Raw genomic sequence first — 288,358 nt, forward strand, 5'->3', positions numbered from 1 at the left:
GACAAAGGCTAAAATTCATGAATTAAAGTTCGAGTTGTTGGAGCAGCCACCGACTTCCATCTGTTTCAAGACCTAAAAAAATTCATGCGTGGAAAACATTTTTCATCAAATGATGAGGTCCTAACAGCTGTGGAAGCGTATTTTGCAGCTCTTCCAGATTCTCACTTCAGGGGTAGAATTCATAAATTGGAAGCTCGTTGGAACAAATGTATTGATATAATGATGATAAAAAATATGAATGAATAATGAAGTGTATTTCAAATCATAAAATTGTGTTTTTCTTATCGCACCGCAAAACTTATTGAACAACCTAGTGTCTTATTATTTACATTGAGCACTATCTTTCCAATGCTTGTACGTACAATGTAACAACCGGCATGCAAATAAATGTAAACAAAACAAGAAGTCAAACCGATCGCCCTAACGTCCCGATTTGCTTTATTTTTAATTGCATTATTTATTATAAGCGCGCTCTGCTACCCAACCAACCTGATATTTTTTCCATTCACTGCAGCAGCTTTTTTGTGGCTGTAGGTATCTCTTATCTATGGGCGTTAGTCGCACTCGCTTGTAAATTTTTTTCTTTAAAAATGCCCTAACCAGCTATGCTGAACACCAGTGCAAGTCTCACTCTCGCTCAGCGTGTACCGAGTAAGTTACAGTAATATCGCCCGGTGAACGATCGACAATCAGCGACAAGTGACAGAACAGTGACTACGAATAAAACGACGCTTCGCAACGACTATATATACATATGCACAGTACCACAAGTATTCCATCTTTCTGTAAAGTTTTATCGTAATAGTTTTGTGTCGTAGTCGTTAAAAATAAACTTTTAAGTCGTTTTAAATTTTACCAAAATTATGAATACGCTCGTTAATGCTACCTCGGCGGTAAAAGCTTCTTGCCCTATGATTATGGTGGTAAGTTAATAAATTAATACTTTATGCACACAAACACATGTCATACTGTAGGTGTCATTTATGCTAGAGAAGTCAAAGCTGAGCTTTTAGTTAGTAGCGAGTACGCGTGTTTTTGTTTATTGGAATTTTCTAATTGTTTGCGCTTGTTGACTTGCTCAAATCATTGTTTGTATGCTGATCTATACGCCAAAGCGCTTAATATTCGTGCTTAAAAATATTTATATGTGCATGGTTGACCGACAGTCAGATTGCCATGCTCACACTCGTACTTATTAAAAGAGAAAAGTTTGGAAGTGCTGAGCTTTGTAGCAGGTTTGATTAAATTGTTTAATTTAATTGCTAGTCAATTGCTTTATTTTAGCATTAATACATCAGGTTTCGACTTGACTTTAGCCAAATTTCAAAAAAAAAAATGAATAATTGTAAAAGTTATCGCTGTGGATCCCGTTACTCCAGAAGTCCCTTGCGGTGATCATCACAAGCCCTTGGATATTCATTTAAAATCAATCGGACAAGAGAAATTAGTTTTATTAATAGACAATCTTGTGCCTGATCGAAGCTTTTTTTCCAAATTAACAATATGGAAATATTTTTCGAGAAAAAAACCTACAACTAATTGTTTAAAAAAATCGTTGAAAAAAAAATCCTTCGGTCAGGCACGAGTTTTTTATGTTTTTCAAAAGCAGTATACATTTTATTGTAATCAACCAAGCGGTTTTTAAGTTACAGTCATCACCAATTCAAAAAACATAGTTTTGAGAAGAACGCATTTAAAGTTTTGCTATCGGCTTCGGAGTGCCCGAGCGCTCTTTATTAATTGTTGAATAACTCGAAAAGTATTTGTCGGATTCACTTAAAACTTTCACACAATATTTTTAAGATATTATACTTTAAGAAAAGGATGTGGTTCGGAAATTGCAGACCTCGTTTAAATTCATTCACGCCTACTAGCGCACGCAAGGGTATTTTAATTTTGCTTACGTAAAGATTGTATTTCATTTATTTCTAGTCTAAAGCATAATTATTGTTTTTACAGACCTTTAAAGCTAATATGAGCTTAAATTACAACAGATAGTTTAAACAATAAATTGAAAAAAAGAGTTTAGAATTTCATAGAAATCATTCTTTGACACAGAAAAGCCAAGCGGAATAGAACTGGAGATCTCATTGTGAATTCTCACTCAGTGAATTCTCTCTCTAATTCGTGTTAAGCAATAGAAGATGAAATGGGGAAGTGCTGCGTATGTAACAACATGGAAGAAGATATCGACATACATATATAATATATACCAAAAGTCTCCTAATTTAGAGAGGAGTCGATTGGTCGACAGGTATGGCTACTGTCCGTGCGTACGATAGCAGCAATGCATTTGTTATGCGTTTATTTAAATGAAACCAAGGTAGGCTTGTATTGAAAATCGCCGAAATCGGTCATTAACCACGCGCAAGGTAATTTTTAAAAACATTTGGAGCAAATGAGGAATCTAAAAAAGAAATATGACGCAAATCAATTTCTGATAAAATGGGCGGTGCCACCCCTGCATATACTCGTACATATATATCTCGACAGTCATGAAACTTGACCAAGATTGGCACATTTATTGCATCCCACCTAATTAGATCCGACATAAATATGTAATATTATTGAGATTGGATAACAACAATGCACACTTTTTATGTGCTAACCAATGTCTGTCTATCTGGTACAAGTTATAACTAAAAAATAAAAAGTTTAGAAACTTTTGTCAAACTCAGCAAGGACAAGAAAAGTTTAAGTTCAAAATATGTGAAATATGCCGCAATAGCGCTCATTTACCATTTAACGTTAATTTTAAAAAAATAAAAAGTGATTGAAGTATTATAAATAAAATAAAATTATTAAAACTTGGCAAAAGTCCAAGAAGAAATATGTTGAAAAAAGCATTTTGGAAAATGTGCGACTTAATAAAACTCGCCCATTTTCGGTATACGCATTGCTCCCCGCCTAATTTTGATCCGATATATGTAAATATTGTGCTGACTTTCTATATTTAAGGGTAAATTTCCGCCAGTTCGTCTGATTTTGAAAGCTACAACTCTCATTGTCTATGAGTTTTTTTGATTTCAAAAATTAACAGCCGGCTAGAATAAAATTTAAAAAAATGTGCGCGAGCATATAAAGTTGGACCGAATTTAGCACTTCCTTTCTGATTTTACATATAAAATGTATATCTACTGAATGTACTAAATTTGCTGTAAATATTCAATTAATAGCCAATAAGAATCTTGAATCTATTGGCACTCTAATTTAATAGTAACACTATGCAAAATGTTTTTTATTTTATTTTTTGATCATGGCAGAGAGTTGTTCAGCCGCATTTGATGGATGGTGTTGCGCTGAGTCTGAAATCGGCCTAAAATAACGTTCCTTTTCCCCTTTTCCTTTTTCTAAGGAAATTTGGTTTAAGGTGTCGAAAGATCGCCTTTAATGTCAAAAATTAATGAAGAATTGAAGACAGATGACAGATGAGACGGACAACTAATTTCAGTTTATACCAGATTTGTTCATGAAGCAAATAATTTAAAATTATCAAGATTTGGTGTTACTGTATCCAAAGAACTTGCAAAGTAGGGGAAAGTGAGATACCAAACGGCATTTCATTTTGAGGGGAAGCTGCAAATTTTTACTGGACAAATTTCTACTTGTAAGAATTTGCAAGTGAGAAAAACAGCTGAGCGCAAAGTAAAAATAAATGTGTATGAAGATTTGCGAATTCGGTGAAAGTTCTAACATTTAAATAAAAATGGTGGTTAAAATGAAGAATGGGAGTAAATATATTTTATATAAAATTTATAGTTTATTTGAAGGCATACATTACAATTTAGAGGTATGCACTTCTGAACCACAGCCCGCCCGCAGTCACAGTTGCAGCGGTTTACGAAATACAAATCGAAAGCATTGAAGGTATCTTTTCTTTTTTATGCTTGTACTTTTTGGTTAGTAACTAATTTGGAAATAGGAAGCAAGGAAATATGAAGAAAGCTGTGATTGTCACAACACAATGGCTAATGGAATTTTCTTCATCTGACAGCGATGATGAAATGGAACAAATTATTGTGGACAAAATAAAATCCTGTAATGCTTAGCTCGTTATTTAGCATTTTATTTGCTTTTTTTTATTTAATACGAGAGAGCTCAACCGAAAAATTTTTTGTTACTGGTGTTACTTGCGCTCATGTACTTTTTTGATATTTTTCTCTTTGTAGTGCGAATTCTCGGAAGTTACTGGCAGGTTGCTGGATAATTTTTACATGAACAAACCTACTTATAGATATATTCACAAGCATTACTCGAAGCGTTAAAGCTTTATTCGCTCGCTCGTTTACTGGTTTAGTTGTAACCCGCTGTTAAATGTATAAATATGTGCAACACTAAAAAATGAGTACAGCACTTTAAAATATAAATAGAAAAAAAAATGAATTTTTTGACTATACGAGTTTGCTTATAGTCTCTTTGCTCTCAAAAAACTTGCTTAGATCGATGTGTCGAAAGTATATACGGAATTATATGGAAGATGAAGAAACAGTTGAGCACTTCCTTTGCAATTGTCCAGTCTTAGCTAAAATCAGAGCTGGTATTTTCGGTAAATATTTTTTCAATTCTCTTACGGAACTGTCTGGCGTGGGTATGGGGGCAATCCTGCGCTTCATAGAGATTTAAAATGGTTCCACGAAGAAAAATAAATGAGGCTTCCGTGTCGCTCAGTGGTAGAACAACGGACCTTGTAGGGTTTAAGTGAGTTGGTCGTGCAGACCGACTACCCCCATAACCTAAACTAATCTATGTATAGGGGTTTTCAGTAAGAGCGCTTCAACTTTTGAACTTTTTTGAATAAAACACAAACGGTTTGACTTTTTTAACTAATTTTTTTTTTATTATCGAGGTTGAACATATACATTTAAGTATGAAATTCGATTTCTTTTGCATGACCACCGCGTGCACGTTTTACGAAGTCCAATCGTTGAACCCAATTTTCGACCACTCTCTTGCATAAATCGCCCGAAATTCCAGCAATTTCGTGTTCAATATTGGCTCTGAGCTCACAAATCGTCGCCGGCTTGTTACTGTAGACCAATGTCTTCACATAACCCCAAAACGGGACGGCTTGTTAAATGGACCGTAAAATGGCCATAATGCTCTTAAAGTAGCAGCAATAGAACGATTATTTTCATAAAAAATTTGCACGATTTGCAATCGTTGCTCAAGTGTGTAGCGTTCCATGATGAAATGTATACTAAAGAAGTTTACAAATGACAAGCGAAAAATAAAAAATATTGCGTCGTTCGCCCTCCCTATCGGAAAAAAGTTGAAGCGCACCTATTGAACAACCCTATATATACGGATTTTTGCATTTTGTTATATAATTAGTTAATTGTTGTTTAAAGACGAAATGCAAAATGTGAAGCCATTCGAATGTAGAGCAATAAATGTATTTTAGTTTATTAGAATATATTATTACATACAGCAGCATACAACAAATTCCATACATTTCTCAGCTGCGCTAATCTGTGCCGCCTAATAGTAACAAAAATCAAAACAAAAAAACTTGTAGCACTTCCTTGAATAATTCGGCCCATTAATTTAGTCCAACATAATAATCTGATATTTACCATATTATATTACAATAATAAACATATGTACATTCTTATTTGAAAAGGTAAAAATCTATCACCCAAACATAAATTTTTACGTCTTATTTCTATTGATTGCCTTAAAACATTACCTACCGTCTGCTCATATTTGAGATTTTTGTTCAACTTCACGATAACTGTTAATTTAAGTTTTGAATAAAATAAAATTAGATTGTTTTGGTTCAGCTAAAATTTTACAGGTTTGCATTTTTCAGTTCTTCTTTTGCCACATCTAATCGTTCTTTGTCTAGCGTCTCTTATGGCAATGCTCGACGGTTATCATATATTTCAATATTAGTTTTCGCTTTGAGTATATAAGGTCATAAATAAATAAAATTAGTTTTGTTAAGCTTTCCGGAAGTCGGGAGTTGGCGAAGCATTTTCGGAAATCCTAGACTGTTAGCTATCATTAGAGAAAAATATAACCTTCGTAGAATCTACACCAAGAAAGATATAGAGTGTAAGGAAAAAAGTACCTAAAACTACAAAATCCCCCCTACCTCCGAAACCAAGCATTTCACATATGATTTTTTGTTCCTATCGCCATCCCCTATCTTTCCACGTACACGCCCCAACGAAAAGCGGTACATCCTGTTTTTGATTCTTTTGAATTTCATACTTCACCAGAGAAACTTTTTCTATGCAAACATTAGCGGTAGGTAATGTGTTAATGTCCGATTTTACCAATAAATTTTAAAATTTGTACAATTTCCATACGAAACTTTGCTATTTTAAATGTTCAAATTGATTGAGAAGGCGGGCATAAGTCCATTAATTCTTAACCGGTACAAAGCATATAAGTACATATGTATGTATAAGTATATCAACAAGTGTTTTAAGTTTTCTCGTGAAGTTTTAGAAATCAACTTTGGGCCTCTTCTTCAGGTCCTCAATCCTTTGCGGGACATAGAGCATCAACCACGCCTCCGCGCCATCTTGTGCGACTCTTGGCAATGCACTTTAATTCACTCCAGCTCTTCTTGTTCTACCAGTATTCGCAACACCTTTCAAGCAGTGCATTTCCGTCTTTGCTAGAGTATGACCAATCCATCTCCATTTTCGGCGTTTTATGAGCACTTAGACTGACTCCTGCAGTGATTGCACTCCTCTCCAGTGAGTCAACCATCCTGTTCGATTCCGGTATTTTGTGCGCCCGAAAGCAAACGTCATCAGCATAATCGAGATGTTGATGTGAGTCATCTTAAGCCGTTGTTTTGATGCGGATGTAGGGCCGCCTTTGAGATATCCCCATTAACAAGCAAAAACAGCACAGGTGATAGGATAGATCCTTGGCCTATGCTGCTCTCTATTTCAAAGGCGTCAGACAGTTTCCTTTATGTAGCATGCGACAACAAAAATTTTCGTATGTTAGCCGTATTAAAGATATCATTTTACTAGGCACATTTGTTCGGCGAAAAGCCGCCCAGATGAAATCGCGCTTTACACTGTCGAAAGTTTTCTTAAGATCAATAAATACCACACGTAAGTTAGTGTTATTCTCCGCACTGTGCATGATGATACGATAATTCGTAGCGCATTAATATGGGCTGTGCACACAGATTGAGTCGTATAAAGTATTTTTTAACTCGATTTAAGGAATCAACATTGTTCTCCATATCGATCGACTTTTTTCTGGAGCCTTCCTTTTCTTTTGAATCTTTCTGGTTATAAGTAAACGGTAAACGTAGTTTTCCGCTGAAAATGCTGTTAGTAGCAATACTTCGGGTGACTTTTGCTCCCAAAGCTGAACGCTAGGACTCCTGCGGGAAACGCGTTATCGCATTATGGGGTTAGAGGTAGTCAGAATTTTCAAAAAATTGGATTTTTTTTTGCATTTTATTAAAGTATAATATCTTAAAAAAATTGTGTGAAAATTTGAAGCGAATGAGACAAATGCTTTTCGAGTTATTCAACAATTAACAAAGGGCGCTCCGGAGCGTTATATATATTTTTTGAACTGGTGATCACCGTAACTTAAAAACCGCTTGGTAGATTTCAATAATTAATTTTTTACAATTATTAATTTTTTTTTTGAAATTTTGCTAAAGTCAAGTCGAAACATGATGTATTAGCCCTATGTTTTCATTTTTGTAAAATAAAGCAATTTACTAGCAAAAAAAATATTATTGAAAATCACCATTTTTTCGGGCCTCTGACTACCCCAACCCCTTATATGTCCATATTCTGCGGAAATTTAGTCAATGTCAAAGAAGTCATTCAGTGGCTCATAATATACATATGTACAAGTATGATACAAATATTTTCATTTCATTAAAAACTTTACATTAAGTTGTAAATGCTTTAAAATGTCGTGAAATCGATATTTTTTAATTCATATATTTTCTAGCAAATTGATTGAAACGATTGAAAAATTGTAATGCCAGATATCTGCGTAGTTTTCAGGTTTTAATTGTTTACACTCATTGGTGAAACACAGAAACCTCCACTGGGTTAGCGCAACTCCACAGCGGAGCAGTTGCATTGCAATAACTGCGCAGTGACTGTTTTACAACTAGCGGCAGGTTGTTTCCATTGTTCAGTTCAACGTTCCGCTAATCAGGAGCCTTTACAAAAGTGCATGCATAAAAAATGTAATATCGGCACGACAAACATCATGCCATCACTCGCTGCTAAGCTGCAGCTAATGATCGCACCGTCTTGCTCTTCGTTTTCGGTTTTGCCACCCACCATTCTTCGTCATCGCCTACCCACTGCTAAATCAATCTCAAGGCATTTGTTCTTCGCTTGATAGCTCAACGCACCGGTGCAGTTAAAATTAATATAATACAATTTCCAGATTTGTTATATCGGAAATGTAATTGAAATAAAACCCAATTAACTAAAGAGCTGTTATTCCGAGCAACAAAAACGTTTCAAGTTCCAACACCCATCTTACAATAAATTAAAAAAAAAACATATTAAATTATACAAAAAAAACTCATGAAGAATTGAGTTTGCAGCCATTTCGATTTACATACAAAAAGTTTGTGACCCAATGCGAGGAGGTGCGAATCTTCCGAATCATCCCGAAACCTTCTTCTTGATTGGTGCGATAACCGTTTACGCGATTTTGGCCGAGTTTAACAAAGCGCGCCAGTCGTTTCTTTCTCGTGTTAACCGGTGCCAATTGGACACGCCAAGTGAAGCCAAGTCCTTTTCCACCTCTTTCCAACGCAGAGGAGGCCTTCCTCTTCCTCTACTACCACCAGCTGGTACGACATCGAATACTTTCAGAGCCGGAGCTAGGATAATGAAGTCACACGATACCGAGTCACCCTGTCTTAAATCTCGTTTGGTATCAAACGGCTCGGGATGTTTGTGTAAATTCAGTGAATGCCTTGGTAATATTGTGACTTGTGAGATTTAAACTAAACAAATTAATGAAAACGAAGCGCCGTGTGTTAAATCTTGAAAGCTTAACATAATGTCTCCAAATGCAGTTTTTTTGCGTTTTTATACGGAATAGAATGTACGTGTATTTGTGTATAATTTCTTGTGTTTGGTAGTTTCTAATGATTTCACCTACTCTTCCTCTTCACAAACAAGTAATTCCCGTTCCTTTTGTTTGTTTACTCATGGGCTCTGACGACACAGCGAATTTAGTCTTTCACAGAATACGGCCGATGGAACAGGGTTTTCCAATAACAGATGTTATTGGTGAATGGATCGAGGGATGATTAGCGATTTTTTATAGCCGGAATTGGATGGTATTGATCTGGACAACGTTTATTTTCAACAAGACGGCGCTCCGTGCTATGCAAGCAACGAAACCATTGATCTTTTACGGAAAAAGTTCCCGGAAAGTGTTATCTCTCGAAGAGGTAATCACAATTGGCCACCGAGATCTTGTGATTTAACACCTTGTGACTTTTTTCTTTGGGGCCACGTGAAAGAAAAGGTCTACGCCAACAGCCCAGGGTCGATTCAAGACCTCAAAGGTAGAATTCGTGAGGCTATCGAGGACTCAGAGCAGCCATTTTGCAATTCGGTTATGGAAAATTTCATTAAAAGGATATTGTCCTGTAAGCGTGGTCGTGGTGGTCATTTACCTGGTGTTATTTTCCACTATTAACGGTATATCTTTCTCTTTATAATGAAATAAACATCCGATCATTTATATGGAAAAATAGCATTTTTCTTTGATTGCCGAATGGGTTGGACTAGAAGCACCAAAAATTATGAAAAAACGTTTTTTCTAATAGGGGTTCCCCCTCGGCAGATAATGACAAAACTCCGAGTATATTTCTGTTATGAAAAAATGTTCCCTTAAAAAAGCATTTGACATTCGGAGGTAACATAAAACTGTAAGTCTTTCCACGGTAGATCCCCTTGAGAACGGACCGTCCGATTTACCATAAATGGTATTTTTTATTGTGTTTGTGCCGACCTAGGCAAACTATTAAAACAGTAAATAGTAAATTCAACTCAACTCAACAGTGGTCGTTCAAAATGAATGCTAAAACTCAGCAGAGAGACTACAAGAATTTTGATAGGTGTATTAACCGGTCATTGTCTAATAGGTAACCGTGCTAGAAGGCTGGGAGTTCTATACTACGATTATGGTAGAAGCTGATATTATACAGAAGAGGAGGAAACTATTAGACCCCTCCTTTGTGAGTGCGCATCTTAAACTAACAAAGTTAAGCTCGTTTATAAAAGCCACATGATGTTTTAAAAGGTTTAGTGTAAGGAGACGTTCCAGTGGCTTTACAATGGATCTACGAGAGGTCTAAGTGTGTCATATTGGTAGCCACCAGACCTACCTATCTACCTGCCTTATCTCGGCACAAGCAAAATGCTACGGCGAGAAAATTTAATAATTGCCTGAAAATCCGATTTTCCATAAATTTGATATTATACATTTTATTTTGTAACTAAATTTGAGGAAATTATTATGGTTATACCCGATTTTAGTTTGGGCCGCAAGATGGCTTCGTATTTGTAAAAATATGTACATATGTGAGACAACAAAATGAAGATTGTATGTAGTATATCACTTGATTAATATTGATTAAATTTGCCACGTGATTGTTTCAACGGCTTTACAACTCTGTGCATTCAAAATGTATTTCAATCATTTTATATCAGTTTTGGGCGGAAGGAAGTTCTCTGGGTACGAAATAAAGAGATGCTTTATCTAACTGCGCTCGTTTCTCAGAGAGAATTGAAATCTCCGAGATCGTCTGCCAAGCAAACACTCATAGGCTTTAAGCAATAGGATTCTGTGAGGTGCTAGAAATGAAGAATTCAATACAAATCTGTTACCGTCGCTCACTATTGCCCGTTTACGTTTAGGCATATATGTATGGTAATGGTAATGGTTGCACAGGTTAGGCTAAGGCCTTTAAGCACTGCGACCAGATTGATCTATTGTGGGCCCTTAATTAATTAATTATAGTTATTTAGTATACCGGGGAATCGAACCAGCTCCTTAGGAGGGATCAATTGTAGGTCTTCCTCCTTTAGTAGGTACGAACCGATGATTCTGGGTCTCCTGTGGCCTAATGCCTCCCAGTTGGTGATTAAGTGTTCTATAGACTCCTCTTCATTCCAGCAGAACCTGCATAATCCTAGTAGAAGATTACCCTATAGCATATATGTATATACTATACCTAAGATTTTCTTTTAAACTTTTAATCAAGTTTTATTCAAAACACTAATTTCCAAAACATTTTTCTTATCTAAACTTCATAGTTCCATGGTGGACATTGTGAGCGCATTCTTTGGAGGAGTTGGGTTGCCAGTACCTACGTAGAATTCACCTTCTCTTGCTTAGCATTTGTTGTGATGGGGTTTCTCTATGAAGCGTTGAAATTTTCACGTCAACAACTGAACAAGCGCGCTTCCCGAAAATATACTGAACGCACAACTTTGAGTTTGCAGTTGAACCTGAGTAATGGTGGTACATCAGGGTCGATCGGTGGTGCAACAGGGTCCAGGCTAGCGTTAGCCGATAGTGGCTTGACATCAAAAACATATTGCCAATATATTATAACATCGACACACATCGCAACGACTTTATTATTTTTTGTGCAAGTTGCTCTCTCTTATTTACTTATGCAAGTGTTTATGAATTACAATTACTGGCTATGTTTGTCAGTTGTTGTGGGGCTAAGTTTTGGATATTTCGTTTTTGGCTGGTCCCAGCATGATGCTTATGATAATGATTGTTGTCACTAGACTTGCATACATACATACATACATGCGCATGTATTTTTAATAAGTTTTATCAAAATATTGTATATTGTATAATTGAATATTAGTATGTGTAATTAATTATATTTTATGTATTACATATTTAAGAAGCAGATAATTGAGAAATTTTTAAATAAATGTGCACAAATATGCGCAAGATAACAAAACAGTGTCAACACACTCATATCGTTTATCTTGAAGTGATAATAATTTGGAAATCCAGTTAAATAATTGGTTTTTTTTTTCAATGCGATTCAGAAGGCCTCATAAGGAGCATAATTGTTGTGCTAATACGAACAGAGAAGTACAGTAGTCGCTCGATTATGTGAAGACTCGCTTAAATGAATACTTGAAAAAGTAAACAGCTTAATTCAAAGACTCGAGCAAGGCAAATCTATAGAAGACAAGGGTGATAGAATACCAGGTTGCGCCTTCCGAATTCGCAGTGTCGTCAAATCCCATGGATAAATGAACAAACGGAAGAGGAATTACTTGTTTGTGAAGAGGAAGAGTTGGTGAAAACAATAGAGGCTACCAAGGTGGATTTATTACAGGTGATGGCATCCGTCCAGCTGATGTTTTTCGCAGTAGATATGAATAACGTCAAAGTTATTTGTTTTGTTTACATCTGTGTGTTTACTTTGCCATTTATGTACATTCAGAATTTATGGTTGGCGATTTAAATATTATCTAAAGTGAAATATTACAAAAACAAAAAAAAAACCCGAAAAAGTGTTTATTGGGCTTCAAAACAAGTTAAGCGGGGTGAAGGACCCTTTTGGCGTTCCCGGATGGGAACCGAAACGGCAAGTTTGAAGGAGAGCATGCTGATTTTGACGTGATGGAATTCAAAACGCAAAAACAAAATACACGTGTGTTTTTACCTACATGCGGATGCCATCATCTGTAATAAATACGCTTTAAGCAACTTCCAAAGCGGCTAATCAGCTACCCTGTCAAAAATCAAATAGCTTAACGTAACCAACGTAAGACAAAATGTCTTGTTGAGGCCCTATGCTCCCGAGAGAAGTGAACAAGGAAAAAAACGACCACAAGAAATTATACACAAACTCACACACAGTCTCGACGCGGCATCATCCCTAAAAAACCCCAAAAAAATGTATTTGGACGTTTTACATTCATTTGTGCTTTCACAATTCAACATGCGGCACTTCGTTTTCATTAGTTTGTTTTTTATTCAAAATGGAAATTAGAGTGTTCCAGCCATTTAAATTGAATCCAAACAAATAAACAAGCAAATAATTGCAAATATGGTACTATTACGGGTAGAGATTTAATATACATAAGTAAAAAAAGTGGTCGGCGTATTCGAATGGGTTTGTGCGTGACTACCATTCGAATCTTCGTGAATGAAACAGTAAAATGGTAGAAAAAGTTTTCCTAATAGTGCTCGCCTCTCTGCAGGCAATGGAAAACCTCCGAGTGAAATTCTGCCATATAAAAACTCCTCATAAGAAAACCATCTGCCGTTCGGAGTCGGATTAAAACTGAAAGACCTTCCATTTGTGGAACAACATCAAGACGCACACCACAAATAGGGGGAGGAGCTCAGCCAAACACTTAACAGGGTGTACGCACCAATTATTATTTTTTTATTAAAAAAATGGTTAAATGATATTGATGCTTTCCATTTCAATTCAACCGGGCTATTCGGGACATGTTCTTCGATTTCGATGTAACTTAAATATGTTGCTCTCTGGTCAAAATAATGAGACACGTATTTTTTTGTTCGCCCGAAAAAAAAATTTTTCAAGAGTTATCGGCAATTTTGTTTTTCGCCTCAAACTCGATTTTTTTTAATTATATAAGACATTTTTTCTTTTTAATTCCCATAACATAGTCAAAAATGAACCGATTTTAATAATTCTGGGTTCAAAATGATCGTAATTACTTACACAAGCGACTTCATGTAGAAACAATTGCAAAAAAGTAGTTGAAAATTTTTTATTTAGCAAAAAAGAAAAAAAATTGAAATTTTTTCAAAATTCAATATTTCAAAAAGTGTATTTTTTTTTTTTTATAACTTTTTCTAAATCAAAAGGACATCTCAAACTTTAATTGAGCTGCATGTCTAGTAGCTAAAATGAGTTGTTTTTGAGTAATGAATTTTTGAGTAAACACCCTGTTTCGCACTTTTTGTTTTTTGCAAAATAAAAAAAATTTAACTACTTTTTCGCAACTATTTCTACATAAAATCGCTCGTGTAAGTAATGGCGATCATTTTGAACCCAAAATTATTAAAATCGGTTCATTTTTGACTAAGTTATGAGCATTTAAAAAAAAAAATCTTATATTATTAAAAAAAAATCGAGTTTGAGGCGAAAAACAAAATTGCCGATAACTCTTGAAAAAAAATTTTTTCGGGCGAACAAAAAAATACGTGTCTCATTATTTTGACCATAGAGCAACATATTTAAGTTACATCGAAATCGAAGAACATGACCCGAATAGCCCGGTTGAATTGAAATGGAAAGCATCTATTTGTGTGCGAAAAGAAAGCTAAATGGATACTTTTTTCGATTTCGAGAGTTTGTTCCACGGAATTTGCGGAAAAAGAGCCGATATGTGTGAATCATTTCAGGCCATCAGATTCTTGTTGGGGAAGGTATCATTTGTTGTCGAACGTTGTTCCATACCCTCCACCGTTCCAAATTACAAGTTGCAACTGTATTTCTTGCTCATCGCCCGCGAGTAAATAATAAAAGTTTCGCTAATATAATACTAATTTACTTCGAACAATTTAAACGAGACATTCGAAAGACTTTGTTAAAAAAATAACTAACTTTGTTAAAATAACACTTCTGTTAGGTGTTTGACCGCGGTTCTTCTTTATTTGTGGCGAGCGCCTTGATGTTGTTCCCCAAATGGAGGGACCTACGGCTTTAAACCGACTCCGTGCGGCAAATGGTTTTTATGAGGAGCATTTTTTGGCAGAAATACACTCGGAGGTTTGCCACTGGTTTCTTTGTTATTGGTTTTCTTTTTTCAACCAATTAGCCTTCATCATTTTGACAATGGAGCCCAAAAAGCAAAAACAAAATATATGTAACTTTTTATTTTTGTACTACTGTTATCACCTTGAATATATTTATCTTGGACTTGAACTTCAAAAGAGGCTACACACAACCTATCACGTTTATGTGAACAGGTGGGTTTTCAATGAATTTTTTTGAGTCTTGCATTGAAATGTGTTCTAGTACTACATTCGAAGTATGCTCCACCAAAATGCAGTTCGCATTGAAATTCACAGGGTCGCAACATAAAAAATTGTTAAAGTTAAACAATCACGCCAAGATCTAAATGAATGTCTAGGCAAAGCTGTTCGAATAATAAACAAAAAACTTTCCCGTAAAAGGGAAACTGAGGGATAAGTCAGATTCTTTTGGAAACTATTTCCTTCTTAAAATTTGGTTAGAAAAAAGGGGTCAAAGTAAGGCGAAAAATCTGTACACTACTTTTCCGCTGAACCATGAATGCTCTTGAACTGATATAAAAAGCATGAAGAAAATCACAGTCAAATTTTAAAGTTAATACATTATACGTTTTAGAAGTAAGAAAGGATTGGGAGACGAGAGTCGAATCAGATGATGGTGGTCACCAAATTTATATACTGACGCCTCAAAGATGGACAACTGCACTAGATCGGAGGTGTACTCGGAACAAGTACCCCTAAATTGCTTCTTTAGACTTCCAAACTGTTGTAGCGTCTTCCAAGCCGAGGTTTACGCTACAAAGTAGCAAAAACGATAATACTAATGGACTTACTTCCGGCAAACCTTACCATTTTTGTTGATAGTCAAGCATCGATAAAGGCACTGGTCTCAGTTCTGGCCAAAACAGAATCTTAATAGATCGAAATGTCTGTTTGCATTCAATAGATCAATCACCAGCGTTCTCACAGCTATTACAACGGGTCACTGCACTATTGGCACTTTAGCCAGTGCAATGGGTGTACCTCCCAATAACTTCTGCAGGAGTTGCGAAGGTGAAGAAGAAAGTGAGGCGGTACAAAAGCTCCTCCGTGAATGTCCTGCCAAATATCTTGACGATTATTTCTTTGAAAACCTGGGGAATTGCAAAATGTCTCACTGGAGCGACTTAGTTAGGGGATGGAAGTCACGCAAGAATACTAGACAAATACCCCTTCTTATATCAAACGACAGACCTTTGTAACTCAGTAGAGCTGCATGTGAACACATCCTTTACCACAACTATCCCAACGAGAGAAGATTGGGACAATGGGGTAATGGACAATAGAAGCGGAACCAGTTTCTATACTGATGGTTCCAAGCTAAATGAACAAGTAGGCGGAGGCCTTCACTCTGAGGAAATGAATGCCAACATTTCATTCTGGATACCGGATCACTGTAGTGTGTATAAATATATATTTAGATATCCAATCGGCCCTGAAAGCTTTACAATCGCCTAATATTAACTCGAAGCAGTAATAGAATGTATCGACGTTTTGACAGAACTATCGAAGTACTTTGTAATAAACCTGCTCTGGGAGCCGAGTCACAGAGACATAGAAGGCAACTGCAAAGCAGATGAACTAGCAAGATTGGGTACCACATTACCGATCCAACCAGACAAAGCGAACATACCTATACCTTTAGCAACTTGTAAGATTCTTATAGACAAACACACTATTAGAGCTGCCAACAGGCTATGGGCCCAGTCCCTGACCTGTGCAACAAGTAGAATGACGTGACCGGATTGGAACATGAGCCGCATAAACCGCCTGTTGAAAGTGAACAGGAAGAACATGAGAAATCTTCTCGGGGTCCTAACAGGGCTTTGTCTGATTGGCAGGCATGCCAGTAGACTGGGAGCACCCCATAACGACTAGAACACTTTCTATGCGGGGCATGGCTCTGGATAGAAGAAGGTTCAATATTTTGGGATAAAGTTCCCTGAATAACTTGGCAGAGGTAGCCACTATAAAAATAACAAGCGTTGTTAGATATATTAAAGCCACAGGTTGGTTCAATGAGGACAATGTGTGGGCCTACAGCAGGCCTAGGTGTGCCAACTGACAACCACTATACCTACCTACCCACCTAGGGGATGGAAATCGAGCACAAGTAGCACAATGGGCTTTGGGGCCACCAAGTGTCTTGTCTTAGACAAGCAACCTGGCTAACCTAACCAGACCTACAGTTTCAATATGAATCTTTTAGCTACAAATTTGTCATTATTGAATATTAAACTTTGTTGAAAACTAAAATGAAATATGCCTTTGCCCGACCGGAAAAAAGAATTTATTCATGTGCCTGTTGTTGCTTCCATTTTTCACGTCCAAATAAAATTAGCTCTTTGATGATGCCAGTTTAACAGAAGATAAGTGGCACCTCTAATTTGTATGCAAAACAAAAAACAAGCCATAATACTAAATGGTAAAATGTATTAAAGTTAATAGACGGCAAACTTAACGCATCAGAAAATATGAAGCTGTGAGCATCGTAAATGCCATAGCCAAAAAGTGAAGTTACGCAATCAAATCATGATGGCTAGGCTATTATGACAACCTACCGTGAAAATAATGTTCCTATGTAACTTTCGGTCATTGCAAATTTGTTATATCGACAACTGATCGTTACCATACCAATGTGGACCAGTTCTGCATTAGTCTACAACCAATCCGACTTACTAGAAGTTGTGACTGCGCAAATGTGAATATATCTTATTAAAATGGTAAGTGGCGAATGATGTTTAAAATATTTAAGCTTATCAGTTATTTAAAGTTAAAAGATACATACATTGTGTACGTTTCAAAAACAAAGTCCTGAAAATTTGCTATTCTTATCTCATACCGGGTGTTTTTTTTAGCTGCATGAGAACTATCGATAAGAATAACTATGGTTTGACAGCTGAGAATGGCAAACTGTGTGAATATTTCTGTGCGGTAAGGTTGGAAATACATTAATGAATCGTTTAACGTTTGGACAATGCTTCCAGATTGTGGAAATTTACTTTGAAAATAATAAATCTGTACCCGAAGTTCATAGAGCAGTGGTGGTATTTTTTTCCTTTTTCACTCCTCTAGGGAGCATAGGTCCTCGACAAGACTCAGTCTTGAGTTGGTTTCGTTAATCTATTTTTGATATTTGAGCCTGTCGCTACCAGTCCTAAACTTATACCCGATTTACACGAGGAGACATCTGGAAGGGAAACATTTTGTTCGGGGGCGAAGGACGGTCGGGGAAGAGAGAAGGGAATTTGTCTCCTGTACTAGCGACACGCTTTGCTCTTCTTATTCGTATTTCCAATCTTAAAGCAATTTTTGACAGTTGCTTCATTTGTTTTCTTCTTTTGTGGGAGAAGGTTCTGAGTTATGTGTTGGTTTTCAAGCAAACGGAAGATAATAAAGATGACAAACATCCGAACACTGCTTGGGAAATGCACGATTATTTTTGCTAGTAAAGTAGGTATAATTTAATATATATTATGGGGCATTTTTATGTTGAATTCTAATTTTCCCCGCATTTCTAGATACTCAAGTTAATTTTAAGTTAATTATTTATGTATGAAGTATTTTTAATTTAATTTTTTTTATTCAAGTACAAAAATTTGTAAATATATTTAAATAAAAAAACAACAAATTATTTATTATTTAACCAGTTTGCATTTTTCATTCATATATTTAAGAAATTGTTGACGAACGTTTTCCGCTTTACATGTAAGCGCGTGCGAGAATACATCCGAACCAGACGATGCTAAAGCATTAAATGTCAAAATGTTGCCGAAAACAATTTTGCCCGTTTGACCGCGAATGAGACATGAAAAGAGAATTTCCAGTGTCTCCCTTCCAGATGTCTCCTCGTGTAAATCGGGTCTTAGAAACAACGCCTTCTTACTGCTTGGAGTGCCATCTGTGTTTTACATTTTTCTGTCAGAAGGATCGCACAGATGGTTGGGGACTTCGCTAACGTTATTGTGTCTGCGCTATTACCGACCGCGGTTGCCCGCTTCCTCTGATGCAATGTGTAACTGTGTGTTTTTCTTTGTTTTTGCTTATTTTACCAGCCACAATGCAAATAATGCACTGACTATTGTGCGGGAGTGAGGATGAAAAGGAAAATTTTGTGTTTGAGGAGTGAGTTTGAAAATGTTTTTGGGATGGAAAATTATTAGAAAGAGGGAAAGTAGGTAATTTTGGAAAAGTGCATGGATCGTGTTCACATTGGACTCGAACCCACAACCTCCGGGATGGCAGGCTAATGCACTTGTGCTAGACTACCACGATTGCTTGTGGTATCATCGGCCCTTATTTCTTTCGAGATGAGGAAGGAGCTGCCGTTGCATTGAGTGGCGAGTGATATCGAGCCATGCTGACTGAATTTTTGTTTCCAAAAATTAATCATCTAAATATCATCTTGGCTCCAACAACATGGCACAATTTACCATTCAACGCGCTTAACAATCGATTTATTGCAGTATTAAAACCAGCAATTGACGCCATATGACCAGATTTGGATTGGAAAAAGTAGTCAAAAATTGGATTGATCGAATGAACCATGTAACTCGTAGCCGCGGCGGACATATGCCGGGTATCATATTCAAAAAATATATGTCATGAAGTTATCTATCAGATTAAAATAAAAATAATTCTGTTGAATAATATTTCTCCTTTGTATTCTCATTTAAACTCTCAAGCTCTTAAAAAACACCCTATACTTGTAATTGAAAAAGCTCCTCGGTATATCTTATACATTTTTTTCACTTAACAGTTTCCAATTAGCAGTTTCACCAGTTTTTGTTATTACTATTTATCTATATTTGTACGTACATACCAAAAATACTAACACACTTGTTGGTTTTGTTGTTTCAAGTTGTTATCTTACATATAAATAATACAGTACATTTCTGAGTAATTCTTTCAAATTAGTTTTAGTCTCAATTCTGACTAATGGGCTACGTACATCTTTTCCAAAGTTTTCATTTTAAATGCTTCAGAACAATGAATTCCAATGTAAAAACGAGCCACACTTCAGTGTAATTACTTTTATCATTTATCTATTTTCTTGAATCTGGTTCCTCATTAACCACTTAAGCGTCATATCACATACAAAATATTTCGGTGTTTCACCGTCCAGCTGGTAAGAAAGATAAGCACTTGTATTGGAAAATATATGATTAATCGTGCATACATACATATGTACACATGCGTTCATTTGCACACAAAAATTTGTTTATTTTCTGTACTGGCGACACTTAAATCAAAATTAAAAGTTATGGAACTTGAAATCTGGTTAACCCCATTCAATGTTCTAATCAAAAGTGCATACGAAACCTTAACAGTTCTAACCCACTATAGGAAGAATAAAAGAACGTAGGTTCGAATCTCGGTGAACCACCAAAATTAAGAAAAACATTTTTCTGTAGGTCCCTCCATTTGTGGAACAATATAAAGACGCACACCACAAATAGGAGGAGGAGCTCGGCCAAACACCCAAAAAAGGGTGTACGCGCCAATTATATGTAAATATACGTATGTATGTATGTGAAAATGAATGCGCTCTAAGAGTGAAGGCGGGCCAACTGTCTCATTTATACTTTCGAAGATAGAGCAGAATGAAAGTATACTTCTTCTACTTTGTGAAGTCTAAAGATCTGAGGGCAAAACAAAGAAATTTCTTTTCTTGTAAAGTCTATTGATGTGGCACTGATGATATGACCTCTAAATAAAAACGGCACACTCCAGCTTAGACCATATGAGCGAAGTAAATAGTGACTGTAAATGTGGATCCGTAAAATCGCAAGCAAAACGCCGAATGGAGGCAAGTGTAGAATAGGACTTGGCGATGACAAAATTAAAATGACTGAGAAACTGAAAAGTGAAATCAGAGATTACTCTCAAATCAGCAATTTTATTAAGAGTATTTAGACGCGAGTATTCTGAAGTAGAGATTAATTGCTTAGATCTAGAAACAACATACATATCTGAATCTTATATTTCGTTGAAGTAGATTTCTTTTACACTATGCCATGACGTTGTTGAGGTCTGATTGAGGATTGCATGAATCAGACAGGCTTAATACAGTTTTAAAAATTTTCAAGTCGTCTGCATATAAAATAAGCTCAGAGAAGTGGAAGCATTCAGATTTATTATTCATAAAAATTACAAAGAACAAAGGGTAGAGTGATATTCAAAACTTTATAGTTTGGTGATTCAGATTTTTGATGGGATAATAAATCTGTTAGCCGGCCTCTGCCTTACGATTTCAATTAACTGTTGGTTCTTATTTTATCTGCCTCGCAGTGTGACCAAGTTAATTTATTCAAGGCTGGGTTCTCTGGGCTGGGTTTAGCATTTACATATATTAGTCTCCAGCTATGTTAGACGATTCGACTAACATAGTTTATATTTCGTAGCACAGTTATTCTCTAATTTTATCTTCTCCCACTTTCTCTCACTTTCGCTTTCAAATATCGTGTAATCTCAGTTGCCGATGTTATCTTGTTGTATGTTATGCAGCTAACATATACCACTGCAGAAAGCGTTTTGTTTCAGTCTTCCTCTCAGCAACATTTTGTTCTGGAGTGAGAGGTAAAAGGGCTTGTGTTTTTTGTGCTTTTGCTATTTCAAGATGGAAAAATGAGTTTCAAAAAGGCTAGAGAGACGATTTTATAAAAACAAAGTGCGAAATGACTAAAACTACATATGCCAAGTGCAATAAAAGCATATGTACGCCCTATGCTTCACTATGAAGCGGATGGAATAAATATAAAAGAAAAATATGTGGAGAGCACAAAGTTGAAGTCTACAACAAACGTAAAATGTATTATCTTTTAAGAGTTATGTATGTATATGTTTTATAAATTTATTTTGTTTTGTTATTAATGAATTTTATTTATTTTGCAACTTCAATTATTTTTTTATAAAAATATAGTTCATACTACAACAATTACCAGATAAGGCAAAGTTTCGAGTTTGGTATAAAATTTGCAAAAATACGGCAAAGTTTCATAAAAATTTACAACTCTTTACACAGAATTTCTAGAAAAAATTCAGGTGCGGAGTTTTATACATCATTGAATTGTGGATACATATTTTAGAGGCTTTTTAAGGGGTTATACGCAGTTATGAAGCAAATAAAAGACGGGTTGTCAAGGATTTATCCTGAAGAAACTTGAGAATATTTTAATTTGAAAATTTTTGGCGGTTATAAAAGCATCCTTCAAGAACGTAACAAAATTTTTTATTTATGAAAATGTTGATTATAGAGCGCGCTGCAGGCGATTTCTGGAACCTCCTTTAAAAAAAGACGATTTACGGTGTACATCGTAACTCAGGATTGGATTACCTGAAATCAAAAAACCAAACAAATTTTGTTAATATATTAGATTATCTAGTAATTAATCGTTCGGCTAATCAAAATAGTGAATTTTCACAAAATGGCAGCTTTTAAAAGAAATGATTTCGATTTTTACGTTAAAATTTGGCCGTAAATTGATTATAAAATGGAAAATAAGTATCAGATTTACAAAAGGAACGATTAATTACTAGAAAATGTATCTTTAAAGATTGAGTTAAAACGGTTGACCGATCAAACAAGCCGTTTTCGAGATATCGTGTACACCGACTTGAAAAATGCCGTTTTGAAAAAAAACACGTTTAAAGTTTCAATACCTACCTTAAAACGTGCCGAGGCATCTCTACATATTTAGGTATAACTTCGAAAGTATTGCTTAGATCTACTTCAAATTTCGTGCGTATACTTTTGAATATATGTACATTACAAAAATGCAATAAAAAAATCGATTTTTTTGAAAGTCATAACTGCGTATAACCCCTTAACTCATTAGCTGACAGTTTTACATACATGCATACGTACATATACATATGTATGTACTAATATCACCTGCGGTCGAAAATTACATCTCTCACTGTAAATATTATAGTAGGGTTTATTCAATTTTAACTGAACTATGCAATGCGAAAAAATATGCCAATTTTTTCCAAATCCAGGTAGCGAAACATAAAAATCATTTTAAGATTTTGAGATTTCCGTTGATTTATTTAGTTTGTACACTCGATATGGTTTGTATGGGAGGTGCCAAGCCCCTTTTCCAAGACCAAATGCTTTTCGCCTTAAATATGGCATTCGTTATTTAGATATGCAACTGTATGAAATATCAGTACCTTATCATAAGTGGTTCCAGAGAAAAGCTATATGAAGGTTTCATTTTGTATGAGAGATGTTATGCCCGCTTTTTCAATACCTACAACAGGTAATGGTCATTTGTGTAACTGTATTAAATTTCAGTGCCTTAGCTTTTGTGGTTCCGGGGAAAGGCAATATGGAAATTTTAGGTTATATGGAAGGCGCCAAGCCCCCTTTTAATACCTACTACTTACCATAGCTACTGAAAAGGTTTTTAGAGGTATACTACCTAGCATACCGTTATTCGGCTCTGAGCGAATTTGACAGATATGCCGGCGTCATTCGTTTTGGGTTTCACAAAATTTAGCTTTAGCTTAGTGAAACACAAAACGAAGGACGTAGAGTCCAAAGTTCCCCTCAAAAACTTTTTTTTTACCATACCTAACGAGCAAACCAGGTATCTATCATCCTTGTGTATATACAATTTACGCATTAGTGCGAATTTCCAGTTTCCTAGCTTAATTGGAAGGCGGCATAAAACTCATAGGACCCATCATTTGTAAGAGAACGCCAAGCCACGCGCACCACAAATTGGCGACAACGCAAACACGATTTTTATCATACAAGCGAAAGTGTTAGATAACTAATTATGTTATTTAGTATTCAGAAATTGCTTAAAAAATGGTTGCACATATGCACATACATACATAAACATATAGAAATGTGATTATTGTATTATTTTGTTTATCTACTCATAATTGGATGAGCTTTTCTCTTTCATGTTAACATTTTTCTCTCTTCTTCACTTTATTACAGTTCCACGGCGGTCATTGTGAGCGAATACTGTGGCGTAGTTGGGTCGCCAGCACTGTTGTAGAGTTTGGTTTCTCTTGTGTTGCTTGGTTTTTCATCGCTTTTATGTATGAAGCAATCAAATTTGCACGCCAACAGCTGTATAAACGCTCAGCACAAAAAGCTTCAGAACGTATGGCCTTAGAGGTAGAAGCGAAACGTGCCGCCCATCCACCCGGCTGTACGCATGCATCGTCTCCTTTGCCGGAGATCAGAGGAAAAACGTATAGAGAACATCTTTTTTCAAAAGATCACATCATACAGACGCTGCTAAACGTGGTGCAGATTATTATATCTTATCTTCTGATGCTGGTCTTCATGAACTTTAACTATTGGTTGTGCTTGTCTATGATATTGGGTTTAGGCTTCGGCTACTTTTGTTTCGGTTGGGTTAGACAGTCAGGTATTGGTACCGAATGCTGCACTTAAGTCTGATGGGAATATTCGAAAATCACACGGGCTCGATTGCCTCATTTCACTTTCAATACAATTCATTGTTTTAAGTTAATAAGATAGATAATTGACTGATTTAAGCCTTTGGAAATGAAATCCAACTAATTGTATTTTATGCGTGCATGGGATAGAAAAGACAAAAGTCTATACGTTTTGTTTAGAAGCTTATAATTATGTGCAAATTTATTTCTAAGAATTTTATAAATTTAAATTCAACAGAAAATGCTTTGTAAATATCAATCATAAATCAAACACGTTATTTTTAGCAAATACGAAATAAAAGTGTCTATACACACATACATATAATAAGCATTTGTGCTAAATTCAAGGATATTCTCAAAAAGTTGCCAGCTATAAAATTTGACAGATTATATAAACCGCATGGCTACTTAAGTCCATGAGTATACTTTGTTAGTCTCCATATTCCTATACAGTTCAAAAACAATGCAATGCTGAATGCAGTGAAAAATTTTCTGGTTTTAACTAAATTTTGGTGTAGAAATAATTCGATTTATTTCAAGGCAAGCAAACAACCATTATTTCTTTTATTTTATTAAAAAAAGCCTCCGTAGACGAGTGAATTGCACACGAGTATTATTCGGTCTGACTCCGGCTCTCAGCGAATTTGACAGAGCCAGCGAATGGGCCGACGTAGGCCGGGTTTGTTAACGAAAATACTAACACATTGCCACTTCGTTTCCGTCTGAACAACGACAAATGGAATGAATGAAAAATATATAGATCAAATTAGTTTGCCACGCATTGACAACAAAATACGTTTGTGGTAAACTTTAAATACCATAACATAAACTTTAAATACTAACATCCTAATTACTGAGGAAGAGCAACTTCGCCGGCAGAAAGAGCGTTTATCGGAAGTACTCAACAACGTACTTGATCCCTCTACTGACCAGTCCGTAGTCGTTTTGAGAATAAACACATCACCATTACATCTGGCTGAAATCTCTGTTGCAATAAAACCGTTATCATATGGTATACCTGCTGAAGTCTATAAAAATGGCAACGCCCTCTACGCGGAAATTCTATCTCCCATTACAAAAACTGTCTGGGAACAAGAATCTTTCCCGCGAGAACGGAAAGAGTGAATTATAGTAAAGCTACCAAAAAAAGGGGCCTTAAAAACTGCAATAATTGGAGAGACATTTGCATGCTCCCCGCAGTAGCTAAACTTATCGCGCTTATAGTTCTCAACCGGCAAAAACACCACCTGGAAGCAACTATTAGCTCCTGCCAAGCCGGTTTTCGCAGTGGCTCCTCCTGTTACGACCAAATAAATACCCTCATCGAGCAATGTGGTGAATTTAAGTCTAACCTACATCTACTGTTTATCGATTTTCAAAAAGCTTTTGACAGTGTCAAGCGGGAGACCATCTGGGCTGCGCTGAGGAGAAGAGATATCCCTGAAAAACTTGTTGCACTTATAAGGAAGAACTATTTGACGCAAGTTGCTACCTCCTTCATATAGAAAAACTGTTGGACTCTTATCTGTTGCTAAATGGTATACGACAAGGGTGCATTCTGTCACCAATTGTCTTTCTTATTGTCTTCGAAGACGCTTTGAGCACTGCCTTTACGCACCGAAAACCAACAGAGGGGCATCCAATGGCAAACAGCACATTCCTCAGATACTTGGCATACTCTGATGATATCTGTTTGCTCGCATCCAAGTTGTGTGACCTCAAATTGCTGACACAAGCCGTGCATGAAAAGTTGAAACCAACCGCCCTCAAAGTCAACGCCGAAAAACGAAAGCGCTGTATTTCAATGAGACCATATCGGAACCATTAATAGTGGGTGCACAACAGTTTGAAACCGTTGACAAACCCTGCTTCCGTGGCTGCGTGATCACCGCGGATGGCAGTTCTGAGGTGGATGTCGAGCATAGAATTAGCAAAGCTAAATCGTCTTTCGGCATCCTCGCTCCATTCTGGCAAAACAACAGTATCAGCCTTCACATCAAGCTGCTCGTCTTCAAATCGAACGTAAAATCTGATGTAGTTGCACCACCTGGAAAGTAATTGCGAAGATCACGAAGCTGCCTGCGTAGGATTTTGCGAATTTTCTGGCCTTGAACAATAACCAACGCCGAGTTGTTGGCGCAAGCTAAGGAAAAATGACGAAAATGTCGCTGGAATCCATATCAACAAACTGTTAGAGGAATTGGCAGACCACGTACCACCTAGCGGCGTTCAACAGAAGCTGAAATGAAGTCTCTTGGATTATTGTGGAACGAACTAAGTTCCCTAGCACAAAACGTCCAGTCCAAGTGCAAGTTCAACTTACCTTTGTACATCTATTTTACTTACCTTTTTTTGACTGATTTATGTCCCTATGCTCTATGTCCCATCAGGGAGGACAAGAATTAAGGGAGATATCAGTATAAGTTTACTGTACGAATTAAGTGCAGAATATGATACTATGAAAGCGGCTTGGAAAACGTACTCACGCGAGGCATATCAAATAACGCAAGGATATATTAAATTGTTAAGAGATTATCATCCTATCTGCACAACAAAACGCAGTACCTCCAATCAAGAACGCAATGAAACAGGAGGTAGTTTACTATCGCCTGTCCAGGTGTGTATACAGGTGAGATAAATTTTCAAGCTACTAAATAATAACAACACGTTTGGTTTTCTGTTAGGATATTTTAGGCAACATACGCGCCTGCTTGGACCTAACCAACAATCAATGTGAAAACAAATAAGAATGTGTAAGTATTGAAACAAAACATTGAAAAAAAAATAGTTTTAAAGGAAAAGAAAAATTTATTATTTCTCTATCTTCCTATAGATGTGTTGACTACATTTGGATTAGCAATGTTTGCTCCATCTCTATTTGGTTCGTCGCGCATTGGGGTTGGTTGCTTTTGCGTTGGTTTTAAATAATCGTTTCTTATATATGTACATATATATAAAATAAAATTAATTAAATAATGCATGATGTTATGTGAAGTATGTGCCATTGGAAGCTATAACTTTACCCCATTTTTCAGGCAGCATGCGGATTCCTCTGACGCTGACTTTATCCATTCATTGAGCCAGTTTGCGATGCTCTTGTAAGAAGTGAAGCGCTCTCCGATAAGGGTGGACTGCATTGATCGGAATAGATGGTAATCCAAAGGTGCAATGTTTGGGGAATATGGTGGGTGCGGCAAGAAGTCCCAATTCAGTTCCTCTAAATATTTCTGGACCATTTTAGCAACGTGTGGCCTGGCGTTGTCACAGAGCAAAATCAGTTTCAGTCATGTCTACCATCCCTTTCCGGCCGCTTTTCTTTGAGAGCTCGATTCAATCGCTCGTTAACGATCGTTAGTGATGGTTTCAGATGGTTTAAGGAGTTCATAATAGCAGACACCCTTCTGATCTCGATATTTATCACTCACGTCGAAATCGCCACTTTGGCAGCGTCGAAACCACTCTTTACAAGTTGTATTTGATGGAGGGTGATTATTGTAAATATTAATCAATATGCGACACGTTTCAGCTGCACTTTTCTTTAAAAGGTAATAATAAAGCATGACTTCACGGAAATTCGGGACGAACGTAACGGATGTCAACTACTACCATCGAGACCTTACATATACACCTTACTCGAGCGAGCGCAAAATTAGTATCAGCAGCGACACATCTTTTACGAGGGTGGCAACTTATTCCCATACCCAATACATACTCACATATTCCTACATACTTGCAATTATAATTTTTTATTACGTTTTCATTTTAATGTATTAATGTGATTTTATTCACCATCATTCTATAAAGTAATGTGTAAAAATAGTAAATAAAGTAAAAATATTCCAATTTATTATAAATTGTTACAATATTGAAGTTATTCACTTGAATTAGCAGTGCTTCCTCTAAATTTAGGGCCTTGTAATTTGATACGTAAAGGGTAATCAATTTAGAGGTATCGGATTTTAAGTTGAAATAATTGGCATTTATTTTTTAAAGATAATCCCTTTCAAATGTTGCCCACAACTGCGCCGTAATTCGGTCATTCGTTAACGCCAACTTTGAATTACTCGCTGGAGGACCTCGGTCGTCAGGCTCGTCTTTGAAGAAATATGGATAATTCCTCTAACCCATAAGCCACACCAAACGCTTGTTTTCAAAGGATGTAATGGCTGTTAGTTGGCTCTTGAATGGCTTCGGGTCGCTGTTCAGCCCAAATACCGTAATTTTGCTTATTGACATAGCCATCAAGCCGAAAATGGGCCTCATCGCTGAATACCACAAGTTTGTCTGACCGCACGTTGAACTCTTTTCACAGAGCGTTGAATTTCGTGATGCAATTGTACGATTTTTAAACTTTGCTGGGGAGCAAGTCTTTCCATGATGAAATGTCAATGAATACTGAAAAAAATTATATACATATCGCACCCTAAATACAAAAGGGTCACAACTCAAAATTTTCCACACTCGAGCTTGACTTGTTTACAGTAGCACAGAAAACAAACTATGTGACATATCACGCTGAAATTTGCCATGTAAGCCAGTCCTACTAAAAAACAAAAAATTTATTTTTGCCATATGTCATCCGCGGACCGTTTTATTGATAACGTCTCGTTCATATTTGAGCAGAAGTACATTTTGAGTTGTGACCCTTTTGTATTTAGGGTGCGATATATTTAGTTTGACAGTAGTCACGTGCGATCGGCCAAAAATATCCTATTGGCAAAAAGTACCTCCAATTTGATCATAAAGAGTGATAGAAATATTTGAATGCACAAGCTGGCGCAAAATTAATCACCCAATCGGAAGATTTAGTAAATTATACAAACGGGACCGAATGTCAATCATATTTGACACTTGTGAATTAGGTAGCTGCAGTAGTATACAAAGAGGCAAGCAGTGCAGCGCGTAAGGGTCAAAATAAAGATGTCCATCACTAAAAATCATTTTGTGCTTTTAATAAAGAAGTTATTCAAAAACGAAATAGGATGATTAATTTTGCGCCACCTTGTACATACATACTTATATACAATGTGAAGTCCAAAATAAACGTATTGTGCCTTGGAAGTTACATCCTTTGCTGACTTCCAGTGAAAGCTTGGTGACATTCGGTTCAGTGGAAGCGAAGTTATTGCGTCTAAAGTGTCAGTATGTTTGTGTCATCGCTACAAAAATGAGTTTCGAACAAAAAAAATATTTAAAACGTTTACCGAAACATTTGAATAGATGAAAAAAGTTTATGGCGATGATTGTCTATCTCGTGCCAGAGTTCATGAGTGGTTTATACGTTGCAGAGATGGTTGTGAGGACATAAATGACAATGAACAGTCAGTAATCACCGAAAACTCCATCGAAATTGTTCGTAAATTTATCAAATATGAACCGAAAACATCGTTGAACTTCGAATCGGAGTTGAATATCTCCAAAACATCGATTCATCGCATTTTAACTGATCATTTGGGCTTACGAAAGGTCTGTGCGCGTTTCATTCCGCAAAAGTTAACTGAGGACCAAAAATTTTTCTGAACTCAACATTCGAAAGACCTCATTAAAGAGGTGGGAAAAGGCGAGAACTTCCTTTACAACATTGTAACGGGTGAAGAAACGTGGTGTTTTCAACATGCATCTGAAACTAAACATCAAAGTGTCGAATGGAAGGCCCCAGACGAGCCACCACCCAAAAAATTGCGTTTGGAGAAGTTAAAAATCAGTTCGATGCTCTTTTGTTTTCACGATTCCAAGAGAGTTGTCCGCAAGGAGTTCGTGCCACGGGCCAAACCGTCAATGCAATTTTCCATCATGGCGTTTTGAAACGTTTGTTGCCTCGCAATCGTCGAATTCGCCTGAATAAAGGTAAGGAGGAAGCTGGCGCTTAGTGCATGATAACGCACCATCTCATCGATCGACTCTTGGGACTGATTTTTTGACTGGAAATCGCATTTTAACCATTAATCACTCACCGTATTCGCCTGATATGGCTCCCTGTGACTTCTATATATACCTATATATATAATTGGCGCGTGCACCCTCTTTGGGTGTTTGGCCGAGCTCCTCCTCCTATTTGTGGCGTGCGTCCTGATGTGTTCCACAAATGGAGGGACCTACAGTTTTAAGCCGACTCCGAACGGCAGATATTTTTCTATGAGGAGGTTTTTTCATGGCAAAAATACACTCGGAGGTTTGCCATTGACTGCCGAGGGGTCCCTGTGACTTCTACCTATTCGGAAAATTGCATTTGGCTAAGAAAGGAAAACGTTTTGCGTGCGCAGAGGCCACCCAAAAGACTTGTACCGACATCCTAAAGGACATTCCGGTCAATGACCTGAAGGACTTTTCGAGAAACGTTTAGATCGCGCAAAACAGTGTATCGAGACCAAAGGGACTATTTTGAATAAATAAACTCGAAGTTATCAGAACAAAGCTCTTGTCGTCTCTATTTTAGCTCGGTCTTGTTTATTTTGGACTTCACCTAGTATTATGCGTGTGCAGCTTAGTTTTTCGTAATAAGTTTTCTTGACTTTCGTTTTAATAAAGGTACAAATTGACTTTAAAAGTATTTGAAAATGGATTAAGAAGAAATTTAAAATTACTCCCTAAAGAAGAAGCGAAATATTACCTACCTTTTTGAAAAATAATTGTATTTATTAAACTATTAATGAATAATACGAATTTGTAATTTATTACTTTTTTATATGTAATCATGATCTTATTAAAATATAAATAAAAATAAATATGTTTTAGCAACTATTTTACATAATTATATAAATACATATAATTACACAATGCATACAGGTATGTATGTATGTATGCATATGTCCGTATGTATGTATAATATACTTTAGTGCTATGTTTCTTGATAAGCTGCTAATTATGGAAAATGAAATATAGTCGCCGCGTGTTGCCAAAAATCGTTTCCCCTAAATCTCTACTTACAATAAATTTTTTATTAACATTTTTACACACGCAAATAAATGGAGCGATTCATTGCTTAGTCACCTTCCTAAGCAGCCTTCACAAGACAAACAGTATTTCCTATTATGCGTACATATGTATGTGTGTACACTGACTTATGGCAAACAGAGTATAATTTCGAAACTCCTCGAATCCGCTTGCAAGCGCTTATAAGTGCAAGAACTTCTTGCTTTTAGGTGCCCTCAAACGGATGCGATACTAATCGTGCGGTATAAAATTGTATTTGATGCTTTAATGACAAAAGGCAAAAACCGTCAAACTGATGCGGTACAGAGGCATATGACCCAAATATCTTATAATTTCGAATTATCCTGTGCGAAATAATATTTATTTGAATTTGAATAGTTGGCGTTGGAATCATGAAGCTCAGATAATGAATTGATAATATTTTTTTTAAGCAAATGCAACTCAACAATGAAATTGCCACTCATACCGTCCGGTCAGTTATGCCTGTTGCGATATACACGCAGTGGATAACTTTAATATTTGTTTTTTTTTTTTTATATGGTCCTAAATTTGAATTATATAAAAACCAAATTGCCGTTTCCTTTGGATGAAATACACCCCCAAACCATCACATGCCACCGCCGGTAAAACACCGTCGGTTTGAGGTGCTGTGGTTTCAGCGCTTCACTAGGATTCCGCCGAACCATGACTTTCCCGAATAAGTTAAACTTCCTCCCATCGAGGAAAATTACATAATTTCTTCATGTTTCATTAGGTTTTATGTGCTCGATAGCAGAATTCAGACGCAGCTTTTTGGTTCGTTCGTTTATATAGGTCATTATAACCCTCTGATTTTAGTACACGACGAATGATTTGGGGATGTTTATAGTTTTTATAGAAAAGATATGATTAAGGAAATATATTTGAGTTATTAAGGCAGAATTTGAAACAGTCATGCATTATGCCTAGTTTTAAACTGCACCAATGCGTAATGACCCTACGCATAAAGCCCATCTTTTACGCGAATGGCTGCTGCATAATTGCCCAAAAGTTACGCCACCCCTTCCCAATCACCACATCTACTAAACCCTGTAGAAAGCTTGTGCAACGAGTTGGAGCGGGGCGTGCGGCAGAGGCCAATGTCTTCTCCTAGGGAACTAAAAGAAAGTTTGCAGGAAGAATGGACGAAGATCGGGCCAAATTACACGCAAAAAATATTTAAAAACGTGCCAAAACGTTTGTCCGATGTTATTAGAAACAAGGCCAGCGAATACTTGGAGACGACTGCTGGAGCCAGAAACCCGCGCCATGCAGCTTAGCTGGAGTGAAGTTAAGAGATTGGCGCAAAACAGACCCGAATGACAGAAACTCGTTGTGGTCCTATTTTCCACACTGGAACTCGAGGAATTTAAGGTGATTAATAGAAAAAAATGAATTCAGTACTAAATATAAATTCTTTTAATTTTAAGCATTTTTGTGTAATTATTTTGTTGCCATATTGAAAAATTGAATATTAATGTTGACTATTTTGTGTTTTCTTGTGCTATTTTATTTATGGCAATTAATTTATTTCTAAAAAAATCGTGTAAAAATATAATTAGATGGAAAAACTAAAAAAACTCTTTCTAGAGTTCATTTAAGAATTTATTTTTTTATTGAAAAAAATCTTTTTAGAGCCCACTTAAGAATTTATTTCGTGCTTACATAATTTAATTTATTGAATAATAATAAGAAATAAATTTTTAAACGACTAGGGCAAAATGTACCGAGGCTCAGAGACTTATCCTGAGCCTAATTTAAAAATCTCACTCTATTTGCTCTATTATATTCAAGAAAAATTTATAAAATATTGAAAATCGTGTTAAAACAAAACAATTCGTGTAAAAAAATATTTTTTTATTTTCATTTTAACCTGTGTTAAATGAAATTCGTGTAATTTTATTCAAGAATAATTCAAATTTATAAATAAAATACCGAATATTAATGAAAAAATATTTTTTTTTTAATTTCATTAAAAACAATTCAAATTTAGGACCAAAAATAAAAACCGAATATTAATGAAAAAATAATTTTTTTTTCAAATTTCATTTAAAAAAATTCAAATTTAAGTCCATAAAATAAAAAACGAATATTAATGCATAAATATAAACAATTCAAATTTAGGACCATAAAATAAAAAACGAATATTATTGAAAAAATATTTTTTTTTTTCAAATTTCATTTAAAAACAATTCAAACTTAGGACTATAAAATAAAAAAACCAAATATTATGAAACATTTTTTTTTTCAAATTTCATTTAAAAACAATTCAAATTTAGGACTATAAAATAAAAAACCGAGTATTATGAAACATTTTTTTTTTAAATTTCATTTAAAAAAATTCAAATTTAGGACCGTAAAATAAAAAACCGAATATTAATGAAAAATTAATTTTTTTTCAAATTTTATTTAAAAAAATTCAAATTTAGGACTATATAATAAAAAACCGAATATTTAAGTTACCCACTGTATGTAGTTTTTGGCCGCAGCCTACCCAAGCTGTTCCAGCGCTCGCGCATACCACAATGGTTTTGCATTGATCGCATATCGTAAATTTTTCTACCGCACCGGTAGTGTGGCATTTGTTTGAGCTCTTATTTAACCTTTATCTTGAACGGTTGTCCTGCATACATAAATATAAAAGTAATTAATGAGACTAAAAGATTTTAGCTTAATGCAATGAATTCTTATTTGATAAATATTCTCACAACATATTTTTAGGCGCACTAGTTATGACTTCTAAGACTTGCAGTTGCGTGGTTATTTAGTGTTAAGAACCCACCCACCTATAAGTATCACCCACCTATTACAATGCAATTTCCCACATTAGGAATGCAGTTACATTTATATTTAATCAATTTGCATTTCTCTCAATAAATTGACATCTAAGCTTTGATCGTCATATCACCAATGTACTTACATATATACATATATTTACAATTAATACATATAAATCCATACTATTGAGCAAATATAATTGATTGCTTATAAACTAAAATAAAATTCACTGATGATTCATTCCTTAATCTCCATCCAGTATAAGAAAACTGTGATATGAGACAACTTTCGCATTGTTGTCGTTCCCGTTGCTTCTGTGTCTTTTGTTTTCACAATTGACTGCCCTTTTAGCGCAGTTCTCATAATCCCGTCGCGCCTGCCGCCATCATACCACCATGGTGATGATGATGATGCATGCCAGTATTTTGGAAATACATGTAGTAGTTGTAGGGCTGTTGTGACGCCGCAGCCGCCGCCACTGCGACTTGTGTGGCTGCCGCCGCGCTGTTCGCCATGCCATCACAATCTTCGCCACCTATTAGCTGTTGCGCACCCGCACCCATTGCACCACCCACCGGTGAAGGGTTCATAGGCAGTGCGGTTGGTAGCGCACCCATTGTGTTGCCCACCTGACAGCTGGCACGCAACGCCACCGCCTGATGATGTGCCAAAATGTCGCTTACAGAGTGCGATGATGGCCAACAGTGTGCAGCAGCCGCTGCAGCTGCAGCCGTACGCAACTGATGAGTAGTTTGGGTGGACTGTGGTGGTGACGGACTGCCACAAGATACGGCTGTCTTCATGCTGTACGCGCTATATGGTTGATAAATGGAATTGTAGAGATGAGGATGCGCGTGTACCGCAGCTGCGGCGGCGGCGTGTTGATGATGTGCTGCTGTGGCCGCTACAGCCGAAACACCTGCATTGTGCGCTGACGTGTGATGGTGCGCATGGGTGTGTGTGTGAGTATGATGGTGTGGTGAAGAGTTTGTGTTATTTGTCGCCACCATAGCGGCGCTATGATGATGATGTCCGATGGTGCCGAGCTTGTTGCGCAATATTCGTGAAATGGAGCTGACGCTGGGCACATTCGTCTTATCACAGATTCCTTCGGTAAGTAAACGATCGCGGATCTCCCAAGCGAATATGCCGGGATCGCGTTGTTTGAGTTCCCGTATGTAGTTTACTACTTTTGGGGTAGTGACGCGCGGCTTTGAACCGCCTATAGCGCCTGGTAGAATGGAGCCTGTTTCATGGTAGCGCGCCAATATCTTCGAGACGCAACCGTGGCTGACGCGCAGTTGGCGGGAAATGTCGCAGGGTCGTATGCCGAGTCGCGCTAATTCAACAATACGCATGCGCGTCGCATTCGGCAGAGGGCGACCGTTCACAAATACTCCACCAAGTTGATTCACTTCGCCGTACTGTGGGCACTGATTTTCTGCAAATGGAAAAAAACGAAAAAAATAGTTCGACGATTAAAATTTTGCAAGCAAGCGGGTGCACATATGTATGTGAGTGTGTGTGCAAATGTGTAATACGTAAGAAAATTAAATACTTATAAACATACAAATATACATATTTAAGGAAGTACTACATAGTAAAACTGAATGGTGCAGATGGATAAAGCGCCTGCCCTGTGGTGTTGTTTTTTCCCCCCTTCAACTTTTTTGTAGTTCATGTTGTTGTTCATTAGAAATATGCATTTATGGATATTTGCACTGTTTTGCAGTAGAGGGATAATTAGTTGTTCAACTTCTGTTGGAAATGCAGGCGGCAGTTTTTTGCCGCGGCTTAGTTCCGAGAATTGCGGATGTGTGTAAATTGGCCGATAATAGATTGACTTTGCCGCGAAGGCACGCGTTGTTTTACTGGAGCATGTTCGCTGGCATTTTCCAGAGTTGTTAGCCACTTAAGCCCATTTGGACGATTTGCGGGCACACATTTGTGTACATATATGTATGTAAGCACGTAAGCGCTGTAGTAGCGAGTAGGCAGTGAACAGATGTTCAAAAGAATTTTTTTCTGTTGCATTAGAAATTTATTTTCTTCTACTTTACACAACATACTTAAGTGTTGTTGTTTTCAGTACGAAAAACGTACATTGAACATGTTACGAGGGTTACCATACATATTCTGGGATCTAGCTGCAAATTTTGTATATTTGTAAATCTTTGCACCTCTCTTTAATTCCAACTTGTGGAAATCGCATCATTCGGCCGATTGATAGATCAGAACCGAACGTTCGGTAAGGCCTCGGCCGTTCGGTTTTTGGAAATGAAATTCTTTCACATTAGATACCACTGTAATCACTAGATTTAGTAGAAAATTTGAAATTACCATTACGGCTTTTATTTTTAGTGGAAAGAGTTTTTATTATCATTAGCATTTGGTGAATAACACTGTGTCCCACTTCACGCAGTGATATTAGATTAAAAATAAACTACACTATTTTTCGTTGTAGTGGTACTAGAAGATACGATTTTTTTGTAAATTTTATATTTGTTCTAAAGGGTGATCTTTTAAGAGCTATAGGAAAGTTTTTCAAAAAAAAAAAACACGTAAAATTCAGAAAAATGCATGAAATTTTTATTTCAATCGATAGAACAGTCCACATAATTTAATGTTTGAAGATTTATGCAAATGTTGACCGCGACTGCGCTTCAAATGGTCCATCCGGTTAGTCCAATTTTGGCATACTCTTTCCAATGTTTCGTCCGGTATCTCACGTTAATTGCGTTAATTGAAGCAGGCTTCTCTGAATAGACATGAGCTTTTCCATAGCCCCACAAAAAATAATCTAAAGGCGTTATATCGCACGATCTGGGTGGCCAATTGACAGGTCCCGAAAGTGAAATAAAATGTTCACCGAACTCGCCTCTCGACAAGTCCATTGTTACGCGTGTTGTGTGGCATGTGGCACCGTCTTGCTGAAACCACATGTCATGCAAGTCAAGCTCTTGCATTTTGGGCAAGAAAAAGTTGGATATCATTTCACGGTAGCGCTCACCATTCACAGTTACGTTACGATTCGCAGAATCTTTGAAGAAGTACGGTCCAATGATACCTCCAACCCATAAACCGCACCAAACTGTGACCTTTTCTGGATTCATTGGTAGCTCTTGCAATTCTTCTGGCTGATATTCAATATCTTCTTCTTCAATATCGACAATTCTGCTTATTTACGTACCCATTGATCCAAAAATGAGCTTCGTCGCTGAACACAATTTTTCGATAAAAAAGTGGATCTTCGGCCAACAGCCCATTCACCAAAAATTCTGCGTTGCGGTAGGTCGTTCCGCTTCAATTCTTGCATCAGCTGTATTTTGAAAGGCTTCACATCTAAATCAATTGCTGCGAACGGGTGCGATATTTTCTTCAGCTCGCACTCTACGTAAGCGTGTTGGTGGTTTGATGTCCAATAATGAAAATTTAGTTCTAAATTCAGTCACCATAACTCGAATAGCCGCTTCGGTGAGTCGATTAAACTGACCATAAGATGGAAGAAGCGCGCGATAAACTTTCTTAACGGAACACGCATTTTTATAATAAAATTCAATGATTTGCAAGCGTTGTTCGTTTGTAAGACGATTCATGGTTAAATTATAGACCAAACTGAAGATGTTTGACAGTGGAACAAAACACGAAACGTGCGTCAGCTGTTTAAACCAACTGTTTAAAAAGATAATAGCTAAAAAGTCACCCGTTAAAAGGTCAGTCATCAGATTCAAATAAGTTTATTTTTTCCTTGTCTGCAAAAAGTGCCGTCCTCCAAAATGTTGGTGTTCTATTTAGATGGTCCCGCACAAATTGCAATCTCTTAGTTCTATTCCCTGCACTTACGAAAGGTTTATTATGGGCTATTCTACCATTTAAATTTGTTACCATCAGTATTTTTCATACAGTTTCTTAATGGCAAGTCTTACCTCCATCCTTTTTGGCTATTCCAGTTAACTTTGGTGCGCTCGTTGCTGGATTTTCCTTCACTTGGCGCACTAGCCACTGACAATTTTTCTCTGTGGAAAATTTTTTTAGGGCCTGTCGTCTCTTATTTACCACACGATTTTCATGCATAAGGCGTTCAATAATGTGCTGAACTGTTGAAGAACTTAAATGTATAATTGTAGCTATTTTGCGATGCGACATTCATTTTTATAAATGCTCTAAAACTAACTCAGGTTTTTCTATCGAAATGCGCGCTCCCATGATTGAAAAAACAAGCGTACAAAAAATTTGGATAGGTCACACATTGAGAAAACTACCAGATAGCATCACGAGAATGGCACTGGACTTAAACCCGCATGGGAGCAGGGGTCGCGGTCGACCAAAAACACTTGGAAAAAAGTCGAAACATAAAATTAAATGTTGCTTAGGTCTCACTCTACAAACTCTCGCATATTTAAAATATTATTTCATATCAATTAGAATCTATATGCCCCAAGGCGAATCTATTAAAGGTGGTGTTGGTAAATCAGCTGATTTGTATTTTTCTTTCGCCGTGTCCATGTGGCTGTCAGCCCAGAATGAAACAAGGCAAATTCATTATTTGTTTTCTACTTTGACAATGAAACGTACAAAACATTGTTGTTGATCTAGTGCCACCACCTTTAATGAATATTCCTTGATACGCCCTATGCTTTTCATTTTAAATCTATGTTTAATGTGACTACTAAATCTGTTTATAATGACTATTGGAACAATTTGAAAATTAAAACCTATCAGGACTTATTCTATGAATCTGGGAAATTTTATTTCGTATTTTTTAGTGCATTTGCAGAAACGTGGAATATTAAATTTTTTGATCTGATTTTTACTTATACTTAGATTTGATTGCTTGCCACCGCACCCTCGTATTGGAAGCACGATTTTGATTCTGCGAACCACGTGAATATTGTGAGATAAGTAATTTGCAGCCGGAATAAGTTTTCAATTCTTTCAAAAACCGCATACTTAGTTATTAAGACTTCAGGCACTTAAAAAACCAATTCGCTCAAACAATAAACAATAAACAAGTGCCAAGTAGCACTCCCATGAAAAATCGTATATACATACATATTTACATACTTATTAAGTGTTATCGCCTTCTGAAGTACTAAAAAATTTCTAGACCAAAGCGTCAAAGAATAAAAACTAATAACAACAAAGAGTCTAGCGAGTGTATCGACCTCGTTTTCATTCATAAAAACATTTCGCAATATTTAAACAAATGTGTAACACTATGAATATTCCACATGTTAGTCAGTACGGAAATTAATCGATGCAAGCAGGTTGGAGGAAGGAAAGCTAGCCATTGCTTAATTGGTTTCGATGAGTTACGGGCTTGAAAAGCATCGACATTTGTTTATATCGCCATAAATTATTTGTTTTTGTTAACAACAAAACTGATAGGGTTTGAAGTCGTCATTGTGCCACTGAAGGTGGTAGACCAGACGATTGACTTTACACAAGCGGGATACATATTCGTATGCACATATACATGCATGTCTGTATGTTTGCATAAGCAATATCACTTACTGGCTCTAGAGAAATTCCTGATGTATGTCGGACGGTAACAAACCTTGCGTTAGACCAGCCCATTTGGGAAGGGTATTAGTCCATACTAACTGCACAATAAATAATCTCTATACCCGCTTGTTTTTTTTAACCATGGGAGCGCGAACTTCAATAGTAAAACATGAGTTAGTTTTGGAGTATTTCAAAAAATGAATGTTGCATCGTAAAATAGGTGAAATTGGACATTTAAGTTCGTTAACAGTTCAGCACAGTTGAACGCCTTATGCATGAAAATCGTGTGGTAAATAAGGACGACCGGCCACAAACACAACTCTCGCAGAGAAAAAGTGTCAATGGCTAGTGCGCCAAGTGAAGGAAAATCCAGCAACGAACGCACCAAAGTTAACTGAAATGGCCGAAAAGGATTGAGGTAAGACTTGTCATCCAGCAACTGCTCGAAAATACTGAAAGAAACAAATTTAAATGGTAGAATAACCCATAATAAACCTTTCGTAAGTGCAGGGAATAGAACTAAGAGATTGCAGTTTGCGCGTGACCATCTAAATAGAACACCAACATTTTGGAGGACTGCACTTTTTGCAGGCGAGGTAAAAATAAACTTTGGATTGGACCAGATGGCAGATCTTTTATATGGCGCGAGGTCAATACGGAGCTCAAAACCAAAATTCTGCGATTTACTATAAAACACGGCGGTGGCAATGTTATGGTTTGTGATCGAACACTGAAGAAAACTGTTTATTTAAAAATTCTGCAAGAAAATTTGCTTCAAAGCGCTAGAAAATTACAAATTGAAGGTGAATTTCGCTTTTATCAAATTAACGTCCCTAAGCTCAAGTCGCAAATAATACAAAAATGGTTAATATATAAAATGTGCCCACGTTGTTGAAACTGCTGCACAATCACTGGATTTGCAAGTCATCGAAAATTTGTGGCCGGTTTGGAAGACAAATATAAGGAAATATGACATCCACAACAAAACTGATCATGAAAAGGCGATACTTGAAGAGTGGAAAGAAATTAGCTCAGAATACACAAAAAAAATTGGTTGATTCTATGCGAAGTAGATTTAAAGCTGTATACATATACACAATGTATGTATGTGTATATATTTTCCGTAGCTTTTAGATGGAACAAAGGACCTCCATAAAGTTGTAAAAATTCGATTGATTTAACTCTAAGAATTTGATTAGTCGCTAAGTGCGACCAGCTGGTAGTGTTTTGGCTTCCACTTGTCGCCTCCACGTATTATATGGTCTACCGCATCTCCGATTGCCTGGCGGGTTCCAGTCTAGGTCTGCATTAGTGATCCATGTGGATTCCGCAGTGTATGACCGATCCATTTCCACTTTCGCCGTCGGATTTCAAGATGGACTGGTATCTTCTTCGTCAATGGCACGAGATCGGTGCTAGTGATGGTATCAAGAAAACGCGCACAATTTTCCGAAGACTGCGATTGATAAACACCTGGAGTACTTGTATATCACGCATTGTTCTGTTCCATGCCTCACACCCATACAGAACAACAGACTTTTCATTAGATTCTCAATTTTGGGATGTGATGATATCCGCACTTTGTCCAAAAGGCCAAACACAGCGCGACCCTTCGATATTCGACTGCGAATATTGCCTGCTGAGCCGCTTGATGACGCTTCCGAGATAGCAGAACTCATTTACTTCTTCGAATTCTGTGCCGTTTATCTGGAAGGTTGGCGCGCCCGCAGTTTTGATGCACTACAACTTGGCAATATTGATTTTCAAGCCCATTTTCGCTGCACATTCGTTTAGCGCTGCGATCTTACTCATCTGCGACACCAAGCTGCATTCTTTAATTGATTATAAAGGATACCCAACAAAGTACTAAATACCTTAAAATTTAAAAAATAAGAAATAGATAGTTGCACTTTTTTAACTGCATCATTTAAGCTACGGAGTGAATTCTCTTGTTTTTGCTTTTTTTTGGTTTTTTTTTTTGTTTTGCATTACAATGAAATGAGTGGCGAATTTTTTTGTATTTTATGTTGAGAAATTAAATAAAACAAAATAAATAAAATATCTGCATACTCTGTTTTTCCATTTTCCCAAAATACTATTAAATATAGATTAAATACAGAATTTACAAAAAAATCGTATCTGCATCAAATAAGTTGTGACTGACTGTATATACCAAATACTCGTAAAGGGGCTTACCCCCTTTACTTGGTGTGTGCAGGTGGTTTTGCATTGCTAGATCGCAGTGTTAAGTATATTTCAGCACCAGTTTTAAGCTTGCCTGAGATGCACACTGTTTGATTTAGCCTTACATATACATTAAAAAAAAAAATAAGTATAAGAAGTAACCCCTGATACTGCCAGCGCAAAACCGGGGCCTACTGTCACGCGCTGCATCACTTTTGCGGCAGTTCGAGGACAGTAGTCAAACTCATATGTAAGTAGGTAATATAGAGGCGTTCCACTTAATACTCCCAGTTCATACTACAGGGATAATATCGGGTGTTTTTTTAGATTCATGCGAAATATCGATATGAATAACTATGGTTTGATAGCAGAGAATGGCAAACTGAGTTGACACTTCTGTGCAGTAAGATACAGCAAGAAGTGGAAACCTCATAGAGAATATATAATAAGGTTTGGCAAGTGATCATGAATCATTTAACGCTGCATCAACGTTTCCAAATTGTGTAAATTTACTTTAAAAAAATTAAATAAATAAATTTGTTCGCCAAGCTTACAGAGCACTGGCCCTTATTTCTTTTCAAATGAGGAAGTAGATGCTGTTACGATGAAAAACGAGCCATGGCGCCTGAATTCTTTCTTTACAAAAATGTATCACCTAAATCTCGACGACATTTCGTTCCAACAAGACGGCGCAACTTGCCACACAGCGCGCTTAGTAACCAATTTATTGCAATAGCCAAGCCACCATTGACTTTGCCGGTTCACACATTCAAAAATTAAATGCATGAAGTTATTTAGCAGATTATGCTATAATAAAACAAAATGTTAAAAAATTTGATACGAAAAAAACATGTTTTGGTATAAACATCTAAATGAAATGGGCGCAGAATTCGGTTTAACTTTCGAAGAATGCATCAATGGTACGCAGCGGCACAGCCTTTGCATACAGTTGCTGCCAGAATTAAAGGCCAAACACACCAAAGAAACTAAAGGGTTCATTCAACCTACATTAAAGGAAGGAATGCGGATTAAAGATATCTCAATGATTTTCAAAGCACGCCAATAAATTCGGAAACGTGTTAAAAATGTGCAGCCTCTACAAATCTGAACTAAGCAGAAAATGTGAAGCATTTTATTGGAAGATGTCCTGTACGCGCTGAGTTTAGAAATATTTATTTAGAAAAATCAGAATTAACAGAAGAATAAATTATAAGCCCATTAAATGGATAAAACGCTGAAAATTGGAGAAAAATTTTAGGTTTTTTGTATGCAGTTTGACGCTAAAGAAATTATTTGATAGCGGAGTTTAACTAATTGGTTAGTTTATTTATATTTACAATATATCATGATTCAGTAGTAAAAGGTTTGCTCACTAAAAGCTTTCTCGTTTCCCCTTGACAAATCGGCTCTCCTAGCAAGAGACTGCGTTGCTAACTCTGGAAATTTTAAGTACAAGTGGAGGAAAAGTAAATTTTGTAGGAAAAACATTTCGTTCTCAGAAGGATGTGCATATGAGCGAGATCTTGCTCGGTACGAGTACATCCTGGCATACCACTTAAATCAGGATATAATATTATATTTATTTAAAAATTTTTTGGGCAATGAGTATGAAAGATGAACATATTGATAATCTGAGCCCGATGCTTTTCAAATATATGTAGGTTGCGGAAGTACTTACTACCGATTACAATGGAACATCTCGAAGACCTAGATTTTACCGATGACATCGTTCTATTCTCTCAACGCAAATCGGTTATGCAAAGCAAGTTGAATGATCTCGTAAAACACTCAAGTGCCGCTGGATTTAAAATCCATGCAAAGAAAACCAAACATTTAGCAGTACATCGGAACGATGAATCTCCAAGGACTTGTGATGATCAGCGCAAGGGACTTCTGGTGAAACGGGCTCCACACAAACAGCGATAACTTTTAGAATTATTAATTTTTTTTTGAAATTTGGCTAAAGTCAAATCGAAACATGGTGCATTAATACTATGTTTTTATTTCTGTAAGATAAAGCAAATGACCAGCAAAAATTTTTTTTGAAAAATCATCATGTTTTTGGGCCTCTGACTACCCCTAACTCCTTATGGAACACAGACACATTGACAGACGATAAATTGTCAAGTCTTATCAAAAGAAATGAATTGTACAAGTTTTTGAATTTTTTGAAAAATAAATATATTTTAGTACCTCTATGTACTACTGCTACTACTACTACTACTAATAATAATAATAATAAAAACATTCTTTCCAACAATATTTCTCTTTTGTATTACCATTTTAACTTCTCAAGCTCTTAAGGGGCAGGTACCTGTAAACGGCCTTTTCTTGACATATTCTTAAGGGATTACATGGGTTTCGTTGGTTCATAAAATCGATTTATTTTTTTTTGCTTATTAATTTCTACAATTTCTCTGGAATATTATCCAAAAGTTTCAAGTCGATCCGAATAATAGTTTCGGAGATACAGCCTTTGGAAGGTGTGCGCTCCAAGCCACTTTTATTGTTACTCAAAACTTTAAACGCGTTTTTCTCGGAACCGTGTTTTCAAAGTCGGTTGTCAAATGTTCTCGAAAACTACTCAACCGATTTTCATGAAATTTTACACAGGTGTTCGAATACAATTTACTCGTGCTTCAACGAAGGATTTTGTTTTTTTTTTTATTACAACTATTTAAAAAAAAAAAAAGAGGTTGTCTGTAAAGTCGGTTTACTGACGATAGTTTAACGTGATAACGTTATAAGAAAATACTGATTGAATGGTTGCATTTTTCAAAAGAAAATTTTAATTTTATTTGTTTGATAGATATTTTGTATGGATATAGAGAATGAGTTAACATTAACATAACATAATATACTTTAACATAACATAACATAACATAACACAACATAATATAACATAACATAACATAAAATAACATAACATAACATAACATAACATAACATAACATAACATAACATAACATAACATAACATAACATAACATAACATAACATAACATAACATAACATAACATAACATAACATAACATAACATAACATAACATAACATAACATAACATAACATAACATAACATAACATAACATAACATAACATAACATAACATAACATAACATAACATAACATAACATAACATAACATAACATAACATAACATAACATAACATAACATAACATAACATAACATAACATAACATAACATAACATAACATAACATAACATAACATAACATAACATAACATAACATAACATAACATAACATAACATAACATAACATAACATAACATAACATAACATAACATAGCATAACATAACATAACATAACATAACATAACATAACATAACATAACATAACATAACATAACATAACATAACATAACATAACATAACATAACATAACATAACATAACATGACATAACATAACATAACATAACATATCATAAAGCATTCACCAACAGCTTTCATTTGATACCCATATTGTACATACACGTCCGAAGGTTACCCGGGTCCACGTTTTGACCTATATCTCGAGACCCTATCTACCAATAGGTATTCAAACTATACGGAAATCATCTTCAATACCTACTTAACAATGTGTGTAAGTTTGGTTTAATTCGGTTCAAAGACACGGCGGGTCCACGTTTTGGCATATATTTCGAGACCCTAGTCATCAATAGGTATGAAAATTACCCCGTATTAAAGCACTTATCAACAGCTTTCATTTGATATCCATATTGTACAAACACATTCTAGGGTCCACGTTTTGGTCTCTATCTCGAGACCCTAGTCACGGAGCGGATGGAAGTACTCTGAACTAAAGCATTCATCAACAGCTTCCATTTGATACCCATATTGTACATACACATCCGAAGGTTACCCGGGTCCACGTTTTGACCTATATCTCGAGACCCTATCTACCAATAGGTATCCAAACTATACGGAAACCATCTTCAATACCTCCTTAACAATGTGTGTAAGTTTGGTTTAATTCGGTGCAAAGACAGGCGGGTCCACGTTTTGGCATATATTTCCAGACCCTAGTCATCAATAGGTATGAAAATTACCCCTTATTAAAGCACTTATCAATAGCTTTCATTTGATACCCATATTGTACATACACAACCAAAGGTTACCCGGGTCCACGTTTTGTTCTATATCTCGAGACCCCAGTCACGGAGCGGCATGAAAAATACTCTGTACTAAAGCATTCACCAACAGTTTCAATTTGATATCCATATTGTACAAACACATTCTAGGGTCCACGTTTTGGTCTCTATCTCGAGACCCTAGTCACGGAGCGGCATGAAAAGTACTCTGGACTAAAGCATTCACCAACAGCTTCCATTTGATACCCATATTGTACATACACATCCGAAGGTTACCCGGGTCCACGTTTTGACCTATATCTCGAGCCCTATTTCCAAAATAAAATATAATCCATGTTACTCGTGGATGATGTAGCTTTCGATTGGTGAAAGAATTTTTAAAATCGGTCTAGTAGTTTTGAGCCTATTCATTACAAACAAACAAAGTTTTCCTCTTTATAATATTAGTATAGACAACATATCTTATAAGGTATATGGTAAATATTAAAATACATTTTTTCCTTCATATATAATAAAAAAATTAATAATTATAACATTAAAACAACAGGTATTATTAACAAACTTGGTTTTATTTTAAATTCTTCAAGTGAATCAAATTAATAATAATCAATAAGAAGGCATATGCAAATACAAATACGTGAATTTATATATGTACATATGCGCATATACATACATATATACGCTCACTTAAGTAGGAGAGAGCAAGATGTCGAACGTTGCCGTTCGTTTGCTTTGTTTGCTTTGTCGTTCGTTCCGTGCTTTCGCTTGCAGTTCATTCAATGCAATGAGCAAGGTAACGACAAATGAGCAAGGTAACGACAAATGAGCAAGGTAACGGCAATGAGCAAGGTAACGACATATGAGCAAGGTAACACTAATGAGAAAGGTAACACTAATGAGCAAGGTAACGACACATTTTTTCGTGCGTGCAGCCTGTTAAATCGAATTATAAGACGTTATCACGTCAAAAACAAAATGTTAAGCAAATTTGACCGAAATGTTCATTTTTTTGCAAAAATGTCTGCCAAAATTCCAATGTTTTTTCATTTTTGATGAGCCTGTCAGGAGTTATGCTGACAACACGGACGCACCTTTTTTTCGAGGGGACACCGAAAATGACGTCACAATGGAGGAGTTTTAATTTTTTTTTTGAAAATTTCAGAAATTATTCTTTAAATATGTATCCATAAGACAGAAAAAAGTTTGAATAAAATAAATAATTTTTTACATAGAAAAAAAAAAAATATTGAAAATAGGCCTTTTTTACCCGACGAAACCCATGTAACCCCTTAAAGGGTTATATTAACATTTTATGAAAAAAAAAATTTTGTTTCGAAATTTTACAGGTATCTGTCCCTTTAAAAAGCACCCGATATATGTATAAGTACATATCGATACATACATACGTAGATTATAGTGGCAACTCATGTGACTCAAGTTAAGCGATTCCCTAGAAAACCAAAATCTCTGGGATCAGACGAACACTTGTTGCCGTAATGAAAGGCACAAAGTACAATGCAGTTCATATTGAAACTGAGCTGGCAAACAATTAAAGTTGTAGTGCTCTGCATGCAGCTCAAGTTACAAAGAGCGAAGAAAAAACAAAGCAAAAAAAATTAGGCACAAAGTGAAGTGCATAAATGCAAATATGTGTATTAACAAAAAATATTGAAAGGGCTATAGTAAGTAACATATTTAGTATAGTAAAATATGTACTTCACTTGCTTCAATGACGACTCTAAAAGCCTGCCCTTGCTGTCGTGCTGTTGACTGCAACGTTTACGAGCGGCGGGCGATTATGTTTGAATATTTATGCACTTTGTGTTTGAGCTACTGTAATCGTTAATATTGTAATGACCACAATAGTTTGCTATGAACCGTGACTAATGTGCAAATAACCAATCCACATGGGAATAGACTGGACTATCCCGCGTCTATTTGCACAATTGATGCTGCACATGACTGTGTATGTAGACATATGCGCACGCAATATGTATTTAAGGTGGAAGCAAGGTGAAGAAGATGTATTTATTTCAAAATTTTATTTTTAAATTTCTTTTTTTAATTAAATTTCTTCAGTGGTACTTCTTTGCAACAAGCAAAATATACGAACTATGCAAATTGTTAGTGGACGAAATTTGAAATCAATGGAAGTGGTGAATATTTTTGTGATTTCTTCCATCTTCAAAATTGACAAAAATGGCTTTAATTCACACAGCTACATCGAGGTAGATGTAAATTTGTAAATAATTCTAAATTTAATATCACGTTTTTTAGTGTAAATGTGAATCGCTACTACAAAAAAAAAAAAAAATAAATGTTTCCATTGAAGATACTGCGAAAATACGTATTGTTAAACATATTTACTCAATGGTTAATATATCTGTTGACTATTGTACCGTACAGTAATGCGAATCCGCAATCTAAGCTATGTATATTTTTCTAAAGCCGACTGGGACCAGAAAATTGTTTTTTATGAGAAGTTTTATTGTAGCAGAAATACACTCGGTGATTTGCTATTGCCTGTCGAGGGGCGACGGCTATTACTCACGTTACTCACAATACGAGAAGTCTTAAAAAAGTTCAATGAAAGAAGAATCGTCTCATAACATCTTTTTAGTGACTGTAATTCAGCTTCGTTGATCTCTGCAGTCATAGATTTAATTGTTTTCAAAATTAACTATGGCCTTTATCTCTTAGCTACCATAAGATAAGAGCCACCATAAGCGCTTCAATTGGCGCCTACCAACCACACCTATAAATAACTTGACATACGGAGCCAACTTCACCCCAATAATTTTAAGCCGAGAACTCATTACCGTAAAACAATGCAAATAATTGATCAATCCACTTCAAGCCAAAAATTAATACAAGGTGAAGCCCAAAATAAAAAAGACTGGGCTAAAATAGAAACGATAGGAGCTTTGTTCTGATAGCTTTAAGTTTATTTGTTCAAAATAGTCCACTCTGGTTTCGATACATTGATCTAAAAGCTTTTCGAAAGAGTGTTTCAGGCCATGGACCAGAATGTCCTTCAGGATGACGGTACAAGCTTTTTGGATGGCCTCTACGGACGGAAAACGTTTTCCTTTCATGACCAAATCCAATTCTTCGAATAGGTAGAAATCACAGGGACCCCTTGGCCGGCAATGACAAACCTCCGAGTGTATTTCTGCCATGAAAAAAGCTCCTCATGAAAAAATATCTACCGTTCGGAGTCGGTTTGAAACTGTAGGTCCCTCCATTTGTGGAATAACATCAAGACGCACGCCACAAATAGGAGGAGGAGCTCGGCCAAACACCCAAAACAGGTGTAAGCGACAATTATATATATATATACATATATATATATATATATATATAGAAGTCACAGGGAGCCATATCAGGCGAATACGGTGAGTGATTAATGGTTAAAATACGATTTGTAGTCAAAAAAATCAGTCACAAGAGTGGATTGATGAGATGGTGCGTTATCATGCAATAAGCGTCAGCTTCTTCCGTCGCGGTATTCAGAGCGAATTCGACGAATGAGATGCAACAAATGCATCAAAACAGCAAAATAGAAAATTGCACGGAAGGTTTGACCCATTGGCATGAACTCCTTGTGGACGATTTCCTTGGAATCGTAAAAACAAATGAACATCGTCTTGATTTTTAATTTCTCCAAACGCGATATTTTGGGGGGTGGCTCGTCTGGGGCCTTCGAGAAGGAAGGAAGTTCTCGTCTTCTTTATTGAGGTCTTTCGAATGTAGAATTCTGAGCAAATTTTGGTCCTCAGTTAAGGTGCGCGTATTGAAATGTGCACAGACCTTTCGTAAGCCCAAATGATCAGTTAAAATACGAGAAATCGATGTTTTGGAGATATTCAACTTCGATTCCATGAATTTCAACGACGATTTCGGCTCATTTTGGATAAACTCTGGCACAAGATAGATAATCATCGCCATACACTTTTTTTACCACTGCAAAGTTTCGGTAAACGTTTTACCGATTTTAAAACAAAATTTGATATTAGCTAATCTAAAAGACTCAAAAAAATTCCTTCAATAATAAATATAAATATAGGTTGTGCCAATCATTATGATATTCCAATAAATAATAAACAAATATCGCCTCCTAAGTTTCACAGTTGGCAGCTCCCTTTAAACTCTGTAAATACATCCTTGCATTTCTTTACTAAAATTGAAACATCACCAGAAATTTACAATAAACACTTCTTTAAACTCTCAAATAGGTTTAAAACATAGCTCTAAAATATGAAATTGTGCCGGGTCTGGCCGTTCAAGAGCTGAAAATACTTGTAGACTCTTGTACATTCAAAGGGTGGCGATTTTGAAAATTCTGCATGGCGGCGTTTATAGAAGTAATGCAATTCATCCAGATCACGAGCCAACAAATAAGCTGTTTTTGATTCACCAGAGAGTTCCGCTGGGAGAGAGCTCGACAGCTAAGCTTAGACCAGTGCTCCCAAGTATATGTAAGTGGGGATATTTATTTTATTATATTTTGCATACTTTTACGCGGGACAGAATTACATAACAGTTGGTTAAAAGGAAAATAATGCAGTGCTGCCAAGTTATATGTAACGTGGGATTCCCGGGAATTTTTTTGTTTTATTCACTACTCGCTAGGTGCTTGGTGAAGTGTGAGAAGCTATAGTGGATCAAATTAAAGGATACCTTCTTAACACGTTGAGCGCGACTTCGGTCCCTGGGGACCGGCGCTGATCTTTCCTGGTGGCCGGCTCCAGTCCCTTGTGACCGTTGTAACACTTTTCGTGGAACCGACAGTATTAAAGTTAAAAGATAAATGTGACCTGAATGAATGTAATCAAATGAGCTTTATTGAAGTGTGGTTGGGATTTACACATGTAACAAAATGTAACAACTTTTTTGTTAAATTTTTGACTTTTTTGGGTCTAATTTTGAATTTTCATCATGACAACCAGAACAGTATTTCCGAACTCTATGGACGTCGCCTTCCTTTTTCTGTAATTTAGGAACAATTTTTCCTTCTCGAAGTGGAATTTGATCATATACTCGCTGTGTCTATCCATTTCGCAATTGTCTTCGAAATTCCTTAACTTTGTCTTCTTCTTGAAATAGGAACAGGGAATTGATCGCTAATCAGTGTCAACGTGTTAAGCATTCAAAATGTCGGTTATGTTCTAAGTCAGGTAAAATATTATCAGGTAAGAAACAATAACAAAAATAAAAAACTGAAATATTATCAACAAAGAAAACAAACTATAAGTGACTGTAAAGGTGCAGTTCGTAACCATTCCAGCCATGATCAGCTTCAAAGAAATTTTTTTCGAGGTTGAACTCTGAATGCTATAAAACTGAATCGTATAATCGTATTGATAAGTCGTGGCCGAATCGGTTTGTGCGTGACTACTATTCGGACTACCATTCGAAAGTGCCCCAGGTTCGAATTTTCGAGCATGAAACACCAAATACCAGAAACATGTTTTTTTAACAGCGGTCGCCCGTCAGCAAGCAACGGCAAACCTTCCAGTGTATTTCAGTCAGGAGAACCAATCCTCATAAAAAACCATCTGCCGTTCGAAGACGGGCGTAAAACTGTAAGTCCTTCCATTGGTGGACAACATCAAGGCACACACCATAAATAAGAGAAGTTCGGCCAAACCCCTAACAGAAATGTAAGCACCAATTACTTATTTATTTTTTATGTATCTACATACATACTTATATTATATAGACATGATAACATTTTACCAGTAAGTACGAGTACGAGCCATAATGGGCACTATATAGTCTGGAGTGACTCTTATAGGGCGGAAATCTACTCATCGGCTTGCCTTTGTCTGTTCTGAGACACTGCTTAAAAAAAAATTTGTCTACCCACTAAAGCATTCCCGTTTAGAGAAGAGTGGAACACTAACCCAACATGGCTAAGTGATAACTCACAAAAATGGTTCCAAAAAGCTCCAAGGAGTAGGAGCAGGAGTAGTGGGGCCTAGAACACACAAATCCCTAACACTAAGTACAGATACCTCAATTTTCAATGCGGAGCTCTTCGCTATAATAATCATCAATCAAAAGAGGGTTCGAGAAAGTAAAAAATTAAAATACTTTCGGGCAGCCAATCGGTTCTAGAAGCCTTGAATAGCTTCACATTCAAGTCAAAAGTCCTAATAGAGTCAAAAGTCAAAAAACTGTCCACTTATAATCAGGTCTCACTGATTGGGGTACCAGGACATGAGGGGCACGAAGGAAACGAGAAGGCAGACTTTTATGCCAAAAAAGTGGCAGAAGGGCTATTTATTGGACCAACCCCATTTTTCGGCTTTAACAAAAATAATATAAAACAGGAAACCAAAAAATGGATCCAAACTAAAATCAGGGAACACTGGAACGGCGCAAACGGCCTTAATCACTCTAAAAAGTTTTTGAACTTTAATACCAACAGAGCAAAATCTGCTCTAAATCTTAATAAAAAGGGCCTCAGATTACTCTGTGGAGCACTTACAGTTCACTCGGCCTGTAAAAACACTTTAACACAATAGTGTAAAGATCATGCAGGTTCTGCTGTGATGAAGAAGGATCTATGGAACACTTAATTACCAACTGTGAGGCATTAGGCCACAGGAGACACAGAATCCTGGGCTCGTACTTACTAGAGGAGGAAGACCTACAATTGTTCCCTCCTAAGGAGCTGGTTCGTTTCCTCGGTATACTAAATAATTATAATTAAGTAATTAAGGGCGCACAATAGATAAATCTGGTCGCAGTGCATAAAGCCCTAGTCTAGCCCGCACAATCATTACCATGCTTCACATTGCGCAGCGAACCCGGGACCAACCAATCGATAGTCATACAGAAACCTAATCGACTACCTAGGCCGTGAAAAAGTAGAATTTAAAAACCACTGAGCGAAAAGTATTTTTTAACATTCTCAAATTTTTTACTGTATTTTCAACCACTCAATGGCACTGTGTCCTTTACGAGCGTGCAGCTGCATAAATAAGTATTGCAATACACCGCGATTGCCCAGACACTTGTTTTATATTTAGTTGTACGTATATGGAAATGTAAAAGCTCAACTGCCACTGCTTCTGATAGAAGTTACTAAAAACTATTTCAACTGCTGCGTTAAATACATAAAATGCACTCGTTAAGCACAGTGACAAATAGTATTGTTTGCAATTTGTAGCACCTAATACAAAGCCCAAAACAAAAACCGGCAGCATGCATACAAATGCACATCCACACCAACATAAATTATCACGCCAAAGTAATAAAAATGAGAACACACAAATGTAGTACGAAATTTTACCAAACAAGTAAGTATCAAGACGTAAAAGTTTCAACAAAAAATATATGCATGCGCATTCGGGAATCGAAATTTCCTATATAAGCTTCGGAATTTGTGCGTGCGATGCTTTAGTATCGCAGTGTCGGCTCACATTCCTCATAGTCATTTCCATAGGTAAGCTTGACAAGTGAAGTCAGGGAAACGAACATTGTGCGCAAAATGTATGAGTTTTATAAAATAAAACTATTCTTGCTTTGCATCTGTACGATAATTGGGAATTTTGAGCAAGTTGTTGGAATACCTAAAACTGCGGTAGAACAAAAAGTTGTGCCACTCTCGCATATAGCCACGGTCACCGATGGGAAATTGGAAAGAAACGTGGGTGATATTTTTCGAATTGACTACAAAGCATTTATTTTTCATGAAGTGTTTATTACTTTTTTAACAGAAACGCGGTTTATTGGACTCTCTTTTGTCTGAACTCTTTGAGTATTTCGATTATAGCGACGAAGACGACACTGAGGAGGATGAAAAATACTGTGAACACTTATTTCAAATATTTAATTCGTTTGTAAAGAAATTTACGTTTCACATTTCTTTATATTTTTTAGTAATTTGCCGTAATTGCACAATCGTTATTAGTCAATCAGGTAATCAGGAAAATGCAGTAATAAGGCCAACTTCTGCGCCTGTACCGACGGAGCCCGTAAATAAAGTAAATGGAGGAGGTTAGTATAGCAACAAATGAAAAAAAGGTGTTTTCATTTTGTAACCCCACAGCTCCACTTTATACAGATTATCATAAAAAATCTTCGTTAAAACAGAAATGTCAGGTGGACGCCGCGTATTTCACTGTCAAAGCATCTCTGTCTTATCGAATTCATTGTCATCACTCTCTTAGCATTAGCTATAGGCGCATATATTAAAGGTGGTGTCACTAGACCAACAACAATGTTTTATACGTTTCATTGTCAAAGTAGAAAACAAAGAATGAATTTGCCTTGTTTCATTCTGGGCTGACAGCCACATGGACACAGCGAAAGAAAAAAAAAAAAACAAATCAGCTAATTTACCAACACCACTTTTAATAGATTCGCCTTGATTAGCTGTCATTTCGTAGTTTGACAACTCAATTTTCGCCTTACCGCACCATTTGCATGCGCGAATTCAGCGAACCGATTTGCTTGATGCCGTTTTGAAAATAAAGGCAAGCTGCAAGCTGTCCCTATGTGAAAACGGGATAAAGTAAAAAGAGAAATTTGACAGAAGTGCGCAAGTTCGAATGCCCGTGCATGAATCAATGGAATGATAGAAAAAGGTTTTTCTAATAGCGGTCGGCACTCGACAGGCAATGGAAAACCTTCCATTGTATTTCTGGCATGAAAAAGCTTCTCATAAAAACCATTTGCCGTTTGGAATCGGCTTAAAATTGTCCCTCCATTTGTGGAACAACATCAAGATTCACACCACAAATAGGAGCTCTGCGAAACACCTAATAGAAGTGTGCGCACCAATTATTTATTTTTAAAGAAACATTTAGTAGAAAGTGTAGATGTGGTGTAAGGAAATTTTTATTCATTATTTCATTTTTTATTTTCATTTTATCTACTAGAATTTTTTTATTTGACCGAGAAATGGGATAGAATAGAATAATTGGCGGATTGCACTTCCCTAAAGGTGGTTTGCGCCCTCTACTCATCACATTACCTCATGTTAACCCAGCTCCTAATATGGAGCTGAGTTGTGCTGAGTGTAAGTGTCTTCCTTTTGGCCGTATCAGGCGGATATGTACAAGTATATTCATTCTTCTCGCTATGGCATCACATTCGAAAAGAAAGTGTATTGGAAGTCCTAGGGTACGTAGGTAGGTAGATTATTAGAAATTTTTTTTTTGTTTCCTTTGCTAACAGGTGGACAGTGGAGATAAACTGTTTTAGACAAACCGACGTCGGACACAGACGCCTGAGTCAAACACTCACAACAGTACCAAACTGAAGACAAGACAATAGTTTGTGAGTATCGGACTATTGCATATTCTCCGATGTTTCATTCCCCCCACAACTGCTTTCGAAGACAGTGGAAGGAGTGAATACTAGCGATGGCGTAAAATCTCCATACGTCCACAGGAGCGGAACCTGGACGCAGAAACCTGTTGTGTTAATAGACATAATTGCGGCTCCTCGTTGAAGAAATGCTAACGCGGTTCCAGGGTGGAAATCAGCCGAGGAGGAGAAATATTATAGTGTTAGTGGGAGCATACCCCACATACCATTGGTGTGATAGCACCTTTGATGATTGTTTCGGACATTTTGAGTTACACCTCCTGACTAAAAAATAAAAAAAAGGTAGGTAGGTTAGATGGCAAGAGTTCCACAGGTACACTACAAGTAGTGCTAGAATGCCGTTTTGATAACATAATGTAGACCACTACGTGCAAAAAATTACAAAACTTAAAGGAAGTTAAACCATCTACAGCCATCCAGTGCTGTTGATGTAGTGGAGGAGAGAAACGGGATCTAGGCTAGAGAATTGCCTCAGGCTATCCCCAAGAGGCACCTCAAGGAGCCTCAAGCGCCTAGCCGCCAAATACGGATATTTGCAAAGAAAGTGTTCAACAGTATATTTCTCTGCTGTATCCCCATAGCTCCACAGCTTCTGCAAGAGGGGGTTGTACGGAAGTCCAAGCTTCTCACCCAATGACCGATGACGGTTGTTACTCAGTTCCTAGGGATTAATTGCAAAAACGACAGGAGTTGGTGAACCATATTCCAATTATATGCAGATGGCGGCGCACTGTGAGAATGCCAGTGAAGGAGATGCCTAAATCTTTTTGGATTTTAGCCTCCCAATAACAACTTAGCCTCATTGTTTGATACCATCTTGTATCTCTTAGCCTTAGGTCTTTGCGTTTAAGCTCTTCCTTGATGGTATACTGTTCGATTTGTAGCGAAACCGCAGCCTCTCTATTTTTCAAGAAGTGGATGACCCTCTCGTTGATCTTCTGACTAAATTTTTGATGATATTTTGGCATAGAGGCGACTCAATTTCAGAATTCAGATCGTGAATTGTGCTAGGGTTATTGGCGTATATTCGCTTCTAAAAAAGCCAAAGAAAGAAATCGAATATCGTAAAGTCATTCTAATATTGGTAGTCAAATTATTTTCAATTCGCCCAAAACAATTTCATTGTTTTGTTCACTCTATGGCAGGTTGCATCGTCTTTTTAAAATACATATATCTTTCAGATCGATTTGAAGCTATTAGAAGTCAGCAGAACTTGAAGAATATCGTTAACGGTGCACGCAATATCATCGGTATTCTCTGAAAAGAACAGCTAATTTACTATGTTACCTCAAAATGCGCACCGAACAGTGACTCGTGTTGAATTTATGGAGCGTCGAAGAACTACCAATTAACTATTTCTCTACTGGGCGAGTCCAATAGACTCAAATGAGATTTTATTAATTATATTTCCACATCAATAAGCGATGCCACTTTGTTTATTTCTATGTCTTCTATAAGATTTTAGCATTAGCTGATACAATTAAAGTGATCTACATTAACAGCAATAGATCTCTTCTGATTTCGAATGGATCCAATTACTACGAATTCTCTCTATTTATCGGACTACTGTTCGGTAGAAAGATGCATTATGGACTAAAAATTATCCGAAATTCATTCTATATTCTCGACATTCCACTTATGGATTTTGTATGAATAAACTACAAACGTAGCCAAGTACATTTTTGCGTGATTTCCATTCGGTTGGTCTCAGTTTCAAAGGCCACTAGGAATATGAAATGTCCATCAAATGATATTAAAATTTTGTTTGCCGATAATCTTCTTCTAAATTGTTAATTGAGCAAGCAATCTTAAATTAAGAACATATTCTTGATATCACACCGAAATTCTTGAATTCAGAAGAAAATTCTTTTCTTAAGAACAAATAAATATTAGAACGATAACGTCTTAAAACAAGCACAAAATAGCTAAAATTTATTTATTTATACATTTATTTATCTACTTAAAATATAATAAATAAATATATAAATAATCATATTATAAAATCAACCCAAATAGCAGCGGAGGCCTAGCTCAACGCATCTTTTGTCAGTCGAGCAAATGTGCCCCTCCATTTGAAGGGGAACATCAAAACGCATACATTTGAGGAGAAACTTGGCTAAACACCGTGTCAATTATATTTACATGTACATATGTATATGCATAAAAAAATGCAAAAATAGAGGTGTTAATGTAATAATCTTTATAATGATATAAATATTTGGAAAAAACTTAAATATTATATAGGTGTCAGTTATAAAAATTATAAATCCAAATTTAGTAAATAATTTTTAGGTGCGAGTGAATGTTAAGAGATATTATAGAGGAGTGATGACAATACATATATACATATTTTATTAATACATCTCTGTGCTACAATTTTACATAAAAATTCTTACATGTTAAAATATAATACATATTTACACTTTTTTTCAAATTTTATTTAGCTCCACCCGAATCTGGCACTACCGTAGCTCCAGTAACACCAGCGGGAACCAGTGAAACTCCCAGTGATTCTCCAACAACTGAAGCTCCCCAGCCAGCTCCATAAGAGCCGTAAAAAGTAGCGGCAGTTGACAATACAACTTTCATACAAAAATGCAAATACTAATATTATAATTTTGTAAAGTTTTTTATATGATTTACTAATAATACCCAGTAAATTAATACTAAATGATTATGGAGTAAAAATACGTTTATGCCGGCATTCAAATACCAAGACACTACTAATGACTTGTTAAAGAATCTCAAAAACCAACGCGACTAGTGGCTGCTATTTAGCAATAAATATTTGTAAATATTTTTAAGTGAAAAAAAAATCTACATAACGGGTAAAAGGATAAAGTTGTATAAACACCTTTGAACTTAAGAGTTATAACTATTTATTATTATTGCCACACAATTTTGTATTAAGACTCTAATTTTGTTATATTTAAAAAAAAATTATCATACCCTTCTAAGGCAAATCAATTTAGAGGTATCGGATTTTAAATTGAAATAAAACAACAAAAATGCAACTTGATTGGGCAATCATTATTTTTTGTGTAGAATCGTTCACAACATTTTTTAAAGATAATCTCTTTCAAATGTTGACCACAACTACGCCGTAATTCGGCCATCCGTAAACATCAATTTTGAATGACTCCCTGGAGGACTTCAGTCGGTACCTCGTGAATTACTAAAGTTATGTTGGCTTCCAATGGCTCAATCCAAGCTGGTTTATCCACAAAGCATTAAGACTTTACATACCCCACAAATATTAGACGATCTTGGTGGCCAAACCACTGATCCGAGGCGAGAGATAAATTACTCACCGAAACGACGACGATTCCTTCAGTCCATAGGCTTTTGAGTGGCCTGTGCGGTGCGGTTGTTTTCAATGGATGTGATGACAGTTCTTGAATGGCTTCAGATTGTTCTTCAACCCAAATAGGGCAATTTTGCCTCCAATTGGGCCTCTATAAGTGGGTCACAAGTGGACCTGAGCGTGCGATGTACACTTCACGGAGCGTCGATTTTATTTATACAATTTTACGATATGTAAGCTTTTGTTTACGACGACATAGCCATAGCGCAGCGAATAAAGCGGCAATGCTGGCTGGGTCATGTCGTCCGAATGGAAATAAACTCTCCGGCACTGAAAGTATTCGAGGCGGTACCAGCTGGTGGTAGCAGAGGAAGAGGAAGACCTCTTTTGCTTTGGAAAGATTAGGTGAAGAGGGACTTGGCTTCACTTGGTGGGTCCAACTGGCGCCGGTTAGCACTAGAAAGAAACGAGTGGCGCGAGTTTGCTAAACCCGGCCAAAATCGCTTAAGCGGTTATCGCGCCAATTACAAGAAGAAGAAGCTTCGTTGAGGCGTAAATCTTCCGATGATGAAATGTCAATGAATACTGAAAAAAATTATATATTTACTTTGACAGTAGTCACGCGTGATCTGCCAAAAAACACTATTGGAAAAAGGACCTCCAATCTGATCATCCTATATTATAATGGGTGAAATTTTTTTTCGCGGAAAGATAGTCTTGTAAAACTCTGGTAAGTGCCCATTTACACAGGGAAACATTTGGAAGGGAAACATTTTGTTGGTGAGAGAAGGACGGACGCGGAAGGTGGTGGGGATTTCGTCTCCCGTACTGGTAACATGCTTTCCGTTCTTATTCGTACTTCCAATATTAAAGCAATTTTTGACAGTTGCTTCATTCGTTTTCTTCTTTTGTAGGAGAAAGTTCTGAGTTGTGTTAATTTTCAATCAAACGGAAGAAATCAACGTTGACAAACATCAGAACGCTGCTTGGGAAATGCAGGATTATTTTTGCTAGTAAAGTTGGTATAATTTAAAAACTTATGGGCCATGTTTTCCCATTTCTGAATACTCAAGTTAGTTTTAAGTTAATTATTTATATTTGAAGTATTTTTAATTTAATTTTTTGTATTCAAGTACAAGAATTTATATATATACATACGTAAATAAAAATAAACAACAAAGTGTTTATTATTTAACCAGTTTACATTCTTCATTGAAATATTTAAGAAACTGTTGACGAACGTTCTCCGCTTTACATGGTAGCGGGAGTTGTAAACGTCAAAATGTTGCTGAAAACAATTTGGCCCGTGTGACCGCGAATGAAACATGAGAAGAGAATTTCAGCAAGAAAATGCAATCGAAAACATATTTGCAATATCCGCAAAGTATGCAACAGTGAAACCCATGTACATATACATATTTTCAGGCTGTGTAGTATTATACATACATATATGTGACCCTCTGCCAGTTGATTGTTTTTCTTTTATTATTTTAACTTTTTGTGGTGGAATATGAGTACTCTCCTACTTTAGCATATTTCATTTAGCACTTTTTACATTTCATGCTATTCATTCCATGCAATCGTGCTAGCCATAGAGATGCCCTCTATTATATTTACATAAGTGTAGGTGCATTTCCCAAGACACGGTTTGAAGTAATATTTAATTAAGTGGCGCTAAAAGCGCAGATCCCCAAACAATTGCACATTTATTCAAAACATCTTGACAGCCCACTGGTTCCACTTCTCAAAAACTCTTTTTTGTTTTCAAAAGAAGGGGCAAGTTTGTGGCGCTACACTACAAACTACGACATAATTAGTTACAAAAATGATCAACTTATGTGGAAGTGCATACATATTATATATTATGTACAAGTATGTACGAGTATAGATTTGGTTCTAGTGTCCATATATTCAAGAGTGTGTAGCGCCGCGCTTGCCGTACTTTGGTGTGTTTGTGCGCATAAAGAAATCTCCCAAAATCATTTATTACATTACAGAGTTAATTATTATAAGCATTGTGATAATTTCATATAAGTACAGTGAAGGACTAAATACTACATACAGCAGTATAGATTCTTACAATATTTCCCAGAAGGTATACAGTACTTGAAAACACTGTTGATGTACTTAGTTTTTTGCGGAATTCATATTTGTTGATTAATTTATAAAACTTAAATAATTCCACTTGCTTTATAACAAGAAAATTAACAGATCAACATAAAAGCGGTATGTCAAAGTCTGCTACAGTTCAGTTAGCTTAAAAAAACGAATTTGTTCATTTTAAAACTAGTTTTTTTAATACTTTTAGCATTTAGTTGGTTCACCACCGTTATCTATCACTACTAGACGCCGTCGTGGTATTGATCCAACTAGTTGGGTAAACGCTTCCCACGTTATTTGGTTCCATGCCTACATCATCTCTGTTTTTAGCGATTTTTCTCTCTAAAAGCATCCAAACATGCTCTGCCGGATTTGAAGAAAATATGCTGCTTTACGTAGACTCAAGTCCTTCACTGTACATACTGATGTACGTATGGCGCAAAATGAATCATCAAATTTTTGCATAACTTTTTTATTAAATAAAAAAATAGAGTTTTCCAATAAATCTTAATAGATAGAGTGATTAATTTTGCGTCACCTTGTAGAAGTAGCGAAGCTGAAGTGAAATATTGAAGATAACCATTTAACACTAGCGGTCGCCGTAGCCGAATGGGTTGGTGCGTGAAAACCATTCGGAATTCGGAGAGTGTTGGTTTGAATCTCCGTGAAACACCAAAATGAAGAAAACGTTTTTTCTAATAGCTGTGGCCCCTCAGCAGCAATGGCGAACCTCCTAGTTTATTCCTGCCATGAAAAAGCTCCTCATAAAAAATATCTGCCGCTCGGAGTCGACTTAAAACTGTAGGTCTCTCCATTTGTGGAACACCATCAAGTCGCGCACTACAAATAAGAGGAGGGGCTCGACGCTTAGAGTTATCATAATGGATAAATTTTTCATCGCCAGTGACGATGCGATGCAGAAAATCTTTTCTATCGTTCAAGAAGCATCTCACACGTCACCAAACGTCTCACAATGTCCCTCTCCTTGAATTGATGTGGCACCCAGTTACCTGCTTTTTGGACCATTCCCATCGCGTGCAAACGTTTACCGACGGTTGATCTGTCAACATCCAACTCTTTAGACATGTCATCAAGCGCCTTCATCTAATAATTGTTGTAAAATAAAAAGAAAATTCTTAATTTGAAAAAATTATCGGGTGATTAATTTTGCGCCACCATTATTTTTAACTCCTTTCTTAAAAAAATGTGTTTGTTGGTTCCAAAGAAAAGCATTTTTATAAAAGCCCAAATCAGTTTGGGTATTCGCCTTTAAATTTAATATAATAATTCAGCAATGAAAATTGTAGGGTATCTCCGCATCTGACTAAAATATTTATTTGCATGCAAAATGAAGACACACACAAATGTGTTGCACATTTAAGTGACATCGCACGAAAAGCAAAGCGACATTGAGTAGAAACAGGAAAACACAAGTTGACATTCTGTTTGACATTTGTAATCTTTCGATCGTTAATTATTTTCGAATTGTGAGAGCAGCGCATGAATATGGCGCCACACAGGAGCAGATATACAAAAAACTCGTCATTCACTAAATTCTGGTAAGTGAGTACATCTCGTATAAGTATGTGTATACATATATATGTGTATGTATAAAATGTTCGTCGTTGGCTTGCTTATGTGCTCCTAACGTTTACTAGGTTGATCGACCTTGATTTTTCAAGTCAATTTGTTTTAGAATTTCGCATAGGCCGGTTTAATAAAGAAATCCATTTTTATATACGACTATCGGCATTGCCGAATAGCTTATGCATGGCTACCATTTGTTTTGGGTCAAGCGTCAAATTACACAAGGTGGCGCAAAAGTAATCACCCTATCTGAAGAATTATAATTTTTGCAATTGGCCTTCGTACGTCAATTATATTTGACACTTGTGAACTAAACAGCTGCAATATGCAAACTGATTAGCATTGGAGCGCAAAAAGGTCAAAATAAAGATTTCCATCATTTTCTTTATTTAGTGAAAAAGTTCTTCAAAATCAAAATGGGGTGAAATGTGGTGCTGGGGGAGGTGTTGTCTGAGTGACACGACTCAGACTCAATTAGCTCAAAGATGCCATTTTAGTGGACTACTTATAGAAGTACTGCTTTATTAGTCGAACCATCTCGATTTGACTCTGAATCTGCCTATTGTCGTCTTTTTTCCTCCCTGCTATTTCCTTCAAGTTGACCCCAGCATTCAATGTCGTAGAGCTCCTAGACTTGGACACTCACACAGATAGTGAAAGACTATTTCCTTAAATTTTTCTTGATTGCAGGTTCTGCATCTATCGTTGTACGGCCAATCCATCTTCCTGGCATGGTCCCTCCTAGGCCAGTGGCCGATTATTGTTGATGTAATTCTGAATATGTCTGCTAGTGGCTTTCTTAACAACTCGTCAGTTCTGGATTTGTTGACATTGGGCCAGGATTGTTTGGTTATTTTATCCATATGAGTCCAAAATTAAGAAAAACTTTTTTCTAATAGCGGTCGCCCGTCGGCAGGCAATGGCAAACCTCCGAGTGTATTTCTGCCATGAAAAAGCTCCTCATAAAAAATATCTGCCGTTCGGAATCGGCTTAAAACTGTAGGTCCCTCCATTTGTGGAACAACATCAAGACGCATACCACTAATAGGAGGAGGAGCTCGGCCAACTACCCAAAAAGGGTGTACGTGCCAATTATAAACATATATATATATATATATATATCTATATGAGTCCATCTGACAACGACCTGCTTCTTGAATAGTGAGAAAATCTCCCTTTTGCGCACGCCTTGGGGACAGCCTATTTCTACCGCTTCGGATTCGTTAGAGGTTGCCATCTGCCTTGCCAGTTCATCACTTTTCCCATTTCCTTCTATGTTCCTATGGCCAGGTGCCGAGATGAGAGTGATGTCTATCGCGTGCATTAAAGCATGAAGATCTTCCTTGCATTGTTTGACGATTTTTAAATTGGTTGTAGGTGACTTTAAAGCTAAGATGGCTGCTTGACTATCTGAAAAAATACATTCTTCTGATAGTTGTTGTGGATGGTTTCTAATTCCCCTGCAAGCCTCAATTATCCCGAGTACTGCTGCTTGGAAGATACTATTCCATTCCCCAAGCGAAAAAACTTGGTAGTTTCGAGGCCTTTCGAATATATCTCGGCGCCGACGGCACTGCCCATCGTGGATCCGTCAGTGTATAGTGCAATTGTATGCTCTTTGACTACCTTCACTAAGCTCATAAAGGGATCTGCTTTCTGAGTCGACCTAAAACTGTAGGTGCATCAATTTGCATGACAACATCCGAGAGCACACCTCCTCAGATACGCTGTGTGTGTGTTTTTTACATATAAAAATGTGTTGTATTTAATTTTGCACAGCATCAAGCTCCAATACTCGACCACCCTATTTCGTGCTGCATGTGCCCGCAAACTTTTCATTTTTTTCTTTATTTCGAGGCAAGTGAAATATGCTCGGCATGCATGCTCAGCAATAGCAACAATTTGTAAAATTTGTAAAGAACATTTTTGTGAACATTTCGATTCGTATCTGTGCGTATTTGACTTTTGTCCTAAATGTTAATAAATTAGTCTTTATTTGCTTAATTCTTGAATTGCTTGGTTGTAAGTATTTCCTTTGCTTTTACATTTCAAAAATATTTAATTTTGGGCACTAAGTTTTAATTTCATTTAAGGTACTTAATTCTTTAGGGTATGTTATTTAAAATCTACCGATTTGATATAACATATTTTTTTAAGTCGGCGGAACTTACTTCAAGTTAAAAATTAAAAAATAATAAGACCATAAAAGCTTAAGCTTATCTTTTTATAACCATTACATTTGCCTTGAATCTTAGGTTAAGTTAGGATTTAGCGGTTGGGGCATAGCCATCCAATTGGCTAATTGTGATGCCGAAGATTCCTGATTCTGTTAGTACAGAGAACTTCCAACTTAAAAAAAAAGTGGTGAATGTCATCTGAGTAGATCAGAGAGTGACACAGGAGGTGCGAGATCATCTTTTCCTCTTCCTCATATTAACAAATTCTGCAGGAGTCATGCACTAGTACAACCATTCTCTGGGCGTGTCTGCCTATTAAACAGTGGACCGTTATAACGGGAATCGGTGTGCTAAGACTTTGATTATTTTGGCAGAAATTCTGTACGCTAAGAATTGAGAATCAGCGAAAATTGTCGGGCGAGTCTGTAGATGGGTTGGTTACGCCTTCTTCCATTCGATGTTCTTACAATTTTCTCAAAGCTTACAAGTCTGTAAGGGTATACCTATGTTATTGTCTGTGTATTCATCACTCAACTTGGTGTCAAGTCTCATTAAATGACTCAGCCATCCCTGTATGAGATGTGTGGTATTTCATGGCTATCTTACTGCTTTTTGATTTTATCGCCGCCTGGATATCAGTAAAAATGTAGATATCATTTTTAGGTATCGCGTCACACGGCACCAGTGTCACAACCTCTTTTATTGCCATTAGCTTAGCCTGAATGACACTGTAGATGTTAGGAGATGAAAAGTATACCGATCCTAGGCATTTGTAACGAGTTCTGATTAGAGAAGGATAGTGGCAAATGAGGTGTTCCAATTTACACCTTTCTTCTTCGCATAAGTTACACGCATTGTTCTGGACCCATGGCCCATTTTAGCTGCGTGATATTGAGTGAGACTATGTACCGTCAGTACTTCAATCACTATTTTGCATTTCTTCCTTTGGAGTGATAAAATAACGTTGGTTGTTTTCGTGCTCGCTTACAAGTTCGTGGAATTATTTTGGCAATCCTGTGGGAGGTCGAGGCTTCCCATATAGACTGTGCTTTCAGAATTAGTTCCTTATCCAGTTTCGTCTTCAAAACTGAGAGTGAGGGATATGGGATAAGAAATATATGTAGATAGTAGTAAAATTTAAATACAACAACAACGGTGTGAGATATCAAATTGATTTAAGCTTTATTTAGAAGCTTCATTCATTCACGGACTAGCACATAATTCTATGATAACAACCGACCTCAGCGACAATTACAATTGAGCCGGAATTTCAATAATGTGATTTAAATGATTAAAAGATTTAAAAGATTCGTATTATGAAATGACAAACCTTACTGAATTTACTTAATTTACATTCGACGAAATTTTAACTTATGTATAAGGTGTTTTTTTTAGAGGTTAGGTTTTCAAGATGAAATAAAACGTATATAATTTAATGTTATGGCCAAGAATTTAGCTTTATTATAAAGATAAGGGTTTGCCATTATGTTTTAAAAATGATTTCGGGCAAGTGGCCGCCGCGGCTGGCTCGAATAAATTCCAGCCGAGAGGCCCAATTTTCGACCACTTTTTGCAGCAATTGGGGCCGTATGTCAGCAATAACGCGCCGAATATTCTCTTCCAAGACGTCAATCGTCTCGGGCTTATCTGCGTAGACAAGCGACTTCACATAGCCCCACAAGAAATAGTCCAGCGGTGTTATATCGCACGATCTTGGAGGCCACGCCACAGGTCCACGGCGCGAGATAATGCGCTCACCAAAAGTTTCCTTCAATAAATCGATTGTTGCGTTGGCTGTATGGCATGTAGCGCCAAAGGTCGTCCACATCAACATCGTCCAATTCAGGCACGGAAAAGTCATTAATCATGGCTCTATAGCGCTCTCCATTGACTGTAACATTATGGCCGGCTTCATTTTTAAAGAAATATGGACCAATGATTCCCTCTGCCCATAGATCACACCAAACAGTGACTTTTTGAGGATGTAACGGCGTCTCAGCAATGGCTTGTGGATTATGTTCACTCCAAATGCGACAATTTTGCTTATTGACATACCCATTCAACCAAAAGTGAGCTTTATCGCTGAACAAAATTTTCTTGTGAAAATCGGGATCGGTGGACATCTCGTTTTGGGCCCAAATTTGCACGATTTGCAAACGTTGTTCAGGTGTAAGTCTATTCGTTATGAAATGGCAAACCAAACTGAGCATAAATCAAGTGACAGCTGTCAAAAAGACCATCTACGAAAAAAGTAGTGCCAACTTGAAAACCTAACCTCTAAAAAAAAACACCCTTTATTTCATACTCTTTACACCACCTTCAAGTACACCATCCTTCAAGTACCGAAATGTTCTGGTGTATGGTACACCTCGTACATACGTACATAAATTCATACATGTATCCTCATATTCCTATAAAACACTGCTGAGCACTTTAAACACTGAGGTTTTTATGAAAACAACAATGAGCAGTTTGTTAGTTAGCAGTAAAATTACATTGTAAGCATAAAAGTGATTAGTTGATGTGCCTGGTTAGAGTGATGAAGGAAATTTTATCTAATAGCGGCCGCCCCTCGGCAGGCCGTATCCGTATAAAAACCATTTGCCCTATATCTAGTCTAGCTTGAACATTCTCCTCTTCCCTACTCTCGTAGTGCCGCATTCTACATCCATTTTAAGCCTATACTTAACATTTGCAGATGGCCCGTATTGAGACTTCTTGCTCTTTAGCTTAACCTATGGTGCGCTTTGGATCCAATACTTGAGTCACTACAATTGACACACCTTAATCCATTTCGTACTACGTTAAAACCAGTCAAAAATTATGATGAAGACTATTTGTTGTTAGACTGCCTAGACGCGCCTACAGGATGTCAGGGCATAATTAACTTCTAAATCTCAAATTACAAATCAAATACTTGTAAGTAGCACGTAAGCGATTTGTAGAAAATTTGTAAATCTTGTTTGATCAAAATGAATTTGGCGTCCACAAGGAGTCAAAAAATAAGAAGCTACCGCCTGCGACATCCGCTTCACAAATTTGTTTAGGTGCATTTTGAACGTTCATGCATTTGTATGCGTGCACGTACGCATACATGAGTACAAATAGGCTTCTGTTCGGTGGCAAATACTTTTCACAAATATTTACAAAAAGGCTCGTAAAAATTGTATTAGTTAACTCAGAACGAAATAAGGGTTTTTAAACAAATACGATTGTAGAGAAACAACGAGAAATCAACCAACATGGCCTTTTTTTCAAACGGAAAACATTTAAGGGTTGTAGAACTGAATACCAATAAGTTTGAATTTTGTGCCAAACAGCCTTGTAAATAAGTATATTTTTATAGCCACGCACTTGGGCACCAGAGTATTACATATAGTCGATTTAGCCATGTATGTCCGTCCATCTATTTAATAAACTGGGTGAAATCAACCAATAACAACGCCCACCTTCCTTATAACCGTTGTAAATGAAACAAAACTACACAAATTTGGTAAAAGTGATAAGCCCAAAAAAGAAATACGACTGAAAAAAAATTTTGAAAATGGGCAGTGCCACTCTCATTTTACGCTAAATGCGTATAGCTCCATAACGATTTGATAAACTTGCCCAAACTTGGTACACGTATTGCTCCCCGATGTCAACTTGGCCCGACAAAAGTAGTATTGAGATTTCATAAGAACCAGATCAAATTTTCATATTTTGAAATGAAATTTCCGTGCATCGATTTGATATTATACATACATATACATATATACATGTATATACAATCTGTGTCAGAAAAAAAGGAACCACGGTTATTCATGAAGCATAAAAGATATATATTTCACTTTTTTTTACATGAAAGTATGTACAAAACTACGAGTCGCAATTACTCAATAAGCCGTGCAGTCTTCTTCGTTGTCGAGTATAGTCTGGCATCTTCTTCATGCTTTGAACCGTTCACGCTTTCTGCGTAGCTCGTCGACAAAGAGGACCAGATTTTACGAACTTGGCAACGAGTTGCTTTAAACCGTGGACTGGCCTTCCGGCAAGATGCGTTTTCATAGAGACGCCATTTTCTTGTTTTGTTGTTCCTCAATGTGTTTTTCTGAGAGCAGTGGTTTTGATGATGTGGGACGGTAGGATATATTCGACTCCTGCAGTCGACGTGCGATGTTGTTGATACTCACATCTATTCCCTTTTTAGCAAGAACTGATTGTGCTTGTCGTAGTCACAAAGAAGGGTCCCGCTTAAAAAGTTGGACGATCACTTTATCTTGCTTTTTTGTCATCACTCGCTTCAAGCCGCGCTCGGAAAAGTCATAAACATTTTTGTACACTTTATACCGCTGACTCCAAATCACAACAAACTTTTTTGATTTTTTAAATACTTTTGCAGCCGCGGCGTAAGATAATTTCGGCCCTTTCGAATGCGTGCATAAAAATACCGCCTCAAAACGCTTCGTGTACTTCTCACTCATTTTGTTTGGTTGGGTTTACGGGAAAGCCTCGAACGGCACTAACCTGAGTTAGTACTGGCGTCGTAGCCCTTGAGTGGGACTATTATACAGCAAAAAGTAGAACGAAATATATCTTGAAGTTACAAGAAAAGAAAACGGTTCTTTTGTTCTGATACAGACTGTACATACCCCTTTTTTGTGTGTTTGGCCGAGCTTCTCCTTCTATTTGTGGTGTGCGTCTTGATGTTGTTATATAAATGGAGGATATCAGTTCTAAGCCGACTCCAAGCCATTGCCTGCCATTCAATTTGCTGTTTCATACACATGTAGCGTACCTATTTTAATGGCCATATGTGTATGTATATCGATTTTTATCTCGATTATTTTGTGTTGTTACATACAAGGTGGCGCAAAAGAAACCTTGCGATGTTTTTTGGCTGTAATTAAAAAAAAAAATTAAAAGCTTTGATTCTTCTTGTGGATTATTTTTATTTGGTCTATTAATTTTTTTTACATCAAGTCGAGAATATGATGTCATGTAAATGGCCGCCGCCACAGTTGATTGCCATTAGAGCCCTTTTTATGGCATTTTCCATCACTTTAGCCAAAACTTCCGGCGATAGGTCCTCACATTCTTGACGGATATTGTCTTTAAGAGCTGCAAGAGTCTGAGGCTTGTTGACATAAACCCGCAACTTCAAAAAGCCCCACAAAAACAAGTCTGGAGCGGTCAAATCAGGCGATCTTGCTGGCCAGTGCAAATCGCCAAAACGGGAGATTAGGCGCCCGGGAAATGCATCCTTCAGCATTGGACCGTTCTGCTGGAACTACATGTTTCCCAATCCCAATTCATCATCTTCCTCTTGGTGGTGATTACGGATGGCTTGAGCGTATGTTAGACGCGATTGGCGGTCAGCAGCTAATAACTGATGCACCGTCTGGACTTTGAACGGAAACATCTTCAAATCTTGTACCAAAATTCACTGTAAAGACCGTCAACTGATACCCATTTGCGTGGCACGTCGTCTGATCGATGTCGACGGCGCTTCCATGACATCCTCGGCTACAGCAGCAATATTCTCTGCAGAACGGCTACTCCGGGGTCTGCCACGCCTGGCAGCATCTCGTGTTGTGCCAGTCTCTTCGAGGCGAGCGGCTAAACGTCGCAGTGTTTCACCAGTAGGCGTTGGATGGCGAGGAAATCTGCGACGAAATTCACGTTTTGCCAAAGTCACCGACCGATTATTGGTCAAATAAATAGTCAGCAATATTCCGCGTTTTGGAGCAGTGTAGCGTAACATTGTTTATTAACGTGTATTTCGCATGTGTTTACTACACAAATGTCAAAACAAAACTTATATAGGAGGATTACTTTAGCGCCACCTGTAACAACAGTTGTGTGACCAAATCATAACGCCCTTGGTATTATAAATATTAGGTTGGTAGATGAGTGTTGTGATTGATAACTGGAAAAGTATTGATCAAACAGCTAAAGATCGACCATAAAACAGTTTTAAATCGTTTGCGTAAAAATAATGGATTTCTTTTTCCCTTAAATATTATTTATCTGTCCATTAAAGACCTCAGACAAATGTTATCTTATCACTAAATAAATTGAAACTGAAAATTTCTTCATAGGGTTGATGCTTTTTTATTGCGAATTTAGTCATTTGTGTCATTGCTTGTTTTAAATATCTCCATTGTTACTACTTCTATTTAAGCCTATTTGCAAAAATATAAGAAAATTTGAGATTAAATATAAGTAATATCGCCCTAATTATACATTTGTACGCCAACTATATTACCATCATCGCACATATCGATATTAAGAGTAATTGGCAACAGGCCGCACTGAACCGCAATCGTTTTAACCAATAGAAGAAAATGGCGAAGTAAACAAACGTTCGTGAATGTTATTGGCGCTCGTTGATGTCTAACAAGAACAAATAACTAAGGCTACTTATGAGCATATCTGCGTAAGTAGGCATACATTTGCGAGTTAAGACGTTAAACATATTATATTTGCATAAACTAGAATCCTCTTAGAATTAGCAACAAAAGAGTAAACGGGATCTGCTACAAGGCGTAGAACCAATGCAGGTCAAGCAAAACACTTATACACACTTCAACCAAGTACTTATTACTCAAATGTGCGTATGTATGCGTGTAAGTATGTAATGCCACATAACAGTTGCTGCGCGCAGGCTCAAAATACAATAGTGCCAAAAGTATAATTCAATAGCCAAGCAGCGAAAATTGTAAAAGCCTGGCAATAAACAGCTAATATGTTCTATATATGTTTGTATGTGTGTGACTAAAAACGCTAAAAGAAGGCAAGGTGCGACTTGAGATAGTAGGTACACAAACAACTGGTACTTAAGTATGATCTTAATAGTCTACAAAGGCGTGAATTGGATATCAGCGGAGATCAGCGTTGCATTGAAGATAACTAGACAAGTTGTATACATACAAATGTATTAATGTGCGTGTTTTATGCTACTCCAAGGCAGCACAACTCAATATTACAGATACTTTGTATGGAAATACAGTAGATACTCGATTCTTGCCCGTAATGAAAACCAGGCTCAGTGCAAGTTTCGAGGTTGTCGCAAGTACTGATTTTTTTTTCCATACAAACTAAATAGTTTTTTTACTGATAGCAATCCAAGTTCATTTGTTTTTGTTATATTAACTTAACACACTTTAAAGCGATAAGTTTTGCTTAAAATTAAAGAAGTTTTCGATTTTGGTTTGTTTTGCACACACTCGCGTGTTCAATACCACACCTATTCTGAGTCTCTGCAGCGTCATAACAACGTTTAAGCAAGCATTGCTTTGCTCTGCCCAATCCAAGTATATGTATATTGAATGCTGATATTGCCTCCTCCGATGTTATTTTATTCGTATTTACCATCACGTCGTTAATTCCTTCCTTCTTCTCCTGGCTATCCCAGTCAGACGCTTTTTCAAACAGTTTTTGAAACGATGGCAGAAATTAAGTTTCAGTAAGATGACAGACTCATCGGCTGCTCTTTTGTCAAATTTAAATCTACATTGCATTGCTAAATTTGCCCAAAAATGGGTTGATGCTATTTGATAATTTCTCTCTGCAAATTTTTAGGCATTGTATTCCATGTGTCTTTTTAAAGTTTGCAACCCACCCATTGCTAGCGTGGACGCCTGCAGGCTTTTCCTAAATTTTGGCATTAATAGCTTGGCTTTCTCTTTAAATATATTACTTTTAATTTAAGCCCTTTGAATCGCTAACGAATTGAACAACGCCTTTTCTATTGTTGGAAACTCTGATATCTTACGGCTGGTCTAGAGCCTGAAAATTTTGAGTATTTTCAGGAATTTTTTTTACAATAAAAAAATGAAAAGCGAGATTTAAATTTTTTAGGCTTTTTATTTAAGTTCTTTTACATAGAGAAATTAAAAAAAAAAGATATTTTTTTTTAATTTTAATAATTTTAAAAATTATGTTCAAGTTGACCCTCCCGAAAAATTGTACCTGGACGGTGTTATCCTTTTTGGCTCTTCTATTTATCTGAAACCCAAAAAAAATTATTAATCAGTATGACTGTCCCCTACTAGAATAAACAAAAAATGGCGCGGTTTTGAATTTGACACTCTAAAAATCGTTTTTTTTTCAGTTTTTAATAAAAAAAAAAACGAAATAATTGAAAAATAATATGATTCTAGTACGGGCGATAGCCATTGACGTTGGGAAAAACATATTAAAATTTCAACAATTCGGTTGAAGTTGTTTTTTTTTTGACAACACCATGCCGAAAAAAGTAGTTTAGAGATAATTGAGTTTAAAATTTTCAGAGTGGCCGCGTGACGAATCTGACTCTACTGCTAAAACGGCTGTAGAATCGAAAATACTGAAAATATTCTTTAAAAAATGTCACAGTATATTCTTCAACGCCTATACTTTCGAACTATCAAAAAAATTGATTTTTTGAAAATTCTACATCACCGGGGCCCCTTAAGAGTTTTCTTTTTGTTTTCATTCATACCACGTCACAAACTTCTTAATGGACTGTTCATTTTTTAATACGAGTTATTGCTGCTCTATGCACGTGAAGGTTTTTAGCTAATGCATTAATGGAAATTCCCGCTTTTAATTTGTTCAGAATTTCAGCTTTTTATTTAATTGTAAGCAGCGTGAATTTTCTCTTTGCGACCACACCGTGCAAAAGTTAACACAAAACTGTCATTTCGTCAGCAAATGAATTGGACGGTATTGCCCGACGGGCTTTATTCTCAAAAATACAACATGAAAAGGCAAAAGGGAAAGACAAAACAAAAAATTTCGCAAGTACTGAGTATGTAATGAAAAAAAAAAACATTGTGTCGCAAGTTTCGAGTTTCTACTGTACTAAAAATACTGTTATAGGTAAACTGCCATGAACTCTTAAAGTATACATATTTATGTATAATTGTACCTGTTAATATGTATTTTATTTTCCTCTGGCATAGTAAAAATAACTCTTTGTGTTATGGGTTCAATATAAAAACAATTTTGAGTTGGGACAGTTTAAAGGTTACCGTACGCTATTTAGCCTTAAAGGAGCACTTACAGGCATACACTTTTGTGTGGTGGTGCAAATACGCCACCGACGATGCATGCAGCCACAACTTCTACTACCACCACTGCTACTAATATCTCTACTTACACCATTATTTGTATGTATTTGTTCTTTATTAACACTAATAGAAAGAAATTGCCGAGAATGTTGGTGGTCGCATCCATTGGTGGCATTAATAAAGTACGGTAGCCACTTTGAGCCGACTACAAGCCAATGCAAAGAGTCATGAAGGCGGGTTTATATTTACTTTAAGTAGCCGCGATTGTTTACATTGAAAATGTCTAACTGACTGCTGGAATGATGTCGATTTCCACAAGCACAAAAGCAAATGGAATGAATTGGTTTGCTCACACATCATGAAGGCTGGCAAATGGGAATGCGTGCACAAACAAGGAATAATATTGAATAGTAAGAACAAAAGCAGATGAAATCATTAAAGGCTCAGCTGTTCTCGCACAAATTTCTTGCCGTCGAAGATGCGCATCGAATAAAGAATAGAAATAAACAAATGTACTCGTATTAAAGATGCCAATACCGCGACCACGGGAACTCGGGCTCTGTTGAGTACAAATTTTTTCATCATTTTTCAGATAGAATGAATCAAATTTGCCTCACAAAATCCCGCTTTTTGAGGGAAGAAAAGTTTTATTTGCAGCAATAGTTGAAAATTAAACGTTTCCAGTGCCTTTTTTTATAAAGCAGCTGAGTTTTTATTTAACGGAAAAATGGTACTCGTAGTAGTGTACTAAGAAATATTAGCTGAAAATTTTCATACCGGGATATCGGCATGTTTTTGAAGCAGTTAACCTGAAGAATAAATTGCATTGGGATTTAACGAGCAATTCGCAAATTTCTGGGTTAATATAAAATCGTATGAAATGCCAGTCGTTTCAATTAAGAAAATTAATACTAGGTGGTTCAATAAGTTTTGTGGTTCGATAAGAGAGAGAGTGTTGCTACTAGACTAAAGTTTTATTTTGTTATGTTGGCACATGTGGCTCTTCATATGAACTTAAGTGAAGTTTCATTACAATCTGTCAGTTCATTCCATTCCTCATTTTCCTAGAAGCTGTTTAGTATCAGTATTTTCTATAATGGAAAAAATCAAGTATCGTGCAGTGATTGAATTTTTTTTTAGTTTTGGGAGGTTTCTACCAAAAATCGGAAAAAATATGAGATATCGTATTGGAAAGTCATCGAGTGACTGGAAGAGATTTAGTAGCCCTTGGCAGCTCATTGAGCAGTGTAACCAATATTTTGACCAAAGTATTGGGTCTCAGAAAGTTCTGTGAACGAGGTATAGAACAAAAACACATTCAAATGGGACCTTCTCAGCAAAATCTACAACACTAATTCTTCTTCTTCTTCATATATGGCCTGATCAAAAATCACAACCCGTTACCGGATTAAGGCCGACTGTAAAAAGTCTCGGCAGGCGTTTCTGCATTGCGCGCGCCTTCTCCAATTTGCTACACCAAGCGATAATAGGGTTCCCTCAACTTGGTCCTTCCATCGGAGACATGGTCTTCCCCTACGTCATTGTCTTCTAACTCGCCATCCGAACACCTTCTTTGCTGTAGCTTCTGCATCCATACGCTCCACGTGGCCCAGCCATCGCAAGAGTAGAATTTTGATGCTCGCCATAGAGTAGCACGGGCAAGATTAGAGTCTTGTAGAGTGTTAGTCTTGTCGGGCAAGAGAGGTCTCTGCTACACATTCTCTTACTGAGACCATAGTAACACCTATTGGCAAGCGTGATTCGTCGATTTATGTTCAGGCTGGCATCGTTTATTGTTGTGATAGCGGTGCCAAGGTATATACATTTTTTGACGATTTCAAAGATATAGTTGTCTACTGAAATGATGGATCCAAAATGCCGTGTATCTTTCCCAGTGGACAGCATATACTCCGTCTTGCCCTCGTTAACCACCACACCCACTCTATTTGACTCGCTTTCGATAGCGAAAAATGCTGCGTAACAACTCACTTGTAGTTTCCTATGTATGATGTCAATGTCATCCGCATATGCAAGGAGCTGGACACTTTTGATGAAAATAGTGCCATTTCGATGAACACCCGCTCTCTGCAGTACGCTTTCCATGAGGAAGTTATTTTGTCGGATCAGTTTTGCGGCAGCTCAGACATTGTGCCACATAGGCGATCCCTTATCGGGCTATCGAAAGCAGTTTTATAACAGACAAAGAGTTAATGATTTATATCGTTATCTTTTTCATGGGGTTTTTCCAGAATTTTACGTAGTTTGAAGATCTGCTCGTTGGTGGACTTATTAGTTTTAGTCTTTCGCCCAATACGATCGACAGAATCTTATATGAGATAGGACAGCACAATTTACTAAGCTCAAAATTATAAACTAACCCTAAGAATTCTATTTGTTTATTTTAAGGGGCTAGTCAGAAGCCCGAAAAAATGATTATTTTCAATAATTTGTTTTTTTGCTAGTCAATTGGTTTATTTTACAAAAATAAGAACATAACATTAATACAACATGTTTCAACTTGCCTTGAGCAAAATTTCAACAAATAAAATTAATAATTGTGAAAGTTATCGCCGTTTGTGTGGAACCCGTTTCTCCAGAGGTTCTTGCGGTGATCATCACAAGTCCTTGAAGATTCATCGAAAATCAATCGGACAAGAGAAATTAGTTTTATTAATAGATAATCTTGTGCCTGATTGACCCTTTTTTCCAAATTAACAATATGGAAATATTTTTCAGATTTTCGAGAAAAAAAACCGACAATTAATGGTTAAAAAAAATCGAAAGTTTTTAAACAAAAAATCCTTCGAACAGGCACTAGTTTTTTATGTTTTTCAAAAGCAGTATAAATTTTATTGCAATTCACCAAGCGGTTTTTAAGTTCCACTAAACACCAGTTCAAAAAACATAGTTTTGAGAGAAACGCATTTAAAGTTTTGCTATCTGCTGCGGAGCGCCCGAGTGCCCTTTGTTAATTGTTGAATAACTCGAAAAGTATTTGACGGATTCACTTCAAATTTTCACACAATATTTTTAAGATATTTCACTTTAGAAAATGGAAAATTGTTTGCAAATTCTGACTACTCCTAACCCCTTAAATATAATAACATTGGTTTTACATTTTTTTCGTTCTATAGATTTTATTTCCCCTAATAATTTCTTTAAGTTTCGTGAAATGTGTGCTTCTATTCTTCATATTTTTAAAACATTTAACATGAAAAGTTGAAATACTACGATAAAAATATAAATTGTTGGGCCTAAATCGATAGTAAAAATTTAAGGGGACAGATACCTGTAAAATTTCGAAAAAAAATGTTTTTTTTTCATAAAAATAAATAAACAAAAAAGATAAAAAAATTTTTGAACGTAAATTTAAGTATTTTTTATATTATAGATCGTCAACCGTGGCGAATCTTTTCTTTGCGTTCGAGCGCTGGGAGAGGTATAGTTATGTATTAATACCTTAGACGCGTTTTTCTCAAAACTATGCTTTTCGAATTGGCGTACACGATAAATCGAAATGTTACTGACCGATCTCCCTGAAATTTTGCACACATCGTTTTTATGATATTACTTTATATGTAAATTTACAATTTCGAAAATTTTCGAAGAAATAATTTTTTCGAAGCAAAAATAGTAGGAAAATTCGCCCCAAAATTAATTTTTTTTAAGCATTTCATTCCGCGAATTTGTTTTTTTTCATTTATTGTTAATTCATATAGAAATCATGACATTAATAAACAAAGAAAATTTTGGTTTTTTGTATTCAAGTCACTGACGCCGATGCTACAAGTCACGATGCCGATAGAGAAGCCCCGCTGCGACCTTGCTGGAGAATTGAGTGTACATCCGCCATTTTAAATGATTAAAATAAAAAAAAAATTTATATTATTTTAATGTATAAATAAACTGCATGTCAATTTTGAAAAAAAAAATATATTGACGTCTTCATTTTAACTAATTTTAATGAAAATCAGAGAAAATATGGTCGTTTACAGGTATCTGTCCCCTTAAGAAATTTAGTTGATCTTATAATTTTTTCGTGAGCTGTATACATTTTGTTTTTTTAAATTGCTAAAATAAGATATGACGTTTATAAAATTTCTAATAGCGAAATAGTAAGTAGAGGCATTGACGTTATCAGGGATAATCTGTTGAATTCAATTGTGCATTAAATGAGATAATTGGCAATGTTGACATTTGAGCTTTGAAAATTATAAGTATTAAAAATAAAATGCAGTAATAGCAATATAAACATATGTACTTATGTGTGTATGCATGTATTTGTGTATACTAGCGATTTTATTATTAAATAAAATTTTTTCTTTCTAGGTCAATAAACCATCAACTAATGATTTGATGAAATTTCTGATACAATTATGCACATGTATGTATGTATGTACATATGTGTATGGTAAAACGTGTAAGTACATATAATTATACATATACATACATACATACATATAAGTGCACATGTGTACAAGAGAAGAAAACTTTGCCGACGGCGAAAACGCAACGACTCCTACATATAAATTTACATACACGCGCGTCTGTATTAGAAATAATATTGTTTTTAGTTTTCTTTTGGCAATAGATCTTGTTTGAAAAAATGTTTATTTTAAATTGGTTCTAGTCAGTTTACGATTGTTAATTGCCTCTATAATCAGATTTATGCGCATCACTGAATCTTCAATTATGTCAGCTTTAGTTCACTATCCGCTTAGCGAAAATTGTCCCAAAATAATCATTTTTACGCCCGCACTCACATACACACACACGCTCATATGTACCGTATATATTCACATACGCTCAGCTACGAAAATTAAATTACATAGCTAAAAAAAGAAACACTTCTTTACACATAAAATTCATGCATACATAAGAACCATTGTGCGAATATGTTTGATTTTAAATGCAAACTTATCTAAAATTTATTCGCTTTACTGACGCAAATTTTTTATTCCACCTCATTTTGAAAAAGTTTTTGTGCAAGTTTTTATCACTTTCGGCATTTAGCACAAAGGGGATTTTCCAAGAACGCCTTGATCATTCGCTTAAATATATGTATGTATGCGTACTAAGTGCGACGTATATCTGAATGTATGTATGTATATTTGGGTGGGTCTATTTCTGCTGGGCGGCCGCCGTCACCGAATGGATTTGCGTTTGACTATCGGGTTGAAACACCGAACACCGCGGTGTTTAAGGAAATGATCAGCGGCTACGCCACAGAGACCAGAGCCAATAATCGGAATCAGTTCTATAGGAATCATGAATTGGATCAGCGGTTATGGATGCAATTTACAGTTTAGAACGCTGCAGAACTGCAAAGTGAACAGAAAACTGTCGAACTTTCTTCTAAAATTTGCTAGAAAAGACGTTCGGTTGATGGTCGATATTATTACAGGACACAACCCAAGGGGTCAGCATGTGACCACCATTAGAATCATTGAGAACCCGATTTGCCTGTCTTCCTTAAAGGTGGCGGGCAGCACTGAGTATTTTCTTTGTGAGTGTCAAGCCTTTGCTAGAGCAAGGCTACGAATTTTGGATTCTGATGCCAAGAGAATGAGTTAAATTCGTTCTCTGAAACTGGAGGATATTTTCAGATTTGCCAACAAATCTAAACAATTCTCACGGGACTAGCAATCGCTGTCTCTGTCTCTATTCTATCCTACCTCTTTCTCACTGTCACTTCTCTCCTATCCTCGTTGACTATCTATCCTTTTACTTTCCATAGCTTCGAATACAACCGGCTTTTTAGACAGAGTTTTTTGTAGCGGCCGCCGTACTCGAGCGTGTTGGTGTGTGATTACCATTCGGAATTCGGAGTGCGTTTATTCAAACTTCCGTGAAACACTAAAATGAAGAAAAAGTTATCTTCTAATAGCGGTCACCCCTCGGCAGGCAATGTCAAACTTCCAAGTGTATTTCTGCCATGAAAAAGCTCCTCATAAAAAATATCTGCGCGTTGGGCCTGGGTTCTCTCTGTATGCCTGTATTTATTGCTTCTGCTTCACAAATATTAAAAAAAAAAACATTTTTTTAGAGGCGTCATAGATGCTACCATTTTTAGGATAACATACAGACCCTACCATACATTAGTGGAGAAATTAGGTGAAACATATAAGCGATCTATGCATTTCTGCTTTTGAATAAAATAATTCTATGAACCATTTTAAATGAAAACATTTACAGTCATCACAGCTTCACTAAAAATGACCGAGTAAATTAATAGAAAATATTTTACTAGAAAAGAGAGGCTATACCATATCTCGCTATACGGCCGCTAGATCTCAACGCAGTAGAAACAGATGCTCTGAGGGAGCAGATTAGCTACATCGCGTCGACCATTTTGATCGGCAAGATGCTTGAACGAGAGGAATGAAGTTAAAAGATACGTTGAAGACGTATTACAGAGAAAAAAGATAGACCTCGATGCAGGGCAACAAAGCGAAGCCACACAGACAGAGACATAAGAAAGCGAGCCAATAGCATGAAGCTGGCTACAAGCATGGTGGATGCCGACATGGGCCAATAGAACTGGTCCATTTCATAAACGTCATTCAGGGCCCTCCGAAGTAATGTAGAAAGCAGTCCCGGAAAGGTAGTCTCCCCAGGAGGAGCCGAGATCGGTTTAGTGGCCACACGACTCGACACAGTAGACGACTTTCGCTGTATGTGTGAAGGCATTTTGAATCCTACCTCACCCACCAAAAAAAAAAAAAAATTCGGACGCTCTTAATACGGCATTTCGGTATAAAGCCCTTTCTCAATTACGACACTTTTTCGATATACGACCAATAACCTGTTGAGGCAGAGATTCAACCCAGAGAACTATATCAAAACGCTAAGCAGCTGCACTTTATAACAGCTAGAGCCTCCTTTATCGAGACGACTAACAAAATAAGCAAAAGCATTGAGATATAGGATTTTTTTTTGAAAAACGTATAAAGATTCTTTTACAAAATGATCCCAACGAAAATCGTAGCAACAAGTTACCCCGAGAAGCGAACTCAGCGCTTAGTTGTCATATTACGTTGCAAAAATAACACTAGTCTACAAGGAAAAGTATCCGAAATAATTTAAACTAATATCTGCTTCTCTGTCCATGCAAAATTCGGATTGATAACTAAAATTAATTTATTAGTTTGAGTTTTCGAGATATCCTAACCTAAAAGTGCAAAAAACCCCATTTTTGCCCATATTTGAGGTTATGTAGCCTTGTAGATGTTTTCTTTCACCAAAATTAAAGGATGGCATCTTTAAATACAATCCTTCTTTTTTCAAATGGCGTTTTGTTTGCTCAAATATCATTTTTTTTCGCAGAGATATCGCATTTTGAAATTTTCATGTTTCGAAATTTTCCTACACCTGAAAATCGATTAAGATAACATAGACATGATATATTCGATTACTAGTTTTCTTGAATTGAGTCTTATTTTTCTTAAAATTTTGTCTCACACCATAAGTGTGCTGACTCACCACATCCCTACACTATCTAACCTTTGGGTACCGAGTCACACACAGCCCTAACCCCTAGAAACCACCCCTATCATACCGCGAGCAGGCTAACCCACATAACCGCAAGCAGGCTTTCCCACAAACTCCAAATTTACATACTATTAATCCATATATTTCAGGCCCTCAAACCCAAGAAAATTAGTAATCGACTATATCATGTCTATGTTATCTTAATCGATTTTCAGGTGTAGGAAAATTTCGAAACATGAAAATTTCAAAATGCGATATCTCTGCGAAAAAAAATGATATTTGAGCAAACAAAACGCCATTTGAAAAAAGAAGGATTGTATTTAAAGATGCCATCCTTTAATTTTGGTGAAAGAAAACATCTGCAAGGCTACATAACCTCAAATATGGGCAAAAATGGGGTTTTTTGCACTTTTAGGTTAGGATATCTCGAAAACTCAAACTAATAGAGCAATTCTGAGGCCAGATTTGGATTCAGCGCATCATAAACCTTCGGAAATATATAGTCTGGTTTCTGGGTCTGAATGTTGGTTAAATTTTGTCGGCCTGTGTAAGTAGAAGTGAGGGCAAAGGCAACAAAGTTGGACGAACATTAAGTCCAATCAATCAACAATAACGGAAGTTGAAGACGACAACATTTCATCTGATTGAAACAGCTTACCGGTTACCACAAAAATTAAACGGCTGGCGAGCTTTGTTAAATTCGGCTAGATTCGTTTAGGCGGTTAACGCGCCAATCAAGTAAAAAATTGAAAATTTTTAAATTTCGTAAAATGGATGGAGCTCCACTTACTTTGAACATTTTTGAAATCAGAGTGGTAATAACGAATGTTTTATATTATACCATAATACGTTCTGTACTTAGTCCTGCCATAAGTTCTGTTTGAAGTTAAGTTCGTTATAGATATGAAAATGTAATACTTTTTTTAATGAAGTTAGTTTTATTTAATGACGTAAGTATTAAAAAAGTTTTTAATTTTCATTCAAACTGGTCACTATTTCTTTTCACAAGCCTTCAAACGATTAGCCCATTCAGATATTGCAGCACGCACGGGTTCCATGGATGTTGACGTCGCTGCTCGAACCAAAGATTGTTTGAGACTATCCACATTGCTGTGAGGCCTTCGACAAGCTATGTTCTCTACTTCTGACCACAAATTGTAGTCCGATGCATTCAGATATGGACTTCCAGAGGGCCAATCTTCTGCGACTATGAAACTGAATTGGGTGATTAATTTTGCGCCCTCTTATATAATGAGAACAATAATAATTTTGTGCTAGTTAAATTAAAAAATTGCGACTATCAACTTGTCTTATTTAAATTACGCTCTATTTTCTTGAGAATTTCTATTAATAAATATCATTAAGAAAATTCCTATAACTTTTTCCCCGTACAAATTGATCTTCCCTAATGTGCTAATGTGAATTGCATGTATGTATGTATGTAGATTTATTACGAACCAACAGCTCAGAGTGACGGTTGTGCATGTTGGACAGATGATTGGACACAATATTGCGGTTGTAGGCATAGGCCAAAGCTTCCTATTCATGTTCCCACTGCTCATCATCGTACAACTAAAATAATGAAGTAAGTAAATTTGTGCATTTCTTGGAGGGCAATTTAGTTCGAACAATGAATGTTTTTGTTTTCGTCAATTTTCCCAGAATTTATAGTTCATAATTTCGTTTTTAATTAGGCTTTTTATGATGAATATTTTAAATGCATGCACATAAATACAAACACATGCAGCTATGCGTGTATGCAACAGGTTTTCCGTAAAAAACTTAGACAACTAGGTACCTACTTGTATATATGTAAGTATGTATGTATGTATTTTACAGCGAGTTTGAGAATAATGTATTTTAATACATTAGAAACGAATCTTAGTTTCATAATTAATAGTTTCAGCTTAATTCACGGACAATGCGTTATTTGTATTGATTTAATTAATTTTTTAGGAATTCATATTTATGACAGGTATAAAAAGATTAAAATTAGAATCTCGAGACGCATAATCTAATCATATAATCTAGAATTTGCATGATACGCGCTATTAATAGCGGCAAGAAGGTGGTGGAAAAAATATGGTAGATTTAATTTTAAAATGCGTATCTGCCTTTTCGTGCAATCCATTTGCGGGACAACACCAGAATATATAGAATATAAAGATATATTGAAAATAAAGAATATATATTAGAGGAGAGGAGAGGACAAACTGCTAAAAAAAGATGTACAGACATAGATGTCAATTAAGGTGAACACCACTGTGAACGCGTGAAAATTAAGTGATTTTAATGATTTTTTTTTTATAAGTAGGGATGATTATTTGAGGATCGGACGAATTATAATTTATTTAACATATATTCAACTATACTGACACACATTTTTATTAAAAAATATTAAAAATTACAATTGTTTTTAATATTAATGCAATGACGCCATTAAAAACTGATGCAAAAAACCAAAAAAGTTCTTAATCTATACATCAATGGCTATCGTCGTACGTGGCGGTTTTTTTAATTTTATTTATTATTTTTTTTTTTTGAGAAAATGATGCAGGTTTGAAAAATGAGTTTGTGTTTTTACCTTTTTCTTGTTTATGGAAAGGCTTGAAAAAATATTAATTTTTGGAATTTAAAAAAACGGCTATGTACGAGGAAAAAAAATAAAATCGGTTTTGAGAAAAACGCGTTTAAAGTTTTCATTGGCCGTTGTAAATCACGACCTGGGTATAACTTCGTCAATTTTAAAGATTTTAAGTTAAACATTTTTTTACATATTTTTGAATATATCTACTTTAAGAAAATGCAAAAACAAATCGATTTTTTAGAAAAGCGTGCGAAAAAAAATCGTGTAAAAAAATAGATGCGACATATGGGCTTTAAAAATTTGTGTTAGATAAAAAAATTCTGAATATTTTCCCAAAAAACCGTACAAAAGAAGTAATAGTGTAATATTACTTATATACGTATAAGTATTTATAAAACAAAAACAATTCATTTTTATTGCAAAAAAAAAAATATATATAATCAGTTTCCAGTAAAAATTCAAACCATTAGTACAAAGCATAAAAAAAATTGAAATTAGTGAAAAGTTAATAAATTTTGCAACTATTCACCGCTACTTAATACCAACCGTGTACGTTTCTTACAATCTGGACAAAAAATGCTATCATCAGTAGATGTGTAAGATACTATGTCAATGTGTCCAGCCCAACTGTTGGATTGTATTCAAATTATTAACAGTTTTTTCGTTGTAACAAAAAATCTGTTATTAGCAACTCCTTTCGCTTTCTCAAGTTGTTTATACAAGGTGGCGCAAAATTAATCACCCTATCGGAAGATTTATAATTTTTGCAAGTGACTGCAGTATACAAACAAATAAAGATGTCCATCACTCAAATTACTTTTTTTATTTATTAATTTTATTCATTAAAAAGGATTCAAAAACTAAATTGGATGACTAATTTTGCGACTAGAAGCGACGAAATATTATGTCGAAATTTTAATGCATAGTTGGGCTAGGTTAGCTCTAACATGTACTTATTGCTCTTACACGACAAATTCTTACTCAAAGTCTTTTAGAAATTATGTTTTGTTTAAAACAAATTTTTTTGTTTTGAGATTCGTGCACCATCGAAAACTTCGTGTAAAAAAATATGTTAGTGAAACGTGTTATTAAAAAATCGTGTAAAAAACGACCGTGTAAAAAGAGTGTTGGGTGTATGTATGTGCATAAACACATGCATATGTACATATCGGTCATTTGCTACAAGAGTTTCATAATCGATGAGTATCGAATGAGCCTATGAGATGTGCTTTCTAGCAAAGTTTTTTGAGCGTGGAGGTGCAATAGTTTCTTTTGATATTGATTTCTGTGCATAAAGGAATCCTGTTTTGGGAAATGATTAATTATACGGTTGTTGTTGTTGTTGTAGCAGCGAAAACATTCCCCATACAAGTACGAGGAGTGCTACTGGAGTGAGAGTTCTTAGCCGGTTATATAGTAAATCCAGGTCGTTCCGGTAACATAGAACCGTTGACTTATCTGGTCAACATGATTGCTTGTTTTTCGTGCTCTCTTCGCCTTAGAACATTTGCTGCCGTTATTTGTTTTGTTGGTTGAAGTGGTGATTCTCCAAGAATCCAATTAGCGCTGCCGCACCATTTTGTTGCCACATCTTCACTACCAACAAGTTATACGGGTATTCCTTTACGACAATATCCAGTCTGTACGATTGAGAAACCTTATAAGCTTCTTTATGTCTGTACCAGGCAGCTTTTCGAGGTTCTCAAAAAGTGGTTTGCCACGGGTTAACAACCTCGCTTTCCATAGGGCAGAGCATTCACATTGGAAGTGGAAGATAGGTTCTTTTTCCTGCGGGCACTCTCTTGATCGGACGCGGACAGTTATTTTTTCATAAATTTTTATAAAATTTACACAAAACCTCTATTGAGCGGACGCGAACCACTTATCAAAGGGTATTGAGATTTCTTTTCTTAAGGGGTTATAACATTAAAATAAAAAAAATCAATTTTTGTTCTTAATGTACATACATATATTTAAGAATACACACAGAAAATTTAATATCGTTCTGGTGAATATTTTCGAAGTTACGCGCAAATTTGAAAAGGTCTTTCAGAGTGCTTGAAAGTATAAGGTCGGAGCGCATTTTTCTCAAAATGGTGTTTTCAAAGTCTGTGGCCAGCATTACTCGAAAACGGCTAAACCGATTAGTCTCACATTTTAATAGAAGCTTCTTAAATATATTTTTTAGTAATTGATAGAAGATTTTTTTCTCACCGATAAATATTTTTTTTTATGAACAATTTAAGGCCGAAATTTTAGTCAAAAAAATATTTTTTTGTTTTGAGAAACCGTCATTTTGTCAAAAAAAATTATTTTGCTTATTTCTTCGATTAATTACTAAATTTAACATTACTTTAACAAATTCTGTTTGGTTTTTCAATTTTAGGGGATCCAGTGCAGAGATGTAGTGGTCACCGCAAACGTCTTTTTTGAGAGGAGCTGCCGGAGATCGGCTGTAGCTCCTTTCTGAACAAATATTTTCCCTAATACTAAGTTTTAAAATACTGGTGAAAGATAACATAATATGTATACAAATTGTTAGATCAATAAATTTAAAAGTTTTCTCAGAAAAAATTCTGGGAAATTCGCTTTTTTCGGCCTTCTAACTGTATATAACCCCTTAACAAATCAAATAAAAACCTCTGTTGAGCCGATTGTTCAGCGGATGATAACTCCTCATAGGCGAACAAAATATTGTATAAAAAATATAAGTGAGCAGTTTTACTTACATACAAACTTACTAAATAGAAAGAAGGGACTGCCTGTGAGTGTTTTTTGATGCACTCATTTAGTTTTGTTTGCACTTTGATTTTATTAACCTTACGAGGAAAACAAAAAAATTCCGCCTGTTAGCCAATAATCTAATAATAATACTAATCAAATCTTGCATATATAATTTTTCAGGATAAAAAATAATTGATTCAGCACATTTGGTATAACGTCATTACTGAGTCTCTGTAAGAAATTTAAAAAAAAATATCCCATTTTATTAGGTTCAAAATTGGAAAAACACAGGTTATGCTCATTGTCAGGATAGGTGTGTTGGGACAATGACTTTACTGCTTTGGAATTATAAAAATTGGAAAACCATCTGCATTAATAATCTAATTATCTATAATAGTTTTGTGTAGTTTATTGACTAAAATGTAATATTTATTTTTATTTTCGTTATTGCTATAGATGCCCTTATGCCCTTATGAAAAACTACATAAGTATGTATGTACACATTTTTCTCATAACACAACATAACAAAACAAAACATAACATAACATAACATAACATAACATAACATAACATAACATAACATAACATAACATAACATAACATAACATAACATAACATAACATAACATAAAATAACATAACATAACATAACATAACATAACATAACATAACATAACATAACATAACATAACATAACATAACATAACATAACATAACATAACATAACATAACATAACATAACATAACATAACATAACATAACATAACATAACATAACATAAAATAACATAACATAACATAACATAACATAACATAACATAACATAACATAACATAACATAACATAACATAACATAACATAACATAACATAACATAACATAACATAACATAACATAACATAACATAACATAACATAACATAACATAACATAACATAACATAACATAACATAACATAACATAACATAACATAACATAACATAACATAACATAACATAACATAACATAACATAACATAACATAACATAACATAACATAACATAACATAACATAACATAACATAACATAACATAACATAAAATAACATAACATAACATAACATAACATAACATAACATAACATAACATAACATAACATAACATAACATAACATAACATAACATAACATAACATAACATAACATAACATAACATAACATAACATAACATAACATAACATAACATAACATAACATAACATAACATAACATAACATAACATAACATAACATAACATAACATAACATAACATAACATAACATAACATAACATAACATAACATAACATAACATAACATAACATAACATAACATAACATAACATAACATAACATAACATAACATAACAAATTACCCCGTATTAAAGCACTTATCAACAGCTTTCATTTGATACCCATATTGTACATACACAACCAAAGGTTACCCGGGTTCAATTCGGTTCACGGCGGGTCCACGTTTTGGCATATATTTCGAGACCCTAGTCATCAATAGGTATGAAAATTACCCCGTATTAAAGCACTTATCAACAGCTTCCATTTGATACCCATATTGTACATACACAGCCAAAGGTTACCCGGGTCCACGTTTTGACCTATATCTCGAGACCCCAGTCACGGAGCGGCATGAAAAATACTCTGTACTAAAGCATTCACCAACAGCTTCAATTTGATATCCATATTGTACAAACACATTCTAGGGTCCACGTTTTGGTCTCTATCTCGAGACCCTAGTCACGGAGCGGCATGAAAAATACTCTGGACTAAAGCATTCACCAACAGCTTCCATTTGATACCCATATTGTACATACAAATCCGAAGGTTACCCGGGTCCACGTTTTGACCTATATCTCGAGCCCTATTTCCAAAATAAAATATAATCCATGTTACTCGTGGAGGATGTAGCTTTCGAATGGTGAAAGAATTTGCAGTTCATTCAATGCAATGAGCAAGGTAACTACATATGAGCAAGGTAACACTAAAGAGCAAGGTAACACTAATGAGCAAGGTAACTACATATGGGCAAGGTAACACTAATGAGCAAGGTAACGACACATTTTTTCGTGCGTGCAGCCTGTTAAATCGAATTATAAGACGTTATCACGTCAAAATCTTCGCTTTGGTAGTAAAAGGCTCTTATTAATATGTTATTGGTATATACATATTGGTATATGTATAGGCAACGCCGGATATGTTTTCTTATTAAATTTATAATATGACAATCAATTCTGCGCACTTTCGCCGTGTTATAAAGCCTTGAATTAGAGATATATTTGATTTAGTTACTATTTTGTGATCTGTATAAGGAAATACAAAATCGTAGCATTCTTCTCTCAAGCTTCCTTCCTTCCGTTGCATATATGAGGATGAAATGTTGTACCAAATTGAGCAAACATATGTGAGTATTAGTCTTACCGGGGTTTGATACATTAATATTTTGACTTTGTTATACAGTAGTTTTGATGAAGAAATTATTTTTTAGATATGTAAAGCTTTTGCGGTCTTCTCGACTTGGAGATTAATGCTATCGTTATGGTATAAAAATTGATCAAGGTGAATACCGAAATATTTGACTCTATCAGTGGTTTGAATAGGGATTCTGGTTTCGCTCGATATTACGAGGGGTGCCTTTTATATGTCGTGATTAGAAAACAAAAATAAATTCTAATCATCGAAAATCTCTTTATTGTTTTTCAAAATATTCTCCATGAAGAATTTACTGTTCTGCATTGTTCTAGTGGTACGGTTGCGACATGTCCAGTTTTCCCGAAAAAACAGGCGACCATTTGCTTGGAAGTGCTTCGTGCGCCAACAACTTTTGTTGGATTTGGCTCATCTTGAAACACCCATACAGTCGACTGCTGTTTACTTTCGGACTCATACGCGTAAATCCATGATTCATCACCTGTCACGATGTCATAGACGTGTTTCGAAGCCCCGCGATCGTATTTTTTGAGCATTTCCTTCGACCAATCGACTCGAGCCTTTTTTTGAGCGATTGACAAATTGTGTGGGATCCAACGCGAAAGAATTTTTTTGACAGTCAAATGTTTATGCAATATTGAATGTATGCTGGTCCCACTAATGCCTAAGATTGTCTCAATCTCACGATAGGTCACATGACGATCTTGCAATATCATTTCGCGCACAGCATCAATGGTTTTCGGAACAACAACTGATTTTGGACGACCTTCACGAAATTCGTCTTGGAGTGAACTACGACCACGATTGAATTCACCATACCATCGATAATCACTGGTCCTTGATGGAGCTTTATCGCCAAAAAATGAATTAAGTTCATGCATGAAATGTTGCTGAGTTAATCCACGTCGAAAGTCGTAAAAAATAATCGCACGAAAATGTTCACGATTTAATTCCATTTTTGGACCGAGATGAATCTTTTAAGTTACTGTAAACAACACAAATAGTGCTGGTATTTCAAAACGTTCTGAGTACGTAAAAGCCAAAAAATGTCAAACTTTGCGATACAGCTGTCAGTTGCCAGATTTCAACACCAGGGTTGCCTAATCCCGACATATAAAAGGCACCCTATGATATTTAGATTTTTCCAGTGTTTTCTGATATTTGAGTTGCATTTTTTGTGGATGGACTAAACAAAAGGCATTCACATTTCTTAACATTTTTAAAGTGCCAGTTTGTTGCAAAATCATCTACAATATTGTATTTCAGTTACAGATTTTTGTTAATATCTCCCTATTTTCTGCCTGGTAGTAAATTACAATAGCCTCAGCAAAGGCTGTCTATTTTATGCAGTAAGTCAAGTATAAAGCCATTGAAAAGAATTGGAGTATTTACTGTCCCTTGTTTAAAACTATTTGTTATATAATATTCGCGACTACTATTTATATTATTTATATGCACGTTATGCTGACGTTATGTTGCTGAAAGCGGAATCACAAAATAAGTAATTCTTAAGTCAAATATGTTCTTACGATAATAACAACAACAATATGAGCAGCGTTTTCCAGCTGGTTGCTGGTTGTCTTCTTTTAGTTGTAAGAATTAGAGTGGAAAATATTCTAAATGAATAAAGACGTCTTGATCAAATAAGCTCTCGTGCTGTTAACGTGGAGCCTGCGCTTTTTTTTAATACTTAGTTGTATCTGAAAATCCTTACAAGAGGATAAGAGATACTTTAAATTAAAAATAAACCAACTTCCTAACAGCCCTTCCACAATGAACTATGAATAGCGACAAGATAGCCCAGAGTGAAACCGATGAACTTGATGGCGTAATACATTTAAAGATTGTTGAATCAATCCAATGCAACTAATTTTATAAAGTTTTGTGTCAGGAAATAAAATTTGTTATTACTTTCCGCATAGTGAAATACATTTTTAATAAGATAGTTGCGCAAAAAATTGCCCTGGACCTTATCTTTCCCAATAGGCAGGATTGGATCGAAGGGAAAATCTGCACCGAAGCTTGCACCTCTGTCTTCACTGACGGCTCCAAGACGGAATCGGGAGTCGGAGCAGGGGTTTTCTCTAAATCAGCCAATTTATCTATCTCCTTTAAACTGCCGAATACTGCTAGTGTTTTTCAAGCAGAAGTCTTTGCGATCCTGCAGCCCTGCAAAAGGCTTAGGGAACGCGGGAGCGAGCGAGATATTAACATTTTCTCCGATAGTCAAGCCGCGTTTAAGGCTATGACGACGCCATGGTGCAGAACGAAACTAGTAAACTCCTATAAGGAGGAGATCAAATCTCTTGGGTGTATAGGTAACATTTCTCTGATCTGAGTGCCAGGCCATAGGAACATAGAGGTTTCCCTCTGATGAGCTTGCCAGGAAGGGGACTGAATTGGCCTCAGAGACCTCCTAGTTGTTAAAGGGAAACTGCAAAAATTATTTCTCAGAAAAGCGCAGAAAAGATGGAGCTCCATTACTTCATGTACTATTTTGAAAACTCTTGGCCCCATTACAATATACGGAGGACTCAGAAAGTCCTTTCGACTCCTCGCCATTCAATTTCCAAACTCGCAGCTGTGTTTACCGGTCACTGGACGATCGGTATTTTAGTAGTCGTATCATCGCCTAGGAGCTGAAGTTAGACCATAAAACAGTTTCAAACCATTTGCGCGAAATTGTACGCAAATAAATTTAAACTTATTTTTCCCCAAACAATACATTCCATCCTTAATTTTTTTAAATTCATTTGATCGTTTTTCATTAAAGATTTGTGATTCATTAAAAATATTCCAACATCTTTAGGTCTTAGAAAATTTTGCATGCATTCATTAAATAAATAAATCAAATTTGCCAATTCTATTCATTTAAGTAGTGAAAAAATGATTTTTCCATTCAGCAGCAAGTAGGCATACATACATACATACATACAATACATACGTACATCCGTATATACAATCGTAAATATAATAAAGTTCGTGCTCTTTCAATTAACACGCTCCATACCATAATTTTAATGTAGCATATAATTAAATTTTTAATAATTCAGTTTAATCAATTTTATAAGCATTTAGCCCAATTAGAATGACTCATTTCCGTACGGAGCAGAGCGAAGAATGTTGTTGGCGATAACGCGCTGGTTAAAAATACTTGTGGTATTACAGAGAAAAGAGAAACGAATAGCCTTATCGAGCTTAGAAAAGGTAGGTAGGTGGGGTGGCTGTCGCAATGCCGCACTTAGACCTTTCATAGGTCCATTGTGATACCACTGGAACTTATCCTTACCCTATGGGTTCCTTTTCAAACCATCCGATAGCTTTAATCAACGAGCAAAGCTTCGTTATTTTTAGTTGCGCTATGTCCGCTACATCAATTAAAAATGCCATGTCAAAGGTGCGGAGCCTCTTTGTCGCTAAGCTTTCACACTCACATAAAAGGTGCCTGACTGTTTCCGCTTCTTCTGTATTTAGACAGCTTCTACAGAAATCGAAGTACGGGAGTCCTAAACTTCTGGCGTAGGTGCCTATCAGACAATGAGCAGTTAATACCCATATCATTTTTCTTATAGTTTCTCTGTTAAATCTTAACAAGCTTTTTGATCGACCGCTGCTCCATTTCGGCCTTCTCTGTCTGCTTAGTTCGTATGTTGAGAGGTTTTGCCAACTTGTATTTACTTTTTTGATGGTTTCCCTATCTATCAGTAGCTTACAAGTGGCTAAAATCATGGATATCAGCGTCTTATCCGCTTGGAGGTCGAGCGTTGTACCAATTCGAGCAAGTTCATCTGCCCTGCAGTTCCCTGCTGAATTCCCGTGGCCTGGCACCCAAATAAGGGATATTTTGTAGTATTTTTATACGTCCTTTAGAAGTTTAGAACATTCCATGACTGTTTTTGACGAGTGTGCCTTAGATTCTAGCGCTTTTATTGCTGCTTGACTGTCTGTGTATATGAAGACTTCATTTGTAGATAATACTCCCGTTTTTTATTACAGTAAGTCCCTCTTTTATGGCAGTGACTTCCGCCTGAAATACACTGCAATGATCAGGTAGGCGAAATGATTGGCTAACTCTGAGTTTATCGGAGTAAACCCCTCCATCTACTATGTTATCTAGTTTTGAGCCATGTATGAGCCATATAGATGTTTATATCATTTTCCCTAACCAATGAGACCAGTTAGTGTTCTCCAATTTTGGCCATTTAGTGTCGTGTAGCTTCTCTGCATTTAAGTATCTCAGTCTGATTTCCTTCAGTACACGGCACCTTCCTAAGAAGTTATACATATCTTCTTCTTCGTTTGAGTTGCATAGTGTGCAAGTTTTTACCACGCTTCCATAGGCTATTGCATTCAAGGATTTATCTAAATTGATATCCATGGTCTTACAGAAATCCGTTGTACCAGGAATGCAGGGGAATTTTTAGAAAATTGAAGAGAAACCAGAAAGAACGGTTTATTTGAGTATACCGTGCTCTATTGGTAATAGGTTAAGCATAATGTTTATTGCCTCTGTGGGTGTGTGGTCCTCAGGGCCCCGCAGATCCAAAGACTGGCCATTAGGCCGGGTGAATTTGTGGGAAGGCAAAAAAATCGCCCATTGCTCTGTGAAAATCATATTCTAGGGATCAAAATAAGAAACTTTGCCGAAGGAACCATACTTCTAAAACGAATTCTAATGTCCCCCAATTTGGGTCGAACTTTTAGTGTCTTTTATGGGGAGGCAAAAAAATCGCCCATTGCTCTGTGAAAATCATATTCTAGGGATCAAAATAAGAAACTTTGCCAAAGGAACTATACCTCTAAAACGAAATCTGATGTCCACCAATTTGGGTCGAACTTTTTAGTTTCTTTTCTCATGTAAAGGCCAAAAATGGTGATATTTTGAAATGATTGTATGGGAACCCCCCAAGGGAGTTCCAGGGGGTGTGCCACTGGCATGGGTGGATCGGCCGTCCAAAGTTAGTGGGGATCGGTCATACATTTGGACTCGATTGGAGCACTCTAAATGGGTCAAAGTGGGATTTTTCGTTCGACCCGAATTGGGTGACATCAGAATTCGTTTTAGAGGTAGTTTCTTAAAGTTTCTTATTTTGATCCCTAGAATACGATTTTCACAGACCAATGAGCGATTTTTAAATCGACCCGCCCTACATGTACCATGGTTTTTTTGATATATAACTTATTTAAAGCCGGCCACCATACTAGTATACGTATGTTAGGATTGGCCTTAGAAAAGGTATGTTTGGAAAATTGTTTGTTGTATTTTATAAAAAATTTCATTAATTTCAATAAAATATGTGCTATGTACGGGGAATCGCAAATAAACTTTGAGAGCAAAACTCAGCGCCATATTCCGGCGTGTGTTCGTTTTTTTGTTTTTGTTTATTTGTTCTATGCAACATTTATAGGAGGGCAAAATATTCTATGCAAAAAGGTGTATGTGAGTATTTTTAGTTTTTCTGGGATCAGCAAACACAAATTGAAATATAAATTTGGCATGAAATGGCGTTTTTACCGGCATCGTCTGTGTATTTTCTGTGCATATAAGCAAATTAAAAGAAATGGCAAGAAGCGCATGCACATTTACACAATACATATCTGCATATATATGTAGGTACATAAGAATATCTAAATATTCTGCATTCATTATAAGGGTAAACTAAATTATAAACGGAAAGTGTGACGTTGCAGGTTGCAGCCGAAAAGATGCGCGCAAAAGCTTTCCCCACAAGATTGACAGATGAAGGTGTCGCTTTGTGAAAAGGGGGCGGACATTTTCTTGCACACATTTACACACCCATGCAAAGTCCCATGTGTATGTATATGTATAAATGCATATTTTCGTCTGTAATTTCTGCATAGTTGCCGTCTAGCTGCGTTTTATTTCAATTTGTTTTGAAACAAAGAAAAAATATGAAGAAATAAAAATTAGTTTCTTCTGAAAGCATAAGCAATTTCGTAAAGTTCGTCGTTTGTCTGAAGGATTTTTATTTTTTCGATTTCCGCCTCTTAATGGAAGAAATGAGTTCATTGCTGCTTGGACCAAACAAATTAACAGATATTTGCTAAGGTACGTAGGTACGTGTGTATGTGTATATTCTTGCGCCGGCTGATCACGAAGCCGCCTGTCACTGACGAGCCTTTACATTTATGTATAAATGCACACACAACCATAAGTGTGTATGTGTATCTGATGATGATGCGCCTATCAGAAATCAAAAGCAAAAGTTCAAATTCAAGTGTTATCAGAGTCAGTGCACTTCAGCATGCGTCGATGAACATGGACACAAACAAACTGGCGTACACACACGCTCGCATCCACATATATTTGCTTACAAGCAGTAGGTATTTACATATAAATGCAATTGTAGCTAAACAAATACTCACATACAAACATACGTACATACATATGTGCAATATGTTGCAGAAGCGCGTTGAAAATATGTATTTATATTTTGCAGATTGACAGCATTTAAAAAAATGGAAAAGTATTTCATCTGTATTGTATCTCAAACGATTGTAAATAGGTAATACGAGGGTTGCCTTTTGTATTTTGCGCCTTTGCAACACTGCGTGTGATGAGCTGTAATGTGATAGTTTTATCGAAAACTTTGATATTTTTTAGCATACATTTATATATAAATTTGGGGCAAAAGAAATCCATTATTTTTGCGCCACATTTGTGGGCAAATGGTTGAAACTGTTATATGGTCGATCTGTAGCTCCTGGGCGATGCTACGACTGAATTTGAAAAGGTCGAGCTAAGGAGCACCAGGAGATTTGGTGGCTCCTAAAACACTCAGGCTAAAGAGCCCATTGTAATTAAAGCTTTGGAAAGGGGGTAGATAGTCAAGGAGGGAAGGAGAATGCTACGACTACTAACAAGCCCGTCAACTACGATTATTTCTGTGATTTCATTGACATTTTCAACGACGGGCCTGCCTGTGCGAGGTGCATCTTTAAGATCGAAAATGCCTGAACAGAATCGACTAAGCCTAAATTGCACTTAATTAGCTGCTGCAGCATCGGCACCATAAACACCATTCACAATTTCAGCGACCTGGCTGCTTTTTCATTTCTCGCCTTTATAAAAAAAAACACCTGTAAAATGTACCGAATTTTCTCTTTGTTGACTTCCATTGTTAACACCCTGTAACTCACAACTGAATGGAACAAACAAAAGAGTCAAATAATTTTTTCAGTGTGAAATGTTAACTTGAAAATCAGAATAAACTTTAAATAGTTTGATAAATACTTTACGAGATATCGAGTGCTATAGCCATCCGAGAAAATAGCTCAAAAGATGGAATTATCTACGATCTTCGACATCGATTATCTAGACAGTAGTGCGTTGATGAACTTACTTCGACTTTTGGCATTGAAGCACTCCACTTAGCCACGCTACGCTGCACTGTGCGGCCGATTCCCGAAAAGCTGGCCAAAACTCAAAAAATTAAGTAATTGGTTCAAAATTTCTTACTCGGGGGTTGTCGGGGTCTCTGATTACGAATTTGATCTTAAAATTTTGAAAAGCCACCCCCTCCCACCTATTGGCCACCCCCTCACGTGAAATAGCGTATATTCAAGAACATAATCAAGATGCATGTAAATTTATATGTTTTCGGGGTCGCAAAGTAGCAAGTGGTAACAGCTGAATCTTATTTTATTCAGTAACCATTACTTTTTTGAGTAACCTTTAATAGGTTTCAAAGCAGCATATGACGGCGTTGTATTACTATACAGTTTGAAAACTCAAATTTTATAAAAAAAATTGCAAAAAATGTATCTACGTATTGCTGCAGCTAAAAATTTTGTGTCGAGGTATTGATAGGTACTAAAGGTTTCTCGTATTTTACTAACCTTCCGAAGATGATTCCATTTGGTTTTGTTCAATTTACTCCATTACAAAATCTTTCAAATGTGTACAACTTTCACTATTCATCGACAGTAATACGATACTCAAACGAAGGCCACGTTGCGACTGAAAATACAGAGGATACTTAGGGTACAGGACGTTGCTATGAACGGTTTTCACTACTCAAGGCATTACTGTAGCCAACCCAAAGACAAAAAAACTCTATCTAGAAACTTTTTTTTTCGACTTTTGGCCAGCTTTTTGGGAATCGGCCGCACTGTGTGCTGGTACAACGAATTGCAACGTGGCCGTCGATCCTTGCAGTATGAATTGGGAGGGCGTCCAAAAACAGTTGTGCGAGATATAGTCGATGCTGTGCGTCAATTGATAACGCAAGATCGTCATCTGACATAGCGCGAGATAGAAGCATCCCTGGGAATTTATTGGGACCAGCATACATTCAATATTGCATGAATATTCAGTCGTTAAGAAGATTTGTTCACGTTGAATACCGCTTAATTTGGCAATTGCCCAAAAAAGCACTCGGACTCGTGTCGATTGAGGTGAAGAAATGTTGAAGACATTTAGCCGGGGCGGTTCAAAGCACGGCTTTGACCTCGTAACAGGTGGCATATCTTGAGTCCATGCATATGAGCCGGTAACAAAACACCAATCGACAGTATGGGTATTCCAAGATGGCTTTCTTTCAGTGAAAAGTGTTCATGGAAGAAGCACCTCATAGCAAGTGGTCGCCTGTTTTTTCGGATTGACTCCCCATCGCTACTCGTGAAAATTAATTTCAATATTCTTAGTGAAACTTACGAAATCATAATATTTTCTAGTTAGGGATGGTTAGAACTCATTATGCTTCCGATGTTCCGATTTCGAGAACGTTTAGAGAAATTAATATTTATCATATTGGCCTAGATTTTTCTTCCACAAAGTACTACTTCTAAATGTTATTAAATGAATTGTTGGACTAAATTCCAAACATTGTCATTCTTTCTCTGTATATTATAAGAAATGTTACATTTTCTTTCATTCATTACAATGAATGAATGATGTGTTTGGTAGATCTGGGTATAACAGCAATCTTTTTATCTCTACGTCTGAGATTTCATTGATTTGCTGTAAGAAGGACTTGCCGAAAGAGCAAAGTCTTGCTCTAACTAGGCCTGGACATTCGTATAGAAAGTGAAAGAGACTTTCTTTCAAACCTTGAAAGGGAGGTTAAGTCTGACTGCGTAATCCCCTCCTTCCAGTGACCTGTAGGGGTTACAGTTATACGTGAAATGTTTGGCCGAGAGCATCCCAACAGGTAATTCGTCCTCTGGATGTTGTACGACGGCCATGTTTTCTTATTTACTTCCACCTTCTTTCGGCTAGAGCATAGTAGTGCGAAGCAATGGATGTTTTTATTGTGTTAAAAGGGTTAGCGACCGCCACCGCCTCTGTTATCTCTAGTGCCGAATCTTTTCTTGCTAGCTCATCTGTCATCTCATTGCTCTCTATGTTGCTATGACCGGGAACCCATATGAGAGTAATTTGAAGCCAATGAACAATTGGAATCTAAGGCCTTAATAGCTGCTTAAATGTCTGACTCCTGCACCAATTTCTTTGTAGTATTTTAGTGAATTGCATGCTTCTCTGATTGCTAGTAGTTCTGTCTGGAACACGCTGGCATAGTCAGGAAGTCTATTTGGCTGAGATAGGTTGAGTAGCTCCCACACCACAGTTCATCTTAGAACCATCGGTATAGATTTCGGCGCTCGGTGGAAAATGTACCGTAAAGTCTTTCTTGAAGTTAAGGTCGGGGAGTGTGCAGTCTGATTTATTTTTGAGCAGTGAGGGTCCCTGTAGGAGGATCTTGCTGTGACCGTTCGTTCTTGTTGTCCAGCTTCCTATATGTCTGAGTCTCACAATGCTGCAAGTAACGATTGTTTTTATATGAAGGTCTTATGGTAATAGATGAGTTCGTACATTAAGCGCTCCTGTAGTTAAGATACACGCTGTTCTTTGTAACTTATTCAACTTGGATTTTGGGTGCTTCGTTACTTGGTGAGTCAGAAGCGAACCTCATCTTATAACAATGATTTTTGGGCAAAGTGCGCTGTGACCCTTTTTTCTGAAAATCTTATAAATAAAATGAAAAAAATGAAGAAGAATTCGGAAACTTTGTAGATTTAACAGATACCACCATCAATAGTTCTTTCTATATGTGTAAAAGAACACCCTTTATAGGCATTTTGTAGATACAGGCATTTATTTATTTATTTTTTCTTTTCTTGCTATTATTCCATGCATTTATTCCTTTGCATTTCTTGCGTCAGTTGGTCTGTCATTCTGTCGTTAAATCGACGTCTCATGCTTTTTAAACGCATTTAAAAGTTCATTTACTTCTGAACAATGCCTAAGGTTCCAGCTTCCTGATAATGTTTTACGGGTCACGATAACGAATTTATAAATATATTGGACTGAGCTGAGAACAAGACTGATACGTGCATACAGTTTTAAATGTATATTTGTAAAATGTACCAGATAATGAGATATTAGCTGTGTTTTTATGAAATTTTCTGCTCCTCAAAGAAGAAAGTAAATAAATTAAACAAATGAAGAAGTTAGTCTACATACGCTTTGTTTTGCGAGCTAAGAGCCAATGTATTGAATTTTTTTTTTTTGCGAATGTATAGAATCTCATGAACTAAACTATTAGTTTGGAGAAACCAAAATCTCGATAGATGGCTGGAGTGATCGTTATCTCGTAAAGTATTGACCAAACAATTTAAAGTTTCTGCCCGTTGTCAAGGTGACATTTCACACTAAAAAAATTCGTTTGCTGTTTTTCGTTTGTTCCATTCAGTTGTGAGTTACAGGCTGTTCACAATGGAAGTCAACAAAGAGAAAATTCGGTACATTTTACAGGTGTTTTTTTTTTTGATAAAGGCGAAAGCAATGAAAATGCAGCCAGGCCGCTGAAATTTTGAATGGTACTTGTGTTGCCGATACTGTAACAGCTTACGTCCAATTTTGGTTTCCTCGATTCCGTTCAGGCATTTTTTATGTTAAGGTAAATGTCGATAATGTCGAAAATGTCGATTAAATCACAGAAATAATCAAAGTTGACCGGGATGCTAGTAGCGGTAGCATCGCTCAGGAGCTAAAGATCGACCATAAAATAGTTTTAAACCATTTCCGCAAATATAATGAATTTCTTTTGGATGCTGAAAATATGACGTAATATATAAAAAGGCGGCTACTAAATTCATGAAAAAAAGACTAAATTGCCTTCGAATGGGACAACTAAAAGGCCGCCGAGTTTTGAGGTACAATTGAACAACATTATTACCGGAAATACATGCATTTGTTGGGAGCAGGTGGGAGTGGGATTAGGGTGGAATGTTAAGGTGGTAAGAACTGCGATCAGGTTGGTAAGTACTAGAAAGGGATACATAAACCAATAAACTTTTGACAAATTGTCTTCTCGAAACAAAAATATCGATATATCATGCTTTAAGATTCAACTATAAATACCGAAGATATGATGAAGATATGCAAAAATGCTTTAAACTTAATTTTTTTTTTTTTTTAAGAAAAGTATACTCCAAAAATATTATTTGTCGCCTGAATTTTATTACAAAAGTAGTAACCTAAAAGAAAGTGTTGTCAAACAAAAAGATGTTAAAAAAAACTTTAGTTTATTATTTAATTAATTGGTGTTGCTAAACTTTTTTTTTTTTGGAAATTATGAAGCTGATTACAAAAATATCTCTACAAATTACCCACTCAAATTCAAACACTTCAATTTCCGCTTACGTTGCGTTCTTCAATGATGAAAGTGTCATCAATATACAAAAGAAAAGGCTAGCACCCTTCTCTAGTTCAGACTCTACGGGTGTGAAAGGGTGTGAAAGTATCAACAGGCTACCCAAAAAGTAACATTATGGCAGATAATCTTGCCAGCGCATTCTCATTGATTAGAGATTTATATTATTTTATAATATATATATAATTTTTGAGAAGAACTAGGCTCGTTTTGACAAAAGAACCGAAAGAAGTAGACACCTCCAAGCAAATAAATTTGCCTTTGTTTCGAAAATATGGAACAAGTTCATTGAAAATAGTCAAGCTTTCTATCAACCAGGGTAAAATATAACAGTTGACGAGCAACTATTTCCGACAAAATCCAGGTGCAAGTAAACAAGGTGAAGTCCAAAATAAACAAGACTGAGCTAAAATAGAAACGATAGCAGCTTTGTTCTGATAACTTCGACTTTATTTATTCAAAATAGTCCCCTCTGACCTCGATACACTGTTTTGCGCGATCTAAAAGCTTTTCGAAAGAGTTTCAGATCATTGAACGGAATCCGGAATGTCCTTCAGGATGTCGGTACAAGTCTTTTGGATGGTCTCTACGGCCGTAAAACGTTTTCCTTTCATGGTCAAATGCAATTTTCCGAATACGTAGATGTCACAGGGAGTCATATCAGGCGAACAGATGATTAAAATGCCATTTCTAGTCAAAAAATGCGTCACAAGAGTGGATCGATGAGATAGTGCATTGTGCTGTATTAAGGGCGAATTCTACGAATACTATGCAACATGCACTTCACAACACCAAGATAGAAAATAGCATTGACGGTTTGTTCTGTTAGCTCGAGCTCCCTTGGAATCGTAAAAACATATCAGCATCGACTTGATTTTTGACTTCTCCAAACACGATTTTTTAGGTGATGGCTCGTCCGGGCCCTTCCATTCGGCAGTTTCACGCTTAGTTTCAGGACTACGTTTCATCCCCAGTTACAATGTTGTAAAGGAAGCTCTCGTCTTTTCTCGCCCCTTTAATCGGGTCTTTCGTATGGTGAGTTCTTAGAAATTTTTGGCCCTCTGTTAACTTGTGCGGAATGAAACGCACACAGACCTATCGTAAGCCCAAATGATCAATTAAAATGCGATAATTCGATGTTTTGGAGATATTCTACTCCGTTTCGATGAAGTTCAACGATGATTTCGGTTCGTTTAAGATAAATTTACGAACAATTTTGATGGATTTTTCAGCGTTTACTGATTTTGGGCGGCCCGTATGTTCATTGTCATTTATGCCTTCACAACCATCTCTGAAACGTGTAAACCACTCATGAACTCTGGCACGAGATAGACAATCATCGCCATAAACTTTTTTCATCTATTCAAATGTTTCGGGAAACGTTTTAACGATTTTAAAAAAAAAAATTTCATTTTAGCTCTTTGTTCGAAACTCATTTTTGTACCGATGACATAAATATACTGACACTTTAGACGCAATAACTTCGCTTCCACTTAATCGAATGTCACCAAGTTTTCACTGGAAGTCAGCTAGTAACTTCCAACTCACTAGCTCATTAAAAATAAGGTGCCATCAAGAACATTTTTATGACGCCACTCTTGTTTATTTTGAACTTCACCCTATTTACCTAATAAGCCCAACAAATTTTCCATCAAATTCTGGGTTGCGTCAATGAGCACGTTGTTCTGAAACTTGTCAAACCATATACAGTAGGTTCTGTTTTTATGCGGTAGATACGTTCCGCAAGAAACAGCATAAAAAAAGCTACTATTTCTATAGTAAAACTATAGATACATTTCAAATGCTAAAACCGCATAAATCTGAAATAATGTAATAAAATCGCATAAAAAAGGGCACTAGTCCCATACTATAACTATAGATACGTTCCATAGACCGCATGAATATGAAATAATTAAATAAAATCACATAAACAAAGTATTTTTGAAAATTATATCTTTATTTAAGAAACGTCAGAATCGAAAAATAAATTTAAGTCAGAAATAGAATCAGACAATACCCACATGTTGCGCGTTCGTTTAGGAAAAAGTAAAATCACTTTCGTCACTTTAGGAAATGTACACGTCTGATCTAGATAGTTATGCAGGCGGTTCCATACTTGTAGGGTTAGCATTTCTGATGTAATCTGTGATGAGTTTTTGCTTAGCTGGTTTAGAAACTTATTTATATGTACAATTCCCGATAGGTCGATATGCATTTTGTAATTTTAAAAAAAACCGCACTATTTCAAAACCGCATAAAAAAAAGCCGCATAAAAACAGAACCTACTGTACAAGCTGCGGAAGGAAAATCACTACCGATCACTTTTTCACTGGCATGCCACCGGCGCCGAAATTATGGGCCAAAAAACACTAATTGGAACTATTAGAGAAAGTAAACGGAACTACCCAAGGCAGCTATACAAACAAAGGATAACATGGCTCGTATTGCCACTCTCCTATATACATATATGTAAATTTATAAAATAAAATAAGTTCCAGGCATGAGTTCGTAGGAATTGAGAAAAGTAATAAAAAAATGCTAGCGAAGCTCAAACCTGAAAGACCCTTTTCCTGTTAAATTTGTTGTCCAGTGTTAGCCTTAGGGGTATGAAGCAATAAAGCCCATGGCCTATTTAAACTTGGATTAGTCGATTTTGACTTCAAGGAAAATTCAAAATTTTTCATTTTAATTTGTTATTATTTTTTGGCTGAACTTGTCCATATTTCACACCCATTAACAATGAAGTGAATTTACATACCTTTTAATACCGAATAGCATATTTGCCATAAAAAATGGTTTAACAAATTTAAATTTGATTAAAACTGTCTTAAAACAGCAAAAGTCTACTAATTTATATAAAAATCGACTAGAAAATTTTATAATAAATAGATTCCTTCGGCGTCAACATCTTTGTCTGTCAACAGAAATTAATGGCTTCATAAATCACGGCAACCACCAGCCAAAAGACCATTGCCAACAACAACAATGATTATTTATATGCATACATATTTCCGTTTAAACTCACGCACCCAGCCGCCAAGTGCAATACACACTAACACTAACACAAGCACATGCAACATACACACATCTCAAGAAATATGACTATTTAGTAGCGACCCTGAAAAGGGGGCGACTCTTAGATATTTTGCGGTAACATCAATTGAACACATCAAGAATTTGAGGCACCCACTGTGGCGACTACATACACACATACATTCCACGAATATGTACTCGTATAGTATCACAATATCATAGGAATAGCAAAAGCACAACAACAAATCGACCGCAACCAATGTGACAATAGAATTTTCAAAAAAATTCGACCAATCGCATTCAATGCAGCAGAACGCCAAGAGAACCACAATTTAAGACAACAACAATAGCAATAAAAATTTGGATGCATATAGAAATAGAAGATTTAGCCTATAGTTGAACAGTAATGTTGACAGCCAAACATAAATTGTTGACATGCTTGCATGAATCGTACATACACACACACCTACAGGCATACTAACATATATCTAAACATAAGTATGCATGTGTGTATGTAAATAAATATTTGAGTATATCGAAACGATTAGACGCTACGTTCATTGCCGACGACATGTGTGGGACAGATGAGCAGCAGCCCCACATCTTGACTAGAGTTCCGGTCTCTCGCTCCCCAAGCATCGATTGAACTCCACCCCGTCTCGATGCTTGTCAAAGTTCAAATATTGATCGCTAACCCTTAATCACTACTCGTACGATCTCGTGCAGATGTTAGCGGTATATGCTTGTACATATATACATACATATTTGACGTATTTTCACCCATAAATTGCCGTCGCATTCGATACAAACCGATCGGACCTATTTGAATCGCGTGCCATTGCAGTGGAGAGTATAAGTTGCACATACTTAAGTGCACTTGGATGCCTATTAGAATCTCGTTAAACTTATGTTAATGAGCATGTTGCAACAAACTTGAGGACATCAGATGACATACATACAAACGTACATATGCGCATATATTTATACGTAAATAGTACATGCTTAAGTAGCGCATAAGTGCGATTGACGATCCCACAAACTCGTACTTCACTTGCACTTGTCATAGTCAATGTCTGTGCGGCATATCCCGCAGGGAATTGTGTGATATGACACAGGAGTTTATGCACCACGGTGGTGCAGGAAGATTGATGCGGATGTTGCTGTACGTGCGTAGCCACTGCAATTTTGTAGACACATTAAGTGTCGTCGAGATGTTTTGCAGCGAGGATATTATCTGGAGTTTTTGTGTGGTAGAAGATATCAGTTTTTGAAATAAATTAAAATTGCATTAGACTTGGAAAGAGTGCATTTATTTAAAAATTAATTTCAAAGCTATAAAAAGCAGCTTAAATACGCACATACATACATTCTGGCAAAAAAATATCGGGAATTGTTCAATTATTATTAATAATTTAAATATATTTTTAATTTTCTAAATTTTTTTTGCTGGAATGTTGGTACAACTGTCTTTATAGTGTCGCAGAGTTGGAGCGTGATCTGTCAATTAGCTTGTTTTTGGCATTTAATTATATCAGTCAACCACAAGTGTGCTCTGCCATTTTAACTATGGATAAAAACATCGAACAAAGAATTTGTCTTAAATGTTGTGTTTTGAACGGTACTCGTATTTCGTGTGCCGAATCGTTGAAAATGTTGCAGAAAGCCTATGGCGAGTGTATTTATCAAAAGCACGAGTCGACGAGAGGTATAAGGCTTTTGCAGAGGCCCGAGAAGTCGTGGCAGATTTGCCCCGATCTAGTCGCCCATCAACGTCTTCAACGGATGAAAACGTCGGCAAAGTCAAGGAAATGGTGCTGAAAAACCATCATTTAAGTTTGACGGAGGGTAGCTCGTGACCTTAGCGTGTCTCATGAATCAATTCGCAACATTTGACACTATCAATTGGGCATGAGATGCGAGACTGCTCGACTCGTTCCAAGGGAGTTGAATTTCTTTCAAAAAATGCATCGGAAGAAGGTGGCTGCAGACATGTTTGAGCAAGTAAATTCAGACCCAACATTTATCCAACGCATCATAACAGGTGATGAGGCGTGGGTATATGAGATTGACATGCAAACCAGTCAACAGTCGGCTGAATAGCGCTATTCACATGAGCCGAAACCCAAAAAACCACGTCAAAATCCGTCAAAAGTAAAAGTTATGCTACTCATTTTCTTTGATTATCATGGAGTTGTGCACTCGGAATTCATTCAAAATAGTTCTACTGTAAATAAAGAATATTATTTGGAAGTTATGCAAACTTTGGGAAAGAAAACTCATGGATCTTCCCATGATAACGCACCGTCTCACAAGGCTCATATTGTGAACACTTTTTTGGCCAAAACCTCCACAACTATTATCTAACAACCACCGTATTCACCGGATTTAGCCCCCTGTGACTTTTTCCTTTTTCCAAAACTTAAATTACCACTCCGCGAACGCTGCTTTGAGGCGATAGAAGCCATTAAGGAGAATTCGCTGAAGGAGTTGAAGAAGATCTCTTCAAACGCGTTTAAAAGGTGCTTTAATGACTGGACTAATCATTGGCAAATGTGTATTGCTTCGAATGGAACCTATTTTGAAGGCCAAAAAATAAATTTTGATGATTAAATAGTTATTTTGCGTTTTATTGAACTATACCCGGTACTTTTTTGACAGAATGTAAATTTATATGTATTCAATCTCCCTTTTCCTGTATTTATGGGGATTATCTGTTGGGATTTTTATAAAATCGCAAAAAATGCTTTTATTTAGTTTATTTATTATTTATTTATAATCAATTGATTTTTTTTGTTTTGTAGAACTTTTTGATATAAATCCATAAGTATTTTTTATAATTTGTAGTAGCAACAGGTGGTTTTGGTCCTCATAAGTTTTATGGTTAATTTATCGAATTTTTCGATATCTAATCTCTGCTGCCGAATTTTCGTAGGAGTATTTTGTGCTAGGCGGCCGCCCTAGCCGAAAAAATTGGTGCGTGACTGCCACTCGGAGTTGCCCCAAAACGCTTAATATATTTACCGACGGCTCGAAAATTATGGAAGGAGTAGGTGCAGGTATTTATTCCGCAGAGCTAGACATCATGCGGCCAATTAAACTCCCTGACAATTGTAGTATTTTTAAAGCAGAAGTCTTTGCGGCTGGCTGCACAAATAGCACTAGCAACGACATCGAGCAATTCCAACAGCAATTCGTTCTCACGACAGTCGATTCTACGTAACCGGAACGACCCGGATTTGAATCCGACCAAGGACTGTCACTTCAGCAGCTTTCCTCGTATATGCACGGGAATGTTTATGCTGCTACAACAACAACAACAACAACAGTAATTGCAACATAAATATTTACGTTGACTGTCAAGCGGCAATAAACTCATATGAAATTTCATCTCTTAGGACCAGAGAAACCATAGACAGACTAGACGCAGGCATCTATTGGGCAACCGAACATAAGGGCATTGCAGGAAACGAAATTTTAGATGAGATTGTCAAAAGCGCTGTTTACATACAATTCGAACAAGAAAACGTCATACTGAAACCGTTATGTTAAATACGGTATATAATGACATCGCTGCGGACATGAAAAGGCGGATAGACAGGAAGTGGAATAATCTAGCAACTTGTAAAACCGCGAAAATCAAGTGTACACAGAATGCAGATAAATACGCCAGATTCGTACTAGCCCTGCCTAGGAAAGTGAACCATCAAGGGTATGCTGACAAGTCACAATTTGCTAGCGGCGCACGCATACAAGATAGAAATTGCAAACAATGACAGTTGCAGATTTTGCAATGAACCAGAAGAGAGGGAAACTTTAGAACAGCTTCTTTGTTCTTGCACTGCATTAGATAGAAGCCGAATGAAATGCTTAGAAGTTCTATAATATGAGAGGTTAAAATGTTTTTCGAGGTGAGAGCTTCAGAGCATACTTAGATTCGCAAAAGAAGCAGGCTTATTAAAAGAAGCCTATTACAAGGAAATGTAAGGGTCAAACTTCATCTGGTAACCTATCCTAACCACTGGGAGTTGCACGGATTCGAAATCCCGGGCACAAAAAACCAAATGATAGAAACCGTTTTTTCGGATAATGGCGCCGGTTAGCATGAGAAAAAACTGCCAGAAGAAATCTCTTCACAAAAAATAGTTTGCAGTTTAGAGTCGGCTTAAAACTGCTCCCTCAATTTTTGGAATAGCATCAAGACGTACACCACAAATGGGAGGAGAAGCTCGGCTAAACATCCAAAAGGGGTGTAAGTAAATCTCGTGAATTTTAGTCTGGGATATACAGCAACAAATTGGATGTAATTCTGTAGATGCGTATACTTTTGGTTGAAAAATAAGTAGCATAATAAATGATAAGTAACCATATATAAAAAAGTTTGGATTTTTAAATGATTATTCTCTAATGACACTGATTCTCTAATAAAACTGTCAAAAACTGGTTTCTCCGTACGAACAAACGCTAATAGTTTTGAACGAGGATATCACCAGGATCAACTTTATCGAAAACAATAATAGTCCATAGGGTCTGAATTTTACTTTACGGAGTATTAAAATCTTAAAATGTTGGGTGAAAATGCGAATCGAAATATTATCAAAAATATTATGGCTAAAACGAATTCAAATATAGTTTCCACTCCCAAACTTCTGTGGTAGAATTTGACGAGGATTTTTTGTAGTAAATTTTAACTTTTATAAAAATTGGTATTTTTACCCCTTTTTCTTTAAAAGGTTAAAATTGTTTCACAGAAATTTTAAGCAGACAATTTTACTGGATATCGCCGAAAGTGAAAACTCGTACGGGTTAAGGTGAGTGGACAAGAAAGCTTTGACAAAGCAAATTTTTCATAAAAATACATTGCAAACACATGCATGTAAAGGGATTAAAGGTACTTTTTCCAATAGGGGTTTTTCGACAGTTCACGCATGACTACTGACTAACTTAATACATAATTTTTTGCAGTATTCATTGACATTTCATCGTGGAAAGATTTGCGCCTCAACAAAGCTTGCAAATCGTAAAATTGTATCACGAAAATCGGCGCTCTGTGAAAAGTGTTCATGCGATGAGGTCCACGATGATGGGTATGTCAATAAGCAAAATTGACATATTTGGAACCCGAAGTCATTGAAGAACAGGCGTTTGGTGCGGCCTATTGGCTGGAGGAGTCATCGGCCCGTATTTCTTCAAAGACGAAGCTGGCGCCAATATAACAGTGAATGGCAAACACTATCGCGACATGATAAATTGATTCCAACAAAACGGAAGACGGTGCTACTTGCCATACAGCCCGTGAAACAATGGATTTACTGCGTCGCCGTTTCGGTTAGCAATTTATCTCTCGTTTCGGGCCAGTGGATTGGCCAACAAGATCGTGTGATATCACATCTTTGGACTTTTATTTGTGGGAGTATGCAAAGTCTAAATGCTTTCTGGATAAACTGGCTTTGATTGAGGTATTGCAAGTCAACATTACTAAAGTCAACCAAAATTGATGTTTACGGATGACCGCATTACGGCGCAGTTGGGGCCAACATTTGAAAGAGATTATTTTTAAAAAAGAAATGTCATGAATTATTATATACAAAAATGCTTAAGATTTCCCAATTAGAAGTTTCGTTGTTTTATTTCAATTTGAAATCCGATACCTTTAAATTCATCACCCTTTATATGTAGGCTGAAATAAAAATGACATTGAAGCTATTGAAGCTATGATGGGCTCATAGAATAAGTCTTAATAATTCATTTGAAGCTCTCCTTCTTGTTCTTGCTCTATGCTTACTAGTATTTTTATATGATGTGAATACCGGTGATGGGAAAAAAAAGAAATTTAAAACTAAAGCTTAATTTTAAGGCGAAGACTGCATTAATTTATTCCTTCAAATTTCCAGAAATAAGAAAGAGTGCCAACAAATGGGAGCAGGAAGATGAAAGCGTGCGTGCAGAGAAATGGGGCAGGAAAATATATGAGTTGCGTGGCTGACGGGGCTTACAATTGAGGTAATTCGTTTTCAAAATTTTGTAAGGCGAATTCCGTAATTCCAAAGGTGATTGAAAGATTACATCATTTAAATGTTCACCAAGAGCACGTCAACAGGCTGTCATAGGAGAAAGAAAAAAATTTCAAGTCGATTCACGAATACCTAAGAACGTTGAGATATCGATGTTGGCGGTTGTTCAGCTACACTTTGCGCTATAGTAGCAATATTCTCAACAAAACGTCCAGTTTTTGGTCCATCAGTCGCTTTTCTATCCTCGACAGAGCAATCACTTGAAACTTGTTCATCAGCCTTTGAATTGCCAACTCATTCGGGCGATTATTTCAACCAAAAAGTCACAAATTTTGGGATATGATGTTCTTAAACGCGTGTAAAATTGTTGTTATTATAGCATCGTTAACATTCCCTATATACATATATACCATATGTACATATACTGGTTTAGATGTCAACAACCTAATAAGAGTCATGCCGTAAATAACGGGTAAACAAGTTGGTAACGAGGATATGGCAAGAAAATGGTGTGGAAGCGCTAGTTGGGTTCTTGAACACTTTAACCAACCAACCAATCAACCATACATATAATGCTACTGAAGTGACAATCCTTGGCCGAATATATGATAAATCCGGGTCGTTCCGGTTACGTAGAACCGACTGTCGTGGAAACGAGTGGAATATTGCACATCTGTTTATGACAAATGTCAAAGATTACATAAAAAATGTAGCGTCTAGAAATTATTCATTACTGACTTCTAGGCGTCACTTTTGAAAGACCCTTTACTTGTATACTTGTATCTCATACCTCAAGGCGATATTCGTGATAATCGAATATCAAATATTCAGTTTCAGAAAGTTCTTGTACTTCTATCCATAAGCTGTCCTTGTTTGTTTGACTTTTTAATCCTGCTATTGTTTTTACGAAGTTACCTGGATATTACAAATACACATACACTCTTTTATGATGTTCCTAATAACGCAATGTCAGACAGAGCCTGTGCTCGGTGTAGCTGTAACACAACTTCTCACCTAAATAGCACTCCACTCATTGCATTGCTCGGTCTGTTGCAGAATCGGTCACCCAAGTTCCGGAGGATTACAGTGGATGCCTTATGCATTCTGCCAGAAGTGCGTGACTAACAGCCGCTACCGCCAGTAGGCATTTCGACTACGACTACGACTAATCATAATATGGCCTGGTCTTAAGCAAAGAGATCCTAAAATCGTAAATGGGCAATAAAACAAATGCGTAAAGGGATCAACAACAAATAATAAACATACGCTAAAGTGGCAAACATACATACATACATGCATGTGCATGCACAGCACATATCTCCATTTTTAACATTGCTGGCAGGAATACCAGTAGCCGTAATGCAGGAGAGTTAAGAGCAACAATGTGTAAACACTTGTATAGTCGCGTCATTGTGTACACGCCTTAATGGAAAAGCATACTTGCAAACATGAATGCAAGCAGCACAGTCATACGAGCGGGTACATGCAAGACTTGAGCCCACCAGACTTGTCAACGATCTCCCTCAATGCAATATTGCGCACATACGATAAGTAATATTTTGAAGCCTCGCCGATGCGGAGTCGGATACGGAGACGGAAAAGGTCTCAAAAGCCAAATCAGAAAATATAAAAGCACATACAGGCGCATATTGTATGTACAAATCATACTCGCACATGTGAATACAAAGATATATGTATGTATGTAAGTATGTATACGAGTACATGAATGAGCAAAAAATTATTAAATGTATTGAATGAAAGTCAAAATTGAAACTGCGCTTGATATTCAAAGCGCCAATCAGTGTTTCAAGAAAGGAAGTTGAGCAATATTGCCACAGTTGGGGTATCAGGTTGGTCTGAGAAAGCCAATTAAGTGGCGGCGACGTTCAAATGACGGCAACGATGCAGTGGCGACATGAGTGTTGGCGACAAAGAGAAATACTTGCGACATCAAATTTCCGTTTTAATTAAAGAAAATCGTATGATTTTTAAGCGGATCGAGAATTGAAAATGAATTATATTAAAAACCATTAAAATTCAGTTAAATAAAAAACCAAGTCATTTTGCTGCTCTCATAATTTTGTTGTGTGTACACCTGTTTGGAGCCGTTCAAAGTGCAATGAAATTAGAAACTTAAATGTTCCTTCTTTATGAGTAATTGCCAGCCACGCTCTTGAAAATGCTTCAATATGTTTATTATCGGGCGCAATCGCTAACGTAATCCGTTATAGTGCGAACGGTTATATTTTTAAGTAATTAACACCTTAATAAATGCGAATGTTCGTATGTATTTATAAAACAAATGCCCATCAATGTAACTAAGAGGAAGTGCAGACGAATCAAGATTTTTGTTCAACACGAAGATTTTTTCCGCAGAAGCACAATATACATACATACTAGGTTGTTCAATAAGTTTTGCGGTTCATGAAGGAAAACACAATTTTATGGTTTGAAATACACTTCATTATTCAGTATAGTTTCCCTGAACATCAGTAGACTTGTTCCAAAGAGATTCCAATGTTTAAATTCCTTCCCTGAAGTGAGAATCTGGAAGGGCTGCAAAGTACGCTTCCACAGCCGTTCTCTCTCCCTCATTGATGAAAAATGCAATCCACGCATGAATTTTTCTAGGTCTGAAAACAAATGGAAGTCGCTAAGGGTCAAATCTGGGGAATACGGTGGCTGCTCTAACAATTCGAACTTTAATTCATGGATTTTAGCCTTTGTCAAAATGCTCTTGTGACACGGTGCATTGTCTTGATGAAAAAGAATTTTTTTCTTTGGCAAACTAGATATTTTTCCTCCTTTCTTCCTTCATCTGGTCTAAAAGGTTACAATAATACTCAGAGTATATTGGTTTATCAGTTTACATGAAATCCGCAAACAAAATTCCTTTCTCTTCCCAAAAAACTGATGCTAACACCGATTTCTGAGCGGGAATACGTGTCGGAGCTGAAGAGCCAGGTTCACACTCCTCTTTAGCCTCTTGCTTTGATTCAGGATCATGGTGATAGATACCCAAGTCTCATACATAGTGATGAATCGACGCACAAAATCTACTTTATCCTTTCGCTCTAAATGTTGCTGAGAAATTCGCATTCCAATGTGTTTTTTTTTCCATCGTTAGCGAATACGGCACCTCTTCTACACACAGATTTCTGAAACCCAATGATATGCCTTGGGTTTCTACTAAGTCTCCTCCAGCACTTTTAAATTTTGAATTTTTTTTTGCTTTAAAAATTCATTTACAATCTAAATAATATCTTTTCAATGTTTTAAGCTTAATAGAAATTCTAAAAAGTCCCTTTAAAGTCAGTCGAAAGCACCGAAAGTAGGTGAGGGAGCGCTCACTCTTTCCAACCTATACTTTTTAAGTTTTTATATAATTTTTGTATTGTACTTTCATTTTTGCAGTATAGGAGGCACTTTAAAAAATTGTCCGAATTTTGTAACTGTAAACAATAACACACAAACAGCCAGCTACTGTCAACAATCTACGTACTTTAAAAATAATCCTGACAATCCAGAAGGTGCTGACCACGAAGAAAATTGTACCATCAATCATAAAGGCACGGCAGGTAAGATGGAAGTCGATGCGATTCTTGAGATGTTCCGTCGTTCGGAAGAAAAGTATGGGACGTTACACTAATTATGTTGGAGATGAAGATAGAAAAACCTTCAAATCTATTGTATATTAAATGCTAGTCCATACGATGAAATTGACTCTAAAAGAGTGAGGGCGTATGTCACGCAGAAAAACTTATGAGAAGCCGCCTTCGAAATTTAAAAAAGAGCGCAAACCTCGGTGGAAGAGGCAAATTAACCGATATTTTGATTAAAAAAATTAACAAAACGTTATGGTCTTGCGATACGAAGAAATGAGCAGTCGAAAGATGATATGAAAAAGGAGATTATGGCCACTTATCATCATTTGATCTCGACTGATAAAAAGCCACAACATCAGTTCTGTCCCACTGGCGTAAACTCGTGGTATAAATACAACGCAAGTCCAAAATATTTCTCATGAAAATCCAACTCCACTGCACAAAGACGTGCAAAAAATCATCCTGCCAATATATGAGGATTTGCCAGAGGATGAATTGCTTGGACGGTTTTACCCAGCACGCAAATGAATCGTTTAATTCAACGGTGCGGTCATTAGCTCCCAAGCATTGTAGTGCAAAAATTGTTGAAACCGCAGTATTTTTACTCAAAGTAATGAGTGACCTGAATTTAATAATAGGCTCAAAATGAAAGACTTTCCCAGAAACGTACGATGGAGTGAAGAGACAGGAGCGGGCTTTCATTAAATTCAACACAAGAGGCCAGAACGGCACAGAAAAAAACAAAAGAATACTATCAATGATTTTTTAGTTTATGGTCCTGGCATCGCAGATTAAGCTTGGGTAACTACTATAAATTGCTTTTAACTCTACTTTATATTGTAAAAACGAAAACTTTAAACGCAAACACGCCTTTTTTTCGCTGTCAAATATAACTCAAAATGTAATCAAGATATCAACTTAAAATTTTACAGGGATACGAGTATTCTTTAACATATTGGCCTTTGCATGGATTTATCTCAAGTTTTATATTAATTATCACTAAACATATTGTTTTGATAAATTTTTTTATCAAAAAAGTGTAATTTTTATTTTCTTTTCATTTCAAGTTTTCATTTTTTTCATTAAAAATAGGTAGGTGCAAAGCGGAATAGCTTATTTTAATGAAAAATTTGTGTCTGGTTGATTTCAGTTGATTACAAGAGGCTGTACATTCCACGGCGCAAATTACAGAAGCCATGTTTGAGCAGCTGTAGCGCCGCCATTTCAACATTCGTTCATAAATTTCAGCATTTAAAAAAGTAGTCAAAATTAGATATGTGTCGGATATCATATTCAAAAAATAAATGCCATGAAATTATCTACCAGATATTAATAATAAAAAAATTCATTCCAAGAATAAATATTTCTGTTTTGAATTATCATTTTAACTTCTTAAGCTTTTAAAAGAAACACCCGGTACAGTGCCTTGTTGTAGGTGTTATGCAGGTGCTCAAGTAATGAAAGCCTTTTATCCCTGCAAAAATATAGTTTTCTGCTCTTTGCCCATCAGACCCATCTTCTTAGTTTCTTTTTACGATTTAATGAAGGCAGACTAAACGGCGCGGTTATTAAGAACGGTGAAGAGACTGGCTGACACTAAGGCCATGGAGAAGGGGGGAATCAAATTTCTATACAGATGGTTCCAAGCAAGACGTTAAGGTTGGCTATGGAGTATTTTCGCATAAATTAGGGCTTGAACTATTCGTTGGACTACCAGACTACTGCAGCGTCTATAAGGCAGTAGTTCTAGCTATAGGAGAAGTGGCTATATATCTAAATACGCATGCCGTAACAAAAACTACTATAAATAGAAATTTAAAAAAATCGATTTTTTGTTTTTTCGATATTTCGAAAGTATACATAGTATCTTAAGAATATACTGTGCATTGCATGCCGGTATTCCCAATATTATAGGTTCTACAGCCCATTAACTAGGTAGAGAGCGGTCCGCACGCTCCTGTACCCTAAACTTTAAACTCATTTATCTCGAAACGACTTTTTTGGCCCTGACATCAATGGCTATTGCCCGTACTAGAATCATATTATTATTTCACAAATTTTTTTTTATTCAAAAACTGAAAAAGCAACGATTTTTAGAGAGTCAAATTCAAAACGGCGCCATTTTGTCAATTTTGTTTTCTTATTATAGTACATAGGAACATACATAACTACAGTCATACTGATTAATAATGTTTTTTTTTGTTTTTGTGCTTCAGATAAATAGAAGAGCCAAAATGGCCAACACCGGCCAGGTGCAATGTTTCGGTGGGCTCAACTTCAGCGCCATTTTTTAAATTAAAAAAAATTTGTTTTCATTTTTGTATGTAAAAGAAGTTAAAAATTTAAATATCGTTTCTATTTTTTTATTGTAAAAAAAACTTCCGGAAAATACCGTAAATTTTCGAGCTAAGACAGCTCAATGAATGTGGCTACACTGAAATGACAGGTTGCAATGGAATGCCGGGCAGCCCTAGCACAGCTAGACTACTGTGGCCGCAAATAAATATGAAAAAGACAAAGGAAATGCTTAGTCTTTCAAGAAAGGATATCTCGAAGGTCGTGGCTTATATAACCGGTCATTTGCTATTTGGAAAGAATTCCTTGAGGCTTGGAGTTTTCTTGCATGAATATTGTAGAAGTGTTAGAGATAAGGAAGAGGAAGAAACAGTTGAGCACTTCCTTTGCAATTGTCCAGCCTTAGCTAAAGTCAGAGCAGATTTTCAAGTCACATACTATGTACTTTTTCAATTATCTTACAGAACTGTCCGGCGTGGGGTTTGTACCAATCCTACGCTTAATAAGAGCCACAAAATAGTTGCACGAAAAAATTAAATAAATGAGGTTCTCGTGCCACCCAGTGGTACCACAACGGACGTGTAAGTTTAACTGAGTTGGTTGTACAGGAAGACTACCATCATAACCTCACCTTTTCTAAGAACGGTGATGTATATTTTATCAGCATAAGCCAGCAATTATGCATTCTATGATTTTACCTAAGCGACTCAGTGCTTCAGCTCAAATTCTATTCCACGAGTGAATCAAAGAATCTTGATATTCATACTAAATTTATATAAATTATAAAATTGTATATTTATCTTGGCAACTCAATTCCAGAATTTTAAATTTAGTTGGCAACAGCAAACCCTCTGACCATTTGAAATTAGCAAAAGCAGATAATATTAACGCTTTCCTAAAATCTCAAATCTTAGCTGAACTAAATCTATATATATAAAAAGAAGTTACATTTCCTTGGTAATCTTATAACTCAAGAACGGGCTCACCTATCCAAACCAAATTTTTAGGCTTTGTTTGGACTATTCAGTAGATGGTTTGTGTTTTAAAATGTTAAGAATCGGATACCAGGGTCTCGAGAAATAGGCCAAAACGTGAATCCGGGTAACCCTAGGATGTGTTTGTACAATATGGGTAGCAAATGAAAGCTGTTGATGTTTTCTATAGTATAGAGTATTTTTCATACCGTTCCGTGACTAGGGTCTCGAGACATAATCCAAAACGTGGACCCGGGTAACCCTAGGATGTGTTTGTACAATATGGGTAGCAAATGGAAGCTGTTGATGATTGCTATAGTATAGAGTATTTTTAATGCCCCTCCGTAACTAGGGTCTCGAGATATAATCCAAAACATGGACCTGGATAACCCTAGGGTGTGTTTGAACCACATGAGTATCCATTTCGGCAAAAATGTAAAGCAATTATGGATTTAATTGTGAAATTATATGTAGTTGGGGAGGTGCGTTGCCATATGTACTCCATCGAATAGCAGAAAAGGGGATAGCCGCACGCACATATACTAATTTGGCTGGTACATAAAATAACTCCGGATCAAATCGATAGCCTTATATCAGCTGAAATTCCTAACCACACTGCTGATCCTGAGTTATTTCAAGTTGTCATTATATATTACATTTCCTTGGTAATCTTATAACTCAAGAACCCCTGAACCGATTGACACAAAAATTTTAGAGTTATTTTCTATATTTGAGGAGGTGGTTTGTGTGAAGTTTGATTGAAATCGGTGCAGCCGTTCCTGAGTTATGACATTTTATGTGAGTAATGGTTTCCTCTCATACGAAATGCCTGTATGGGAAAAGCAATAACAAATACACAGCCGCTTATGAGCGTTTCTGTTGTACTGTTGTGGTTGTAAGTGTATTATGTTAATATTAATTTTGGGCGAAAATATAATACAAACTGGAGCATTCAAGGAACTGGAAAAACATTTTTAACTTTATTTATTTTAGCATAATTTATTTAGCGTAAAAAATTGAAATGGAAATTAAAGAATCAAAGTTTAATTACAAGTTTTTATCGGCTCTTTCACCTTACCTGTATATAGGTGACCACCACAATCAAATTTTAAAAAAGTACAGAAAAGGCTATTGTGACATCTTTAGAAAGTATGTTGAATGAAAAAAATCAACTAATTCAACTGTTTAAACATTTTACGAGTTCTATAAAGAAAACTTAATATGAAAAATTTCTGGCGATATAAAAAAAACATTTTATGTATGGTGGTGCGAAGCCCACTGGGTGATGCTAGTACATATATAAAATTATTGTTACTTTCTCATCCGACATATCACCAAATTTCTCATACTTAATGTAAATCATCTCTTAACAGTATCTCTAAGTATAAATCTTGAGCTGAAGGTCTTCATAGCCAGCGTTCTTGTTAAATTGTAGTGTATTGGTTATTTATAACTATTACTCTTACAAAACAAATAAATAAATAAAATAAATTTCGATTTCAGGCTTTTCAAATCAGCTAGAATGATAGCATACAAGATTACGCCCGTCAGAGAGGCGTAACGCCACACTCTAGCAGTTGCGTGAGAAAAATGCGTACAAAAATGCAAGAAGAAGAAGAAATTACACGAAGCACGAATAAATTGCACAAGCATTCTGTCAAATGCACTGAGATCGGAATGGCGGTATTCTATCATTCTTGATTCGGAGGATTGCCTTTGCCGACGAAAGATGATTAGAATAAGAGCGAGTGTAATTTTCAACACATATAAATGTATTCGGATTTAATAAAAATAATAAATATATTAATTTGGGGATAAATAAATACATTATTTTCTCGGTACATGGCCGTAGTCAACGTTATCTTCTAAAGTATCGATCAAAATATTTAAAGTTTATGCTCGTTGTCAAGGTGGCATTTCACACTAAAAAAATTCCTTTGCTGTGTTTTGTTTGTTCCATTCAGTTGTGAGTTACAGGGTGTTAGCAAGGGAGGTCAACAAAGACAGAATTCGGTACATTTTATAGTTTTTCTTTAATGAAGGCGAGAAATGAAATGCAAGCCAGGCCGCTGAATTTGTGAATGATGCTTATGGTGCCGTTATTGTAGCAGCTAATTACGTGCAATTTTGGTTTCCTCGATTCCGTTCAGGCATTTATGGTGCTAAAGAAAACGTCGATACATCACAGAAGTAATCGAAGCTGACCGGATGTTAGTAGCCGTAGCGTTACCCAGGAGCTAAAGATCGAGCATAAAAGCGTTTTGAATCATTTGCGAAACAATTTTACGCAAAAATAATGGATTTTTTTTTCTCGAAACTACTGTGCGTGCAGAAATAGCAATGCCAATTATCTAATTGGGCGAACCAGAATGTCGAAAATCGAATCATTTCAGATAACACTCACATGTATGTGTATAACTATACATGCATGTATGTACATATACCTTGCGCTGACAAGTGTACAATTAGTTTCCGGTCAGTCCGACTACCTTTGTTTCAAATATTCATTTACAATTTTTTTCCCCTAATTTTATTCATAAAACTCCATAATTCAATTAGCTCTTGGACTACAAGATTTTGGCACTTACAAGACATTTGCTTGACGCTGAAAAATACATATGTATATGTATTCATACATAAGTACAGAGTAAGATTTTGCGCGTATGCGTAACTTTAAGAGAAAACGGGCTAGCGCTTGAAGTGGTTTACTAACAACTTGAGGAACGCACGACAAACAATATAAACACTTTAACGCTGAAATCTCAATTCTTCAAAGCCTCCCGCTCCTAAATCGAGATTTCAACCTGTGTTCGGGCACATCAATAGCAGCTCCCCAACTACAGACATGCGCACACACAAATTCACAGCGAGTGTTGATCATTCCATCATTCACGGTTAGAGCTACCGTGTTTCTGGGTTGCCAAGTATAAAGTAAACATTGGCAAAGGTAAAATATTTTTTATTGGAGTCGTTCGTCCGTCCAGTTTTTTAACGTACATATACACTCTTATGTGACTTAAATGTTTGTATACGATTTTCGATGCAACGTGTCGTTTGCTGTTGCGCATGATCGCCCGCCAGTCGGTAGCTGTTCGATCGCCACCGTTGAATGCGATCGTTGGCCATTGGCGACGTTGATTGTGTACCAGTCACTGGTTGTACTATTATTGGTGTTGTTGCTTTATACCATATACCCATAAGAAGGGTAAGGCAGGCGATCGATGACTTACCGGCCGTCGACTGACTTCCTAATTTAACTAATGATCGTTGTAATGTTTGATGTTTGTTTGACTTGCTGAACTATGCATGTATGCGTGTGTGTGTGCGTGTGGTTGGTATGTTTGTAGATTTTGAGCACTGCTCACTCACTCACGCTGTTACTCTTTCATTGCCTCCTTTGCCGTTTTGTTTACTCTGTACGTTGTTTCGCTGGCACTTTAGCTTGGCTACCGATTTGGTGGTCTAAAATTGACGGATTTATTTGACAACATTTTTGTTAGCAATTTATTTACTTATTGATTTTCAATTAACAGTTGGTGCGTTTAAGCTACTCACCGCTACTCACTTTATGCCATGCATGCGTATATAGCTGTGTATACATACATACATGTGTACGTAAATGCCTACGGGTATATACTTATTCATAAACACACTTCTCGGATTGATTTTAATTTGTAGTTTTCCTGCAGGTTTTGGCATGCGCATCTGCCTGAAGCGACAAAATTGCGACCGAATATTTTAATTTTGCAGGTTCGGATATTTGAAAATAATTCAGAAATTGCTAAATCGGCACACGTTTATTTACGAATAGATGTGTCAACCAAAAATTTCATATTCCGTATACTGATTAACTCAGATGTGGGGCCAACAAATTCAAGTCCTACAAAATATTTGGTGGTTCAAGTTTAATTACATGAGCTTAGGTGATTCCATGCAGCTCAGAACTGGCTCCTAATGTTGATGATTATATGGCAGGCACACATTTCAGATCCCACTAATAATGCAACTTTTTGCGAATAACAATAAATTTATGATGTTTTGATCTATAATTTCCAGAGAAACACTGCTCGAAAGTTCCGCAGAAGGTAATCCTTGATATCCTCATCATTTTTCTTCTGCTTGATTGGCGCGGTAATCGCTTAAGCGATTTTGACCGAGTATAACAAAAAGACGCCGTAGCCGAATGTTTGATGTGTGACTACTATTTGGAAGTGCGTAGGTTCGAATCTACATGCATAAAACACCAATATAATGGAAAAAGTTTTTGCTATGAAAAAGCTTTTCATAAAAAGTGTCTGCCGCTCGGAGTCAACTTAAAACTGTAGGCCCCCCCATTTGAGGAACAACATGAAGACGCCAATTTGGAGTTGGAGCTCGATCAAACAACCAACAAAGGATGTAAGCGCTAATTATTTACATATATCAATAAATTATATTTATACACCAAGTTGCGCAAAATTAATCATCAATTTTGTTTTTAAAAAACTTTTTACTAAATAAAAAAATGGTTTTGAGTAACCAGCGCTTTATTGCTGGTCCATTTGCACAGACGTCTTCTGAACAGTACGTACAAAGACAGAGGAATTTCACTACTCCAATAAGAGGTGTTATTCAATGTTAAGATTAATGGTTTCGTTGCTTGTGTGGCACGTAGCGCCGTCTTGTTGAAAATAAACATTGTCCAGATCAATACCCTCCAATTCCGGCCACAAAAAATCGTTAAACATCTCTCGATAGCGCAATCTATTCACCGTAACTGTTGCTCCACCCTCACACTTTGAGGATAGAGAGGCTTTACAACAATAACTCTTGGATTTTCTGAGCCCCAAATCCGACAATTTTGCTTGTTGACGAAGCCACTGAGGTGGAAATGGACCTCATCACTCAAGATGATTTTTCGATGGATGTCCGCATTTTTTTCATGCATTTCAACGACCCAATCAACAAAGACACTACGTTGTTGATGATCGGCCGGCTTGAGTTCTTATGTTAACTGGACTTTATAAGCTTTAAAACCTTTTTATGCAAAATACGGTGTAATGACGTTTATGGAATGCCTAATTCCAAAGAACGACGAGGAATGGACAAACCAATGCGTTTTTTAAGCATGTATCGTTCCATTTATTATCGTTCCGTTTACCAGGAGACGGAACATAAATCCCAAATGTCCGACCCTTAATGGAACAACACTTCAACTCTCGACAGAAGCGAACTATCTTTGCGTGAGTCTTGACAAAACGCTTACGTGGAATTCCCATATTGAGAGAGTTACTTCAAAAGCCACAAGGGCATTCTTTGCCTTCACAAGGCTTTTTGGTAAGACATGGGGACTAAACCCTAGAATGACCTTCTGGACATTCACCACAGTTGTGAAACCCATAGTCACTTATGCATCCTTAGCATGGTGGCCCAAGGTCAAGCAAAGAAAAACAGTAAACGAATTAAACAAACTGCATCGCCTGATATGTGTTGGTATTACAGGGGCTATGGGTGTGCTCCTGCACATACCACCGCTTCCAATCTTGATTGAAAGGGAAGCTTGCTCGAGTGCCTTAAGATTAAAAAGTCTGTCTGAACTTAAAAGTGGGAATATGAAAAGACATTTAAAGATCTTAGAAAACTTCCTACATAGTCCCATTCTTCATAGGGATGATATACTATCACCCAAACCAATACTCTTCAGGAACTTCCAAGTTAATATATAATTAATGAACGAACAGACCGGAGAACTAACTCTATCATTTTCAAACCTGGCTCTCAGCTATGGTTTACTGATGGGCCCAAATTGGAAAATGGTTGAACAGGGGCAGGAATCAATGGGCCTAAATTAAAAAAATCGATTCCGATGGGACTCTACCCAACAATATTCCAGGCAGAAATACATGCCATTGAAATATGTGTGAGAGAATGCCTTAGCAGGAAAATGAGAGGTACATCGACATACTTTCAGATAGCCAAGCGGCTCTAAAACCCCTCTATCAACAACTATCACCTCTAAATTGGTAAATGATTGCCTAAACCTTCTCAACACGTTAGGAAACCTCAACATAGTAACACTAGGCTGGATTCCGGGACATGAAGGACATGAGAGAAATGAAATGGTTGATGACCTTGCAAAGCAAGGAGCAAATATGCAACTTACTGGTCCTGAGCCTTTCTGTGGACTCACAAAAGGCCACATTAATGATTTCCTTAGGAAATGGGTAGAGAGAAAATTTGCTGCACACTGGCTAAACTGTGCCGGTCAACGTCAAGCGAAACTATTCCTAAGTCCCAACAAAGGAATATCTGACAAGCTTCTCTCACTAAGCAGATTAGATCTGCGTCTTTTAACAGGATATCTTAAAGATCACTGCAGCCTGAGGTATCATCTTAATAATATTGGTCTATCTGAGACCAATGTCTGCCGCTTTTGCGAAATGGAAATAGAAAGCTCAGAGCTTGTGCTTTGTGAATGTCCTGCGTTGGGCAGACAGAGACTTCATCACCTTGGTGGTATCGTAGTATGTATCTCCATGCAATCTTTGGAACAACAAACCCAAAATTGTGCTAAAATTTTTAAAAAGGCTAAAACTCTAGGGTTACAAAAATAGGCCTTTCACAATAGATCAGCTCTGGTCGCAGTGCGTAATGGCCTTCTAATAATAATAATAATCGTTCCATTTCTATTAATGGCGTAGTTTCTACTTGTCACATACCAAAAAATTACATCTTCAAAATTGGCGTCTACCAAAATAGTGGGCTATTCAACATAGCACCTGTTATTAGAAAACCCTTTATATAAGTTTTTTTGATTCCAAAAATTAACACCCAACCCAATTAAATTTACTAAAATGTGCGCGTGCATATAAACATCGGTCCGTACCAAAGTTAGCACTTCTTTACTTTTTATAAGCCAAAACATATAAATATTCTATAACTACATATGTAGCTCTAGAACTCAGTCTATGTTTGACAAAGCCTATTTCGCATTAATTAGCTTTGGAAAATTGTTTATAACTGGTTATTCTCTCAATTTATTCCTTGCTTTATATTAATATTTATTTATATTAATTTTCTTTTTATCTTCTGTTCATTCAGCCACTATTATCACGTCACGTCATTGTCTGCTAGATAATTCTTTCATAATTGTATACTATTCGTTTTACCAGTAGAGAATTAATTTCTTTATGAGTTAATTAGTGCACATTCAAAAATCTAAATCTTGCAAGTAATGCAAACTTCGTACTTCCCAGCGACATTTCAATAGTTTTTATTTCTTTATTCATTGATTATTTAAACAAAATGAAAACTATAAGCCCCTAATTTATAACTATTATATGCGATAACAATGATATTCAGACATTTGTAATTACCTCGGTATATCCTGGAGTTTAACAAGCGGTTCAAAGCAAATAGAATTTTTAGAAAAAGCTCCTCGGATCATATTGCGATATTTTGAGATATTTTATTTTTATTCCGGTTGATAGCAAACACTTTTTTTCAAAACTCATATGAATAAGTTTTTATGTAACTTGGGTATTATCATATAATAATGAAAAGCTTAATTAATTTGAAATAAATTTTTCTTCATTGCAAACAATTTTCTACAGGTATTAGATAAATATTTATTTACCCCTGCGCACTAGTGCAACAGAGTTATTTTTGTAAAAATCTAAATGAATCGAGATAGATATGGGCGTACAGTGGCTCAATAAAGAACACCGACACCCAAGTGATATGGTTTTAAATCAAAAACTATATATTAAAATGCAAATCGAATGCGTTTATGTGTTACATTTATTTTCGTTCTTCAAGCGTACTTTGCAAAACTACGAAAAACATAAACAAACTTCAACTAATTCGTGCATAGAAAACACAAACATAAAAACTTAGCAAAATACATGACAAAAAAGAACTCGCACATTTATATAAAAGAAAAGAGTTAGGCAAATAATATGTAAGAAAGGGTAATATAATTAATATTTACTCGATAAGCCTTTATTTTTTCTCACAGCATTCAGTCTTCTGGACATGTATTCGACCAGCTCTTTGCATGTTGAAGGATCTATTTTTCCCCACTCTTCTTTAATAGTATTTTCTAGGTCTTTCTTGCCTCTACTTACATGCTTTTTCAGTTGGTTTTCTAAATGAGCCCACAGATGTTCAATTACATTGATGTCTGAAGATTATGGACGTGTTTCAAGTACTTTAGGGCAGTTGTACTACTGTGGGCAAAAAGTAAGGTGAATTTATTTGTCAAACTTCGCGGGAATAAAATTTCGCTCTAGTTATTTTTTTCATGAGTTGGCAGTACTGTTTATAACATCTGGGCCAGCTTTCATGTGAATGTCATTATCAGTAATATATTTACGCTTGTGTTTACTAAACGACGAAGAGTGCATTTTTCGATTTTTACAATGTCTGATTTGATTGAGCAGAGAAGTGCCATCAAATTTTGTTTGCGGAATGAAATTTCGGCTGCGGAAACGGTTAGCATGTTGCAGAAGGCATTTGGTGATTCAACCATGTCGCAGAAAAATGTTTATAAGTGGTACAAAGACTTCAAAGAGGGTCGAGAACGTGTTGATGACTTGGAGCGCTCGGGACGACCATCGACGTCAACAGATGACCAACACGTCAATAAAGTGAAGGAGTTAGTGCTCAAAAATCGTCGGTTGACTGTTAAAGACCTTACTGATATGATCGGAATATCAGAAGGAACTGTGAAAACCATTTTGAAAGACCATTTGGGCCTACGAAAAGTCAAATCTCGTTTGGTACCGAAAACTTTCAATTTCTTGGAAAAAAGTCGTCGTGTTGATGTGTGTGAAACAATGCTTTCAGACTATCAGGACAAGCTCAAATGCATCATTACGGGAGATGAGACTTGGATTTATGCTTACGACCCTGAAACAACCGACCAATCAAGCGAATATCGTGCTAAAGGCGAGGCCAGACCGAAAAGAGCACGTCAAAGTCGTTCAAAGTTGGGATCGTTGCCTTGATAGTACAGGAAATTGCCCTTATTTCCCAACTTTTCAGCACTTTGGACCAAATTTTCTTTCATAATTCTTAGGTATTGTTTGTGGTCCATATTGTCCTTAATGAGGCACATATTTCCAGTACCAGCAGCGGACATACAACCTCATACCATTACCGACCCACCTCCATTTGAACTGTCGGACGTAAGTTTTTTTCCAGCAACTCTTCATTACGTCTTCTCCACTCATATGATCGTCCATCTGACCTAAATATGTTGAACTTGCTTTTATCTGCTAATAAAACGTGCTTCCAGAACTCGAAGTCCTTATCCCCAATTCGCTTTGCGAATTTTATTCTCTTGTGTCGGTTATTTTCGTTGATGAAAGGTTTTTTTCGTGCATCTCTTCCATTATAATTATTCTTTCGCAACACTGTACGTTTACTTGCGGGTTTGCAGGTAATATTAACGTGTTGGGCGACTTCTGTTGCGAGTTTAGGAGCGCTCAAATTTGCATTTTTCTTAATTTTTTGCACTTTCTACCGATCATCGGCATCCGAAAAAAGTTTTGGTCGTCTCGATTTCTTCTTATTTCCCAGGGATTTTGTTTCTTCACAACGTTTTTTCACGTCGTATACAGTCGAGGGGGGTCTATCCACTATTTCTGATTCCGATTCCGAAATAATATTTAAATTTTTGACTTCAAAACACGACTGAAATTTTACTTTAATTTATTACGTTTGGTTCTTTCTTGCACTGTTCAAATTTATGATGTAAAGTGGTTTCTAAATGAGCTCTAAGCGACCCCAAGGTAAATTTACAAAATTCGTTATTCGAAACCCGGAGCGAAAACAGGCGATGAAATTGAATTTAGCAGGCCGCAATTATCAAAACCTAAACCCAAATTTTGAACTTGAACAGTCTAATTAGTTAAGCAAATTTGCTCAAAATGTAATAAAGTTAGTGTATGTACACATTGAATTTGATTTTATCGATTTTTATTGTTTTATTTATAAACAAAAGTTTTGATTTCCGATAGTTTTTAGTTTAGATTATATTTTAGATTTTAGACATTTCATCAAAACTTAGTGCACATGCAGTTCTTCTTGAAATGCAGAAACTTGCCATTTGCAATGTTGCAATGCAAAATTCTCATTGAAATTATGTGCAAACAAAATGATGGTTTTAATGTAGTAGGTACATTTTAATGCACGTAGCCTAAGTCAGGAAAAACTTGATTTTACTAGGTGCACTTTCGAAGATTCTCCAGTCGATGTATTTTGCGTTTCTGAGACCTGGTTTCATCATGACCTCCCTGATTTCAACATCTCTTTAAATGCATACAATTTATTGAGAAACGATCGTAGTCTTAACAGAAAAGGGGGGGAGTTACAGTGTACTGCAAAAAAAGTTTGAAATTTAAACTAATAGTAAAGTCAAATAACCGTGAAAGTGAATACTTATTTACTGAAGTATCTGATGACATGAATAAAATTTTAATTGCATGTGTTTACAATCCTAACAAAAGTATTGCTCTTGGTACAGCATTTGTCGACCTGTCTGAATTTGTCTTAAATTACGAACGTATCCTGTTGTGTGGTGATTTTAATGTTAACATTTTAAAAAATGAGCCTAGTAGTAGTAAACTATTCGACCAATTGGCAACAGCAGGACTTTGTGTTGTTAACGGAATTACACCAACGAGATATTCAAATAACTCCCAACCTAGTCTTCTTGATTATTTTATAACATGTGACTTGTCACATATTCTTAAATTCGACCAAGCTGACTTTATATCTGACCACGACTTAATATAATATTTTGTACCTTAGATGTTGTGATGAATCGTCCAAATTTAGGTGCCACCTATGAGTATCGTGATTTTAAAACGTTGAATGTTAATTCTTTGTGTTCACACATGGGTTCTATAAATTGGAATGAATGTTGGTTTCTTAGTTCTGTTGATAATAAACTTGACTTCCTCAACCCTAACCTATCCTCGTTATTTAACATGCATGTTCCGCTTCGTTCTGTAAATGTTTTAAATAGTTCATGTCCTTGGTACAACTCGAAAGTTCGAGCTGCCATTAGAAAGCGCAACAAGTATTATGCTAAGTGGAGAAAAAACTTGATGGATACTTCTTGGCGCCGGTACAAGGAAATCCGAAATGAAACCACTGCAATAATACGACAAGCGAAACGTTGGTACAGTTACTCAAAACTTAATTCGTCACTTCCAACAAGAGAACTGTGGCGCAACCTAAAAGAATTTAAAATTCATGGCAAGGAAAGTCCCGAATGTGAGATTGACCTTGATGAACTTAATGACTACTTCATTAGTGTTGGTAAGAAAACAAATTGTGCTCCTACTTTAAAAGAGTCCTCACCTTGTGCTACTCTAAAAGAACAATTTCAATTTATGACAGTTTGCGAGGTAGATGTCCTGAAAGCTTTATCTAAAATAAAGTCTAATGCAATAGGCGACGATGGTATCTCGCTAAAATTCGTCCGTATAGTCATCCAATATATACTAGGACCCCTTACCCACATAATAAACCATTGCTAGACTAGTTCATGTTTCCCAGCAGTATGGAAAAAGGCTATAGTTTTCCCAGTTGCAAAAAAAGCAAATGCTATTTATGCTGGTGACTATAGACCTATCAGCATACTGCCCACATTTTCCAAAGTTTGCGAAAACTTGATAGCCACGCAAATTTCATCATTTGTACAGAACAATCGGCTACTCTCTCCACTACAATCTGGCTTCAAACAAAGTCACAGTTGCTCGACTGCAATGGTTAAAATACTGGACGACATTAGAATTAGTTTTGACAACGGAGACTTAACTCTACTTTGCTTACTTGACTTTTCTAAAGCATTTGACTCGGTGAATCACAAATTGTTATGTTTGAAGCTTAAACACTATTTCGGCTTCAAAGACAGTGCTCAGCCCTTGGAGACAGAACGCAGAAGATCAAGACCAGTAAATCAACATCTTAGTCTAGATACGTACACACTGGTGTTCCGCAAGGGTCTATCCTTGGTCCGCTTTTATTCAGTCTATTTGTCAATGATGTTTTTAACGTTTGTCAGTATGTGAATATCCATGCGTATGCTGATGATATAATATACAATTACACTTGTCCAGTCGTATTGGTCTCGTTGAAGATTTATGTTTCAAAATAAACAGTGATTTGTCTGCTATTTCTGTATGGGCTAATGAAAACTCTTTATGTCTGAACGCGTCAAAGTCACATGTCTTACCTATATGTAATAGTGTTGTGCATGTTGACAATATCCCTAAATTGTGGATAGGTACAAGTTCCCTTACCTTTATGGATAAGGTAAAAAATTTGGGGTTTATTCTCAACACAAAACTTACCTGTGCTGACCATATAAATAGGGTTGTGGGGAATAGTTATGCTACATTGCGTAAGCTGAGAGTCTCTGCAACATTCACGCCAGAGAAAACGAGGCGCAAATTAGTTCTCCAACTAATTATGCCTCTCATTACCTACTCTGAGGGGGTATACAGTAGACTCCACATCTTGCCATATACTTAATATGGCATTTAATAACGCCACGCGGTATGTATATGGGATTAGCAGATACGACCATATCTCTGCATGGCGATCAAGGTTACTGGGCTGTTGCCTTAATAGTTATTTGTCTGCTAGAAATTGCATATTTTTGTGCAAACTTACATTATTCAAGTCTCCTCCCTATCTGACAGAGAAGTTGATACCAGTAAGGTCTCGCAGACACAACAAATTCATCGTTCCAAAATTTAATTACCTACCATCATCTAGATTACTTTTCATTAACGCTGTTAAAGTGTGTAACTCATTACCCGACACTGTGAAGGCTGGACTTAACAGATTTAACTTCAGGGCACAAGTCTATAATTATTTTAAAAGTGTTTGATTGCATTAAAGTACCACATTAAATTTCTCCCTACATTCTCTAATTTCCACTTTTGTTCTTTCTTTTCTAAATCCTTCTTTTCTTTTCCTATTGCTTCTTTTCTTCTTATTATTATAGTTAAGTTAAATATATTGGATTGATTCGTAAATGAACTGGTGTAAAATTTAGATTAAGAAACTTGTTTGTTAAAAATATTCCAGTTGTTTATAATATTGTTGAAGTACTATTAAAAGACCTTAGTCTTACTATGTACTATTTATATAAACAAACAAATAAACTGAAAATAGGCAAACATGGTGAACTGCCCGTTCATATAACAGTTATTTTGAAATGCGCTAAAATTTACCAACAGTAATTAGCCTTATATAACAAAACGCCTTTAAAACTTTGGGAAATTCTGAAAAATAGTTGTGAGCATGAGATTCGGACTTATACTCCGAAAAATAAAAATACTGCCGCCAAAACATGCATATTATGGTACAATAATGCTGGGAAGGAAATTCACGTCTTTATTCAAAAAAAACCCCAGGCTTACGCTTATCGAAAGTTATCGGCTCATTTCCCTAATGCCATGTATGAGCAAAATAATGGAGAAAATTATATCAAAGAGACTAATATGCTTTTAAGGACCAAAAAGCTTCTATCATCATTCCAGGTTGGATTCAAAGCCGGTTCCAGCACATTGGATACCTTACTTTTTCTTGACCACCAATTATCTTCAAATTACTTCAAAAAAAAAACACTCATCTGTACTTGCAATTGACTTTGCTAATGCTTTTGACAAAATCGGATGTCACATAGTTCTCAAAAAGCTTCAAGGCTGGAAAGTTGGACCCAAAGTCTTCAATTACATAAAATACTTTCTGAGCACTCTCAAATTTCGTTGCAAGGCAAATAACAGCTTTTCTCCCATTTTTTCTCTTCACAATGGAATCCCTCAAGGATCTCCCCTCCTTGTGACTCTTTTCTTAATAGGTTTTGACGAAGTTAGAAAAATTATGAGCCTACAACCAAACATGAAGCATTGTCTGTATGCTGACGACTTATTTTTAATATGCAATAATAAGAAAATAGCTGATATTGAAACTTCATTTCGTACAGCTCTAAGCGCTCTCGACGAATGGTCAAAACATTCGGGTGCTCTCATTTCATTTGAGAAAAGCAAGCACCTGCATGTCTGCAGGAAACACAATTGTAATCAGCTTAACATTCAATATATCAGTTACACCATAATCAATGTTAATTTTATGAAAAAACTACTGTAAGTCTACCATTAATAAAATCAAAGCGGTTCAGAGAAGTTTACGTGCTTTTAGGACAACACCTACTATAATTTTGCTAATGGACGGTGGTTTTCAATCAGAAGATCGCACGAAATATCTCAGAAGTCACATAATATATCAATTATTCTGCGATTCCCCTCATATTCTTCACCACGAAACTCAATTAATGAATAAAAAAAAGAAAGCCACTTTCACATAAATCAATATTACGCGCGGTAAAAGAGCCGCCGATCACTTAAACTTGAAGATATCTCCAATGAGAATACCTCAAACCAAGCTTCCACCCTGGGCTCTAAACTCTGAAAGATTTATCGAAGACTTATGCTTTTTACATAAACAGTGCACCAACCACACAACATATCAGCAGAATAGTGCACCCTCTGAAACGAAGTGGTTGGAATCTTCTTTTCACTGATGGCTTTTATATTAGATTAAACTATAATTTTAATTATATTTTAATAAATAATAATAATTATTATTATTATTAAAAAAAACCTCAGGCTTACGCTTTCTGAAACACAAAGCGTTGAAGCTCATTATTATGTCTCATTGTATATATCTTACTTAGATTCGATTATTTTCAATCTGAAATATAGATTTTAGGTAGATAAAGATATATTCCTAGAGGTTGAAACACTTTTTCCTGGTAATACCTCGAGACTTGACGATAATCTTATTCAAGCATAAAAAAATTCCCATTTCTTATAATGTTAACTTGAAAGGAGATTTGAGGAAGTCCACATGGAATTGAGTATTCTGCATTAAATACTACGAGTTTTCGTCATCAGTGCTGATTAGTTTTGAACGAAAATGGGCAACTTCCCATACCCATACCCAATGCATGAAATTAGAAAAAGTCATAATAGTATTATCCATATATATAAAAATTAAGCAGAAAAAAAGTGTGCATTTGTCCGGGGTAATTTCAACAACGCGTGTAAGGAACACAATGAAAGTTTCACACATTGTTGGTGTTGCTTTGGCAAAGGTTTCTGTGAAGTTTGGTTGAAATCTAATAACGCGTGTGTGTGCGGTGCGTCGGTTAAGTGAGTGTGTTTTTGCTTTTGCCGCACGTATTTTTTGTACCGCACATAGCATTCATTAGAATTGAATACATTTTGGTCGCGTGTGTCTGGGCCGATTATTATGAAATTTGGTACATATATATATTTTTCCACGGAGAAGGTTAGTATAATATGCTTAATGATTCCACTCGCCACCAGGTGGCGCTGCCGAATGCCAAAACGAGGACCCGGGTAACCCTAGGATGTGTTTTTACATTGTGGGTATCAAATCAAAGCTACTGATTTAATACAGAGTATTTTTTAGATCTCTGAGTGACCAGGGTCTCGAGATATAGCCGAAAAGGTGGACCAAGGTACCCTTGGATGTGTTTGTACAATATGGGTATCAGATGGATGCTGTTGATGAAAGCTTTTAAGTGAAGTAATTTTTACTGCCCGTTTCCGGGATAAAGAAAGGAGATGGAGCTGGAGATGGAAGAGGAAAAGGAATAGCTACAGGAAGAGGAAGAGGAAGACCACTTATTATTAAAAATTAAAAAAAAATTTTTTTTAAATTTTAAAATGTTACATATACGCTTATTATATAAACGTTAATCTGAAGTCAGTTATAGTGAAAAATTCATTGCATCATTGCCGGCGTGATTGGTGATCGCTTCCTTAATTTTTTGCAGAAAGGTTATGCTAATATGAGATATTACCTATATCATTCATATATTTACGTATTACCTGTGTACTCACAAATATACGGTTGAAGCAAATATATGTCAGGTTTTCCTTCGCCTGGAAAAGTTTATATAAATTTAAGAAGAGTAATAAATAGAACTTATTTTATATCAGACTTCACGCAAAAAAGCGGAGGGGAATAGAACAGTTCTCTTCTCCTTCTCCGCTTTTTCGTACACGACGAAGTGCATATATCATACGATTGATGTTGTTGTTTATGTGTAAAAGGGAGCGCATCTATGCGAATGCAGAACGGAACAACGACGCGCTCAAACTTTCTGATCGGATTTTCAAGCAAACAACAAGTGAGTATTTTTTCTCCAGAGAAAACCACGTTTAATTAATTAATCTAGATTTTTTTAAAGACGCCTAGCGGAACGGGCGGGTTTTCGCTAGTGAAATATAAAATGAAAGTTGAACAGAAAACTTTGCGAATAATTGATTCAACCGGTCTATAGTTCTATTGCTAACGGTACAATATTTTTTCTTCCTAAGAAAAATACTTCTGTGAGCCACTGTATGCACTTGTAGTCTATTATAGTATAGCAAAGTAGTCTATTATGGTATTATGAAGTTTGTTCGGAAGCCAAATTGTGCGTTTGTTAGAAGAACGTTATATAATATTAAATAAATAAATAATTGGCGCGTACACTTCTGTTAGGTGTTTGGCCGAGCTCCTCCTCCTATTTGTGGTGTGCGTCTTAATGTTGTTCCACAAATGGAGGGACCTACAGTTTCAAGCCGACTCCGAACGGCAGATATTTTTTTTTATGAGGAGCTTTTTCATGGCAGAAATACACTCGGAGGTTTGCCATTGCCTGCCGAGGGGCGACCGCTATTAGAAAAATGTTTTTTATTAATTTTGCTTTCACCGAGATTCGAACCGACGTCTCTCTGTGAATTCCGAATGGTAATCACGCACCAACCCATTCGGCTACGGCGGCCGCCGCGGTTATATAATATTACAAAAACAAAAAAAAAAACAAAAAATTGAGAAAACCGGTTTTAAAGTTTTAATTTTATTGTAGCTCCTTCAGTAAAAAGACATACATATTTTTTTCTAATGAGATGTTTTTAATAAATATCGCGATGAATTTATTGAAATCATAAAAGAAGCGCTGTCTGCTATCTCTGCATACTTAACCTTCGGAAGACACACCTTTTTTTTACGCAAATGACACTCTGGGCTAAATTTCACCCCACATCATAAACTTTTTTCTTCAAATTGAGTTAAATTTTTATTTACACTTTTTTGTAAATATGTATTTATATATTTAGATATAATTAATTTAAAATTATTTGGATTTTATTCACGTAAAGAAAACTTTTATCAGCGATAAGCTTTGCACTCCAAAGAAAAAAATATATCAGAGAACTATCTTGGACTTTAGAAAATTATATTAATTAAAAATAAAGAAAATATTAAATTCATAAAAAATAGTTAATGAATTATTTAGTTAGTTTCTTAGTTATGCTTTATATGGTTTTTGTGTTAGTATTTTGTATAAAATTAAAAAATAAATAAATAGTCAAAAGTTATAATACGTAGTATTTATTCCCTTTCCTCTGACGCTGGTATCGCCATAGACTTGTCAACATACGGTGTACACTTTCTTTTGGCGTAGACTGTATATGCAAAAAAAGTACGCGAACTACGCGCAAGGGCAAATTTTACCCAATACCTTTTTAAGATCTGCATAAATGCGCGCGAACCAACTTCTGAGGACTGAAATACTGCATGAATTCGAAGATTTAAATCGGCGTTGCTAAAACACAGCTGACGGTACATTTCCAGAAGTTGAAAACAAACAAAACACAAATCAAATATTTTGTGGAGTAACTCACACCACAGTGGAACTGCTGAAGTTTAAATATACTAAGACGTACATATATTTTTGATTATAACCAGCAATCGAACGATTTGCTGCTCATATTGGTCCGATCGTGACGCTTCGCACAAACAACTGCTGCACCATTAGTTTGGGCTTACACATACGGATAGAGTGACGGGTAAATCTAACTGTTAAAACTTTTTTGCTTATCCCAACTGCTGCCAATAAATCGACATAACTAGAATGGTCAACCTTGAAATCAAACCTAAAACGCCGACGGCTTTAATTTTGTTTTTGCATACCAACGAAATGTTTTGTACACAAATCGTGTTGATTAGCACATTTTCGATATAACAAACAAAGAAAATAATGAAATTAATATAGTAGCAAAAGCAGCAATTAGCATCAAAGTGACACGCAGGTAGTAAGAAATAAAATATATCTGATACGAAGAACGAAAACAAATGGGATTTTTCCCATCGAAAAAAAAAAGAATTAAATCCATCTTGTAAAATGACTCGCAAAGTTGACATGGGCTTTTTGTTGTAAATAGATTGTAAAATATATGTACAGCAAAACCGTGATTTATGAATGTTGTGCCTACCTGGATCCATGAGTAATATCGCTAGTTATAGATTGACTCCTTTCTTATTCCGTTTTTCTGCTCCTTTCAAATTCGACTTATCAGTGCTTTGGGGAAATTCGCGTTCGGAAAGTCGCGTAAAAACGTTTACTTTAAACTTTTAACCTTATTTTTATAATTATGTATGAGTAGTTTGCACTGTGAGAAAACTTTTATTGCACACACATATTACGTGTAGATATGTATTTGTGTAAATATGTAAGTATATATTGTCTATGGCAGAGTCTTTCCCCTCCTTCTTGGTTTGCTTAGTTTCTATGCAACATTAAATCACTTTTAACGCACACAATTTGTGGGTTTTTAGTTGCTCATCAGTCAGAAATTTTATTAACACTTTTCCCGCTTTCTTCTTTATTAGAGAATAGATTGCACTTCACACCTTGTTGGAAGCGCACATCGAAGAATCGGTTCTATTTTGTTTATCTATGTATTTTGCACTATTTTCCGCTAACTCACTCGCTTCATAGACGCCAAGCACCACACACAGTTCACGGCATTCGTCTTGCGACGGACAATAAAAGCAATACATTCGAGATCTGCGGTCAGTTAGCCACTCAGTTGCATATCGTCGCTAAATTGATCGGCTTTATTTAAGCTTTGGCAGCAGTCAAACATCAGATAGTCCGCGCGAAGATGAGCAGACTAAATTCGTGTAAATAGTTTTTTTTTTTAGACGCATAGACTAATTGGAAATTATAATAATTTTCATTGAGGCTTGGTTGTGATTTTCGCGCTTCCAGCAAATAGGTAGATCAGAAATTAGCTAAAAGTTCGACGGATTTCATTTTCCGTATGTCAATCGTCGCGAAAACGTGTAAAATGCCAATGGTAAGTCGAAATTTGTTTTGACTGTAGTGCAGCAAATTCTTTGGGGATGCCTCTTTATCTGCGTAATTACCACCGCTGGCATTGATGCGCGCACATTAAATGACTAAAGCTGTCCGCAATCATTCAATGATTAGCTATCAATCAAACAAAGCTTCTATGAAGTCATACAAATGAAAACAAAAAAAAAAGGAAAAACACATACACAAACACGTCAAATTACGTGTATTACAATGCAAAATTTAACACCCGCAATTTCTTCTCTTTTTTTCAGTTTGTTTTCCTTTTCAATCGCTCAGTATTTGAAGTTAAATACACAATAGATATGTATATGAGAGTATGTATGCCAGTGTTGAACTCAGTTCTGATTCGATTCGATGCGTTGCTATGTGATGCGATGTGCCACGGTACGATCGGTAAATTGATGCGATGTGATGCGAAGCGGCGCGACACGTTCTGCCACTGCTTGTGCACTGTTGCTCGAATACGCATACGAATATGTGCCCCCAATGTGTTGTTCGTTAGCCGCCGCGCTCATTTCAACTAATACCACATTTAGCGCGACGAACAACAGCATCCAAGAGTGATCGACTCAGCCATGCCTAGTATACGACAATGGCTAAAAAAATGGTTATGTTTGTATTACTGTTGGTGTTGGAATTGTATTTTGTTGTTGCATTTCCGTTGTCAGTGTATTTGTGTTGTTTCTGTTTGGTTATTCATTTGCGCCGACCCGTTCTCGTCGTCCGCACACACACACGCGCACACGCACACTTTCCGTTTGCGCAGTCTTTTGTATTGGTGAGTGCTAATGGCGCTGCATTTCGTTCGTGTGTGCGCAGATGCACAGAAAATAAAAATGAAGAACATCATTTACACTCAGTTGAGGCACAGGAGCGGATTTCAGGGCGGTAAAAAGGGAATGGTGATCTTACCTCAATTTCATAAGCGATTGTGCATGACCAAACGTTTAGTAATGCCAAGGTCGTACGTTTTAGACCAAAAAGTTTACTCAATATCGGCATAAATTGTCTAAATAGACTGGTTTTGTGTGAAAATCTCGTAATCAGCTCTATTTTTTCCTGAATTTGCTTTCAGTACTCGAAGCTTCAGCTCCATCTAAGACATATTGGCTTATCCACAGTATTTTAAAAGCTTCTCTGTTTTCTTCTTCTTCTTGATTGGCGCGATAACCACTTATGCGGTTTTGGCCGAGTTCAACAAAGAGCGCCAGGCATTTCTTTCTTGAGCTAACCGGCGCCAGTTGGATACACCAAATGCGGTCAAGTCCTTCTCCACCTGGTATATCCAACGCTCCTCTACTACCACAAGCTGGTACCACATGGAATACTTTTTAGAGCCGAGCGTTTGTAATAATTCGGAATGCATGACCCAGCCAACGAAGCCCCTGGATCTTTATTCGCTGCGCTACGTCTATGTCGTCGTAAAGCTCATACAGCTCATCGTTCCATCCATACTACACTTTTGTAGTACTTTAGTTCAACTTGACTCCAAATTCAAAAATTATTGTACAAATAAAAGTAAAATGAATAAGAATAGAGTTTTAAAACTTTCAAATTTTTTTGAATATTTCCAAAAATTGTATTTACACAAAAAATACAAATTGTATTTACAAAAAAATGCTAAGTAAGGACTGAGTATAACAACTGAGCTCAGTTGCAATGCATTTAAATGTAGTCTTTACCTACTTTTGACGTTCCGAATGAAATCTTTTCAATCAACAAGACCGGCAGCCAGCGTTGAAAACTTTACTCACCAAATTGATTCAACATTTACGTGAAGAAATTAGGAAACTAAAACACTCATCTTTCAATTACTTTATTGAGGGACTATCTGCGGAAAAAAAATTGGCGTGTACAATCAAAACATATTACCACAGAGCAATTAGCACATAAGGAATTCGTTGCTTTCTATACATACACATTATAAATACCGCATCAGAATGATATACTTGCTATGTTTTTGAAGTCGACTAATAGTTCAAATTTATACCGGCGGCTCCCTCATAGCCTTAACTTGATTCGGAATTATCTCAGGGACTAAGTGCAACTTATGGGGATTGACAACTAGACTTAATTCTCTTAATTTAGGTGGATTAGGGAAATTTTCGGTGGCAACATTGCTAAACATTGCGAGCACCGTAGCCGAATGGATTGATGCGTGACTACCATTCGGAATTCGGAGAGAACGTAGGTTCGAATCTCGGTGAACGACCAAAATGAAGAAAAAGTTTTCTCTAATAGCGATCCCCCTCAGCAAGCAATGGCAAACCTCCTTGAGTATTTCTGCCATAAAAAGCATCTCATAAAAAAAAATATCAGCCGTAATCAGGGGTTTAAAAACTGTAGGTCCCTCCATTTGTGGAACAACATCAAGACGCACACCACAAATAAGAGGAGGAGCTCGGCCAAACACCCAAAAAGGGTGTACGCGCCAAATGAAAAATGACAGTCAATATCGATTGTGAAAGAAATATAATGAAACTTTTAAAAAGAAGAACAACAAAGACTTTAAATAATGCTAGTCTGCACTAGAACATTCGAAATTACGTAAATTGTTTTGATATTTCGGAGTAGTTTGAGAAATTTAAGACTTTTACTACAAACAAGCGTTCAGACATGCACCTCAGTCGCGCAATTAATCAATTAAAGCCTTAATTGAACGTAATTTACCACACAGAAGCTCAAGCTTTCGCACACAAATTGTTTCTACTGTAAAGTGCCAATTGAGAGTGTGTGAATACCAAAGTAGGTAAATATTAATAAAATTATTAATAAAATTATTAAATTATAAAAAATCTTGCTTCATCTGATGTGATTAAAGATTTTTTTCTTTAATTCTAAGCTCAATTTTAACACGCACCTAAATTATGCCGTTTCCAATTCACTTGCTATGCACGTCACTCATAGCACTTCACGGACCCATATACTCTTAAGAGATTTTACTCTGCGTTTGTTCGATCCAAATTAGTTTGTGGTGCCTTTATTTGGAGACCTTATTATGCAGTTCATATAAATCAAGGGGAGAGGGTTCAAAAAATTGTTTCGTTTTGCACTAAATTCACTCAGTTTCTCTGACCCGAAACCATCATGCGAATCTCGTTGTCGATAGATTAGTCCTTTGCCATTAAGTGGTAGAGGTACTCTCCACGCAGTATAATTTATCTTTGATCGCATTAATGGCGAAATAGACTGCCTGGTTTTTCTAGAAAGATTTCAGTTTAATGCTCCTTGCAGAAATTTTCGTCATTTTAAAATTTTTCGCGTTGGCTTTAATAGGACATTATGTAAATAGTGTTGATGCGCCACTCGTAGAACGTTATCTGACTTTAAATATCTCTCGACATTTTTGGATTTGGACCTTTCTGGGGCCAAACAGGTACTTCAAATGCATTTAAAAAATTACTTTCTATGTAAGAAATCAAAACAATACTTTGTAAACATTTATTATTTTAGTTTCATAATTATTAATTTCGTTAAAATGCAATTGTAACTCGTATATATTTTTAGTATTTTAATGATTTCTTATGCTGATCATCTAATTGTACTACACTTTTTAAACTTAAAATTTGTATTTTAGTTTTGAATTAATATCTAAAATTTCTTTTCTGAATTTTGTTAGACATTAATGAATAAATAAATAAATAAAATCACTTTAAAAACTTAATTGCCTCAATGAATCTCCATGTCTGAATATAGGCTAGACCCGCTGCCGTAATATTGCTCCAATTTACTTTTCTAAATAAATTTTTTAGATGCGCCCCTTAACGGCAGCGGACGTGTAAATGTAGAACTTGAACCCTTCAATGGTTTAGTTCAACTTCACACAAACAAATGGATTACGACTTTAGCACCAACAACTCTTCAAGCGTGTACATACACAATAGCTACATGCATATATATTGGACACAGACGAAGGTGCGCATGTAGATACAAATGTACTCACTCTGGCTGTAAACAACGATCGATACGAATATGTCTCGTGTTTAGATATGTATCCATATTTTGCCGAATGTGGTGTTGGTGCGCCACTCTGCCTGTGCCAGTCATTTTGCGATCGTACACAGATATGGTTCTCAATATGTGTGTGGTTGAAAATTGCATTGTATTTGTGTGTTTGGTCGTCGCGGCTGTATGACTGCTTTGAATGGCTAACAATACGCAACCGGGCGGAGTTAATGCTTGAATGGCCAATCTGAAGCAAGTAAGCGTATCCGCAGCGTTACGCCGAGTGCGCGATGTCATGACTTTTTAGCGTCATTGCGCTCGCGTCGCGTGAAGTGACATTGTAGGCGGAGCAGATCCTACTCAATCAAACATACATGCATACATATACATATCTATAAAGCGATTTAGTTTTTTTGGTTTAATCACGGCAGATGATGTTCTTGGGCAGATGGTTTTCTTTTGCTGAAAAGCCATTTGAAAATTGCAATGGAATTTGCTCAATCAGTGTATGTACATATGTATGTATGTACTTATTAAAAATGTTTTGTAATGAAATGTTGACTAAATTATGTATATGCATACATACATACATACATACACTTACAACTATTTTAAAATAGCTCCCATCCTAGTTAGAGCTTTTTCGCGCCAGTTTTCTGCTGTGGTACGCTCTGCTCTGCTGCATTTCCGATTGCGTTGAGGCGTTGCATATTGGATGGTTAGTATTAATTACGAATGCAAAAGAGAAAAAAGAAGCAGAATGCATTTTTGATAAACGCGAAGCGCATTGCTGGATAAGTCCTATCACATTGAGGGCAAATTTTTTTTAAAATTGAATTGTAAAACCAAAATATAAGTTCGCGTGTAAAATATATTGAGATGAATGAATAAATAATGATGTATTTTGTAAATGCATATTGATATGTACATACAGCTTTTCAATAGCAGCGCGTACACCATATTTCTTAAGATGTTTATATATTACATATTTTGTTTATAGGGAAATCAGTTTTTTTATTCATAGAATTTTTAGCACAGTATACAGGGTGGGCCATATAACGTTTGCTTTTTGAACCACCTATTTTTTTGAGAATGGTTACACAAATGACATGTCAAATGTGTTCATAATTTACTTAAAGGTTTGACATTTACGAAATGGGACGTTATACGCTTGAACAAAATTGGGAAATATTGAAAACCTATTTCCAAAGTGGTGAGTCTTCTTCTTCTTTTCTGATTTTCACATCGGTGGCTACGTCAATAAGCAAAATTGTCGGATTTGGGGCTCAGAAAATCCACACGTTACTGTAGAGAAGCAAATGCATCCACAACGAGTCACTGTTTGGTGCGGTTTTTGGTCTGGCGGCATCATCGGGCCATTTTTTTCGAAAATGAGCGAGGAGCCGCGGTTACAGTAAATGGCGAGCGTTACCGTGACATGCTCAACGAGTTGTTTCCAAAAATTGAAGAGAATGACATGGACGACATTTGGTTTCAACAGAACGGTGCAACTTGTCACACTGCCAAAGTTACACTCGAACTTTTAGCTACCGTTTTTGAAAACCGAATAATCAGCCGAAATTCCGATATCAAATGGCCGCCTCGGGGCTGTGATTTAAGCCCGTTGGACTATTTTTTGTAGGGAGCCGCAAATGCTATGCGAACCATCCAGATACGATTGATGCTTTAAAACACGAAATCGAAGTTGCCATTCATGAAATTGGAGCCCAAACAATCGAAAATGTGCTTAAAAATTGGGTTGATTGAATGGCCTACTGTAAAGCCAGTCGTGGCAGTCGTTTGCACGATATTATTTTTCATTCATAAATAGTAATGTTCAATCTTCAAAATAAAAAAAAGTTTGAAAAAATATTAATTACAATAGTTTTTTTTTTATAGCCGATTCAAAAAGCAAATTTTACATGGCCCACCCTATATAATGAGCAAACCATCTAAAATAATTTAGTTTTGCTGATATCTTATAATTAAAAAGAAAAATTGTTTAAGTACGGTGCAATAAATTCTGGAGCAAAAAAATAACATTATTTTAGATTATTTCAATTTGAAGAAAATTAAAGCAAAAATTAAAGTCCTTTATGGGGTCGACAAGACCGCATCCTTTTCTTCTCTTCTTCTTGATTGGCGCGATAACCGCTTACGCGATTTCGACCGAGTTTAACAAAGCGCGCCAGTCGTTTCTTTCTCGTGCTAACCGGCGCCAGTTGGACACACCAAGTGAAGCCAAGTCCTTCTCCACCTGATCTTTCCAACGCAGAGGAGGCCGCCCCCTTCCTCTGCTACCACCAGCTGGTACCGCATCGAATACTTTCAGAGTCGGAGCGTTCGTATCAATTCGGACGACATGATCCAACCAACGAAGTCCCTGGATCTTTATTCGCTGCGCTATGTCTATGTCGTCGTAAAGCTCATACAACTCATTGTTCCATCGCCTACGATATTATCCGTCTCCAACGTGCAAAGGTCCAACATTCTTCCGTAGAATCTTTCTCTCGAACACTCCAAGAGACGCCTCATCGGTTGTTGTCATCGACCAAGCTTCAGCGCCGTACGTTAGGACGGGCATGATGAGAACCTTATAGAGTGTTAGTTTTGTTCGTCGAGAGAGGACTTACTACTCAATTGCCTACATAGTCGAAAGTAACACTTGTTGGCAAGAGATATTTTCCATTGGATTTTTTTCTAGATGAACGAAGTCTTTTACAACATCGAACTCATAACTGTCAACAGTGACGTGGACACCGAAATGCGAGCGCGCCGACAGTTTGTTTGATGATTGGATGTACTTCGTTTCGTTCGTTCACCCCCAGACCCATTCGCTTTGCCTCTTTATCCAGTTTGGAGAAGGCAGAACTAACAGCGCAGTTGTTAAGGCCGATGATATCAATATGTGCTCTTTGAGTTACCTCCTACAAATCTTTATTTATTTCTCAAATCTTTATATTTTTATTTTTAAACATCACTTTATAAGTTTTCAATAGAATTACGGTCTGAAGATTGGATGTCTCACATACTCGTATGATCCTTTTCCACCATAGATAACAATTTTGCTTCCATCAGTCCATGAACTATTTCTCCATTTCTGAAGTGGCCGCAACCCGTGTTCAGTTGCAAACGATTTTTTTTTTTCAATTTTATTATTTTTTTTTTTTGCTTTTAAAAAGGAACGATTTATTGTCCCGTAAAAATCTTCTGACCGTATTATTTCACTTACCAAGTGTAGCTTAACTTTAATTTGGGTAGCTGCGGCTGATAGATTGACTGTGCAGTAAGATATGCTTTTCAGGGGCTGCTATTTCTTTGCTCGCCACGATACGTTTGTCTGTAACGTGAAAGATGTGTTACAGCTTATCGATATTCTAAACCATACCACCGCAAAAAATTGCCCCCTCAACGGCTAGCCGTCAAATGCCTTCAAATATTGACAGTTTGCGTAATTTTCAATGAAAAATTGAATGAATTTTTTACGAAATTTTAATGCATTTTTTGAGAAATTTTAATAAAAATGTGTTTTTCTTTTTAATAACTACATATTTCTTCGCAAGCTCCAATATTCAATATTGTGAATTTTATCAAAATTTGTTCATATCTGTAGCTCTTTTTTTGTATAAAATTGATATATCGATCATCGCTTTGCTGAAAATTGTCGACTGTTCAAAGAACAAACATCTATACTTTCATAGGCATAATTATTATTGTTACTAATAATCGATGAAATCATTCACCTTTGAACTCTCAAATTGATGCAGCTGCGTCAATAGCAGAACGGCTTTTCCAGTCTTCAAAGCAATCAGAAAAATATTCTTTGGAAATGAAATTCATTTTTATTTAATTATTATTATTTATTGTTCAAACATCTCATTCTGTGGGAGGCACTTATACAATTTGGTGGCAATTTTGCTGTAAGCCAATTGTTTACACTGTTTTTATAAATACTTGTACTATCGTACTCATTCTTAATATTACAAGGTGAGGCCCAAAATAAACGAGACTGAGCTTAAATAGAAAGAAACAACAGGAGCTTTGTTCTGTTAACAACGTTTTTGTTTATTCAAAATAGTCCCCTCTGGCCTTGATACACTGTTTTGCGTGATCTAAGAGCTTTTCGAAAGGGTGTTTCAGATCATTGACCATCAATGTCCTTCAGGATGTCGGTACAAGCCTTTTGGATTGACCTCCTTTCATGCCCAAATGCAATTTTCCGAATGGGTAGAAGTCACAGGGAGCCATATCAGGCAAATACGGTGAGTGATTGATGGTTAAAATGCGATTTCTAGTAAAAAAATCAGTCACAAGAGTGGATATATGAGATGGTGCATTATGATGCAAGTTTCCTCCGTCGCGGTATTCAGGGCGAATTCGACGAATGCGATGCAACAAATGCTTCCAAATGCCAAGATAGAAAATTGCATTCTCGATTTGGCCCGTCGGCACAAACTCCTTCTGGACAATTCCCTTGGAATCGTAAAAACAAATGAGCATCAACTTGATTTTTAACTTCTCCAAACGCGATTTTTTGGATAGTGGCTCGTCTGGGGCCTTCCATTCGACCCTTTGACGCTTAGTTTCAGGTTCATGTTGGAAACACCAAGTTTCATCACCCGTTACAACGTTGTAAAGGAAGTTCTGGTCTTTTCTCGCCTCTTTAATGGGGTCTTTCGAATGTTGAATTTTGAGCAATTTTTGGTCCTCAGTAACTTTTGCGGAATGAAACGCGCACAGACCTTTCGTTAGCCCAAATGATCAGTTAAAATAAGATAATTCGATGTTTTAGAGATATTCAACTCCGATTCGAAGTTCAACCATGATTACGGTTCGTTTTTGATAAATTTACGAACCGTTTTGATGGAGTTTTCGGTGCTTACTGATTTTCGGCGGTCCGTACCTTCATTGTCATTTAACCACTCATGAACTCTGGCATGAGATAGACAATCATAGCCATAAACTTTTTTCATTCAAATATTGCGGTAAATGTTTTTACTCATTAAATAGATGCCGCCATCAAAAACATTTTTTTGACGCCAGTCTTGTTTATTTTGGCCATCACCTTGTATGTAGAACTACCAAGTGTAAATATTATAACGATAAATATGTATTTCGGTAAAAAGAAATTTGTGTGAGGAGCTTGTCCAGATTTCCGCTTCTTGAGGTTTTCTACCAGATTTACGTGGTAATATTTGAAGAGCTTTCTAAGTTCCGCTTGATGTTAACCCCCAAATCGGAGTATTGAATGATTGATTTTCTCTGTGTACCTTTTATGAATATTTTTGTTCAATGGAACGCCAATGCCTATGACAAACGCGGTGTGCTCATTTTTATTTACTATGATACAAATAATGACCTGACCTATGTGGTATTCGTAAGGATTGTTCTGCCGTAATAGAGAAGCCTGTTGTTGTCATTTTGCACTGGTTCTGGAACGCATCTGTAATACGGTGTCTTCTCATGGTGAAAATCTTGCATTTGAGCAAGTCGTAGATGTATAATTTTTGCAAGGTCGTTGTGTCGTTTAAGGTAAAACGAGTTTGAGCAGAGTACACCCAGCCAAAACATGGTTCAGGCTTTCGCCACGGCTGCCACACCTGCGACATACAGGGTTTGATTGAAAAGTAAAAGCCTTATTTTTTTAAGCAGTTTTATTAAACTTTTTGGCTTATACAACTAATATTCTTCAAAATAGGACCCTTGAGACTAAATTCACCGCTGGTAGCGGTCCTTCCATTGCAGGAAACATTTTTTAAACTCATCCGCCGGAATCGCGTTCAATTCGGCTGTCACAGTTTTTTGGATCGCCTCGATGGAGTCGAAACACCTCCCCTTCAGCTTTCTTTTCAGACGTGGGAACAAGAAGAAGTCCGGAGGGGACAGGTCTGGGCTGTAGGGAGGGTGGGGAAGCACCGGAACCCCCATCTTGGCCAATGCAGAGGTGCAGAGGAAGGCGGTGTGCGCCGGCACATTGCCGTGATGAAGGGTCCAATTGTTGACGAGGTCGGGCCAAACCCGGGCGACGCGGTTATGCAGCCGAAGGAGCACTTCTTTGTAAAATGCCGCGCTTACAGTGCTTCCTGGAGGTACAAACTCCTTGTGGACGATGCCTCGAGAGTCGAAAAAGATGATCAGCATGGTTTTGACCATGGATTTCGACATGCGCGCCTTCTTGGGTCGTTGAACGACTTGTGCCACCGTTTTACCTGGGCACTGGACAGAGATTGGTCCCCGTAAGCCTCCTTGAGTAGCCCAATGGTTTCGGTACTCGTTTTGTTTAGCTTTGCGCAAAATTTGATCGAGTAACGTTGCTCCAACGATAGCTGCATTTTCGCCACTGCAAAATCCTAACACACTTTTAAAACAGCTTTCACGCGCGGAGCGATGTTGACTGCACCGCTGTTGCCAGCGAACTGCGACCGGTTTCTAGTGGAAGGGGAAGGTCCAACGATCATTTTCCCCCCCAGCCGATTCGGTTGATCTCTTGGCAGACGCTCCGCGCGGGAAGGCTCATTACTTTTCAATCAAACCCTGTATGGCTCCCGGAGCATTGGGCTCACTGATGACATACTTTATATATTTTCGCGTAGGTACGAAGCCTTCTTGCATAGCAAATATACCACTTTCTCTTTCTGCGAAAATTCCTTTATTGATTAGCCGAGAGTTAGTGACATTAATGCGACATTCGCGCGACAGTTTCGCACCGACATGCGGGCTTTCGTGGCCATTCTTCAACTTTCTCCCATTTTGTTGTAGTGGTCCTGCTGTTAAACTCATGCATCATTCGAAGAGGTATAAATTTATCATCAGCTTAACTGACTGGGTGGTGAAGTTCAGAGTTTCCGACCTTTCCAGGAACAGCTTGCCATGCAGTGCTCCAATGTCAATTGCACCTCTACCTCCTTCTTTCCTATACAGTGCTAATTTTAACACAAAGCTTTTAGGATGATGGCATTTATGTTTCGTCATGGTGGACAAAACTGATGTTACCTGTCACGCCCGACCGACTGTCGCAGATCCTCCTCTCATTAAGCAGAAGGGGCTGTAGGCAGCTAGTTGGACTGATGACGGACCACTTTCTATGGGCGAAGCATGTGGAGAGGAGGATGGGACGGCGCGCCAGTTTCTGTGTTAAGAAGCGACCACCTTGGCTCTTTGGCGTCACAAGATGTGCTCAGTTTTCTTCAGAGGTCGCGTAGATTTAAAGAAATTTAAAAAGGGGAACCCGAGTGCAATACAATGGACTTAATGTTGTCTGAGTGCTGTACTTGCTAGTTGTCCCGACAAAAAAAACTGTTTCGCCATTATTCTTTGCATCATGCGTTCCAAGTTGTTCAGTTCAGCTGTTGACCACCCTACTATACCAAAACTATACGAAATGATAGGTATTGCAAACAAGTTGATGGCTCTGATTTGATTATTGCCATTCAGGTTTGTCTTGCTAAGTACGCGGAGGCTCCTTTATGACTTTGCACTTTACAATTTCTATTTTTCGTCATTTATCAAATCCTATAGGCATTCGGACACCTTTAGAGAAGCTAATTATGCATTCTATCAACTTTTTTAAGTGTTTTGCTTTGCCAGCATATAACTTCAGGTCATCTACATAAAAAGATGGCTGATAGTAACTTTCTCACATCACCATGTTTTAATCCATATCCATAGCCCGTTTTCTAAGGTATGTCGTTGAGGGTATTCATGCTTATTATGAATCAAAGAGGGCTAAGCGCATCGCCTTGAAAATTGCCAATTTTTCTCCAACAATGCAACAGTCATCGAATTAAAAAACTGAACGAGTTAAAAACCACTAGTATTATAAAAAAATATATATAATTTCAGCTAACGAAAGCTTTAAAAGCGACTTGATTTTTGAAAAAGTTTGCAATCAAAACGATTTTCAAGCATTCCGAGCAAGGGAAGGCCTTGGCGCTAATCAAGAAGAAGAATTATCTGGCAAGCTTTCACTACTTTAGCCAATAGTTGAGCTTTAGGTAGGTAGATAGGTAGATTTGGCAGCCGCATAGCTCATAGGAACAGCGATGCCACTTCCACCACGAAATGGGTCCATGGTGAGCCGGCTTCCAAATTGAACCATCCTGAACTTCGGACAAAGTGTAAAAGGTTTTTAATACTTAAAATGTATAGATTATCTATATTCATTAAGAAGTAGGATATTAAATATCGGTTCTCGCTTTTGGCTAGAGCCTACAGCTACGACAGTAATCATTCAAGTAAATGCCTCATCCCCTGGCGTGATTTATTATGAGACAGTGGTCTGTGAGGACCCCTTCTAAGGTCCCAATTTGAAGTCTACTCAATTTTATAATATTCTTGGATAAACGTAAATTTAGCCTTGGCTATGTTTGCCTAGCATCCATACCTAATCCATCTTTGATTTACAAAAATGATCACTGCGTCGATAACAAGAAGCTTACAAGTTGCGAGACGCAACCACATACAATTATTTATGTTTCGGCATGCAGGCATACCTTCTCTTGCAAGTTGGGCAACCTTACAGTTCCTTGGTATATCTCTGTGGCCTGGAACCCCGCATAAGGTAATACGATACTGTTTAGCGATTAGCAGCCATGTAAGACTCTCCTTGATGTTATATGGAATTCAGCCAGACCCTGATCCTACACCGGTATCCATTTTAGATCTGTCCGTGTAGATCTTAACGGGTGTGTTGGGTGATGGATCTTCTTCAAGCCATTCCTGTCTAGAAGGGATTTTCGCTGATAAAGCGGAGAATTTTATTTTTTCCTTTGTTCACTCTTCTCGGGAGCATAGACCCTCGACAAAACTGTTCCATCGCACACGGTTCTATGCTGTTGTTTCTGCACCGACCCGGCATCTGCTAGTTCGCGCAACATCGACCTTCTCCAAGTGTTTTTTGGTCCACCGCGACCTCTGCCCCCTTGCGGGTTCCAGTCCAGTCCCATTCTCGTAATGCTATCTGGTGGTTTTCTTAATGTAGACCTATCTCTCGACACTTTCTGCGCTTGATTTGCTTAAGGATGGGTTCCTCGTTCGTTAATCTCCACAGTGCGTCGTTACTGATGGTGTCTGGCCGGAATATTCTGCAGATGAATAAGAGGGCGATAATCACAATCACTGGGTATATCCGTATAGGAGTTTAAGATGGCTGAATAACAATATGTGATAGTCTTCCAATGTGAACTCGCTTTTTGCCTCAAAGCGGAACAGGCCGCTGAATATTTGCAGAAGAGATCAAAGGGTGGCAGCTGTAACATGATGTCCAAAGCCATGGATGGCGTTGTTTTCATGACGCAGGTGGACTTTAGCGACTGAAAATTTTCAAAAAAAAAGTAAACTACTCTTCCTTCCACGCATGTCGCACTTGCAGTTATCTGAAATTTCCTTAATATGAGGTTCAAAATACTTGGTAAAAATGCAATCAAGCTATCTGGTGACTTTGTTTTTACTAAAAACAACTTGTCTTTCAATTGCGAAACTTTGAACTCGCCGATGAAATGCGAGTGAGTGACAAAATACAAGCAGAACAAATTAATATCATTTTTATTGCGACGAGACAAAAATATGCAAATTCAAGCAATTACAGCAGATGCACCCACACACATGCCGGCTTGTGGCAACACCATCTACACAAATGCACATACATATACGCGCACATTTGAAGGCCTGTATTCAGATGCGAAAGGGTCCATCAACGTATGGATCGCATAGTTCAGCGAAAAGTTATTGGGTAGCGCGCGAGTCAAATATCAAAAGGACTGAGGCAAGAAAATCGACACATCCCAATGCCAAGCGGCCAACCTCCAAAAATTGTTTGTGTACTTGCGCAACGACACATGTAATACGCACACACACACATGTAGGTATGTATGTGTATTTGTGAATTTTAATATTTATGTTTGTATGTATGGAAGTATGTTTCAAGTATTCTCACACCGTTCAAGTGCCAACAACACTTATAAGTCACGGGCGATCGCTGCGGGGTGCTGACTGCCACTGCCTACTTATGCGGAAGCGTCAAATTGTCTACGCTCTGCAACAGTTGCACAATGTGCTCTAATAAAAACGTGTAAATGTACTCACATATCTACCCACACACTTACATACTCGTACATCCACACAACCAAATCTGTACATAATAAAGTTATAGATCATTGCATGATTAGCTTGTCAGGCGTAGAGTATCCACTTGAGCTGCTAGGTTTTTGTGGCAATGTTCAATAAGTTAGACAGTTACATACACATAACTGTAAAATAACACTTTCGAGTGGCTCGCCTTTGTCCTCTTCTCCACTGTCCGCACCTGAACACGACCGTAAAGTGTCATCTGCATAGTCAATCTGCCGCGACGATATTTGAATGCAAAGCTCGTAATTGTACGAATGGCGATATGTCAAACCCGCAATTGAACATTACCAAAAACAACAATCACCAGAAGAATTTATGTGCACGCACATGGTCGCAGCCTCCATGGAAAGAACGACACAAGTCTGGAAAAAATGTCAAATGAAAACATTTCGGTACTTTTAAAAGTAAATACTCTGCCTGTGATTTTGTCGTTACCACTGCTTATCATTGGTGACCAACATTGTGTTGTTATTTGTTGGCTGTGTTATTTTAAGGACAAGCAAGCGACGCAATCCAACAGAAGGAAGTGTCTCGATCGCATTTCATAAATTTATTTCATCTGCAACGACAGTGTGCGGAGAGGAAATCGGGGCGATATGGTTCATAAATTTTAATCTCTGTAAAGTTTTTGGAGGCTTTAATGTGCCGTCTGAGATTTGTAAGCTACTGTTTGTATTTATTTTCAAAATAATCAAATTTGTTGACGCTACAGCACCAGAACGTAAAAGAAGCCGATGCTTTGGAAATGATTCGTATCCTTCAATGTCATGCAGCCTTTTTGGTCCCATAAAATATGTAGTGTGGATGCTGAAAAAAGACAATCTACAGTTTTAGTTTTTATGTATTTAGGCTTTCAAAATTATACATTTTTTTATCTCTATTTTTTGGTTATTAATACAACAATGAACTCATAAGCAAATAAATCTTATTAAAGAAATGAATACATACTGATTATGAATTGCTTATTAATAGCTACCCCTTTATTTATTAATTATTTTATATTTTTATTTAAGTCAAACATACAACCATAAGTTATTTTTACAATGACTAGCTTTAAGAATAAATGACATATTTAAACCTTAGATAACAAAAATTAACAATAAAATTAAAATTACAATAGTGATAAAAAAACTGTAGTAGTAGCTTCCGAACGCCCGTTCGGCAGTGAGCCAACGTGAGAAGGCGAAGCATACACGGATATCTGGTTGTGCGCTGGGTTTGGGACCCGCCACTTAAAAATCCCCCCCAATGAAAATATGAAAAAAGCCTCGAATGAGACCTCCCTATACTGATGACGACCCCTGCAACCGAACTAAGGATAACTATTTGAGGACATGCACCTGGAATGTCCGGTCCCTTAATGGGGAAGGTGCATCTGCCCGGCTGGTTGATGTCCTCGTGAGAGTAAAGGGTGACATCACTGCCATCCAAGAGATGCGACGGACGGAATAAGCCAAGAAAAGCGTAGGACCTTGCGACGTCTACAGCTGCCATGTAAAGGGGCGCAAATTCGGTGTTGGATTTGTTGTGGGAGAGAGACTTCGTCGGCAAATACTGTCGTTCACTCCGGTGGACGAGCGTCTCGCAATAATCTGCATCAAAGCCCGTTCTTGTAACATCTCGTTGATTTGCATCCACGCTCCGACGGAAGAGAAGGACGATGCGACCAAAGATTCCTTCTAGTATGAGCGCCTGGAATGTTCCTATGAGTGCTGCCCCAGCCACAACATAAAAATCGTGCTTGGCGACTTCAACGCCAGGATGGGCAAGGAGAGAATTTTTGGTCCCACAGTCGGAAAATTCAGCCTAACAACGAAACATCTGGTAACAGACAGAGATCTGCAGCACCAGATTCCAGCATAAAAAGATACATCAAGCTACCTGGCTGTCTCTGTGCACCAAAAAACATGCATTTACCAACGCGAATAATGTTCAACATCGAAAAGCTGCAATCACTACATACAGCCAGAAGATTCGTCACTCGACTCTCACTCCTGCTCTCAGAGAGTACTGCCCAATAAACCGGCATGCACGAGCATTGAAGAAATCGGATTCCGGCGAGCCCGAAACAGTTGGTACGACGAGGAATGTCATGCTGCCACAGAAAGTACAGATGCTGCCTATAGAGCCACGCTGCGATCGGGCGTAACGCGGGCCATGTGGGATCGCTACCGAGAGCAAAAAAAAGGAAGAGAAACGTATTATCCGCCAGAAGAAAGGAGAACCGACTTCGTCGACTTCAAAGCTGCATTCGACGAAAACGAATTCCCTGTATGTCGCGATGTCTGAATTAGGTATCCCCGCAAAACTAATACGGCTATGCAAGATGACGTTGCTCAATACCAGCAGCGCCGTCAGAACGAGGAAGGATCTCTCCGAGCCATTTGATACCAAACGACGTTTCAGCCAGGGTGACTCGCTGTCGTGTGACTTCTTTAACCTGATGTTGGAGAGCATCGTACGAGCCGCAGAACTTAATCGCTCCGGCACAATATTTTATAAGAGCGGACAGTTGTTGGCGTATGCAAATGATATTGACATCATCGGCCTTAACAACCGCGCTGTTAGTTCTGGCTTTTCCAAACTGGATAAAGAGGCAAAGCGATTGGGTCTGGTAGCCTGTCATCAAACAAACAGTCGGCGCCCTCGCGTATCGGCACCCACGTCACTGTTGACAGTTATGAGTTCGAGGTTGTAAAATACTTAGGAACCAGCATTAACACCGATAACAATGTCAGCCTTGAAATCCAACGTAGAATCTCTCTTGCCAACAAGTGCTACTTTGGACTAAGTAGGCAACTGAGCAGAAAAGTCCTCTCTTGACGAACAAAACTAACACTCTACAAGACTCTCATCATGGCCGTCCTAACGTATGGCGCAGAAGCTTGGACGATGACAACATCCGATGAAGCGACGCTTGGAGTGTTTGAGAGAAAGATTCTGCATAAAATTTTTGGAACTTTCCACGTTGATGACGGAGAGTATCGTAGGCGATGGAACAATGAGCTGTATGAGCTTTACGACGACATAGACGTAGCGCAGCGAATAAAGATCCAGCAGCTACGTTAGCGGGGTCATGTCATCCGAATGGAGACAAACGCTCCGGCTCTGAAAATATTCGATGCGGTACCAACTGGTGGTAACAGAGGAAGAGGAAGGCTTCCTCTGCGTAGGAAAGATCAAGTGAAGAAGGACTTGGCTTCACTTGGTGTGTCCAACTGGCGCCGGTTAGCACGAGAAGGGGCGCGCTTTGTTAAACTCGGGCAAAATCGCGTAAGCGGTAATCGCGCCAATTAACAAAAGAAAAAGTACTGTTGTGCTATAAGAAAACTATTGCCGAACATTAAGGAAGCGACTATTCGCGACTCCAAAAATTTCTATAATCCCCCACCAACATTTTTCATTGTCATTTAAATTCGAGTCTTACAGTTTCCCGCCGGGTTTGCCATTTCCATAACAATATATATATATTTTCATATACAGGGTGGGCCATATAGCGTTTGCTTTTTGAACCACCTTTTTTTTGACAATGGTAACACAAATGACATGTCAAATGTGTTCATAATTTACTTAAAGGTTTGACATTGACGAAATGGGACGCTATACGCTTGAAGAAAATTGGGAAATATTGAAAACCTATTTCCAAAGTGGTGAGTCAGTCTTCTACTCAAACTGTGAGAAATTTGAAAAAAAAATTCCAAAAAAAAGATTTGCCAACAAGACAGTTTGTGGATCAATTTGTTAATCGTGTTTGTTAACGTGGATCGTTAATGGATAAAACAACACGTGAACGTGCTCCAACAGTGTGTACACCCGAAAACATTGCTGCTGCCCGAAAATGTGCGTGAACATTCAACAACCTCAACTCGTCATAGTTCTCAAGAATTGAACATTTCACGCACTTCTTTGAGGAGAATTTTGCATAAAGACCTCGGTATGAAGGCTTACAAAGTTCAATTGGTGCAAGAACTGAAGCCTAATGACCATCCAATGCGTTTTCGGTTCGCACAATGGGCAGAAAATCGTTTGACCGAAGATGAGCATTTTTACCGAAAAATCATCTTTTCTGATGAAGCTCATTTTCACATCGGTAGCTACGTCAATAAGCAAAATTGTCGGATTTGGGGCTCAGAAAATCCACACGTTATTGTAGAGAAGCAAATGCATCCACAACGAGTCACTGTTTGGTGTGGTCTGGCGGCATCATCGGGCCATTTTTTTCGAAAATGAACGGAGCCGCGGTTACAGTAAATGGCGAGCGTTACCGTGACATGCTCAACGAGTTGTTTCCAAAAATTGAAGAGAATGACATGGACGACACTTGGTTTCAACAGGACGGTGCAACTTGTCACACTGCCAAAGTTACACTCGAACTTTTGGCTACCGTTTTTGAATTCCGATATTAATTGGCCGCCTCGGAGCTGTGATTTAAGCCCGTTGGACTATTTTTTGTGGGAAGCCGTTAAGGACAAATGCTATGCGAACCATCCAGATACGATTGATGCTTTAAAACACGAAATCGATGTTGCCATTCATGAAATTGGAGCCCGAACAATCGAAAATGTGCTTAAAAATTGGGTTGATCGAATGGCCTACTGTAAAGCCAGTCGTGGCAATCATTTGAATGTTATTCTTTTTCATTCATAAATGAAAATGTTCAATCTTCAAAATAAAAAAAAAGTTTGGAAAAATATTGATTAGTTTTTTTTTTTATAGCCCATTCAAAAAGCAAATTTTACATGGCCCACCCTCTAGTATGTATAAAAATGTCCATAAACGTATACAAGTTTTGTTAAATATCTGTTAAAAATTTTAGCAATCAGAGTGATTTGCTAAATTGTTGTTATAAAACCACCGAAAAATATTTTGGTAATTCAAATAAATTAACTCAACGCTGTTAATTTATCTAACTTGAAACAGAGAAGGCCGCCATCGTAAACTCAAACGCTAACAACAACAGCACCGTAACAACCACAATGCAGTCAGAGCTTCACCTACATAAATAAATTCAGTCATAAATGGTTAACGAATGCCGAAACGTCTCAAGACAAAATTTGTAACTGCTGCCGACTTCGTAGACATCACACCAATCTAGCCACCACTGCTACTGTATGTACGCGTATATATGCATGTTTGTCGGTGGCACCTGCCGAACTGTCGATTGCAATAATTAAAAACAAATAAGTAAACAAATTTTTGTTGTTCAACTAATTGAAGTTCAAATAACTGAATTTTTTACTAATGGGACCAACCGGACCACCCAGAAAGCAAATGTCGATAGCGCGCAACTTGATTTAGATACAACAACAATAATGAAAATATGCGTTAAATAAAATGTGTAGCAAACCGGTTTTGTATTGCAGCAAAGCGAATGACGGAACAATGACCAGGTTTTTTGAGGCTTACAAGCACAATGACTACAACAAATTGTGAATATAAAAAAGTAAAATAAACTTTGATCTGTGATTGGTTGTTGAATTTGTTGTGGTTGAAACTGGACGAACCACTGAAACGCACGAAAAACCCATTATGATATTTTAAGGCTAAATAGGGTGGGCGGGAGTTAGGAATTTACATTTTGAGTGTGTAGATTTGTATGTAAGTTGTACATACATATACATATACATATTTTTAAGGCGGAATTTTTACAAATATTCTTTTTTTGCATGTGATGATGCAGGTATTTAAAGTTCATAACATCAAATTTATTTATTAAGTAATTAAATTAATTCTCACAAATGATATGGACATTTTTAAGTGCGCCTTATTATTAAGTTCAAATATCCAATGACCTTCAACACATTCATGAGTTCAAGATCATCAACTGATAGACTACTTTCAGAGAGTAAAATTCTTTTAATACATGGACTGAAAAATCCCGGGCCTAACAAAGAAAACACGTTTTTTTTTGTTCAAAATTAGATTTATTCATCAAAGTGATTTCCATCAAGAACAACGCAATCATTCCAGTGTCGCTCTAACATTTCAATACCACTTTATAGAACGATTTAACTTTTGCCACAAAATAGGCTTTTGTTTCAGCGATAATCTCTTCATTTTTTTAGACTTTGCGAACAGCGAGCAGTCTGGGGAATACGGTGAATGTGGGAGCAATTCGTGGTTTAATTAATTTAGTTTTGCCATTGTTCTGGTTGACTTGTGACTTGATGCAGAGCTCTCTCATGGTCAAGTGCTCAAGCAGTATAAAGCCAAGACATTCTTTTGATATCTTTACGATGTCAGCTAATTGACGCAACTTCACTTTTCGATCATTCAAAACGATTTTGTGGTTTTGCGTTGTGCATCATTGGTGTCTCTACGATCACGTTTGAAGTCAGCAAACCAACGTTTTTTTTTTTTGTTGTTTCTGATTAATCGGAGTCCCTATAACACTTTTCAAGCCAATGCTTCGCTTGAATGGTATTCTTCCCCTTCAAGAAGGAGAATAAAATTAAAACACGAAATTTTCACGACATATCATGAAATTTTAACAGCTGTTCTTTTAAGGTTAGTACTAACTAATCAGATGTGAATGCAATAAAACTAGTGCCACCTATGTATTAGGACCAGGACTTTGGGCCCAGCACATGTGTTAAAGGAATATTTCGCGACTTTTATTACCAATCATCAGGTTTACTATTACGACTAATTATTAAGATCAGGTTTAACGGCCTACAATTAGACGGTGGTCCATTGCGATGTCCAAGAAAATTTGTCTCAATCCTATTTCTGCATATCCTTAACCATCCCGACCTAGGCGAATGTAGTCAGCAATTTCAGCACTTCCAAGCCCATGAAGTACTGGTTTTCTCCAAATCTCAAGCGCATTCTTAGAACTGAAAGGTATTCGCACAGAAAGTACTAATAGATTCTGTCTCTTCTTCCCCTCTATAACTCCTACAGCAATTGTTTTGTGAGACCCCGAACCCGATGGTCATGTGATCAATTGATATTCTCGTGTAATATCATCTGAGCCTGCTTTTAAGTGTCGGCGTCAGTTCCAAGTGCTTCGCAAAAATGTACTACTCCAGTACTACTCCAAGCAAAAGAAAATATTTTCTGAAATAAATCCGTCCCAGAGGTTAAAATTTTACGAAACTTGTAAAAACAGATAATCCTGGTCTTTTTGTTTGAACTTAATTCATCAAGTTTGGTATCGGTTATTTTCCCTACTCACTCGGCTGCTTCCTCCAGTAACCAATTAAAAAGGCAATAAATTTAGTTTGGAAAATTACTTTTATACAATTCAAAGAATAAAATGTGTGAAAATAATACAAAATTAGGAATCAATTTACTTTTGCTCGATATGACCACCTTTTGCCTTAACTATGGCCTTGAGACGGTCCAGAAACGCATCGCAAGCTGCCCGAATGTAACTTACAGGTATTCTGGCCCACTCGCGGACAATGGCTTTTTTCAGCTCCTCGAGACTGTTGAATCTTTTAGTTCGAGCCTTGCTCTCCAAAATGACCCAAAGAGAATAATCTATTGGATTCGCGTCTGGTGAATTTGAGAGCCATTTATGGATGTTATGAAATTCGAAACGTTGTTTTTTAGCCATTCTTGGTTCACTCGCGATTTGTGAGACGGTACCGAGTGCTGTTGAAAAGTCCATGGTCTGCCACCGAAATGTTTGTCTGCCTGCGGCTTCAAAGCAACTTCCAAAATACTTTTCCGATAATATTTCGCATTTACGCATTGACGCCAGACTCGATGAAAACGATTGGATTAATTACCTGTGGCGGGTGCTGCCTCCTGGTGGGCAATCGATCATTCAAATACTCATTTTGCCAGTTTGCGAATTGCTCAGTTTAAAAAATTTTCTTGTCAGTAAATTCAATGCTCGGAAATTGACCGCGAAGCAACTCCTTAGCTCTCTGAAGTCTGATTTGTTGCTGCTTTGGTGTGAGATCCTGCGCCTTATGGATCTTCTAAGGCTTGGCTTTGAGATTATTTTTCAGTATGCGGCGAATGCTACGGTCAGATATTTTCAATTCTTTCGCCATTTGATTGGCACTTCGTCGGGGATTTCGCTCAAGTCGCTTCTTAATTTAATTTTTTGAACCATTTCACCTGTTATTGGCAAAATGCTTCCCCGCGCTTGTAAACAATACTCTGGACTGTCATTTAGCCAACTAACAGACAGCTGACGCCCATGCATGAACTACGCGAGCTGAAGTTGGTTACTTTGAGTGCTGGATCCTCTACATTTCGAGTTAATCGTTTCCAACCTAATAGCTTTAATCGTAGTCTGACTGTCACAACTAAGTCGATTTTTAAGGAACGTAATCCACTATGTTTACTAGTTTTGCCTCTATGTCTACTATATAAATCTCGGCAAGCATACCAAATCAATATCCTTAACTGAATATTTTAGTCGAGTAAGGATAGCTCCTGACGCTATTATCCAATTTGGTGTTGTTAAACAAATGGCAGGATAGAAGTCTACTGCTCGCAGAGGGATATTTTTTTCATCACCTTTTCATACTATCTACAACGGCTTAAAAGTCGAGAAATACAGGGTGTTTGTTGCTAGATCAAAAGCCACACCGGTAAGGTGAAACCAGTTCATAGATGGTAGGCTTGAGGCTCTGATTTTTCATAGAAATCTATACTTTTAATACAGCAGTAGGCTCACAATCCTTATTCGATTTCCTTTCAGTTTGGGCAGAATATGTTTTATTTATGCTTCAACATAAAGGGTTTTCCAATAACAGATGTTATTTTGAATAGCCCGCTATTTCGGTAGATGTCACTTTTGAAGCAGTCATTTTTTGATATTTGACAAGTAGAAACTACGCCATTAATAAAAATGGGACGATACACGCTTAAAAACGCACGTGAAAATTTGGCAGAGACGGTTCGTAAAACTCGAACATTTTTGGGTCATCGTGAATCACCTTATCGGACCGCAATACAGAAATTGGTGACACAAATTCGAGCTGTTGGGACAAGTGAGTGATGTGAAGAATAAAACCCGTGCACGTCGCTCAAGAACATCCGAAAATATTGCTGTTGTAGCCTAGCAGGTTTGTCCATACCTCGCCATTCTTTGGAATTAGGCATTCCACAAAAGCCATTACATCGTATTTTGCATATCAGCGTCGTGTCTTTGCTGATTGGGTCGTTGAAACGCATGAAAATTATCCGGAATTCCATTGAAAAATCATCTTAAGTGATGAGGCCCATTTCCACCTCGGTGGCTTTGTCAACAAGCAAAATTGTGGGATTTGGGGCTCAGAAAATCCAAAAGTTATTGTAGAAAAGCCTCTCTATTCTCAACGTGTGACTGTTTGGTGCGGTTTATGGTCCGGCAGAGTTATTGTGTATTACTTTTTCGAAAATGAAGCTGGAGCAACAGTTACGGTGAATAGATTGCGCTATCGAGAGCCAGAATTGGATGCTGTTGATCTGGACAACGTTTATTTTCAACAAGACGGCGCTACGTGCCACACAAGCCACGAAACCATTGGTCTTTTAGGGAAATAACACCTCTTATTGGAAAACCCTTTAGTTGGTAGATTCACTCACCCAGTTCCACATCATGTCACAGTATTTAAAAAACTATGTCGCAAGTTCGGAAGCTATTGAGTTTTTTTCGTTTTTTGCCATCGTGTTGTTATGATGATATCAAGGTGAATATATTAAAGGTGGTAGCAGTAGACCAGCCGTATACATTCGGATGTTAGCACAAATTGAATTACGAAACATATTGCATTTTAATTTGTAATTTGAAAATTGAAATTTTATTATGAACCCGGGCGAATCTATTAAAGGTGGTATCGGCAAATCAGCTGATTTCTTTTTTATCTTTCGCCGTGTCCATGCGGCTGTCAGCCAGAATGAGTCAAGGCGAATTCATTTTTTGTTTTCTACTTTGCCAATACTTTAGTTTGACAATCAATCGTACAAAATATTGTTGTTGGCTCTACTGCCACCACCTTTAATGAATGCGCCTTCGTATGAACATTTTTGAAATAATTTCACCACGACAAAAAAAAAGATTATTTTTTTCTTTCTGCCTTCACAAATAAATCACTTCTTTGATGAAATCTTGTTAGAAACTTATATTTTAGACGGACAGTAACTAAATTTCACAAATCGAAATTGCCGGAATACACAAAACAAAATTATTTTTAAACTCTTTTTTATTATGTTAGAATTTCAAGTCTATCGGAGCAAAATTGACGAAAGTTTGAGTATTTAAGCGTGCGTTGCTCCAAGACAGGTTTCTATACCTAAAAAACTTTAAGGTTTGTATCTGAAATTTTTTATTTTTGGCGTGCACATCAGAATTCAAAATATACTGTACTAATCGTTTTGAAACTTTGCACAGTACTTCTTCCCATAGTTCACCAGGTATCCTTGGGTAGATATTTAAGCGAATATGCTTAGAATGATGAGATTAGTCGATTTAGCCATGTCTGTCCGCCCATGCACACGATAACTCCAGAAAAAATTAATGTATTTCAATTAAATTTGGTGCAATTTGGTTTTACAGTTATTCGTACTTATAAAATAATTTAAATCAGCAAGGAAGTATTGCAAATATCGCACATATACAAGTGCGCTGTACTCACATACATACATATGTATGCATTTCAAATTATGCAAGAACTTAGTTGTTGTTACATATGGTGCAGACATTTTAATTATTTCTTGCACATAAAACATTTCACAAAAATAATACTTAATGAAAACAATTGCAAATCTCATGTGCAATTAAAGAATTTCCACCGAAAGGGCATGAAACTGCTGAAACCGTCCTAAACGACGGCAGCGGCGACGATTCGACCAAATTCAGCGATAGTGTGCGAGCGCGAGCGCAAACGGTGAGCATTAAAAGAGCCGCATATTGCAACCACAATTGCCTTCAGCCACCGCCACCAGCCACCGCCACGATCACCTTTAATAACATCCGCTCCGGGGAAAAGTGTGTTCGACTGCTCGCTTTGGCGATACCCTTGCCACAGCCATACTTACTGTGGCATGGTGATGTGGTATAGCCGGGCTCCTCGACCCGTTGTTGCAATACCAAATGCAGCAGCGCCCAACAACAGGCACTCAGTACGGGGCTTCACGCTCGATACACTTGAATGAATGAACGCTTCGACGGAATTCTGATTTGTGGCTGCATATGTTGTGCCCGATAGTGAGGCGCGCTGCAGATCGGCAAAAGCCCGCCGTGCCAAAGCGGCGCGAGTGCGGGCATATAGGCGGCTCTACCATAGAAGCGGTGGGATGAGTCGGCGGCATTGCCTGTTGCTCGGCAATATTTCACATTACCCAGTGCGGTGTTTTTGTTTATGTTTCATGCATATGTGCGTGCATGTGTACGAAAAGGTGAAATCGAATAAAATTTAAGGAAAATCAAAAACGAAGCATCATAAGTTTGCAGACCAATAAAACCTCAGTCGATCCAAAAACTAAGGTAAAAGTATGAGTTGCACTATTATTATGCATATGTATGTATGTATGTGTTCATATTTTTTACGAATGTATACTTACTACATACAAATGCCATAAGTATCGCTGTCAAGCGATAGCAATATTGCAGATCTAAAAGGTTGCACACAAACTTGCAGCACGCCGGAGTGCGTCGAATCTGTGCAGTTTGTCTAGCAGCTCTAGGCCCGTTGAACTCACCGAAAATTGGCTGCGGTTGTTGGATTTGAGCGTTCAACGCTTTTTCCGCATCATGATATTCGATGATAGACGCATTTTAGATGCATAAAATTGCTTACTATAAATAAAATTTAATGAAACACAATTCTTTCTGCCACCAACTAACCATTCCAACGCACTCGCCCACCGCCCAACATATGCACTTTCTTGTACTTATACAATTTGTCATAGTGCGCTGCCACAAGCATATATACATATACATATTTACTGCCCTGTATGTATGTGCATACTATTTATATAAAGTCATTTTGTATTTTTGATTCCTTAACACTTTTTGTTTCAAATAAAATTCAAATTATTTTTGTATATCGAATCGAGAGGATGTTGGCAAAAGGCTTCCTGCTTATGTTGAGACACATCAAGATTTCTAAGGCAAACATTTAAGCAAACATTCGTATGCATGTATTTTTGTGTTTGTGATTATTCTCATCTCATTTAGTTTCGCATCTTCTTTCCTTTTTGAGTTATTATGCGTAATTTGACTGCATCAAGCCATGTACAAATGTTGCAAGTAAGAATATCTGCGGCAGGCTTTCTCTGATTGTGTCTACGACATATTCATACATAAGCACAAATACTTGTAAGTACATACAGTCTGTCTATTGGAAGCGTGAACGGCAAAATTCAAACTTAGAGTTCCGTTATAAAAAAATGCAAATGCTGCTAAATAGGCGTAGCCTTTTCACGATACGCGTTGTGCAATTTGTTAGTTTTGTGAGAGATTTAGAAAGTGTACGTTGTTTTTACAAAATGAGTTCCGCTTATGAAAAACGATTTGAAGCAGTGTTATTAGGCACACACCCTAAAGGCGCAAAAATGTCAGGTGAATCCGCAGCAAAATATTCGAAGAACTCGAAGGCATTCATAGGCTAGCATTGTCACTTGCGAAGCGAATGAAAATATAGGCGAATTTAACAGTCTCGAATTATGAGATGCGAATCACCAACGAATTCACCACAAAATGGCGAACGAGTGTTGAAAATGAAACTTCTGTATTGCCATTGGCGAAAAACTACATTCGCTTTGCCACAAAGAAAAAATGGGAATGAAGCAAAGGAAGCTGGACCGCAAATACAAAACATATATTAGGTTTAGAATTAAGAACCACAGCCAATGAAAATAAAGTCAAAAGTAGCTTAAGTTTAATATTTTATGAACCTAGAATTATAACTATCCTCGATATAAAGGTCCGCGCTATTAACGGCATAACGACGAGTTCATTCGCCACTCACAATGCAAATTTTAGGTGTGTTCGCCAAACCGTTCGCTTCACCATATTTGTTCGCTTCGCAAGTGACAATATAAGAATAAAAAATAAATAAAAGGCACGTACACTTCTATCAGGTATTTGGACCAGCTCTTCCTTCTATTTGTGGCGAGCGCCTTGATGTTGTTCGTCAAATGGAGGGACCTACAGCTTAAGTCGACTCTGAACGGCAGATATTTTTATGAGGAGCTTTTTCATGGCAGAAATACACTCTGAGGTTTGCCATTGCCTGCCGAGGGGCGACCGCTATTAAAAAAAAACTTTTTTTATTACTTGATGTTGATGTACGGAGGCTCCACTGCCGAATGGTAGCGTTGCACGGGTGCAATGATATGCACAATTTAAAAACTTTGACGGCTTTCCCGCACGAGGCCCTAAAAATTCCCCTCCAAAGCAAGATCAGAATATCATTGAATTGTTTGTGACAAAGCTGAATTATAGTTGCGTGAGGCTGAAGCAGCTTTATGAATAATTGTTGTTAATGTATCCAAAGACACGATTCGAGGCCATTTACGTGCAGAAGACGTCAAACTCCGGAGCATGTTGAAAAAAACCGCTCTCTCTCACTATCACACATTGAACAAATACTTGCATGGGCCAAGGCAAATTCAGAACGGAAATGGGAAATCGTAATATTCTCGGATGAATTCTCCTTTTGGGCGAATAATTGCGAACGTCGGTCCTGCAGTACTGCTGATAATCGACAAGTGTTAAGCATCCAGTTAAGGTTCATGTTTGGAACTGCTCCTTCGAAAAAAGATTATGTTATGTTATCTATATATATAAAAATTAAGCCGAAAAAAAGTGTGCATTTGTCCCCGGTAATCTCAGCAACGCGTGTAAGGAAAACAATGAAAGTTTCACACATTGTTGGTATTGCTTTGGCAAAGGTTTCTGTGAAGTTTGGTTGAAATCCGATAACGCGTGTGTGTGCGGTGCGTCGGTTAAGTGAGTGTGTTTTTGCTATTTGCCGCACGTATTTTTTGTACCGCACATAGCATTCATTAGAATTGAATACATTTTGGTTGTGTGTGTCTGGGCCGATTATTATGAAATTTGGTATATATAGGTATATATTTTTCCACGGTGAAGGTTAGTATAATATGCTTATTGATTCCACTCGCCACCAGGAGACGCTGCCGAAGGCCAAAACGAGGACCCGGATAACCCTAGGATGTGTTTTTACATTGTGGGTATCAAATCAAAGCTACTGATCAGTGTTTTAATACAGAGTATTTTTGAGATCTCTGAGTGACCAGGGTCTCGAGATATAGCCGAAAAGGTGGACCAAGGTACCCTTGGATGTGTTTGTACAATATGGGTATCAGATGGAAGCTGTTGATGAAAGCTTTTAAGTTAAGTAATTTTTACTGCCCGTTTCCGGGATAAAGAAAGGAGATGGAGCTGGAGATGGAAGAGGAAAATGAATAGCTACAAGAAGAGGAAGAGGAAGAGAAAGAGGAAGACCACTTATTATTAAAAATTAAAAAACAAATTCTAAAAAATTTTTAAAATGTTACATATACGCTTATTATATAAACGTTAATCTGAAGTCAGTTATAGTGAAAAATTCATTGTATCATTGCCGTCGTGATTGGTGATCCTTAATTTTTTGCAGAAAGGTTATGCTAATATGAGATATTACCTATATCATTCATATATTTACGTATTACCTGTGTACTCACAAATATACGGTTGAAGCAAATATATGTCAGGTTTTCCTTCGCCTGGAAAAGTTTATATAAATTTAAGAAGAGTAAATAGAACTTATTTTATGTCAGACTTCACGCAAAAAAGTCATTTGCACCTGAACACATAGCTGGGTTAAAGCGGGGGGGAATAGAACAGTTCCTTCTCCTTCTCCGCTTTTTCGCATACGTAATTGTATGGGATGAGTGCACGATGGCACATAAAAAGTCACTGGAAGCGCTTGATAGGACATTACGAGATTTACGTAGTAAAAATGAAATGTTTGGTCGTGCCTTAGTGCTGCTTGCAGGTGATTTTAGACAAACACTGCCTGTTATTCCTCGAGCAACTGTAGCAGATGAATTGGCTGCATGTTTGAAATCATCATATTTGTGGAGACATGTTCAAACACTCAAACTAACTACAAATGTACGTGTTCTAATGCAAAATGGTCCATCAGCTGTTGAATTTTCACAGCAATTATTGGATATTGGAAATGGCAAAGTTCCTGTCGATAATTTAACTGGCTTAATAACTGGCTAATAAGTCACAAAGCCAAACTTTATCAATTTGTGGTATTGATTTAGAATACCCATGTTTTTCTCATGGCCAACTTTATGTTTCATGCTCAAGAGTTGGTAAACCATCGGTATTGTTCATTTATTCAACAACGCATGGAAAAACGAAGAATATTGTATACCAAAGAGCATTACAATAAAAAAAAGTAACGAAGTAAATCACATCAAACGTTTTTTAATTGCTACTACTATTTTAAACTTCTTTCATTGCTCATTCATGCGCGAGAATTTTTATAAAATACACCCAGTATTTTTCGGATTAATTTAATTAATTAATCTAGATTTTTTTAAAGACGACCAGCGGAACGGGCGGGTTTTCGCTAGTGTTTTATAATATAGGAAATTTACGAATAACTGTTTAATTAAATAGGTGAGTATAAAGTTGTGAAAAAAACTTTTCTTTTCTGATTAATTAATGTGGGGTTTTTATTTTTTATCCCTCTCATACATATCCATGTGTAAGTGCATAAATTAGACTTGGCTAACAGAGCTCTTAGAAATAATTTTACTTAAAAACTTACGCTAACCGATCATACCAGCAACACGTGTTTTCGGTTAGCCTAAACTTAACTTTACATAAAAGTTTAGTTTCATAAGTTATGTCCTTATATAAATTGAGAGCCGTGAGCCCTGTGACCCATATTATTTGTATACCTTTTTTCATTTATATATTTATTTATTTAATAATCTACAGTATAAATTACCTTACAGACTAGACAAAAAAGAAATTAAATACAAGTCAAATTTGGCAACTAAAATATTAGCAATCAATGTAAATAAGCAATAAATTTTTACAAAGTTAGATGTAGATAAGGCGAAATAAAGCAGACTGGAATTGGATAATGAATTAAAGTCTTTAATTACGCGAACAATAGGTGCATTAATCGCAAATTAAGTCTTAAAGTTTTTTCCATAAAAAAGAGTAAACATTGAGAAGACTTCTTTGTGGAACATTAAAGCTTATCTGCTCAAGTAGTTCTGAACAGTCGGCGTTGCCATTAACATCAATAAAAATAAACGAAAGTGAAAGAACGTCGTTCTCTTTTCTAGAGATTCTAAATTAACGAAATTAACGACTCAAATTGTAGGGAACGCAATACCTGCTTAAGAAATATTTTTTGCATGCGCTCTATTCTGTTTAAAGAAAGTTGGTCCTAAGGTATCCAAATGATAACAACGTCCGCTAAGTGCGAAGGCACAAGAGCCTTAAACTCCAGTTTATAGGTATATTGATCAGAAAATTCAGATGTATCGGGACGAATGAAGCCTAGTACCGAATACGATTTTAAAAGTATAAAATTAATCTGACCACTGAAGGAAAATTTTGTATCGAATAAAACTCCAGAATCCTTAAACTCTGTCACACTTTGTAGTAAATTATTAGAAATGTTACAGAATGTGCTAAAAATGTACTGAGGCTTTGGAAATGTTAAATGAAAACATTTTTTACTCTTCATTTCATGAAACATTGATGAAGATTGTTCAAGTTGAGTTCAAACTTCCAGCATCCACTGAGTCCTTAAATAATGAGAATTTTTTTTTAATCCTCCGCGAAGAGCAAGAAATTCGAAAAGGTAAATAATTTGCCTTGGCGGACAACTGAAGAAGCAACAGAGTGGTTGTGCCATCAATTTTTATCACGCACCGTTTGTCCGCCAAATATGACTTAACACATTTGGGGGCATAGCCGCTCGACGGGCGAGCGGCGCTGAGGACGAGAGGTATTTGAGTGCACGGTAAAAAAACTAAATAGGTTGAACGTTATAAAAACTAAGGCTTTATTTAACATAAGAATATTTTTCGTAAAACCAATAAATAATTATAAACAAACTATTACTCCTAATGTTGAAATGTCTGAGTGGATTCCTTATTGTACGGATTTCACTTCCACTTGAAGTAGTAATGCCGCCATCTCCCGTCTGATCAGATTCAAAGTAATATTCGTCAGAACTGTCACTATCTAGCGTATCATCTCTAGATCGCTTAGCCATCGTGCATAGGATAAAATATCAAATATATAAAAAGCCTGCTAGTTCATCTGGCAGTGACCTTGAGAGACTGAATCGATGAACTGAAATTCGTTCTGACTCTACCGTCCTCCCACATCGTAAGTTTACATTATAGGAAAGATAAGATTTCACAGCTAATGGCCCTTAATGTCGTGACTCTCTCACTATACCTATGCGTATCTTATCGCTCAGAACGACAGACGTCGCGAGCCTTACAACTACGAACTAATTTGGGCGGCTAAATGACGACAAACGTCCCCAAAGGGTTAAGCCATTTCAGACAGATGGAGTGAAAAACACAGCAACCTACCTTGTTTACTAGAATCTCGAGCGACACTTTGTCAAATGCCTTGCGAAGTCAGTGTAATTGCAATTAATTTGGAGTCCTTTGGAAAACGATGACATACAGAATTCACTTAAAACAACAAGACTAGTAGCTAAACATAGCTCAAACGTGGTCGTAGATATACCAATGATGCACAACCCAGTGGACGTCCAAATGAGTCATCAACACCAGAAAACAGAAAACACAAAAATCCACATAATCGGTTTGAATGATCGAAAAGTGAAGTCGCGTGAATTAGCTGACATCGTAAAGATATCATAAGAATGTCTTGGCTTTATACTGCTTGAGCACTTGACTATGAAAAAGCTCGGTTCTGCCGCGTTTTCTCACTGTTTTATTTCATCAAGACAACGCACCAAGTCACAAGTCAATTAAAACAATGGCAAAACTGCAAATCGCTCCCACATTCACCGTATTCACAAGGTTTGGCTCCCAGTAACTGCTGGCTGTTCGCAGACCTAAAAAATGCTCGTCGGTAAGAGATTTCGCTCGACTGAAGAGTTTATCGCTGAAACTGAGGCTTATTTTGAGACAAAAGATAAATCGTTCTAGAAAAGTCGTATTGAAATGTTAGAGCGACACTGGAATGATTGCGTTGTTCTTGCTGGAAATTACTTTAATATATAAATATAATTTTGAACAAAACAAAACGTGTTTTCTTTGTTAGGCCAGGGGCTTTTCAGCCCGTGTGTTACAAACGTCATCCTGAAACGTGCTGGCATAAAAATTGGCGGTATCTCAAAACCGTCATTTTCAATTTAAACTACTCATTCATATAACTACAAATATTTGAATATGAGAGTCGATACACATGCCTTCATACATACTTACACACACACTCATGAACTGAACTGCTTTTTGGAATTTATTTTTATTGTTATTTTGGATATTTCTTACTAATATATCTACATACATACATTTGTACATATGTATCTACACATACTCGTAATATTCGTATATATTTGTATGCGTATTTCCTTCAAAGCCATTTTCGCTATTACACCGTTACGCAACATTTAAATACGAAATGCGCGCGCTAAGTAATAAAATACGCTTCAGCTTCGCCATTAACACTTTGGTGCGCACCACCATCATTTGCTAAGATGCAAAAGAAAAACAACAAGAAATTCAAAGCGAGGGAAGATTTTCAGTGGTGGGCAAATACCCTCGTAAATGCTAAAGACTAAATGTATGTATAGCACGATTTTCATACGAAAACATAAAAATCCATCAAAAATAGTTGCTTAATTCCGCGGTGAAATGTGTTTGCAGAAATTGTTTGATATTTTTTGTGTTTGTACAACGCGTTTTAAAAACGGAACTAATTTAAAAATTCCTTATGAAGTAGCTTAAAAAAAACTGTAATTTGTTATTTATGTACATATGGATGTATGATCTTATACATAACGTTAGATGTATGTATGTATACGACGTACACACATGTTTATACATCACAAACGCACGTGTATAGTGCGATTGTGTATTGTAATATGGGATGCTTTGAAGCAAATTGACATTTTTTACTGTGCGGTTTTGAACCTTTTGAACCTAAAAATGTATTATAAAGCATTTGATAGCTTTTTAATCTCACAGTATTAAATATGGCGGCCGTGGTAGCCGAATAAGTTGGTGCGTGACTACCATTCGGAAGTGCACTAGCTCGTAACTCCATTCATGACACACCAAATGATAGAAAAAGTTGTTTCTAACAGCGGTCGCTGCTCGGCAGGCAATGGCAAACCTTCGAGTGTATTTTCGCCATGAAAATATCCTCATAAAAATCATTTGCCGTTCGAAGTCGGCTTAAGGGCTTACGTCCAGAATTTTCAAAAAATATATTTCGAAACTATAGTATCTTAAGAATATACTGTAAAATTTTCCTGAGGAAATTCCCAATATTATAGCTTCTACAGCCCATTAACTAGGTAGAGAGCGATCCGCGAGCTCCGATATCTCAAATTTTAAACTCGTTTTTCTCGAAACTACTTTTTTCGGCACGGTTAGCATGATAACTCATTCAGTTTTATATTTTTTTTGATGCGGTTTTTTTTTAAATCAGATTTGATTTTTGGTATTTTTATTAAAAAATTTTATAAACATAATTAAAGTGTGACATTTATGACGTAAAACGCATACTTTTTTTTAAAATGCCATACATTTTTCAAAAATCCGGCTCGACAGACTATAACTCAACTTTATTGTACAAGATTTTTTTTTACTTTTGACAGATCCATCAACATTTCATGGAGAAATGTTGCCGACCGTTGAGCAATTTTTTTTTATTGTTCTTTGGGTCACGTGATTTTTTTTATACTAATTTTTGTAAAGAAAAGTTAAAATAAATTTTTTTATAAAGTTTAAGTACTAATAAAAAATGTATACAAATTTTTAATATTTATTTATTTTCTTATCCCTTCTAAAACAGTTTTTTTAGCGCATTTTTGGCTCTGCTGGACGTATGTAACCCCTTAAACTCTGAGTCAGCTAAAACTGTCGGTCCCTCCATTTGTGGAACAACATCAAGACGCACCCCACAAATAGGAGGAGGAGCTCGGCCAAACACCTAACAAAAGTGAAGCGCCAATTATAGATACTCGTGTATTAAATATAGGAAAATTATGTAGAAAATACTTGTATGGATAATATTAAATAACAAATGCCTTCTTATGAATCGTTTACTATACATTTTTTTACACATTAAGCATGACCAAGAATTATTAATACCAAGGCGAATCTATTAAAGGTGGTATCGGTAAATCATCTGATTTGTCATTGTTGTTCGTCTAGTGCCACCACCTTTAATGAATGTGCCTTCTTTAATACGGTATAAAACGTTTTCTGACAACTAGACAAAAAAAATGTCATTATTTTAGGCCTGTTCATGAAGCAAATAATTTGTAACAATTGTTAAAAATTAACAAGTTTTGGAGTTCGTGTATCCAAAAAACTTGCAAAGCAGGGGAAAGTGAGAGCAAAATGAGTAGTTTTAGTTTTGAGGAGAAGTTGCACGTTTTTACTGGATACATTTTTACCTGTAAGAATTTGCAAATGAGAAAAAAAACTGATCGCAAAGTAAAAATAAACAGGAATTAAAATTTGCGAATTGAGTCAAAATTCTTAATTTAAATAAAATCGTGATTAAATTGGATAATGTAAGTAAATATAAAGGGTTTTTCAATTGGCGCGGGTCGATTTTGGCGCCCTGTGGCAGCCATTTTGTTTCGGTGACATCTGTTAAATCTTTTGTTTATTATTCAGTTGTTTATGCCAAATCATCATGGCAAGTTACACGATTGAACACCACGTTCAAAACTTTATTATCAAAATGAGTGTTCATTAACGCAAACGTTGCGCGCATTGCGCCCATTTTTCGGTAGACGTGGTGGCCCTTCCAATTTCATATGGCCCATATTGAACCATATGGACCTAGACGACATGTGGTTCCAGCAGGACGGCTCATTTCAACATCTACCCGCCCTTGTTGAAAACCCTTTATTTTACATAAAATACATAAAGTTTATTTGAAGTCATATACAATGTGAAGTACAAAATAAACAAGACTGAGCTAACATAAAAACGACAGCAGCTTTGTTCTGATAACTTCGAGTTAATTTTTTCAAAATAGTCCTCTCTGGTCTCGATACACTGTTTTTCGCGATGTAAAAGCTTTTCAAAAGAGTGTTTCAAATTACTGACCATCAATGTCCTTCAGGATGTCGGTACAAGCCTTTTGGATTGACCTCCTTTCATGCCCAAATGCAATTTTCCGAATAGATAGAAGTCACAGGGAGCCATATCAGGCGAATACGGTGAGTGATTGATGGCGACGGTGATTAAAATACGACTTCTAGTCAAAATATCAATCACAAGAGTGAATCGATGAGTGGGTGCATTATCATGCAATAAGCGCCAGGGCGAATTCGCTTCAAAAGCCAAGATAGAAAATAGCATTTACGGTTTGGCTCATTGGCACGAACTCCTTGTGGACAATTCCCTTGGAATCGTAAAAATAAATGAGCACCGACTTCATTTTTAACTTCTCCAAACTCGATTTTTTGGATAGTGGCTCATCTGGGGCCTTCCATTCGACACTTTGACGCTTAGTTTTAGTTCCACGTTTCATCACCAGTTAGAATGTTGTAAAGTAAGTTCTCGTCATTTCTCGCCTATTTAATGAAGTCTTTCGAAAGTTGAATTCTGGTCCTCGGTTAAGTTGTGCGGAATAAAACGTGCACAGATCTTTCGCCCATATGATCAGTTAAAATGCGATAAATCGATGTTTTGGAGATATTCAACTCCGATTTCATGAATTTCAACGTTGATTTCGGTTATTTTTTATACATTTATGAACGATTTCAATGGAGTTTTCGGTGATTACTGATTTTGAGGGCCCGTATGTTCATTGTCATTTGTTTCCTAACAACCATCTCTGAAACGTGTAAACCGCTCATGAACTCTGGCACGAGATAGACAATCATCGCCATTAAGTTTTTTCATCAATTTAAATGTTTTGATTGATGATTTTAAAACAAAATTTGATATTAGCTCTTTGTTCGAAACTCATTTTTGTATCGACAAATTGACACTTTAGACGCAATAACTTCGGTTCCACTTGACCGAATGTCACCAAGCTTTCACTGGAAGTCAGCTAGGGATGTATCTTCCAATACACTACGTCATTAAAAAGATGGCGAAATCAGAACCAGTCTTGTTTATTTTGGACTTCACCTTTTATAAGAGCCATTCTTTGTGCAGTATGCTTGGGGTCATTGTCTTGTTGACAAACTCAACCTTGCCCAGGACCCAAGCATTTTACAATGCCAGACGCAATTATAGATTCCCAAGGCATTACGCTACCTTCGCACAGTAGCAATAGCCTCACCACGTTGAGTGAAAACCATAAAGTTACCTTAATCTGGGTCCCGGGACATCGGAACATTGAAGGTAACAAAAAGCAGATGAACTGGCAAGAGGGGGATCTTGCAGAATCGATATCCACGCCATTAGGTGCAGTCAAGAATATAATTTCCATAAAGTACCTCCGAATTGCGGATTGTAGATGGAGATACCAGACGAAACGCAAAATTAGCAGAACGTTATGGCCGACCTACAACCTCAAGCAATCGTCGACATTAATTAGCATGAAACGACGGGACGCCTGGAGTCATAACTGGCTTTTGGACTATCGGAGAACAAGCAGCCAAATGGGTAACCCTCACAACATATACTGTCACAGTTGTAAACAACCGGAGAAAAAGGAAACAATTTTCCATTTCCTCCGTGAATCCCTGCCCTATGGAAGGACAGAATGTTAGCCCTGGGCCAACCGCTGTTCGAGAGTCTTGAACAACTGTCTGGCTTAGACGTCAAAAACCTAATAAGGTTCTTAAACTGCACAGACTGGATATAGTCATGCTGTAGATAACCGTTAAACAAGTTGGTAACGAGGATGTGGCAACAAAATAGTGCGGAAGCGCTAGTTGGATTCTGGAAGAATCACCACCTTAACCAACCAACCAAAGCGGATTGGCAACTGGACTTAATTCTCTTAATTTAAGCGGATTAGAGGAATTTTCGATTGTAACATTGCCGAAAAATGAGAGTTAATATATATTTTAAATGAAAAATAATGAAACTTTTGAAGATAAGAACAAGAAAGACTGAATACAATGCTCTACCACGTTCGAAATTACATCAATTGTTTTGATATTTCGGAGTAGTGTGAAAAATGGCGTCTGTGGCTTCCCAACAGATTTAGCTACACGACGCGCATGCGCTAAACGGCGACCGTAGCGCTACGGCGCCGTAATTTTAAAACACGCCTCGTATCACTAACAATTTTTTTAAATAAATAATTATTTCTTAGTATCTGTGCAACTAATACCCTTATTTGTTGCCTACGGTCCATCTTTTACTGACAAAATATCCAATAAGCGCATCAGCTGTTCACTAATCCGCGTAACAACCGTCTGTCACACTACAACTTCAATCAGAACTAACTGCGCCAGTAATCTCGATTAACGCCGCCAACTGTCTAAGCTATAAGACACTAAATATAAGTTCCTACACGGTTTCGAGTTATACGGAGCCAACTTGAAGAAAACCTGTATGTCTATTTACAAACGAATTATATTTTTTACCTACTTGCAGTTCACATCAACCACCACTTCAGCCATGGGGTTTTTTCTATTTTTTTTTAATCATCAAATACCAAAATTTCACAAATTCCGTTCCACAAAAAAATGTCCAATGCCTTATTTTCCCGTTGATTCATTTTACTAGTATTTTAATTCGGCAACTCTATGCGTGCTTTTAAACAGCTGTTCCAAAATAGCAACAACAACAAAAATACAACACAACAATCAAGCCATCATCGGCGACGTGGAATAGACAAAAACTAAAATTAGAATAATAAAGTGGCGTATATTGGAAAAATGGCAATAAACACCACATCAAGCTGATGGCGATTACCAGAGTATTAGTGTAAATGTCAAGGAAATGATAGATCAACAAATAGCAAAGGAAGCAAAAGTCATACAAAATTCACTGGAGTAAAACTTCCACTGGTGTCGTTTGAAACGGTGGAGTGCTTCGTCAACGATAAATTGGTGGTGGTAACACGGAAATTTCATATAGACAAGCAGCAAAGTAGAAAATTCGGGAATAGCATCGTGGATAAGTTGCAATTATGTAATTCTATTGAAGCGGCCTACACATTCACCTCTATCTTCGCCTTTCGCGACTGGTAATTTACGCGTTTTACTGTTTCTCCGAGCCATTTGTTTTTTTTTTTTATTTTGTACCAAAGCTATAGTAGAAATGGATTCTCTGTTATTTTTAACTGCTGCGGCTCATCTCGTCTACGCACCATTCACGAAAGTGGAGGAGAGCTTTAATCTGCAAGCTATGCATGATATTCTCTATTTAAGGCAAAATTTTACAGAGGTTCGTTATACTTAGTTTACTTATTTGACTTTATAGACCCTATGGTATATTTAATATTTTACAGTATGATCATCATGACTTTCCCGGAGTGGTGCCGCGCACCTTCCTCGGTTCGCTTGTAATTGCCATATTGTCGACACCTTTTGTTATTCTTTTTGAAGCATTGCAAATAAATAAATTTTGGGCGCAATATGTAGGTAAACTAGAACGCGTCGCACATAAACATGCACAAAACGCATTGATAACTCTTGTATTTAATTACCATTCATTTCTGTTTTTAGTACGCTTAGTTTTGGCTGCCGCGGTAACAGCAGCGTGGCACAACTTGCGGCGTGTGATAACCAAACAACTAGGCAGAGATGTGCGCTTGTGGTTTACAATAATAACATTGACTCAGTTCCATTTTATATTCTACATGAGTCGTCCATTACCAAATATTATAGCTTTACCTGTTGGTAAGTTGACGCTACAATTAAATAAGCAGCGAGCTTTCTGTTCTACTTCTCATTCCCGTTTCAGTACTTTATGCCTTGGCTTTCTGGTTACAAGGCCAAACGAAACAGTTCATTTTTACTTCCGGCGTCGCAATCTTAGTTTTCCGTTCAGAACTTTTGATATTTTTGGGCCTTCTACTGGCATACGATGTGCTGTTTCGAAAAGTTTCTATTTTAGGGTAAGACCAATAAGCAAGCACCGCAACAAGATATGCATCATTCCATCCTAAAATTTAATATAATCTTTTTAACAATATTAATACACTTGCAGCATATTAAAAATAGCATTACCCGCAGGTTTAGCTATTTTGGTCACTACAATTATTGTAGACTCATTTTTCTGGCGCCGTCTTTTGTGGCCTGAAGGGATAGTACTCTGGTACAACACAATACTTAATAAAAGTTCCGATTGGGGTGTATCCTTTTCAAAAGCAAACAAAATAAATTCCATGCGTATCAAACACTTCTTTATTATTTTTATTTTAAATCAATTTCGGCAACCTTAACCTAAGCGAATATCTTGCAGACATCTCCATTTTTATGGTATTTCTATTCAGCATTGCCACGCGCCTTAGGAGCTTCAATTGTGTTGGTGCCTATTGGTGTGTATTTGGAGCCGCGCATACGCCCATTGGTGTTCGCCGCATTAGCATTTGTTCTTATTTACTCATTTCTACCGCATAAAGAATTACGTTTCATTGTTTACGTATTCCCTGTGCTCAATTTGCCAGCTGCCTGCGCCTGTAGTCGTTTGTAAGTAAACTTTAAATTACAGTTATCAATTCGTGTTGTTATTAACCTTGCATATTTTCGTTTCCATAGTTGGCTCAACAGGGGAAAATCATTGTGGTATCAACTACTCTCATTTGGTGCCGGTGCGCATTTATTACTTAATATTCTTATAACTGTATTCCTCTTGGTAATATCGCGAACTAACTATCCAGGTGGAGTTGCATTAATGCGTCTGCATCGTCTGGAAGCACAAACAGCCAACGTGTCTGTGCATATAGCAAACTTAGCAGCGCAAAGTGGAGTTTCACGGTTTTTGCAAATTCGCGATGACTGGCAGTAAGTTATGCATATCTGCTTAAAAAAGTTAAAATGCATTCACAATTTATTTAACTTACAGCTATTGCAAAAATGAATCGATAACTTACGGTCCGGAGCAGATAAAACGTTACACACATTTGTTGGTGGAAGCAAAAAACAAAAATAATGTACATCTATGGTCGGCTCTTCAGGTAGAGTTTGAAACCCTTGAGTTTGTCGAATGTTTCAATAATATTGGCATACAATATAGCTCATTTGTGCCAATTCGAATTAAGACGAAGCCATGTATTGGCATTTTAAAGCGACGAATCCCGCCTGTTGCTGATACGAGGAAAAATAAGTCGAAAGATGAGAAGAAAGCGAAGAAAAAGAGTAAAAAATCCGGCGAACTGCAGACCGCTGAAGCACCTTCGAGTGGATTTGTATTTCAAGAAGTAATTGAAAGTGAATTACCAAAAGACTTACATAGCAAAGAAAAGACAATGAATGCATCTTTCAAAGAGCCAATACCATTTACAGAAGAACTTGAAAGCACACAATACGAAATAGTAGATGCAAAAGCATCAATAGAGGATGGTTATGTCGAAGATTGGACATTGGAAGTGCTTGATGAAGAAGAATTTAATAAACCAGCTGGAGGCCGGCAATCTGAAATACCACCTTTTTCTACTAGTGACAACCTTACTATAAATATATTAGCACACGAGCCTGAGACTGACGTCGAATCGGCAGACATCTCCGATCAGCAAACGAAAGACATAAATTTCCATGAACTGCACAACCTAGCGCTGGGTAAAGTGAATAGGAAAACCTTGGCAACCAAACAAAAAATTCGTCAACTAATCGAACAACATTACCGCTCGAAGGGACGCCAAATTGAAAGCTCTGCAGAAAAAATCGAAAAACGTGCCCATACTGGCGTCGCGCCTGGAGCGCGCCAATCGGTTAAGGCGATTATAAAACAAGAGCGCATTAAGGAAATGATCGAGCAGATCGCTACAATGGACTTGACTCGCATATGCGATCTAGAGCGCGTATCTACGAAACACTGTCTGAAGCAGGTCATCGACAAACTGGATGCCGATGATAAGGCGGGGAGTGGTTCTTGATAAGTGCATATCACCGTAATTAAATGAAGTTGTTTGCCAAAATCATGCGAGTTATTTGCCTTTATTTTTTTATTTATTTCAAATAAGCAAATGTTTACAAAAAAAAATATACAAATGTCAATAAATTATATACATTGCAAACAAATGAATTTGCAGCAGTAATCCGAGTAGCGCCAAAGCCCAGGTGGCACGATACAGCATCAAATCTTTGCTACCGCCTTTCAAATGTATCGGCTTGCCATCATCTTTTTGGAAATGTTCTTGCATTTTTCTGATTTTCTCCAAACCAGGATTGGGTTTCTTGGACGGTCCTGGACTTGGGCCGCACGACCCAGATCCTTTGCTAGTTCCACTGGTGGCACTAGCAGTTAATCTCACAGCCATCGCGAACAAGCTGCGACAGCGATCTCGGCTAAATGTCGGCTACAAAAATTAGCATAGAAATATTTTATCAATTTCAAATATATTTTTAAAGTCGTGCTTACACGAATTAATCCGAACATAATTCTCTAAAAGCACGGTTTTTTTATTTTAATTAGTTAATCAAAACAATTCGCAAAACGAAAACGAAACAATTTTCAAATTTAAAAGGCACTTGGCAGTCATTCCGTAGCCTACACAGGTGCACACATGCATGCATACACATACTTTTCTTTCAAGGCTCGCATAACTCAAAAGAGAGTGAGACGCTCAATGATGTTACCAGAAAAATTTGGTAAATAAATTTTTCTTAATTTATAGCAGTCTTGTAAAACTAGTGATGTGGTAAAAAACCGTTAATGACAAAAAGGAAATGGAAAAGCTAATGCCAATTTTGAGACTGTATGAATAAAAGCCAATCGTTGTTGTTGTTGTAGCAAAAACCCTGTTAGTGCAATGTGGTAACCGGTCATCTTCATCTAACGGTAGGCCCAGGAAAGTGCTGTTCCTACAGGTTGCGTCCAAAGAGACCCTGTCTAGTGCACCGTACCACTATTGTTGTTGTTGTAGCATCATAAACATTCCCCATACATATACCAGGAATTATGATGAAGTGACTGTCCTTGGCCGGATATAAATCCTGGTCGTTCCGGTTACGAAGGACCGACTGTCGTGGGAACCGCGTACCTCTATTCTTCTTCTTCTGTTCTGTGAACATATACAAATAGTGAGTGACGTAACAACAAGAACGCCACAAAAATTCGAAAGTAATATATTTTTTTATAAAAGTACATATGTTTCACTATATAACAAAAACCACTTAATTCCAAGTTTTAAATTTCTTGGCAAATTTTTAAACATTCATTCAATTTCCATCAGAATTTTACACTTTATTCAAAATTGAAAAAAAAAAAATGCATTCGCTATATGGTAAAAAAGCGCTACACCGTCAAGGAAACAAATTATCAAAAATCAAAGAGAATTTGAACCACAACAAAGTGTGAGTTTATATTAAAACTTAATGGGCTATAAAACTGAGTACCCACATTTTTTTATATAAATTCGTATTAAAAACTGTGAAATTTTGATGAAAAATTGTCGAATTCTTGCAAAATTTGAAACTTGCATTGATACGGCCTTTGTTATATTTTGAATTTTATTTACAGTGGGGCACAAACACAAGTTTTCTTTGCAGGTCGATAACTCGGCAACTAGTTAAGGGGTTAGCGGTAGACAGAATTAAAAAAAATTGTTTTTTTTTTGCATTTTCTTAAAGTATAATATTGTATCTTAAAAATATTGTGTGAAAATTTGAAGTTAATCCGACAAATATACTTTTCAAATTATTTAATAACTAGCAAACCCGGCCCCCTTCGCTGGGCACACTAAAATACAATAGATATGGTTTAGAACAGAAAATATATGGTTTTCATATTATTTATTTCTTTATTCTTTATTCAAGCGCTTTGGCATAAACAATATTTTTTGTTTTTCTATTTGTTTTTGAGTAAATATAAAATATAAATTGAAAATCAGGAAAAAAAAGATTGTTTTTAAATTTCAAATCATCGCAAATGAATAAACAATCGTCCTTTTCCTGATCATCCATAAATTTTTCGTTTCAATTTATATGTTTTATTAAGCATTGGAGCTTTTTTAACCATTATCCATTTATATTTTTCAAAAAAAAAAAACGAAAAAAATTGTTTTTTCCACGAACACATAATTTCATTCGGATTTCACATTAAATTCTCAAATTTCGTAAGAAATTATTCACTGTTCCAAAATCCATTCCAAAAAAATTCGCAAACAATTTTTACATGTTGCACTTACGTTTTTTCCTTATGGCATCCGAATCAGAAAGAAATATTGACACATTGTAACTCACACTGTCAATTTGACAGTTCAGTTCCGCCCCAAGCGTTAAAAAAGTAAGCGACATTATGGCTGGCTCAAAAGAACGCTGTACCCGTTGCCACTGCTCCGAATTACAACCAAACTTTACGAAACCCATTTTCAATACTTACTTAACAATGTGCATAAGTTTGGTTTAATTCGGTGCAAAGACACGGCGGGTCCACGTTTTGGCATATATTTCCAGACCCTAGTCATCAATAGGTATGAAAATTACCCCGTATTAAAGCACTTATCAACAGCTTTCATTTGATACCCATATTGTACATACACAACCAAAGGTTACCCGGATCCACATTTTGACCTATATCTCGAGACCCCAGTCACGGAGCGGCATGAAAAATACTCTGAACTAAAGCATTCACCAACAGCTTCCATTTGATACCCACATTGTACATACACATCCGAAGGTTACCCGGGTCCACGTTTTGACCTATATCTCGAGCCCTATCCACCAATAGGTATCCAAACTATACGGAAACCATCTTCAATACCTTCTTAACAATGTGTGTAAGTTTGGTTTAATTCGGTGCAGACACGGCCGGTTAGCGAACACACACAAAAAGTTGACTTTATTTTATATATAAGATCTTTTTCAGTTTGTGTCCGAAAAATCCAAATATCTTACGGAACCCTATTTTTTTCCAAAATAAAATGTAATCCATGTTACTCTTGGATAATGTAGTTTTCGAATGGTGAAAGAATTTTTAAAATCGGTCCAGTAGTTTTTGAGCCTATTCGTTACAAACAAACAAACAAACAAACAAAGTTTTCCTCTTTATAATATTAGTATAGATTTACAAAGGGCGTTCGGGCGCTCAGGAGCCGATACAAAACTTTAAATACGTTTTTGCCAAAACTATGATTTTTGAACTGATGATCACTGCAACTTAAAAACCGCTTGGTAGATATCAATAAAATGTATACTGTTTTTGAAAAATATTAAAAAATCGTACCTGATCGAAGAATTTTTTGTTTAAAAAATTTCGATTTTTTTTAAACAATTAGTTGTCGGTTTTTTCTCGAAAATCTGAAAAATATTTCCTGAGACCGCCATATTGCTAATTTAAAAAAAAAAAAACAAAAAAAACAGCTTCGATCAGACACAAGATTATCTATTAATAAAACTAATTTCTTTTGTCCGATTGATTTTCGATGAATCGCCAAGGACTTGTGATGATGACCGCAGGGGACTTCTGAAGAAACGGGCTCCACGCAAACTGCGATAACTTTTACAATTATTATTATTATTTTTTAATTTTGCTAAGGTCGAGTATGTTTTTATTTTTGTAAAATAAAGCAATTGACTAACAAACAAAATTATTGAAAATCATTTTTCCGGGCCTCCGACTACCCCTAACCCCTCAAAGAATCCACAATTTTATCATGCAAACTTTTTACTAAAATTATACTCGTTTAAAAAAATTTAAGTTTAATAACAATTTTTAATTTTGATACCGAAAAACCAGGGACATTTCTAAAGATTTATTTTGGTGTCCCTATTCTTGGGTTATATTTTGTTTTAATATAATATTTCATGTGATGACCTTTTGCTTTTATTACAGCCTCCAATCGTCTGTTCATGGAAATTACCTAATGTAAAATTACATCTTTTGGTGTAGTGTCAATCGCCGTTTGCGCAAGTCTTTCTCCACGTATGCCCCCAAATGTTCAAAAGGTTTTAAGCCTAGACTCTAAGGCGGATATGAAAGTGATTTCGTATGCTACAGCAACCATTTCTTGAGAATCGAAGCAGTGTGCTTGGGGTCGTTGTCATGCAGGAAAATGTTACGAGCTGACAGATTCAGTTTTTCAATTGTTTGAGGAATACTTTGTTTTTGGATGTTAAGGTAATCCATTTTGTTCATAATTCACTCAATAAGCTGCAACGAGCCGGCTCCGTTTGCTGCCATTGCACCCCATACCATTACACTGGCCCCATGTTGTTGTTGTTGTAGCAGTAATACGCTGCCACCATCATACTTGGCGGTTCCGCCGACATTGGCTGATTCTAGTGCTGTGCCCTCTCTTCTCCAAACGAAACGTCGGCTATCTGATTTAAATTTCGACTCATCAGTGAAAATAACTGATTTCCAAAGTTTCGGAGGCTTATTTATGTGGCATTTTGTGTACTCTATGCGTTTTTTTTTATTCTTTTTGCGCAGAAATTGCTTCTTTCGGGAAGTATAGGCGCTATATTATATTTCATGAAAAAAATGTCGTATTGTTTGCGTATGAACATCAACAATTCCTTTTTTCTCCAAATCTGTTGCAATATCCCCAATAGATACCTTGGACTTTTCCTGGACGTATCTTCCAATTCGCCGTTTCGTTGGATACAATGAAATTTGTTATGGCCTTCCGCTACCTCTTGGACGCAGCGTAGTGCCATTTTTATTGAAAGTTTTAATTATATTGACCACTGATGACCGAGGCTTTTCAACAATGGCTGCGATTTTGCGAAGTGAAAGGCTTCCCTTATAATGTTTCACTATGACATCCTTTAAATCTTTAGAAGTTTGTTTTTAAATTTGTATTTCCTTCTCTTAAAAGACGCGAAAATTGAAGAATGCCAGAAGCCAAAATGGGTTGGTGCGTGACTACCATTCGGAATCAAGAGTGAAAGTAGGTTCGAATCTTGGTGAAACACCAAAATTAAGAAAAACATTTTTCTAATAGCGGTCGCCCCTCGGCAGGCAATGGCAAACCTCAGATTGTATTTCTGTCATGAAAAAGCCCCTCATAAAAAATATCTGCCGTTCGGAGTCGGCTTGAAACTGTAGGCCCCTCCATTTGTGCAACAACATCAAGTCTGTGCGACTCAAATAGAAGAACGAGCTCGGCCAAACAGCCTAAAAGGGTGTCTACTTCGTTAGATTTCAAAATTGCAGTGTAGTAACGGATATGTCCCGGTTTTTTTTTTTTTTTGTCTTCAAAAGAGAAGACTTTTAGTAATGCTTAAATGTGCCATTGACATTTTGTTTGTTTTTTGTCCCAATTTCCTAACTCTTAAAGGAGAATTGCATATGCTTTTTTTTACCCACTCTCTATAAACCATTAATTGAAGCTAAAAATATTTTTTTTTTTTTTAAATAGTCAAAATTTGTCAGTATGAGATGCTTGTATAATTTTTTTTTACATTTTATGAATGTGTGTACATATAAAGTAATACCGCTTTTGGACCCTTCGTTACGGAGAACAACCCAGATTTATATCCAGCCAAGGATTCTCCGTATATATATGGGGAATGTTAATGCTGCTAACAACCCTTCGGTACGCTACTTACTATTATTATTTTTTAATTCCATCACAACTTAAGCTGGTTCAGTTGATATAAACCAAATCAGACATTAATATATTATATTTCATAACTATTTAATAAATTTTGTAACTAATTTAAGAATTTAGCTGCAAAAAATTTAATTACAAATTTTAATAAACATAATAGAATTTTAAGTAATGAAAAAATGTCTCTCATAGTTTCGGTTAGGTATGAATTGTTTACCACCAGGCATAGCATACAATTTTTTTCAATAAAAACCTATTCACTTATTTATAAGGATAACCTTTTCTGATTGTAAATCCCCCTTAGAACAGCGCAAGCTAATTTGACCGGTTATAAATACAAACATATTTTCATTCAATCTGCCTTCGACTAGCAAATCAGGAATATTCCAACTATTACAACATAAGATTTCTATTTGTGGACTCCAACGTCATCGCTATAGGTCCAGTATTTATCGCATTCACGTTGATAATTTTACCAATCTCTTACACATTTTCTGTTTTTTCTTTTTATTTTTAAGTCTAAATGCGTATTTTTTGTACAAAGTATATTTCCAAGTTTTAAATGCATTGGTGTGAATGTCTTCGGTTTCTTACACAACAAAAATCATCATGAAATGTGCTTGTGACAAGAGGATATACGCCGACGTTCGATTCAGTTTTACAATTGCAACAAATAAACAGATGTTAGTTCACCATCAATTATGTCGCTTACCACAAAACAAGGAAACACACAAATACATCGGGATTAGTCAAATATTTTATACTTTGAAAACTTAATGTACAACATTAATTACAATTGATTAGCATCGCACTGTTGTTTTGAATCTAGTCCTGGCTTTTGGGTACGCTCAATTCGTAGAACAATTTCAACATACCACCAATACCGGCCAAACTTAGAGCGACCGTAAGACGGTACAGAAGTTGATCCGCAAAAGATCCCTTAAGGAACACTGGCTTGCCATCGTGCTTTTGGAAGTGCTCTTGTACCTTCCTCAATTCAAAGTAGCCCTTTTCAACTTCGTTGCCAGCAGCACGGCGTGCAGCGGAGGTAGTAAGATTGCGGACAACAACCTAAGATTATGAGAGTCAAATTAATTATATATTAAAGAATATTAAGACAACATAAATCTGCGTTCAACACAATATTTTCGACCTTACGTAATAACGACCGCTGACACATGTAACTAGCATAATTCGGTCGATCATTTTCTGGTTTTTATAACAAAATAATAATGCAGTTTCGTTCTTACCCGGGACAAGTTAAGCATTTTGGAACTCATATTTCTTAGTAATTATATAGCCAATTTTATGATCGGGTTATTTATTAGAGATGTCCCTAGGTGTATTACTAGCACTATAGAATTTTCACAAAAGTTGACAGCTTTTTGACGTTTGCAATATTTCTGGAAACTGGACATCCCTTCGGCTGGAAATGTATCCAACCACAGGGTGCTTTTGAATACTTGAACACAGGATGAACAATACAATTTTATACGGGTGTGCTTCACTAATACTCGTATTTTAAATAAAAAATTAATTTTCATTATTCCTCTTTTTTAGTTTGCCGTTTTTTGTACTGACAACATGACATCATGGTGTAATCTTGTATTCAATCATTCAAGAGCTGGAGTAGTAGCGAAAGACTAGCAAAGTGGTGTATTTAGTTTGAATTGTTTTGACAAAATTTAGCCACCAGACCTACCTAACTATCTACCTACCTCAAGGATGATAGATACCAGGTTTGCTGTTGTTGTTGTTGTAGCAGCATAAACATTCCCCATACTTACATACGGGGAATGCTGCTGGAGTGACAGTCCTTGGCCGGATATAAATCGGAGTCGTTTCGGTAACGTAGAACCGACTGTCGTGGAAACGACCAGGTTTGCTCGTTAGGTATGGTGAAAAAAAATTTTGAGAGAAGCTCTACGTCATTCGTTTTGTGTTTCACAAAATTTAGCTTAAGCTTAGTGAAACACAAATCGAATAACATCGGCATATCTGCCAAATTCGCTCAGACACGAATACGAAGTATTCTTCTACTACGTAGTACACTTCTAAAAATCTTTTCATCATGTACCTACCTAACTTTTCAATTTTTGCTTAGGCAACTTGAGTGGGAAAAATTTCATATGCCTGTCTATGTAAACAAGCCCTTAAAAAATTATCCTATTTGAAAATACAACTCTGCCGGCCTTCATTTTCATCGCGACTTTTTCATTTCGCTAGATATGCAACTTTGTTATCGCGAGGAAAACAATTATTGTTTTCTCTTTAGATATTCCCATTCATTCCTGCAAAAATCTTAATAAATAATAACATTGTGAAAGAACTACTTGTTCGGTGAAATAAATAAATAATGCCAAAATATTATTGTGACTATTGTGATACCTATTTGACTCACGATTCACCATCCGTACGAAAAACACATTGCACTGGACGCAAGCATAGAGACAACGTGAAATTCTACTATCAAAAATGGATGGAGGAACAGGCGCAACATTTGATTGATGCCACCACCGCTGCTTTTAAAGCTGGTAAGATTACACAGAATCCAGGCGTCGCAATACCACCACCAAATATGGCGCCACCGCCACGTCCTGGCCTCATGCCGGGCGCTCCAGGCATGCCACCAATGATGATGGGTCCTCACGGGGCTATGCCACCGCCAATGATGGGTATGCGACCACCACCAATAATGGGACCAATGGGTCCAATGATGGGACCTCCACCACCATTAGGTGCTTTAGGCGTGCGGCCGCCGATGATGAACGGACCTCCTCCCAATAAATAACCAAAATGATTCAGATATCCCGCCGTTTTATAATAGCAGTAATATTATTTGAAAAAATGATGAATAAATCAAGCAGTAATAATTATTTCAAGATTTTTATTTGAAGGCGCCCTTACGTCTTTTCATTGAAGAAAAAGCAATAGGTTGAATTTCTCAATACAGAAGAATGTTATATCGCGCGACTCACTTGAAGAGATGTTGTTGTAACAGTTGACGAAATTTTTTCGAAATAATACGGATTATTGTCAACTAACGTCAGGTTAGAGAAGAAGAGCTTACTCACACCAGAAGCGAAGTTGCATATATTCAAGTGTTCAATTCACCTCGTCTCCTTGTGTTAATTTAGCGGCGCTGACCAGGTAGTCGCACTCATTTGCTCTTGTAACTACTAGAAATAAGAAATTAAGTTGTTCACAAAGAATTGTGTGTTAAAGCTTTACGTTTTAATATTTATATAGCTGGTCAACAGGTTTATTCTTGTGATTTTCTTTACGTCAATGTTTACATGGTACGAGATAGCCTTTTAAAACAGGAATCACAACAATCACACGATTGTAGCCTTAATATATATGTATGTATGTATATTAGAAATCAACTTAAATATTTTATATAACCAAATTAAAATGCACATCGTTCTTATACATAAGTATGAAAATAATTTTAACCCTTTCGCTAATGCAGGGACACTCGCGTCCTACGGCCTGTCGGTTGACTCTGAAACTCGCAATTCCCGTTGTAAACTGAAACAAAAATCTCACTAAGTTGTTATGAGCAATATTTACAATTTACCGTTATCTAGACCACATACATATTCAATCCTTTGTTTTCTTCAGCTGTTTATGAGCAATGCGTCATTTATGTAAAGGAATATTAACATATTCAAAGAGGTGGTGATTTTTTTAAACAAAATACTGAACTAATACTGGTAAGAAGGAAAATATGTATATTTTTATAAGTGGTTCGTAAAAAATATTCGAAGAAAGGAAATATTGGCACGTATGTGCCCCAATAGGGGTTTGTAGTGGGTACCACCAGTACCTTGTGCACCCTAAGTCATATATGTTATTTTTCCCTTTTGTGATGTTGTAGACTGAAAAAATTACGAAATGGATTAGCGAAGAAATACATGAATGCATTACTTCAGGGAGACGATGAGGCCAGCGAAATGGGAATTGATTTCAGTGACGTTGATTGCTATAGTCCTTCCTGTGCCAAAATCAATGGCTGTGATGATTTTTCTAGTGATGCAGCAGATAGCCCATTGAGTGAGAGAACAAATTGTAAAGGAACTTACGGCAACGATTTCGAGCCCAGACGTGAAGTTTCGGGCTTGTTCGAGCTGCAATCACAACCGCAGTGTTACATGATTTGTGAAAGTATCACGTTCGATGTAAAATTCTGGCAGCATTATCAAAAGCATCACGTTCGAAGTGTGAAAAATTCGGCAAATGTTGCGCGCGAATACAAATAAATCGGCATCAAAAATTTTTTGTTTGCCAAACATCAGAAAAGTATCAGTTGAGCAATTGCAACAGTGTTGCAGTAGTATTGCCGTTTTTATTAAGTGCCTCGAACAAGCCCTTCTTTTGAACGTTTTTTTACCTCGGTTCATTTTTTTAAATACAAAATTCAGGTTTGGGAGCTTGCAAGCCCAATCCTAAGAATGCCCCTAAAAGCGAGAAAAATTATTCGGCAGGTACTAAACTCGATAATTTTTTATTCGCAATTGCCTTGGGATCGTAAAGACATAACGAGCTAGAATGGGTGGTGTGAACCTAGCAGATCGAAAGACGGAATTGTATGATATAAAGAGAAACACAAACAAATAGTGGCAAACAGTTCTTTATCGGGGCATGCTGATGTCTGTTAGATTACATATTCGCTACTTTTTTAACAGTACTTGTCGATATTGCAGAGCCGCTAATTGGAAAAGGAAATAAATCTACTGGAATATCTTCGAGTATTTACAAAACAATGCGAAACGCTGGAGAACGTTTGTCCAATGAGGAATTTAAAATACTGCCATGCTTCACATGCGCCCAGCGAAAAGGCGAGAAAAGAACAAAAAATATTTGTTGGGCCCCTAAACTGCCGTTCTGTATTAAGTTTTTTTGAGTAGTTTGTACACTGTTGGAACTTACGTCGCCCATTCCAAAATACTGTTTGAACCCATACATCTAACCTAAAAATATTGTCATCTATATAAGTTACAAGCTTCGTTTGATTTTTGCCCATCTAATCGTCTTATGGGTCTCCAAAAAATAAAAAAATAAAATTTGTGCAGACGCCCTGCAAAAGTCGTAGCGAAAGGGATAAAGTATTGTCATTTACAATTATAATAATAAATGTACCTTTGATAGCTTATTTCGATATAGGAAAAGAGTCTCTTTTAGTCAAAATTATATCCTAATATTGTAAAAGTTAGTGATGCCGTGAACTATTACACCTGGTTATAGAAAAATTCAATGGCCTATAAAAACACTACGTTAATTATCTATCCTAAAAAATCCGTCCGTTTGCTCGGAGATGCCGTCACCGCAGGCCTTTGTTGCTGCATTGAAGCATGAATAAAATTTTCAGACCGTTTGTACTCACGGTCAATTTCAGATAAGTCTAAATCCGCCTCGATTTCTAGTACCTAAAGGACAACGAATTAAAGCACTTAAATATATGAAATTCTTATTTCAAAATGAAGAGATAAGTTTGCTATTTACCTTAATGTTATGACCCACACGTTTTCGTATCAACCAATCCTCATGAAGTTCATGCAACTGCTTTATATACTCATAGGGCACACATGCCTCCTCGGAACGAGCTCGCTTACGTATACGCTCATATACCACTTCAGGTGTTGTACGCAAATAAACTGAATAAACATATTTTAGGACTATTTCATATTATATTTAGAAATACTTTCTTACCAATTAAATCGGCCTGTATGTGGGTAATATCCTCGACGTAATTATACCATTCTTTCAATATTTCATACATGCCATCATGTATACGACCGCTTTGGTGTAAATTTTCAACAAAGCAATACCTTTGTTAAAATATTTTAAGTTAACGTAACTATGAGAAAACTAAATTCGGAAATTGTCTTACTTGGCACTGTATAAAGAACGCTCCAATATTTTAATGGGCTTGGTGGTCAACTGTGTGTGGCGCTCCAACATTGTCAACATTACATACGATTGAAATGGCATGGCCCAACGATCTGGATCAATATACATCAATTCCTAAAATCGATCAAAGGAATATAAGAGCCTGAAGTATTGCTTTTCTAATGCAACTAACCAATAAATTGTGACCTTTGAAATTTCTCCACTTGTACACGGGCTCGGCAATGGCGCAGACTTTGTCTTCGAATTTTTGGAAATGTTCGATAAAAGTTGTCTTTCCGCTACCAATATTTCCCTCTATTAAGACGGTGAATGGCTGCGTGCCAACTCCATATTTAGGAATTGAAGAACTAACTGCTTTGGCCGATATCATAGTGGATAGTGGACGTACTGCAATAGATATTATTAATTCTGGTACTTTTTACAAAGCTGTAGCACACAATTATAAAGGCAATTTATGAATAAAACTTTTTAATAATAACTAATCACTTTGAGTCACACTGAACTTGCATCTACTCTCACGACCATTAGCAACACAACTCATAAAAAACGCGCCAAATGTATCTTTCGAATACATATTTGAGCGGGATTGGTATGTCTTGTTCTTGCCTAAAGCACTTTGCATGCATACGTTTGTAGTATGACTATGTGTGTATATGTTCCCACCTCCATTTAAATCGGGTGTATGTTCATTTAGTTATACGAAAAGGCAATTATCTTCTTTTTTCACTTCTAATTTGCCTATTTCGCAACGAACATGTCTGAACATGTTTAGCTATCAGCTGTTTAAGGCGCGAATACGTAAACAATGGTATTGATTTGTATTTCCCCTAACCAACAAAGGTTTTAAATTACATTTATTGTTGTTAATCGGATAATAATTTACTCATTGCTGCATTTGGAAGTGAATCTTCCGTATGTGACCGACTTACCCAATACATGGCGCAGCATATTTCTAACATCAAGAATAAATAAAGTTTACTGACTTATATTTTTTAGGAACTTTCGTAAATTAATAGGAAATAGAAAATAATAACAAATCAATAAGAATGCACGGTATAGAGAACAATCACGTTTCTTATCTTTTTACAGCTGTTGCGAAAATATGCGATTTGATAATTGATTTGGTAACACTTCAGCGTACCAGAGCAGCTGATTTGTTTTTCTTTTTGTTTTCTTTCTATTGGGTAGCTGAATTCCACCAGTTCATTATTTTGTTGTTGTTTTGTTTGTTTATTTACGTCCTGATTGAAATTTTGACATTGTAACTGCCAAAAAACCAAATACATGTAAATTTTGTTGTTGCTCTAGTAAATTCACCAATAATAAAGACAAAAAATACTTCACGCGTTTCCACGACAGTCGGTTCTACGTTTCCACGACAGTCGGTTCTACGTTACCGAAACGACCCGGATTTATATCCGGCCAAGGACTGTCACTCCAGCAGCATTCCCCGTATGTAAGTATGGGGAATGTTTATGCTGCTACAACAACAACAACAACAACAAAAAATACTTTTTATGAGTACTCGTATTGCACAACTATTCAGTTTTTCAGAATAATATAATTTTATAATGTTTCGGCAATGATGCGTCGAATCTTGGCTTCTAAATATCCAATTGTTTCTGATTTATCAGAGTAGTCTTAGGACCCTACAGCAAGGATGATAGATTACAAGGTTTGGCAAGGTGAAGTAGAATTGTGACTATAATTTTGGCTGTTACATCATATGGGATTTGACAGAGAGAAAGAGAGGTGAACTAAATGAAAACTGTGAAATGTGTAAATTGAAAACAGTCTTTATTCAGACGGCAATGAAATATGAGCTATTTTAGTCAAAACTTAGACATAGTTTTACATAACCTAGGTTAGGTATGGTAGCCAATATCACGAATTTCTGATTAGCCTAAGCCCAACTTAACGTAGAAAACATGGACAACTGCAGATATTGGATTCCATTATATATTTTTTTATATAAATTGAGAGCCGTGAGAGAATCATGCTGCCATATAATTTTTTCCCATATATTAGAAAAGATTCCTTCAAATATACCATACAAAATAAAGGATGATAGATACTCAAATCGTCTTAATACAAAATAGATTTTTCGTAAAAACATAACACATATGGAAAGGTGTCAAAGCGAAATTAATCATTTGATATCGCCTTGGTTTCTATGCCTTTATCTTTTCTGTTATTGGAACAGAGTTACAAAGTGAATAGTCTAGTTTTTACTGTCGAAGACTGTGAAATCTGTCACAGAATACTGTTACGTTTTGATCCCAATAAAACTTCCCTCAATAATTGCTTTGTGGTCGAGTACTGGAGTGTCAATTAAAAGGCACAAATGAATGGTAACACAACTTTCTTTACTATATTCTGCTTTACTTTACGTTACATGTTCACCTTACGACTGAATACCCTACGCGCATGCACCTCTGCTTGTACACATGAGCTTAATAACTATCGTAGATGTGGCAACTAGTATCTTCTGGCGAGTTCCGTCTGCTTTTTGTCTTGGTATCTCATTCGCTCGTTATTGTTTCCAGTAGGTTAACGTAGTTTCTCGTTCGTAACAATACGTACATAAATTTGAATTGGTCTCCACAGCCCTTTATAAGTTCGAAAGTCTGGAGCACAAAATCGGATTATTTTTATTCGCCCTCATACTTCTTGTTATAAACAAATTTAAAAACCTAAAAAAGAAACTGTTTTTAAACTCTTTGTGTAGTAAATCATTGGATTAGCTCTTAAGAAACTTTTCGGAAAAATACTTATTTTCAGTGAGATTTCTGGGCAGAAGGTGCAAATTTTCGCAGTGTAAGAAAGTTTTCTATTGCTTCGATAATATATTTCTAGTTGGGCAGCACAGATTTTTTCCACGTGCTTGCCTATTATTCTTTGACATTGCATTTCGTTGTGCAATTTCGCGATATACATACACACGTGGCTGGGAATGTGTGTGAACTGCCAAAGTAGTGTGGAATGGGGAAATTAAAGTTGCAAAAGCAAACGTCAAAGCAACTGTCAAAAACGCCTTGCTTCAAACAACCAAACACAAGTAAATTAACCACCGTTACTGTCGCGCGGCCACGTGAAGAATTTCCCTCGTTTAAGAGCCGTGTGTTTGTCCATATTGGAGCAAATTGTTAAAGGCAAGAATATTATTAAAAATATTGCCACAAAGAAGTGAATTTATAATAAAAAATAGTGAAATTAAATAATATATAAGTTAAGTTTATCGCCGGTATGTGAATGCATTGTGAGGTTAAAATCGGTAAAAGCGGGCGCAGAAGCTAAGTGCAAAAGCAAAAGCACGGGCGAGCACGTTGTCGATTTGGCATCAGCCGCGTGAGATATTTTGAATTTAAGCTAATAAAAAATATAAAATAAAGAATTTTGTGACAAGTGAATATTAAGGATAAAGTACAACGTAACGGGATTTAAAGTGAAGGTGAGTATTATGGCAAACTTAAGGATTACCATATTTGGAAGACTGGAGGAAATATTTTGGCAGCGGGGGAGGCTTCATGGGTAACGGCATTGCAAATAGGAGGTATTAAGTAGCCCCATTAACAACTGTCAATAATGTTTAAGCATATTATAAAACATATGCTTTATAAGAAAAAAATGTGATAATATCAGATAAATATCGTAATTTTTGATGGGAGTATTTGGAAAAGTCCACTTATGTTTCTACCTGTTATTTTTTGTATCATAACTAAAACCAGGTATATGAACCGCATGCCGTTGTACATTTAGGCTAACAATGCAACGTGTCAACTATTGTCTTCAGTACAAGGAAATTAGACCTTTCACAATTTTCGCCTGTATTAAAAACCTTTATGTTTAAGGTATGCGTCTTCACTTAATACATTCATTTGTGCAAATACATACATACGTAGACTAATATAGATATATTTTCAAAACTATTCACCATTTCTTTGACAAATTGCTTAAATGTGAAATACCATTGAAGAGACCATTGGACAATCCTACAACGTATATACCAACATAAATAGGTATAAACACGCACAAATGTGTGTATATACTCGTATGTGAACACATTTGTGTTCTGGTACAAACAAACCAATACAGGCTAGCACACGAGCAGCTGTTTCGGCCACTTCAGACCAAAGCACATGGTAGGCTCGCACAATCACTGGCACACGGTTTATAAACCAGTCAATCTCAATGCATCAATGATGACGATAACAAATAAAACAACAAAAAATACAAATAACGATTGTACTACCGAGCGTTGGTATTGCCACGCTTGCGAACAAAAATCTACACTCGCATACTTTGGTAATTTTTATTGTATTTTCATTTGTTGTCACATCTTCATGGCATTTACTATGGGACTTCAAGACGTTGGAAGCAAAGTATAGGCAATGACAACGTTTAAAATTTTCAAATCGTCTTCAAGAGAAATTGTATGAAATCACCCGATCTATAAACCGATGAGGGAGAACTACATGTGTATAGTATATTTATTTATGGCCGAGGTTTAGTAATATGAAATTATTCTTAATACAGCGTCCGATGTGAAATTCGAATGGAAATATATTCTAAACTAAAAGGAATTTTAACGAAATATTTATATTGACAAATTTAATATAAGTACATATCTTTATTTATTTGACAGATTTACCATTTTTTATTTAAAAACATTGAAAACTGAAAATGCTGCTACAGCACAAATCACAGCTTATTTGATACAGTTAAAATTATTCTTAAAGAATTTTAAAAATCACGTTAAAAAGTGCCTGGCTGGTTGAGAGCCTTGGGTTGTATCAGTAGCGATTTTCTGCCTCTCTTCTAGTAGCGGTCTCTTCGACTCTTCTTTGGACGAAATTTTGTAGCTTCGAATTTGTTTTTATCTAAGAGATAAAATTTTCAAATTTTCAGTCACTCTCATATCAATACAGTGTGCCGAAAGTGCCATTAAATGGGGACAGTTCCATGTGAGGCGTGATTGTACGACTGCTGTTTTTAGTTGTGGATCATTATATTATATTTACTAGCGAAGCAGGCAGAGGGTCCGCTAGTTATATTTATAAATTATGAATTGACCGATTATACCGACTTTCTTGTAACTTTGTATGAAATGGTTTTTCAGAACATGCGGTGTTATGCGGCGTAAAAATGCTTGAATCAAACAAGTTGCGACCCATTGTATGTATATGTATGCGTAAATGTACTTATACAGTGGTGGCCACATTTTTTGCAGCTACTGCCGTAGAATTTTTAGCGTTTTATTGTAATTCTTTCTTTTTATAGAATAATATCATATTTTTTGCTCAATTGTCGGATAATGTTGATGGAAATTAAACTTATTTGGTTTGGAATGCGTGATCCTATTTCAACATAAGCTCCTTGAGTTCCCGTGTCGAACATTGTACTTTTATTTAATGTTTTCAAGTTTAACAAAAATCTTCTTTATAGAAACAAATTATTACATTTTTTACAGCAATCCAAAAAAGGGGATTATTAAAAAAACAGGACATCTGTATGGGATAAATCCCTGGCCATTAGGATATTTATTTATGCACAAAGTTTTATACAAAAATCTTTTCCTATTATAATCATTCGAGTCTTTGTTGTTGTTTTCATTCTAAACTATTTTTAAGTGGCGGGTCCCAAACCCGTTGTTGTTGTAGCAGCTTACTAAACCCTGCCAGTGCAATGTGCTTACCGGTCGTCTTCGTGTGTCGACAGGTTGGGTTCAAAGAGAGAGGGGTGTTAGGTGAGTAGGTTTTATAGGGCGTGTGAATAGATGGTTAGTGTCGTGCGGTGGGCCTTCACGTGCTGGACATATGCGGGGCTCTCGGGGTTGCTGGATTTTTGTTTGTTCGTTAACAGTAATAGGTTGCAGGATCTCTTCATCTGCTGTTGGTGGTGGTTGGACTCCGATTACGGCATTCGGGGTTCGGGAATTTAGGAAAGTGGCAAGTGTCTCCCGATGAATGTCGTTAAGCGCATGTCTAAAAACTGTCCGGCCCAGTAGTTGTCGGTTAGATTTGTCTTGGATCTCGTAGGAGTAGTTGAAGAGATGCCTCCAGACGTGCCTGGAAGGCGCCTCAGGTTCTAGCAGGTGTCGACAAGGGTGAAACCTACGATAGAAACTGTTTGCTGAGTATATTGTTGTTCTTTTTGACTGTACCTCATTATGGAGCTGTTGTAGGGGGACATCAGGAGGCATGCCGTGGCTGTCCTAATATCAGTGCCACACCTCAAACCCGTTATATCGCACAACGCCACTCTGAGACGCCAGTCTGGTACCGCCCATCGAATTAATTGCCGCACTAAAGCTTGCTCTCTTTCTGCCGGAACCTATGTCTCCACACGGGCAAGCTACCTCGCATATAGGTTGCTTACGTTTCCTAGGGTGCCCGAACGATGACGCAAGAGTTGGTATTGCGTATAGTCGTGCAACTGTAACTGAATACCCAGAAGCACTCCGTACTTATATACGGGGAATGCTGCTGGAGTGACAGTCATTGGCCGGATATAAATCCGGGTCGTTTCGGTAACGTAGAACCCACTGTCGTGGAAATGGCTAGTTGACCCTCTAACCCATTGCTTATAAAATAGAATAATGTAACGAATATCTGCTCAGCAAGCATTTTTGGCGTTTTATTGTAATTCTTTTTTTTAGCTAATTTTTGAAACTCGGTTTTTTTAATTTACAGTTAAAGCCAAATAGATTTAATAATTCAAATACAATAATACGGCGGCTACCGTTCGGCAGTGCTTGGGTTCGAAACCCTGGGCATGCAATACCAAGTGAAAAAGCAAGTTTTTTCTATTAGCGGTCGACCCTCGGCAGGCAATGCCAAATTGCCGAGTGTAATTCTGCCATGAAAAAGCTACTTGGCTTTTAGTTTAAACTTTTTCTATTTCTCCTTGTTCCTTAGGTTAAACAAACTTAACTTAAATATTTTCAACATTCTTAAATTATAAGTATATAAATTAAATATACAAAAATAAATTATATATAAAATATTTATATAATTAAAAAAAAAAACAGCGATTGGTATGGAACGGCACTTGCTACCGTTCCACTTCCTCATTTGCCCTCTATATGTTTCTATAACTTATACAAAATAATAAATTTTTATTGCAGCTTGCATGCAACAGTTTGCGCCATAATGGACTCACGGCTTTTGAACGTATTTCACGATGATACGTTTGAAAGCGGCTATACACAACTCAATACAGATTTTTGGTCTAGTGAGAGCGAGTGAGTCAAAAGGATAATATAAAATTGTATACGCCATTACTAAAAACTGATTATTTATATTTGTTCCTCAGCACCATGGGTCAACTCACAGAAACATTGCATGGAATTTTGCCAATTCCTCCTGATGCAGAGCACCATACAGACTTATATAGTAGCGCGCTGCTCGATGCAGAAGACAATTTTCGGATAGCCAACAAAATAGATGCTACATCAAATTTACAAAAGAAAGAATTGGTAGGTGGACAGGCAACCGAGTCAGATAACGAAGTAGAAAGTTATTTTGTATAAAATGGTTGTTTGCAAAATTTCAGCTAGTCTATGGCGATTTTACGCAGCCACAATTGCCTACAAATTCCATTGACATCATAACCGTGGATCCTAATTCGTTCGACTCAGACTCGGATGACGATACCGATTATAGTGAAGATGCTGATGACGATCAACTAGGTGTGGCAGTGATTGATAATACAAATGGGGGTATCCGCCGAGTAGATTTCGACGATAATCGTAGTCATTGTAGTGATGCTACATTTCGTACACGTACTGATAGTTCTTCTATTGGCGACTACGAATCGCATACAAGTGACTATGATGATAGTTCAGATGATGATGATGAGAATGTTGGTAACATCAGAAGTAATCACTTTGAAGATATAATCCCAAGTAATGCCACGGAAGCGATTTTCTTAGCAGACAAGGATATACCTGATTTAACAGCAGGTCTCTTAGAGGCCGATGGAATCGATCTAGAATCAAGTTTCCAATTGCATCTAGACGATATTGCGGTGCGTAATAAAAATCGCGCCTTGAGCACAAACACCATAGATTCTGACGTGGATGTAAATAATTTTGATTTAGCGGAATTCATAACGAACGACGAAGTAACATTAACAGCTCAAAAAGTGAAAATTAATAATGTAGTGCAACCCAAACCAAGTGTTGCACCGCCAAAACGTCTAGCAATACCGGTAAAAAGCAATATTGACACGGACTCTGATGTTGATTCGGATGTTATTGTTGACATAGAGACGGTAGATGTAGATAATGAGAAATCTTTGTGGGAGATGGCATCAGAAAGTGCTGCAGTGCTAAATGATAACGATGTCGCGTACGAAGATAATGTAAAGAAGGATCCATCCTGGAGTCCAAAAGCCGTCAAGAAGGATACTGCACCGAAAGAGGTACTATTTATTTTTCTCATGTAATTTTTTTAAATTTATATGCAATAAGATGCTGTGCAGCCTCTATAATAGATAATAATAAAAAATAATATAATTATTGAGAAATAATATAATTATTAAAAAATAAATTAACTATTAAAAATAGTATAATATATTGTAATTATTAATAAATTATATAAATATTAAAAAATAATATAAATATTAAAAAAAAATATATATAATAAAAAAAAATTGAATTATTGAAAAATAACACAATTATTAAAAAATAAATTAATTATTAAAAAAAAATAATTAAAAAATAATATAATTAAAAAAAATAATAATTATTAAAAAATGATTAAATTGTAAAAAAAAATGTATTATTAAATAATAATATAAATATTAAAAAGCAATATAGTTATTAAGGGGGTAGTATGGTTAATTCGGTGTAAAACAAGCATATTTTTCGAAATTTTTTTTGTCGACACAGTTGATTTATTCAAAATTTTAAAATTACTTCATTATAAAGTCATATTTAAAGAATATTGTGTGAAATTTTCATTGATTTTTATGAAGAAATGAGTTGGTGGCAGCGAATCTTCGCGGACGTCTCATAAAAAAGTTTGTCCCTCAGAACTCATTACTGGATCAACTAAAATCAAAAAACCAAATTGATTTCATCAGCTAATAAAGTTTCGCAGGTAACAACGTCGAATTTTTATTTTTTATTTTTTTTTTTTAATTTTTTAAAGCGCTTTGAAGTCAAAACACCGATTTTTCATAAAAAAAACTTGAAAACTTTGTTGTTTTAAAATATGACAAAATTTAAAAAAAAAAAAAACTCGACGTCATTACCTCGTGAATAAAGTAAAGAAACAAAAAAACCAAATTTGAAAAGAATCGGTGCAGTAGATATGAATCTACAGTGGACACCGACCGTAAAAAAGGCAAGTGTGAGAAAAACGCGTTTAAAGATTTTCGGCAGCGTGAAATCCGGTTGGAGAGGTAGATACTTAATCCTTTGTGTCTTTGTCAATTTTACTCTAATGCACTTCAAACTTTCACACAATAATCTTAAGATATTATAGAATAATTTAAAAAAAAAAAAAAAAAATGAAAACAAAAAAAAATACCATACTACCCCCTTAAAAAAAATATATAAATATTAAAAAAATACAATTATTAAAAAAAATATAAATATTAAGAAATAATATAAATATTAAAAATTAATATATATATTAAAAAATAATTGAATTATTGAAAAATAACATAATTATTAAAAAATAAATTAATTATAAAAAAAATAAATTAAAAAATAATATAATTAAAAAAAATAATTATTAAAAAATGATTAAATTGTAAAAAGAAAATTTATTATTAAATAATAATATGGATATTAAAAAACAATATAGTTATTAAAAAAAATATATATAAATATTAAAAAACTACAATTATTAAAAATAATATAAATATTAAGAAATAATATAAATATTAAGAAATAATATAAATATTAAGAAATAATATAAATATTAAGAAATAATATAAATATTAAAAATTAATAAAATTTGAAAAATAAATATATTCTTAAAAATAATTTATAATTATTAAAAAGTAATACATTATTTTTGTCGAAATTCTAATAGAAAAAATAACATTTTCAGGCAAAGACACGCCCATCCACCGCAATAGCTGCTCCAACAAATACTGCTAATAATAATTTGCAAAATACGCGCCATTTTACAATTATACCCAGCAAGCGCCAATGTGACATTCTCAAGGGCAAAGCAAGTACCGGCAAAAATAAGTCAACCACAAAGCAGGCACCAAGCAAACCCATTACGAAAAAAGGACCAGATGCCACAGCAGGCAATGCCTCAAAAGCTGGTTCACTCACTTGTAGAGTTGGTGTAGGTCAAAGTGGCAAAAACTTGTCTCTACTTTCACAGATTATTTCTGCTGACGAAAGCAAACCACAAACTAATGAAACTTTAAAAACAGAGGAGAAAAAATCGGAGCCCCAACAGCCCTCTGTACAAGATATACAAGTTTCACCAGAAAAAATCCAAAAAGAAACTGCATTGCAACAAACAAAACTAGCAGTAAAGCGTAAACTTAATTTAGAAGAGTATAAGCGGCGACGTGGTGGCAATGCTCCCGCCGGCCAAAACGAATGCGACAAGACATCAAGCGAAACCCAAATTGTAAACAAGTCTGCAACACAAAATACGCAAGTAAAACACAGCCAAGAAGTAACTTCCGTTGTTAAGAGTTTGAGAAATCAAGTTGGTCAAAAACCTCCAGTAGATCCCATAACCGATGCTAAAAATAAGGTGTTGCGCCTGCAGGAGCTGAAACGAGCACAACAATTGAAAATTATAGATTCTACGATATCAGCGAAAGTGCCGCGTGTCACAAAATTACCACCACTTAAGGATATTGTAAAAGACACCTACTATGCAGACAATAACGAGCGCAATCAAACTGCGGCTGACGCTAAATTACATACCGATTATGAGGAACTGATCATCGTCTCAGCTGGCTGTAACACTGAGATTAGTATACCACCGCTTAATATATTACCAATTAATGTATGCGAACGTTCTCTTTTGAAATCTTCTGCATTGCTCTATAATATGCCAAAGGGTTTAACGTCAAGTAGCTCATTGATTGCCAGTATACAGGATGTGGTTGTGCAAAAGGTAGTTGGCCCTGAAAAGTCTGGCATAGCGAATAGCGTTACAACGTCGCTTTCGGAGAAAACAAAAATCGAGGCGGAACAACACGGCGAGGATAAGGTGATTATGCATTTGCGTAAAGACAGAATACGACCACAAACCGTCAGCATTGGCGTGCAAACTGACCTGCAGCCAGGTTTTGTGCGTTTGCCAAAAATTCCGCTTAAACAGCGGGCTCCACGAAATTTTCGGAAACACAGCGGCAAAGATGATTCGGACAGTGATGCATCGTGTGTGCGTAGCCGTATACGCAGTCGTAGTCCTGTAAATCGTTCACGTAGTCGCTCGGCCGATAGCTATGAATCATCAGTGGAACGCGCTGGCGGCGTACGCCAGTGCGATGCTGCTGGTGGCTATTCGTCGCGCAGCAGTCGTCGGCATCGTAGTTCCATCAGTTCTTCCTATTCCGAATCGGGACGTATATCACGTAATACACAACGCCAATCGCGCACAAGCTATAAAAAACGTACAAAAAAATATGCTCACAATTCATCGGTGTCATCTTCTTCTTCTTCGGACATGTCCGATCGGAGTCGCAGTCGCAGCCGGAGTCGGAGTCGAAGTCGGGGTCTCAGTCGTAGTCGTAGTCGCAGTCCATATTATAGACGATCATATGTGAAATCGCGTTCGCGTTCGCGCTCACGTTCTATTTCACGTGCGAGCAATCGATTTAGAAAGCCAGGTGCACACAACAACTTTGCGAATGGCAATGTATCGCAGCCAGGTGAGTGGTTAATTTCAAAAATTGAGTGTTTTTTGCTTAGCCTATTTTATTTAATTCGATTAACCTTTTTGCATCATTCGACGGAACAATCCGCGAACAAGAACTCGTCATGACCAAGAGCCGAATAGTCCTTGCGAACAAAAACTCTCTGATCTCGAAGAATGAAATAATCCGCAATAAATTATTTTTTTCGCTAAAGTTTGAGGAAAGTAAGTAATTTATTGTAGGTAATCCTGTAACATTATTTTCCATTAGAATAATAAAAGTATTGTCGGCGCAAGGTATTTTGAGCGGCACGCGTATTTCGAGCGGTGATGCAAAAGGGTTAATCTTATTTTGTTTCATTTTTACTACGTTCGATATATAAATGATAATTTTTCTTGATGTATTAGCTGTTGAAGAGCGCCGTATAGTATACGTAGGACGTATTGAGGAAGAGACCACCAAGGAGATACTAAGAAGAAAGTTTTTGCCTTATGGCACGATCAAACAAATTTCGATCCATTACAAGGATACTGGGTAAGCAGCTGGCTCTATTTCAGCACACATTTTATACTTAGTCTTGCCATAAATTCTGTAACAAATTCAGAGAACGAATTCGCAGGAAAAAGTCCCGTTATTTTTGCTTTTGTTCGTATGCATTGTCTTCTACTCATAAATTATACTCAGTTTCGTGACAAATTTCGCTTGTTAACACGGGGAGGGAGTGGGGAGCTAAGAAAAATCGCATTGCAGTAACTGCATTATGGAAGTGTGGTAAAAGTGCAAGTGAGATTTACGAACTCCTGAAAAAAAAATATTCACACACACGATCAATCGTTTTTCCCAAACGTTTGAAGTGACAGACAGAAATAGAAGTGGTCGTCCTCGCGAGGTTCGAACCAGTGCAGCCATAAAAGCCGTTCGAGAAAGAATTTGCAGATTATGTCCAGGGGAAATAAATGTATCGACCAGATCCATGTCAAGACTAATTAGAGATGATCTCCACATGAAAGCCTTCCGTCGCTCAACGTAATCTTTTGACAAGGCGCTTGAAGAAAATTACACTCGACAGATGAAAGCAGCTTCTTCGGTGGCACGCGATTAACGGCCATGAAAATATTCTTTTCACAGATGAGAAAATTTTCACTGTTGAAGAAGTTTTTAATAAATAAAACGACAAAATCTATGCTAAAATTTCTGAAGACGCAAATAATGTATTATAGTTCCAAGTGTTCAGTCTCCGTAATGGTTTGGTGGGGAGTGTCCTGTAAAGGCGTTATATCTTTTCATTTCTGCGAAGAAGGGGCTTAGACCAGAGCAAAAGGCAGACAATAAACGACATTCATCGGGAGACCATCATCACCTTGTTAAGCTCCCGACCACCGAATGCCGTAATCGGAGTCCAACTACCACCTACAGCAGATAAAGAGCTCCAGCTTCCCCGTGAGACCCACGTAACACTGGCACAATTACGTTCTGGATACTATAGCAGGTTAAACTCCTACTTATCCAGAATTGACCTCGACATATCAAACACATGTCCTGTATGTGAAGACACCTCGCACGACATTAACCACCTTTTCACATGCCCCTCAAAACCCATTCTGGACCCAACCTGTCGAAACAGCATGTTTCTTGGGCCCATCTTTAGATGAATTAGACGAAGACGACCGGTGACATACACTACACTGACAGGGCTTGTATTACTGTTATAACAACAACAACTGGAGCGAAAGTGCTCCAGGAGGATGTCTGAGAAGGCGTGGTGAAGCAATTGAGCAGTACTCTCTTCAATGGAGAGCGTTAGATCTTTCAGCAAGATTTCGCGGCAGCCCATAAAGTAAAAAACACCCAGCAGGGGCTAAAAAACAATATTCCTGGGATCACAGCCGCAGAAGATTGGCCGTCTGGAAGTCCAGGTCTGCATACATTGGACTACAGTTTGTATTCAGATATGGAGGACATGGCCTGTCGAAGACCTCACAGAAATTTGGAGAGGCTCAAAATATCTTTGGTTCGAGCAGCGACGTGAATATGCATGGAAACTGTGCCTACTGCAATAGTTGAATGGCCTAATCGTTGAAGGCTTGTGTAAAAGCTTGGTAACCATTTCGAAAAAAAATTTAAAAATATTCTCTTTAATATTTACATGATTAAATAAAACCAACTTCATTCAAAAAGTATTATAATTTCATATCTATAACGAACTTAACTTGTTACAGAATTTATGGCAGGACTAAGTGAATTACGTAAATTCGAAAATTGTATATCTTTAAATCTATGCACTCTTTCATTCTTTTATTCAGCATGAAGTATGGCTTTGTAACTTACGAACGCTCACAAGATGCATTCACAGTAATAGATAGTAGCGCTCGTGATCCTACAATTAACATGTACGACATCAGCTTCGGTGGTAGGCGCGCTTTTTGCCGCTCTTCATACGCCGATTTAGGTGAAATATTATACAAATATCATTTCGTAGATTTTTTGCTCAATCTCTAATCTAATTTGCAGATAACGCCGGCATTAATACCTATCATTCGGTTGTATTTCCCAAAGTGCAAGCGCCACCTAAAGAGGAGGATTCCTTTGAAGCTTTGCTGCAGAAAGTGAAGGCGAAAATGAGCGCCAATAAAGTAGGGGGCGGGACGAATACAATTAATGCATGACGTCAGCCATGGAAATTAAACGCAATGAAATGTTGTAGTCAAGTTCTATGTGTGAGATTTTTCATTTCGTATTTTAGTGGCATAATCGTTTTCGTACTTTCATTCATATTTAACTTGTTGTATGCAAAGATAATTCTAATTTGAAATAATGTTATATACATACGACAAAATATCGTACATTTATTTTTCTATAAAAACTTCTTCTATTAATTAAGTTTAGTTTCTATGTTCTTTTTTTTAATGAATTGCTAAATGTATGCGTACGTTAATTCACACGCTTGAATAATAGAAATTCAGCTGAGTACTGATGATTACTTTTAGCTGCAATGACATTAGAAGAAAATTAAACGCGCATCAGATGCATTATTGGACTGAAAATATAGTTTTTTTTATGCTAATTTCAAAAAGGAAACGACTTGGAGGAGGTTAATAAATAAATCTTTTATTTCTCAATGTACATTGTTATCTTAAGTGGAATGTGATAATAGAAGCCACAGTCATTTATTGCAAATAAGTTGAATTGCTTAATATTTACATATTTAGAACACAAGAAATAACCCCATAAATTGCATATATATGTATGTGCGTGTGTATGAATATAGATTATTTAATGAATTTACCGGAGACAGAGCGGACCATAACTAAAGCCGGCAAGTGTTAAATGTGAATTTTTCATAGTTAACTACTCTAATATTTTTGTAAATTTTGTACATTTGTAAACAAGCATAAAGCATAAAACAAATAAAAACAACAACTAATGATCCTACACAAAATAGTCTAAAACTATTTACGAACGTACAAATGTATGGAATGAAATGGATGACAAATCAAACTGTTGATATAGAACCCTGATATTAGCTGTAATAGTAGGCACTTTTTAATTTCTTAAATACAATTTCCAACTACATGCTTGTATTCTAGTTAAGTTAAGAAAATATGTATATTTCTAAATTGATTTGTGGATTCATTTTTAAACTGCACGCTGACGTATAGTTTGATTTTAAATCCATTGCAACCAGCATAAAATGTAAAAAACAGAAACATAGCTATATTGCAACTTCAAATTAACTCCAAAATAGTTTTATTGCTCACAGAAATATATGTATACTTTAGTTTAATTACTATTAAAGTATATATTTGTAAAAGCTATAGAAAATAACGCTAAGCAGATTTTATGTTTCGTTTTGTAATTTAAGCAGCCACCATAGGAAGCCATTAAGCCATCAAAATATATAGAATAAATGTAAACAAATGTGCGGCTATTTCAAATAATTGTTGCCTTAAATTGAATGTTAAACCACGCAAACATTTATACTAATTCATTAGTTATGATTTTTTAATTACTTCCTAAACTTAAGTTTATGCGTTTGCTTTGTGTATTTTTTACTAAATAAATTGTAGAGGAATACTTATGAAACAAGTAAAAATTGTTTGTTTCATTGTTGTTGTTGTTAATGTTATTGTTGTAGCAGCATAAACATTTCCCATACATATATGGGAGAAGCTACTGAAGTGACAGTCCTTGGTCAGATATAAATCCGGGTCATTCCGGTAACGTAGAACCGACTGCCGTGGGAACGTGCTTGTTTCATTCCTTATTGGTGCCTACTAGCGATACTAATATTAGCGAAAAATTGTGATCCAGTGAAGTCGGCATGTTTTAAAAAAATCCGCGGACTCAGCTGGGAACATGACTTTTTTAATACGAGTAAAAACTCAAACTGCCCTTTTCTGGCGGCATACAATTGTAGGTCCCTCCGTTTGTCGAGCAATATCAAGACGCACATCACAAATAATTAGGAGGAGCTCGGCCAAACATCTAAAAGGGGTGTAAGCGAATCTAAGGAATTTCAGTTTCGGGCATACAGCAACGAATTGGCTATAATTCTGTAGATGCGTATACGTCCAGTTGAGGAATAAGTAATAAATAAGTAACCAAATATAAAAAAGATTGGGTTTTTAAGTGATTGTTCTCTGTGGCAACCAGACTCAACGGACGACCCGATGGCAACCCTGACACGAAGAGGACAACATAAAAACGTAACTGAATAAACGGATAGTTCTAACGAATCGCCGGCGAGTTCAGATTCGTTATTACTCATTCGCATTGCACACATTTTTCTTTAAATCTAACTTAATCCTAATTTTAAACAAAATATTTATGTAAATAAAAACTTAAAATAAAATACATTTTACCTAATCGATAAAATTATTTGCCACTATACCCACATTCTCTAATGGCACTGATTCCCTAATAAAATTGTCAAACACTGGTTTCTCCATACGAACAAACGCTAATAAATAGTTTTGAAAGAGGATATCACCAGGATCAACTTTATTGAAAACAGGAATAGTCCAGAGGGTTTGAGTTTTCCTTTACGGAGTATTAAAATCTTAAAATTTTGGGTGAAAGTGCGAATCGAAATATCAATAATATTATGGTTAAAACGAATTCAAATATAGTTTCTACTCTCAAGCTTCTGTGGTAGAATTTGACTAGAATTTTTTTTGTAGTAAATTTTAATTTTTACAAAAATTGGTATTTTACCCTTTTTTCTTTAAAAGCTTAAAATTGTTACACAGAAATTTTAAGCAGACAATTTTACTGGATGTCACCGGAGGTGAAAAACTCGTACAGGTTAAGGTGAGCGGACAAGAAAGCTTTGTCCTCTTTGTGATCAGATTGAAGATACTTTTTCCAATGGGGGTTTTCCGACAGATCACGCGTGACTACTGTCAAACTAAATACACACTTTTTTTAGTATTCATTGACATTTTATGATGGAAAGACTTGTGCCTCAACAAAGTTTGCTAATCGTAAAATTTTATTACGAAAGTCAACGCTCTGTGAAAAGTGTTCATCGCGCGCTCAGGTCAACTTATGGATACCCATTTTTGGGTACTGGAGTGACAGTCCTTAGCCATATACGATCCCGGGACGTTCCGGTAACGTAGAACCGACTGTCGTGCGATCGTACCGACGTTGTGCTCTCCGCTAGACGAAAAGCCAGAATGTAACTTCAGGCGGAAGGCCTCAAGGCGACTGTTACCTTCCTTAGGGGGCGTCCATAAATTACGTGAGATGCTTAAGGGGGGGAGGGGGTCGAGTCAAATCTCATCTAATCTTACGTTGGAGAGTGGGGGGGGGGTCTCGGCAAATATCACGCAATTTTTTTTCTGATTGAAACAAAAAAATTGTACATGCTTAAGATTTAATCTCAAGCGTAATCGTAGTATGATTAAGATCATTCACTAATTCGTTCAAAAGAAAATAATTTCATTCATACTTCGACGTTATACATTACTACTGTCAAACCACCATATTTGTTTTATACCAAATAGCTCAATTTAATTTGAATTTGCGGTACAGTGTAGCCCGTCGGTTGTTTTCGCGCCACTATGAGCCGAACGTCCTATCACTCAGGTTGACGTTTGACAATTCCGGACTTTAAAGAACACGACGGAAAATCATTTGCTCCATTTCTAATACGCGTACCGATTGAACCGCTGAATGCCTTCATCAGCACGCCTATTGATCTCTATTGCCCAAGTATACGTGAGGATTTAGAGAAAATATGCTGCAGTACATGCGGTATTTACTTCGCATCTATCACAAGAGCTGCAGAGCACAGGCGAGCAGCTCACATTGCACCAGCTAAGCAAGCGCGTATGTTCCGCAAAGTGCGACCCTCACGGATTGTCACAAGACGAGCTAATGAGTTACTGTGCGCAAGCGTCAACGGCTTAGAGTGGCTAGATTAGAACGAAGTTGAAGGAGCACATGATTTTACTGAAAATCATATGGACATGTTGGTCCCAATAGTCTCTCTTGAAACCGCGCATGATTCTCCATGGACTGAATTAGAGTAGATATTCTTTTTTTAATCGCAGTAGTTCCGATTTAAGTCTTCTATTGTTAAATTTTTATTACACTTATAACTCTCAGCAATATTGATTACTAGTCTTAACTAGTCGTAAATAAAAGCACGAAGCAAATTTTTTTTCTTTTTACAATAACAATCCAACGCGTTTACATAAGAAACCCACATTTTGAAAAATCTCACGTGAGATTGGGGGATGGGGGAGGGGGTTGAATAAAATCTCACGATATCTCACCAGGGGGGGAGGGAGGGTCAGAAAATTGAAAAAACACCTCACGTAATTTATCCTCTATTCAATGTTGTCCTTTCACATTAGTGTCCGCTGTTGAGTTTATACCTCATTTTGGATAAGATGAACTCCGCGCTAAAAGGATCGACCGAGAGGCCGCAATCCACGCTTTTTTTTTACACATTTTTGTTTTGCACGTATCAGCCGTGTGAAAACAGAGTTGAGTGTATCAGGAAAACCATTTATAAATACAATTGCAACAGACTCCCACACAAACTAACACAGACATCTTAAGGGGGAAGTCTACTGTGAATTTTTCAAAAAATCGATTTTTTTTTATTAGCTTAAAAAATACTTTGAACCCTCTTAAATAAGGTACAATATGTGTTGCAGCTGGCTAAATTTTTCTTCGTTGAAATTTCGACCTTTTCCCGAAGCGCTCCAAAGCGCGTACCTGCTATACTGAAACTTTAAACGCATTTTTCTCGAAACTAAGTTTTTGTATACGGTGTACACGATATCTCGAGTTCTGATAAATGAATCAGCTTAAAAATTTAATTATATATTCTCTGTAATAGTGTCTCTCGTCTGACATAGGATTTTTTTGATATCGTTATTTGTTAAATTGTTATAAACAATAGTAACATCAATTTTAGGCAAAAAAAAAGAAAAAAATTTCAAGAATTTTTTTTTTCAACGCCAAAATTTTTTATCGACATAATCCTACGTCAGACGAGAGTCAATACTATGTATATGATAACAATATTTTGTTTCATGTACACCGTTTAGGCACCTAAGAAAAGCGGACCTGCGCTTGCAGAAGTGCCACAGCGGCCATTTTGAATATTTTGACTTAAAATTTTTTTTTCAAAAACTTAAATATATAATAAAGATAAGAGTTTAAATAGATTTTATGTACGAGCAATATTTTGTTAGAAATAAAATCCGGAAAATAAGCCTGTTTTTTCCCTTGTCACAGTAGACTTCCCCCTTAAGTGAAAATGTGTTTTGTCTTATGCATTTCAACGACATGGGAATGGAGTTCTGTCTGAAGTTTGAAGAAAACATCACCGCTACAGACTGGCAAGATCGCTGTGTGCAACTTCTATCAAAATGAAAATAAAAGATCTCAACATGGCAAAGCAAAAGGCACAGGCAAGCGCGTAGCGAATTTATAAACATTTAGACTACTCAAAAGGGGAATCATCTATTAAAGAAGATATGCGACGAGCCGATATTACAACAATTTTCAGAGCAAGATGTAGTTTACTAAAGCTAAATGCAACCACTTATGGAAAAACTAAGAAAATTTGCACCCTCTGCAATTTAAACGAGGAAGAAGATACAGTGAGTCAAAAAAGTATTGGCACACTCGAAAAATCAAAGTTCTCAGTGCTATAACTTTTCTTGTATGAAAGTATAAAAAATAGAAAACGATATTTTCTAAATGCATTTATTTATTACGGCCGCCGTAGCCGAATGGGTTGGTGCGGACTACCATTCGGAATTCGCAGAGAGAACGTAGGTTCGAATCTCGGTGAAACACCAAAATTAAGAAAAACATTTTTCTAATAGGGGTCGTCCCTCGGAAGGCAATGGCAAACCTCCGAGTGTATTTCTGCCATGAAAGAGCTTCTCATAAAAATATCTGCCGTTCGGAGTCGGTTTAAAACTGTAGGTCCCTCCATTTGTGGAACAACATAAAGACGCACCACACAAATCGGAGGAGGAGCTCGGCCAAACACCCAAAAAAAGAGTGTACCCGTCAATTATATATATATGTATATATATCCATTTATTACTCATCTGAGCAAAAAAAAAAAATAATTTCGACTTAGGTTTACAAGCACAACTATGAAAGGTAAAATAAGGCACAAATTCACAACAAAAAAGTATTGCCACAGGTGGTGTAATCTGCTTGTTCCATTGCAGCTGTAACGCGCTAATACTTTGTGGGCCCTTCTTTAGACTGAATAACGACCTGCAAACGGCTCTTTATACAGGGTTTTTCAATAAGAGCGGGTAGATGTTGAAATGGAATGAAATGGCGTTTGCTGTGTGGCACGTAGCGCCGTCCTGCTGGAACCACATGTCGTCTAGGTCCATATGGTTCAATATGGGCCATAAGAAATTGGAAGGGCCACCACGTCTACCGAAAAATGGGCGCAATGCACGCAACGTTTACACTCATTTTGATAATAAAGTTTTACCATTTGAACGTGCTGTTCAATCGTGTAACTTGCCGTGATGATTTGGCATAAACAACTGAATAATAAACAAAAGATTTGACAGATGTCACCAAAACAAAATGGCTGCCACAGGGCGCCAAAATCGAAAACAGAACGATTATTTTCATAAAAAATTTGCACGATTTGTAATCGTTGCTCAAGTGTGTAGCGTTCCATGATGAAATGTATACTAATGAAGTTTACAAATGACAAGCGAAAAATAAAAAATATTGCGTCGTCCCTATCGGAAAAAAGTTGAAGCGCACCTATTGAAGCCCCCTATAGTATTTACCAGATTTGACGTTTTGGAAGGTGTTATTTTATTCCATTCAGCAATTATTGCCTCTTTTAGAGAATCCTTTGACGTTATGTGGTGAGATCGCATCTTCCGTTCCAGAAGATGCCACACATGCTCAATAGGATTTAAGTCCGGCGATTGGGGGGTGTTTTAAGCTGTTTTCAATGGTATATGAACCCCTCCTGCACAAGATAAGAAGAATGTTTTGGGTCATTATCTTGTTGAAATTGCCAAGTTGTCCCATTAATTCCCAGTTTTTCGATACTTGGACTTAAATTTTCTTTAAGAATGCGCATCCATTGTGTCATAGATCACGAGCTTTCCGACACCAGATGCCGCGAAACACTCCCAAACCATAACATTTCCTCCACCGTGTTTAACTGTTTTCAGCAGGTTGTTCTCTTGAAGCTCTTTATTAGCCTTTCACCAAATAAATTTAATTTTGATTCATCACTAAATATGGTGGTGTTCCAAAAAGCGTCGGGTTTATTTAAATGCTGTTTAGTTAATTCTAACCTGTTTTTCTTATTTACCTTCGAAATGAAGGGTTTGCGTCTGGTTCCTCGGGCCGGGCCATGATACCCAGCCTTATATAGGGTATTCCGCACAGTTTGGGGGTTGAAATTGATTTCAAATGAATTTTGCAGGGTCTGGTATAAATTGACAGCCGAAGTTTTTGGATTTTGTGCCACCGTGGACACCACAATTTGCTCCGGTCGTTCGGTTAAGTACTTATATGTACCAATACTTTTTTGACTCACTGTACCTATGCAGCACTTCTTAGTAAGATGTCCGGTACTGAAGAAGATCAGAACAAGATGCCTAAACGCAACGAAGCTAAATGAAACAGAAGTAGTAGATACATAGGTATACTTAATGACCACAATGGGAAAAGACAAACTTGCTTTATTTACTCAGCCTTACGCTATAGAGAATTTCTCATTGCAGAGTTTAATTTTTGATTAAATTTTGAGCTGTGACAGACAACAAACTTATTATTTCTTTAAGTATTTATATATTTAAATTAATTATTGTATAAATTATTGAAATGTAACAGGCAACATTTATAAGTAAATAATAAATTACTACTTGGTGCCTAAAAACGTACCCTGTATGGCTTAGTGCCAAATCTTGTGTTGTTTTCCTTTTGCTTTCGTAGTAAATTTCAATCAATGAATTTTCAGCAAAGTTTTGTTTATACTACGAAAAAAATTGGAGAGAGCTCTGCCATTAAGAGAGTGTAAATGGGGAGAACTATGAGTACTTGATTTTTGGTGCAGGCGCAGTAAAAATGTATAAGAATATATCAAAGAAGAATCTATCTGCAATAATGGCACAACTCAAATTATAGCAATATTCAAACACAATTTTATAATTATTATAATTTAATAATAAAATGTGCCTGCACAGAAAAATTCGGTTATTTATCAACCTAACCCGCTACCTAATTTAAATACATAAAATTTTGAGTTGAACTGAAAAACATGGTGATGAATTCATCTGAGCAAGAAGGATGAATGGAGCGAAGTGTTTTGTTTTTATTTAAAAGGGGCGAATATACAACCAAATTGCTTTTTTGGTAAATTTTTTAAAGTAAATACATTCTGTCAAAAAAATATCGGGAATTGTTCATTTAAAAATCGCGCGTTACACATACGTCTAAATTTTTTTGCTGAAATATTAGTACAACTGTCCTCTATAGTGTCGCAGAGTTTGAGCGTGATCTTTCAATTAGCTTCTTTTTGGCATTTAATTATATCAGTCAACAGCAGGTTTGTTCTGCAATTTTCACTATGGATAAAAATATTGAACAAAGGTATTTGTCTTAAATTTGTTTTTTAACGGGAGTTCGTGTGCCGAATCATTGAAAATGTTGCAGAAAGCCTATGGCGAGTGTGCTTTATCGAAAACACGGGTCTACGAGTGGTATAAGGCTTTTGCAGAGGGCCGAGAAGTCGTGGAAGATTTGCCTCGAGCTGGTCGCCTATCAACGACTTCAACGGATGAAAACGTCGACAAAGTCAAAGAAATGGTTTAAGTTTAAAGGAGGTAGCTCGTGACCTTTGCGTGCGTCACGAATCAATTCGCAACACTTGACACTATCAATTGGGCATGAGACGCATGGCTGCTCGATTCGTTACAAGAGAGTTGAATTTCTTTCAAAAAATTCAACGGAAGAAGGTCGCTGAAGTCATGCTTGAGCAAGTAAATTCGGACCCAACGTTTATCCAGCGCATCATAATAGTTGATGAGACGTGGATATATTAGTTTGACATGCACACTAGTCAACAGGTGGCTGAATGGCGCTATTCACATGAGCCGAAACCCAAAAAACCACGTCAAAGTCGGTCAAAAGTGAAAGTCATGCTACTCGTTTTCTTTGATTATCCTGCTGTTGTGCAATCGGAATTCGTTCCAAAAGGTTCTACAGTTAATAAAGAATACTATTTGGAAGTTATGCGACGTTTGAATGTGACTAGGAAACGGCCCAATTTCTGGGAAGAAAACTCATGGATCTTGCACCATGATAACGCACCGTCTCCCAAGTCTCATATTGTGAACACTCTTTTGATTAAAAACTCGACAACTATCGTCGAACAACTACCGTATTCACCGGATTTAGCTCCCTGTGACTTTTTCCTTTTCCCAAAACTTAAATTGCCACTCTGCGGATGCTGCTTTGAGTTGCTAAAGGCCAGGAGGAGAATTGGCTAAAGGAGCTGTAGAAAATCTCTTCAAACGTGTTTAAAAGGAGCTTTGATGACAGGACTATTCGTTAGCATATGTGTATGTGTATTGCTTCGAATGGAGCTTATTTTGAAGGCGTCAAAAAAATGTTGAAGAATAAACAATTACTTTGCGTTTTATTGAAGAATTCCCGGTACTTTTTTGACATAATGTAAAAATTAAAGTTGTTACTGAGAAATTCTAGAAATTTATTTCCAAAAGCTGGCAATTTCCGAGCATTGAGTTTTCTGACGAGAAAATTTTCAAACTGAGCAATTCGCAAACTGGCAAAACGAGTATTTGAGTGATCGATTGCCCACCAGAAGGCAGCACCCGCCACAGGTAATGATTTGGGATGCTGTAACCGCAGATGGGCCCTCTCCAATCGTTTTCATAGAGCCTGGCGTCAAGATAAATGCGAAAATGCGAAATATTATCGGAAAAGTATTCTGGAGGTTGCTTTGAAGCCCTGGGCAGACAAATATTTTGGTGGCAGACCATGGACGTTTCAACAGAACTCGGCATCGTCTCACAAAGCTCGAGTGAACCAAGAATGGCCAAAAAACAACGTTACGAACTTAAGAACGTCCACACAATGGCTCTCACACTTACTAGACGCGAATCCGATGGATTATTCTCTTTGGGCCACTTTAGAGAGCAAGGTCCGAACTAAAAGATTTACCAGTCTCGGGGTGCTGAAAAGCCATTGTCCGCGAGTGGGCAAAATACCTGCAAGTCTCATTCGGGCACCTTGCGATTCGTATCTGGACCGTCTGAAGGCCATAGTCAAGGCAAAAGGTGGCCATATCGAGCAAAAGTAAATTGATTCTTAATTTTGTACTATTTTAACACATTTTTTACTTTGAATTGAATAAAAGTAATTTTCCGAGCTAAATTTATGGCCTTTTTAATTGGTTACACTTCGAGTGCCGGACCCTATACTGCTGCTTTTCCAGAAATGCATTGCTAGCAAAGTGCTAAGCCATAATCTGGTCCAGCTCCTCAAGAAAAAAAGCACCAAAAAAAGACAAAAAAAAGAAAAATATTAATATGGCTATCGATCTAAAGTCACGAATTTTTGTTCCCAAAATCTCGCTTGCATGCTATAAAATACATTCGGCTTCACCAAGATCGTCGCACGGTATCTACCGCTCATAAACCATTTAATTATTTAAGGAAATGTTCGGTGACAAGATTATCTATAGATATGAGCCTGTACATTGATCTCCAACATCTTATGATTCGACAACCTTCTAAGGCCCCTTGAAGTTATTGCATATAATCATACAAAATTGCCTCTTACACCCTTTATCGGGTATTTGCCCGAGCTCCTTCCCCTATTTGTGATGGGCGTCTTGATATTGTTCCATAAAAGGAGAGACGTACAGTTTTATATCGCCTCCGAATGGCAAATGGTTTTTAATGAGAAGCTTTTTCATGGCAGAAATACACTCGGAGGTTTGCCATTGCCTGCCGAGAGGTGGCCGCTACTAGAAAAAATACTTTCTATCATTTCGATTGAGAACTTACGAATGGTAGTTCGCATCGGCTACGGCGCCCGCGGTAGGTCTACGTTAATATGCCAACAACTCTTTCAGCACAATTCGTGGCACACAGCCTAAGATTTGAAAAAAGTAGTCGGAAAAATGGTGTTATAGGCTTATTTACCATCATTGATGTGTGCTATGATACCAAAACGGTTTAATAATACTTCATTTTCCGAACGTATCGAGACTCATATATTTGATATCATATTATAGGGAGCTCGACTTTCTGCTTCATAAACATAACGAAAACGTTGGGAGCCTTTAAACTTAATTCAAGATTTGTACTACACAAGCTGCCAGAAGGCCAGATCGGTCTCATCGACCTAGGGTTGTGACTTAATTTTAGACAATAAGGCAATTGATATGGCATCCTGCGGCATCTATTCCCGAAACTGGATTCGTCGGTGAAAGCAAAGCGTTATGAATCGATTAAAACCAGTCAAGATGATGTGAAGCGTGTGGTAGAATAGATAGCTCGTTTTATAATGATTTGTTTGATAAGAGTTTATATAGATTGCTTTTATTTAGTACACTGAAAGCTTGGAGTTCCGGAACTTCTTCTTTCATAGCGTTACAAGGTGGGGTGCGTCAAAGCTTCCTTCAAAATGCTCCTCCAAAACGGGCTATTTTGAGTTGTTGCTCCGTAGTTACGTATTCCCAACTTCTTAAGATCGAGTTCCACTGCGCCTATCCAACTGTTCCTCCTTCTGGGTCCGGAACTACGGAACTATTTAAAAAAATACCAAAATTTGAAGTGCTTTCTTGCCATTAGACCATTTACTTTATTCCAGAATTGTCCTAATATTACCCATATACCACCTTGATTAAAAAGTCGACATTAAAAACTGAAAACATCAATAAAGTGAAGGAAAAGTTGATCAATAACCGCAAATTAACCATCAGAGTGCTGTTAGAGCACTTGAAAATTCTTACAGATACGTTTAGGGTATTGTATTTAGTTTTGATTTGGGTTTGCCCAGTGTTGCTGCAAAGTTGGTCACAGAGGACCTGAATTTCATGCAAAAACGGACAGCTTTGATATCGTCAAAGGCATGATTTGCGAGGCTAATTTCGACCCAACATTTATCAAACGTATCATTACTGAAGACAAGATGTGGGTTTATGATACGATACGCAATCCACACATCAGGCGGTTGACGGGAGAGCTCCAAATGAACCAAAAGAAAAAAACCCACGTCGTTTTCAGTCAGTTTTTATGGATTACCACGGCATTGTACACCACGAATTTTTGCCAGAAGGTCAGAGATTTAATAAGGACTATTATTCGGGCATTATGAAATGTTTATGTGAAATAACTCGCCAAAGAAGAATGATTTTGTGGGAAAACAACTCGTGAATTTTGCACCATGATAACGGACTGCCGCACAGTGCTATTATTATCCGTGAATTTTTGACCAAGAACGAAACGAATACCATCCAACAGACCACGAATTCACCTGATATGGCTTCCTGTGATTTTTTTCTGTTTGATCGCGTCAAAAAACCACTACGGGGAAAGTGCTTCAACAGCAAAAAGGAGGTAATGAAACAATCGAACACGGCTCTGATGCCTATACCGAAGGTAGAGTTCCGGAAATGTTTTGAGAGCTGAATCAAACGCTGACATAAGTGCGTTGCAGTTTATGGGGAATACTTTGAAGGCGATATTAACACTTGTGAGAAATAAATTCGCGTTTTGAATTTTCATAATGTATTCCGGGAACCTTTTGATCAAGGTGGTAGTATTCCATCTTGTTCGCTTAAGACGAATTGAAAAATGTTTGCTCCGTAGAGTGGAGTTGTAAAAGGTAAACCATTGTTTCGAAAACTTACTAAAGTTTTGGAAACCTCAGTAAAGAAAGAAAACACATCAGTCTCGGCGGAGCTTATCAAATAATCCACCAATCAATTCGTATCTCACATGTCCCATCCAAGTAACTACTACCTCGATCTGTACTTAAGCCGGAGCAGTAATATTTAATTTTTTTGATATTCCCACTGTTTTCCCCAAAAGTTACCATAAATGTGGCAATAATCACAACTGCGAGAGATGCGTCTCTTTCATCCCTTTCGGCTGAGCGCTGGTGAAAAGCGTCTCGGAAAATTGCTTTAGCTGCTTCGTTAGCAAATGAAATCATTCCGTTGTAAACATTCGACGCGTGTGGTACACGAAAGGTGTGCTCTCAATATTCATGCGCCAGCATATTTATGTATGTACTTGGGTAAATTTTATATCGACGCGGTCGAACAAGTGCAAGTGTAGAAGTGCTAAAATAGCCGGCATAACTTGTGGAGTGCAGTGAACGAAGTTTGGTCGTTGAATATACAGTAAAGCTGAATGATAAATGAACTTATTTCAAGCGCACATACATATGTACATACGAATGTGTGAAAAGGATATATGTGTATGTAAAAAAAAATTATTAAAGCAGTTACGGAGAAATATTAAAGCAATGAGTGCAAGTAGTGTCAGAAAAGCGTGAATAAGTAATTACTATATATGAATATACGTATACATGTATGTATGTGAGTATTCACAATATATAAGTACAAAATACATACATATAAATTGTGCTATTAAATAATTTTAAGTGTCGTACTTAGGAAGCTCTGTGCGCTGAAACATAAACACGGATAGTTTTGTGCGAGTAGTTAAAAATTGGATGTGCTTTTGTGCATGTGTATAATTCCAAATAACTGGAAGTGTATGTATGTATGTACATATATACACACACACATCTACTTTGCTTGCTAAGCTTTAAGTGTGGTAAGAAAAATACATACATGCATATGTATATCCTCCTTTAACGGTGATAGTTGATGTTCGCGTGAGTTACGTCTGGCGCCTGGCGCCTGGCGGCAATAAAGCTACAACAAAAAGGAAAACACAAATATAAAATATAATAACAATAACAATTACAAACACGACTTCACATGTACACAGGTATGCATTTATACAAAGGAAATGTTGTCGTTGTTTTTAAAGTTAGTTGCCGGCAGTAATATTGGCGTGTGCGTGTGTGTGCGCGTGTTTACAACCTTTAGCATTTTGTGTTCGCCTGCAAACTAATTTAAAATGGACGTTTTTTTTTGCAAAGAAATCCACTTAACCCCTTTTGTGAATTTAAATGGTTCAGTAATTCTTTTACAAAATCAGCCGTTTGACTACGCTGAAAAATAATAATAAACTTTTTATATGAAATATAAAGAAAAGCCATATTAGGTAAACAATCAGCCGAATGGATAATTCAGAGAACATGGAGCGGGAAACAGATTGGAGTTTTTGGTGACAGTCAGGCTGCACTGAAGACCTTGGAGAACGCGAAGCAAGCCTCAAAGATTATTCAAGAATGTAAGAAGAAGATTAATTCTGTCGCAAGACAGAACAAGCTTGTACTTATATGCGTTTCAGAACAATGAGAATGAGTAATATTCGTTCTCTAAAACTGAGGGATATTTACAGATTTGCCAAAGAATCTGGAGAATTCTCATAGGACCAACTACCTTTATCTCTGTCTCTATTCTTTCCTATCTCTTTCTTTGATACTTTTCTCCTTCTCCCCTTGACTATCTACCTCTTTCCAGAGCTCTAAATCTTCTTCTTCTTAATTGGCGCGATAACCGCTTACGCGATTTTGGCCGAGTTCAACAAAGCGCGCCAGTCGTTTCTTTCTCGTACTAACCGGCGTCAATTGGAAACAGCAAGTGAAGCCAAGGCTTTCTCCCCCTGATCTTTCCAACGCAGAGGAGGCCTTCCTCTTCCGGTACCGCATCGAATACTTTTAAAGCCGAGGCGTTTGTATCCATTCGGACGACATGACCCAGCCAACGTAGCCGCTGGATCTTTATTCGCTGCGCTATGACTATGTCGTCGTAAAGCTCATACAGCTCATCGTTCCATCGCCTGCGATATTCGCCGTTGCCAACGTACATAGGTCCAAGCTCTTACACAGAATATTTCTCTCAAACACTCCAAGCGTCGCTTAATCGAATGTTGTTATCGTCCACGCTTCTGCGCCATACGTTAGGACGGGCATGATGAGAGCCTTGTAGAGCGTTAGTTTTGTTCGTTGAGAGAGGACGTTAAGGTCGATGATATCGATCATCGGCATACGCCAACAATTGTACGCTCTTATAAAATATTGTGCCTGAGCGATTAAGTTCTGCGGCTCGTACGATCCTCTCCAAAATCAAGTTAAAGAAGTCACAAGACAGCGAGTCACTCTGTCTGGTATCAAACGGCTCGGAGAGGTTCTTCCTAATTCTGACGGCGCTGCTGGTGTTGAGTAACGTCATCTTGTATAGCCGTATTAGTTTTGTAGGGATACCAAATTCAGACATCGCGGCATACAATTAACTCCTTTCCGTACTGTCGAATGCAGGTTTTTGAATGATTTAATGAAAATGAGGTATGTACTGCGACCCCGCGGCGTTTTGCGCGCTCTACCCATCACAGTATCGCATCCAAACTCAGTCTCCTCAATAAACCTAAGATGGAGCTGGGTTGGGCTCAGCGTATGTGCTCTTCTACCAGGCGGATCCGGCGAGATATCTCATTCTTTTCCTCTCGCTATAGTCTCACATTTGAGCAGGAAGTGGGCTGTATGTGGTCTCCGGGGTTTGGCCACAGAGACAATAGGAGCTAGTGAAATATATCCACAACCTGTGCAGATGGCTGCTTAATCCGCAGTGAGCTGTTAGAATGCCAGTGAACATTCTCAGTTTGTCCGTAGGGAGAGTTATGAGTTTTCTGACTATATCTCTATAGTTAGGACTTCGGCTGGTATACCGCCATGGTTTGGTGCCAGCTTACGACTAGTAGCGTTAGTTCTTCGTTTCTAAGATCCCCTTGGCAATGAAGGGCTCGGTTTGTCTAGCCAATGAATCCGATTCTTCGTTCCCAGGTATATCCCTAAGTGGTTCTTACATATTTTTTTTTATAATTGGCACACCTCCTATTTGTGGTGTCTCTTTATGTTGTTCCATACAGTTTTGATGAGAGACATTCAGTTTTAAGCCGTCTCCAAACGGCAGATGGTTTTTTATGAGGAGCTTTTTCATGACGGAAATATCTTCGAAGGCTTGCCATTGTCTGCCGAGCGGCGATCGCTGTTAGAAAAAACTTTTTCCTTCATTTGGGTGTTCCATGCACGGAGATTCGAATCTACCCATTTCCGAATGGTAGTCACGCACCAATCCATTCGGCTTCGGTGGCCGCCCAAGCATTAAATAAAGTATTAAATTACAATATTAAAAGCAAGCATTTAAATTTAATTTCAAAAGAAAATGGTGGCAATGGTGGCCAAGAAGCAGAAATACAAGTTCCTTTTATTTTCTTTATAATTGAAATAAAATAAGTTTATCTCTTTTGAAAACCTATCATTTTGAGCTATACATTCTTTTTTTGGAGGTGAGGTTGGGTTAAAAATGCTTTCGCACCATATAGTAACCATCGCTGCTACGTGTGTGGTGATGCCACTAAAAATATCGCTCCTCTTCTCTTGCATTGTTTCGAGGTAGAGGGCCAAGACGGCGTCCTAAGAAGGACACTTTCTTACCCACCCTGCGTCCAGGGTCGCCTGTTTTGAGCAACCTATGCTCAATGCTCTTCAACATAAGTTTTCATTTCACGTTACTCTTTTCGGATAATATCCTCCACGAAATTTGCGACGGAATTCCATTTTTCTTCGCCTATCATCATTTTCTCGCTTATTTCTTCAGGTGTAAATACACCAATAGCTCGTTGCAGAGCAATTCTCGCTATGTTCCACTTCTCGCATTTAAAAAAGATGCGCTCCGCATCATCATACTCAGTATCTCCATATATGCAGTTTGGTAGGCTCACTTTTCCCATTCGCCACAAATACTTGCGAAAGGACTCATGTCCGGACAAAAACTGTGTGAGGTATTAGTTAACCTCACCGTGCCTCAGAGTTCCATCTTGCCTGCCAAAGTGTGAGCGATTGACTTCTAATATCGGAGAAGCGCGGTACTCGCTTTTCTGTTTGCGCTCTTGTTCTAGGATATCTATAGGGATGGTTCCGCTGATAACTAGCACTGCTGCTTCAGATACTGTTCTGTATGAAGAAGCCACTCTGAGAGCGCAGTTGTGTTGCACAGATTGGAGAGTTTTCCGCCGGCATTGCACCCTTAGCGAATTTGCCCATATTTCGCATCCGTATAAGAGAATCGAGTTCGTCGTGTCCATTAAAACTTTTCGCTTGTTTTGCGTGGGCTTCCAAGGTTTGCCATCAGCTTACTTAACATGCCTCTTACTTTAGCAACTCTTGTGGCAGCATGATTTATATGCGCTCAGTAAGTTAATCTTGCACTAGTTGCACTCCTAGGTATTTGACCACTCTTCGTGTCGATAAAGTCGCACCGAGAACTTGCATATCTGCTTCTAATGGGAGACGTCTGTTGGTTTGGCTGCGTCAGTGTTTCGAGCATTTATTACAGCTGCGATGTCATCTGCGTATCCCACTAAATGCACATCCTCAGGCATCTCTATTCGAAGGATTTCATCGTAGCTTATATTCCAAAGTTCAGGTCCGGGTATTGATCCTTGAACCGCACCTGTTGTTATCTGCTGAGCTATACATTAGGCCTTAGAGCTTAGCTGGCGATAAAGTTTGTAAGTGTTATTTAAGCACACACTGTATACTCATTGCGTCCTGTCGATATAAGTGAGCCATTCATCAGCACACACATACATATTTGTACTACATAAATACGGATATTTTATGTAGGTATACCTATGTACATATGTAATATAGACGTACATACTCACGTAAAAGTTTTATTATGGGCCAATCAATAATATAAAGTACAAAGAGCCAGGTTTATGAATAGTTGCATGACAGCAAATTTGATAGCATTCACATATGTCACATACATATGTACATGTGTGTAAATGTGAATATGTGCGAGTAAATGCCAGCAGAGAAGAATTGAACTATTTGAAAAATGTTCCTATGGTATTTCAAAAGTTCTTAAGCTTTTGTAAGCCAATGGGAAAATGTTAGGCATAGTAAAACAAGGTACATGCAAAAATATTAAAATTCTGGATTAAATTAGTACTACCTGTATTTTTTGACAATCTCAACTTTTTACATTTAATGTTTACTCTAAAATTACTGGCACCAGCCTGCAGCTTCAGCTGGTTGTTCTATTTATTTATTCTGAGATCAATAAACAATTGTTCTTACTGAGTACTTGGTAGGTAGGTCTTCGGTCTTTAAACCAACTCACTAGGTTGGTTAGGTTAGCCAGATTGCTTGTCTAAGACAAGACACTCGGTGGCCCTAAGATCCTTTGTGATACCTGCATTTGATTTCCAACTAGCCTCTCTAGTGAGACACTTTGCTAATTTCCCAGGCCTTCGAAGAAATACTCGCCAAGATATTCGACACAGCTTCTTTGAAGTGCAGGACTGTGAATGTGTTTTACCGACTCCATTTCTTCTTCCTTCAATTTCAACTCCTGCAGAAGTACTGGCTAAGGTGCCAATAGTGCAGTGACTCGTTATAACACAGGTGAGTGCTTTAGAGACCCTGCAATTGGTAGGCAGAGACCACCTTCTATTGGTTTCCGCGATTACGCTCAAGTCAATCGCAGTGTACATTTCTTTTAGAGGAATGCTTATGTCCTCTACCATTCGTTGTAAGTCACGCTCAGAGCCTTTCCTTGCACATTCATCCACTCTTTCATTTCCCTCCACTTCAGAGTGGCTGGTGACACAACAAAGTGTGGTGCTGTGTAGTTGGACAAGCGAGAGCGATCTCCTACATTCTTTAACGTTGATGTTCGCTGAGACCAATTGCTTGACCATCAACAAAAATAGTAGGGTTTCGTTGAGGTAAGTCCATTAGTCTTATCGTTTTTGCAGCTTTGTCTGTAGCGTAGATCTCAGCTTGGAAGACGCTATAACAGTTTGGAAGTCTAAATAACCAATTTAAGGATAGTTGTTCCGAGTACACTCCCGATCCACTGCCATTGTCCATATTTGAGCCCTCAGTAAAAATATGGTGACCACTACCAGCTGATATGACTTTTTGCCAATATTTTCTCTCGGGTCTTCGTATTTTATAATCTTTGTTCAGATATATCTTGGGAACCAGATAGTCTGTTTTCAATACGTCTTGCAAGTGTTCTACAGATAGTAGAACTAATGCGTGCCTTCTTCTTTAATATATAATATGTATATGAATGGGTGGAATATGTAGGACTTTTTCAGCCCTCTTACAATTCACGAAGACCATAACCGATCCATTGAGATACACAGTAGCAGTTTGCCTGCTACTCCTCGTTAAATCATTTTGTTTTAAGTACAAACCCATTGATCTGGCTGATACTCACATCTCTAAGGTCATCAGTATCATTGATTGACGATGAGCCAAAGTATCTAAACTTGGGACAGTGACGGAGAAGATGTCTCCTCCTCGTTTTTGCACCTTGTGCTATAGTCAAAATGAAGTATGTTCAATCCGTGAGCGCCTGACGTCCCATTTAGGCAAAATCCTGTTTCTTATGTTACTTGCCAGACTATTAACACGTCTTGTGGTGGTTGAAGTGACAATGGTACTTATACCACGCAGTTTGTAGTGCCCATATCAAGTGGGAGGCAAATATCTGTCTTACAATTCTCTTGTATGTTACTGGCACCCATGTCATGTGGATGCGAAAATATTTCGCCGGCTCGGTAAGAGAAAACCAGCATTTGCGAGCACTGATGGAAATAATGCCAGCCCCACAAAGAGATTTAATCGCGCTTGGCTATCGGAGTAAATGTAGACTTCTCTGAAGGTAGCCATATTTTTGCCTAGCCAGACAGCTACCTCATTCATGGCTCGGATTCCAGCCTGAAATACGCTATAGTGATAAGAAAGACTGGCCGAAATGCTTAGTTTTGGCTTCTTACGGTAGACACTAAAGTCAACTTCATCGTTAAGCTTTGAGCCATCAGTAAAGAACCGTAAGCTGTTTTTTCGACCAGGATCAAATTGTCAACCCACTCACGTCTAGTTGGAATTCTAGTACTAAATAACTTATTAAAATATGATTCAGTCGAACAATATTATACCCAGACTGAGTTGTCAACGTCATTGAGTTGCGACAAGCCGAACAGCAATGTTACCTGCATTCTGTTCACCAGCCATGTCTAGGAGAGTTAAGGAAAAAAGAATATTCCAACCATCAGAGGGTGTGGTAAAAGCACCGCCGTTACATCTAAGCCCCATACGTTGATCTTGCTGTCTAATCGTTGTCTTTTCGAGAGCTGTCCAGTACTTATTACAAAAGTATAATTAAAAAAATGTTAAATTAAATTATAATACACAGTTTTATTGAGCAGAAAACATAGTTTAGATGATGCAAAAACAAGTTCAGTGGAGATCTCATTCAGTTCAAGAAGAGAATGAGAAATTGGGGCATTATAGGCGTAATTTTTTCCGAATCTACTTATTCAGATGGAAAGGATATTTATTCCGTAGTCTCATAGGTACCTAAATGTTAATCATTTCTAGAAGAGAGGGACAGTTAATTTCACCTTTGATTATAATAAACAAAAAAAGAGGAAAAACAAAGATTAATTAGAAGTAAGCGGAATTCAAATGATGGGACAGGATCAGAGAAATTCATTGAAGAAAAACCCAACTTATGGAAAACTTTTTGTACCCGTGCAATTCTGTCAATAGAGAATTGGTGGTAAGGCATCCAACACACAAAAGCAGTAAATAGCCATTTCAGGCTAAAAGGGTCTACATAGCTCGAGCTATTTATAGGCCCTTATAAAGCCAAGACAGAATACGCTTCACATGGAACAAAGTCTATATGACTTAGAAAATTAAAATGCGTACCGAAAACAACAACTAGATATTTGATTTCTTGAACGGATTGAATTATATCATCAGCGATGTTAAAATATTATCCAAAGCATTGATTGGCACTTTTGGATGCGTTTAGGCAGGATTAACATGAGACTACCTAAACGGGCATAATTAAGAATAATAGAATACAAGATTGCGCCATCCCAGAGCTGCCATTAAGGGGGTAGTATGGTTAATTCGGTGTAAAACAAGCATATTTTTCGAAATTTTTTTTGTCGACACAGTTGATTTATTCAAAATTTTAAAATTACTTCATTATAAAGTCATATTTAAAGAATATTGTGTGAAATTTTCATTGATTTTTATGAAGAAATGAGTTGTTGGCAGCGAATCTTCGCGGACGTCTCATAAAAAAGTTTTATTGCGGTGTCCCTCAGAACTCATTACTGGATCAACTAAAATCAAAAAACCAAATTGATTTCATCAGCTAATAAAGTTTCGCAGGTAACAACGTCGATTTTTTTTTTTTTTTTTTTTTTTAATTTTTTAAAGCGCTTTGAAGTCAAAACACCGATTTTTCATAAAAAAAACTTGAAAACTTTGTTGTTTTAATTAAAATATGACAAAATTTAAAAAAAAAAAAAAACTCGACGTCATTACCTCGTGAATAAAGTAAAGAAACAAAAAAACCAAATTTGAAAAGAATCGGTGCAGTAGATATGAATCTACAGTGGACACCGACCGTAAAAAGGCAAGTGTGAGAAAAACGCGTTTAAAGATTTGTGAAGATTTTTACAGCGTGAAATCCGGTTGGAGAGGTAGATACTTAATCCTTTGTGTCTTTGTCAATTTTACTCTAATGCACTTCAAACTTTCACACAATAATCTTAAGATGTTATAGAATAATTTAAAAAAAAAAAAAAAAATGAAAAAAAAATACCATACTACCCCCTTAAAAGAAATACACAAACGGAAAGAAGAGGAAGCACAAGCGAAATGAAGTGGAAAGGAATCGTGCACACATACATTTGCACGAGCATACATTTACACTCAAAGGTTTATTTATTTTCGCTACTGACGACACTCAATTGTCAAATTCATCAAGAACAAAGTAGCAGCTGGCAGATACTTGTATTCTTTGTTCTTACATCCAATTAAGTCAGAATGCCAACATTGCTTTGAGAGCGATGAGCTGGAGTTGTAAAACAGCAAACAAAAATTAAAATCTACAAACTGAAGGTGTTTTGTGTAAAATTCGAAGAATATTTCCTCAACAGTCGCTATAACAAAAATACTTGAACCATGAACCGAAATTCGCTTGAAATTGGCTTGTGAGTTGGCGATGTGCTGTCTACTTCGTAGAACTTCAAGAGGTTCGTGGCGGAAATATAAAAACATCAAAGTTTACTGCATACAAGAACTGAAATTCCATAACCGCCTGCTCACGAGCTGGATTTTTTTGTTTCTGCTGCAAGGAGTTGAGCAGCTCTTTGGTTCATGGTTGTTGTTGTTGTATCAGCTTACTAAACCTTGTCATAGCAGTGTAGTTACCGGTCGTCTTCGTCTAACTCATCTAACGGTAGATCCAGAGAACGTGCAGTTTCGACAGGTTGGGTCCAAAGGAAGAGGGCTGTTAGGTGAGTAGGTTGGATGAGGCGTGTGAAAAGGTGGTTACTGCAAAAAAGGCGTTGAATTGCTTCCAAATCCTCCTCACTCCTACAGCTATGAGAGAAATCATGCATGTAAGCGCCTAATTTCCTTGCGTGATTTACTACGACACAATGTCCTGTGAGAGCCCATGCTAAGGTCTTAATTTGAAGTCTATTCCTTGGATAGGCGTAAATTTAGCCCTGGCCATGTTTGCCAAGCAATTTTACAGGTATTGGCCCTAATCCATCTTTGATTTACAGAATTCATTAGTGACAAGTTGCGAGACGTATCACTGGGTATATCCGTATAGAAGTCTAATCTTGATCAAATTTTCTTTCACTTTATTAATGTTTTCATCAATTTTCCATGGCGGCGACCTGCCATTGCGTTCGTCCTCCTCGATGGACTCATGATATCTTCTGAAGCGTTCATGTTACTCGTAAACGTCTGTTTTTTTCGAGTATCATTACCGAAACAGTTCCCCAACATTTCTACGTTTTCAATGGCGTTCAAATTTTGGTAGGAATTCTATACACAGATGTGGCAACATAATAATAAAAAAAAAAAAAACGAACGCAAATCAGTTGATTTAGACCATCACCTAGCGATTGTTCTGGGAGCTCTTTTATAAAGGTGGTTTATTTTAGTATTCCTATTTTACGATCCTGATAACATTTTGTAGATGTCACTGCAGATGGACATAATTTGTCTATTGAGATTAGTTAATACATTTGTACAGTGAGTCCACAGAACATACAGAAGAATAAACGAGCAATGTTTTGTGGCGGCTATAGTTTTTTTTACTTTTTTACCAACTTAATTAATTTTTCTGCCTACCTTAAGCTATTTAACAGCGTTGGAAAATTTTTGCTGGCAGAACTACATACGTATTTGTAGTTGCATATGTATAAGCATAAGTTATTTAAGATGCCAGAGGGCGTTGTAATTTACATACTACGTTACGTCCTCTGTTGTTTGCTAACGTTTGGCTTGTACTTTCATATGTTACACCTTCGGTAAACATAACACACAACACTATAAAAACATACATTTACACAAATATACGTTTTATTAGTAAATACAATGTTTTTTTTCTGTTAAATAAAAATATACAATGTACACAACAAATATGTGCACAAACGCACAGTGGAATCCACAATTAACCTGTTGACCGGCCTTGCTAGAACTAATCCTGTAGTGCGTTTTGTAGATGAACAAATACCTGTAATATGAAACTTATTTCGTAATTTGCGTAAACATTCATTGCCATATCAGGTGCAATATTTTTTGTTACTTTTCGTTCTTATCCAAACACTTTTAGCCGTAAATGAATATGAGCACAATAAAGCTCACATAAAAAACAGTCTGAATATATGATTATCAGGCTTATTATTAATTCCGATGTGCCAAATTCGGTAAAATGCTATTATTATATTAATTCCGAATTTTCGAAATTCGTGAAATCGGTATTATTGATTCCGAATGAAACACAGCTTTGACAGTTTTGGGTGACAAATTTATAAGAATGTTTTGCTTTATCGGAAATGCTTTAATTTATTTTTACTAAGCAAAAATAATTAAAACGTGTTATTAAATTGTTAAAAAAAAAAAACAAAATGCAAGGAAAATGATTTATTTGTAACATAAGGGGACTGAATTGGCCGCAGAGAGCTCCCACCCGGGCATCGGCATCCCCCTGACAATTGTTAAAGGGGAACTGCACAAATTACTTCTCAGGAAAGCGCAGAAAAGATGGAGCTCCATTTCTTCATGTGATATTCCGAAAACCCTTTGGCCCCAGTTCAAAATACGGAGAACTCAGAAAGCCCTCTGGACTCCTCGCCGTTTAATTTCCAAACTCGTAGCTGTGTTTACCGCTCACTGGACAATCGGCACACACGCGGAAAAGCTAGGGGTACCATTTAACCCCCATTGCAGAAGCTGAAAGGTCAGAGAAGGAGACTGTAGAACACTTTCTCTGTAAATGTCTGGGTTTGACAGCTAGACGATTAATATCACTACGTGCTCCTTTTTTCGACAGCCTGCGGCAGTGGATCAAGCTAAATCCCATCAATCTTCTCCATTATACATATCAACAGCAGTGGCTGCTGTAGATATCTGCCTGTTGGAGGTCTCATAATGGTATCAAAACGGCGCTTCAGTGCTACTTGAGGAGTGCCAGACTGTCACTTCTACCATTTCACCAACCTCCCTACCTAACACATGGGCTGAAAAGTCCTGGGCCTAACATATAGATGACACTAGTTTTATTGCATCCGGTTAGTACTAACCATAAATAGATAGCTGTTAACATTGCATGATATTCTATTCATTAGATCATGAGTTATTGAGCTAAGAGTGACGCTACTTTTGATATTTTCAAAACAATCGATCGAATAATTTTTGTGTTTTAATTTTCCACTGCTTCTTGATGAGAAAAAATACCATTCAAGCAAAGCAATGGCTTGAAATGTGTTGTGTGGACACCGCTCCATCAGAAAAAAACAACAAAACGATGGTTTGCTGACTTCAAACGTGGTTGTCGAGACACCGATGATGCACAGCGCATTTCATGTCCAAAGGAGGCGGTAACACCAGAAAACATCAAAAAAATACATAAAATCGTTTTGAGTGATTGAAAAGTGAATTTGCCTGAGTTAGCTGACATTGTAAAGGTATCAAAAGAACGCCTTGGCTTTGTATTGCATGAGCACTTGACTATGATAAAGCTCTGTTCAAAGTGGGTGCCGCGTTTGCTCACTGGTGACCAAAATGAAGAACGTGTTGATGACTCTGAGCACTGTTTGAACAGCATGAATTGAATTTCGAATTGCTCCCACATTCACTGTACTCACCACTTTTGGCTCCTACGACTACTGCCTGTTCGCAGGCCTAAAAAAGTGAGTAGGTTATCGCTAAAACTGAGGCCTATTTTGAGGCAAAAAATAAATCGTTCTACAAAAGTGGTATTAAAATGTTAGAGCGGTGCTGGAATGATTGCGTTGTTCTTGATGGAAATTTCTTTGATGAATCAGAGTTGGGCATAATACATAAAATAATTAATGAAATAAGCGGACAGTGAAAACACTGAAAAATTGAAGATTTAGTGATAATGAAACTCTTATTTTAACTACCACTAATTTTATGCATAGTGTGATAGTGCAATTTAGTGGTAGGGCAAAATGACCAACCCTGTGATGAATAAAGCTGATTTTGAACAAAAATAAAACGTGTTTTAATTGTTAGGCATAGGACTTTTTAGCCAATGTGTAATTTCATGCATAATTCCCAAGCTGTTTTTTTTTCGACCAACTACGCAGCGCGGTCAATACGAGAGGCTGATTAATATGCTGAAGGCGGTCAGCATAAATTAGAATTAATTTATTTACATCTTCTTATTGAAAGGAAATGTTGAAATTGATAGCCACATATACTACAAATTACCGAGCACTCACTGCTAGGCCTAGTGCTGTCACTCCATAATTATGGCTTGGGCCAAAAGCATCCTCCCCCACATCAAGTACATATTTACAAACGCACATGTGTTCAATTGGAAGTTTTTAATGAAATTAAATTCAAAATTAAATTAATTAAAAAAAATGTGAAAGATTACAAGCATGCCTCAAAATTTTGCGCTCTACTCGTAAATACCTGTTTTGGCTAGCTGCCTCTTCTACCAACAAAACTGATGCAACAATGGAATCCATTTTAATTTTAAATATTGTTAAATATTGTCTCTAAAACAATGCTTTCTAGTTATCACCGATGCAAACAAAAACCATCCGAATTTCATTTAAAAAGTCGGCAGTACTACTTTGTCTTAGTTCAAGTGGTTGGCAACGCTAGCTACTATACGAAAACGTCGGAACTACTAAAAGTATTTTCCCGAATTCGTGACGGGAGTTCGTTCGTAAGACATAATAGGACTGTACACTCCTCCATGTTATAAAACCTGCTATAATTTTAATTTAACAACTACAACTCAATTTGTTAATAAATCGTAACACAAAATTGAATTTTCGTTAATTTGGTTTAGTTTGGCGGCTCTGTAGCCGAAAGAGTTGGCGTGTGACTACCATTTGGAAGTGCATGGATACGAAACCTCGTAGACAGAAAAAGTTAGTGGTCGCTCTTCTGCAGGCAATGACAAACATCCGAGTATATTTCTGCCATGAAAAAGCTGCTCATAAAAAACCATCTGCCGCTCCGAGTTGTCATGCAGAGTTGTATGGATAGAAGATATGCACTAAGAAAATATATTTGTGCAATAAATAGACCCACTAGTCGACGTTGTGTAAACATTTGAAAAATTGTGATGGAAACATAGATTAGCCAAAATTTGATGCTTTTTTAATTGGGCGCAGTGTGAGCTTTTGAGTTTGGAGCAAATCAATATTTATTGAATGTACTTCACATTACATTACTGAACAGTGTCAAAACTTGTCAAAAATGTGCTTATCATAATTACACTTGACAGCAAGGTCTTGAGTACAGAATGAGAGTATATAAATGTAAAGGGGGATTTTTTAAGAGCTATAGGAAAGTTTTTCAAAAAACACACGTAAAATTCAGAAAAATGCATGAAATTTTTATTTAAATCGATAGTACAGTCCATATAATTTAATGTTTGAAGATTATTTCTTGCAAATGTTGACCGCGACTGCGCTTAAATGGTCCATCCGCTTAGTCCAATTTTGGCATACTCTTTCAAATGTTTCGGCCGGTATCACACATATAAATGCTTTAATGTTGTCTTCCAATGTGTTAATGGAAGCAGGCATGTCTGAAGAGACATGAGCTTTAACATAGGCTCACAAAAATAATCTAAAGGCGTTATATCGCACGATCTGGGTGGGAAATTGACAGGTCCCGAACGTGAAATAAAATGTTCACCGAACTCGCCTCTCAACAAGTCCATTGTTACGCGTGCTGTGTGGCATGTGGCACCGTCCTGCTGAAACCACATGTCATGCAAGTCAAGCTCTTGCATTTTGGGCAAAAAAAAGTTGGATATCATTACGCGGTAGCGCTCACCATTCACAGTTACGTTACGATTCACAGCATCTTTGAAGAAGTACGGTCCAATGATACATCCAGCCCATAAACCGCAACAAACTGTGACATTTTCTGGATACATTGGTAGCTCTTGCAATTCTTCTGGCTGATCTTCACTCCGAAATCGACAATTCTGCTTATTTACGTACCCATTGATCCAAAAATGAGCTTCGTCGCTGAACACAATTTTTCGATAAAAAAGTGGTTCTTAAACTTTCTTAACAGAACACGCATTTTTATAATAAAATTCAATGATTTGCAACCGTTGTTCGTTTGTGAGACGATTCACGGTTAAATTATAGACCACAGCTGTTTAAACCAACTGTTTGCAAAGATAATAGCTAAAAAATCACCCTTTATATAATATATAAGTACACACACTCAACTCTATTAATGTAGAATTCCAAAAAATTATAGAGCGTTTAAAGGTAATTGTAGTTTTTTTTCATTAAATGAGCTTCCAAAGTTTTTAGAATATTTTTAAGTAATATTTCCACTACTTGTAAGCTAAAATTTATAGCGTTACTAAATGTAACTCGAGCATAAATTTAGTAAAAGCTGTATTTTTCGTGACGGAAAGTTAAAATTTTAGTTTTATCACAATCGCTCATTTTTTATGCCGCCGCATATTTTCAATTTTTTCACAACTTATCAATTGCAACCTCAAATAATAACAACAAAATGCACCCAACTCTTTTTTTACAGGGTATTTTTTAACACGATTTTGAAATGACACGGTTAACCAATAGAATTACTACATATTTTTACGCGGACTTTTTGCTCTAGCACGAGTCCCTAAAAAATTTTTGTAATTCGAATTTTGACAGTGTATTATAAAAACTTATCTATGCAGTAACAAAATACAATTGGGGGATTACCGTAACCCCCGGTATACATAAGTAAACAAATCGTCGGTCGGTTTATGCCCATAAATGTATTAGTGACTTGGTATATTTCATGGCTTGTTTACTTTATGGGGAATACCCGATTTTTATTATCGCTTTTTTCTCTATCTCGTTGTAATTCAGCTTGAACACAGCATTTCGTTAGTCAGTATTGTGTTAAAGTGTTCAGTTCGTAGGACGTAATAAATAATTTCAGTAAAGTACTGTATTTAATGTTCAAATTAAAGTTTTTTTAATTAATTGGTGAAATTTTAAGTTTGATTTATATTTTTGATAACTTTTTACTGCTAAAAACGTTAATATTGTGTTAAGTTTTCTGTTCTGAAGTTCGTTTTTATAGTAGCCTTATCAATAAAATGCATAAACAACAACAAAACATTCATTAGGAACCAAAATAAAAATCTTAGGTTGCCTGAAGAGAGGTGAAGGTCCCACATCTGTTGGCAAAGCTTTTGGTTTAAGCAAAGTGACTGTAAAAACAATTAGAAAAAATGAGAATTCCATTCGACTTAATAATTTCTGGATCGGAACTTAGTTCTAAAACATCTTCTTATAGTCCAAAACCTATCTTGGAGAAAACGGGAAAAGACATGGTGTTTTGGATGGAAGATTTGCAAAACAAAAAACTTATACCTATTGGTGGGAAAATTATAAAAGAGAAATTACTTAAAATATACAACCAACTTCAGAAATTTGAACCATCAACAAGTCTTCAGGCAAGAAACTGGTATTTAATGCAAGTGAGGGATGGTTGATAGGCTTTCTAAAAATACACGCATTTCACAATTTAAAAATAAAAAGAGAAGTAGCATCAGCAGACGAAAATGCTGCAAAAAGTTTTCCGGATAAACTAGAAAAAATAATTGAAGAGTGCGGTTATACTCCAGACCAAATATTTAACGCTGGCGAAACGGGATTGTTCGGGAAGAAAATGTCTAAAAGAACGTACTTAGCAAGATCTGAAAAATCAGCTGGTGATTTTAAAGCGTCGAAGATCAGGTGACGTTTTTGTTTTGCAGTAATGCATACCTGGTGATAAAATGTTAAAGCCTCTCTTAATCAACAAATCCCTTATGCCACGAGCTTTAAGAGTTAAGAAAATTAAACACCTTCCAGTTCATTTGATGGCGAATAAAAAGGCATGGATGACGGCTGATCTGTTACAAATTGGTTCAACAACTGGTTTGTTTCTGAAGTCCAGGAATGTATGGAACAAAAAAAGTTTGGAAATCAAAATACTTTTGCTCGTTGATAATGTGCTCAGCCACCCAATGCTGGATCATTTAAATATGCATGCGCAAAAGTGGAAGTTTCGTAGTAAAAACATCAGCCGTGTGTTCTAAAACTATATATCTATCGAATGCAATTGGTGGCGAAGGTTTCAATAACATACAAAAGGCTGACATCGATGAATTAATGCGAGAAATCCCTTTGGATGAGGACGATTTGATCGAGTTTATAATACAAAAAAAAAAAAAAAATAAATAATCGGCGCGTACACTTCTGTTAGGTGTTTGGCCGAGCTCCTCCTCCTATTTGTGGTGTGCGTCTTGATGTTGTTCCACAAATGGAGGGACCTACAGTTTCAAGCCGACTCCGAACGGCAGATAATTTTATGAGGAGCTTTTTCATGGCAGAAATACACTCGGAGGTTTGCCATTGCCTGCCGAGGGGCGACCGCTATTAGAAAAATGTTTTTATTAATTTCACCGAGATGCTTTCACCGAGATTCGAAGCAACGACCTCTCTTATACGACCTCGAGTTTATAATAGTTTGTGATATTAAAGAACCGATAATGATAAAAACGAAGGTGAAGTTCAGCTATTAACGGGTGATTTAATTCGCGAGGTCTTAAAATTTGCTACAAGTATGGAACAATATTTTCTTACTCACGATCCTTACATGGAGCGTGCATTAAAATTTCAACGTAATCTTAAGTTTTATGTAGCTGAATATCAAGAATTATATTAGCAACTTGAGAAACAAAAAAAACAGCCGCTAATAACAGACTTTATAACAACAAGAAAAAACAGCAGAGGTCTTTATTAACAAACGAAGATCTTCCTTTGAATCAAACCCGACAGTTGTGCTAGACTAGAAATGCTATCATCAGTAGATATGTCAGATATATATCTACTGATGATAGCATTTCTGGAACAGCCCGTAATAAACGGCTACGTTTGTTAACAAGTAGCGATGAATAGTTGCAAAATTGATTTTTATTCCTCATTTCAATTTGAATTTTTATGGTTTGTACTTATGGATTGAATTTTCACTGCACACTGATTTTAGTTTTTGTTCTAATAAAAATGAATCGGTTTTTGTTTTATGTATTCTTTTCCACGGTTTTTTGGGAAAATATTTAGAGTTTTTTCATTTTACGCGATTTTTTAAAGTTGTGAAATTTACCCCCATATAAACCATATGTCGCATGTATTTTTTGCACGATTTGTTTTTTGCACGCTTTTCTAAAGAACGTATCGACCGTGTAAAAAAAGAGTTGGGTGTTTATATGAACTAAGGCACAAAAAAGTTGTAATCTTGCTAGATTCTGTCAAAAGTCAACTGTAATTGATCGCTTCACAGGTGGTCGGATTTCCGTATAAATATATGAAAATATAAAGCCTTATATTATTTTGTAAACGTGTACAAAGTTCAACAGTTTGCTGTTGGCTGTTGCTGAAATTTATCAATAATTTACAGATATAGCTCGTTTATTGGAAGAATGAATGTCAGAAATGAAAGACAATTAGCTAGTTAAATTAATCACTTTATTTCCATTTATGAAGTAATTTTTAATTTTTTGAGTTATGGTTTCTGGCAGCAAACGAGCGACATTCGCATTCATTTAATTACTCATACGCAACGTCCGACCATTATCTCCAAACACATATGCTACGAGCAAGAATCCACAATAAAGCATGATAAATTACTAATTTCCCAGCAATAAAAATCACACTGGGGCCACCAATCAGAGATCTGCACAAACACGAACAATTAATCTTGTGTATCTAATTTATCTAATGTACAGCTGACCGCTGAATGGGTTTGACCATAAAACGCTTTAATTAGTTAGTGGCTGGTTTAGTTGCCGGGGCGCCGCCGATTCTACTTTTTGATGGTTGATTGATTGAAAATGGCTGCTAATGAGTATAAATTGCTATCATGGCTCACAGTTTCGTTGGGTTTAGTATCTTTCTATACCTTCACTGCAACCAAGTGTGCTTGTGCGTGAGGCAACGGCTGTTAATTACGTCCCATTAGTAGATTCAGTCATAAAAAAGTTTTTCATAGAAACCATTCACAGCGCTCACTATTGGCAAACAAGAAAACTGGAAGTGAAACTCGGCCGCTTGCGAGTGCATTATTATTTTCATTAACATAAATGTGCCATCAAATGAAATGTTCAACTTTTAAGCAGGAAAAGATTTAAACGAACTTTTTATAGTTAGGATGCGATTCTAAATGACCACTAAAAAGTGTGCGCATGGAATGCTTTTGCATTTATTATTAGTTTATTATATTTATATTTAAAATTGCAAAATAATATTTAAGCATAAGCGACCAGTGCTATCGGTATTTGTTTTTTAATAGTGTTAACGCACACAAAATAAAATTCTTCCTCTGTCACCAAGAAGAAGTTTTCCATTAGCATGGCATGATCTGGGAAACGTAGCCGCTGAATATTTATTCACTGCACTATGCCTATGTCAGCGTAATTCGCAAACAGTTTATTGCTCTAGCGCCTGCAATTTTTGCCTTCGCCAACTTTTCTTTAGGCGCCTTCGATTCGCCACATCTCTGCTCGTCATGTTTGGGTTTTCCTCGCTTGACGAAAAAGTTGCATGCGAAAGCAACAACAGACTTATCGCGTATGATTCGCCACTTGCTAACGCTTGACGCCTTTTATAACACCCAAAGATGGCTCTAGAAAATGTTAGCAAATATTTATTGTGAAATACCACATTTATATAGGCGAGGGTGAGACTATTGCTTACGGCAGATACTTATTTTTCTTCTTCTGAATTGGCGCGATAACCGCTTACGCGATTTTGGCCGAGTTTAATAAAGCGCGCCCCTTCTCGTTCTAACCGGCGCCAGTTGGAAGCACCAACATCAGGTTAAAGAAGTCATACAACATGGAGTCCCCCTGTCTGAAACCTCGCGTGGTATCAAATGGCGCAGAGAGGTCTTTCCCAATTCTGACGGCGCTGCTGGTATTGAGCAACGTCATCTTGCATAGCTGTGTTAGTTTTGCGGGGATATCAAATTCAGACATAGCGGCGTCGTACTGCCAAATGCAGCTTTGAGGTCGACGAAAAGATGGTGTGTGTCGATTCTCGTTTCAAGAGTCTTTTCCATGATTTGGCGTATTGTGAATATTTGGTCGATCGTAGACTTTTCAGCTCTAAAGCCACACTGATAAGTTCCAATCAGTTGGTTGATGGTGGACCTCAGCCTTTCACAGAATATGCCCATAGAACCTTATAGGCGATATTTAGAAGACTAATCCCACGATAATTGGCACGGTAGCTAGCCAACTCTTCACGGCCATGTTTGAATAGCTCAGCCGGCAGTCCGTCGGCGCACACGACTTTGTTGTTCTTTAGCCGCGTTATCGATATTCTCACCTCGTCATGGTCGGGTAGCGGAACGACAATTTCGTCGTAAACGATTGAGGTATCGGGATCCTCACATTCCTTTTAACATGTGCGGCTATCACTATTTAACAGGTTCGAAAAGTGTTCCCTTCATAATTTAGGAATGCCCTGGATGTCAGTCACCAGATCATCGCAGGAAAACGCCCCGGTCTTAAAACCTTCTGTGAGCCGCCGTACTTTCTGGTAGAATTTTCACTAAGTCGAATATCTACGTTGGTATATGACCCTTTTTCCCTTTTGCTCGCTATTCAGAGGATACTATAACAAAGTAGGAGGTTCGGAACACTTGAACAATAAGCAAAATATTCGTGTCTGGGTCCTGCCTTTCGCCTTTCAAACTTACGTAAACTTCTGCACACGGAAGCTTCCCCCAATGCAAACAAGTGCTTGCTTGAAAATATATCTCTTTAAGAAGTTACATTATCTTATATCTAAAATGCATTCATTTAAACTTGTATGTGTATGCATGTATATATGTTAGTACATATAGTATGCATCAAACTTTGGAAGACAAAAATACAACAAAAAAGGAGACCAAAAACAACCAAAGTGGAGATTACTACATCAGCGGATAAGTGCTGAGCTGTTATTCAAGAAACAAAGGCAGAAAAAACCAAAGTACCAAAAAGGGACGTGAATGCGTCGAGGAGAATAACTGAAGAAAGAGGAAATCAAAGTATTAAAAAGCAACAAAAGATAACCACAAACTGTAAATGAGTAGAGTGCGGATATTGGCTAGCCAGATATGAAATCTATATTGATAATTAAAAATTTGTTGAGTGAAGGCGGTGACCAGTAAACGTCTCAGGGATGGTTACTTGATTTTGATATTTTGATCGAAATATCGTAAGGGAAAAATAACAGTATCATCCTAAAATTACCTTTATTTGGTTAATGTGAACTTCCAACAAGTGCATTCTGTGGCATAAAATGGAATATTCTGTTTTACAAAACTCGCTTTCGCAGTCTACCGCTGCACACATCACTTTATTAAACTTTTAATTCCCAACTTTTTAATAATTCCAAACACAATCGAAAGTAAACCGCTTTGCAAAACACGAACCAATCACGAAATGTAAACAAACAAATGCAATCAAAGAACGGACTTTAGTGGTACTTTTTGCACAAAGCCAGTTACAAATACACGGTCTCGCTCATGCGTGATCTTGTACAAATATTTGGTTCGTGAGCACCTTAGCAAAAGCAATTCTACATATACAGGTAAACAGTATTTTTGTAGCAGGTGGCACGCCCCCTTCTCAACTATGCACACCTTCAAGGTAATGGAATTTATATTTGTGTAAGTGATTTTAATATTTCATTGAAATTTAAAACTTATTATAGAAAACACTAAAAAAGAGGTTAAATTTTTGGTTGTGGCGTATTTATTTATAGTGTTTTGGTGGAATGTGTTTTATTTTATATTTACTTATGAAAACTAAAACTTATATCTACCTATCTTTTAACATTAACAAGAATCAGTGGCTGACTGTTTGTAATAATAATAATAATAATAATAATAATAATAATAATAATAATAATAATAATAATAATAATAATAATAAAAGCTTAAATCAATGAATACAGACGAAAATAACACATGAACCAATAGAAAAAAACAGTCGTACTGAATCATATAATAAGGACCGTTTTGAGTCATAACCATTAATACACCATAACATCAAAAAACAGAGCATTGCCTTTTGATATCGATAACCGGGACATATGGTATCTCCGGTAGTTGTGAACCCTACCGAGATGGAGAAACTCTATACTAATAATAAAAATAGTTTTAGTAACTGTAATGTACTCAATGGCCGACACTTCAACGAACATGTTTTAGAAGTAGTTAATGTTGGTCCTATTGACTCGCACTACTACCATTAAATACACTATATCAGGTTCTATTTAACCCAAAAGTTATCTGTTTGGGTTGGAAATTCGTCTAAAGCCAAATTCTTTCAGTAAATTTTTCGCCTGGCGGACAAATTTCAGAATATCTGCAACAGGAGCATTCTTGATTTCACTCGAATCCATAAGAACTCGATCAAAGATGTGCAGTCTTATCTTTGCCAAGGCAATACAGTTGGACAAGATATGCTTTGTGGTTTCATCATCCTCCAGGCAAGGTCTACATTTTGTCTTATTCCCGATGTGAAGTTTTGAGAGGTGATAATTTCAGTAATAGTGACCTGCCTGAAAACCTAAATACTATTTTCCTCATGTCTACTTTACGCATTCCATTCAATTTCATATTGTAGGTAAAAGGTCTTGTCAGCCTTTTGGCTTGACAGAGTTTTTGTGTGACTTTCCAATGTGTAATTCTTTGAGTATTTTCTCAATTATTTACCCTGCATTTTTTTCTGCCCGCAATATGGTTCTGGACCGTAAATCCGTCCTAGCGAGTTCATCAGCGATTTTATTACATTTTATTCCAGAGTGACCCGGAATCCAGAGACAGGATAGATATAGTGTGGATGGTAAGACGGAGAAATTGGTTGGAGGTCACTCTTCAGCGAATCTTTTGGATTCATTGATGAATAGAGAGATAACATCGCAACCAAACAACCCTAGAGAACGGCGGACAGCTACAGAGAAAACGCTCCGCAGTGCCCTCATTTTTACGACAAGACAGGCATATTGGGTCGTCAATGACTTCCATGGCAGCCATATGCTGACTACAGGCTTTGTACCATGTGAGTACACCTACCAATACTCTCAGGTCCTTTCTACTAAGTTTACTTTCACAAAGCACTTAGCTACTCTGCAGGAGCCCAACTCAGACCAACGTCTTCTATGGATAGACCTCATGATGTCGTTAATCCATAGTTGAACCGACGCAGAATTGACTATTAGGAAGGGTTCAGTGCCCAGTGGTGTGCTTGCAGAGTCTTCATTAGCCACTTAGCAGCAAATTCGTTCCCAACCGCAGTGTCCAGGCACCTGAATACGACAAACTTTGTTGTGATTTACAACACTGTTCAGTTATGTTTTACGTTCACCGCTTGATTGTCACTAGATATTCCAATACTGTTTGGGCGAAGAAATCGAATTCATGCTTTGAGATACCATTGTGAAGAAAGTAAAGGAGAGGGGTGGGGTGGTTAGGAGACAGGTGGTGTGGTTAGGAGGATGGGTTTATGTGTGTTATGAACGATGGCTGCGGCTGCGGTTGCGTTAACCGCTTTATGCTGCTGATGAAATTCATCAGATTTTTAATGTCAAGGCCTGCTATATCAGCAGGCGTAGCACAGAAGTGAGAGCCAAGATGCCTAAATCTCAGTACCGCGAGAGCAGGGTAGTTAAAGAGAAGGTGCTGGGATGATTCCACCTAATCTTCCATATAGCTGACGAAAAAAGGACTCAAAGTGATTCCAAGTCTCCAGCATGCACACCTCGCGGATAGTGCCTTGTGAGAATATCAGCAAAGTTCGAGAGCTGAGATTTTGTCAGCCTGAGAAGATCGTCCGAGCGTCCCGATCCACACGTGGCCGGAAGGATTTCGCGAGTTTGTGTACTTGACCAGCTCTCGCTGAGTTGGCACGAAGCCCATCTTTCAGGGAGCAGACTGCAGGTGGTCAAGAGGATCTCAATACTTTCCCTTCGTGGGGAAATCACCTCACTTGTCCCTTGTCTGACCAGCTCATCCACCTCCCAATGAGCCTTATGTCAAAGAATCCGGATGCAATCGAAAGTGAAGTTGCGTGGCCACGAGTTCAAATGTACATAATGTCCGGTGGCGGAATTAGGAATAAAAACCTAAATTGTTACAAAGAAGAAAATGCGAAATTTATTTATTTAAAATTATTTCCTCTAAATATTGTCTGGTACGTGGGATGTACTCTTAGGATTCGGCCTCCGTACTCCGTATCACTCGCTGGAGAAATGATGTCGAGATGCCATTAACATCGCGAACGATATTTTCTTGTAGTTTTGAGAGGGTCGCTGGGTTTGTTCCGTAGACTTTACTTTGAGGTAGCCCTACAGAAAAAAGTTCACAGCAATAAGATCGGACGACGGGGGGGCCGAAATATGTCACCGAAACGACTTATTAGTTTGTTAGGAAAAAAATCATGAATTATTGCCATTGTCTTACTGGCCGTGTGTGGCGTGGCGCCATCTTGTTGTACCCATACGTGTGTCTTAGAAGAATGTTCTCCCATTATTAGCATATAAGAGACACCGTCCGCAGAAATTGCTTACCCTCGATGATTGAAAAAATAAATATAGCCCAATTACTCCACTGCTTGACAATGCACACGAAACCGTTACTTTCGGACTGTGAAGTAACTGTTGACGTATCAATATTGGTTTTGACTTTAGCTCCGAGAAGTAGACCCATCAATGTATTTACCGATGGATCAGAAATGGAAGAGCGGGTTGCCGCTGATATATCTAAGTATTATGCGGAACTAAATATGAAAAAGTAATTTAAACTCTCTAATATTGCACTGTGTTTCAAGCTGAGATCTTTGCTATAAAGAAAGGCCCAGAGCTTGTATGAAGAGATACAACAACTAACTGCGCAATAAACTTCTACGTGGATATCCAAGTGGCTATAAAAACAAAAAAATCATATTGTCTATCATCCAAAAATGTCCATGAATACAAGGAAGCAATTAACGAGCTTGCTCGTAACCGCAGGCTGTGTGTGTATTGGGTTCCGGGGCATAAAGACATAGAGGGAAATAAGTTAGTGGACGAAAGTGCTAAAAAAGGCGTTGGATTTGCATGGGACCAAATAAGTCTATAACCCCTGCACACAATTCAAAAAGAACTATAGGAGCACATGTTAAGAAAGGCGAAAGGCAAATGGCTTAACCAATTGTAAAGCTGCCAGGATGATGTGCGCAAACGCGCTTATGATGACGGGTGTACAAATCGATTATATTTTCGATAGAAGGAACTGTAGCGAACTTTCACGCCACTGCCTAGTTGCCGCACACGCTTACAAGCTAAATTTTACTCTTGACGATGTTTGCAGGAACTCTAATGAGCCAGGTACAAGAGAACACCTGGAATATCTTCTACTGTTCGGTTCTTTCGAAAAACAGACTATGCTACCTGGGCGCTCTTAACTTTGGAAATACTAGAATGCATTCCTGAAACGGAGCTTCGTAAAATTCTTGCCATCTTGAGTGATGCATATCAACTAAAAAATATTCTGATCTGGTATGGCTATAGAACAACATGAACTCCCATGACTAGGAACTATAACCAATCTTAACCTAAATGATCAATAATCAATCAATCAATAATATTTATGCTTCCATTTGAATGAAAACAGAATCACATCAAAAAATATTGTTTACCGAACGAAATCGCTCCAACATTGTCTCGTAGCAATTTTTAAGCAAATTGTATTCGCTAAGCTCAAGCGCTACGCCATTTGAATATTAAAGTGGTGAAGTCTGAGATCTTTCTTTAATATTTCATTCACAGTAGTTTCTGGAAGTCCCAGTGCAGCCGCCAGCCGCTCTCTTGCGCACGTACTGACGCAGATTATCGTGCAGATTTCTAGCGACGATTTCAATATTTTCATTTGTTCTCTATGCCAGGCTGGGCGCTAGCCTTGGGCTGTTTGCTACCGAACTTTGTGTCCGGAATCTTCGCAGCTTTGAGAGAATCAAATCTTCACTTGGGGCATCACATAAACGTCGAATATTGTAGGTTAGGTTAGGCTGAAGCGGTTGTCCTGTAGGACAAACTCAGGCTCATAGCTTATTGTGATGCCGCGTGTGGAGCTTGGTCATATCTCTCCTAAAGCCAGTGAGCGATTTCTGCAGAACTGAGATCTTCAAATTCATTAGAAAATTATCTACTTGGAATAGTTAACTTTCGTCTGGATAAAGCAGGACAATGACACAGAAGGTTCGAGATTGTCTCTTCCTCCTCCTCATCCAGACAACTTCTACAGAAGTCATGTATTTTCACACCTATCCTCTGGGCATACCTGCATATTAGGCAATGCCCTGTTATGACTGAAATGTGTGCACCAAGACTGTGCTTATTTTGGCTTAGCAGAGACTCTGTGTGCTTAGTATTGAGAGTCGGCCACAATTGTCGGGAGGTTTTGCAGGTGGTTTCATTACGCCATTTTTCAGTCGCTGGTCTTACGATTTCTTGTATAATAAGTAGCTTAAAGTAGCTCACTAGTTAGGGAGAAACTTTACTACTGTGGGCAAAAAGTAAGGGGAATTTGGTTGTAAAATGAAAAATCTTTATTTATTCTTGTAAATCAATTTCATCCCCTTCAAAATAGTCCCCTCTCGATGAAATACACTTATGCCAACGATTTTTCCAATCCCCGAAACATGCCAAATAGTCCATTTCCGGTATAGCCATCAGCACCTTCTTCGATTCAGCTTTTATCTCCTCAATCGACTCGAAACGCGTTCCCCGGAGTGGTCTCTTGAATTTTGGGAATAGCCAGAAGTCACACGGAGCCAAATCAGGCGAATACGGTGGTTGCGGAAATGGTCACGAAGAACGAAGCAGTGTGAGACGTTGCATTATCGTGATGCAAAAACCAAGAGTTGTTGGCCCTTAATTCTGGTCTTTTTAGACGAATTGCTTCACGTAAACGCCGCATAACGCTCAAATAATATTCCTTATTAACAGTTTGGCCAGGTGGAAGGAATTCATAGTGCACCACACCACGGAAATCGAAAAAAACTGTCATCATGACCCTCGGCAGGCAATGGTAAACCTCCGAGTGTATTTCTGCCATGAAAAAGCTCCTCATAAAAATATCTGCCGTTCGGAGTCGGCTTGAAACTGTAGGTCACTCCATTTGTGGAACAACATCAAGACGCATACCACAAATAGGAGGAGGAGCTCGGCCAAACACCCAAAAAGGGTGTACGCGCCAATTATATATATATATATGACCTTTATTTTTGAACGACTTTGACGGGCTCTTTCGGTCTTGCCTCGCATTTAGCACGATATTCGCTTGATTGGTCGGTTGTTTCAGGGTCGTAAGCATAAATCCAAGTATCATCTCCCGTAATGATGCATTTGAGCTTGTCCTGATAGTCTGAAAGCATTGTTTCACACACATCAACGCGACGACTTTTTTCCAAGAAATTGAGAGTTTTCGGTACCAAACGAGATTTGACTTTTCGTAAGCCCAAATGGTCTTTCAAAATGGTTTTCACAGATCCTTCTGATATTCCGATCATATCAGTAAGGTCTTTAACAGTCAACCGACGATTTTTGAGCACTAACTCCTTCACTTTGTTGACGTGTTGGTCATCTGTTGACGTCGATGGTCGTCCGGAGCGCTTCAAGTCATCACACGTTCTCGACCCTCTTTGAAGTCTTTGTACCACTTATAAACATTTTTCTGCGACATGGTCGAATCACCTTCTGCAACATGCTAAACGTTTCCGCAGCCGAAATTTCATTCCGCAAACAAAATTTGATGGCACTTCTCTGCTCAATTAAATCAGACATTGTAAAAATCGAAAAGTGCACTCTTGGTCGTTTGGTAAACACAAGCGTAAATATATTACTGATAATGACATTCACATGAAAGTTGGCCCAGATGTTATTAACAGTGCTGCCAACTCATGAAAAAAATAACTAGAGCGAAATTTTAATCCTGCGAAGTTTGACAAATAAATTCACCTTACTTTTTGCCCCATTTCAAAACCAAGTTCTGCCACCAGGCACCCTGTACACACATGCAAATGTATATGTGCATTTAAAGCAAGTGACACTGCAAAATTTCATTAATATCATATCCGAGTGGGGGTAGAACATTCCAACTCATTCTTGTGAAAGGGAGCAAAAAAAATTGCTCTTTTTAAAATTCCTTCTCTTATTGGGGATGCTACTGATGCATATACATACATTAATGTACAATGTATACCAAGCATTTTCAAATCATATTTTTCAACATTCCTTTTGTAAAGCAAAAAAAAAAAGAATTCTAAACTTTTTTTAAGTCTACTGCGTGTTTGGCGTATAACTGTTTTACGTACGAGCACAATTATCTACGAGTGTGCATCTGGCTGTACAGTGGCAGGAATAAATGCTGTTTAAATTTATATATACATATGCACACATACATATGTACATACACAGACGCAATAAACTCATTTGAATATTTAGCTTAAATGCTGTGCTGCCTGACAAAGCACCAGCAAATACCAAGCCACAGCAGGACTAATAGCTTGCCACGGTCATTAACGTGGCTGGAACTGAAATACATTTGGTACGCGCGTATATTTGCGTCCTTGGGTAGACCGGGTGATCCAAATGCATACTTCGTTTATCCATCACGGGTCGATCTGATAAACATAGGCGTTAATTTTACATAATTCAAGTTGAATACTGAATAGAGTCACCATATGCGTCATAAATGTATTTTATTTTGTTAAATTTTGTGCGAAATTTTCATTTGCTATATAATTTCATGGTACTTCTATTCTTCTTTTTGATTTCAAACTTAACTCAATTTGGAATTGAACACATGGTATACTGCTGGATCACGTCACATAGACGAAGAAATTGGCTGCGACTTAGCTCCGTTCATATTCCCTCAAGGGAGGAGTGGGCGATGTGCTACATTTGGAGGCAGGGCATGGCAAACATGTTTAGGCTTCGGGCCTCCGACAGTCTAGCGGCAATTAAGGCCTTGGACATTAGTAATTAATCGGAAAATGTCTGGATTCTCTTGCGATTGCATGCGAATACTTCGATATCAGGCTGATTTGGGTTCACGGTCACAGCGGCATAGAGGAAAATTGCTGGTCTGATGAGCTGCGAAACAGGGACCCCTGGAGACGGTATTATCGTAAAATGAGAGGATTGGGGTTCCCTTGAAATTGTGGAAAGTGCGCAAACATGTAAAACCTCGAGATCCTTCCAAGTAGATCGAGGCGCTCGAGGGAACTTTTAAGATTAACAAAGCTGCAGCTATTAAATTTGGTGGATATTGTCCGTTAGGTGTCCATGCGATGAAACTTGGGATTACCTAAAGTCCGTTCTGCATAAGCCGTCTGGAGTACGCAGTAGAATCATCTCAGCACCTTCTTCTCAATTGCCCTGCTCTCGTCGGGCTCTCTGGGCTCTCACTTTTTTGCTACACCTGCGGATATTACGGGTTTAAATATCACACATCTGGTGAAGTTCATCAGTAGCTTGTTACGGCTAATTATGGTCGTCATACTCTACTCCCAAGGCCCCTTCTTCTCTTCCATCTCCTTTCCATTGTATGATATCACAACGGATTAATTTTGATATTTGTCCAAGGGGGCCCCCGCAAAGGCAGCCATTTATCCTAACCTAACATAACTCCATTCGAAATCGATGTTATCTGAATAGCCCAGAAATTATCTAGGTACTTAGTGTTAATGGTTTTCCTGGAGCTTAATGCTGATTGGAGCAACTTTATTGCTACCAAGAATAAAGGTGCTTTGAATCTTGTCCAGCAGTGTAATGCCGCTGGCCCACCTCAGCATCTGCATTTCCTACCGCATGCAGTTTCAGCGCTATTTTAGTGGTACAGCACTCAGATTCATGTGCCATTGCCAGCCTGATCATGCTTTTGCAGATTTAACCATTTAATATTTATGTAATTTTCTTTTTGCATAGGACTCCACAGGCTGCTCTCTAGCTGAATTGAATTTGGTGAGCAATTTCTTTTTCCAAGCCACCTTCTTCGTTGGCATGGGAATCCAGGTACTTAAAGCTATCAACGATTTTGAGAGGGGAACGGACGGAGGCGTTATTTATTGTAAGAGCTGAACTCTCAAAATTTGCTGTGGCAAAATGCGAGTCGATTGCTTCGGTCTTTGTGCGGCTTCCACGTAGCCCATTCGATTCAAGGACGGTAACCCACCGGTTCAGAATTTCTTGGAGGATGGCTTTGTCGTGTGCGAGAAGGACTACATCGTCAGCATACAGCAGTGTCCCAGCGAGGTTGCCTTGGATTTCGTGCGTAAGGAAGTCCATCACCACATTAAATAGAAGATGGCTTAAAGCTGAGTCTTGATGTACGCCTGCATTAACGTTGAAGTTTTGGGTCAGCCCACTCGCATATTTTACCTGGGTTACTTGATGGTAGGTGTCAGAGACGTGTTTAATGTTGGTTTCCGGGATCAGATTCTTTCTTGATGTTGTCCAAATGAGATCTCTAGGCACGCGGTCGATAAAGACTCCAAACAGATTTTTCTTATTTAGTCGGTGCTTTTCTATGATCGTGGAAGAAGAATGTGGATGCATCAAGAGTCGACTTCCCACTCACGAAACCGAACTGGTTGGGGGTTGTCTTAGCGGTCCTTCTAATGTGTGCATCGAGGACTCGTTCCTATAGACGTTTAGACGGTGTGACATAAGTTTTGTTTCGGGGCACCATCTTCGAGTTTTGAAGAGCACCTAACATCGCCTTGGTTTTTGTAAAAAGGGATGAGATAGCTATTACGGCACACTTCAGCCACACATCCGGTACAACCTCCGCTGCATCCTTGTTATCTCTCTTTAAGAGCCAGAGAATACCTGCTTTGTCAACAACTCGGAAAATTTCTGAAGGAATCAGACCTGGACCAAGAGCTTTATTCCTTTTCATTTTGGTAAACGCGGCATAAACTTCGTCAACTGTGATTTCGTTGAAGGTCTCTTCGATTGGGATTTTCATTTTGAGTTCTTTTCATTTGATTTAATGTTTTAAAATATACTTGTATTTGAATTACCCTGTATACTACGGTCGCAATAATTTATGTTGACGATTGCCTCGTGGGCGCCAATATAATTTTCGCGTTTGATTGTTGTTGCCATTAAAATTGTTTCAACCAAGTTAAGTGGAGTTTTCTACTGAACGTAGATTTGTCATCGATTTACATAATTTAAATTCTAAGCATGCAGCTATCAAGGCGTGAACTCAATAATTACTTTAGGGTGAATACATTTATAATTTTTGCTTATATTTCATTTATCAAATTTGAAATCGTGATTATGTTTAGTGACCGTAAAGTGGCATTTTGTAAGTTTATTTAGATAATAAACGGTAATGAGAATTAGTTTTGTAATTTTATTTATTTATTTACTTGATATTTATTCAATTTAATGCTGCGTGTATCTGTATGTCCAATAAATGGTTGAAAACGTGTGGCCTTGTTTGTAGAGTAACAATTCAAATGGTTATTACATTAAATAAAGATGATTTTTTAAATAGATTTGGGTTCACTTGGCAGCCAGACGATTAAGGTCACTGGGTGCTCCTTTCTTCCACAGTCTGGGGCAGTGCGCCAACCTAAACCCTATCAAACTTCTCCCTTATGGCATATGTCGTCAGCATAATCGATGTGTTGTACATAGCGTGCTAGTCATCGACTATTTGAGACCAGAGTTGTGAAGAGGGCTTAAGACTGCTTCAAGGACGTCTCCTATTATTAAGAGGAATAACATGGGTCATAGAATACATCCCTAGCGAACTCTGCTTTGAACTTAGAATGGCTCCGATAACTTACTCTTGTGCAGCACACGGTACCTAGTACTATTATAAGTTATTTTAATTATTGAAATGATTTTTTCGGGAAAACCACGGCTCAGGGCAACTCACAGGCAGTTTCTGTGTACATTGCCAATCACTTTTTCAAAATCGGTGAACATCAGATTAAGGTCAGCTCTGAACTCTGCGCATTGTTCGATGACAATTCTAACAGCGTTTATACGGTCAGTGCAAGAAGTCCTTGATCGAAAACCAGCTTGGCCACCGTCCCTTAGCCGATCCAGGATGACCTTTGCCACAATTTCACATATCGCGGGCAGCACGCAAACACCTCGCCAAATATCACAATATCTCAGGTTACCTGTTTTTGGGATTTTGATAATAATACCATCAGTGCATTCACTAGGAAAAACTTTCGTTATACTAGGCTTTTCTGATGAAAGGGTGAAGCAATTCTGCAACATAATCGGCGTGCGCTGTGAAGAATTCAACAGGAATGCCATCAATTCCTGCTGTTTTGTTGTTGGGTAATGATTTGATAGCGGCTTTTACTTCGTTGACACTGGGAGAATCTGTTCTTATTCGTGTAGTATGCGAATAAGATTTAATACCGACGCCTACCGGTGTCGCTTAACAGTGTCGCTTCCATCTTGCAAGTTGGTCTTCCTCTGCAAGCAACAGATGACCTTCCCGTCCTCACAGAGGATGTTCATCGGCGAGGTTACTGTTGATCAGTTGTTTGGTTTATAAAATCTGTACCGCTGTCGCCACACTGATATTGGCAATAAGTTTTCACAATTTCTATGACTCGTGCCATGACCTGCCAGACTATACAAAACAGAAATGTCAAAACTATGTGCATACTAGGTAAGTTCGTTTAACTGTTATCCCTGTCAAAATTTCTATAAATCAAAAAAAAAAAAACGCATGTAACATCGGACAGAGGCAATTTTTAAATGTTTATGACTTGCAAGTGCTGTTTGCAGCATCAGCAGTCATGTCTGCAAGCTTTTGACAAATTACTACTGACATCAACTAAGATGAGTTTTGAAATTTAAAATATGCGAGCTCATTAATTCGAGTAATGTTTTGCAGTTTGGTAATACTTTCGTGCAAAATTTGACGCCAACATAAGCATTCGCCCAATTTGCGCACGTGCATAGCGAGTATATCGATTTTGTTCAGCAAAGAAGTTGCATTCAATTTTGTGCGCGGAATTAAATTTCTTCCACAGAAACATTGTGCATGTTAAAGAAGACCATTGGTAACAAAAACAAAAAAATTAAAATTTGCACACAAAAAAATACAAAGAATGAACGTACAAACTATTCCAAGAAACTAGAGAAAGCGTTGCAGTCGCAGCTCACTTTGGACAAACATCAACATTCACTGATGAGCAATACGCTAAGGAAATCAAATATTTGTTACTCAAAAATCCTTTGTTGATTATTAATAAAAAAATCACTGAAATTGTTAATATTTTCCTTTTATCATGAAAAACTACTTTGAAAGATGTTTTGCGTCCGAAAAAGGTGAAATCTCTTTTAGTGCTAAAAACACTGAATACAACAGCTCAATTTGCACTGGCTCTTCGAGAGCTTTCGCTGCAAATTTTTATAAATTCCATTCCATAGCAGCTTTGGGAGAGAGTAAGTAGATGGGCTGCGAACAGTGGTCTAAATGTTAACCCAAGCAAAATGCAAGCAATGCTGCTTACAACTAAAAGCAATATTCCTGAGCTTCGACTACCGTGATTCAATGGAGTTGAAATTCAGCTTACGGTTAGAGCGACTTATCTAGGAGTAGTACTAGATCCGAAGCTTGACTGGAGGCATAACGTAGAGAAGTGGGTAGAAAAAGCTTATGTAGCTTACTACATCTACAAAAGGGTTATCAGTAAAAGCAGGGGTTTAAAGCATAAACTCGCACTTTGGATGTACGAGTATACCGCCATAGTAAGATCGCTTATGTCATACCTGCATTAAACAAATAGTATAACGGTAGACGGAACTACGAAATCGTGTCCAGCAGGCACTTAATGTCATGCTCTACCTGCTACCAACTATGACTAATAGCAACGAATACCGCCTTCAGAATAAAAGAAGGTGGTTTTAGGAATGCTAGGAGGTCCGGTCATAGTGTTATTTTAGACAGACAAAGGCTTACTAGCAACTCATCAGTCTTTACTACCGCTATCCTAGACTTTAGGTTCAAGTTGAAGGTAAAGTTCTCCAAGGAGAATACAACTGCACTCTACCCTGACGGATCCAAGATGGGCTGTGACTTTGAAACTTCCTAGTCTTTTCACCAGGGGAATTGGAATAGTATTTTTCAAGCAGAAGAAGCATCCACAACAACTATCCGAGCTATGCATTTTTCCAGATAATCAAGCAGCCATCTTAGATTTAAAGTCACCTATAACCAATTCAAAAGTCGTAAGTTCCTTTCCCATGCACCACAAATACTTGCAAAAGGACCCAGCTCCGCATAAAACCTGCATTTATGGAGACAATGAAAACGATGATGCGGAGCATGACTTCTTCAAATGCGAGAGGTGGAATACAGAGAGAACAGCTCTGCAACGAGCTATTGAAGTATTTACATTTGAAGAAGGTGAACAAAAATGGAATACCGTCGCAAATTTCACTGAGAACATTATTCAAAAAAAAAGAGGAAATGGAAACTTATTCTGAAGAGCATTAAGCATATGTTTTTCAAAACAGGCGACCCTTCTCAGGACGCCACCTTGGACTTTTAAATCGATGCAGCCCCGGGGTTGAGGGAAAAATCTAAGAGAAGAGGAGGGATGTTTAAGTGGAATCACCACACACAAGTGACGATTGTTACTATATGGAGGGAATTTTGAACTCAACCTCACAGTCAAAAATCAAAACCAAAAAGGAAAACAAAACACAGCATCTGTATTAAAGACTGCATTTAAAGTTCAGTACAGACAAATTATTGTCAGAAAACAAATGTGCGCGCAGGAGCGACAACTTTCTGTGACTTAATTTTTGAAGTCAATCACTGTTCTGGGTGCGCTTTACCACCAAAAGCGGGTGTGGGGGATGGTAAAGCCACGGATTAAAGGATAAGGTAATAAGTAAACAATAAAGTTCTAGGAGGTCATGTATAAAACATATAATATTATATTTTTAGTCAAAATTTCACACAACGACTTATGAAACTGATTCCGATGACGACATTTCAGTTTTGATCATCCCAGAAGGCATAGGCGCTGGAATTTACGGCTGCAGAACCAAGCGCTCTATGTCGATGGGTAGTTTTCCAAACATCTTTCTAGTGGAGATGTATGCCTTTTATCTATGTGCAGAGATAGACTGAGACAGAAATTTCCGAATCGAGCAAATTTCCAATCTGAGTAACAGTCAGGAGGCACTCATGACACTATAATTTGATGCGATCAAATCCTCACTGGTGCTTGAGTGTATCGATAAACTTAATCTGTTAGGAACACGCAATTGCAACTGACTACGAATTAGCAGACGCATTCACGAGAGAGTCTGCGGTCTCGTCTTGGGATTTGGTCTACGGACTCTTGTCATTTCTGCGGCCAATCTCATGAGACTCCAATGCACCTTCTTCTGGAACGCAGCGCTATGGCCCGGAGAAGGTTGAGACATCTTGGCCAACTGCAGTCAGAAGAAAGGCACATACGCTCAATTAAATCCAACTCCATCCTGAGTTTAATAAGGGAACTGTGTCTAGATAAGGTACAGTAATGAGCAGAGGACACAAAAAAACATTAGGTCGAAGTGCAAACCTCATAATTAAACTAATCTAATCTACTTTTTGCTCAAATACAAAACAATGCTGAATAAACTGTGATGACGATTTGCAATGCTATGGCCGACTTACTGAGGATGAGATTAATCAAAGCTTGGAAGTTTTAGCTGGCAATAGCACAGAAGGAGAATAAGGCGATGATAACAATAATGACGTCACTATTCCTACAATAAAAGGCGCTTTGCACATTGGATGTGCTATAACGTTACTGCAATGTTTATGCAAACGATTATAATTTGCGGTATGAAATTGAAAACGTAATATTGTATAAAAAATGTATGTAAAAGATTTCAACCAAAGAATGATAATTAATTTTTTTAAATAAATTTTAAGTAAATATTTTTCTTTCTACTTATGTTTTCACATATATTTTAAATATTGAAATGAATTCATAAAATATGTTGCTTCTAATTTTAACCACTTCTCTTTTTTGTGATTTGTGTGCTCTCTGAATAAGTAAAACTGCATTAAATTATAATTTTTACTATATTAGGATTTTATTTTCTTATAGTTTGGTTAAAAAATAAATAATAGCAATAATAAAATAAACTTTCAGATAATTGATTTATTTGTGCAGGTAAAAAAATCCGCATAATTGGACTTTTCGCTTCAGTGCGCAAAAATGCTCAAAATTCAGTGCAGCTAAGCGAATTTCACTGTACCATTAAAAGTCTGGGTAGTATACTTACGTACTATAAAAAACTCATATCAGTCGTGTAATTTAAATACAAATATTTCATTACTTTTGAGTCGTTTACTGCACTTGCATTTGTAATGTAAAGTGGAAACGAATGACTAACTTGAAAACACGTGCCACACTGCGTATACGTAACATTTACCAAAAATTGCTGTTGTTTTCTGTTTAAAGTCCATACATAAGTGTACTCATAAAAAATCCTCTTAAAAGTTTTCACAGTGCATCTGCATATCACTTCTTCCCAGTTTTCATGAAAAACTTGGAGCACAATCAACTAATTCAAGTCACAAATACTGCACAAGACGTACAAAAGTGTGCAAGCCCAAATGTATGTATGCAGAATTAGTACAGTGAGTATACCGAGGTGTTCCAAGTTTTCATGAGTAAATTTTCATTTATGTATTTGCATATTCATTTATGTATTTGCATATTCATTGCAAGCAAAAATGCAAACATTCCTAGTTTATTCTATCAGAAAATCTACAATAGCGTTAATGGTGAAACAATATTTAAGAGTACGTGCCATTCAATAGAGAACTGCACTGCGCAAAATATTTGGTTTGATTCAAAATATACATAAATTGCATTGCAGCTACGTTGGAAAACAACAAAACAAAAGCACTTAAAAGTAAATGGGAGAATATTTGGAAAGCAATATTTTCCGTCAATACCATTTCCAACGTCGCTTTTGCTTTGTGTTTCCGTCGGTTTCTAAAATTTCTGCCTTGCCATACCGGCGAAAGTGTGTCATTTTTTGGTAATATTCTTTTTTTACACCTGACTGCTATTTTATAGCTTCAAGGTGCCTCTCAGGTTATACATTGGCTGCAGTTATTTTATCTCCACATTTGCAGCAGCTGATTCTGCTTGCATTCACAGAGTGCAAACATCATTTGCACAAGCGATGCTAAAAATTAACGATGAGAAGAGCTTTTAGGAATTGCATGAAATAGATTTCTCGTTAATAAAAATAATGCCAATGGTAAACAGTTGCAGTAAATTAGTTTGGCAGATGCTGGCGAGTTTAGATAAAAGAAGTTAACTAAGCTTTCGTCCAAGGTTTTTAATATTTTATGGGAATAAAGTAAGCTGCCTGTTAATTCGCTAAATGGCAATCTAGAGTATTGTTTACAAGCGCGCGGAGACATTTTACCGAAAGTAAAGGCGAAAAAAGAAAATCAGTAAGGGACTTCAAACGGGATAGTGTGATTGCATTAAATTTGGCTGGAAAATCACAACCAGCGATTGTTCGTGCGCTCGAGCACCTTAAAGTAAATAAAGCTTTTGTTTATCGCACCATTACTCGTTACAATGATACTGGTAGCATCGCGAAACGTCATGGAAGTGGTCATCACAAGACTGCAACGTCACGTGAAATGGTTCAAAAAGTGAAGAAGCGACTTGAGCGAAATCCCCGACGAAGTGTCAATCAAATGGCGAAAGAACTGAAAATATATGACCATAGCATCCGCCGCATACTGAAAAATGATCTCAAAGTTAAGATTTACAAGATCCAAAAGGCGCATGATCTCATACCAAAACGGCAACAAGTTAGACTTGAGAGAGCGAAGGAGTTGCTTCGCTTGGCCGAAAGCGGTCAATTTCCAAACATTGTGTTTTCTGACGAGAAAATTTTTCAAATTGAGCAATTCGTAAACTCTCAAAACGATAGGGTTTATTTCACCGACCGTTCCCACGAGAATTTGAGTCATCGATTGGCCCACAGGAGGCAGCATACCACACAATGGCTCTCAAATTCACCAGACGCGAATCCGATAGATTATTCTGTTTGAGCCATTTTAGAGAGCAAGGCCCAGACTAAAAGATACACCAGTCTCGAGGCGCTGAAAAAAGCCGTTGTCCGCGAGGGGGCCAAAACACCTGCAAGTCACATTCGGACAGCTGCGATTCGTTTCTGGACCGTCTCAAGGCCGTCAAGGGCCGAGTCATACCGAGCAAAGGTAAATTGATTATTAATTTTGTATTTTTTTCACCAGTTTTTTACTTTGAATTGAATAAAAGTAATTTTCCAAACTCAATTTATGACCTTTTTAATTGATTACACTTCGAGTACCGGACCCTGTGTGCTCATAGTTCCGTCGCTAACGTGCGAATTCCCAAAAATCTTCGATCCTGGACCGTCTCAAGGCCAATGTCAAGGGCCGAGTCATACCGAGCAAAAGTAAACTGATTCTTAATTTTGTATTATTTTCATAAATTTTTTACTTTGAATTGAATAAAAGTAATTTTCCAAAATAAATGTATGACCTTTTTAATTGATTACACTTCGTGTACCGGACCCTGTATGTCCATGTCAACGTAAAGCTCCTACAGGTCATTGCTCCATCGCTAACGTGCAAATTCCCAAAAATCTTCCGAAGAATTTTTCTCTCAAACCCTCCAAGGAACGCCTCAACGGATGTTGACATCGTTCAAGCTTCAGCGTCATACGATAGGACGGGCATGATAAGAGGACTCATGAAGTGTTAGTTTTGCTCGACGAGAGAGGACTTTACTACTCAATTGACTACTTAGTGCAAAGTACCACTTGTTGGCAAGAGAGATTCTCTGTTGGATTTCAAGGTTGACATTTTCATCGGTGTTAACGCTGGTTCTTAGATAAACTAAGGCTCCTCGAAATCATAACTGTCAACAGTGACGTGGGTGCCGATACGCGAGTGCACCTACTGTTTGTTTGATGACAGACCTTGCAGAATTACACTGCATAAATCTGTAGTCCGACCAGTTCTTTGTTACGGTCGGAGTAGTGAACAATATATGAAAAAGACAAAAACAAATTCCAAGTAATTGAGAGAAAAATGTTGAGGCAAATCTTCGGTGCAGTCAAACACAACGGCGAATGGTGTATTAGATGGAACCATAAAATGGACCAACTTAGAAGCGAAAAAAAGATGGAAGACTAAGATGGCTAGACCATACCATGAGAATGGACACCACGAGAGCTCAATGGAAAATAAGTGACGCTAAAACATTTGCAACGAAAGCAAGACGCAGACCAAGATCAATATGGATTGGCGAACTAGAAGATGACATGAAGAAATTCACAGTCAATAACTGGAAGGAATCATCTAAGGATTGGGTCAAATGGTGATGATGACGATATTTATACCCAATGCTAATAGCTATTTTTTTTTGTGCTAATTAAAATGAACTTATCTGCCATGCCTGCTTTGCTTTGTGACCATGTAAACAACGTTGTTGCTCGTTTAGTTAATAAGCAACTTAAAACTTGATTTCCAGTTTTAATTAACTTACGCTAGCTAGTTATAAAATCATATTTTCCGTATTTACTCCCCCTTATATTCTTGTGATCAATGTAATTAAAACTTTAACCTCTGCCTAACTTTTGAAGAGTGCAGCTTTAAAATGCTAATGCGGTAATTTTTCCTATTTCCATACAAACATACACTTAGAAAGTTACAAGCACGTACTTATGCACATACACAGGTACCTATTTGAGTAACTTTGTGTTTGTGACCTTCATAAAATACACTCAAGTGTGCATCTTGCATAGGAAGGTATTGGGACTTTAGTAGGGCGAGGGGTCAATTGGGCCTTAAATACGAATGTAAACTCAGGCAATGCTTATTCGTACAGACCGCAAATGCAACGAAACCATTATGAAATTATGTAAATACACACATAAAGATGAGAAATAACAGAAGTGTATGTGTTCAGGTTACCAGCAAGAAGTTGGCAACACTGCTGCTTATTGAGCGCCTGAAGAAAAGTGTAGGGGAAATTGAATTGGTGGCAAAACAGAAAATGCAATTATTTGTAGAAATAAAAAAAATGATTTTTTCCGTTACTTTCATATTTCCCAGGTACATTTGCAATGCCTTAATGAGTATACGCTCTTGTTTCCAACCCTTTTTCGATGAAGCTAACGCACCCCCGCAGAGCCGATTCGCAAGATTTCCCACGTGTTGCCTGATATTGAGAGGGTTACGACTTAAAACCCTTGTCCTAGTTTGCTGCTCGACCACACGCTCCAGACTGTGAAGCATAAAGGATACCAGGCTTATAAGTCTGAAACTTTTTGGTAAAGCATAGTTGTCTTTGCCTGGCTTTGAGAGAAATACAACTTTCATCGGACGCCACGACCGCGCATAACATAAGCGTGCGCCAGACATGCCGGAAATATTATTTTCATAACATTTATGAGTGGTCCTCCGCCACGCTTGAGCATGATTGAGTAAATCCCATCGGGATCTGGCGACTTAAAGTTTTCGAATGACGAGAAGAGGAACCTTACCGTTTCCTCGTTAACTATCCTAAAAGCAATGAACCAAACATTTCTGCTGACCGTTATACTGGCGTGATCAGATTGATCGACGGAGCTTTGACCAACAACACTTCTGTAGCCAGGAAAATGTGTTGAAAAGCGAACATCGTTCACTTCTGACTTTGAGTCAGTATAAGTACCATTAGGTTTGAGCAGTGAGCCGAGCTTAGCCATGCGGTCCCTTTGGAGGACCTAGCACAATCTCTCTGAAATCTTCCGATCGTCCAATTTCCTGCAGAAGATTTTATAAGTATCCAATTTACATGATCTACTTCTCTTCTTATACGCCTTCCTTAGTTCACGGTCCAATCCGCTTCCAACTGAGTTTTAGGAGCTCTGTTAAGAAGTTTCCTGGCAGTTTTTCCGAGTTTTTAAAGTTCAGCATTCCACCAAGGGACTGCCTAACCCTCTCTTCTCCTACGTTCCGGGCACATCTTCGCGTAACATTCGATTAAAATTTGCCCCACTGAGTTTGTGACTTCTTCAATTTCAGTTATTGCCCGTAGCTGACGAACGTCAAGGATTTTCTTTTTAATGAGCTCATCACATCGTATCCAAGCTTAAAATCTATATACCGATGGTCGATCAGGAAATCTTCATCGAGCACTTTCCAACCAGTGATATGATCTGATATTTTGTAGTTAGTTAATGTCATAGCAATCACTTCCTGCCTTCTGCTGGTTACGAAAGTCGGACTGGTGCCAACATTCTGTATAACTAAGCGAGACGACCGTATGAAATCCATGTGTTTATGCCACTTAAGTTACATTTCGTGCTGCCCCAGAGTGTGTTCTGTGAATTTGCGTCACATATCACAATAAGAACTAATCCCATGGACTCAGCTTATCTTACGACTTCCACTTAACAGAACTCCCTCATAGAGGAGGGAGAATAGAGTGGCAGGGAAACGATTGTCTTCACCCTCTAATCGTTACTTTATCTTGGCTGCAACTAAGTCTTGACAACAGAATTGTCTTGCCAAAATTTAATTTTTAATACGTGTTGAAAACTGAAAATAGTTTCAAGATCGCGAAGAAGATGATAAATGAATATATTTTTTGTTCCCGCCTTGAAAAAGCGTAAGGCCAGCTGGTTGTGGCGTACACGTGGTGCACGAAGGAATAACACGCCAAGGACGCAACAGCATTAACCTCACTGAGTAATCAAGCACCAGTTTAATTCAATGTTAGTCTTGGTAAACGGGATTGTTAGTTTATTTTATGTGCGCAATTTTTATTTTTATTTTCATTTTATTCGTAATGACAATATTTCTTTTTAAGCAGTTTTTGAAACCTGTCTATCACTGGGTTTGCAATGAGCAAAAAGTTTACTTTGACTAGTGCAATAAAAAGTTTGAATTAAGGCGAAATGGCAAGCATCATTAAGCAACTTGGGTAATATATTTTGTTTTTCTATTCGGCTACTTTGGAGTTGTTTAGTTTTTTCTTTGCGTAGATTTTTTCCCTTTTTCGTAAGAGGTGCTATTTTGATATTCAAAGAAAAATGCTATTTTTGAATATAAATGATCGGATGTTTATTTGAGTATAAAGAGGAAGGTACGCCGTTAATAGTGGAAAATAACATTAGGCAAATGACCACCACGACCACGCTTACGGGATAATATCCTTTTCATGGAATTTTCCATAACCTCGATAGCCTAACGAATACCATCTTTGAGGTATTGAATCGACTCTGGGCTGTTGGCGTAGACCTTCACAAGGTGTTAAATCACAAGATCTTGGTGGCCAATTGTAATTATGTGTTTGAGAGATAACACGGTCCGGAAACTTTTCCCGTAAAGGATCAATGGTTTTGTTGCTTGTGTGGCACGTAGCGCCGTCTTGTTGAAAATAAACGTTGTCCAGATCAATACCATCCAGTTCTGGCCATAAAATGCGTTAATCATCTCTGCTGTTTAACACCTAACACCTGTTATTGGAAAATCCTTTATATCAACAGATCTGGCTGACTGTAGATATCTGTCTGCTCATAATTTTATCAAAACGGCGCTTTAGTGCTACTTGGGGAGTGCCAGACTGGCACCTACCTAGAGAAAATCCTCTGCAGTGCTCTCATTATACAGACAGGATAGGCATATTGGGTCGCCAATGATTGCCATGATAGACATATACTCATTACAGGATTGTGCCCTGCGATTATACCCAGCAATACTCTCAGATCCTTCCTTCTAGGTTTTAGGAGAAAAGCTAGTTTTCTGTTTGGTTCTTTCACAAAACACTGAGCTACTCTGCTGGAGCCAAACTTAGACCAACGTCTTCTATGAGTAGGCTTCAAGACGTCAATCCACAGTTAAATCAATGCAGAATTGACACCTAGAAAAGTTTATCAGCCAACTCGTTCTCTGCAATACCGCATTGCCCAGGCGCCCAAATAAGACCAACTTTGTTGTGTTTTGCAACACTGTTCAGTTTTGTCTTACATTCACCGTCTAATTTCGAAGAGCAGCGTGGGTTAGTAAAGGCTCTTAGTGCAGCTTGACTGTTACTACAAATTCCAATACTACTACCGCGCCACTTTTTATCAATTAGCCAGTATACTACATTCAGGATGGCATAGATTTCCCTTAAGAATACCGTAGCCATCTGTCCTGTAGCATAGGAGTACTTAATGTCTTCGTCTAAGTACCATCCAGATCCACTACCATCACTGGTTTTGTTATACCGACGGACTGAAATCCCGGACTTAACAATTAATCTCTATCTGAGAGCTAAACGTCATACTTCCTAACAAAGCTAACGTAAGGCATCTGATTGTCCGCTGGCATCGTGGACAGTGTGCACTGCTCCGACAACTGGTGGCAAATCTGACAGTGGCCAGTGTTTTCTTCCTTTCCCCAGATTCCGTTTAGCCTGTACGCCGCCTTCATCGCTTCCTTTCGAATTTGAAGATCTAGAGGTTGCAAGTTCAAGATGACATTAAGAACATCGCTAGATAGCTCATAGCACCTGTGATACCCAAGCGCGCACTTCTTTGTAGTCTGGTTAAGGGTTTTACTTTGTAATTAACCATAGTAGCCTTACACCAGACTACAAAGGCGTATGCAATAATGGTCTAATCAGGGCGATGTACAATCAGAGAGATACTAAGCTAAGCAAAAGTCGTAGAAAGATGTTAAGGCAACAAAATAATACCGAAGATACTAAATCGATTTTATTCAGCATGGAAAAAGAGACGGTGTACATCTGTGTCAGAAAAAAGGAACCGCGATTATTCATGAAGTATAAAAGATATATATTTAAAAATTTTGTTTTTTACATAAAAGTATGTACAAAACTACGAGTCGCAATTACTGAATAAGCTGTGTAGCCTCCATCGTTGTTGAGTATAGTCTAACATCTTATCGGCATGCTTGAAGCTTTTCTGCGTAGCTCGTCGACAAAGAGGACCAGATTTTGCGAACTTGACGCATGAGTTGCCTTAAATCGAGGACTATCTTTTCCACAAGATGCGTTTTCATAATTCCCCACGCATTTACAATGGTGTTAGCGTCAGGGAAGGCCAGTCCATTACTGTGACGCCATATTCTTGTTTTGTTGTTTCTCAATGTGTTTTTCTGAGAGCAGTAGTTTTGATGATGTGGGACGGTAGGATATGTTCGCCTCCTTCAGTCGACGTTCGATGGTGTTGATACTCACATCTATTCTCTTTTTAGCAAGAATTGTGGCGTAGTCACAAAGAAGGGTCCCGTTTAAAAAGTTGGACGGTCACTTTATCTTGCTTTTTTGTCGTCACTCGCTTCAAGCCGCGCTCGGAAAAGTCATCAACATTTTTGTACACCTTATACCGCTGATTCCACATCACAACAAACTTTTTTGATTTTTAAATACTTTTGGAGCCGCGGCGTAAGATAATTTCGGCCCTTTCAAATGCGTGCATAAAACCACCTCGAAACGCTTCGTGTACTTCTCACTCATTTTTGTTTGGTTGCGTCTACGGGAAAATTTTGAACGACACTAACCTGAGTTAGCACTGGCGTCGTAGCGCTTGAGTAGGACTATTACACAGCAAAAAGAAGAACGAAATATGTATTGAAGTTACAAGAAAAAAGTTCTTTTCTTTTGCCACAGGCTGCATAATAACAATCCAAGTATTTACACGCAAGCAAGCAAGCCAAACAATTTCTACATCTCCGATGTAGTGCAAGTTTTTATTTAACATATTTGAGTTCCAACAAAAATAATAATGCATCATACTACTACTACTATTGCCTTTCTTGAGAAGTTCTTTCTTTACAAGATTATCTACTTTATTGACCACTACAAAGATGAAAAGTACGCTAGAAAACCATTAGGAGCAATGTGACTTGCATTGTGACCAGCCGTAGAGGTGATGGAGGTGGTTAGAGTTAAGTGAATAAAACAAGTTACAAATAACAAACTTAGCTAATCAACATTTTTTGTGATTTGGTTGGCAATTGCCAGCGAAAAGGAGGGGAACTATTAACGGGAGCACGAACTGTAGAGTGAAGTGCATAACAGACATAAAGGAATAATTTATTGAGATTAGATTTTTCAACTCAACAAATATCAACCATTCATCCACTCATCCGTGCATTGCCTTCTTTCTCGTATTTATTTCAAATAATATCAAGTGTGATTGACAGAAACAATCCAAAAAAATGTGTGCAATAAGTGGAATGGGACAAAATTGGAAGACTTAACGAAACAGCTTGACGGCTGGACAACCGTCTTTAAAATATTACCAAACTCAAGTATGTTTATAAGTAGGTATACACATACATACATATAATATATTTATCCGACTACAGGCAGCCGCTTCTCGTCCATCAGTTATTGCTTCATTCGATTGATAAACTCAATTTTCCTGTAATCCAATTGACTTTCATTTCTTTTGATCCTGGCAACGGCTGAACGCTTCAGTTAATTTGTGCACCCGTATTTGCATATATACGAACGTAATTGTGTATATGAACCTTATTAATAGTCCATCAATATAATAATCAGCTGTTATTGGCACACAAAAGTAGATATTAACTTTTTATACTTTTATACAAACGGACGATCCGGTCACTCAGCACTTGCACGCGCTAGCCGGTGAGCAGTTGCTATTGGCTTTGTAGGAGTGTTGACCAAATAAAAATGATATTGCTGAATTAATATTGACAGGTAATACACAGATAAGCCTTTATTATACATACAGCAGGCGACATGCGAAAGGTATAGAAAAAATGGTTGAAATTGATGAAACGGCATTGGGATGACTCGCCAATATTTTACGCACTTGGGTGTATTGACATGAGTAGATTAATATTTGTCAAAGAGACTGACAAATTATTTTGTGACTACTGATGACTACAAATGACTACTGGATTTTTACTTTAATTCTCGCTCATGAGTCTTTGATATGAAGTTATTAACAGTATAAAAAATGAAACAGTAAAACCATTTCACTTACGATTATGCATCTAAAATTGAAAACAAAAGGGATAATGCAAGCACCGTGGCACGGTGTCAGTTTTTAGTCGAATGGCTAATCAGACCTTATCAACGAATCGTGGTGTGACTGTGTAAGTACTACTACTGATCTATTACATCCTATTCCCTTGAACTGTGCTGCTTTTTGGACGATGACCAAGATTAACTAGGTTAGAGTGCCTAGAATAATATAGCATCCCGGGAAGCAGAATAGCGACGGAAAGAATACTTCCTGAAATGCTCTAGGCGATAAGGATAAAATGTGCAAGCAGAAGGCAAGAGCAGCATGGAGAAGAGAATTAAAATCTCGTACGGGAATTGGACATGACCACACACTCAGTCCAACCGCTCGCATGGCAACTTCTTTATGTAAAAACCTCGAGCGTCGGAGGAAACGCAGCCATCTACTTCCGCACCATTCACAAGAGTGACTTTAGAGGTAATGACGGTGATACATTGCGACAGTGTGAAGAGTATGTTGTCCAAAGGCAAACATACTTTCTCGATAGCCGTGGATGATCATTGGCGAGTCGAAGAATTAATCGAACTTCTAGAGGATGCATGTGGGAGATCGCATCGTAAAAATAAAATGCTGCAATAAGGTGCTTCGAGAGTAGTTGACCAAAACGTTAGCTATTGCGCCTTCGTTCTAAAAACGCAATTGTAGAAAGGTTAGAGCCACTGCATAAACACTTAGCCTAATTTGGAGTGCCCACCGTAGCTGAATGAGTTGGTGTATGACTACCATTCGGAAGTGCACAGGTTCGACATCCTTGGCCCGAAACACCAAATGATAGAAACGTTTTTTCTAGTAGTGATCGTTTCTTGGCAGATAAATTCAAACCTTCGAGTGTATTTCTGCCATGAAAAAGATCTTATTGAAAATCATCTGTTGTTCGAAGACGCTATATTGCTTTGGGTTCCTCCTTTTGAAGAGGTCGACCAAAACAAAAAGGTGTAAGCGCCAATTATATATATGGATATATCACTACATATTATAAAACAAAGTCGCTATGTCCCCTTATACGCTTAAATCTTTAAAACTACGCAACGGATTTTGATGCGGTTTTTTTTAAAGATAGATTGATTGAAGAGGAAGGTTTATATCTATATAATGTGAAGAAATATATAAAGGGGGCGTGGCAATCGGTCAAAATGTGGCAAAAAAACATAATTTTTTTGTTTTCACGGCCATAAATCATAAACGAATCAACCAATTAAAATGAAACTTTCTTGAAGTTTAACTTTGAAATATTTACTTTCGTTCTGCATCAAAAAAAATAATTGATTTATTTGTTATTTAACCAAAATTGTTTAAACAAAAGCAGCTCTTTTTCCAAAAAAAGCTGTTTGTGTGTGTGTTCGCTGTCAACCGAATGAAGCAACAGGCGTTAAGCGATAATCTCACCACACCTCATTAATATTGAATTACATCGTATGGTGACGTATGTATGTATGTATTTACGAATTGCTCGCATTATTTCATTTCGGACATATGTACATATGTATCTATGTATGTACTGAATTCCATGTAATTATATGTACATACATACAATTTTACAGCGAAATAAAACGCTATTTTCAGGTTCTATATTAGTAAATCGCACATAATTAAAATACTGTTTTTGAATAGTTTTTATTGATTCGGAGCGCGTTTAGTTTGCTATCAATTCCATACAATAACATTTTTTGTCATTTACTTTTTACGACAACTAATAGCTTATTTTCGAAGCGATTTCAACAAATGGGTACAACATTAATCCTTATCCAATTAAATACCTTAAATACATAGTTGTTTTCATATAGATCTATGTATATGGCTCTTAACAGCATATAATTAAAAACAATATTTTTCAAGATATTACAACAGTAATTAGTAATTGAGATCTACCGGAAAAATTGCGTTAGCTGTTGCGTCATCCGGCATTGCCGCTACTCTTTTGGAAAGAGTCTTTTGGAAAGAGGCCGAACCACACACTCTACAATGAAGCACCCGCTGAAAATCGCCACCGATGATGATAACAGCGTCTGTAGTGTTTCTAGACAGAGCAATACAGGAAAATTGATGCGTGACTGCTCATTAATAGTCTGGGACGAAGCTACCATGTCAAACAAGACGTCTGTGGAAGCACTGGATAGAACAATGCGCGATTTGCGCAACAAAAATGCACCTATAGGTGGATGTACAATTCTGTTCTCAGGAGATTTCCGTCAAATCCTACCAGTTGTGACTCGAGGAACACGTGCTGACGAAATAAATGCTTCGCTAAAAAGATCCCACCTTTAGTCGTATGTCAATAAATTAGAGCTTAAAACTAATATGAGGATTTCGTCATCTTCACGTGAGAACAGGCTATTTCCAGAGATGCTGCTAAAAGTTGGCAATGGAGAATTAACACAAAGTGAGGGAAGGATTAACCTAGAAAACCTTTGTGTTTTGATAGATAACATCCAAGAGTTAGTCAACAATGTCTATCCAGACATTGATAACATAAGTTATAAGACAATATCTTGGTTTAAAGAAAGAGCTATTCTGTCACCAACTAACGAACAAGTAGATAAAGTAAATAACTTGATTATTTCAAAGATTGATGCGCCGACGAAAATATACTACTCGGTCGATACTGTTCTCGATTTGGAAGAAGCTGTTCAATTTCCTACAGAATTTCTAAATTCTTTGAAACCGTCTGGACTCCCTCCTCACAAAATGGAGCTGAAAATAGGTTGTCCTGTTATTTTATTAAGAAACCTAAGTCCACCTAAACTTTGCAATGGCACGCGTTTGCTGGTAAAATCACTGAAAACTTTCATAATAGAGTGCACAATACTCACAGGATGTGGTACCGGAGAAGATGTATTGATTCCCCGAATCCCTCTGATACCATCGGATCTACCATTCCAATTTAAACGCTTACAATTTCCGGTAAAGACATCTTTTGCAATGACCATTAATAAATCTCAGGGTCAAACCTTCAACGTTGCAGGCTTAGATTTGAGTGTTGACTGTTTTTCACATGGCCAACTGTATGTCGCTCTTTCAAGAGTAACCTCTAGAGAAAACATGTTTGTATTGTCTAATGACAAGAAGGCTATGAACGTTGTATATAAAGACATTCTGTAATATAGTATTGTAATTGTTGTAAAAATAAAATAAATACATATGTAAAAATGCAAAAAGTTAATATGCAAAAATGTAGGGTATGAATTTAGATATCCCAAAGATAGCAGGAAATCTTCATGCTATAAAGAAAGGGGAATTGTTTTACTCCAAATTTAACGCGTGCGGGCCACGGGCAATAATGAATAAGCCAAAACTACTGGATCGATTTTAATCATTTTTTCAGTGAGTGACATAGGGTATATATTTTATACCCGTGCGAAGCTGGGCGGGTTGCTAGTTTATATATATGAAATTATGCCAATGACGTATATTCTCATACACCAAAAGGGAACCAATTTCAAGCAATGCTGAGGGTTTTCTTTGGTGGTGTGCATTGACGAAGTTGGGTTGGAAGTTCTTCGAACCTAATGCAAATATCATCCTTACCTACACTGCGGACGAATTCATTTCAGGGTCTAGAATAAGGGAGGTGAAAATGTATGAAGCAATTGATAGATTTTTACCTTCTATGTAAGGTTGAAATTATTTTTCAAACATACCTAAATAAATTTGCAGTATAGTAAATCGTCAAATGTCAAATCATAGCTACCCATTTAGCCATGTAGCTAAAAAATATCCGATATATGTATAATTGGCGCTTTTCCTCCAATTTGTGGTGTGCGTCTTAGCATTTTTCTACAAATGGAGGCACCTACAGTTTTAAGTAGCCTCAGAACAATATATAGTTTTTTTATGGGAAGCTTTTTCTTTGCAGAAATATTCTCGAAAGTTCACCATTATCTGCCGAAGAAAACGTTAGAAAAAATGTTTTATATAATTTTAGTGCCTCATGCCCCCAGCGGGCTTCGAACCTTATACTCCTTATACGCACAAACTCATTCGAATACGGCGGCCACCGGTTGAACATCAGTACCACAAAGGAAATACGCGTTGTTGTGATATATCTTTTTAAAATTTCTAGCTCTCAACATTCTTTTTCAGACGTGTATGCTTCCATTTCGAATAGGTTTTATAACCGTCGGTTTGACGATAAGTCAAAATTACACAAAAATTATCAATTACAAAAAAAGTATAATTACATTTTGCATTTCACGGACTTCCTCTATGACGTTGTCCTCAAACTTGTCATCTGAATACCTTCTTTGCTGGAGCTTCTGCATCCATACGCTCGACGTGGCCCAGCAATCGGAAGCCGTGAATATTGAGGTGCTCATACTGCTCGTGGTTCATTAGGCTAGTTATCGCCAACACGAAGAGGACCGACGATTTTCCGAAGTATCTTTCTCTCGAGTACCCCTAGAGCGGCAACACAACCCATGCTTCAGCGCCATAGAGTAGCACGGGCAAGATGAGCGTCTTGTAGAGGTCTCTGCTAAACACTTGCTTACTGAGACCATAGTAACAGCTATTAGCAAGCGTGATTCGTCGATTTATCTTCAGGCTGACATCTTTTGTTGTTGTGACGGCGGTGTTAAGATATATAAATTCCTTGACAATTTATTTATTTGTTTATTTATTTAATGTCTAACAAAATTCAGAACAGACATTTAAGATATAAATTTCAGAGCCAAAATACAAATTTACAATATTTAATATTAAACAGTGTAGAAAACTTAGATTAACAACATAAGAAACCATTGCATTGCTAAAAATATATAGAAGTTATTAACAAAACTAATACTTAAGAAACTAAAATAACATAAAATAATAACATAACAATAATTTTGCAACGGCGAAAATTTCTGCAAGGAACATTAAACTGTATTCTTTCTAGAAGGACCGGGCAGTCAATTTGTTCATTAACGAGATCAGAGATAAATTATACTGCCTGAAAAGTACCTCTTTCACTTAATGGAAAGATACTAATCAAACGACAGCGTGATTCGTATGATGGTTTCGGGTCTGAGAAATTCAGTGAATGTAGTGCGAAACGCACACAAATTTTTGAACCCTCTCCACTCGATTTATATGGACTGCATGATGAGGCCTCTAAATAAAAGAGACATAATCTAATTTGGACCGAACAAATGCAGAGGATAATATCTTAAGAGTATATGGGCTAGTGAAGTGCGATGAGTGACGTGTAACAAAAGCGAGCATAGTAAGAGAATTGGAAACGGCATAATTTAGGTGCGTGATAAAATTAAGCTTTGAATCAAAGAAATCCCCTAAATCGTTTATCACATCAGACGAAGCAATATGCATAATTGATATGATAAGAGATATAAAGGGGGTTTTGAAGATTAGGAAATGAGATTTTGTGACATTTTTCAATATTAAGAAATAGACGATTCATAAGGCACCGGGAAAATAAATTATTCAACTCGGACTGTAGGGCGGCTGAATCACTAGAATTTCTTATTTCAGCGTACACTTTTAGATCATCAACATAGAGAAGAAAATTAGCGAAGGAAAAACACGAACAAATATCATTAATAAATAAAAGAAAAATTACCCTGAGGTACACCAGAGGTGGTAATGTACTGTTTCGAAGAAACTCCATCGATAACTCAGTACTGTAGTTCTTCTCTTTATTAAATAGGACCGAATCCAATCAAGGAAAGTAGAATGAAAACCGAGACAAGCCAATTTGGTTACCAAAATCGTATGGGAGATTTTATCAAAGGCTTTAGAGAATATCGCGTCAGTTTGGAAACAATTCTGGAAGCCTGCGTGGCAATCATCAGAAAAAAACGGATAAGTTAGATAACGTAGATCTTGCAGCTACAAAACCATGCTGTCGAGGACTAATTAGATGTTTAACGCTAAAATATAACTTGTCTTTAACAACGCATTCGAAAAGTTTAGATGCAGCAGATCCATTTGGAAATTGGTCTGTAATTTGCAATATCGCTTTTATTACCGCTTTTGAAAATAGGCGTGACTCAGCTTCCAATCATCGATAAATATTCCTTCAGCCAAGGATTTGTTAAAAATTAGTTTAAGAGGTTGCACCAAAGAGCAACAATTTTTAAACAAACAACAAGCGAACCGAAGTCAACTGAAGAAGACACGTTCCCCAAGAAACTATGGCGAATGGCTGCCAAATGTACTTCCTGAATATCTTCATTAGACACGAAGTTAGATGAAAAGAAATCGGCAAATAAATTCGCTGCATCACTGACAGAGCAGGCAGTTACGTCACTATAAAAAACAGAACAGGAATGGAAGAGGTATGTTTAATCGATTTAATATATCGCCAAAAATTCTTCGGATTACTTTTTATATTGAGCTAAAATTTGTGAATGTATTCCTTATACAAAGACGTATTTAAAATACGAAACTTATTCCTGTGGAGGATAAAAAAATCGTAATAGCGGGTTTCGTTAGTTAACTTGAACTTCTTAACAAACTTATTTCTCAAATTTTTATGATGTTTAAGTTCTTTCGTGCACCAAGGAATCTTATAATTTACACGATTAAAAATTAGAACATTTTGGGAACATATATCTAGGACTACAGTTTTAAATATCTTAAAGCATCCAGCAACTTCAATATTGCCTTAAGGCATTATCAAGAGTTTGAAAATTGCATCCGGCAAAATTCATCTGAGTTAGACCCATTCCCAGTAAATTATCAATAAAATAAGATTCAGTAGGACTATTGACGTTTGAAGGCGTTAGATATACGTTATTATCTAAATATAACCAATATATAATGCTTAAGTTAAAGTCCCCTAAGACACATAATTGGTTATTCCCAATAACATCCTGAAGGGCTAACACGTTGTTCACATGCAACTTATACAATTTCAAAGGTCCGCTAAAATGCTGGATCCACCTATTGGACAGCATATACTTCGTCTTGCCGTTGTTAACCGCCAGACTCAGTAATTGTTGAAAGAAATTCTAAAATGTTAGAAAATAATTAATCACCAATGCAAACATAATTGTTATTGTATTTAAACGAGTATGCAAAACAAAGGCATGAAATTCGCTCTTTGAACTGTAATTTTGTATTAAAAAAAAGGTTTATTATTAATAATTCCTTTTCACGGCCCTTTATCAAAGAAGATTTTTGTATTGAATTTTAAACCTTTTATGTGTATTTGTTTCATACTTTTTAATTTCTTTCTCCTTCGGGCGTCTCATTAATTTCACCTTTTAATGACTCCTTCATATTTTAAATAATTAATTGTGATTGAAAAGTTCTGTCTACGTTTACTTTGGTGCAATAAAAACGAAAAAAGCACAAAAAAGAAAAAAGAATATTAAATTAGGTGTACATATTGAAGTGAAGGAAATGTATGAAAAATAATTTTTCTCGGCGGTTTATATTGTAGTGAAAGGAAAGAGAGTTTGAAGAAAAACCACAATAATAGCAGATTAGCTAAGATAAATAATTGCATAGATATGGGTGAATATTTTGGGGTAATGCGAATAATTTATTGCCAGTTTATCAGAAATTTAAATGTTTTTTTTTTTTTGAAATTTAAATTTGCGTAAATGGTAATGCAGCGGTTAGTTGGTATATATTTTGTTCATTCGAATGATAGTTGAAGATCGCTTGACGCCGTAGGTAAGCCTGCAAGTTACGAAGGTTTGTAAACACTTTGATCTGCAATCAACTAAGCTTAGCCTTGGCGACCCAATATGCCTATCTTGTCTTGAGAACGGGGATATTGCAGATGATTTTCTCTGTAGTTGTCCGGCGTTTTCTAGAATTAGACTTAGGCTGCTGTTGCGATGTTCTGATCATGGATAAAGTTCATACTCTTCCTCTTCCGGATATCTTAAGAATCATCAATGAATCCGAAAAAAATTGCGGAAGAGTGACCTCAAAACAAATTTTTTCCGTCTTACCATCCATATAATATCTATCCTGTCTTTCTATGCTTTCTACTGTAATCTATCTGGATGTAGTATAATGGCGTTCCTGACTGTGTGCTTTAGACTTATCGAACCCCCCACAAATCTAATCTAATCTAATCAAAACCGGAGCCAACATCGAGACATCCGATAATAACTTTTCACTCTGGCACTAAGATATTAAGGGATGGGAAACTCCGGCACAGCTTATCAGCCATTTCGTTAAAATGAATACTAGGTTGCCCATTATCCAAATTAGGTAACCTTGCGCCTCACGACGTGCTCCTTTACTGATTTACAATGTTTGATGGAACTCCGAGAGAGTAAACTATTTTAAAGCTACCTGGCTGTCGACAATACTAAACCCAGGCAGTTTGAACATAGAACTATATTCCTAACCTCTCAAGTGGCAGTTGAGTCTAGTATCTCCACAGATCTCTCGATACAAAGTTTCACACTTCGTAGTGGAGCCGTCCGTGATAAATACATCGTATTTTTGGGGTTCCGATTAGGACTACAGAGAGATGTTTGTTTTTTAGTGGTAAATATTATTAAGGAATAAAATAAAAATCCTAAGATCTCTCACTACAGTGTAGAAAACATTGATATCCAAATGAACATCCGTTCCAAAGTCTCAGTTCCCTTAGCCTCAGGCCACTCTGAGAAACAGTTTGCTTGATAAACAGATCTAATATGTAAGGCCCCCATTGGCCATGGTCTCAGGAAATCGTGAAGCCAAAGAGAAAAGTACCCAAAGTAACTTAAGAAAAGGAAAAATGATCTTGACCTTTTCGGTATGTTGACCTTAAAGTAGCACTTTAATTTCGACTTCGTTAAAACTTTTCGCAGTTTGCACTAATGAGAGAGTTGAAGAGCTTACTAAGGCAGGCACCCGCTTGCCTAGGATGAGTACGTTTATCTTTCACTACCAGTATTGCAGACGGAACTAGATGGAAACACACTTATTTTCCATTACAAGTGCCAAAACCATGCGAAGCAATCCAATTTTGTAGCACTACCTTTTATTTAAGATGGGCCACATATGTATATAAATAGGTACATATGTATGTACATGTGTACGCTACTATTGTTGTTTTTTATGTTAATTTTTGGTCTTGATCCCATTTGCTTTTTTATTTCGATCCAATCTTTTTTTGCTTAAGGTAAAAACTTTTTCTGTGCCCGAATATATTGTAGTTTTTAGCTCACCTAACCTAACCTACACTCCTATATAGTATATTTTCCTATACCTCTATGTTATTTTGATTTTTTTATTGAGAGTATAGCAGGTGAAGGCTCAGCTGGTGGAGAGATTTGTCTAATGCATGCACACATGTGTACGTGAGGATTAGCGGTTAGAGCAAATATACATTCTAATGTATATATATATATATATATATGTACATATCTAAAGATATGTGTTCTCAAAAAAAAAAAAATGTAATTGTGTAGTGAAGGAGAATATTGTTTGTTTTATTGATTTGTACGACCATTTAAATATACGAGTACATTGTTAGGTATGTATAAGTATTGTATATGCCTGTAAGAATGTAATAGGTCTATTTATAAGTTCGTGCGGTTTTACAACAGATGGCGTAACTTGATTATTATTCCATCGATCCACATTTCCAAACATTCATTGGAGAGCTACTGTCGTAAGGCACAAACGTCAGTATAAGTTTTTTATTTGAAGCGTAAACAACAATATTTTTACCACACTTGAAAATGTCGAATTTCGTGCCAAATAATGTGTTTTTGCGGGGAATTCTTCTTCATTATTTTAATATGAAGAAAAAAGCAGCCGAAAGTCATCGTATCTTGGTGGAAGTTTATGGTGAGCATGCTCTATCTGAGCGAACGTGCCAGAAGTGGTTTGCACGCTTTAAAAGTGGTGATTTTGGCTTGGAAGACGAAGAACGCGAGGGTGCGCCGCCAAAGTTCATGGATACCGAATTGGAGGAATTGCTCGATCAAGATCCGGCTCAAACGCAAGAAGAGGTTGCAAAAACTTTGGGAGTTGATCAATCAACCATTTCCAAACGTTTAAAAGCCATGGGAATGATCCGAAAGGTAGGCCATTGGGTGCCGTATGAATTGAAGCCAAGAGACGTTGAACGCCGTTTTATGGCATGCGAACAACTGCTTCAACGGCACAAAAGAAAGGGTTTTTTGCATCGAATTGTGACTGGCGATGAAAAGTGGGTCCATTACGACAATCCAAAACGTCGGGCAACGTATGGATACCCTGGTCATGCTTCAACATCGACGTCGGCGCAGAATATTCATGGCCTGAAGGTTATGCTGTGTATCTGGTGGGACCAGCTGGGTGTTGTGTATTATGAGCTACTGAAACCGAATGAAACGATTACGGGGGATGTCTACCGACGACAATTGATGCGTTTGAGCCGAGCACTGCGAGAAAAACGGCCGCAATACGCCGATAGACACGACAAAGTTATTTTGCAACATGACAATGCTCGGCCACATGTTGCACAAGTGGTCAAAACATACTTAGAAACGCTCAAATGGGATGTCCTACCCCACCCGCCGTATAGTCCAGACCTTGCGCCATCCGATTACTATCTCTTCCGATCGATGCAACATGGCCTGGCTGACCAGCACTTCCGTAATTACGATGAAGTCAAAAAATGGATCGATTCGTGGATTGCGGCAAAACCGACCGAATTTTTCACAAAGGGAATCCGTGAATTGCCAGAAAGATGGGAAAAAGTAGTAGTAAGCGATGGACAATATTTTGAATATTAAATTTGTAACCATTTTACGTCAATAAAGTTTCAAATTTCGAAAAAAACCGCACGAACTTATTCATAGTCCTATTATAAACATAATTTATTTGTCCTAATTGGTATGAAGATATAGTGCAGCGCAAAAAAGAAGGAAAATATGTTTCTTTTAAGAAATAAATAAGTACAGTAGAAACTCGATTCTTGCACGTAATGAAAACCAGACTTTTGCCTGTAATAATTTTACACAGTCACGTGTTTATATATCCACAAGTTAAGATGAATGTTGGCGATTTCTCGGAAATCCCATAACTTTATTATGGCAAACGAATGTTCCGCAGACAGGGTGAGGGGGAATGGTGAAAGGAGTCCTGCTAGTAAACCATAAACCAGTAAAGCATGAGAAGACGAACCAGATGTTAATGTGCAATCACCGAAGCAAATATTTCGAAAGCGCTTTCGATGCGTCATTTCTCACTCGACACTATTACACTAGTACCGTTGGGATCGATTCTAATGAAATCCAGCTCTGAAACTGTAATCCCAGAAATATGCTACACTCGCGCTTGAGGATTTTATAGTCGCTCCAAAAATACTGTTGGACAGTTTAATTGTTTGGCGAATATATCCTCGAAATGTGCGAAATGAGCTAAGTTTTTCTTGTCCTTGTGGTTTGATTCTACCGAATGGAAGCTCTACAATTTCCGCGAAGATATTTATGAGAAGTTTTTTCATTGTAAAAATAAAAATATTTATATACTATACTCCACGATTGTGCATTGCCTGTCGACGGTTGAGCGCTGTTAGTAAACAATTTTTGACATTAAATTCTCGCAGTGGGATCGAAACTTGCATTCATTGCTCGTATCTTCTCTATAAACAAACTCATTTACTTTTATCACTGAATAAAAGCTAAATGAAAGCATATCCATACATAAGTACGTAAAGGGTGATCAGATTGGAGGTATTTATTCCAATAGGTGTTTTTCGACAGATCACGCGTGACTACCGTCAAACTAAATACATAATTTTTTCAGTATTCATTGACATTTCATCATCGAAAGACTAACGCCTCAACGACGTTTAAAAATCGCAAAATTGTATTACGAAAATCGAAGCTCTGTGAAAAGTGTTCAGCCTAATTTATGGTGTTTAGCGGTGAGGCCATTTTTATCTTAACGGCTACGTCAATAAGCAAAATTTCCGTATTAAGGCTGGAGAGCAATACGACGCCAATTAGAACATCATTGTATCCATTGAAAACAACCGTTTGGTGCGGCCTATGAGCTGGCGTTTTCAAAGACGAGGCTGGCGCCAATGTAACAGTGAATGCCAAACGCAATCGCGCCATGATAAACGCCCTTTAGATGCGGAAAATGAAGCTAGTGATCTCCACAACATTTGGCTCGAAGAAGACGACGCTGCTTGTCATACAACCCGTGAAACAATCGATTGACTGTGTTGTCGTTTCGGAAAGCAATTTATCTCACATCTGGATCCAGTGGATTGGCCACCAAGATCGTGTGATTAAACACCTTTCGGCTTTTTTGTGGGGGTGTGTAAAGTCTAAATAGTTTCTGGATAAACCAGTTTCGATTGAGGCATTAGAAGCCAACATTACTAAAGTTATTCACGAGATACCGACCGTACCAGCCAAACGGCCGCGGTAGTCTAGCCTAATTGCACTAGCCTGTCCTCCGAGAGGTTGTGGGTTCGAATCCTACGTAAAGCATGGTCCTCGCACTTGTCCAAATTTACCTACTTGCCCTGTTTCTAAAAGAAAAAACCCCAACCCAAAAAAAAACATATCCTTTTCATTTATTATCAGTGGCGTCAGCAAGAGGAAGCGCGCAACCGCGGTAATAGGGCAGATAAATCAAAATTTAGCGAAGTCCTCAACCATCTGAGCGATCCTTCTGCCAGAAAAATATGAGACACAGATGGCGCTCCAAGCAGTAAGAAGGCGTTGTTCCTTAACCCAACGACAGGTGGGCGTTCCCATTATTTAGAACTGGTAGCGGCAGGCTACCCAGTCAGAAATCAAAATAGATTAACGAAACCAACGAAAGACTGAGTCTTGTCGAGACCTTATGCTCCCGAGAGGAGTGAACAAGGAAAAAAAAACCGACCGAACTCCTCCAGCGAATCAAAAAAAAAAAAAAATGGGATGAAAGGTTCTACACAAAAATAATAAAGATTGCCCAATTAATTTGAATTTCCGTCGTTTTATTTCAATTTAAAATCCGATACCTCAAAATTGATCGCTTATATGCCAAATTCATTCGACCGTCAGCTGTTTAGAGTGAACTCTTCTCGCTTCTATAAAACAGTCAGTAAATTCATAGCATTCGTTTGCACAACTGGAGTCGCTGGATTATTTCCCATGAAACTTAAATAAACCGCTAACGATACTGAACCTGTACGTCAAATTTTCAGTCAACATTACTTTTTATTATTAGAAAAAAACGCACCAGCGAAATTGTAAAAGCACTAGTCATGCCTTCTTCATCAAGCCAATGTGTCGACTCATTTCGATTTGCCTGTTTGTCTTTTAAGAGGGTTCACGGCTACTTATAGCACTCCAACGTTACACCTTCTGCTTCCTCACCTTAAGTAGGCAATAAAACGATTAGCATACGAATCTGTTGTGGGTGTGAAATAAAAAGCGGCAAACGCCCTGAATGAATTGACAGAAAAAGGCTTTACTAGCTGGATTTCACTAACTTCAAACGATTCGACAATTGTTATTCTTGTCTACAGTATTTGTGCTATTCACAAACTTATGTGAATTAGCAATAAACAGTTGTCTTAGAGAATAACATCTCTGTCAAACTAAATATCAAAATGAGCAAATAACGCAAAGAAGAATAACAAAAAGACATACATCAGTTTTGAGTGTCTTACATACAGTAGGTATAATAAAATAATTGTTTATTTGAAATTAATATTTACTTAATATTTTTGGTCCATACAGTGAACCAAAAAAAAGTAGGACACTTTTTAACTTGATCAATCAATTTTCAAAAAGCAAAAGTCAATATGCGAGGTGTGCTCAGAAAGTATCGCGAATATTGAGTTTTTTATGGCGATATGTTGGTACTACAAGATAAAAAAAATGATTTTTTGAAGTGCTTCGAAGATTGGAAAACACGTTGGGGCAAGTGCATAATATCTCATGGGGATTACTTTGAAGGGGACAAAATAGATATTAATGAATAAATAAATAATTTTTAAAAAATCACAAAATTCGCTATATTTTTTGAGCACACCTCGTAGAAGTAAAATATTTAATTCAGTCTTTTTTATCAAATGCCATAATTATCATAATATTTATTATAAAATATTATTATGATATAAATTTATTTGGAATTTTTCCCGTAAACAAAACAATAACTTAATTTTACAACTCAAAAATAAAGTAGGGCATTAATGAAAATATGAAAATAAAGGAAAATTGATGAACTAATATTTTGTGCAATATCCCTTTGCACTAATTACTGCTGCAAGACGGCGTTGCAATAAGTCTACTAGAGTTTTGGTGACATCTTTTGGAATATTTTCGCATATCCCTTCAATGGCTGATTTTAGGAAACTTTTTCTTACAAATCTGCCGTTTGCGCAATTCTCTTGCAATGTGCGCCTACAAGTGTCCAATGTGAATGGTTTGGCCTTTTCGAGCCAAAGCTGCGACCATCCAACCCAAATATGTTTAATTTCGACTCACCGGTGAAAATAACGGCTTGCTAACGGATTCTTTAGCATTGTTCAACCTTTGACTCATATTAATCCTTGAACGAAGGGGTTTTTTTTATAGGAGTGCATGCTCTGATAACCGCATACGCGGTTTTGTACGAGTTTAACAAAGCACACCAGTAATTTCTATCTCGTGCTAACTGGTGCCCGTTGAACATACCAAGTTAAGTCAAGTCCTTCTGCGCCTGATCTTTTCAACGCAGTGGAGGCCTTTGCTACCATCAGCTGGTACCACATCGAATAGTTTCAGAGCCGGAGCGTCTGTCTCCATTCGGTCGACCTGACCCAGCCACTGAAGCCGCTGGATTTTTATTCGCTGCGTTATGTCTATGTCGTCGTAAAGCTCATACTATACAGCTCATTGTTCCATCGCCTACAAAGGTCAAAAATCTTCCGTAGAATCTTTCTCTCAAACACTCCAAGGGATGCCTCATCGGATCTTGCCATCGTCCACGCTTCTGTGCCATACGTAAGGATGAACATGATGAGAGCCTTATAGAGTGTTAGTATTGATCTGTATAGGTTACTGTGCAGAAAATGTCTGATTGTTTCTGGGTGTACGTCCACAATTGAGGTATTTTTGATTAACTGCAGAAATTTTCAGGTTCTCGTTTATTATAAGTATAAGTATAATCTTTCTCTTGGTCACATTTGAGTTAATTTTGGAAACTCTTCCAGTACCACTTTTTCTAAGAAAATAATGGTTTTCATTATATTTTTCAATATACCAAATACTGCCGACTTAGGTATTTTCAAAATTTCCGCGATTTGACGCACATTTTTACGCTCGGAATAGTATTTCAGCATAAGGCCTTCTAATTACTTGATGCTTGCTTATCCATCTGTACTCTTAACAACTTGCAACGTTAGTGGCAAAATGTAAACTAACTATTAAAGTTCCGTTATGAAAGAAATACACATAGTTTACTTAAATGTGCTACAAATTAAGGTGGCCCACTTTTTTTTACTTTGAAAAATTATGTTGTTGCCTGTGAATAATTTCTGTATTTCTATAAATTTGAATTTTGTTCCTTTTGGTTCACTGTATAGTGGCTAAGGATATCATTGACAGCTCCTAAAAGAAGCCTCGCCACAGCTGAGCAACTTAATCAAAAATTTCGCTCCACTTGGATCATAGAAAATCGCACCTTCACGCAAAACATGAGAATCTTGATTGCTTCTCTTACATGACGTATGCTACGGCTAACTGACGGCTGAATCATGTTCGGAGTCGGTATAAAGGTCCCTCCATTTGTGGAACAATATCAAGACGTACGCCACAAATATGAGGAGGAGCGCAGCCATACCTAACAGGCGCGTATTTATTTATTTTTTTAAGCGTGAAAATTAGAAGATTTACCTGCTTTCCAATCGAAATCGCTGTTATTTTGGAACCTCTAAGTTGACTGTCAAGCTGAGAAGTTAGGTCCTCAGCAGAGTCTGAAGTTAACCGGAATAGGTTTTGGAACTCCCCTGCAGCCAAATGGAAAGGATTATTCACATCTCGGATCAAACGTCGATCCAATGTTTGAGGGCTTCTCCACGCTTCTCTACTTCTTCAACACGCGATAAGCCATCAACCAAATACTCGAAAGACAATTTTGTTAATGTAATTTTACTGATTTTATTTAAACTACTAATTCTTGTTTTCCCGCTGGATTCAACGATATCAAAGTTGTTGTCGACTTGTTCACTAAAACAGCTAATTTTGTATTACCAATTTCGGGTATGAAATGCGTAACCGACTAGCAAAATCGTTAAAATTGTGGTTAAGAAAGGATAATAGTGCGCATATCATTAAATGGAGTTAGTAAATTCCACTACATCACTCTTTCGAGAAGTAGAATATTTGCAAGCAGCACGTAGAGATAGAAAATACTAGGTTGTGTAATAAGATTTGCGGTGCGATAAGAAAACATACAACTTTATGGTATGAAATACACTTTATTATTCAGTGTGGACTCCCTGAATATTATTACACTTATTCCAACGGGATTCTTATTTATGAATTCTTCCCTGAAGTGAGAATTTGGAAGGGCTGCAAAAAACGCTTTCACAGCTGTTATGAACTCATCATTTGATAAAAAATACTTACCAAGCATGCATTTTTCTAGGTCTGGAAGCAGATGGAAATTGCTAGGGGCCAAATCTGGTGAATACTGTGGATGCTCCAACAATTCGAAATTTAATTCATCGATTTTAGCCATTGTCAAAATGCTCTTGTGACACGGTTCTTCACTGTCCTGATTAAAAATATTTCTTTCTTGTCATTTATTTTGTTATTTTTGTCACGAATGCTTTTCTTCAGCTGGTCTAAGAGGTTACAAAAATAATCAGAATTTATTGTGCTACCAGTTTGCAAGTAATCCACAAACGAAATTCCTTCTGGACACGAACTCGTTTCGAAGCTGAAGAACCAGGTTCACACCACTCTTTAGCCTCTCGTGTTGATTTATGATCATCGGGAGCATCCATAGTGATGCGTTGACGCACAAAATTCACTTTATTCTTTCGAAAACACTCTAAATGTGGTTCAGAAAGTCGCATTCCAATGTGTTTTTGTTCCATTGTTAGCGAATGCGGCATCCCAAAAACTTTCTGCAACCCAATATTTCCATCAAAATATTGTTTACACTGTCCAATGAGTTGCCTTGAACTTGTACTAAATCTCTTTCAGTTAAGTTGTACTAAATCTCTTTAAATTTTCCAATGCGATATCCCGTATTTTTCTGTGATTTCTGGTGTTGTTGCTGGACGTCCTTGATGTGGATTGTCTTCAAGGCTTGTACGATCACGTTTAAATTCAGCAGCACATTTTTCTACCGTACTAATTGATGACGAAAAGTCCTTATACACTTTCAACATTCATTCCTAAATTTCCTCTGCTTTTAAACCTTCCAATAATAAAAATTCAATCACTACACGATGCTTGATTTTTTCCATTGTAGAAAATACTAGAAAATAGTTTTTTCACATAAAGGTAAAAATCGTGTGAATCCGTTAAATGTTACTTGCTTGGATTAGAAAAGTATTTTTCTATATTATTTTCCTAACCCATATATTGTTTATCAAATCATCTAGAATCTAGCAAGTTGTAGGGGTATCCCAATGTGCGCAGTAGACAGTTAACAAGCAACTCGATCAACCTTATACAAGTATATATTTACATATATATATATATATATATACATATACATGTACATATGTACACACTTCTGTTTGTGGAAATTCACTATTGTGTTATTTTATGTAATTCAACAAGTATTTCACAAAATATTGCATGATAGCCCTGCTATGCGCATTCACTCCGCACATACTTACATATGTTTGTGGTTTCAACATTTTCAACATTTACCTTTTTATGTTAGTGCGTACAAAAACAACTTAACATTCTGCGGATGCTTGTTTACTTTGTTATCTATTAATGTCCTTTGTCAGCGAGGACAACCCACAAAAAGTGGAGAAGTGAAATGAATGGCGTTTGCAGTTATGTTTGCAACAATTCCGTGGCGTACATTTGAGTGTAGCATTTTGTCATATGTGGCTTATTGACATTGTAATATACCTTTGACAAATATCCTTACAGATACATACCATAACCATTAACATAAGTATTGGGGCCTTTTATTAAAATTTTTTTTTCTTTTCATTTGTAACTTTTTATTTACTATTTTAGACAATTTTGTATTTTAGTTTTAAGTAGATTAGCTAATTTTGTTAATTAGTTTTCAGCAGGCTTCCTCTTATTGTCTTTCATGATTGGCGTAATAATCGCTTAAGCGACTTTGGCCGAGTTCAACAAAGCGCGCCAGTGGGTTCTTTCTCATGCTTACCGGAGCCCGTTGGACACACGAAGTATAGCTGAGCACTTATCCACCTGATATTTTCAACGCAAAGGAGGATTTTCTTTTTCTCTGCTACCAGCAGCTGGTACCGACCGCATCGAATAATTTTAGAGCCCAAACGTTTGTATTCATTCGGATCGCATTACCTCACCAGTGGAGCTGCTGGCTCTTTATTCGCTGGACTATCTCAATTAGGCCGGGTCGATTTGTGGGGAGGCAAAAAAATTGCCCATTGCTCTGTGAAAATCATATTCTAGGGATCAAAATAAGAAACTTTGCCGAAGGAACCATACCTCTGAAACGAATTCTGATGTCCCCCAATTTGGGTCGACCTTTTTAGTTTCTTTTCTCATGTAAAGGCCAAAAATGGTGATATTTTGAAATGATTGTAAGGGGAACCCCCCAGGGGAGTTCCAGGGGTCTGCCATTGGCATGGGTGTATCGGCCGTCCAAAGTTAGTGGGGGTCGGTCATACATTTGGACTCGATTAGAACACTCTAAATGGGTCAAAGTGGGATTTTTCGTTCGACCCAAATTGGGGGACATCAGAATTCGTTTTAGAGGTATGGTTCGCTTCGACTTATGATGGGCCACTTTCTATGGGAAAAACACATGGAACTGGTAGGTATCTTAGACAGTGCACACTGCCTAGCATGTGGAGAGGAGGATGAGATGGCGGGCTACTTTCTGTGCGTCTGCCCAGCCTTCGCTCGAATCAGGCTTGCGGTGTTTGACACTGATGTGTTAAGAAGCGACCACCTTGGCTCTTGGCACCACAAGATCTACTCAGATTTCTTTGGAGGTCGAGTAGATTTAAAGAAAATTAAAAAGGGAACCCGATGACAGTATAATAAACTTAATTGTGTCTGAGTGCTGTACTTGCTAGTCTGTCCGGGCAAAAAAATGTCATTGTAAACCTCATACAGCCAGCGCATTGTTCCATCGACTCTGATACTGTCTGTCGTCAATGTGCAAAGTTTCAACATTTTTCCGAAGAATCTTTCTCTCAAACACTACAAGGAACGCCTCATCGGATGTTGTCATTGCCCACGCTTCTGCATCATACGATAGAACGGGTACGATAACAAGACTCATAAGTGTTAGTTTTGCTCGTCGAGAGCGTTGGCCTATTTAGTGCAAAGTACCACTTGTTGGCAAGAGAGATTCTACGTTAGATTTTAATGCTGACATTGTTATCGGTGTTAATGCTGGTTCCTAAATAAAAGAAGTCTCTTACAACCTCGAAATCATTACTGCCAACAGTGACGTGCGTATCGATACGCGAGCGCGCCGCCTTCTTGTTTGAAGACAAGAGTTACTTCGTTTGTCCTCGTTCACTACAAGAGCCAATCGCTTTGCTTCCTTATCTAACTTAGAAAAGGCAGTACTAACAGCGCGGTTGCTGTGGCCTTTGATGTTAATATCATCGCCATACGCCAGCAATTGCACGCTTTGTAATAATTTTTAGTAAAAGAACCTTTAACTTAGTTATGCATTGCTTTAATAATTAGTCAATTTAACTACCCATCTAAAGTGGCACATGTGTGCCATTTTATTTAATTACTCTTGTCACTTACAACAAAAGGCAAACCTAACCCGCCCATTTGAGTCGTTAATGCAATCTAAAGCTCGCGCTATTCTTCCTTTACCTGCCGTGCTTGCCGGTGTGATTATTCCGTGTGTTTGCGTAAGTTTTGAGAGGAGTGTTTATTCGGAGTGCCTGCACCTAATGAATGAGGAGTATGTATGTAGGTAGTTTATATAGGGTGTCTGGTTATGATTTACGGGGGGTATGATTTACGGTAAAAGTAAAAAAAAAATTGCGTATTTAAGTGTTAATTAGTCAGTTTGAGATGGTTAACATTTGAAGTGCTATATCTTTTTTGTTGATGAATTTAGAAAAGTAGTTTAAAAGCAAACTTTTTATGAATTTCAAAGCATTCGATGTTGATGAAACAAACAGGATATCTTAGGGCAGTACGGCTTTGGAGAACTGACCCAAATATATATATATATATTTTTTTGGCTTTTTTTTTTAAATTGAAACGTAACAAAAAATAGCTTAACATTTCATGGTATTGCACCTAGCAAAGCTAACAAGTAATATTTTGCGTTATAATTAATTGATAACATACAAACTATTAAAATTATACAACATAACTATGACGCATTCTCGATGAAAACGCATCTCGGTGAAACAAAAAAGTTTTTGAAAAAAAATTAAGAAAAAGTTTTTTCTAATAGCGGTCACCCCTCGGCAAGCAATGGCAAACCTCTGAGTTTATTTCTGCCATGAAAAAGCTTCTCTTAAAAAATATCTGCCGCTCGGAGTAGGATTGGCACAGTAGACCTCCCATTTGCCACAAACAGAAGGAGGAGCTCGGCCAAATAAGGGGTGTACGCGCCAATTATATAGAAAGTGAAGTCCAAAATAAATACGATTGAGCTAAAATAGAAACTAAAATAGAAATAGAAGCTAAAATAGAAACGACAGGAGATGCTTTCCATTTCAATTCAAGTGGGCTATTCGGGACATGTTCTTCGATTTCGATGTAACTCAAATATCTAGCTCTCTGGTCAAAATAATGAGACACGTATTTTTTTGTTCGCCCGAAAAAATTTTTTTTCAAGATTTATCGGCAATTTTGTTTTCCGGCACAAAATCTATTTTTTTTAAATATATAAGACATTTTTTTTTAATTGCTCATAACTTAGTCAAAAATGAAGCGAATTTAAAGATTCTGGGTTTAAAATGATCGCCATTACTTGCACGAGCGACTTCGAGTACAAACAATACCAAAAAAATAGTTGGAAATTTTTTATTTTGCAAAATACCTTTCCAAAATTACCTTACCAAAATGCCTTTCAGGATGTCGGTACAAGTCTTTTGGATGGCCTCTATGAACGTAAAACGTTTTCCTTACATGGCTAAATGCAATTTTCCGAATAGGTATGTTGTAAAGGAAGTTCTCGTCTTTTCTAGCTTTTTTAATGAGGTCTTTCGAGTGTTGAATTCTGAGCAATTTTTGACCCTCAGTTAACTTGTGCGGAATGAAACGTGTACAGACCTTTCGTAAGTCCAAATGATCAATTAAAAGGCGATAAATCCATATTTTGGAGATATTTAAAATCGATTCCATGAATTCCAACTATAATTTCGGTTCATTTTTGATAAATTTACGAACAATTTCGATGGAGTTTTCGGTGATTACTGATTTTGGGCGACCCGTATGTTCATTGCCATTTATATCTTTACGAGCAGCTCTGAAACGTGTAAACCACTCATGAGCTCTGCCACGTTTTACCGATTTTAAAACAAAATTTGATATTAGCTCTTTGTTCGAAACTAAGTTTTATACCGATGACGCAAACATACTGACACTTTAGACGCAATAAGTTCACTTCCACTTAAGCCGATGTCTTCAAGTTTTGACTGGAAGTCAGCTAGGGATGTAACTTCCAACGCACTAACTCATTAAAAGGATGGCGCCATCAAAAATATTTTTATGACGCCAGTCTTGTTTATTTTGGACTTCACCTTGTATAACTATGACGCATTGGCCCTTAAGTCTCGAGCTTGCTTCTTCATAGTCTTCTTGTGTGTAATACTTCTCTAAATGCTGAAGCTTTCGGGTTTATGTGCTCATCCAGCCTTTTCATGCTTTGTAGGTATAATGGCCGCCGTAGCCGAATGGGTTGGTGCGTGATTACCATTCGGAATTCACAGAGAGGTCGTTAGTTCGAATCTCGGTGAAAGCAAAAGTAATAAAAACATTTTTCTAATAGCGGTCGCCCCTCGGCAGGCAATGGCAAACTTCCGAGTGTATTTCTGCCATGAAAAAGCTCCTCATAAAAATATCTGCCGTTCGGAGTCGGCTTGAAACTGTAGGTCCCTCCATTTGTGGAACAACATCAAGACGCACACCACAAATCGGAGGAGGAGTTCGGCCAAACACCTAACAGAAGTGTACGCGCCAATTATTTATTTATTTTTTTATTTTTAGGTATAATGTTTACGACCTTTTCCACCAACAAATCGTTGGGCAGATCGGTGTTTCTTATATGCCAAGGAGCATTGACCATGCCTTCGAGCACCTTATTTTCTTGGCGTTGAATGATTTCGATGTTTGAAGCAGCGGTATATCCACACAATTGAATGCCGTATGTCCATATGGGTTTTAAGGGGACAGATACCTGTAAAAGGCCCTATTTTCCCTGATTTTCATTAATATGATTTAAAATGAAGAAGTCAATATATTTTTTTCAAAATTGGCATACAGTTTATTTATACATACATTAAAATAATATAACATTTTGTTTTTTATTTTAATCAATTAAAATGGCGGATGTACACTCAATTCTTCCAGGAAGGTCGCAGCGGGGCTTCTCAATCGACGGGCATTGTAGCATCGGCGTTAGTGACCTGAATACAAAAAACCAAACATTTTTTTGTTTATTAATGTCATAATTTCTATATGAATTAACAATAAATGAAAAAAAAATGAAATTCGCGGAATAAAATGCTTAAAAAAATGAATTTTGGGGCGAATTTTTCTATTTTTGCTTCGAAAAAATTATTTTTTCGAAAAATTTTCGAAAACTTGAAACACATAGAAAGTAATATCATAAAAAAGGTGTGTGCAAAATTTCAGGGAGATCGGTCAATAACTTTTCGAGTTATTATGTATGGCAATTCGAAAAATATAGTTTTGAGAAAAACGCGTCTAAAGTTTGAATACAACGTAACTATACCTGTCCCAGCGCTTGAACACAAGTGAAGTCAACGTGTACACATTTGCTCTCGTTTAGCTTAAAATACCTGGTTTTAGTACGCATTATAATTTCATCTACCGATGCCTGTGACTTTCTGTTTGAACCGTGCTCGTTGTCGCCAACAGCTAATATACATGGCTACTCTGCTTGTTTGTATGGCGCCAAAAGTATTTAGTGTCGTCAAATATGAAATTGGCACAAATATGAAATTTGGCATACAAATATTTTCATGCATTTATGTTGCTTTTATTTGCTTATTTTTAAACTTTCTAAACTATTTCGACTTATCTTCCAATTGCTACTTTACGTTTCGTAAATTTTGCTGGTTATACAAAAAAAAAAAAAAATCAATAAATCTCACAATGTCAGTGTCGTGATATCCATTAATATCAAAGTTATTGATAGAATTCAAAAGTTTTTTTTTGTCGTATTTTAAGTGGAAAGTTTGTTTAAAATTTATATTTCTATGGCGGCATTCCAGCACATGCGTGCATGTAAGAGTGTTGACGTTTCAACTTTTTTAGAATTGTTTACATAAGAAATGGCGTGGTTGTCATCTGCTGATAACCACAAATAAATAAAAGGGAGCTTTACGAGATTTACTTGAGTTTGATTTCGATCTTTGTGTGTTTGATGGGAGGCGAATCCGATTTAAGTTGTGGTTTTAAGTTGATTGCAAAGTTTAAGGGTTTGTTTATAAGTACCTACACATAGATTTGTGTGTAAGCAAAATTCTGGTGAGAGGTTTAGTAAAAGGTACTTCTTCCTTTTTATTGAATATCCACATTGGGTGTTATCGATTACAGGCAAATACATTTCATTAAATACTTGCTACTTATTGGCGCCGCGCTGCCGAAGAAAAATTATATTTTAAGAAAGAAATTTTGTTTAGTTATAACACAACGGATACAACATAACGAGTACAGTCAAGAAAATGGCCGCTTGTATTTACCTTAAGGGGTTATATATAGTTTGAAAGCTGAAAAATGCGAATTTTCCAGAATTTTTTTTGAGAAAACTTTTAAATTTATTGATCTAGAAATTTGTACACATACTATGTTATCTTTTAACTGTAACATATTTATTTGGAAAGAAGCTACAGCTGATCTCCGGGAGCTCCTCTCATAAGATAAGACGTTTTGCGGTGACCACTATATCTCTGAACTGAATCTTCTGAAATTAAAAAAACCAAATAGAATTCGTTAAAGTAATGTTAAACCTAGTAATTAATCGAAGGAATAAACTATATATAAACTATAAATATGTGTACATAAAGAAAAAAAATTAAAAAAAAAATCGAATTTTAGAAAATTCTAACTGAATATAACCCCTTAAAGTGTTGGCGTATCGAAAATAAATTTAGTCATGTAAAATAAATATTGCTAAAAAAATATAGTTTTAAGTCACTCGGTTTTTCAGTAAACGGCCCGAAATTACTGAGAATTATTTGTAAGCTATTTATAACTAGCCTTAACCCGCGGCCCCGCTCGCGTAGGAGTAGTTTTGAGGGATTTATGATATGTATATAAAAGAATTACAAACAATAATTTCATAGAAAATAATTTTTTCCGTTGCTATGCCTCGTTGAATAAAATCAAAACAACCAATTAGAAAAATATCAAGCAAAATTATTTTTATTCATTTTCTATCTCAAACCTTTTTTGAACTTGGCATTTGGGTCATAGTTGAACAGCTTATGCGGATTATGAAGTCTAGCGTGTGCTATAAATAGTGGAAAATAGGAAAAACTAAGATTTTTTAGATTAAATTTAAGCAAATATTCGATTATTAATGACGAATGAGAGTGGTGGGGCGGCCTGGTGGCTGTAGGAAGGGAGTTCCATCATAAAAACATGCCTATAACCTTCGTTGGGTGAAAATATGAATGTATAAAAATGGTGTTGTCGTTTCGTAGTGATGCGCAGATAACGTACAGACATTCACCTTTATAGTATAGATTATTGTAATATTTTATTAAAAGGAACAATGTTTTTATGCGAATAAAAAACATCCTTTCAACTGTAACAAATTCATTTCCAACCAAAGAACTTTATGAATACATTAAAAATGTGCCGTTGTTTATATGTATGTTTATTTGTAGTATGAGCACTTCATCTCATATGAGAGCTTCATCTCTACTTCTATCACGCAAGCTGTGCCTGCCTATGCGTTTACGTAACTTCGAGTGCACAATAGAGTGTGTGTGCCAGAGAGGTTCTCTTGCTTTCAGAGTAAATTAGTGCTCTACGTTTTTTTGTTTTTTTTTTTTTTTTTGACTGGAGCCGGTCACGTGTTTATAAATATTTGGCAGTCAAAGCGATCCAGTATACATCAAATTGCTTATCTGTTACTGGCTTTTTCATCACACTGTCCGTTCGGAGGCTGAGTTTCTAGCAAAAAATCCAGACGAAGTCACGTAAAATATATGAACGAAGGCATGAAAAGGAGATAGAAAAGCATACAACGCACATTAAAGGAATAGAATGCAACTGCTGGGTGATGCTATTTTAATATTCACTTAACACGCGACCGCTGTAGTTGTTTTATGCTTTCGGCTGTACATCTCTGTTGGACAGTGGAGCCGCGAATGTCGATTCGCTTCATGATGTAGTATCTTTGCCGCTGTAAAGTTCGTATAGCTCATGGCACCATTGTGTGCGATATTCGCTAATTCTCGCTACTTCAATATTATCGACGTTCATGTCACACAATGAGGCGAAAATGGTCAGGTGAAGTTTTTGTTCCTTGAGAGTGGACTTTAATTTAAGAAATAACGGAAGGTATTCTGTTTCGTGCTTTATATTAGATGTTTCTCTCCTAAAAATGTTTATGCGGTTACAATAACAACAACAGGGCACCCGTACGCCCTCTCAAACGTTAGAATGAGTGTTGAACATCTAGCTCTATCGATAACTTATATTATTTTGCATACAATATAATCCAAACAAATTGTATCCTTGTATAAAAATTGTTGAAGAACAGGATTTAATCCCATGATAACAAAGAAGAAAAAAAATACTTTAGTTCTCGTCGCGAATTTTCTTGTATACTTTCTGCCGACTGAAAACGGGCCTCTTGAAGTGATAGTTGAGTTTTCGAAAGAGAGAAAGGTCAGTCGGAATTACTTCAGGCGAATGCAGTAGTTGTGAAACTATATGGGTCGAGTTCTTCGACAATTGGACATCAAAATTGTATAATATTTGCAGCGGTGCATGATTGCAGCTCAAAAATGAAGTGCGTTTTTCACAAATCTGACCTTTTTCGTTGACTTTGATCTCTCAAATGCCGCAGAGCGCCCAGGTAATATTTTTATATATTATTTGAAAACTTTCCGCGTGACAGCGGGTCTTCCAATGACTAATAAACACAGCTGCGAGTTTGGTAATTGATTGACGTAGAGTCCCCAGGATTTTCTGAGTCGTCCGTCTATTATGAAATAGCACTTAAAGAAATGGAGTTCCATTCCTTTTAACAACAATCAGGGAGATGCGGGTGACTGGGTAGGAGGTCTCTGACACCAATTTATCCACCTTTCTGGCAAGCTCATTAGCAATTTCGTTTCCCTCTATGTTCCTATAGCTTGAAACCCAGATCAGAGAAATGTTACCTGCACACCCAAGAGATTTGATCTCCTTTTTACAGGAGTTTACTAATTTGGATCTGCACCAAGGCGTCATCAGAATGCGGCTTGGCTATCAGAAAAATGTTAATATCTTCCTCGCTTCCAAGTTCCCTAAGCATTTAGCCTGCCTGCAAGATCGCAAATACTTCTGCCTGAGACACAAAGAGTATTTGACAATTTTAAGGAAATAAATAAATTGGCAGATTTAGAGAAATCCCTTGCTCCAACCATCCGTGAAGACAGAAACTCCAGTTTCGATACAGATTTTCCCCCTCGTTCCAATTCTGCCTACTTGGAAAGATT

General features: G+C 37.0%; 9 protein-coding genes across 23 annotated transcripts; 5 read left to right on the top strand and 4 right to left on the bottom strand.

The window, feature by feature from the left end:
* The first annotated feature begins 597 nt into the window (after nucleotides 1–597).
* LOC128855551 (high affinity copper uptake protein 1) lies at nucleotides 598–28,026 on the top strand. Of its 8 annotated transcripts, none has more exons than XM_054090544.1 (6): nucleotides 598–923; nucleotides 23,735–26,821; nucleotides 26,889–26,957; nucleotides 27,038–27,102; nucleotides 27,240–27,689; nucleotides 27,750–28,026. In XM_054090544.1, the coding sequence occupies exons 1-2, from the start codon at nucleotides 864–866 to the stop codon at nucleotides 24,197–24,199; spliced, it is 525 nt and encodes a 174-aa protein (XP_053946519.1). In that variant the 5' UTR covers nucleotides 598–863; the 3' UTR covers nucleotides 24,200–26,821; nucleotides 26,889–26,957; nucleotides 27,038–27,102; nucleotides 27,240–27,689; nucleotides 27,750–28,026. The 8 variants fall into 8 exon arrangements, with proteins under 8 accessions (XP_053946519.1, XP_053946520.1, XP_053946517.1 ...); XM_054090545.1 differs by having other exon boundaries at nucleotides 27,240–27,388; nucleotides 27,446–28,026; XM_054090542.1 differs by having other exon boundaries at nucleotides 23,735–26,833; nucleotides 27,240–28,026.
* A 5,435-nt stretch (nucleotides 28,027–33,461) lies between these two features.
* Nucleotides 33,462–135,862, bottom strand: LOC128855552 (paired box pox-meso protein). Its single transcript, XM_054090549.1, has 2 exons — nucleotides 134,477–135,862; nucleotides 33,462–35,374 (listed from the first exon to the last, which is right to left on the bottom strand). The coding sequence occupies exons 1-2, from the start codon at nucleotides 134,484–134,486 to the stop codon at nucleotides 34,293–34,295; spliced, it is 1,092 nt and encodes a 363-aa protein (XP_053946524.1). The 5' UTR covers nucleotides 134,487–135,862; the 3' UTR covers nucleotides 33,462–34,292.
* LOC128855553 (uncharacterized) lies at nucleotides 53,085–58,032 on the top strand. Of its 2 annotated transcripts, none has more exons than XM_054090550.1 (4): nucleotides 53,085–53,388; nucleotides 53,459–53,549; nucleotides 53,622–53,738; nucleotides 57,518–58,032. In XM_054090550.1, the coding sequence occupies exons 1-4, from the start codon at nucleotides 53,230–53,232 to the stop codon at nucleotides 57,619–57,621; spliced, it is 471 nt and encodes a 156-aa protein (XP_053946525.1). In that variant the 5' UTR covers nucleotides 53,085–53,229; the 3' UTR covers nucleotides 57,622–58,032. The 2 variants fall into 2 exon arrangements, with proteins under 2 accessions (XP_053946525.1, XP_053946526.1); XM_054090551.1 differs by lacking the exon at nucleotides 57,518–58,032 and adding an exon at nucleotides 56,255–56,492 and having other exon boundaries at nucleotides 53,090–53,388.
* A 37,485-nt stretch (nucleotides 135,863–173,347) lies between the features above and the next one.
* Nucleotides 173,348–176,738, top strand: LOC128855554 (probable Dol-P-Man:Man(7)GlcNAc(2)-PP-Dol alpha-1,6-mannosyltransferase). 4 transcript variants are annotated; one of them, XM_054090553.1, is made up of 9 exons: nucleotides 173,348–173,755; nucleotides 173,819–173,955; nucleotides 174,020–174,152; nucleotides 174,237–174,410; nucleotides 174,475–174,628; nucleotides 174,721–174,865; nucleotides 174,976–175,202; nucleotides 175,272–175,517; nucleotides 175,579–176,738. In XM_054090553.1, exons 2-9 carry the CDS (start codon nucleotides 173,830–173,832, stop codon nucleotides 176,606–176,608), a joined length of 2,235 nt encoding a protein of 744 aa, XP_053946528.1. In that variant the 5' UTR covers nucleotides 173,348–173,755; nucleotides 173,819–173,829; the 3' UTR covers nucleotides 176,609–176,738. The 4 variants fall into 4 exon arrangements, with proteins under 4 accessions (XP_053946528.1, XP_053946529.1, XP_053946527.1 ...); XM_054090554.1 differs by having other exon boundaries at nucleotides 173,828–173,955; XM_054090552.1 differs by having other exon boundaries at nucleotides 173,348–173,955.
* LOC128855556 (cytochrome c oxidase subunit 7A-related protein, mitochondrial-like) lies at nucleotides 176,685–177,761 on the bottom strand. The gene is made up of 2 exons (XM_054090556.1): nucleotides 177,094–177,761; nucleotides 176,685–177,031 (listed from the first exon to the last, which is right to left on the bottom strand). The coding sequence occupies exons 1-2, from the start codon at nucleotides 177,109–177,111 to the stop codon at nucleotides 176,726–176,728; spliced, it is 324 nt and encodes a 107-aa protein (XP_053946531.1). The 5' UTR covers nucleotides 177,112–177,761; the 3' UTR covers nucleotides 176,685–176,725.
* A 5,204-nt stretch (nucleotides 177,762–182,965) lies between these two features.
* On the bottom strand, nucleotides 182,966–183,629 carry LOC128855557 (cytochrome c oxidase subunit 7A, mitochondrial). Its single transcript, XM_054090558.1, has 2 exons — nucleotides 183,481–183,629; nucleotides 182,966–183,301 (listed from the first exon to the last, which is right to left on the bottom strand). The coding sequence occupies exons 1-2, from the start codon at nucleotides 183,508–183,510 to the stop codon at nucleotides 183,056–183,058; spliced, it is 276 nt and encodes a 91-aa protein (XP_053946533.1). The 5' UTR covers nucleotides 183,511–183,629; the 3' UTR covers nucleotides 182,966–183,055.
* Nucleotides 183,630–184,426: 797 nt separating this feature from the next.
* On the top strand, nucleotides 184,427–185,106 carry LOC128855560 (U1 small nuclear ribonucleoprotein C). Its single transcript, XM_054090564.1, has one exon. It carries the CDS (start codon nucleotides 184,587–184,589, stop codon nucleotides 185,019–185,021), a length of 435 nt encoding a protein of 144 aa, XP_053946539.1. The 5' UTR covers nucleotides 184,427–184,586; the 3' UTR covers nucleotides 185,022–185,106.
* A 336-nt stretch (nucleotides 185,107–185,442) lies between these two features.
* On the bottom strand, nucleotides 185,443–189,465 carry LOC128855559 (deoxynucleoside kinase). 4 transcript variants are annotated; one of them, XM_054090560.1, is made up of 6 exons: nucleotides 189,285–189,465; nucleotides 188,316–188,530; nucleotides 188,124–188,257; nucleotides 187,943–188,061; nucleotides 187,736–187,887; nucleotides 185,443–187,659 (listed from the first exon to the last, which is right to left on the bottom strand). In XM_054090560.1, exons 1-6 carry the CDS (start codon nucleotides 189,427–189,429, stop codon nucleotides 187,516–187,518), a joined length of 909 nt encoding a protein of 302 aa, XP_053946535.1. In that variant the 5' UTR covers nucleotides 189,430–189,465; the 3' UTR covers nucleotides 185,443–187,515. The 4 variants fall into 4 exon arrangements, with proteins under 4 accessions (XP_053946535.1, XP_053946537.1, XP_053946538.1 ...); XM_054090562.1 differs by lacking the exon at nucleotides 189,285–189,465 and adding an exon at nucleotides 189,073–189,241; XM_054090563.1 differs by lacking the exon at nucleotides 189,285–189,465 and adding an exon at nucleotides 188,807–188,938.
* A 1,551-nt stretch (nucleotides 189,466–191,016) lies between these two features.
* LOC128855558 (uncharacterized) lies at nucleotides 191,017–203,912 on the top strand. The gene is made up of 8 exons (XM_054090559.1): nucleotides 191,017–191,594; nucleotides 195,270–195,386; nucleotides 195,458–195,620; nucleotides 195,698–196,567; nucleotides 198,208–200,005; nucleotides 200,398–200,524; nucleotides 202,294–202,439; nucleotides 202,502–203,912. The coding sequence occupies exons 2-8, from the start codon at nucleotides 195,295–195,297 to the stop codon at nucleotides 202,654–202,656; spliced, it is 3,351 nt and encodes a 1,116-aa protein (XP_053946534.1). The 5' UTR covers nucleotides 191,017–191,594; nucleotides 195,270–195,294; the 3' UTR covers nucleotides 202,657–203,912.
* Nucleotides 203,913–288,358: the final 84,446 nt, after the last annotated feature.

The sequence above is a fragment of the Anastrepha ludens genome, chromosome 2 (assembly GCF_028408465.1).
Source record: "Anastrepha ludens isolate Willacy chromosome 2, idAnaLude1.1, whole genome shotgun sequence".
In the NCBI taxonomy this organism is placed as follows: Eukaryota; Metazoa; Arthropoda; class Insecta; order Diptera; family Tephritidae; genus Anastrepha; species Anastrepha ludens.

Bases quoted from the DNA above. Each gene is read 5' to 3' on its own strand.
- LOC128855558 (XM_054090559.1), top strand. From the start codon at position 195,295: ATGGACTCACGGCTTTTGAACGTATTTCACGATGATACGTTTGAAAGC. The intron at 195,621-195,697 runs GTAGGTGGACAG...GCAAAATTTCAG, and splicing joins ATTTACAAAAGAAAGAATTG to CTAGTCTATGGCGATTTTAC. The intron at 200,006-200,397 runs GTGAGTGGTTAA...TTGATGTATTAG, and splicing joins TGGCAATGTATCGCAGCCAG to CTGTTGAAGAGCGCCGTATA.
- LOC128855553 (XM_054090550.1), top strand. From the start codon at position 53,230: ATGTATGAGTTTTATAAAATAAAACTATTCTTGCTTTGCATCTGTACG. The intron at 53,389-53,458 runs GTGGGTGATATT...CTTTTTTAACAG, and splicing joins ATGGGAAATTGGAAAGAAAC to AAACGCGGTTTATTGGACTC. The intron at 53,739-57,517 runs GTTAGTATAGCA...AATTTTATTTAG, and splicing joins AAATAAAGTAAATGGAGGAG to CTCCACCCGAATCTGGCACT.
- LOC128855554 (XM_054090552.1), top strand. From the start codon at position 173,830: ATGGATTCTCTGTTATTTTTAACTGCTGCGGCTCATCTCGTCTACGCA. The intron at 174,411-174,474 runs GTAAGTTGACGC...TTCCCGTTTCAG, and splicing joins TATTATAGCTTTACCTGTTG to TACTTTATGCCTTGGCTTTC. The intron at 174,629-174,720 runs GTAAGACCAATA...ATACACTTGCAG, and splicing joins CGAAAAGTTTCTATTTTAGG to CATATTAAAAATAGCATTAC.
- LOC128855560 (XM_054090564.1), top strand. From the start codon at position 184,587: ATGCCAAAATATTATTGTGACTATTGTGATACCTATTTGACTCACGAT.
- LOC128855551 (XM_054090540.1), top strand. From the start codon at position 864: ATGAATACGCTCGTTAATGCTACCTCGGCGGTAAAAGCTTCTTGCCCT. The intron at 924-11,288 runs GTAAGTTAATAA...TAAACTTCATAG, and splicing joins CTTGCCCTATGATTATGGTG to TTCCATGGTGGACATTGTGA.
- LOC128855557 (XM_054090558.1), bottom strand. From the start codon at position 183,510: ATGAGTTCCAAAATGCTTAACTTGTCCCGG. The intron at 183,302-183,480 runs GTAAGAACGAAA...TCATAATCTTAG, and splicing joins AAATGCTTAACTTGTCCCGG to GTTGTTGTCCGCAATCTTAC.
- LOC128855559 (XM_054090560.1), bottom strand. From the start codon at position 189,429: ATGTATTTGGTTTTTTGGCAGTTACAATGTCAAAATTTCAATCAGGAC. The intron at 188,062-188,123 runs GTAAGACAATTT...ATTTTAACAAAG, and splicing joins CGTTCTTTATACAGTGCCAA to GTATTGCTTTGTTGAAAATT. The intron at 187,660-187,735 runs GTAAATAGCAAA...GTTGTCCTTTAG, and splicing joins GTGTGGGTCATAACATTAAG to GTACTAGAAATCGAGGCGGA.